Source organism: Saccopteryx bilineata, chromosome 2, assembly GCF_036850765.1.
Source record: "Saccopteryx bilineata isolate mSacBil1 chromosome 2, mSacBil1_pri_phased_curated, whole genome shotgun sequence".
NCBI lineage: Eukaryota > Metazoa > Chordata > Mammalia > Chiroptera > Emballonuridae > Saccopteryx > Saccopteryx bilineata.
Genome location: NC_089491.1, coordinates 80,637,146 through 80,880,938, shown reverse-complemented (window position 1 = coordinate 80,880,938; position 243,793 = coordinate 80,637,146). Strand labels below are relative to the sequence as shown.

General features: G+C 39.0%; 2 protein-coding genes, 3 non-coding genes and 2 pseudogenes across 10 annotated transcripts; 6 read left to right on the top strand and 1 right to left on the bottom strand.

The window, feature by feature from the left end:
* The first annotated feature begins 15,251 nt into the window (after positions 1–15,251).
* Positions 15,252–18,914, top strand: RPS6 (ribosomal protein S6). Its single transcript, XM_066257338.1, has 6 exons — positions 15,252–15,345; positions 15,860–15,991; positions 16,408–16,618; positions 16,799–16,945; positions 18,510–18,667; positions 18,777–18,914. The coding sequence occupies exons 1-6, from the start codon at positions 15,340–15,342 to the stop codon at positions 18,870–18,872; spliced, it is 750 nt and encodes a 249-aa protein (XP_066113435.1). The 5' UTR covers positions 15,252–15,339; the 3' UTR covers positions 18,873–18,914.
* Positions 18,915–19,168: 254 nt separating this feature from the next.
* On the bottom strand, positions 19,169–175,721 carry DENND4C (DENN domain containing 4C). Of its 6 annotated transcripts, XM_066257332.1 has the most exons (34): positions 175,354–175,491; positions 174,752–174,857; positions 131,779–132,100; positions 124,947–125,199; positions 123,585–123,654; positions 121,346–121,515; positions 109,000–109,238; positions 106,335–106,401; positions 105,001–105,059; positions 103,082–103,226; positions 98,296–98,471; positions 88,918–89,018; positions 87,962–88,180; positions 78,116–78,261; positions 76,902–76,937; positions 76,684–76,814; positions 73,857–73,989; positions 71,015–71,221; positions 65,174–65,302; positions 64,873–65,017; positions 64,458–64,604; positions 58,863–58,985; positions 57,659–57,805; positions 51,670–52,820; positions 48,344–48,521; positions 46,531–46,640; positions 46,060–46,235; positions 40,747–40,929; positions 39,777–39,972; positions 37,624–37,869; positions 35,431–35,548; positions 25,549–25,699; positions 23,884–23,948; positions 19,169–22,634 (listed from the first exon to the last, which is right to left on the bottom strand). In XM_066257332.1, the coding sequence occupies exons 3-34, from the start codon at positions 132,081–132,083 to the stop codon at positions 22,498–22,500; spliced, it is 5,859 nt and encodes a 1,952-aa protein (XP_066113429.1). In that variant the 5' UTR covers positions 132,084–132,100; positions 174,752–174,857; positions 175,354–175,491; the 3' UTR covers positions 19,169–22,497. The 6 variants fall into 6 exon arrangements, with proteins under 6 accessions (XP_066113429.1, XP_066113430.1, XP_066113434.1 ...); XM_066257333.1 differs by lacking the exons at positions 174,752–174,857; positions 175,354–175,491 and adding an exon at positions 175,592–175,721; XM_066257337.1 differs by lacking the exon at positions 174,752–174,857 and having other exon boundaries at positions 175,354–175,616.
* LOC136327985 (U6 spliceosomal RNA) lies at positions 66,223–66,329 on the top strand. Its single transcript, XR_010730030.1, has one exon. It is a non-coding gene; the product is annotated as a U6 spliceosomal RNA (small nuclear RNA).
* Positions 175,722–175,835: 114 nt separating the features above from the next.
* Positions 175,836–195,958, top strand: LOC136322250 (importin subunit alpha-1 pseudogene; annotated as a pseudogene).
* On the top strand, positions 192,080–192,189 carry LOC136327938 (U6 spliceosomal RNA). The gene has a single exon (XR_010729991.1). It is a non-coding gene; the product is annotated as a U6 spliceosomal RNA (small nuclear RNA).
* Positions 195,959–201,708: 5,750 nt separating the features above from the next.
* On the top strand, positions 201,709–202,939 carry LOC136322249 (nascent polypeptide-associated complex subunit alpha-like; annotated as a pseudogene).
* Positions 202,940–205,561: 2,622 nt separating this feature from the next.
* LOC136327866 (U6 spliceosomal RNA) lies at positions 205,562–205,668 on the top strand. Its single transcript, XR_010729926.1, has one exon. It is a non-coding gene; the product is annotated as a U6 spliceosomal RNA (small nuclear RNA).
* The last annotated feature ends 38,125 nt before the right edge of the window (positions 205,669–243,793 follow it).

The window sequence follows — 243,793 nt, the reverse complement described above, 5'->3', positions numbered from 1 at the left end:
CTGCTGAGGTCACTGATTCGAAACCCTGGGCTTGCCTGGTCAAGGCACATAATAGAAGCAACTACTATGCTTCTGATTGATTCAGATTCACCTCCAGAATCAGATAATTCCTGCTCCTTTCCATGCCTTTCTCTCTCTATTTCTCTCTCTTTCTCACTCTCCTCACTCTAATATCAATAAATAAGATCATTTTAAAAATTGTGAGGAAATAAATTTCTTTTGTTTACCCAGTTTTTGGCATTTTGTTATGGGATCCCTCTCAAATTAATATAGGCCCCCACTCAAAACCCCCCTCCTTCACTGTGTCAAATAGCCTCCAAGCCTGCATACCCAGCATCCTTTTGGATGTCTCCACTTGTACATCTCGTGGATACTTCACACTCAGTGTGTCCAAAACACCTCCCCATTTCCTCCACTCCCCATTCCACGCCCTGTTCTTGGCAACCACTATTCTAATCTGTGTCTATGAGTTCGGATATTTTTTTAGACTCCACATATAAGTGAGATCATACAGTATTTGTATTTGTCTGTCTGACTTATTTCACTTAGCATAATGCCCTTGAGGTCCATTCATACTGTGGCAAGTGGTAGAATTTCCTTCCTTTTATGGTGGATTAATGTTCCATTGTGTTTGTACACATTTTCTTTTTTGCTTTCTTTGTGTGTGTGTTTTTAAGTGAGAGGAGGGGATAAAGAGATATAGACTCCCACATGCGCCCTGGCCAGGATCCACCTGACAACCCCTGGTCTGGGACCAATGCTCAAATCAACTGAGCTATTCTCAGCACCAGGGGCTGATGCTTGGACCAATCGAGCCACTGGCTGCAGGAGGGGAAGAGAGAAGAGGGAGAGGGAGGGGAAGAGAAGCAGATGGTAGCTTCTCATGTGTGCCCTCACTAGGAATTGAACCTAGGACTCCATATGCCAGGCTGACGCTTTATCCACAGAGCCAACCAGCCAGGGCCTCACATTTTCTTCATGCATTCATACGTTGATTGGACACTTAGGTTGTTTCCATGTCTTACTTTTATGAATAATACTGCAATGAACATGGGAGTGCAGATATTTCTTCAAGGTTCTGTTAGTTCCCAGGCTGATGAGATCACCTCCAGAATCACAGTCTTGTTAGGTTGGAGCCAGTAATGAGGATATTGCTGGGTTTTCAGTGGAGTCTATGGCTGACCAGCTTGTTATCAGGGACTGAGGCAGTGCGGAACCTGTCTGGCCCCTCATAGTATGGGACTGCCCTCAGTACCTTGTTCAGTAGGGTGGTGCTGGCACAAGGTTTTGCTTCAGGCTTCACACACGGTCCTCAGACAGCAAGCCTATTACCAGGTGTGTGGATGTAGTTCCCACCAAGTCTGTGGGAGGGCCTGGTAATTGGATGCATCCCTGAGTGGGCAGGACTGGATTTGGACTCTGGCTAACAAGAGCTGAAACCAAGGCCCAGGCCTATTTCAGGTTTCACAGGTAACAATGAGGTCTGCAGATGTGGCTCTGGAGGTGTGGATTGTGGGTCTCCTGCCAGGTTCCTAAGGGGACTGGACTATTTCATGACCATGGCTAAGGGGGCCTGAACCAAGTATAGGGCCCTTTCAGGATCTCTGGGGGTGCGGACAGGAGTACTTCCTGCTGGGTCCTTCTGCCAGCAGGACTGTTTGCAGACAGTACCTAGGATGGGCTGGAACCCAGTTACAGGGCTATTTCAAAATCTACCATTTGACCAAGTTTGGAAGGCTTCACAGCAGAAAGACTGGAGCTAGTTAACGGGCCACTTTGGGGTCCACAGCCAGGACCGAGGTCTGTAATAATTACTCAGTGACTCCTCCTCCTGGTTGCCCTAGCATAAGGTGCTGGTGACAGAACTAAAGCTATATTGGGCTGCGGCTAAGACCTCAGGGGTACAGAGCTCTTTCTGGGTCTGCAGCCTCAGCCATGGTCAGTGAATTGGCTGCCTGGATGTGAGGCTGCCTTGTGAAAATGGCTTCCTCAGTCTTACCCTGCACAAGGGTTTCACAATCTGCTTGGGTCCTAAAGTTCCCACAAAGGCACTTTTGTCCCTGGATGGATGCCAAGTTGGTGCTGGTGGTGGAGGGGATATAAGCAAGGGTCATCCTAACCCAGCCATCTCATTGATGTTACTACTTCGAGTATCCCTTTTATACAATTTTGACTTCTATGTCAATATTGTAAAATTTTTAAAATAAATTAAAAGAATTAAAAAGAAAACAAAATTTTTACTTATTCCTTTTTTAGAGAGAGAAGAAAGAGAAAGTGAGAAGGGGGGAGGAGCAGGAAGCATCAACTCTCATATGTGCCTTGACCAGGTAAGCCCAGGATTTTGAACCAGCAACCTCAGCATTACAGGTCAATGCTTTATTCACTGCGCCACCATAGGTCAGGCACAAAACTTAATATAAAATCAGTCCTTGGTATCTGTGAATTCTGCATCCATGAATTCAACTAATTATAGATGAAAAATATTTGAAAAAATGTGTTAAGTTGTTGCTGGCCTGTGCCTTATACTTAGGCCTATGATGGTTGATTCTGCACTGAACATGTACAGATTTTTTTCCTGTAGTTATTCCCTTAAAAATATAGTATAACAACTATTTACATAATATTTACATTGTATTAGCTCTACCTGCAGAACTTCTTTCAAAATGGAAGTCAATCTTCTCAAACCTTGTTGCTGCTTTAACAAGTAAGTTTATGTCATATTCTAAATCTTTTGTTGTCATTTCATCAGTTTTCACAGCATCTTCACCAAGAGTAGAGTTCACTCAAGAATCCACTTTCTTTGCTCATCCATAAGCAGTAACTCCTCGTTGTGAAAGTTTTACCACGAGACTGCAGCAATCCAGTCCCATCTTTCAACTCTACCTCTACTTCTCTTGCTATTTCCACCACATCTTTGATTACTTCCTCCACTGAAGTCTTGGACTCCTGAAACCATCCATGAGGGTTAGAATCAACTTCTTCCAAACATCTTTTATTATTGATATTTTTATTTCTTCTCATGAATCACAAATGTCCTTAATGGCATCTAGAAAGGTGAATCCTTTCCAGAAGGTTTTCAGTTTATTTTGCCCAGATAACATCAGAGGAATCACTACCTATGGCAGCTATAGTCTTATAAAATGCATGTCTTAAATAGTAAAAATTGAAAAGTTTAAATTACTCCTTCATCCATGGGCTGCAGAATGGATGTTGTGTTAGCAGGAATAGAAATAACTTTAATTTCATTGTACATCTCCCATCAGGGCTCCTAGGTGACCAGCTGCATTGTCAATGGGCAGTAATTTTCTGAAATCTTTATTCTGAGCCAGGGGTCCCCAAACTTTTTACACAGGGGGCCAGTTCACTGTCCCTCACCGTTGGAGGGCTGGACTAGAAAAAAAACTATGAACAAATTCCTATCCACACTGCACATATCTTATTTTAAAGTAGAAAAACAAAACAGGAACAAATACAATATTTAAAATAAAGAACAAGTAAATTTATTTATTTATTTATTTATTTATTTGTATTTTTCTGAAGCTGGAAACGGGGAGAGACAGTCAGACAGACTCCCGCATGCGCCCGACCGGGATCCACCCGGCACGCTCACCAGGGGCGACGCTCTGCCCACCAGGGGGCGATGCTCTGCCCCTCCGGGGCGTCGCTCTGCCGCGACCAGAGCCACTCTAGCGCCTGGGGCAGAGGCCAAGGAGCCATCTGCAGCGCCCGGGCCATTTTTGCTCCAGTGGAGCCTCAGCTGCGGGAGGGGAAGAGAGAGACAGAGAGGTAGGAGGGGGGAGGTGGAGAAGCAAATGGGCGCTTCTCCTATCTGCCCTGGCCGGAAATCGAACCCGGGTCCCCCGCACACCAGGCCAATGCTCTACTGCTGAGCCAACCGGCCAGGGCCAGAACAAGTAAATTTAAATCAACAAACTGACCAGTATTTCAATGGGAACTATGGGCGTGCTTTTGGCTAATGAGATGGTCAATATCCGCTTCCCTATTTGTCACTGCTAGCCCTAACAAGTGATATGACGCACTTCCGGAGCCGTGACGCGTGTGTCCTGCGTCACTGGAAGTAGTACTGTACGTGAGCGACACTGTGCTTTGTGGTGCCGCCACATACAGTACTCTAGGATCATCCGCATCCTGTGCTTCTCTCACTGACCACCAATGAAAGAGGTGCCCCTTCCAGAAATGCGGTGGGGGCCGGATAAATGGCCTCAGGGGGCCGCATGCAGCCCGCAGGTCGGGCCATAGTTTGGGGACCGCTGCTCTGAGCAGTAAGTCTCAACAGTGGGTTTAAAATATTCAGTAAACCACGATGTATTAGATGTATTGTCATCCAGGCTTTGTTGTTCCATTTATAGAGCACAGGCAGAGTAGATTTAGCATAGTTCTTAAGAGCCTTAGGATTTTCAGAATGGTAAACGGGCATTAGCTTCAACTTAAATTCACCAGCTGCATCAGCCTCTCATAAGAGTCAGCCTGCCCTTTGAACCCTTAAAGATAGGCACTGACTTCTTCTCCGTAGGTATGAAAGTCCTACATGGCATCTTCCTCCAATATAAGGCTGTTTTGTCTACACTGAAAATCTGTTGTTTAGCATAGCCATGTTCCTTGAAGATCTTTGCTAGAACTTCTGGATAACATGCTACAACTTCTACGTCAGCACCTGCTGCTTCACCTTGCAGTTTTATGGTATGGCGATGGCTTCTTCCTTAAACCTCAGGAACCAACCTCAGCTAGCTTCAAATTTATCTGCAGCTACCTCACCTCTCTCAGCCTCCATAGAATTGAAGAAAATTGGGCCTTGCTCTGGTTTAAGCTGTTGCAGCTTGTTTGGTCTTCTATTTGGATCACTGAATCTTTCCTTATCAGCAATACAACTGTCTCATTTTCTTATTGTTTGTATGTTCACTGAAGTAGGGCTTTTAATTTACTGAAAAGCTTTTCCTTTGCAGTCACAGCTTGGCTAACTGGCACAAGAGGCCTAGCTGTCAGCCTATCTCAGCTTTGGACATCCCTTCCTCACTAAGTTTAATCATTTCTAGCTTTTGGATTAGACAGGCTCTCTTTCTTTCACTTGAACATTTAGAGATCACTGTAGGGTTATTAATTGGCCTAATTTTAATATTATTGTGTCTCAGGGAATAGGGAGGCTCAAGTAGAGAGAGAGAGATGGAGAAAGGCTGGTTATAGAGCAATCAGGACACACACATTGATCAATTAACTTTGCCATCTTATGTGGGCACAGTTTGTGGCATCCCAAAATAATTACAATGGTAATATAAGAATCACTGATCACAGATCACCAGAACAAATATAATATGAAAAGTTTTGAAATATTGTGATAATTGTCGATATGTGACAGACACAAAGTGAAGAAATGCTGTTGGAAAAAATGGCCCAATAAACTTGCTGGATGCTGAAGGTTTGTAGCAACAAACCAGTTGTAAAAACCGAATCTGTGAAGATCTATAAAATGAGGTATGGCTATATGTGGAAGGATGTATATACCATGTTTCCCCATGTATAGATGCACACTTTTTCAAAAATTTTGGGGTCTAAAAACTGGATGCATCTTATACAGTGGTTGTCAAGTCATTTAAGAAGTGTGGCATTTCAAATGCCATAGATGGAACTGAGGACAAGGCAATATATGAAGACAGTGATTTGTCATCAGACACAGATGAGGACAGGCTAATTGATGGGAGTTTTGACAGTAATGAGGATTTGTATGAATTTTATGATGAATAAAACTTGAGTTCAATAACTTTATGTAGGCCCTGGCCGGTTGGCTCAGCGGTAGAGCATCGGCCTGGCATGCAGGAGTCCCAGGTTCAATTCCTGGCCAGGGCACACAGGAGAGGTGCCCATTTGCTTCTCCACCCCTCCCCCTCTCCTTCCTCTCTGTCTCTCTCTTCCCCTCCCGCAGCCAAGGCTCCATTGGAGCAAAGATGGCCCGGGCTCTGGGGATGGCTCTGTGGCCTCTGCCTCAGGCAGGCGCTAGAATGGCTCTGGATACAACAGAGCGAGGCCCCAGAGGGGCAAAGCATTGCCCCCTGGTGGGCATGCCGGGTGGATCCCGGTCGGGCGCATGCGGGAGTCTGTCTGACTGCCTCCCCGTTTCCAGCTTTGGAAAAATGAAAAAAAAAACCACACACAATAACTTTATATAATACTTTTTTTTCAAATTTCAGGCCCCAAAATTAAGGTGCATCTCATACATGGGAGCATCTTATACATGGGGTAATATGGTAGATTATATCCAAATACTACCCCATTTTATATTAGTGACTTGAGCACCTGTGGATTTTGGTATCTGAGGTGGGTTCTGGAATCAATCCCCTGTATAGCAAAAGACAATTGTAAACAGAAACTAATTAATCTAACAATATATATCAAATTGAAATATAATCAGATAAAAAATGATTTTAAGTCACTTTTAAGAATTATGATTACATTCCCATTGGGGGATATAGTCTCTAAGGACTGAAAGAACTGCAAAGAGATCTTAAATATTACTTATTATGTTTGCTAATTATAGTTCTATTAATCTTACAATCTTGAAATTATTTTGTATACATTGTAGGGTATAGAGCAAATAAATCCACTGATGTCTTTGATAATCAGGGTTTTCACTATGAAACATGAAAATGTAAAAAAATATAAAAGGATCTTATGAAGTTAGATTTGAATTGGAATATCAATATGTTCTAATTTAAAATATATATTTATACATATTAGCTTGTCCAATAAAATGGCCTAGTAGCAATGACACCCAGAAACAATGAGCACATCTAACACCCAGATCTTGGTTTCCAAATACCATGCCCTACTCAATGGAAATAGAGTTCCTGAGAAAACTAGTTGATTCAGAATCTGTGGCAATCTAAGAACAAGTGAATCTAGGATATCTGTGACAATAAGAAATAAATGTCTCAAAGACTAATGTATTTATGTCAAAAGGATAAAAAGGTAGTTTAAAGATATTTTTAATCTAAATCTGAGGAAACCATCAGACATCTCCAGAATGTGGGTTATTCTCCAAGACAACTGACTTGGAATCTTTAAATTAATGTCATAAGAAGTAAAGAAAATAAAGGTGGTGGTGCTGGGAGAAATTGCTCTCAACTAATAGACTCTAAAGAGAGTAAATAATCATATTCAGTTGTGAACTTTAGTTCCTGGACAGTGTGAGGATGGGGAAGGGAAAGCTAAAGAAGATATTGGGGTGATTGGTAAAATTTATATATGGTACCTAAATAAAATTAAGTTTTAGGTGTGATTATGATATTGAGGGTATGGGGCAGAGTACCTTATTCTTAGGAGATGCACTCTGAAATATTCAGAGGTGACATATCATGATATTTGAAATTTACTTTTATGTGGCTCAGAAAAAATGTGTGTGCATGTGTAATACAGTGTGTCCGTAAAGTCATGGTGCACTTTTGACCGGTCACAGAAAAGCAACAAAAGACGATAGAAATGTGGAATCTGCATCAAATAAAAGGAAAACTGTCCCAGTTTCATACCTATTCAGTGCAGTTCAATATGAGTTCATGCACAGATTTTTTAGGGATCCTTAAGTAGCTATCCCAGATAGCCTCTACAGACTCGTCACTGACTGATGGCCTACCAGAACGGGGTTTCTCCACCAAACTGCCAGTTTCCTTCAACTGCTTATCCCACTGAGTAATGTTATTCCTATGTGGTGGCACTTCGTTATAAACACGCCGATATTCACGTTGCACTTTGGTCACAGATTCGAATTTAGCGAGCCACAGAACACACTGAACTTTCCTCTGTACCATCTTGACTGGCATGGCCGTGGGCTGCTCCGCTGTATACACGGTGTTATGTCATCATCTGCGCATGCGCACATGCTGCCACACTGTCCTACAGAAGCTGGGAGGGTTTTCCTTTTATTTGGTGCAGCTTTCACATTTCTGTCATCTTTTGTTGCTTTCCTGTGACCACTCAAAAGTGCTCCATGACTTTACGGACACACTGTAGATACAACTTTGTAACTAGTAGGAATTGCTGAGTCAGAAATGACACCTAGATTTGTCTTGTCACAGGTGCCATCACTTAGATGGGAAACTCTGAAAGAAAAGCAGGCATATAGAGAGTGATGAGACCAAATAGAAAATGGAGCTGAAATCCTAACTATTACTTCCATTCTTCAAAAGTTTTCAGGTAATTCTAAAACTTACAACCAAGATTGCATACCTAGGATACCTGCTTTCAACACTGCTAGTTGACATTTTACTGAAAGACCTTGCCAGAGCAATTAGTCAAGAAAAATGAATAGAAAGTACTCAAATTGGAAACAAAGAAGCAGAACTACCTCTATTCACAGATGGCATAATCACACATATGGACAATCCCAAAGAACCCATAAGAATGCTATCAGAGCTAATAACTAAATTCAGGGAATTTAGGAAATAAGATGAACACAATAAAATATGCTGTGTTTCTATATAGCAGTCATGACAATATAAAAAGTAAATTAAGCCTGACCAGGCGGTGGCGCAGTGGATAGAGAGTCGGACTGGGATGCAGAAGACCCAGGTTTGAGACCCTGAGGTTGCTAACTTTAGCATGGGCTCATCTGGTTTGAGCAAAAGCTCACCAGCTTGGACCCAAGGTTGCTGGCTCGAGCAAGGGGTTACTTGGTCGCTGTAGCCCCACCGTCAAGGCACATATGAGAAAGCAATCAATGAACAACTAAAGTGCCGCAATATGCAACGAAAAACTAATGATTGATGCTTCTCATCTCTCTGTTCCTGTCTGTCTGTCCCTGTCTATCCTTCTCACTGTCTCTGTAAATAATAATAATAATAATAAAAAGTAAATTAAGAAAATAATCCAAAGAAAGCATTGACCTGGAATGCTGAGGTTGCTGGTTCAAAATCCTGGGCTTGCCCAGTCAAGGCACATATGGGAGTTGCTGCTTCCTGCTCCTCTCCCTTCTTGTTCTCTCTCTCTCTCTCCCTTCTCTAAAATAAATAAAGTCTTAAAAAAACCTTTTTTAATAATAATAATAAATTTCAAAAAAAGAAAGTAATCCAAATAATAAAATTAGTCAAGGAGCTTAAAGACTTGCACACTGAAAACCATAAAACATTGCTGAAATAAATTCAGACCTAAATACATAGAATACATAAAATACATAGAATACATAAAATACATCCTATGTTCATGAATTGGAAAATTTAATATTATATATATAGTTGGCAATGCTTCCCAAATTGATCTACAGATTAAATGTAATCCTTATCAAACTTCCAAGAGCACAATTTGCATAAATGGTCATAAAATTCATATAGAATTTCAAGGAATCTCAAAGAATTAAAACAATCTTGAAAAAGAACAAAGTTAAGCCTTCACACTTACTTTTAAACTTACTTCAAAGTTAAAAATAAAAACAGTGTGGTACTGACATAAGGATAAATATAGACAAATGGAATAGAATTGACAGCAAGTAAACTCATACATGTATGGCCAATTTTCTAAAAGGATGACAAAATTTATTAATGAGGGAAAAAAATAGCTTCTTTAGCAAGTGGTGGTAGGACAGCTGAGTATACACCTGCAAAAGAATGAAGTTAGACTCTTTACCTCACACCATATTAACAACTTAACTCAAAATGGGTCAACAACCATTTTTAAATTGAATTTATTGGGGTGACAGTGGTTAACATAATTATATAGGTTTCAGGTGCCCAATTCTACAACACATCTCTATACACCATATTTTGTTTACCCCCCCCCCCCAGATCAACAACCATTTTGAACTGAAACCATAAAATTCTTGGAAGAAAACATACAGGTAAATCATCACGACTTTGGATTTGGCAATAGATTTGTCTCAGATACGACATCAAAAGCATAATCAACTATAGAAAAAATAATTGACCTCATCTAAGGTGATCAACTTTTTTTTTTTAATTTTATTTATTTATTTATTTTTTACAAAGACAGAGAGTGAGTCAGAGAGAGGGATAGACAGGGACAGAAAGAGATGAGAAGCATCAATCATTAGTTTTTCATTGCACATTACAACACCCTAGTTGTTCATTGATTGCTTTCTCATATGTGCCTTGACCGCGGGCCTTCAGCAGACCAAGTAACCCCTTGCTGGAGCCAGCAACCTTGGGGTTCAAGCTGGTGGGCTTTTGCTCAAACCAGATGAGCCCGCGCTCAAGCTGGTGACCTCGGGTCTCAAACCTGGGTCCTCTGCATCCCAGTCTAACGCTCTATCCACTGCGCCACTGCCTAGTCAGGCTAAGGTGATCAACTTTTTTACAATGAAAAGGAGAACAAAAATAAATTGAAAAAAACAATATCATAAATAAAAGAAACATTTTATTCATTGCAACCATAATACACTATATGATATATGCATAATAAAAACATTTGTAATATTTTATATTGTAATTATGCTTACATAATTATTAATTTTTAATAATTGTAAGAAAAAAGTACTCATTTGGTAAAACTAAATATTAAACAAAAGCACTAATTTGAAGTGATATTTGGGTGTATTTATCATTTTCTAATTTAAAACCGTCTGTTTTGTGCAACTATTTAATCAGAATGCATTATTAATAGATATGGTTTGAGGTTAGATTTCCACTTTAAAACTCGAGTTTTGGGAAAATGTTTGTAAATAAAATTATACGTATTTGGAAATTGTTAAATAGATAATGAATTAATAAAATGTGAATAGTGCTTACCTGTATATGATTGAATATTCACTGAGAAAGAAATAATTGTGAGTCTACAATGTCATATGTGCCATGTCGTGTTTCAGTAAGAAGTACACAAAGCCATTTGCATGCTCGGTATATCGCGTGCTCTCTCAAGGTCTCCTATGCAGAGCGCATGTATCTCATAATCGTGTCTCGCAGCACTGTACTGATCATTGACAAATTGTCATGTCAATTACAAATATGTCACATCACACGCAATGGATTGACTCTGCATTGATCGAATATGGACATTTACAGATTAGTCTTCCAATATCAAAAAGGAAGACATGTAGGAGGACACTTTTTGAGGGAGGACGGATCTTACAAAAGGACTCTCCTCCCTAAAGGAGGATGATTGGTCACCTTACTTCATCAAAATTTAAAATGATTGTTTATCAAAGGTAATCACCAAGGAAGTAAAAACACCTACAGAATGAGAGAAAATATTTGCACCTCATTTATTTAATAAGGGTGAAGTATTTAGAATATATGATTTAAAGAACTCTTACAGCTCAACAAGACAAGCCAATTCAAAAATGGGCAAAGACACCTGGCCTGTGGTGGTGGTGTAGTGTAAAAAATATTAACCTGGAATGCTGAGGTCACTGGTTTGAAACTCTGGGCTTGCCGATCAAGGCACATACAGGAAGCAACTACTACTGTAGTAACAGTTGATGCTTCCCACTTCTCCTCTCTCTCTCTCTCTCCTCTCTGTAAACATCAATAAATAATAATAATAATAAACACTTTTAAAATGGGCAAAGAGCCCTTGTGCACTGTGGTGAGATTATAAAATGGTGCAACTACTATGGAAAAACAGTACGAAGGTTCCTCAAAAAAATTAAAAATAGAACTACCATGTGATCCAGCACTCCTGCTTCTGGGTATACTGCCAAAAGAACTGAAAGTAAGGTCTTGAAGAGATATATGTACACCTATGAACACAGCAGCATTAGTCACAATAGCTGAGCGTTGGAAGCAACACAAAGTTCAACAATAGATGAATAAATAAAATGTGGTATATAGATACAATAATGACATATTATTCACCCTGGCAAAGGAAGGAAATCCTGTCAAACACTACAACATGGATGAATCTTGAGGACATTATGTTAAGAGAAATAAGCCAATCAAAAAAACAACTACTGTATGATTTCACTTACAGGCAGTATTTTTTTTTTTTCCCCTCCCCACACTGCCAGTATTTTTTATTTTATTATTTTATTTTTTTTATTTTACTTATTTTATTTTATTATTTTATTTTATTTTTAGCGTGTGCACACACACGTGCTCCCAAGAGGGAGAGAGAGACAGAAAGACAGAAAGGGAGAGAGATGAGTAGCATCAGTTCTTCATTGCAGCACCTTAGTTCATCGATTATTTTCTCATATGTTCCTTGACTGGGACTCCCCTTGGTTAAGCCAGAAACGTTGGGCTCAAGCCAGAAAACTTGGGATTCAAGCCAGCAACCATGTCTATGATCCCACGCTCAAGCTGGTGACCCCATGCTCAAGCTGGTGAGCCCACACTCAAGCCAGTGACCTCGGGGTTTCACACCTCAGTCCTCTGCATCCCAGTTGGATGGATGCTTTATCCACTGCACCACTGCCTGGTCAAGCTAGGTAGTATTTAAAGTAGTAAAATTCATAGAAAGAGAAAGCATGGTGGTTACTGGAGTCTGGGAGGTCAGGGAGAAGGAAGTTGTTGTTTAATGGGTATAGAGGTCTAGTTTTGCAAAATAAAAAAGTTCTGAAGATCTGTTTCACCACAGTGTGAATATGCTTAATACCATTGAATTGTATACTTAAAAATGGTTAAGATGGCAAATGTGTTTTTAACCATCACGAAAAAAAAAAGCATAAATAAAGAAACCTGGGTAATAGTCCTGAACTTTACTGTTTGCCTCACGTGAACTCACTACCACTACTTCAATAAAAATAAACAGAACTAAAAGAAATGTACAAAGGACTTGAATAGACATTTCTCCAAAGAAGACAAATGGTCAACAAGTACTTTAAAAGATGCTCAACATCATTAGGAAAATAAAAATCAAAACCACAGTCAGGTACCACTTCGCATTCACAAGGATGGCTATATTTTTTTTTTAAAAAAGAAAGAATAAACTAACAACTGTTGGGTAGAATGTGGAGAAATTTAAAAAATTATTCATTGCTGGTGGAAATGTAATGTAGTTCAGCTACTGTGAAAATAGTTCCTCCAGGAGTTAAACACAGAATTACCAAATGACTCAGTGACTCCACTCCTAGGTATATACTTCAAAGAATTGAAAACAGGTACTCAGACATACCAGAACTATTCACAATAGCCAAAGGTTGGAAACAGCCCAAAAATCCATTATAGATAAATGGATTAAAAATTGTGATCCATATGTAGTGAATTTTATTGTCATAAAAAGAATGAAGTATTGATACATGCTACAACATGGATGAACTTCAAACACATTGGAAGCCACACATAAAGATCACATATTGAATAACTCCATTTAAAAGAAATACCTGTATACAGAATAAGTAAATCATAAAGACAGAACACAGATTGTGGTTGCCAGTAGTTGATGAAAGACAGAAATGGGAAGCAACTGTTTAATGGTGCAGGGTTTCCTTTGGGGATGATGAAAATGTTTGGAACTATATAGAGGTGGTGATCACACACATTGTGAATATACTAAATGCATTCCACTGAATTGTTCAATTAAAAATTATTTTTATGCCTGACCAGGCGGTGGCGCAGTGGATAGAGCGTCGGACTGGGATGCAGAAGACCAAGGTTCGAAACCCTGAGGTCACCAGCTTGAGCGCGGGCTCATCTGGTTTGAGCAAAAAGCTCACCAGCTTGAGCCCAAGGTCGCTGGCTCAAGCAAGGGGTTACTCGGTCTGCTGAAGGCCCGCGGCCAAGGCACATATGAGAAAGCAATCAATGAACGACTAGGAAGTGGCAACACACAACGAAAAACTAATGATTGATGCTTCTCATCTCTCCGTTCCTGTCTGTCCCTGTCTATCCCTCTCTCTGTCTCTGTAAAGGAAAAAAAAAATTATTTTTATGTCAATTTTACCTCAACAAAAAATTATACCGAGATTTTAAGTGTGTCATTTCACCAGCACTTTATATATTTACATCAGATGAACAGGATTTAGAATTTTTCAACTTTGAATGTGAAGCAGGCCTAAATGCAAAACTTTGTGATAACACAGTGAAAAATGGGATACAATAATCTTGAAAAGTAAAAATTTTGTTAACTTGAAATGCATGAGTTTTCCTGAAGAAAAACATGTAAGAGACAATAAATATTCCTTCCTTTGGGTACACCTTCAATGTGGGCTTCAGAGTTAGATCACCTGGGTTCTCATTCCCCTTCTCCCAGGAATGTTCAGGAGTACTATCAAATGCACTGTACCTTTCTCATATCTTTCTATACTATAAAGAGCTGCACCATTAATGATTCAAGAATTATTGTAATCACTTATTCTCCCTCTGATGGCTGGCACTATAACACACTATAATAAACTAATATTCACCAGAGCTAGGTTTATACTCTCTAAAAATACTTACTGAGCACTTATGTGCCATGCATTTTGCTGCCTCCTGGTATGCATACCATGGTAAAACTGAGACATGAATCCTTCCTTAACTTTTCATCTAGTAGACGAGATAGACCATAACTCATTTACGTATAATGACTAAGTTCTATTAAGGAAATGAGAGGTATACTATTTGAGACAGTGTGGTCAGGAAAGGGTTCTCTTTAGGGACCTCTTATGTGAAAGCTCTGCATGGTGTTGTTAACCAATGGCAATAAGTGAGTTTGGGACTGTGGAGAGGTTGTAACGCCAGAATAGGAGTTTGAAAAGTTTTTGACTTCATTGAAAAATATATGGTGCATTCCCAGCAAATGAGTCATATAATTTTGCGGGCTTTAAAAAAAAAATCGCAGAGGCAAGACATAAAGCAAGGAGACGAAGAGGTACCGATGATGGCCTGGACTTTGGCTAATTGTGATTGGCTAGCGCGACAGGGTGACGGAAAATGTCATTTTGTGATAGAACAACGATTACAGAGCTGTTGGAGGACAAGCAAATGATCACGTATTTAAAAGAAAAACAATCAAGGCTGTCGGGTGTCTTGCTGTGAACCACCGGACCGGAACAAGACACATTCTCAAACCGTAAATCTTCCCACGGAGTCCGAGGTACAGAAGAACCAGAGAGCTGAACTGCGGTCCCGCCCTCCTTCTTTGGCAGCATCAGATGCAGACTGTCCGAGACAGAGCTAGGGCTCCGCACTAGCCAAGGGTAACGGGGAAAGGTGAGGCAGGGGTCTAACCATCAGAACTAAACTAGCAACCAGGATAAAACTCGGGCACATGTGTGACTAGAACTCCCAAGTCAATTTCCCTACTGAGTATTAGTCCCACCCCGGAAGTGACGACTACTACAGTCACTTCCGCCATCCCAGTGTTTTGTCCGTCTCGCGAGAACTGGAAGTGACTATGTGATATAGGCTAAGCGGAAGTCGGGCCTCTTTTTCGTGGCGCCTCCAAGGCGGCTTGTGCTTCAGCATGAAGGTAGGAAGAGAGGGCGGGTTTGGGGTTAGGGTTGGTGAACGTTTATCGGTCCCCAGAACACGGCATTGCCTCGATCGCGACTCTTCAAAAGCTTGGTTGTAGGTAGAGAAGGGTCTGGTGTAAGAGAAAGGTCACTCTTACGGGGCTGGAGCTCTCTGGGAGAGCGGATGGCGAGCGATTGCCGCTGGGGCTGCGTTTGCCTGGGAACATAATGGTGGCGACGTCCTTGGGCCTACCGGGACAGATACGGACCTGTCTTTGGTTGGGCTTCTTACTCCGTGAGGGTGAACGACTGCGGAAAACCGCTCGCCCTTGCAGCCATTCCTCAGGGCTTGGTAAAAGCTGTCCTGTTTTTTAGCGCGGTGCTTCTTGCGTTTTGTTGTGAATAAGGTCGGTATCAAGTCCTCTGTTGATTGTGTGGGAATGGCGTGGGTTTTAGCAGTGAAATAAACCTTAGTGGGTGGTTCTCTGCTAATAATAAAGCTCTCCCCTCCTCCCTTTCCCAATCCTTTAGCTGAACATCTCTTTCCCAGCCACTGGCTGCCAGAAAGTCATCGAAGTGGACGATGAACGCAAACTTAGAACATTTTATGAGAAGCGTATGGCCACAGAAGTTGCTGCTGATGCTCTGGGTGAAGAGTGGAAGGTAAGAGCGGGAAACGGAATTGAATTGTTGCATCTAGAGTATTTGAGAGCGGTAGTAACGCAGGCCTTGGGTTATTTACTTCCAGACATCATCTTGGAAAGTTAGAGCTGTCACTTTACTTTTTGGAAGGGGTTTATAGAGCAAACGAGAAAACATAATTACGAAATTGCGCTGCAAGCTAATGGTCCCCAAGGGTGTATTTAAAAGTGCCAGGAAGGGCTGTTTCTGGTTTGCCACCACCTCAGGTAAAACAGGTGAGCAGTAAGGCTTGATTGAAAGGAATTTGCTTATTGAACTTGGCAAATTGTAAATGTAGGCAAAACTGAGTGACCAGGGAAGTTTATTAAGTTTCGAAAAGTACTTAATGGGCTGCACTTAGAATTGAGAACGTAACGTGTCCTTGTGTTCTCCTGCAGGGTTACGTGGTGCGGATCAGCGGTGGGAATGACAAACAAGGTTTCCCCATGAAGCAGGGCGTCCTGACCCATGGCCGCGTCCGCCTGCTGCTGAGTAAGGGGCATTCCTGCTACAGGCCCCGGAGGACTGGGGAGCGGAAGCGCAAGTCTGTCCGGGGTTGCATTGTGGATGCCAATCTCAGTGTTCTCAACTTGGTCATTGTGAAGAAAGGTGAGGCTTGTGTTCTTGAATTCAGTTACTGTTGACGTTATTTATAGCTGATTGTCCAAATGCTTTGCCATTTCGTTTGGCCAGTGGGGTTTTGTTTTGTTTTATTACCAATGTGTAAACAGTTACTCAGGGTTCTTTCTAAGGAAGTTGAATTAAAACGTTTTTGTACACGTTTCATAGGGGAGAAAGATATTCCTGGTCTTACTGACACTACTGTGCCTCGTCGCCTGGGTCCCAAAAGAGCTAGCAGGATTCGCAAACTTTTCAATCTCTCCAAAGAAGACGACGTTCGCCAGTATGTTGTGAGAAAGCCCCTAAACAAAGAAGGTAAGGGAGTTTATGAAATTTAGGGCTTGCTTGATTTCCGTAATCTGTCAGTAGTGTTTTGAGTGCTCATTAGAAGATAAACTCTACCTATAATTTACCTGGAGTTTATAGGAAAATATCTGAGTCGAGATAATGCATTTCGTATTGAACCTTGTTACATCCAGTGTCTTTTATCTTTGTTTATCCTTTTTTTTTTTCCAATGCCCTCAATCTAGACTAGTATTTCTTGAAAATTTTGTTAGTCTTTGATATATAACTGTATCCAAAGATAACATGTACCAGACATTTAAGTTCAGTTTCTGGGTTAAGAGTTGAATGAATGACAGAAAATTATAGGACTGTAATTGAATGTTCTCTCATGTCCTACATACTTTTGCTCTTTTCTATCAGAGGTTCTAATATTTTGTTTATAAAAGAAATACGTGCTTTCATTAGCAGAACTTGCTTTAACTTCTGATGCTCATTTTCTTCATCTGTGGGATGTGGACAGCAATAGTAAGAGGTGTGAGAACTAGAAGTTAAAAAAGTACTGTATTCAGAACACTAGGGCCATGATAGTTTGGGATTTTGAAGTTTAATATTTTAAGAAGGTACATTGTTAAGCAACGTAACCCATCACTAGCGTGGTCTGTAGATGCAATGCTCTGTGACATTAATATTTCTGTAGTGAAGTGCATAAATATTTAAATGGGTAGCATATCAGTTCAGGTTGGGTTTTTCCTGGCAAATCTGAAAAAAATTGGGTTTTGGTTTTCAGGTCAACCTATACCTGGCTGATAGTATTCATTGGCCACTCATTCTACATATTAGGATATCACCTATGTGCTGAGTACTATTTTAAAGGTTGAGGATACAGTAGAGACAAATGATTAGCCTCGTGAAACTTAAACTTTTTGTAGGTGTAATTGGAGAGACTTGAACTCTAAAGCAGATCGGTATTCCATAGGATACTGAATTTAAATCAAAGGAAAAACAGTATTCTATGCAGAACATGTTGTACATTCCAATGTTAATGGTTCTCTGGATTGGCAGGAAAGTATAGATTCAAGCTAAATGGGACTTCAAAGTATGGTGGGATGATAATGCTTTCCTTAGTTTTCAGACTGCTAAAAGAATACTGTTGTGTCTTAAGGTACAAAAATACTTAATACCCTGATATGATAGTATAGTTGTGGAAGGGAAATTTGGACTTCATTAAGGAAAGGAGCCTTAATTTACATATGATTTTGAGCTTAATATCCAAACTAGGTATGGTTTAACTAAGCTATTTTATGAGGATTAAATGTACTAATTAGGAAAACACTGGCAGCTAGTAAATCAAGTTAGCTTGGTCACTTTTTGGAAGGACTTCAGTTTTCTTTAATTTGGACAATAGCGCATTTTGGATTATGCTAACAGTGGTATTTTAAGTTACAGAATATTTTAATTTGGGAGAGGTCTCATACCAGTATGTTTTCAGAGATAATACTAAGTCAAGTTTGTAGCTGTAAAGTTTTTAAAGTGTAGATGTGTATTCTAACAAACGAGCATTGAGAGGTGATTAAGCTATTATCTGAATTTTTAGGTAAGAAACCTAGGACCAAAGCACCCAAAATCCAGCGTCTTGTTACTCCACGTGTCCTGCAACACAAACGTCGGCGTATTGCTCTGAAGAAACAGCGTACTAAGAAAAATAAAGAAGAGGCCGCAGAATATGCTAAACTTTTGGCTAAGAGAATGAAGGTCAGTCTAAGATGATTGGGTGAAGAAGGCAGAGGAGTCAGGCCTCACTTTTGGGTTTGCCTTTTTAATGAAGACAAGTTTTGAATGACTGCTTTTCTGTTTTGTTTAGGAGGCCAAAGAAAAACGCCAGGAACAGATTGCCAAGAGACGTAGGCTGTCCTCTCTGAGAGCTTCTACTTCTAAGTCTGAGTCCAGTCAAAAATGAGATTTTTCTAACAGTGAAAAATAAAGAACAACAAATATCAAACTCTTTTATTGACTTTTCATTGATGATGAAATTTAGATAAGTGAGAAACTCGGGTCAAAGAAGGGGGGATTGTCTATAGTAATCTAATTATAGATAAAAATGATATCCTTCAAATTTAGAGATGGGGCCCATACTATGATAACACAAAATAGTCTAGGATAGGGTTTCTCTTGTAGTCTGTGGGTTGCCCAGGAGATGATCCTCAGCATATGGCATGAAACAATTTCAGGAAAATAAGTGACTAGAACTGTGTATTAAATTTTCATACACTTTATTTTGAGGAATACAGTTTTTCTTAAACACCTATGCACAATACATGAAAAGTGCCCTTGTGAGGATGATGGACAATTGTCATATGTAATAAAAAAGATAACTTGTTAATGGATACCATTTTGAAACAGTTTACAAAGCTTTTAAAACCAGTGCAAATTGACCACATTAACAAAGCTTTTCAGTTCCAGTGAATTGTTATCCATGCTTTATTCTATTTCACACTCTGAAAAGGAGTTGATGTGCTTGTTTAAGCAGTTGGCATCAATGAGGGATGCAGAGAGAAAATAGTTCTTTTTCTAATGTGCCATGTCTAACCTCTGGTAATTAGTTACAGCTATCCTTTTATAGAGCAGGAGCATCTTTAAAAGGCACAATGGGCTTTAAGGGTGAAGGACAGGTTCCTCCTTATTTGGTGAAACAGTTTAACCACAGGTGAGTAAAAATTTTCAAATAGTTTTTTTTATATATATATGTAAATTTTTTTTTATTTTTTACAGAGACAGACAAGAGGGATAGACAGGAATGGAGAGATGAGAAGCATCAATCATTAGTTTTTCATTGTGTGTTGCAACACCTTAGTTGTTCATTGGTTGGTTTCTCATATGTGCCTTGACCGCAGGCCTTCAGCAGACCCAGTAACTCCTTGTTGGACCCAGCGACCTTGGGTTCAAGCTGGTAGGCTTTGGCTCAAACTAGTTGAGCCCATGCTCAATCTGGCAACCTCGGGGTCTCGAACCTGGGTCCTCTGCATCCCAGTCCGACACTATCCACTGTGCCATTGCCTGGACAGGCTTCAAATAGTTTTAACATAGATTAAGTTCCCATGTGAGGCCAGTAATGCCAATCCTTTGACCATAATGTGAGAATCAAGATTCTTACACAACAGTAGGAGATCCCAATTGCTTTTAATATATGCTATTAGTTAAATGACATGAAGTCTTAATTGGCAACTGACAATGTAAACCAAAGTTGATCTTTAAAAGCAAAAGGGGAAATGTAGTATTTTTAAAGATAACCAAAACAAAAAGGCAAGTCTTGTATAGCCCAGAATTCTGTATTAATTAGTATATACGTTGTGCCTAATACACAAAATTGCTTTCTGATTTTGACAGCATTCCCTAAAGTACACAGATGTGGCTTGCCTGGACTATTCTGGCTCACGAATTCTGGCAGATTTAAGATTGAGAACTTGTAAAAGGATGTTAGAAAATATTTCAACAGTTACTAAAATTACAAAAATGTTCTTCAATATATTAATATTACGTACCAAAGTTAATGGGAGACTTATGCTTGACTTACCTAAAGTTAAATTAGACTATCAAGTCCAAAAACAATTTTTGACTAAAAGTTTTAGACTAAACTAATTTGAAAGACTGCTTTCAAAAATTACCAAGATATGTTTCATACAGTGCTGTAAGTCATTCTAGACAGTTCTATGTTCTGTAGGTAGTGATTCAAATGAGTTAAGATCTGAATTTTTGCTGTAAGTTACTAGTGGTACCCTTTCTGTGGTAGGTGCTAAAGAAGGCCTTTAAGCAATTTGAACACAGGTTAGCCTCTTTCTAAATGACTGCAGCAGGCTCAGGTTTCCAGTATATAAATGGCTGTTACTTAGAATGTTATAAAAAGTTATCAGAAAATTTATAATTAGATACAATAGTCAAACATTCTTAAATGTGTAAGGAGACCTTCAATACAGATTAATCGTTTTTAGTGGGATATAATTTTAAGGCTCAAGAAAAATAGAAAAACAGACTTTGAATTCTAAAGCTCACAAAGGTTCAAACTATACATTTCTGAAGGATTAAAAATGTAACAGACAAGCACAGCAAATAATTTTTCCCTTTATTCAACCTCAATCTTTATATGTGAAGGTTCTACAACTTTTGTTGGGGCCAAAAAGTGTTAGCTATGAAAACTAGTACCATGTCTTAAGTTGCAAAAATATATACTCTGAGGTGCAAAAGATCTACTTTTACAGTAATGAGAATTTTATATAATTTCTGACAAGTTCTTTCACTTAGTACTTTCACAAAAAATTGGAACTAGAATTCTGCATAAGTCATATTTACCCTGAAATGTTGAAAGACTGCTACAGTAACTCAAAGATAACACCAGGTAGAAGAGAAATCTGTGCTGTTAACTACTGGTAGATAATTGTGGTTTTTTTGTATCCATTGATTTAGTCATGTATAATTACTATAAAAGTGCACACACAACCACTGGCTTTTTAAACCATGCAGAGAGTTAAGGCAATTTGTTCCTAAGGGGTGTTTTTAACAAAAGACAATTGTCAGGTATGTGAGGCCATGATTTCCTTAAACCTACTGGCAACAAGCTCAATAGCTTTAAAGGATTAAGACTTAATTGATTCATCCTAAAAAACACTATTTACAAATGCACAAATAAGCGTAAAAATCTATATATTATACAAGAGTAAAACTGCAGTGCAAGTTTATCCCACAGGTTTTTAAAAGTGACAACAACCATTTACTGTGCCTGAACAATTTCAGGCCCAAAGAATATATACAAGCATTTTAAGCATGTTTCAATTTTTTGAAGTAGGAAGCCAATTTAATTTCATTTAAACTGACTGGCTCATTCCAATTTTAAAGCTGTTGCATAAAGCTGTTGCACATGGTATTGGGAAGAAGACGAAAGTAACTGGATATTCATATACAATCTATTAAGATACAAAACATGAAGGGTGAAGATATATATTAAATTTAAAGTCAGAGGCAAGGCAGTTGTCATCAGACTTTCAGGTTACTTTAAGATTAATGACTACAGATGAATTTAGTAGTAGTCATTTAATAGACCCCTTTCAGAAAACTTCAACACGCAATCTAGGAATTTTAATAAATATCATATGGCTGTATATACACACCTACACAGCCACACATATATACACATAAGGAGTTGCTCTTCTAGCAGATTATTTCATTTGTATTGGGGCTAGGCAAGTTTATATTAATTTGCCACTCCCCAAACCCAATAGCTTTAAATATAAAATTGCCAAGGATGAATATGGTTTCTCATTATCAAACTACAAATATTGAGAAATCATGTTTTCAGCAAAGGCATATAAACCATTCAGAAGTTCAAATTTTCAACATCAATATACCCTGGGGCATTTTAATGGCAATTTTTCATTGTGAGATAATTCACTGTAAATTACATTTCATTATAGATACATTGTCCCAAGAGTACTTCATTTCAGTTTTCACCAATTCTTAGCATTTGGAACAAACCTTGAATATTTCCAATCTATTCCCCCAGCTTTGTGTGTCAGAAATCTAGTGAACCTCGTTTAAATGAGAGGTGCTCCAAAACACTTCCTGCACCATTCCACACTGACACTTGGTGGAACATCAATTTTCTGCAACTTTTCAAGAATTTCTGAAGACAGACTATTGTATGCAAGTCCATATTCATTATCAAAAGCCTCTGAAAGACATTTTCAAAAATGAAGTTGGAATTTGTTAAAGGAAACAAAAGTCATACATTTTAAAATGGTAGTCAAATCATATATATATGTGTATGTGTGTGTGTTTAAACACACATAAAATGTTTATTGTATTGATTTGAGAGCGAGAAAGGAATGTAGAGAGGGAGAAAGACGGGAGCATGGATCAGCCCCTCTATGTACCCTGATCAGGGATCAAATCAGCAATGTCTGTGCTTCAGATGATGCTCTAACCCAGTGGTCCCCAACCTTTTTTGGGCCACGGACCGGTTTAATGTCAGAAAATATTTTCATGGACCGGCCTTTAGGGTGGGACGGATAAATGTATCACGTGACCAAGACAAGCATCAAGAGTGAGTCTTAGACGGATGTAACAGAGGGAATCTGGTCATTTTTAAAACAGAGGGAATCTGGTCATTTTTAAAAAATAAAACATTGTTCAGACTTAAATACAAATAAAACGGAAATAATGTAAGTTATTTATTCTTTCTCTGCAGACCAGTACCAAATGGCCCACGGACCCGAACCAGTCTGTGGCCCGGGGGTTGGGGACCACTGCTCTAACCACTGAGCATCTGGCCAGGGCAAATCATACTTTACACACACACAGACACACACAGAATCCTTGGGTTACAACAGTCTTCACTTATGACGTTTCAAGTGCTCACTCCCATATAAACTAAAAAAATTGAGACATGAGCGTTTTGGCTTATGCTGTTAGTGTTGTACTTACGGAATACGTGGGTGAACTGAACTACTTTGGTTGCCCACGGCAGATGGATACGTAGTAACGGCATTTATGAGTGAGGGAGTTGGTGTCACTCATTTTTTGTCATTTTTTCTGTTACTACAGAATAGTACAGTATATTTATGTCCTTTTCCTTTTTCTGTGGCTTAGTTGTATTTTTATGTTCTAGATTATGATTTTACAACTGTGTTAGGATAGGTAAGTGACTTAGGCCAGGGTGTTTTTCAACTTACACCAAAATTCAGGTTACATCCCTGTTGTAGGAACGGAACTGTGTTATAACCTGAGGACTGTGTGTGTGTGTGTGTGTGTGTGTGTAAACTGCACATTCAAAAGTAGAAATCTTTCTAAGAGCAAGTAGAGTATTTATTCATATAAGTTTCAAGTTTTAAAATTACTTGAGAAAATAAAATGACATTAGAAAATCAAAGATAGGAAAATAGAAAATAATCCCTAATAATTAAAATAATTAACCAACTTACCAATATCAATATTCTCTCTTCCAAGAGACACTAATGATAAGAAGAGGATCTCTCTGTATAAACTCCTATAAAACAAATATTTTTTAAGTTAGTGAACAAACAGTATAAAAACATACGAAAGTGTTTTTAAATTGTTAAAAAAACAACAACATTGAGTTCTGTGGTCTACTTAACAGTAATGCACTGTGACAATGTCCTGGTTTTGATATGAAGCTGGGTGAAGGGTACACAGAACTACACTATTTTTGCAACTACTTCCTGTGAATATAGATTTCAAATTAAAACTGTAATGGGTCTAAAACTTCACGCCAAACCAATTAAAAATGGTTTAACTTTCTTATAATTTTTAACAATCTAACTTCTAATTTCTAGTTATAACTTGCAAAAGCAGAGTCTTCTCTCATCTTTTTTGCCACTTGACAAAGTAACAGATTAATTTCTAAGTTAGGAGTCTAAAACCCTTGGATATAAACAGTGTGAAAGGTAGTATGGGTCTCTTTACTACCAAATCAAACAATAAAAGATAAATCACCTTTATTTGGTTTGTGAACATAAAAATGTAAAAAAAAAACTTTTTAAAATTAATATTTTTAACTTATTGTCTTAACATGAATTCAAGCGTCCCACTCAATACCCCTCAACCCCCAACAACGTGCCCCCATTACATCTCCTTTGCCCATCCTCACCTGCCCTCTGGGATTTGCTGTCCTGTTACCTATATCTCTGTGTTATGTATATATAATTTGGCGAATCCCTTCACCTTTTCTTATCCCTTCCACTCATCTGCCTTCCCTCTGACAGCTGTTCCTCTGCTCCTTGTACCCCCGCCTCTGCCTCTATTCCGTTCCTCAGTTCATCACAAATGAACTTTAAAACTGAGCTTCATAGCTCAGTTGTTAAAAATAAACAACTTAAATAAACTGGTTTCTAAGTATTTACATAGAACAAAAGAATTACAGAGTAATGCTATTCTGATGATGCTCCACATAGCTTTTCTTTAGAAGCTTTAGAAGCCATTAACAGGTCATTTCTAATATTCCTTCCCTACTCCTATACTACGGATGCTTGAAACTAGGTGCTCTTTAGACTGTGAGGGAGGTCTCATCTACCTCAACAAGAGGACCCATCTCGATTTTCATTATCAATTCTTGCACTAAGCTTTTCTGAAGCTTCCACTGCAAAACCCACATATGTTGACAATGGGATAAGTACTGACCCAAGCACTGTCGCAGACAACAGCAGGAAGATCAGGAGAACTCCACAGCCTCTGTAATTCACTGCTTCCATCACTTTCCTAAATTGTTCCTACTCCTAAACTAATTTTTTTTACATCCCACAAGAAAGACGTGAGGCTATGACAGAACCTGCACAAGTAGGATGTATGTATAACATCACTGTTACCAAGTTCACAGAGGTTTTCCAGTAAATAACAGTACTGTTTCCTGAAGATTCAATACACTTTAGACATGAATTACCTCCTAAAATTTAATCTACTCCCCTCGACATTTTTATTTGTGCTCAAGTATGAATGAATATATACATTTTTGGTAGCACTTTTTAAAGCAGATATTCTCTAATGAGTATGTGTTTCTTTTACAACTAGAGATATTTTTAAATAATTTTAAAAAACATGACATTTTAAATAGCAAATACTGAATTATTTACCTTTGTCTTTTCTTGTCTGGCTTCATTTGCTGTGAAAGCAGGTTGATGGGTTTAAGAACATCATTACGTTGAATACTCTGCTTGATGGTTTCTACTAAACTGCTTGTTGCTTGCTGTTCCTCTGACAGGAGAGACAGTTTCTTTTCAGAATCTAATAATAAAAACAGTAATTAAGAATATACTTAATTATTAAAAAAGACTACTCTAATTATTAAAGAAGACTTTTTCCAGAGTTGCAGCACTTTCTAGTTTCTATTCAACATCGCCTCTCCCGTATTAGTAAAGTTATGTGGCAACGTGACTGGCTAAAAATATTTTTCCTGCTCTCTTCAGGTAGGAGAGACCAACTTATCCCTTTGCCCTTTCCCTGAACGTAGTGCTTCCTGATGTGGGGGGTGGGAGGCTCACACTGAGCCAGTGACCCCTTGCTCAAGCCAGCGACCTTGGGATCATGTCAATGATCCTGCGCTCAAGCTGGTGACCCTGTGATCAAGTTGGCGACCGTGTTCTGTTAATTTCTATTAAATATAGCAAAATATAATCCTAATTGATATAAAGCTAATTCTAGAATTATTAAGAACAAACACATAGGTTTCACAGATTACAAAAATGCTTCAGTGATATACTGGAATTGAATCATATTAACTTGAAAAATATACAAAATAAACACTGTGCTTGTCCCAGAAAAAGTGAAAACTTTAGTACTGCAAGTAATCCCAGCATCCACACAATTTTAGTTACAACCACATTAGTTAAGATGGGGATAATGCATCCAATAACTACTCAATCCAGCCTCATTCTAAGTGCCTCTCATAAAGTAAGCTGTTGTATTTTTCATAAAAAACAGCCCCTTAATAAAGGCAACTAGGAGTACTTCATTTGTGTTCAATACAATAGCAAAATTCTCTGTTATAATACAAGAGAAAAGAGTAGCTGCCACAGGTTTTGAACCCAGCACTTCTAGCTGCTAAATGATTACCTTGGAAAATGGTTGATTGTTATGCTATGTTGTGATTTTAAAAGCCTAACCCAAATATATAACTTCACTGTTTCACTTTAATTCAATTTTTAAAATAACACTTTTACTGAGATATAATTCCCAAACCATTCAATTTGCCTATTTAAACTTCACAAAACAGTGGTTTTTAATATAAGCTCGGAGTTGAGCAACCATCACAATCAACTTTAAAACATTTTTGTTACCACCAAAAGAAACCTCCTATTAGTGCTCACTTCTCTATATTCCCAACTCCTCAGCTCTAGATAAACTATGATTTGCAAATATCGTCTCTGTTTTGTTCTCTGAGTTGACATTTCACCTTTTTGATGGTTTATTTTTCAGCATAGAAGTTTTTGATTTTCATGAAGCACAATTTATTTTTTCTTTTGTTATGCTTTTGATAGTGGTGTATCTAGGATGCTGCCCTAAACAAGGCCATAAAGATTTTAGTCCTATGTTCTCTTTTGAAGAGTGCTACAGGTTTAGCTCTTATATTTAGGTCTATAATCTATTTTGAGTTCATTTTTATGGATGATTTAAGGAAGCAATTCAACTTTTTTTTTTTTTTTGCTGCATGTTGCTCCAGTTGTCCCAACAGCATTTGTCCCAGTTTTGTGGTCTTAAACTTTTCTTGACTGTTATGTAAGGGTTTATTTCTGGAAACTCAACTCTATTCCACTGACTTATATTGTCTACCCCTATGAAGTATTCCACTTTCTTGATTGCTGCAGCTTTACTAAACTTTCAAATTAAGAAATGTTAGTCCTACAACTTTGTTCTTCACATTTAAGATTGTTTAGCTATTCTGGGTCCCTTCAATATCCATACAATTTTTAGGACAGGCTAGTCAATTTCTGTAAAAAAGCCCCATGGAATTTTCATAGGGATTTTGCTGAATCTGTTGTTCAATTTGGAAATACTGCCATCTTAATCATATCAACTCTTCTAAACATTTATTTAGCTCTTCTTTAATTTCTTTCAACAATGATTTTAGTTTTTAGAGTATAAGTTCTATACTTCTTTTAGTGAATTTATTCCTATAAATTTTATTCTTTTTAAGTTTATTGGGGTGACATTGGCTAATAAAAGTATACAGGTTTCAGATGTACAATCCTATTAACACATCATCTGTGTACTGCACTGTGTTCACCACCCCAAGTCAAGCCTCCTTCCATCACCATTTATCCTCCAACACCCTCTTCTAACTCCCTGACACCCCCTTGCCTCTGGTAGACACCATACTGTTGTCTTTTAATTTTGTTTTTGGCTTAATCTCTTCATCTTTCTCACCCAGCCCCTTGAATTTTATTCTTTTTTATTATTATTCTTTTTAATGCTATTATAAATGGAATTACTTTCCTAATTTCACTTTTGGATTATTTATTGAAAGTATACAGAAACAGAGATACAGTTGGTTTCTGTATATTGACATTATATTCTGCAACTTTGCTGAACCTATTACCATGTTTTGTGTTTGTGTGTGCATATTCCTTAGGATTTTCTCTATTATAATCACATAATCTGCAAATAGAGTAGTTTAACTTCCTTTACAACTTGGATGCCTTTTATTTTCTTGTCTAATTGCTCTAGCAAGAACCTTCAGTACAGCCTGACCAGGCAGTGGCACAGTGGATAGAGCATCGGACTGGGATATGGAGGACTCAGGTTCAAGACCCCAAGGTCGCCAGCTTGAGCACAGGCTCATCTGGTTTGAGCAAAGCTCACCAGCTTGGACCCAAGGTCGCTGGCTCGAGCAAGGGGTTACTTGGTCTGCTGAAGGCCCACGGTCAAAGCACATATGAGAAATAAATCAATGAACAACTAAGAAGCCGCAACGAAGGGTTGGTGTTTCTCATCTCTCTCCCTTCCTGTCTATCTGTTTCTCTCTGACTCTCTCTGTCTCTGCAAAAAAACAGGAATGATAAAATAGACATCCTTGTCTTATATCTATACTTAGGGGAAAATATTTCCTTCACCATTAAGAAAACTGTAGGTTTTCACAAATATTCTTGATCAAATTAAGAAAATCCTTCTCTATTTCTAGCTTGTTTTTATTTTTTTTTTAATTTTTAAATTTTTTTTGTATTTTTCTGAAGTTGGAAATGGGGAGGCAGTCAGACAGACTCCCGCATGTGCTCGACCGGGATCCACCCGGCATGCCCACCAGGGGGCGATGCTCTGCCCATCTGGGGCGTTGCTCTTTTCCAACCGGGGCCATTCAAGCACCTGAGGCAGAGGCCATGGAGCCATCCTCAGAGCCCAGGCCAACTTTGCTTCAATGGAGCCTTGGCAGCGGGAGGGGAAGAGAGAGACAGAGAAGAAGGAGAGGGGGAAGGGTGGAGAAGCAGATGGGCGGTTCTCCTGTGTGCCCTGGCCGGGAATCAAACCCAGGACTCCTGCATGCCAGGCCGATGCTCTACCACTGAGCCAACCGGCCAGGGCCAGCTTAAGTGCTTTTAACAAAGGGTGATGGATTTCACCGAAAGCTTTAGCTATGCCTATAAAGATGATCATGTCAATTCTGTCCTTTATTACGGTGATATGGTGTACTACATTAATTGATTTTCAAATGTTAAACCAATATGGCTTGCCTGGGATAAACGGCATTTGGTAATGGTTTGCACAATCCTTTTTCTATATTGTTGCATTTGTTTGCTAGTATTTTATTGAGAATATTTATGTCTGTATTCATAAATGATACAGACTTTGTTTTATTTTCTTATGAATGTCTTTGGTTATTGTATCAGGGCAATACTATCCTTCTTACCAAAATCTCAAATGTTTCCAAGAGTGTTCTCTTGGAATTATCCATACTCTGGTCCAAATACAGTCATCTCCTTTGTAGAATATTTAAGAGTGCTCTGTTCTTATGACTTGCCTCTCCTCCTGGGCTTAATCTCTGAGCCACTGCTCTGAAGCTGGGACTCAGAACAGTGGCCCTTCTCTTGAATGACACTCCTGCTTTGTTAACAGGGTGTTGAATGGGAACAATAGCCTCTATCTTTTCAGCTTGTCTCTCCTGCCATAAAACTTCCACCCTTTAAGCAACATGCTGTAAGAGTTGGGACCCCAGAATACTTGGCTTGCTATTCTATGGGGTACAATAGCTACCCAACAAATGGGGGCTGGGTGGAAAAAACGAGCCTCCATCTCTCCTGGAATTTTGCCTCTGTACTAACAGAGCTGAGACGGTAAGAAGGGCTGCCAACTTGTCTTTCCCAGGGAGATTCTGAAGCCAGTGACTTGGAGATTGGGGGGGAGGCGCAGCAAGTTGTAACTCAAGTGCCACAGGAACAAACTGATTTTTACTGAGATTTGGTATAGTCACTTGAATAAATGTTGATTTGCTCTATAGTCTTAGAATTTTTTTCTTTAATAATTTTCACCGCCTGACCAGGTGGTGGTGCAGTGGACAGAGCATTGGACTGGGATGCAGAGGACCAGGTTTGAGACCCCGAGGTCACCAGCTTGAGCATGGACTCATCTGGTTTGAGCAAGACTTACCAGGTTGGACCCAGGGTCGCTGGCTCGAGCAAGGGGTTACTCAGTCTGCTGTAGCCCCACGGTCAAGGCACAGATGAGAAAGCAATCAATGAACAACTAAAGTGTCACAATGAAAAACTGATGATTGATGCTTCTCATCTCTCTCTGTTCCTGTCTATCTGTCCCTGTCTATCCCTCTCTCTGACTCTCTCTGTCTCTGTAAAAAATAAATAATAATAATAATAATTTTCACCAATTATGGTTGCTTTTCTGAGAAGTGGGTAGCAGAACTCTTCATACGGCCATTCCAGAAGTCATCAAAAAATATTTAAATCATTTTTTATTTTCATTTTATCAATTACAGTTGACATACAATATTATTTAGTTTCAGGTGTACAACCCTGTGATTAGACATTATATAATTTATTAAGTAATCATCCTGATAAGTCCTGTACCCATCTGACACCATACTTATTAGAATATTAACTATTTTCCCTGTGCTGTACTTTACATCCACCCCATGACTAGTTTATAACAACCAATTTGTACTTCTTAATCCCTTCACTTTTTCCACTCATTCCCCCAACTCCCCTTCCATCTGGCAACCAACAAAATGTTCTCTGTATCTATGTGTTTGTTTCTGTTCTGCTTGTTTGTTTTTTAGATTCAACTGATAGATATGTATTTGCTATTTTATTGTCATATTTTTATTTATTTTACCTCTTAGAGAAGACCCTTTAACATTTCATATAATACTGGTTTGGTGGAGATGAAATCCTTTAATTCTTTTTTGTCTGGGAAGCTCTTTATCTGCCCTTCGATTCTAAATGATAGCATTGCTGGATAATTTGGGTTGTAGGTCCTTGCTTTTCATTTTAAGTTTTTCCTGCCACTCCTCTGGCCAGCAAAGTTTCATTTGAGAAATCAGCTAACAGTCTTATGTGAGATTCCTTGTAGGTAACTAACTGTCTTTCTCTGGCATTAAGATTCTCTCTCTCTCTCTCTCTCTTTTTTTTTTTTACAGAGACAGAGCGAGAGTCAGAGAGAGGGATAGACAGAACAAATAGACAGGAACGGAGAGAGATGAGAAGCATCAATTATCAGTTTTTCACTGCGACACCTTAGTTGTTCATTGATTGCTTTCTCATATGTGCCTTGACGGTGGGCCTTCAGCAGACCAAGTAACCCCTTGCTCGAGCCAGCGACCTTGGGTCCAAGCTGGTGAGCTTTGCTCAAACCAGATGAGCCCACGCTCAGGCTGGCAACCTCGGAGTCTCGAACCTGGGTCCTCTGCATCCCAGTCCAATGCTCTATCCACTGCGCAACTGCCTGGTCAGGCAATTCTCTCTCTTTAAGATTCTGTCTTTAACCTTTTGAATTTTAATTATGCTATGTCTTGTTGTGGGCCTCTTTGGGTTCATCTTGTTTGGGACTCTCTGTCCTTCCTGGACTTGTATGTCTATTTCCTTCACCAAGTTAGGGAATTTTTCTACCGTTATTTTTTTTCATATAGGTTTTCAATTTCTTGCTCTCTCCCATCTTCTGCCACCTCCATAATGCAAATATTGGTATGCTTGAAGTTGTCCCAGAGGCTCCTTTAACTATCCTCATTTCTTTTGGATTCTTTTTGCTGTTCTGATTGGGTGTTTTCTGCTTCCTTATAGTCCAAATTGCTGATTTCATTCTCAGCTTGATGTACTCTATCTACTATTAATTCCCTATAAATTATTCTTCATTTCAGTTACTATATCCTTATTTCTGACTGGTTCCTTCTTATGGTTTCTATGTAGTATTTTATGCTTATTATTTCTTTGTTGAAATTCTCACTAAATTATAACCATTGTTTTGAATTCTGTTATCTAGTAGTTTGCTTGTCTCTATTTTGTTTAGCTCTTTTTCTGGTGATTTCTCCTTGCATTTGGGACATGTTTCTTTGTCTCTGCTTTTTGGCTGCTTCCCTGGGATAGTTTGCATATATTAGGTAGAGCTGCTATGTCTCCCAGACCTGGTAAAGTGAACTTGTGTAGTAGGAGTCCTGCAGGGCACCGTGGCACACCTCCCCAGTCACCTAAACTGGGTGCACCCCTGTGTGAGCTGTATGCACTGTCCCGTTATAGTTGACCCTTGCTTCCTGTTGGTGTTACTAGGAGGGATTGACTCCCAGGCTGATCAGCTTTGAGGACTGGCTGGGACTACAGTGGAGGAGCTGTGTGTAGGAGTTGACCCTATCAAGCTTTCCTCAGTGGGGCTTTCGGGCTCACCAAAATTGCCTCTTAAGTCACTCATGGAGGTGGTAGTGTTGTACCCCGCATGGTCTGAAGTTGTCCACCAGGTGCACTGGCTCTGGGACTTGATGGGAGGTGCAAAGTCAGCCACAGCCTGTGCCCTGCCTGGGGCCATATGGCACAAGCTACAGAGCGATGTGCAGATGGCTGCAACTTATACTGGGCTTGGAGGTGCCTAGAGGAGGCCAAGCTGTGAATCAAAGCCAGCTGCCACTGGTGCCAAGACTAAGGCCACTTACTCTGTGCCATGGAGTACACAGAGGCATTTTTGAGATCTCTAAATTTTATCCAAAAATTATAGAACATTCTGAATCACTTGTCAATTTCATGGTGTGCAGACAGAGTTGATTTCACCTTAAAGAGCTGATTCCATTCTAAAACTAATCTGCCTGAACCCCTGTTCCCCACCCCTTACCCCATGGACTCTGGAATGTGCACAAAGGCTTTGGGTTAATCACAGACTATCATTAATCTTTCCTTCACCATTTAGCCCTTCTTCTGGGGCAAGGTGCCCTTAGCATTACCTATCTTCTAACTCCTCATGATAACAGAGTCCCAGTATCTGGTCCCTTTATTACCCTCGATCACCCCTGCCATTCCTTTTGGAGCATATAGGTCTATGTCTTAGGGGAATATAAATCTGGTGGTCTGGGGGTGAATGGTACAGGGATCCTTTTTCTGTCCTACTGCTGCCCAGGGCTGCTTCCTGTTAAGTAAATTCCCTATTAAACCAACAAGCTGGCCTTGTCTCCATCATTTTTTGGCCTCTTGGCTCCTTCAGCATTTGGGGGCCACTTTGCATACATGGGCCTTTCACTAAACACAAGAGATGCAGAAAAACAGCTAAAGAAATGGCATCTCTAATTCTATTATTTTCTAGCATAAATTTCAAAGTTACTCTGCTCCTACTTATCAACAAAAAAACTTATCAATATCAGAACTGGAAACAACAAAAAAAACTTATATTTAACCATAATTTTGGGACTGGCATATTTCAAGGAAAAACATTGAATTTTTTTCTTCCAGTTTTAAGTTTAAAAAGTTGCAAAGTAGGCCCTGGCTGGTTGGCTCAGTGGGAGAGCGTCAGCCTGGTATGTGGAAGTCCTGGGTTCAATTCCCAGTCAGGGCACACAGGAGAAGCACCCATCTGCTTCTCCACCCTTCCCCTTCTCCTTCCTCTCTATCTCTCTCTTCCCCTCCTGCAGCCAAGGCTCCATTGGAGCAAAGTTGGCCGGGGCACTGAGGATGGCTCCATGGCCTCTGCCTCAGGCGCTAGAATGGCTCCGGCTGCAACGGAACATTGGCCCCTCATGGGCATGCCAGGTGGGTCCCAGTTGGGCGCATGTGGGAGTCCCTCTGACTGCCCCCCACTTCTAACTTTGGAAAAATACAAAAAAAAAATTGCAAAGTAATGATAGATTGTTGAAAAGTATAAAACTAGTAAAAAAAATATCTTTTCTCTTCTGCGTAGCCACGGTTAACAGCTTGGGATATGTGGTTTTACACTTTTTTTCTATGTATGTATTAAAAACACAAACATATATTTTTTGTTCTTTTTCTACAAAAAGGAGAGAAGATCAAAAATTGTTCTGCAACCTGCCTTTTTTTTCACTGAATATATAATGAGTATATGTCCTTTCATAACCCCATATACAAATGACTCGTTTTTTTTTCTTGGCAGCCAACACTTTATAATGTGGATTTTTCACAAATCTGTTATATTTTGCATAAAATTTTTCATCATTATAAACAATCTTACAGTAAGCATCATTGTCAAAACAGCTTTGGCCACTGTGTTTCTATGGAAAACAATTAGTTGTCTTACTGTGATTACCAAGTTAAAGAGTATCCACAGTTTGAATTGAGATGTCTGCCATATTGTTCTCCAGAACTGTGTCAATGTACACTTAATAACAGTACATCCAAGTATTCTTTTCCTCTATCTCCTCAACAATATTGGATGTTACTATTAATTTTTTTGCTATTCTGATGTATTTAAGTTGATATTTTCTTCTTTTTAAAAAATTATAGTTTAGACAAGGGGGCGGGGGATGAGGGTGTTATACTGAATGGGACAGCAGAATCTATGTTAACACAATAAATTAAAATAAAATATTTTTAAAAATTATAGTTTACTTAATAATGAGATTGAGCATATTTTTCATACTTGGTTATGGATTGAATTATGTGACCCCAAACTTCCTATGTTGAAGCTCTAACCCCAATGTGATGGTATTTGGAGATAGGGTCTTTAAAGAGGTAATTAAAGTTAAATGAGGTCCTAAGGGTCGGGCCCTAACCCAGTATGACTGGTGTCTTTTTAAGGAAGGGATACCAGGAAGATGCAGGCGAGCAAAGGGAAAAGGCCATCTGCAGGCCAAGAAGAGAAACCTTAGGAGAAACCAGAACTGCCAACACCCTGATTTTATACTTTTCCATAACTGTGAGAAACTTCTGTGTTTAAGCCACCCAGTCTGTAATATTCTGTTAGGGTAGCCCTATCAAACTAATATAGTTTGTATAAGCCACTTAATGTTTTTCTTCCATGCCCGTTGATATCATTTGCTCACTTATCTACTTGGTTGTTTGTAGTTTTCTTATTGATTCTCACAGGGTTTCTGAACTGGATGATAGCCCTTTAAACCCCTTGTAAAAATATATTCTAAATATAAAAAACTAAAAATGAGCTAGAATCTATGAGACCAGTATCCATATAATTCAAATTATGGATCTTATACCAACACATCCAAATTATTCTTCCACTATATAGAATTTAGTCTCCAAATATCTAACCAAAGTGGTATCTGACAGAAAAATCACAAAAAAATACTCTCAACTCATATGGAGACCTGACAGAGTTAAATGGGTCAATATAATAGCAAATCAATTTGAATTAAAATAGAATTTTGAAATACTAAATACAAATAAAAACATTTAAGTAATGTAAAAGAACTTGTTTCTCACATTAAATTCTAGTACACCCACCCCCAGTAGTCCATTCTTCTTTACTGCCAAATAGTACTCTACTGTATAGATAGCTTGTACCACAATTTGCTTATTCATCCACTTATGGTTAGTTTGAGTCTTTTGTGTCTTCAATTCTATTTTACTTACTAAAATTCCTCCATGAGACATACAGAGGTTCTCCTGGTTCCTGATGAAGGTTGATATTATCCCATAACAGCTGAATATACACAAGTTTGCTATCCTGGGACAGAGATGATAGAGGAAGCTTTAAAAAAAAACATCAATAGTATTAGTACCTGAACCATAATAATTGCAAGGTAACCTAGCAACACTTGATTATAAAACAGATGACCCTGGCTGTTTGGCTCATGGGAGAGCATTGGCCAGGCATGTGGATGTCCTAGGTTTGTTTCCCAGTCAGGGCACACAGGAGAAGCAACCATCTGCTTCTCCACCCTTCCACCTCCCCTTCTCTCTCTCTTTCTCTTCCACTCCTGCAACCATGGCTCCCACACTCCAGGCTGAAGATGGCTCTGTGGAGCTTCTGCCTCAGGCACTAAAAATAGCATGGTTGCAAGCATGATGCTAGATGGGCAGAGCAATAGCCCCAAATGGAGGTTGCCAGGTGGATCCTGGTGAGGACGCATCTGGGAGTCTGTCTTTCTATCTCCCCTCCCCTCACTTGGAAAAGAAAAAAAATAAATAAAATTTAAAAATAAATAAATAAAAACAGATGAGCTATTTTAAAACTCTGAACTTAAAGTCCTGTGTGAAAATTTTTATTTAGAGCTGAAGATTAATATTCTATTATTTCCTGAAGTGCAGGTTTCTCATTCTAAATTGAGGACCAGAATTATAACTTGGTATCTAGCACAGTGGCTACATCAAAGAACTGCCATTACAACAAATTTTAAGGTAAGAGTAAGTATAATAGTTTCTACTATCTTGTTGTAGTACTACTTAAATGAGTTTGTAATACTTTTAAGATTTTGTTGGGGCCTTATGTATGTTTGGGGTGTTGGTTGACTCTCAATATTCAATATTAAAATAAAGGAACTCTAGAAGCTCACTGTCTCCAGTGGAACCGGGCTGCCAGCACACAGAAGCTTTAGAGTCAAACACAGCCAGAGTGGGATCTTGGCTCCTCATCATGTGTTAGGTATGTGGCCTTTCAAAAATTACTTATCTCCTCTAACTTTTAATTATATCATCTAAAAAAAAAGGATGAGTCTTTTTTCTTCTTTAAATTTTATTTTGTTTTGGTTTCAGGTGTATAGAATAGGAGTCTTTTAAAATAAGGTTGTGAGCCCTGGCCGGTTGGCTCAGCGGTAGAGCGTTGGCCTGGCGTGCGGGGGACCCGGGTTCGATTCCCAGCCAGGGCACATAGGAGAAGCGCCCATTTGCTTCTCCACCCGCCCCCTCCTTCCTCTCTGTCTCTCTCTTCCCCTCCTGCAGCCAAGGCTCCATTGGAGCAAAGATGGCCCGGGTGCTGGGGATGGCTCCTTGGCCTCTGCCCCAGGCGCTAGAGTGGCTCTGGTCGCGGCAGAGCAATGCCCCGGAGGGGCAGAGCATCGCCTGCTGGTGGGCAGAGCTTCACCCCTGGTGGGTGTGCCGGGTGGATCCCGGTCGGGCGCATGCGGGAGTCTGTCTGACTGTCTCTCCCCATTTCCAGCTTCAGAAAAATACAAAATAAATAAATAAATAAATAAAATAAGGTTGTGAAAATTTCAACTGGGAATATGACAGATTAGAATAAAAGCTACCTATTCTAGCCACACCTGCAACTAGAAATGACCGTATAACTAAGATCAGACCAAATGAATACATAGGGAAATATTATGTACAACTCCAGGAACTGTTCCTAAAGAAGGAAGATATACTCTTTTCATCCATTTTTATCTGCACTGTTAACTGGAATGTGGATGTGATAGCTTAGAAGTAGAGTCAGCCATCCTGGTGTATAACTTGAAAATGGAGTTCAGATACAGCTGAGCAAAAAGACAGAAGCATCTCACATCCATAATGGTACGAACCCTAAACTGCTTATCCAAACTTTTTTTTTTTTTTAATTTACAGATTTTAGTGAGAGAGCATGGGAGAGAGAGAGACAGGAACATCTATTCCTGTATGTGCCCTGACTGGGGATTGAACCGGCAACCTCTGCACTTTGGGATGATGCTCCAACCAACTGAGCTATCCGGCCAGGGCTCCAAACTTTTACGTGAGAGAAATAACCTACATCTTATTAAGCCACTATTGTTGTATACTTTCTGTTACTTTAAGTTAAGCCTCATCCTAACCAACACCAACGTAATACAAGTATAGAAGTTGATACCCTACCTGTATACCTCCATTGCAATGTTCAGATGTGAGAATAAGTCCCGGCAAGTTACTAGGAAGGTCCAAACGTCTGAAATACCATACAAGGTTCCAGAAAATGATTGGATGTTGGTTGATGAAAGAGGATGTGTGAATCACCTGATCACCTTCATTTTCTAGCAAAGATTCAAGTTCTTTACGAAGCACTAGAGGACTCAAGTAGGGCACAGAAACAGGGGGAGGATTGGGTCTTTTCCCTAAAGGATCCTTAAAAAAATAAAAATATAAAAAGATGTGAATATTATCTATTTAATCCTGTATGTTTAAGAGTACTTTTTAATGAGCTCTATCCTTTCAAAATCAGTTACTATTTCTGGACCATTGCTCTATGCAGTAGAACACCCTAATGAAAACCTAAAAAAAAGTACTTAATCATAATTAGCTTTAAGTTAAATAAGATAAAATCAATAGTTTATATAAGAGACCCTATTTTAAACATGAATTTTTCTATCATGTTGATAAGAGCAATGGCTTGTGTACGACTAATTTTTCCTTGACAATTTTTTTAAAATTAAAAAACGTTTTTAATTCAAATGTTTTATAATGATAAGACCAAAAAATATGTGTGATTTTATCTTCCTACTACAACTTTAAACAGATGGGGCAATCTTTTGTGTTAACATTCTTGACTCCTTTTAAAATTATATCTGATTTTTTTTACATTTAATTCCAACAAAAAGTAAAGTAGTTAAAGAACAGTTTTATAAATCAAAATAATGAATGAAAAAAACAACCTAGACTTCATAAGTCATGCATAATATAATCAGACTAAAATGTTTACGACCAACTCAGTAATAAGTACCCCTAATACTCAGTGTGAGGTATCCAGTACTACTTTCCTCTTAAAGGAACCAGTGTTTCTTAGAGAAATGGCTGATTCTAGGTCTGGAGAAGGATATAATATAACATGAACATGAAACATCTTGTCGTTTAAGAAAGCAAGAAAACTTTTAAAAAAATTTATAAAGTGCTAGTAGAGTTGTATCAAGGAATAAGACACCAATTAGTAGAAAATTCTAGCTGCCCAATAATATAATTAACATCAATAAGGATAAAACAGCAATGGATGTAAGTATAAATGTTAAAATCAATTTTTCATAACAACACCCTATTCCTGCAAGTAAACTGTTCACTTTGGAAATGCTAGGAACACAACTTGTTATTCTAAAATTTGGTAAACAAAGGTTGGCGGGGGGGGGGGGGGGGGGGGGGGGGGGGGGGAGGAACCCAACATTTTTCCTGCCTCTCCAATATATATTGTAACTTTAGAAAACCAAGAAGAAGACCTAGGGACAGTTTCTCTTCATACATGTATTCCATATAATAAAGATAACAGAATTAGACTATCATCATTTTATAAGTTCCAGATGAATAACCTGATCTAGGCAATGAGGCATTAATAGCTCCTGACATCACAGAGATAGTTCATGTCTCCAATGGAGGAACATACTGCCAAAATAAGTACACAGATGAACAACAAAACAGAACAACAAAAAACCTGAATCTGACCAAGCTTGTGGGTACAAGTACCAATTTATAGGGTTGTAATCAACAAATAAATTGCAAAAGGAAAAAGGAGAGTCTACAGATAAAAAAAAAAAGACTAAAAAATGTATCAACCAATGGCAGTGCATGGGCTTTATTTGATCCTGACTCCTCCAACTACAATCAGACATACTTGACATTGAGACAATTAGAAATTTGAACAAAGACTGAATAATTTAATATTATTTTTTTTGTCTGATAGTGGCATAAATTATATTTATAAAAAAGTCCTTAGGTTTTAGAGATGCATACTGAAATATTTACAAATGAAATATATGATGTTTGAAATTTCTTCAAAATAATCTATAATGAAGGGAATGAGGGTATACATAAAAGAAGAATGACCATAAGTTGAAAACTACTGAATCTAGATGTGGGTCAAAGGGACTCATTTATGTTATTCTTCTATTTATTTTTTTACATATTTGAAATTTTAAATAAGTTCTTTGTTTATGAAAAATTCTTACTACTTTTCATGTCATCTAAATGAATCTTCTATTGACAAATTATGTGCTGTTCTAATAAATACTTACATGAATATACAGTATAATTATAATGTTGTTACTTACCACAACTTCCTGCAGACTGTTTGGAAGACTAACTGTTGAAATGCCATGAAATGGTCGCTGGGAAAAGTCAATATTTTGCAATGGACCTCCAACACTGTGACTTCGAGTCAAAGATAGATTCCGCTTTGATAAACTATTAGGCACAGGTGATACTTTCACAGTTTCAACATCTCCACTGGCATTCTTTATTTCATCACTTAAAAAAATGAAAAAGAGATACTGTGTTCTGTAAAACAATCTAAATCTGTAGAGTATTTTCTACAATGAATTTTGAGTCTACTGAATACATATGAGAGGAGTCAGTACTGCCTTCTAAGAATAAAATTTTCTTCAGGTTATTTTTTTAAAAACTGGTTGGAAGAACTGAATAGAGTAAATGACTGGTAAAGGGTAGGAAAAGGTGATATGGTAGATAACAGGTTTTATTTTAAAGAGATTAAGTGCTCATTCAGTTGCTTTACTCAAATATTATTTCATATTTATTAAACAAAACTGCTTAGAAGTAACTATGCTGCATGCCAATAAGTAATGTAGATCAATGACAAATGTTTAATCTCTACCAGGCTATGATGCACCTAGTATAGAGACCAGAACTTACTTATTCTTTTTTTAGTGTTTAGCATAATGCTTAGCATACAATAAGTTCTCAATATATGTTTAATTTAATAAATATTTAAGAGTAAAGAGTGTATGTCTTTGGAAACTGACAAGGACTACACTAAAAGGGGAAATACTTTTTACTGGTTGAGAAATTAATTTCGTGTAAGACACTGTAAAACATTAGACGTAGTTTAAAAAATCATCATCAGATTCATTTGTTAGATATTTAAACAATATATGGTAGTAAAAAATTAAGATTAAAATTTTAAATGTCAGAACTTATGCCTACATGAGTGAGGTTATCTTTAGAGATGAAATTTTTACAAGGATATCCAATTTATCATGAGGCGTTCTCTATAAGCTATGGTACCTTGACTCAACTGCAGAGCTTGTTTCTTCAGTTATGGTCTGGTTATGTTTTGGGAAATCTGTAAAGTTGATCAAGCCAGGTTCTGCTGAACTGGATACGGGTTTGTGCTCCAAAGGTTCGCTTGCCAGAGGAATGCTGCCACTTTGTAAACTGTCACCAGAGGTACTTGGTTTCAGGAAAAAGCTAAATATGAAGCAGTCCAAAAAACTAGTGTTTAAAAATCTTAAAGTCCTCTAAGTTTCATATTCAGAATCACTTTATGGTAAAGCAGTCATTAATGAATTATATAATTCATAGAAATACTTCCTATTTCAAACACACACACACACACATTCTCTCTCCCCCTCTCTCTCTCTCACTCACTCACACTGCTGCTTTCATTCTTCCTCTCCTGTCTTAAACTATTCAAATGAAAGGTCTAGAGGAGGTCATTATAGTTCAATATAAAATCCCTTCAGTTTTTGAAAATCATTAAAGAAAGCTGTGAAGGAAGATGAAAAGCAAAATATTTCATCAACTTTCTAAGTTAAGAAAGAGAAGCAACAGCAGCATTTTAACATGTATTAAACTATAAAGGTTTATAAAACCTCATTTCCCCCTTATAAAATCTCTATTTTGTCCCTAGTCTCCCCCCCCCACACACTCATTCAGTGTTTTATTTTTCTCTTATCCTTCATTCCTTTTCCCTCTGGACGGGGACAGTATTAGGGTTGGGCCTTGCAAGGGACATTAAGAGAATTTTCTGAGATAATAGTTATGTTTTATATCTTGATAAGGGTTTGAATTTGCATAAACATATGCATTCACTGTTCAAATGGTACACTTAAGATTTGTACATTTTATTGTATTCCAACTTTACCTCAAAAATATACTGTAAACAAATATTCAGGAATTATATGCATGCTGAAGTCTTTGGTGGAGAAGTACATTAATGTCTATAGCTCATTTTAAATGAATAAAAATGTAAGATGGATTAGTGGATGGCTAGAGGGATAAATGAAAAATGATTAATTGTAAAATATTAAAATACTAACTATAGAATGCAGGGGTGGATATTTGGGTGTCACTACAAAAAAAGTCTTTAAACAACTGTAAGTTTAAAATTTTCTATACTAATTCCCATATTAGGAAGGAAAATCAATAATGCTCCTTTATACTCAGTTAGAAAATATAAAATAAGATACCACAATAGCTTAAGAAACATAATTAGTCAACCAAAAAGTACAGAATTTATGCAAAATCTAAAAGTATATAAAAAAGATCTAAAAAATGAAGATAAATACCATGCTCACAGATAAGAGAATATCCATTTCCCCTAAATTAAATCTATAAATCTAATACAATCCCAATAAAAAACTCTAACTGAATTTTTAAAAGAAACTTAGTTATTCTGAATTTTATAATTTTTAAAATAAGTAACTATAAAAAAAATTCCATGAAGGGGAACTTATAGCCATAACAGAAGGACAGTAATAAAAGATAATATGATACTAACAAAAAGAATAGAACAGGCCCTGGCCAGTTGGCTCAGTGGTAGAGTGTCGGCCTGGCGTGTAGAAATCCCAGGTTCGATTCCCGGCCAGGGCACACAGAAGTGCCCATTTGCTTCTCCACCCCTCCCCTTCTCCTTCCTCTCTGTCTCTCTCTTCCCCTCCCGCAGCCGAGGCTCCATTGGAGCAAAGATGGCCCGGGCGCTGGGGATGGCTCCTCGGCCTCTGCCCCAGGTGCTGGAGTGGCTCTGGTCGCGACAGAGCGACGACCCTGGTGGGCGTGCCAGGTGGATCCCGGTCGGGCGCATGCGGGAGTCTGTCTGACTGTCTCTCCCCGTTTCCAGCTTCAGAAAAATACAAAAAAAAAAAAAGAACAGAGCACACAGTAAAGTGTATATGAGAATGTGAGGTGTCATGGCATTAAAGACCTAAATATTATAGATAAAATATCAGAAGAACATTCAGGAGAAAATTTTCATGTCCTACAGATGGGAAGCAACTATTTTTTTTATTTTTTTATTAATTTTAATGGGGTGACATTAATAAATCAGGGTACATATGTTCAGAGAAAACATCTCCAGGTTATTTTGACATTTAATTATGTTGCATACCCATCACCCAAAGTCAAATTGTCTTCTGTCACCTTCTATCTGGTTTTCTTTGTGCTCCTCCCCCCTACTCCCTCCCTCTCCTCCACCCCCCCCCCCAACCACTTCACTCTTGTCCATGTCTCTTAGTCTCATTTTTATGTCCCACTTATGTATGGAATCATACAGTTCTTAGTTTTTTCTGGAAGCAACTTTTAATACAAGACTCCAGCCCTAGCACAGCTGGTTAGACCATCGTCCCAATACACCAGGATTATGGATTCAATGCCCCGTCAGGGCACATTCAAAAAACAACCAATAAATGCATGAATATATGGAAGAACAAATTGAGGTTTCTCTCTCTCTCTCTCTCAAATCAATCAACCAATTTAAAAAAAGGACTTCAAAAACACAAATCATAAGGTTTAAAATTAATAGATGAGGACAGAAAAATTAACGATTTCTCTTCAGGAAATTAATATTAAGAATATTCAAGGCAGAGATCAATAAGAAAAATAAGCTTAATATAATAAAATGGACAACGGATATAAACAGGCAATTCATAGAAAATGCTGGAATAACAAGTATAAAAAGAAATACTCAAACTCTCCAAAATTCAGAGAAATTCAAACAAAAATGAGATACCACTATATACTAATTAGAATGCAAACATCAGCCTGACTGGTGGTGGCACACAGTGGACTGAGTATCGACCTGGAATGCTGAAGTCCCAGGTTCTAAATTTTTTTTTTATTATTTATTTATTTATTTTTACAGAGACAGAGAGAGAGTCAGAGAGAGAAATAGATAGGGACAGACAGGCATGGAGAGAGATGAGAAGCATCAATCATTAGTTTTTCTTGCAACACCTTAGTGTTCGTTGATTGCTTTCTCATATGTGCCTGACCGGGGCCTTCAGCAAACCGAGTAACCCCTTGCTCAAGCCAGCGACCTTGGGTCCAAGCTGGTGAGCTTTGCTCAAACCAAATGAGCCCGCACTCAAGCTGGCGACCTCAGGGTCTCGAACCTGGGTCCTCCACATCCCAGTCCAATGTTCTATCCACTGCGCCACCGCCTGGTCAGGCCCAGGTTCTAAACCCCAAGGTCACTGGCCTGAGCATGGGATCATCCAGCTTGAGCGTGGACTCATCCAGTTTGAGCATGGGATCATCAACATGATCCCAAGGTCACTGGCTTGAAGCCCAAGGTCACTGGTTTGAGCAAGGGGTCAGTGGCTCACCTGGATGGAGCCCCTTACGCCTGTCAAGGCACATATGAGAGGTGATCAATGAACAATTCAAGAGACACAACTATGAGAGTTGATACTTATCTCTAGCTCCCTTCCTGTCTCTTTTTCTCTCTTACTGAAAAAAAAATGCAAAAATCAGAAAACTGATAATAAGGAGGTACAGAAATGCAAATTCTTAAACACTACTAGTGGGAATAGTTATCTGAGAAGCAATCTTCCACTGTTTATTAAAATCATGTATGAAAAGATCCGAAGGTCTCACTCCTAAGACTTATTCTGGGAGAAACTACTTCATAAGGCCAGAAGTAGACATGTATTTTACAGTGTATTGTCTCACAGCAGTGATATTTATAACAAAGAACTGAAAGCAACTGAAGTATCGAACACTAGGATAATGGACAAGTAAAATGAGGTATTAACTTCCTGCAAAAGAAATAAACTAGACTTACACAGAGCAACTCAGATTTTAAACTGGGTGATAAAAATAGAGATTTTCAGTATTATTCTAATTATGTAAGTTAAAAATACACAATCCTGCAAAACAACATATAATAATAGGGAATATTTTATTGCTTCATATTCATTTGGAAATACCCCTAATTTCTGTGAGCAGTATATATTCAAGGATATACCACAAACAACACAATGTCTTTGTTGGATCAAGCAATGAAAATGAAAAGGTGCAAGGGGAGGAAGATAATAAAAGAGGGACCTTGCACAAACCATTGATACTACATCAGGAATTGGAGTATGGTTTCACCCAGCTCCACATCTGAAGCTAAAAGGAAAACTAGAGCTAAAAGGAAACACCTATACAATTGGGTATTTTTCAAAAGTAGCTAAAAGTAGACAATATGAAGTTAACTTGCTCCATAAAACAAATAGAACATTATAGATCAGCTAGTATTCTTCTCATTGCTTACTATTTGAGCATTTCTCTATATAGAAAATTACCAGTTAAGAAGAGTTCAAGCCTGACCAGGCGGTGGCGCAGTGGATAGAGCGTCGGACTGGGATGCAGAGGACCCGGGTTCGAGACCCCGAGGTCGCCAGCTTGAGCGCGGGCTCATCTGGTTTGAGGAAAAGCCCACCAGCTTGAACCCAAGGTCGCTGGCTCCAGCAAGGGGTTACTCAGTCTGCTGAAGGCCCGCGGTCAAGGCACATATGAGAAAGCAATCAATGAACAACTAAGGTGTTGCAACGTGCAATGAAAAACTAATGATTGATGCTTCTCATCTCTCTCCATTCCTATCTGTCTGTCCCTGTCTATCCCTCTCTCTAACTCACTCTCTGTCTCTGTAAAAAAAAAAAAAAAAAGAAGAAGAAGAGTTCAAGCCAAGGTGGTGGCACAGTGGATAGAGCGGCAGCCTGGGACCCAGGTTCAAAGCCCTAAGGTTGCCAGCTTGAGTGCAGGGTCACCGGCTTGAGTGTGGGATCATAGACATGATCCCATGCTCGCTCACTTGAGCCCAACAGTCACTGACTTGAAACCCAAGGGGTCACTGGCTTGGCTGTAGTCCCCTAGTCAAGGCACACATGAGAAAGCAAACAATGAACTAAGGTGACACAACTATGAGTTAATGCTTCTCATCTCTCTCTCTCTCTCTCTCTCTCTCTCTCTCTGTCCCTCCATCTCTCTCTCCCTCACTAAAACAAAAGAAGAGTTCAAGCCCTCACCCCTTTACCTTTATATTTGTTAGTTTGTTTCTAAAAGACATAATTAAGGTCACTGAAGCAGAATGACTAACATTTGAGTTTTCAATTATCCATAACATTAGTTTCAATTATCTATAGCAGTTAAAGTTAAATTAACTGCTACCGATAATTAATTATGTTAAATAAAATGAAAAAGCAGTCTCCTACATTACCATTATTTTCCACTCAAATACTGAAAGTGATGTAGAAAAAGGAAAAGGACACCTGGAATGTACCAGGAGTCATGCCTTTGGGGTGTCTTACCTCTTATGGGAGCTTTTATAATACTAACCTTGCAGAGCCTCTGAAGTCTTTAAACTCAATGTTAAGAAGAGGCAAGAAGTTGCTTTTACAGAATGGGCACGTTGTATTCAAATTTGAATCATCTGCTGTCCACCCAGCCATAATTTCTTCATCATAAACTAAAGCTCCACAAGCTGTGCACTGTGAACAACTTGACATCAAAACCTAAGAGTAGAAAAGTGTAGACACTGAAAACCCCCACAATGATCATCTTAAACAAGCATTCTCTGAGATATAGAATTTTATTTATTTTGCTGATCAAATTTGGAATAGTTCAATTAATTTATAGGTAAAAATGATCAGTTTACTGCCCTGCTTACATAAGGCATTAAGCAAATTCAACACAATGACTTATTTTATTATTCTGTCAACAAGGGTATTGTAGAATTCTATTATATGTCATTCTGAAATAAAACTATGTATATAGCCACTTTATCATGAGTAGAAACAGAACTTTTACCTCCATTGCACAATTCTGATAGATGCTAGACATGCTGGTGTTTTGAGAAGAACCATGATCTGATTTTTCAAAATCCTGCCCTTTCATGCCTCTTGGAAATGGAAGTTCACCTAGAGAGAAGTACCCATCATAGCACAGTATATATCAGAATGTCCCTTACTCTTTGGAAATGCATACTTAAAACATTCAGGGGGAAGTATCATGAAGTCTATTTATTTTCAATGGCTCAGTAAAAAAATGTGTATATTTTTATACACACACACTCCAAGTACCAGGCTAAGAAAGAAAGTAATATTAACACCTTTTACAAGGAATTCTTGCTGACCTGTGGTGGCACAGTGGATTAGTGTTGACCTGGAATGCTGAGGTCACCGGTTCTAAACACTGAACTTGCCTGGTTAAGGCACACATGGGAGGCAACTACAATGAGTTGATGCTTTCCGCTTCTCCCCACCCCCCTCCTCTATCTAAAAATCAATAAAAATAAATAAAATAAAATAAAGTTAAGGAATTCTTTAAAAGTCTCAAGACTTTTAAATTGAATTCCTGGGACTTCTCAGGTTTCTAGAGTTAATATTAAAAATTTTGGCCCTGGCCGGTTGGCTCAGAGCGTCGGCCTGGCATGCGGAAGTCCCGGGTTCGATTCCCGGCCAGGGCACACAGAAGAAGTGCCCATCTGCTTCTCCACCCCTCCCCCTCTCCTTCCTGTCTCTCTCTTCCCCTCCTGCAGCCAAGGCTCCATTGGAGCAAAAGATGACCCGGGCGCTGGGGATGGCTCCTTGGCCTCTGCCCCAGGCGCTAGAGTGGCTCTGGTGGCAACAGAGCGACGCCCCGGATGGGCAGAGCATCACCCCCTGGTGGGCGTGCCGGGTGGATCCTGGTCAGGCGCATGCGGGAGTCTGTCTGACTGCCTACCCGTTTCCAGCTTCAGAAAAATACAAAAAAAAAAATTTTTTTTTAATTTTTATTTCTGACTTCAATAAATTGTAAATGTCTTCAAAGTTTTAATAAATTTATGCATCTTTTAAAATATATATATATAGAGGGAGAGAGAGAAAGGGAGAAAAAGTTAGGTTAAAACTAGATAGAGAATATACAATTGTTCATTATATAAATCTTTCAATTTCACAGGACATTAAAATTTTTTCTAATACAAAGTTGGATAAACTAGAATTATAGTTTTAAAAAAACACAGGGCTAAGACATTTCAGTGATAGAGCCCAGGGACCCTCAGACTCTGGTATGCCTCTGATTCACCCAGAGAACTGGTTAAAAACACACATTTATTTCTAAGGCCCTATCCCATGGACTCAAGTCTCAAAAATTTTAGCCTAGGGCTTGGGTATTTGTATAGATGTTTAAGCAAATTTCTCAGGGGATTCTGATATACACTAAATGATATAATCCCATGATATACACAACTAAAAATAAAATCACTAAGTAACTGTAGTACTTGTAGATCATAAAAAATAACGGTGATAGTATGGTGTGACTATATTAAAAATCTGTCAGATCAGCCTGACCTGTGGTGGTGCAGTGGATAAAGCATCGACCTGGAGGAACAGAGGTCGCTGGTTCGAAACCCCCTGCTTGCCTGGTCAAGGCACACGTGAGAAGCTATGATGAGTTGATGCTTCCTGCTTCTCCCACCACCCCTTTTCTCCTTCTATCGCCTCTCTTTTAAATCAATAAATAAAATCTTAAAAAACATACTATTAGATCATTTCAACAAATAAGGCTTACTGTATGTGTTGTGGGAGAAGGGAAAGGTAAGGGCATGTAAATTAGAAGAGAGGACAATTCTTCCCCATACCTGTTGCATAGTATGATTTTCCTATATCTCCACTGCTGCCGCTACTGCCAAGGCTTGTGTTGCTCTGAGTAAGTTCACTGGGGACCAAACCTGAGATACTTATGTTAGGTGACATATTCTCCTCCAAAATATGGTCTTCAAGGCCAGCTGGGAAGCTGTAATCTCTATTAGTTTCCTCCTTAATTGAAAAGAATAAAATCAAACACACAAACAATACCTTCACCAATGAGAATATATTTACTCCATCTTTTTCAGAATTAAACTCCTCTATAATCCTTAAATAAATCATCATCCCTATATGTATTTTTCAAAGTGATGAATTCTTCTAGTATTTGGAATTTCCCTTCCAAACTCTGAACATTCAACCAATGATGTATATCAGGGGTCCCCAAACTTTTTACACAGGGGGCCAGTTCACTGTCCCTCAGAACGTTGGAGGGCTGGACTATAAAAAAAACTATGAACAAATCCCTATGCACACTGTACATATCTTATTTTAAAGTAAAAAAACAAAACGGAAACAAATACAATATTTAAAATAAAGAACAAGTAAATTTAAAGCAACAAACTGACCAGTATTTCAATGGGAACTATGCTCCTCTCACTGACCACCAATGAAAGAGGTGCCCCTTCCAGAAGTGTGGCGGGGGGCCGGATAAATGGCGTCAGGGGGCCGCATGCAGCCCACAGGCCATAGTTTGGGGACCCCTGATGTATATAATACTTTAAGATTGTGTTGTGCCCCTAGTTGTATGTTTAGGGTATGGGGTGATTCTCAATCTTCACTATCATAAAATGAAGAAACTCTTAGAGCTCATTTTCTCCAGTGGGATCAGGTAAAGCAGCACAAGTAGAGTAGAAGCTTTAGAATCAGACATAGCCAGAGTGGGATCTTGGATCCACATTACTTTTAGGAATGAGGCCCTGCAAAAATTACTTCTTTAACTTTTATTTATATCGCCTGAAAAATATGAATAATATGAGTTCTTTAAAATAAGATTGTTATGAGACTTTCAGCTGGAAATATGATTGTTCAGAATAATAACCATCAACACTAGAGGCATAAAGCATGAATAAAGTTCCAAACATTGTAGTTCTTGATCACTGTGATTGTTGATGCTTTAGTTTAAATAAAGAACATTTCAATAAACAGCTTTTTAAATTTTTGCTTTAAAGAAGATTTGTGTCATTATAAAACCATGTTAAATGATTTTAAAAAATTAAACAGATATGCAAAACAGGAAATAAAAGCACTTAAAATACCAATAAGCCACAAAGTACAATCAAAATCTTGATGCATACCTTTCTACTTACTTAAAAATATGCATAATACATATTTACAAAATAGGAAGTTTTATAACAGAGTCTTCTCATGTAATTTATTTTGTCATTAAATCTTCTACATTATTTAACCCCCTCCATCCTAATCCAATTTACTGATGTACTATTGTATGTTTAGTAAATCTTCTATTGCTTATATATTCAGCATACTTTTTGTTATGTATATGTTATATGAAGAGTTCCTTTGAGCTATTTTTACACAAATCCCTAATTTTTTTTCCCTAGATTAAATTCTGTTTAAAAATTCTAAACATTTTTATAGACATTTTATTCATTTCTTCCTTTGAAAATACTTATTAGGTATATCCTATTTGCTTTTGCCAGGCACTGAAATCAGTACTATAGCAATGAAGATTAAAATCTGTACCAACTTGGAATTTACAATCATATATTCCAAACTCAAATTATTCTGTATAAAGCTTTTTAAAAATACTGTTAGATAAAATTCCAAATATAAAATGGCATTTAAAAAAATAATGCCAGACTGAGATACTTTTGAACTTAGCTTATTTTGTCTTTCCTTAACTAACCTCGTAAGCTCTTTAAATACAAAATACAATTTGTGTTATAATACTTACTGTACTTTTAGTTCAATTAAGTCTGCCTATAAAATAAAATTTTCTTTAAAAAAGTATACAAGTCTTATTTGTCCAATTTAATTTCCACTCTACTTCCTGCTTAGAACTTTAGCAACCTGAAATTGATTATATTATCTTGAAAATGCATGATGTTTTAAGCCTCCATATTTTTTTCACTATTCTCTCAGATACATATTCTACCGTCTTACCACTTTGACTAACCCCAAACTTTCAATTTACCCATCAAAAGCCACTTAGTTATCATCTGCTCTGCTCTTGTTGGACAGTCCCCACAGGAACCTTTTCTAAGGTGCTGCTCCTTCTTTGCTGCTATCATGGTTCAGAGCATAGACTCGAGCCAATCTCTCAGACTTCAAATTCTAATTTTGTAACTCACTTGTTGTGTGACCTGGAAAATTAATTAACTTCTCTGAATCTCAGATACCTCATTTATAAAATGAGGACAAATGGTAGTACCAACCCATGGGACTGCTATAAAAATTAAATAAATATATGTGTGTGCATCTATATCCATGTATTAAAAAAATATATATATATATAGTTTATGACAATACCTAGAACATAGTGCTACAGTAATAACAGTAAACATATATAGATGTCTGCTTTTTCTACTAAAGTACTACTATAATTCTTTAATACAATAGTGAAATTTAAAAAAAAAATTTTTTTTAATTTTATTTATTCATTTTAGAGAGGAGGGGGGGGGAGAGAGAGAGAGAGAGAGAGAGAGAGAAGAGAGAGAGACACGGGGGAGGAGCTGGAAGCATCAACTCCCATATGTGCCTTGACCAGGCAAGCCCAGGGTTTTGAATCGGCGACCTCAGCATTTCCAGGTCGACACTTTATCCACTGCACCACCACAGGTCAGGCCTACAATAGTGAAATTTTAATTAAAGTTTTTCTATAAAAAAATAAGCAAAATTTCCCTACTTCTATTTTCATAAGATCTAATGATTAATTCTCTTTACAATAATTTTTAAAAGAATTATCAGTTTTTGTTATGCAGTATGAAATCTATGGATCAAGTTGTCAAATGACTTCATAGATATTAATAAGATTACAAAGGTAAAGGATATTTAAAAAGTGAAGTGCTATGCAAATAATATGGCATCATTATTAAATTAAAACATTAATCATTTGGCTTCCAAAGAAATAAACTTATTGTGTTCGTTTAGACTGATCTATGGAATTATAAAGTAGTCCTGATATTTTATTTTTTCATTATTAATTTCCTTACATGTATGTTCAAATCATTTCAAGAAATAGGATATACATAAAATTTTAAAATATAAAAACCAAATTTACTAGAACTCTCTAATAATTTGTATATAAAAATACTACAAACATTCCAATATCAGACAGACTACACACATACAACAATCTTACCTCATCATCTGAGTAGTTGTAGGCAGACACTACAGCTACCCACATCTTATTGGCTACTGTCGCTGCTTGTTTCATACCAGATTTTAGGACATCTATCTTGGGTCCAGACAGTATATTATCCAGCTTTAACCCTGACAAAGAATTTACCACAGAACCCAATGAGCCATGTGGTGAAGAATGCACCAATGCTGATAAAGAAGGTGAACGTTCTTTACGACCTCGAGAGGGAGTTTGCTGCTTGAAACGCCCGGTAAAAGTTTTAGACCTAGACACTGCAGGGGAGCTCTTTTCACTTTCAGGATTTTCCTGTGCTGGTGGACCATGCTCTAAAGGTAGGCTTGATCTCCTCTCTAAAGGGTGAATAAATGCAGTGGTAGGGCCAGGCTCTCTGTTCCCCTCTCCGTGTAACTCCATACTAGAAGACTTGCTACCCAGGGGACTCTTTAGGTTCATGTAGGTTTCAATTTCATCAGCCAGATTACGTGCAATAACTGGAGAAAACAACTTATCTTCAGAATCAGAAGTTTTTTCTCCTGTATATTCAGTGGCTAAAAGAGACAAAGGATCTAGTCCAGTTTCAACATTTTCCCTCTCAACAGCTTTAGCAACACCATATAAACTACTTCTTTTATTTATTAGTTCTTTGGATCCTGCTTTCAAGTCTGCACTGTTGCTATCACTTTGTAGACTATCATGTGTCTCCTTTGTCATAGTTGTGGTTACAATGTCATCAGTTACAGGTTCTATGAGCTCTTGGCTTTCCTCAAGCATCTCTAACACTGAAGATCTGTACTCAGAATCCCAAGTGCTTTCAGACACACGAGTCCTAGTATCAGCTAGATGACAACTAACACTCTCAAAGCTATGGGTTCTTGCAATATGAAGTGGAGAGGCCTTAGGACATGTCAATGCTGCTGTGAGAATCTTGGCATCTGCTCCCATCATGATAGCCATGTCACTTGAATTCAAATCCAAACTGCTCTTCTTAAGCAACATTCCTGCTCGACTTTCAGAACTAAAACTACAACTCCTCTCTGGAAAATGCTTTTGTCTCTTTTCTCCTCTGTCACTGTTCTTGAGATTAGTAACTTCGCCAAAGACTGCATCTTCAACTTGATCTTGAGCAGAAAATAGCACTTTTGATGTACTACCTAAAAGAGAAAATATAATATTAAAAATCAGTCTGGCCTTGGCTGGTTTGCTCAGTGGATAGAGCGTCAGCCCAATGTGTGAACATCCTGGGTTCAATCCCTGGTCAAGGCACACATGAGAAGCGACCATCTGCTTCTCTTCCCCTCCCTCCACCAGTGGCTCGATTGGTTCAAGAGTTGACCCTCAGTGTTGAGGATAGCTCCGTTGGTCCAAGCATCAGCCTCAGGCACTAAAGATAGCTTGGTTGATGCAAGCATTGGCCCTAGACAGTGGTTGTCAGGTGGATCCTGGATGGGGCGCAAAAAGGAATGTGTCTACCTCCCCTCCTCTTACTTAAAAAAATTAAAAGTAAAAAAATAAAAATGAATATGTTTTCTAAAGTAACTTTTATTAAAAAGTTTATTTTCTGGCCTGTCCTATGGTGGCACAGTGGATAGAGCGCCACCCTGGAATGCTGAGGTCACCACTTCGAAACCCTGGGCTTGCCCAGTTAAGGCACACAGGACAAGCAAGCAATGAACAAATAAAATGAAGCAACTATGAGTGGATACTCCTTGCTCCCACCCCTCTCCTCTCTCTGTAAAATCAATAAATTAAACTCTTTGGAAAAAAACCTAGATAAGTTTATTTTCTAATCTATAAAAAGATTCAGAAAATTTAGAAGGCACAAAGAAGGTACAAAGAAAAAGAAAATAACAAAATTCCATTCAACCCTCTCAGAAATAACATTTTAATATATAATCTGCCTTTCATCTTCTATGCATATAAACACACACTTTAAAAATGACCATGCTGGCCCTGGCCAGTTGGCTCAGTGGTAGAGTGTAGGCCTGGTGTATGGATGTCCCAGGTTTGATTCCTGGTCAGGGCACATAGGAGAAACACCCATCTACTTCTTCACCCCCTCCCCCTCTCGCTTCTGTCCTCTATCTCTCCCTCCTCCCCTCCTGCAGCCATGGCTCAACTGGAGGAAGTTGGCCCTGGGTGATGAGGATGGCTCCATGGCCTCCACCTCAGGTGCTAAGAGGGGCTCGGTTGATGGGCAATGGAGCAACACTCCTGATGGGCAGAACATTGCCCCCTAGTGGGCTTGCTGGGTGGATTGTGGTTAGGGCACATGTGGGAGTCTGTCTCTGCCTCCTTCAGTTCACAGAATTAAAAAAATAAAAATAAAAGATCATGTAATATATGTACATATCTGTATTATTCACTAAAATATGTCACATTTCTCAATATTGATCTCTATCTTACACTTCAGGGTTTTACATTCAATTTAAGAAAAATGTTCTACATCAAGTAACAGATCTAAAAAGAAATAATCTCTTCTAGCTTAGCCTTCATATATCTAATTCAACAAATATTTGCCAGGAATCAACTCTGCACAAAGCAAATTCATAATCATGGAGGAATTAATATTTGCTACAGTAAACAATCAAGAATAGAATGCTTAGAATTAGCCAACTCCAAGAAGGCTAATAAAATCTGAGTAGCTAAAAATTGTTCAGATATAGTCATTCTTTCATCAAATATCTAAATGTCTACTAACATCTACTATGTGAGGTACTAGAAACACAATGGCAAATACATAGACATGATCCTAGCCTTCACAAATCAGTCTTATTTGATCCAGTAGCACAAAACTGTGCCAGTGGCTGTAGAAACAGCTCTGCCCCCCAACTTTGGGGGAAACAAATAAATAGTCTTACTCTTTGCTACCATGCAATTTTACCCATTCCAAAACCAAAAGCTATTTTCCTATATGAATTATTACACAAACTTAAATCCATCTATCCCAGTGATGGGCAATCTTTTGAGCTTGGTGTGTCAAAATTTGCCAAAAAACCAAGCATAACTCGGGTGGTGTGTCACTTCAAGAAAAAAACCATAATTTCATGATATTTATAGTTTAAATAACAAAAATGTATAATTGTAATATATAACTGTATTTAATAAACCAAAAACTGATTATTTAACTTACCTGCTTAGTGACTTCTTTGTTCATCAGTCAGTCGGTTTCTTTTGTTGGTCTTGATATTATTTAACTTGTGTGGGGTGCCGTGAACTAAGATAAGTGAGGGGGAGGGGGAATTCTTTAACTAACCTGCCTATTAGTGACTTTTTTGTTGCTGAATTTCATTGGCTAAATCTTCAGTTGAAGGTTGGTATTTTGTACACTTCAAGCCCAAGCAAGTGCTACTAACTTCATCTGTCATTCTGTTTCTTTTGTTGGTTTTGTTATTATTTAACGCTGAGAATAAGGTCTCACAAAAGTATGTAGAGGAAAAAATTGTGAGTAAAGCCATTGCTATATTTTTCAGGGTGCTAAAAGTGTCTGGTAATCGGTTCCAGGCACTCCAAATTTCCTGTTCGTAGTGGCACTCCTCTTGATTCTCCAAGCGGCACCTTTCCAGATTCTCAAGCTTTGACCTCAAGTCAACAAACACCTGAGCCCAGATGCTGTCTTGAAATTCTGCAACTTGCATCTTATATAAATTAAGATGGACGCCACTATTTCTAATGGCGGGAAACGGCACCCATAGCACAGGCCCTCGCCTCTCCCAGCCTCCCCCCTCACTTATCTCAGTAATGATGGTCAATTAGAAATCCATGACACCCCAGAACAGTAGATTGGATGATGGTTGCTGTGGTTATGTGGTTGCTGGTAATGGCGATCACAGGGCCCCCAGATATGTGTGTCCCACAACATTCCGCTGCTCCCTGCTCCACCAGCAGGAAGTGAGGATCCCCTAACGACCTAACCGGAAGTCCCAGAACTAGACACTCTGTGCCAGAGTTCTGTTGTTTTGGCCTACAGACCTCCGGCACAGAGTGTCTACACTATAGCAAATGTTTTATCCTTGGCTACTACACCTAGCCATGTGTCATCGAAAATGGCTACGCATGTCAATGCTGTACACATGTCATAGGTTCACCATCACAAATCTATCCATTCATATTTAGGATTCTCATTTGTTTTGTAAAAAGCATAATGACCTGGGAGATTTGAAAGGAAAGTCTTTAATAAGGTTTTTTTAATCTTCCAAATTACTTTCAGGCTTCTTTTTAATCTCCCAAATTTGTACCAACTAAAAATCATAATCATACCAATTAAACAGAATTAATAATAAGCATTTAGAGATATTTTTTAAGTTTTTAGGGGAATCATATTAGCCTATTTTATAAATCTGCATCAGCTTAGCAAACTTTTACCAACATTTGAGAAACAGATGGTTGCAATTAACTGGTTCTCATAGTATGTCCAGGAACTTAGTGACATATTTTGTTCAATTTTTAAAATGAATTTGACTATTTGATGTATTGGCAAAAGCCCCATTACCATCTCCTTCTTTCTTAATAACAAAAATCTTCCTAGATCAAGATGTAACATGGAAATAAAATGAGTAAGAAGGGAAGGAAACACACCAGTTTCCAGACCATGTCCATTTCAGTATTCTGAGAAGATTCTAACCCTTTGATGAAGAAAACTCTGCCCCCTCCCTTTTAACCTGCTATCAACAGGTTGGAAAAATGAGATATAGAACATATATATCAATAATTTGTTCAAAAACCTTTAGCTCCACCTCTTGTGTACTATTCCTCTCCAACAACAACTAAACTTGGTATCACAGAAAATACAAAAAAAACAAAAACAACCAACTTTAGAAATAAGAATTTCTACATTAATTTTAAAAGTTGGACAAATTAGTTTCTATAAAGTACAATAGATATACTTACAGACAAAACAGTCAATTTTAGAGAAGTGAATTGTAGCTACTAACAAAGGGCACAGGATACATACAGGACAAGTTCATTATCTTTAAAATCATATACTTAGGGTATGCCTTAAGAGTACTTGGGAGACTATAACATAGCTGAAAGTAGCAAACTCAAATTCAAGGGAGTTACACATAACAGTTATTCATTACAAATATTTAATCACACATAAGAAGTGGTTCAGGGCACTTATAAAAATTGGGCCAAAATTAAAAAGCCACTGACATTTTTTGTAGAAAGTGACATCAATCATTTTTTTCCATTTCCCTTCAGTGACAGAAATTATCCAATCATACAAAAAAAGCCCTGTGGAATTTGATCGCATCCCTGCATCTCTGCTCTTGAGAAACATATAAGAGGCCCTATGGTCATCTCTCATTACCTACCATGAGAAAGTGGGACCAAACTGAGAACAGGCGCTACAAGAAAAGGTATTCCAAATAACAACTAAACACTCTTTACGTACCTTTCCTTTTAAAAATTAAGTATCTTTAAACAACTATTTTAACTTCTTTAGCTCATTTATAGGATTCAAACTTACTTCTGGCTCTTTAGCATGTTCATTACAATTAAGTCAACAATTCGGTATCATTAAAGACACATGTATATCTGCAGAAGTATATTTAAAATTTTTTTTTCTTTTTCTTTTTCTGAAGCTGGAAACGGGGAGAGACAGTCAGACAGACTCCCGCATGAGCCTGACCGGGATCCACCCGGCACTCCCACCAGGGGCGAAGCTCTGCCCACCAGGGGGCGATGCTCTGCCCCTCCGGGGCGTCGCTCTGTTGCGACCACAGTCACTCTAGCGCCTGGGGCAGGGGCCAAGGAGCCATCCCCAGCGCCTGGGCCATCTTTGCTCCAATGGAGCCTTGGCTGCGGGAGGGGAAGAGAGAGACAGAGAGGAAGGAGGGGGTGGGGGTGGAGAAGCAGATGGGCGCTTCTCCTATGTGCCCTGGCCGGGAATCGAACCCGGGTCCCCTGAAAGCCAGGCCGACGCTCTACTGCTGAGCCAACCGGCCAGGGCCTATTTTAAATATTTAATAACCAATATGTAAAGACTCACCAGTACTACTTTTCCTGCCACTGAAGTCAAATATACCAGATGGAACTTTCACAATACTGCTGCCCCATGCAGGAGGCTCAGTGGGACTCGGTGGCTCTCCACTAGCTTGTGAATGTTTTGCAACCACATTAGAGATATCACACACTTCTGGAGAAAAAAAAGTTAGAATGTTATTATTCCTTTTTTGGGTTTTTTTTGCCGATATTGAACAGAAACTATGTACTGATTTTAATACATTCTGTATAGCATTTCCCCCCAAGTGGGGATGAATACATGACTATTTTATTACTGATTTGTGACTGATTTACTTTATGCCATCAATGTTGCCAGTATTGAGTAAAACAAAAGCTTTATTTTAGCATTCAATACCTCTAACTGGAGCATTATTTTTTTAATGTTTATTTTTCATTGATTTTAGAGACAGGAAAGAGCACGAGAGAGATAGGAACATCAATCTGTTCTTGTATGTGCCCTGACTGGGGATCAAACAGGCAAACTCTGTGCTTCAGGTTGATGCTCTAACCAAACCAGTTATCCAGCCAGGGCTAACTTGATCATTCTTGAATGGATAAATTAAAGCTTTGGCCTTCAGTTATAGTCATCATTTGTGAAGTAGGAAATGGACTTGTTTTGGCATAACTGCAGCATAAAATAAGTAACATCATTGAATAAAGTATACTTTTGTGTAAAAACATAGGAAGAACATCTTAACACCATAAGGTCAAAATATTACTCCATATTTCCCTAAAATGATTATTAGAAATCATTTCTAACTCGATGAGTCCCATTAAAAAAAAACAAAAAAACCCCCAGGAAACCACAAAAACTATATTTAACTTACCCATGAAAACTACCCTCTTAAGATATTTGAAGGACTTACAGTGAAAGAATATTTACAATAAAGGGGACACTAGAATATAAGTTTGATGACTCAAAGTTTAGTCTCAGTTCTGTCACAAAGTAGTTACATAACTTCGACCACTAAATACTTCAATGGGTCACAGTGTCCTACAAAATGGGGGGCTGACCTAGTCTCTAAAGATCTCTTAAATTCAAAAATTAAGAGACTACTGAAATCTACCATATATAATGGTACACAGTACCTTATAAGCTCAGACTTTACATTTCTAAAAATTATCAAATAAAGTATTTTAGTTAACACAGGTATTTTTCCAAGTAAAGCTAGAAAATATCAGTACTTAACCTTCTGTTTGTACTTTCGTTTTAGTTATCAATTCTCTTGCTACTTGTTCTTCAGGCACATGAATTTCTGCATCATCCTTTATAAGTTCATCCTTAGACCCATAGCCTTGGTCAGACTGACCACCTGTGAAAAACAATGCAGGCTTACACAGAAATCATTTCATACACTTGTAGTCCAGCCATAACATTTCAAAAGAAAATTCCACTGATCTACATAATTAAACTCAGAGAAAAGGAAGACAAAAAAGCTTACAAAGCACACAGACCATTTTAAACAATAAAAGGCAAAGAACAGCAGAAACAGGAACATCAAGGACTAAACACTATTACATATTTGAAAGCACTGAACCTTAGTTTCCTATTCTGTAAATCAACAGATTTGGACAAGATGTCTTGAAAGGCTTCTTTTGGAGTGTGTCTATAGAATACTACCTTTGTGTAAGAAGAGGAAATAAACATATATCTGCTTACTTTCACCAGAAGACACAAACTGGTTCTCTATACGGTGTGGGGCAAAATAGGCTGGGAGAGACAGAGAAAAAGGAAACTTTTCTAAATATGACTTATTATTTTCTTTTTATTTTTGGAAATGTATTAACTTCTACATATTCATAAAATTAAATCAATATAATAGAGGGTGGGGAAGGAGAATAACTAAAATTGAATGCAAATAGAAACAAATGAAACCTACTATATTTCATATGAGTAACAACCACTCTGAAAGGATGTGGAGGACTAATCCAAGTAACTTGGAATACATTATTCTGAGTATGTACCCTAAGCCTGGGGGTCACAGTCAAATATTGAACTCGTTACAAAGTTTGTTTTTAACAGGGGAATGGGTGTAGTAATTCTGAAATTATTCTATGTGTCCTGTAAACTGAGCAAATGAGTAAAGTAGATGCTGTTTTTAAAAGCCAAGATTACTGTGGAAGAGCCTGACTGGTGGTGGCTCAGTAGACAGAGCAGTGCACAGGTTCGAAACCCCAAGGTCACCAGCTTGAGTGCGGGCTCATTGGGCTTGAGCATAGGATCACTGGCATGACCCCATGGTCGCTGGCATGAGCTCAAGGTTGCTGGCTTGAGCAAGAAGTCACGGGCTCAGCTGGAACCCCTGGTCAAAGTATGTACAAGAAGCAACCAATGAACTAAAAGTGATGACACTATGAGTTGATGCTTCTCATCTCTCTCACTCTCAGTCTCTCTCTCTCGCTAAAAAAAAAAAAAGAATATTATGGAAGACATATTTTTAAAGTAAATGGAATGAAAGAAGACAAAGAAAAACCTGTGGGATTGATTGGAATGAGAAGAATTTCTACAGTATATATACTATTTTCTAGTTCAGCTGAACAAGTCTAGAACCAGTAACACCTTGGTAGCAATAACCATACCTAGGGCCCAAATTTTGGTTCCTAAAATCTATTGCCCATTAAGAAGAACCTAAAATCCTTGAAGAAATGGCTGATTCCAGAGCTCAGGCAGGAAGGTATAAGAATAAGTTAGGAACATTTTATTGTTCAAGAAAGAATACAGAATGGAGGAATGCCTAAAGGATATGCGACAAACTACCGTCTTACACATGTGGTGGGAGGATAGAGTTGGCAAAACCACCACTTTGTGTGTGAACTCAACATATGTTTTATTAAATTGATTTCTATAATAACACATAAAATTCACATCTTTGTGTTCTTCCATCTCTGATGGTTCACCTTATTTTTTATATATAATTATATTTATTAGAATTTATATACATATTTTCTTTTATTTAAAAAACTGCTAATTAGCCATGTAACTTTTATCCTCTTTCCTTATTATACCCACAAGATTTTTTCTAATTTTTAAAAACTTTTTATTTTTAATTTATTGTGTTGACATGATTTCAAGTGTCCCACTCAATATAACACCCTCTACACACTGCATCGTGCTCCCCATGACCCATGCAAAGTGTCTTTTTATCCTCATTTCTGTCCTTTTGGCCCCCCCACCTCTATCTTTCCTTTCCCTCTGGCTATTGCTATGCTGTTGTATCTATCTATGTGTTACATATAAGGTCTACCAGAAAGTTCTGTCCGTTTCTATAACAAGTTTCGACACGTAAGCACATGTTTATTTGGCGCATGTGTGCCTCTCTATTATCACTAATGTATACATACTGACGTAGCAAATTAACTAAAACAAAGTTGATTCACGTTAGTCTTATGTGTGAAGCGATAGTATACCCATGGCTACTGATAAAGTTCATTTACGCCACTGTAATTTTTACGAATTTCAACAAGGAAGAAATGCTACAGAAGCATGTCTGTCGCATCCACCATATTCCCTGGACTCAGCACTCTCCGACTATCACTTGTTTTTGTCCTTACAAAATTTTTTGAAGGGCAAAAAATTCAAAAATGAAGAAGATATCAAACAAGCACTGGTTCAATTTTTCGCATCAAAAGATAAAACATTTTTCAAAAATGGGATATACAAATTGCCCTCACGCTGGCAAGAAATCATTAATAATAATGGCAATTATATTATTTAATAAAGTTTATTGACAGTAAGAAAAATTTGTATTTTGTTTTATTCCAAAAATGGACAGAACTTTCCGGTAGACCTTATATATATGATTTTGGCTAATCCCTTTACCTTCTTTGATCCCGTCTCCATTTCCCCCTTCCCTATGACAGCTGCCCATAAAACCACCACTTTATAACTATGATTGTCAAGATAGATTCAAGCAAGAATCATAAATGGACACTAAATTAAAAAAAAAGTTTACTATGAATGAGGATATTATTGCATAGGCTCACAGTATCTTCTCACAAATAGCTTATTATCTGCAAGGAGGTGAATAGTAACTGAGAGAAACCAAATATTGAGACCAGTAATGAAAATTAACACCACCAACAAGGGGCAGACAGTCATTATGTGACTCTGGGATGTAATAATCTAAATAGGATACAATATCACTTTTGTAGTAGAGCCATGGATGCATAAACTAATCTAATTACATGGAAATGTCAGGCAAGCTCAAGTTGAAGAGCATTCCACAAAATAACTGGACTGAATTCTTCAAAAGGTTCAAGGTCATGAAAGATAAAAGAAAGGGTGAGGAACTATGTCAGGTTAAAAGAGACTAAAGAGAGTGAGTTAAAGTACCACAAAGGACATCACAATAATTGAAAAAATTGGAATATAGACTATAGATTAAAGTAGTTTATGAATGTTTTCCTGAATTTGGTAACAATACTGTGGTTATACAAGAGAAAATACTACTGAAGTATTAGGAGGTAACAGGGCAAGATGTATACAATATGTTCTCACATGATTTGTAAAATAATAATAATAATGTATATATGGGTATAGAAAAAAATAATAAAAAGTGTGGCAAACTAAAAGTGAGTGAATCTAAATAAAAATTATTTAAGAGTTCTATGTATTATTCTTGCAAAATTTCAGTAAGTTTGAAGCTATTTCAAAGTACAAAAGTCTATTTTGGCTTTAAACTTATTTAAAAACAAAACTAAGACCAGTTACTAGACAATCCTTTTATAAAGGACATGAATGAAAAACATGTAAAATAAAAAATACAGTGTCTTATACTTTCTACTACCACTTGTTACACTGCTACTCCAATGTTGGGTTTGCCATCTATATAACGAAAGAATTAAACTCTAAATGCTGCCATTTAGAATGACTAACTTCAGTCATACTTTTATTGGCTCCCTCAGAAAGGCTGGTAGAGTACTGTAGTGCCATGAAAGGACACAAGACTGGAAACTGAGTAAACTGATTAAACCTAGATATGCTCCCCAACAAGCTAAGTGACTCAGTATCAGGTACCAAGTGGAAAGATTCTACAAGATAATCCTTAATGAAAAGTGTAACTTAAGCATGCAGGCTACAAGTCTCCAAAAGTATCAAATGATATCACCAGAAACTCTACAAAGGTATATAATCACTGTAAATTCAGTACTGGGGCTTCAGCCATTTGTATGCAGCTAAAAAGAAATATATGGAAAAGGGATCTGAAGTTTCTTGCCCAACTACTGAAATATTTATGCCAATTTCTTGGGATTACCAGACCACTTTCTCTATTAAAGAAGGCAAGTTTAAAAATCTGGAGGTATAAGAAGAATATCTATTACTATTATTATTCTTGGGAAAATTGTTTCATACCACAAAATTATTTTCTTGATATTTCACTAGTGAAATACATTTCATTTTTAAGTATTAGAAGAAATACAGGAGGAAATAAAATAAGGTGGCTTTAAAATAAAAGTCTCATAAAAATTCCTACTTAATAAAACAAAGTTAATTTACAAACAGGATTGTAACTTAGCCTTATGCTGAGTTTCAATGATTTATACATGTTTTTAGCATAAAAACTCAGCAGATCAGTTTTAGCAAGCAAACACATCAATAGCTAGAACACTATTATCTTTAATACCTACAAAACTATTTGACACAATAATGCTATAAGCCAATCTCAAAGTAAGAATTATAGTCTTAAATCATAGTATATTTTCAAAGATAACAAATGTGATTGCAAACTGATCATTAAATGTTAGCTGAATATTTTCAGTAGCACATATATGATTACACTTATCTGAAGGAGAAAAAGCCAAGAAAACTAAAAGTATTTTCCACTGGTAGCAAGACTTAAAATACAACAAAAGGTCTCTCCCCCACCCTTGCATGTCAGCAAAATTTAACCTAATAAATGGGAAATTACCTGAAGTGGTTAACATTCAATGGCAGAATTAATGCACACGTGTATCCATAGCTTCACGTCACACAAGTCTGCACCCCCACACCATGACAGCCAAGGACAAATGCAGCATCAAGAAACAGCACAGAGCAAAAAGCAGAGCAACAAAGAGCAGAGAAAAGGAAACTTCAGTCATTGAGACAAGTTCATCAGATGAAGCACAGGAATTAGACTCTGAATTCTTTTTAAAGAAAAGCCTGAGATATTAACAACAAAAAAGAAAAACAAACAAGAAGAAGGATGTGCAACACACATATATCTGCTCAAGTATTCCTTTAATTATGCTTAATTCTACCTTCAGAGGACAGAGGTTATACCCATAGCTTTGTCTGTAAAAGTAGCTTCAGTAGTTTCTCAGATTTTTAAAAGTGTCATTTAAGGTAATGACTATGCAAAGAGAATTCTTCTCATGATGTGTAACTTATTTTCTTTCCTCTTTAATATTCATGATCTCAAATCTTTAATAAATTATTTCCCACTAAATGAAAAGATTTGCAGGTTATGTCACTAATATTCAAGTTCCTGAGCTCACATTTCCTAACAATTATATCATATACTTTCATAAATGAATAATGAACAAATACAAAGAAGTTCCATGCTAGAGCCTTTCACACAGCACTCCAAAGTTAACTACAGAAAAAAAAGAGAAGTGAGCAGCAAAGATGTAATTTCTTCCCTTACTTATATATAGTATATATAGTATTTTTAAAGTACTTATACTGCACAAACTCTAGAGGGATGTAAAAGCTTTTTAAAAAAAGAAAAGACTTGAAAGAAGAAGAAAAAAAGAAAAGACAACATGAGAGTAAGTGAAGGGTTAGTAAAATCCAGATTTAGTACCTGTGCTAGAGTGATTATCAATGGAATCAAGCCTGATTAAGTCTCTGACGAAGACTGTGTGCTCCCCATTGTTAGCATCATTAGAACTATCCACGCTACCGTGGCTCACCGTGTCCCCATCACTTCCACCTGTGGCATTCTGAGGAGCTAAAGATAAGGACAACAGCAGTTCAATAATGCATGTACTGATAGTCTCTAAAACTAAACATCAATGACCCATAGTTCACTTAAAGTTGCACAAAACTTTCAAAAAATGTAGAGAGGGGGGTTAGACTAAGGTCATGCCTATCTTTAGTTGTACTGTATATAAAAATATCAACCAGAATTTAAGTTTTCTATTTCATATAATTAAAATGCATATACCTATAAAGCTTATCATTCAGTAAGAAAGTATCTTTCCAATCACATGTATTACCTGATGTTGAGGAGACCTGTGATTTTTGCATGGTCTTTTTAAGCGGCTGCCTAAATTGTGCCAAGCCATGTACCACATTTCGTACCTTCGTCCATAAGAAGATACCACTGCGGGTACTGCTAGGCCACGGGCTCTCCAAAACTACCTAAAGGTAAAATAAAGGTAAAAGTAAAAGTAATAGCTAATAGAAATATTTGATATGCTTAAATACATATACAAATTACACCCCAAAACCACTAAAAGAAAGTAAAAAAATTATCCATCTTAATTAGCAACATATATTGCCCAATGTCAATCTTACCTTATTATAATAACCATAAGTAATAGCATTTGGCTTTATGTTAGCAGTTTTCATTTCAAATAAGACTCTCACTGCTAAAACTGGATGACCCCACAGTCCACAAAGCTGCATTACCACTCGATAGCACACCTAACAAAAAATAATAATAACATCAAAGCATTAGTAGTTAGCATACAGTCCACCTGTGACTTGTAAAGATTTTTAAATGATTTACCGATTTTTCTCAAAGTTTTTAAGCACTATTTTCTCCTTTGTGTTTTGAGAGTCTCAATAAATTATTTGTAAAACCTATTCATTAATGGAAATATCAGCATAATTTTTTTAAAAAATTTATTGATTGATTTTAGAGAGGAAAGAGAGAGAAAGGCAGGGAGGTGGGGAGGAGTGGGAAGCATCAACTCATAGTAGTTGCTTTTTGTATGTGCCTTGAACAGGTGACCTCAGCATGCAAGGTCAACACAATCCACTAGGCCACCACAGGTCAGACAAGAAGTACCAGCATTATTAATTATTGCATTATAAGACCTTTGTGCATGTGTGCCATTTGTTTCAGTAACTAAGTTTACACAAAGAGAATGACTATTATTCTCCATACTTCAAGAAGAAATTCATTTTTAAAAAGAAGTATGATTAAAATACCTCTCCTCTAAATCATATTTTATATTCTATATCAAAAGAATTAAAGACGGCGTTCTCCAGAACGCCTATATGACAAAAAGAATTCTGTTAGTCCATGTCTTTAAAAAGTATGTTAAAAAGTTAAAAACATTGTAAAAAAAAAAAGTTAAAAACATTGTAATATAATTAGCAAAGGCTTTTCTGAGGATATGGGTTTACCAAGGGGGATAGATTTAATCATAAGAGGACAAGTCAATTAGGTACTCCTAAAGTTAGAATCTTACATATTAGAAGAAGATGGTAGAAAACATGGAGAATGAAACAAAGATCTCAATGATCCGTGGCTAAGAGGGTAAGCCAGTTTATAGAATGTGACAGGGCAGCCATGCATTTATTTATAATAAATAAATCATTTATTCTGAGATTAAGGAGTGCTCACTTCAGCTGCACAAATACTAAAATAAAAATGATACAGACAAGATTAGCATGGCTTCTGAGCAAGGATGACACACAAGCTTGGGAAGAGAATAAGGAAATACACATATAGAAGATACTTTTCTTGGGACTCATAAAATGTGCTGTTGATGACAGAGTTGCTTAACTGTGAGTATCATAATGCCAATTGCTCTTTCTCCTAAAGGGGAAAGTAAAAGATTTGAGGAAGAAAATTATATACAAGAGAACAGAAAAAATGAAATGTGAAAAGAGATGGGAAGAGGTAGGAAATCGTAAAGATGAGTACTATATGAAGCCAGAAATGCAGAGTATAATTTAGGAGCAGAAGGAGGTCAGATACTGTTAAGAGGAACTCTACAACTGACCAAGTTAAAGATGTTTTATGAAACTATATGAATTATGAACAACTGAAATCTAGGTAAGACTTATGAAGAAATGAAGAATGTGCTCAAGAGGGTACTTCAAATATCTGAAGAGTTGTCACATAAAAGAAGGAGTCAACAGTTACTGCATCTGCAAAAAGCCATAGGGAGGGGGAATTGAGCTCATCATAAAACACATACAACTTTATATCAATTAGGGCCAATTCAATCATGGGAAAGATCTCATATGTTACAAACTTTCTAGAGCATTGCAGTTTTAGGTTGAACTTACACTAAAATATCTTAAAGTCCTATTCAATTCTAAGAAAATCACTTTCTATATAAAATTGGGATTAATCTGAATTTTCTATAATGATTCTACATGATGAATTTATTCTGAAGTGTTTCCCCAACCTCCCAGGTTTACTTGTATAAAAGCCAGTCACCAAACTAAATAAACAGTAATAACACCAGGGATATAATTTTCTTTTCTTTTTTTTTATTCAGTGAGAGGTGGGGAGGCAGAGACACACTCCCACATGTGCCCTGACTGGGATCCACCCAGTAAGCCCACTAGGGAACGATGCTCTGCCCATCTGGGGCATTGTTCCATTGCTCAGCAACCGAGCTCTTCTTATCACCTGAGGCAGAGGCCATGGAGCCATCCTCAGTGACTGGGCCAACTTGCTCCAATTGAGCCATGGCTACAGGAGGGGAAGAGAGAGAAAGAGATAGAAATAGAAAGGGACATATAGAGAGACATGAGAGGGGAAGGAGTGGAGAAGCAGATGGACGCTTCTCCTGTGTGCCTTGACAGGGAATCAAACCCAGGACATCCACACCCCAGGCTAACGCTCTACCGAGCCAACTGGCCAGGGCCAATATAATTTTCCAATTGCAGTATTTTGTTTCAACATATCTGTGGTAGATAAAAGATGGCAACCAACTCTGCTACTCCTCACACTGAAAGGTCTATATCTGCCCTGGCTGGCTAGCTCAGTTGGTTAGGGCTTGGACCCAAAGCACAGAGGTTGCTGGTTTGATCCCTGGTTGGGGTACATACAGGAACAGATCAATGTTCTTGTCTTTCTCTCTCTCTCCCATCCTCTCTCTTCACTAAAACAAAACAAAATAAAATAAAATAAATCTAAAAAATAAAATAAAGTCTATGTCCTTCTCTTTGAATTGAAGGGGAAGGCCTCAATTCTGTTGCATGACTAACAGAATTCGGCTGAAGTGACACTGCATCAGTTTCCAGAAATGATAGAGACAAGCAACTGCCAGTTCCTACTTCCTCTATCTTGAATAAATGCTTAGAGCTCTAAGCTATCAAGGAAAAAGCCCAAATACAGCACACGGGTTTTAAGACTATGTGGAGGGAGAGGGTCTCACCTGAGCCCGACCTTCCAGTCAATGTTGCCAAAGTGCCTGGCCTGCCTTTGAGTTAAGCTGTCTAGAACCCTCCAGACCAGACCAGCGGGCAACTGGTTATAACCAAGTGATTCTAGTTAATGCCTTGTGTACCAGAAAAAGCACCCAAAATCCTTTCAAGATTTTCAGCAAATAAAAAAATAAGACTTAATAAAATAGCTGTTATATGTCACTAAGTTTCAGAGTTGTTTGCTACTTAATAATATCTGTTAGACTGATGAGATGATATGGAAATAAGCATAACACAAATATTTAATTTTCATTAAAAATTCAGTAAATGTTATTAAAAAGAAAAATGTATTATGCATTTAAGTTTTAATTCAGCCAAGGTGGCATATGCTCTATTTCTAGGTCTTCTAAAGTCTTATTTGAAAATCTAGGTTATTATAACTTTAACATAAAATGTAGAACACAAAGCTGTCAAATTAAAACATTAAGAATATAAATGAGAGTGAGCTCTAATAAAATATGAACCTGAGCATCAAAACCACTTACTTGCTAGGTGGCCTTATGTGTGTATTTCAAATTTCTTTCTTTTTAAAATGTAGCTAGCTTGAGTCTAGGGTCACTGGCTTGAGCAAGGGGTCACTCACTCTACTGTAGCCCCGGTCAAGGCACATATGAGAAAGCAATCACTGAACAACTAAGGAGCTGCAACAAAGAACTGATGCTTCTCATCTCTCTCCCTTCCTGTCTGTCTGTCCTTATCTGTCCCTTTCTCTGACTCTCTCTCTCTGTCTCTGTCAAAAAAACAACGTAGCTAATATATAAACTGCCTCACAGAGTTGCTGGAAATATCAGAGGACATAATGTACAAGAAAATACTGTATAAACTCAAATGTGCTATTTTATATGTAATCAATACACAGATAAAACACATCAAATATGCCTAGAAAATATGTATTCTTAAGTATTAAACAAACATTTCTTTCTTCCAGTAGTAGAGATACAAATACTTCAGCACACTGCAAATCTCTCAATATAACTTGTTAGAAACAGCATAGTAGAAACTAAACTTGAAATTTTCAACTTCTATCATGGTGTTTATTGGAGAAATAGTCAGAAAAGGTTTCTTAGCTTATGAGCTCTAATTGCTGCACATTAGAAAATGAGAATGTAATTATTTGTACCAAAGACTACTACAGAACTTTAATACTGCTAGAGAAAAATATTTTTTAGGCAATTTGTGATTTGTCTCATGAACTTATAACTTATCAAAGGAATAATCAAGTATAGTGCTTTGAATTTAATGTACGGTAACATAATAAACATTTGTTCTCTTCATACGGCATGCTTTAAAACACTTAAATGTTCTATGCTTTTCAACAATGTTAAAACATCTTGAAATACATCTTAGATATAAAAATTAACAGAATAATATTTTAAAACACTAAAATGAGGTGCAAAGCACTGATCTAATCAAGTATTTTTAATTTCCAAATCATTTAATAAATCAGATGAGAGAAAATGTAATCGAATTTGAGAATGGATATTAGCACTTGTTTTGTATCTTTTATAATATACAATAGTACATAGAGAAAAACGAGCTATAATGTGCCCACTGCATCATCAAATCTTAATATTGTAAATGCTGTATTGGTTTCAGATCTCTTTTATCTTAAAGAGAAACATGATAGCTACTGCTGGGCCTATAATGTGCTCTCTTCAGTCCCATTTCTCCTCTCTCTGTGCTCTCTCCTTCCCCCAGGCATCCATTACTCTGAATTTTTATTTCAACTTCATTTTAAATTTTAACCTGGTTCTATATACCATTTATAATTATTTTAACACAAAATAATTTTAAAGGGAAAAAATAGCAAAGAGAAAGACTAAATAAGTGACTCAATTTCTTCAACCATATCACTATTCCTTAAGATAGTTCTGAAGCTTAAGAGAGGTAACGTAGCCTGACCAGGCGGTGGCACAGTGGACCCCGAGGTCACCAGCTTGAGCGCGGGCTCATCTGGCTTGAACAACAAAAAAATAAGTTCACCAGCTTAAACCCAAGGTCGCTAACTAGAACAAGGGGTTAAGTGGTCTGCTGAAGGCCTGCAGTCAAGGCACATATGAGAAAGCAATCAATGAACAACTAAGGTGTCGCAACTAAAAACTGATGATTGATGCTTCTCATCTCTCTCTGTTCCTGTCTGTCCCTATCTATCCCTCTCTCTGACTCTCTCTCTGTCCCTGTAAAAAAAAAAAAAAAGAGAGAGAGAGGTAACGTATGTAAAACATTTAACACATCATTCATTGAGTGCTTACTATGAGCCTGGTACTATTCTAGCCACGGTATTTACATTACCTGATTTAAAGTTCTGGTTAAACTTATGAGGAAGGTACTGCTATTATCTACATCAGTGGGGCAATTTTGTCCTCCAGTACATTTGATTGCCAGACATTTTTGATTGCCATGGCAGGAGGAGTTTGCTAGTTGCATCTAATGGGTAGAGGCCAGGGATGCTGCTAGACACCCAACAACGTGAAGGACAGGCCCAAACAGGTCCCCACAATAAATAATTAAGTGGGCCAAAATGTCAGTAATGCCAAGACTGAGAAACTCGAATCTACCCACATTTCAGATACATAGTCTGAAACACAGACTGATTTTATAACACACCCTAGGACATAGATCCTAAGTAGAAAGCCACTTCCTAAAAGCCTATTCCTGATTTGCTTCCTAACCAAGTTATAGTACTTCAAAGAATAAAATGAAATCAGTATTATTTTCTACCTATCAAGGGCAAACAATCTAGTCTAAGTAAGAAGTCTCAGCTTCATTCCAAAGCAGTAATTTTTAAAATAAATACATTTAAAATAAACATGAAGTACTAGCTCTATGAGACAGAGTAAATGTTTTACATTTCCTACTTAATGAAAATACTTGAGGATACTTTAAAGCAACTGAGACATATATTTTCTTAAAAATACAAAAATAAAATTTATTTTAGTAACATTCTCAATTTGTTATACTTGCCTCATCTAGTGGATCCACATCTATCTTCCTCATCTTAATGAGTACATCATACGCCTGCTGAAGTGCTCTGACCTTAGGATGAGAAACCCTAACATAGGCTGGGAGACAAATAAACCATAAGCTGTAACAATGACTGAAGAGACACTTAGCCCACTGTGGTGGATTTGTATAACACTTCTTCGCCAACTTATGAGCTGTTTTTATCTCCTAGAAAGAGAATAAATAAAACATTATGGTATTTCCTAAACTTCATTAGGATAAGAAAAGGGAAGAAAAAAATTTAATGTAAAATTTGATTCTAAAATCAAGCATTTCATAGTTTTACTTTTGTGAGTGGCTTCCTACTTAGTGCTGCACGGTACTTTCAACATTCACCTATAGAAGCATTTTACATTGTTGGTAATTATTTGTTGGCAAGCAAGCATCTCCTAATAGACTAGAGATTCCTTAGAGCAGAGATCATTCATATTTTTATAATCTAGTAATTAATTAGGTGCCCTTCATATACAAGGCACTCATATGTTTGATGGAAAAAGGGGAAATAACCATTTATAGCCCATGAGTTCTTCAATGTTATTCTTGAAAAGTGAGTCTTTTCACTCTTCTCCCTGCTAAAAAGATGCCCTAAGCTATTTCCTGCCAAGAGTTCCACTTTACCTTCCCTCAATACAGTCTGTGCTAATTCCTTCATTGATGATTCCATAAGAGACTTACCCCTCTGAAGGCAACACAGTCTGAGAAAGATCACAAACCTTCCTTCAATAGTCATGTTATTGACTTCTGGTTTTTATTCTAACTTAGGTGGAAAAGAGAATAGATACCAAAAATACCTGCTGAGCTTAATCAAACTATACATACTCCTAGAACCTACAGAGCCTTCCAGATAGGCTAAATGCTATTGTGTGCCTTGAACTAAAGATCTCTCTACCAGGATGTGTTCTAAATAAAAATATCTTGGTGTATTAATTTTTATTATGATCTCTTTCTATGAGACGTAAAGATTTATTTGAAAATATGCGTCCTTTTTTCCTAAGATCTGAAGATCCTTTTCTTTTTCAGCTAGCCTGGAATTATGGTGAAAATGAGATTTAAACACTTAGTAACAAAATGTTCCCATTTTAAAATTTTGCTTTAGTAAGCTGGTATGAATAAAAAAACATAATTCCCTTCAGACAACATGAAGAGAAATGTGTACTGTCTGAAATTAAGGAACACCTCTGGTTACCTCTTGGATTTGAGGGACTTATATGTATGAATTGGTAAAACCTAAACTAAAAATTTCATTCTAAAATTTTGTTTTATAGACCCCCAAAATGTCAATATATGTATAAAAGATATTTAATTTTAACCCAAACCTAACTATAGCCTAACTTTTTACACCTAAATCAGATACAGTAGTAAAGCAAGATGTCTAGGTTGTCCTAATTTAAGTCATTTGAACTCCCTTAGAATGTAGTATTCTTTATAAAGTACATTTACATTAACCATGAGGGAAATGCAAATCAAAATCATAATGAAATACCTACCACTTCACACCCACTAGGATGCTATAATCAAAAAGACAGACAACAAAAACCAACAACTGCCACCCTCATACACTGCTGGTGGAAAACGTAAAATGATGTAGCCACTTTGGAAAACAGTGTGACAGTTCCTCTAAAGGTTAAACAGAGAATTACTATATGACATAGTAATTCTACATACTTCTAAGCATATACCCAAGAGAAATGAAAACATACATCCACATAAACACTTGTACACAAATGTTCAAAGCAGCACTATGCATAATAGCCAAAAAGTAGAAACCACTTATATGTCCATGAATGGATGAAAATAAAATGTAGTATATATTTATACAGTGAAATATTATTCAGCAATAAAAATAAAGTATTGATTCATGTTGCAACATGGATGAACCTTAAAAACATTATAAATGAAAGAAGCCAGTCACAAAAGGCTACATGTTACACAATTCCATTTATATGAAATGCCCAGCAGAAACAAAACTACAGAGACAGAAAATAGATTAGCGGTTGCCATAGGGCTGCGGGGGGGAAAAAAACTGGCTGTTAAAGCGAAGCAGTAAAAGCTTTCTTTTAGGGGTGACAATGTTCTAAAATTGATTATGGTGGTAGCTGCACAATCCCTGTGAATATACTAAAGCCACTGAGTATACTTTAAATGGGTGGATTATATGGTATGTCAATTATATCGCAATAAACTTGTAATCTAAAAAGTATATTTGGTTCCCAAGCATTCTCTTAAAACATTCAAACTTCAACCTCAATATTATAAGCAGGGTTGCAAGAAATCTAGTTTAGTTCATTATCAACCATAGTGGGTCTTCAAATGGTTCCTATGGGTGATAATTCTAAACTATGAGATACCTATTACATATAACAGTTTACATTTTTTTGATTTTTTTTTTCAGGGGGTGGGAGGAAAGACAGAGAGAGAGATGCATTCATTGGTTGATTCTTGTATGTGCCCTGACCAGGGATCGAACCCATAACCTTGGTGTATGGGACGATGCTCTAACCAACTGAGTTACCTGGCCAGGGCCATATTTTACATTTTAAATTTATTTATTTACTTACTTTTTCATTCATTCATTCATTCATTCATTCATTCATTCATTCATTTTAGAGAGGAGAAAGAGTGAGAGAGAGAGAAAGGGGGGAGCAGGAAGCATCAACTCCCATATGTGCCTTGACCAGATAAGTGCAGGGTTTTGAACCAGCGACCTCAGCGTTCCAGGTCGACACTTTATCCACTGCGCCACCACAGGTCAGGCCATATTTTACATTTTAAATTAACATGTATTAGATAAAGAATATCTGACCTGTTTAGTTCTCTTAGCCATGAGAGCTGGACTGTTTGTAACGCTATTCCCAGTAGGGTGTCTACTAAAACAAAGTTTCAATTCCTGTGGTCTGTCAAAAAGCTTAAGGTCCAGTCTTGGAAAGTATTTGTAACTAAAATAAAAAGCAAAAATAGAACTGCTGATTTAAAATACATTAACTCTTCATATTATTCCAGAATTTAGGTGAATATTTCTAAACCTCAGATAGTATCCAATATTATTCCCCAAAATCCACAAATAGAAAAAACTTTTTTTCAAGAATATAAAATGATGTAATTATAAATACATAGACTGCCTACATATAGAAACTTTGGATTCTCCCTACTCTATTTGTTGTATCTGGAAAAGAGAAAACCCTGATAACTTATTTGACAGAGGAATTAACCTTTGCAACAGAATGCATGTGTTCAATGATAATTTATATTTAAAAATAATACTTGGTATAATTTCTAATTGTTTTACTTCATAAAAATACCATGCATTGGTAGCTAAAAGGAAAAAATTTTCATAATATTTGTATTTAGGGATATACAATAACTTAACCAATCTTTACTGTTGGACATTTTGGGTTATTTCTTAATATCTTTGTACATATATCTTTGTGAATACTTTTGCTTAATTTTTTAGGATAATGCCCAATAATAGGGTTTGGTATGATCAATATTTATCAAAATAATCAAAATTATTATAATTATACACTATCAAATTATTTCCAAAATATATTTGCATATACTCTAACATTCACTCTAACTAGTAGCATAGCCTATCCTAGACATGATAGATTAAAAATGTTTCTACTCATCATTTTGATTTGCAGTTTTTTGAATACTAGAAAACAATATATTTTCAGCCCTGGCCGGTTGGCTCAGTGGTAGAGCGTCGGCCTGGCGTGCAGGAGTCCTGGGTTCAATTCTCGGCCAGGGCACACAGGAGAAGCGCCCATCTGCTTCTCCACCCCTCACCCTCTCCTTCCTCTCTGTCTCTCTCTTCCCCTCCTGCAGCCAAGGCTCCATTGGAGCAAAGTTGGCCCGGGCGCTGAGGATGGCTCTATGGCCTCTGCCTCAGGCGCTAGAATGGCTCTGGTTGCAACAGAGCAATGCCCCAGATGGGCAAAGCATCGCCCCCTGGTGGGCGTGCCGGGTGGATCCAGTTGGGCGCATGCAGAAGTCTGTCTGACTGCCTCCCCGTTTCCAACTTCAGAAAAATACAAAAAACAAAACAACAACAACAAAAAACTTAATATATTTTCATATTATTATTGGGATTTCTTCTTGGAAACTGTCTACTTAGTTCCTTTGACCAATTTTCTTCTAGGAGATATTGCCTTTCCTTGCTTAATTTATCTTGTTTGTCAATAACCTGGATTCCAATCTAGTGATTAAGGCGAAGTAAAAAGGAATTCGACAGTTAATATGCAATCAAAATAGTACTTAATTAAGCCACTCATTCCCTATGGTACATATTCTTAGTTCTTATGCAGTCTTTCTGAGATTATATATTAATTCCACATTTCCATCTTTTTAGATATTTCCTTTGCTCTCTAGACATTCTTTTAAGACTATAGCCTAAGAAAATAACTGTGTATATACACAAAGATATAGATTGCAAAGAAATACAAACAAATCCACAGGAGACTAATGAAACAATCACAATAAATGCATGTAATGTGGTCATTCCATAGGATATGGCATAAATATTTTAGGGCATGAAAATATGTTCAGATCATTACAGGCAAACAAAAGTTACAAAGAATATGTACAGATGAACTCACATTTGTTTTCAATACAGTAATGCAAATTTATGCACAAAAAGGAAAGATACACATACAATTGTTAGCAGACTAAGTATTGGTGCTAAAACGATGTGTTAGTTTGCTTTCTTGTTGTTTGATATTCTAAGTTTATTAAACTGTGAATTATCACAATTATAACAATAACAATAAAATACATTTCAATTTCTCAAAAGATTCCCATCAAAATCCTATTCTTTACATTTATTTTAATCAAGAATGATTCTGGTCCTCTACTTTTTAGTTTACTCTGATGTCTTACTAACTAATAAATAAAAATTTCAGTTTTTATATTGACAACAAAACTCCCTAAAAGGAGGGTAAACCTCAAAAAAGTAAACAAATTTTTAAAAGATTAAAATAAGGTTAAATGTTTAAGTGAACAATGATTAACATCTAGCTTATCTTCCAACAAGGCTGTTCAATTCTGAATTTACAATACCCAGTGACATTAGATATTATAAAATATTCATCTCTGGCCCTGGCCAGTTGGCTCAGTGGTAAAGCATCAGCCTAGCGTGCGGGAGTCCCAGGTTCGATTCCCGGCCAGGACACACAGGAGAAGAGCCCATCTGCTTCTCCACCCCTCACCCTCTCCTTCCTCTCTGTCTCTCTCTTCCCCTCACGCAGCCGAGGCTCCACTGGATCAAAGTTGGCCCGGGCACTGAAGATGGCTCTGTGGCCTCTGCCTCAGGCACTAAAATGGCTCTGGTTGCAGCAGAGTGACACCCCAGATGGGCAGAGCATCGCCCCTGGAGGGCGTGCCAGGTGGATCCCAGTCGGGCACATGTGGAGTCTGTCTGACTGCCTCCCCATTTCCAGCTTCAGAAAAATACAAAAAAAAATAAAAATAAAATATTCATCTCCATTAGTTCACTGAATAATATTTTTAAATGACCTTCACAAATGATTAACATATGTGTGTGTGTATGTGTGTGTATCTACTAATAGTCATAAATGAGCAAAATTAATGATTAAAGCTGTGCCCAAAAAGCTCTTTAAAAAAATCCCTGTTACCTGTACTTTGGTGACAGGTCCTTTCCATCATCAGGAGGTGGCTCTGGTGGCATTATGAATACAGTGTGCTCACTTTTTTGTGAATCATCTAATTCTATCAATTTGGTATCATCTGCTGAATCAAAATCAACCTGAAAATAATTATTATTTTCCAATTAATTTGTATATAAGGAAGATCTAATTCTGAAATTTCAAAACTAAGTTTAAGAAAAAAATACCTTATCTGTTTTCTCTGTGCCTTTATCAGGAAACAACTAGAAAAGAAGAAAGGAATTAATGAAATTGTCTACTGTGAATATAGTAGAGATAATCTTAAATTCTAATTTTAAAAACTATCCTTTTTAAAATACTGGGCATATATAAAATACTTCACAATATATTTCTGGGACCCTATACCATAATTAGGCTAAAATATAATACTTCCCTTATGACTATTAAAATAGAAAATAGTTTATTTTGATTAGTTTTTTCATAAATCCCTTTTCACAAGTAAAACATGGCCAATCACAAGGGGCAGCTAGCTTCTCAAATCAAAAATCTCATTATTACTATTAAGCCTCTGAATTAGTGATTGTTATTATCTAAGCATCCTTCTAGCTGGATGATATTAGACTATAAATTTTATAAGTAAATTAAAATGTTAAATAATTTTAATTGTATCCCTGAAGTTTTAGATCACACTGATAGAATGGGGGAAAAAATCAAGTTTTCTAAGGCATATGAATCATTAGGAGCCCATAAAAAATACAATATCACAATACAGTACTCTACCTTTTTTGGATATAATCTCAAATTTTATATATTATACAATTTGCCTAAATAATCAGCCCCAACATCCACACAACAAAAATAAAAATACTATTAAAAATGGGAGGAAAAAAATCTAAGTCATTAATCAACTGTCAAGAATCAACTTAAACTTCCTAAGGATGGGGGAGTTAAGCTTTAAAATGTAACATATTTCCAAATATCCTACATTAGGACAAAATATATTAGCAAAAGTATTTAGAAAGCCATTAAAACAAAGCAACACAGGACTCTATTAACCATAAAACTAAACTTTTTAAATGACCTACTAAATTTTATCTTACCTATATAAATTTTAAAAATATATGGTTTAGGCGGGTCAATGAAATGTTCTTAGTACTTAAGAGTTACAAAAACAAAGTGAAATTCAAAGAGAAGAGTAAGCTGTGTACGGTAGAAACTAGATACCACAAGGAAAATGACTCTTTCATTAAGCCCAGAATCAGACATTTGCATGCACATGTGCACACACATACACACACACACACACACACACACACACCATATGTTGTCTCCGTCAGATCATTTGGGCTAATAATAATGAAGATGATGATTATATCATACATACAGGTAGTCAAACTGGTCAAGTTTTTTCTTAACACTGATATATAGGACAAACTTTTACCTTTTCTATGCAGTCATCAAAAAAGGCCAATCCAGTATCTTTATCACTTACAAAACTACATTCTTCAATGAAACGAATAAAAATCTGTGTTTTGGATAAAAGGGTGTAGAATTTTGTATAGGCACGATCTCGACTTTTTAAAAATCCTGAAGAAAACAAAATTACAATTAAATTCAAATTTTAAAGTGAAACTAGATATTATCTTAAACATTATTTTAAACTTGTACATATCTATATTATAATCTGTTTATATATATATACTGTATGTTTATAGAAGGTTGTAGTAACCAACCATAACTCCTAATTCAACCACTTACACTACTAACCTTTTCACTGATCTCTGAATCTCTTTTAAGAAACCTTTAGCTTTGCAGCTCTCATGCAAAAATTTCTCTGATGATCTGCATATTTTCAAGCAAGATGTATCAATGTCCTTCCTCCATGACGCCATTAGACAATTATTTCTGTATCATCTTATAAAAATTTCTGCTCACTGAAGTTGCAAGCATCTAGCTATTCTACCCTTTCCCCTACCAACTGTAGTCATCTACTGACTTTAGGGACACTCTCCTTCTTTCACTGAAGACCTGGGCACCAATTCAGTCTTCTCTCCAAATCCTACCATCATCATTCCTCAACACCCACCAAGCGCAAACCATCCAAAAGTTTCAATGATCTGTGGTCTATCCCACCCTGTATCCATCAACTTTGACACAAAGCTGCACACACACTCTCGACTTTTCTCACTATCATTAAAAATAGCTCTGCCTATCAAATCTCTAATTTACACATCTCTGATCATTACCCCTATCTGTCTGATTTGCTTACTTACATACTTCTACCAAGACTTGGGGGGAGTAGAAAGAAGGTAGGCTCATTGAAATCTACAATCCATTTATACCCTTTTCCATTCTACCTATGCCCTCCTGCCTTCACTTTGCTTTTTACTTCATTAACACTAATTCCATGTCCATGTCCATCATTTCAGTTACTTTCTTGTCAACACTCTCAATTTTTACTTCCCTTTATCTTTTCTGTCAAACCCACCTATTATAACCTAGCCTGGAGGAATGTATTGTCTGCCTTCTCTGGATCTGCACCAGTGTAGCTGAGCACAGGTTCAAAGGGAAAACGAAGTTCCACAATTAGGTGGATCAGAATCACTTATATATCCTGTACCTTTGTCCCTAACCAGCAGTCCTGTATTACATTTCTGGAATCAACCTAATTTCCCTTTACCCGTGTTTTCACAGCTATTTCCAGTTTTTAAATATTCTCTCTCCATGTTTTCTTCCCCCATCCCATAATGATCATACCTTATATTGCAGAGAAATTAAAAATCATTAAGTGAAAACTACCTTAATTATCTCACTACAACATCTATGACTCTGCAGCTATCATTCATCCCTGCCTTCTTTCTACAATGGATATATCCAGTCCTCCTACCTAGGACAAAGCCCACCACCTGAGCCTGAATTTCTAGCCCCTTCAGTGTTCTCAGAATAAGTGTTCCTCTCTATTAGCTATTTATCAGCATATCCTAGTCTCTCTCATTATACAACAACAACAATAAAACCTTTCTTTAACAAACACTCAGATCCTCCCTTTTCTGCTGTTTTCCTGCTCAATAAAGAACACAACCATTCACTTGGTTATTAAAGACAGAAATCTTGAAGTTTGCCCTTGACATCTACCTCTATCTTACATCTCATATTCAATCACCAAGTTTTATTCAATCTACCTCCTAAAAATCACTCTTCTGTTCATACCACCACCAACTAATCCAGTGACTGCCACTGGTCACTTGGGCCAACTATTTAGTAGATCCATGCTTTGGATACCTCTAATTCAACCTCTGTATAAAAACTAAAAAAAAAGTTTTTTTAATTCAAAATGACCTCTTTAAAACCTGCTCCTATTACCTTCTTAAATATCCTTTCCTGGCTTCCAAGTACTCTAAGACTAAATATTAAAATCCTTCTCTGGTTCTACAACATCCTACATGATCTAGCTCACAACTACCATTACAAGCATGTTTTCTGAGCCACTTTTCCCTCCACCATTTCTTTGATACTCTAGGGCATTCCACATGCTATGGTCCTCACTCCATCCCACTGAAACACTAATTAGTTAAGAAATGCATACATAAAATAAAAATAGATTATTCTTAACAAGTAGTAACAACAATTTTTTCTTCTAACGGATATAGATAAACCGCAGCAAAAGCTGCTGAAACAGTTAAATGAAAACCTGATGTGAAACCATAATAAACAAATGAGGCCAACAACAATTAAACCTTCTATCAACCTTAAGACCACTAAAGATAGGACAGCCAGAAATGTACCTTGAAATTGGAACTAGTGATCCCTATGTATTTTGGCATTACTTGCCAAGAAAATTTAACCTGAATCTGATCAAGCTCTAAATCAGTATTGTTTAATTCAGTTACCAATACCCACATGAGGCAATTAGCACTTGACCTGTGGCTGAACCAAATAAAGATATGTTGTAAGTATAAAATACACGCCAATTTTGAAGACTTAGTACTGGAAAAAGAATGTAAAGTATTTCATTAAAATGGTAAAAAAAATACTTCTTGAAATAATTCTACTTTAAATATATTAAGCTGGAGAAAACATGATCAAAATGCAACTACATGGATGAATCTTGAGAGTATCATGTTAAGTGCAGTAAGGTTGATTGAAAAGTTAAAGAACCAAGACTTCACTCGTATGAAGAACATGAACATAAAGCAACAAATGAACAAACACAACAAACAAACTCATAGATACAGACAGAATGGTGCTTACCAGAGGAAAAAAGGAATGGTAGGAGGACAAAAAGTATAAAAGGGGTCAAATATATAGTGATGAAAAAAGACTCGACTTGGGTGGTGAGCACACAATGGAGTATACAGATGTACTATGAAGTTGTATACCTGAAACTTATGTTATCAACCAATGTTACCCCAATAAATTAAAATAAAAATTAAGAAATAATTTCCCCTATTGCTTACTTATTTTTAACTGGGGCCACTAGAAAATTTTAAATTATATATGTAGCTCACATTATATTCCTATTGGCCAACTGGCTCTTGACTTGATCCAACTACAAGTTTATAGGAAATACTGATGAAGATATGTTAAGTAACACCATGAGGATACAATCAGCCAAAAGGACAGATAAGTCCAGAAAATTCTAAAGATAATTAACACAACTTATGGGTGAAATGATGTCCTACTTGAAAGAGACAGAGAGAGAACATTAAAGAAAGATGAAACAAAAATAGCAGAATGTTCATTGCTACTACTGCTTAAATTGGAAGATGGCTACATGACTTGATATGTTTATGAAAGTATTCCCTAAGAAAAAATTATCCCAAAACCAATAAGCAATTCTTATTCATTTTTCAGGCCCAAGATTAAGTGTTACTTCTTCAGGGAACTCTTCCCTGACCTAACACTTTCACTGTAACCAATATTTTCCTTCACAACACATCTAGTAAAATGTAAACAGTATTTGTTTCACTTTGTCTAATAATGTCTGTATCCCTGACTGTCCAAATTCTATCCTGTTAACAACAAAATCTTTAGGCCTCCGACACTAACTAAATATCTATCTTTCAAAATTCCATTAGCAATGCCACTCTTTCACAGAGAGGGAAAGTGAGAGAACATTAATTAATGACCGATTACTGCTGATTAGAAAAACTGCATATAGTTAGTCTGGCATTTAAGACTACTGTTAACACTACCCATAATCTGAGTTTTAATTGTATTTTCAGCCTTATTTTCCATAACACCTACAAAACTTTCACTTTGGTCAAATTGTACCATTAAATCTTTTCCCCCAAACATACTGTTATGGGTTGAATTGTGCCCCCACCTCAAATTCATCTGTTGAAGTTTTAATTCCTATATCAGAACGTGACTGCAACTGCAGATAAGGTCTTTAAAAAACTAATTGTTCCAGTCAAGATGGCAGCGTAGGTAAATGTGGCACTCACTTTCTCCCACAATCACATCAAAATTACAAATAAACTACACAGGACAACCAGCATTTGGGACCACCTGAAAACTGACTGAATGGAAGTCCTACAGCTAGGGAGTTAAAAAAGAAGCCACATCAAAACTGGTAGGATAGGTGGACATGCTGAATGGGCTGGTCCCACATCCACATGTGGTAGATAAAAATTGGGAGAGATTTCTCAGCTGTGGGGGGGGGAGGGGTTTCCCCCTGAGCAGGAAGGGGTCCCAGCCCCACACCAGGCCACCTAGCCCAGGGTTGCAGTACCAAGAAGAGATGCCCCTATAACTTCTGGCTATAAACACCAGAGAGTGAGGCTGAGGGAGAGAGAGGCTGCTGGGGTCCCAGGCAGTTCCTCTTTAAGGGCTCATGCATGGACTTATTCAGACTCACTCCACTGAACTCCAGCACTGGGGCAGCAGCTTGAAAGGCACCAGAGATATACGGGGAGGATGTGTGTCTTTATGTCCCTGGCATCAAGGTGACAGCTGGAGGAGCAGCTTTCACCCAGACACAAGTGCTGGCAAAGGTCATTGCTCTTTTGATGAGCCACTGCCCTACAGAGCTGGCAGCTGGGAGCCATATCTGAGATTCCATCAACCAGGCTCACACTGTTTCCCCACCCAGGTGATTCCGAGACCCTGCCCCACCCAAATTTTAAGCCCACACAAGCTATTTCTAGAGGCTTTTCCATACAAATGGCCTGTCTTGGCTCATGCTTCAGACTTTCCTACAATCTCTCAAACAAGCAGCATCTGGCCTCAGAGTGCCCTGTACTTCTTGCTAAGTAGCCCCAGGCCTGGCACTAGCAGCAGCCGGCCTACATTCGAAGCTTGGTCTTACCAGGGCAACTCCAAGCCTAGCACAAGTAGCAGCCATTACAGTTTGCTTTGCAGCTCAAGTCAGGTGGCCTCAGGCAAGAATTCAGGCAGCAGGTGACCTTGGTCTCTACCTCCTGGGAAGCCTCAGAGCTAAAGCACCTGGTGGACAGCTTCAGAATATATCACACCACCACCCAACCACCTCAGCAGGCACCAGAGCCCCCATGAAGGAAGTCCTGGTCTATGGGGTGGGTCCATACACAGCTAATCCTCTGCAGTGATCAGAGGCCAGTGGTTGCAGACAGTCCTTGCAGCTATCTGGTCTTCCTAGGGGTAAATTCCTCCCACTGACATGCCAATAGCAATCAAGGCTCAACTACAAAAGGAGGGTTTACACAGCCCACATCAGGGGAGTACCTCAAGTACCCAGTTTGGGTGATCAGGGAAGCTGTGCTAGCTTGCTTTCTGGACAGCTTTATATAAGGCCCTTCTACCAAGTCATGGAGACATAGTAGCTCCACCTAATATATAGAAACAAACACAGGAAGGCAGCTAAAACGAAGAGACAAAGAAAGATCTCCCAAATGAAAGAACAAAACAAAACATCAGAAAGAGAACTAAACAAAATGCAAACAAGCAATCTTCTAGATGCAGAGTTCAAAACACTGGTTATAAGGATGCTCAAGGAACTTAGGAGAATAGTAGATGAACGTAGCAAGAACTTCAACAAAGAGATAGGAAACATAAAAACAAAGATATATAACATAAAAAAGAATCAGTCAAAAATGAAGAATACATTAAATGAAATGAAGACTATATTACAGGGAATCATTAGTAGAATAAATGAAGCTGAGAGTCAAATCAGCAATTTGGAATATAAGCAAGCAGAAAATGCCAATCAGAGCAGCAAAAAGGATCCAAAAAATGAGGATAGTGTAAGGAGCCCTGGAACAACTCCAAGCATACCAATATTCACATAATTGAGGTGCCAGAAGAAGAAAGAAAGCAAGAAATTAAAAACATATTTGAGGCCCTGGCCAGTTGGCTCAGTGGTAGAGCATCAGCCTGGCGTGCAGGAGTCCTGGGTTCAATTCCTGGCCAGGGCACACAGGAGAAGCGCTCATCTGCTTCTCCACCCCTCCCCCCTCCTTCCTCTCTGTCTCTCTCTTCCCCTCCTGCAGCCAAGGCTCCATTGGAGCAAAGTTGGCCCGGGCACTGAGGATGGCTCCATGGCCTCTGCCTCAAGTGCTAGAATGGCTCTGGTTGCGACAGAGCAATGCCCCAGAGCAATGCCCCAGAACATTGCTCCCTGGTGGGCATGCCGAGTGGATCCTGGTCGGGCGCATGCGGGAGTCTGTCTGACTGCCTCCCCGTTTCCAACTTCAGAAAAAAGAAAAAAAAAACCTATTTGAGCTTGACCAGGCAGTGGCGCAGTGGATAGAGTGTGGGACTGGGATGCCGAGGACCCAGGTTCAAGACCCTGAGGTCACCAGCTTGAGTGCGGGCTCATCTGGCTTGAGCAAAAAAAAAAAAAAGGCTCACCAGCTTGGACCCAAGGTCGCTGGCTTGAGCAAGGGGTCACTCGGTCTGCTGAAGGCCCGCGATCAAGGCACTTATGAGAAAGCAATCAATGAACAACTAAGGTGTCACAACGCGCAACGAAAAACTAATGATTGATGCTTCTCATCTCTCCGTTCCTGTCTGTCTGTCCCTGTCTATCCCTCTCTCCGACTCTCTCTCTGTCTCTGTAAAAAAAAGAAAAACAAAAAAAAACCTATTTGAAAAACTAATGAAAGAAAAATTCCCTACTTGGTGAAGGAAATAGACATACAAGTGCAGAAAGCAGAAAGAGTCCCAGACAAGATGAACCCAAAGAAGCCCACAAGACATATCATACTTAAAATGCAAAAGGTTAAAGACAAAGAGTGAATCTCAAAAGCAGCAAGAGAAAGACAGTTACCTACAAGGAACCTCCCATAAGACTGTCAGCTGATTTCTCAACAGAAACTTTGCAGACTAGAGAGAGTGGCAAGAAATATTCAAAGTGGGCTTGGCCTGTGGTGGCGCAGTGGATAGAGTGTCGTCCTGGAACGCTGAGGTCATGGCTCAAAACTCTGGGCTTGCCGGATCAAGGCACATATGACAAGCAACAGTGAACAACTAAAGTGAAGCAACTATGAGTTGGTACTTCTCTCTCCCTTCTCCTCTCTGTAAAATCAATAAATAGAGAGAGAAAAAAAAAAAGAAATATTCAAAGTGATGAAAAGCAAGGATCTACAACCAAGATTAGTTTATCCAGCAGAGCTATCCTTTAGAATTGAAGGACAGGTAAAAAGCTTCCCAGACAAAAAAAGTTAAAGGAGATTGTGTCAACCAAACTGATATTATATGAAATGATATGAAATGTTAAAGGATCTTCTTGAAGAAGAAGAAAATTTAAAAATATGAACAATAAAATGGCAATAAATACATTTCTATCAACAGTTGAATCTAAAAAAACAAAATAAACAAACAAGCAGAACAGAAACAGACTCAGAGGTACCAGGAACATTTTGAGCATTGTCAGGTGGAAAGGGGGTTAGAGGGATGGGGAAAAAAAGGTGAAGGGATTAAGAAGTACAAATTGGCTGTTACCGAATAGTCATGGGGATGTAAGGTACAGCACAGGAAATATAGTCAATAATATTCAAATACCTAACCGTGTATGGTGTCAGATGGGTGCAAGATTTATTGGGATGATCACTTAGTAAGTTATGTAATGTCTAATCACTGGGTGTACAACTAAAACTAATATAATAATATATGTCCACTGTAACTGAAAAAAATTTAAATAATTAAAAAAGAATTACTGTATTTCTCCATGTATAAGATACACTTTAATTTTGGGGCCCAGAATTTGAAAAAAAAAAGTATTACATAAAGTTATTAAACTCAAGTTTTATTCATCACAAAATTCATACAACTCTTCACCCACGCAAAAATGCAAGAAATGCAAGTAAAAAAAATAACTCTACCACTGTATAAGACACAACCAGTTTTTCAGTCCCCAACTTTTTCCAAAAAGGTGTGTCTTATACATGGAGATATACGGTAGGTCAAAATGAGGTAATCAGAGTGACTCCAATCAAATGCAATCGGTGTCCTTAGAAGAAGAGGCAATTTAGACATAGAGGAAGAAGACCATGTGAAGACACAGGGAGAAGACAATCAACTACAAGCCAGAAGAGAGGCCTCAGAAGAAACCAATCCTGCCAATACAGTGATCTCGACCTTCCAGGTTCTAGAATTATTAAAAAATGAAGTTCTGTTGGTTAAGCCACCCAATCTATGTTTGATATAAAGGCCTGGCAAACTAATATGCAAACCTTATGCTTTTGTTTTTGAGCTTTCTTCCATTTTGTTATTACCACTAATAATAATAGTTATTATTATGAGTACTAAATATTGTATACTACTTTTACTAGTTGTTCCATATACATTTTCTCATTTAATTTTCACCACCATGCAGAACTAGGTATCATCCCATTTTATTAAGATTAAATCTTCACCATGCATGAACTAGGTATCACCCCCATTTTATTAAGATTAAATGAGAAAATGTATGTGGAGCAACTAGCAAAAGTAGGTAGTGGAGATCACATCCCCATTTTATTAATGAGAAAACAGAACCCCAGAAAGGTTTCATAAATAACAAAGAAGAAATTCAAATTCAGATTTGATTTTTAATGGTATTGTTTTTAGAAACCTTTTCTTGCCTGACCAGGCGGTGGCACAGTGGATAGAGCGTAGGACTGGGATGACGAGGACCCAGGTTCGAGACCCCAAGGTCACCAGCTTGAGCACGGGCTCATCTGGTTTGAGCAAAAGCTCACCAGCTTGGACCCAAGGTCGCTGGCTCAAGCAAGGGGTTACTCAGTCTGCTGAAGGCCCGCGGTCAAGGCACATATAAGAAAGCAATCAATGAACAACTAAGGTGTCACAACGCGCAACAAAAAACTAATGATTGATGCTTCTTATCTCTCTCCATTCCTCTCTGTCCCTGCCCTGTCTATCCCTCTCTCTGATTCTCTCTCTGTCTCTGTAAAAAAGGAAACCTTTTCTTGCTCATCTCCATTTATCTAAATTCTTCAAAGTCATGCTCTTCTTTCACAGTCTTTCACAATATTTATCTGAAAGAATGTTTCTTTTTTCTCAAATTTTAGATCTTCTCACTGAATTCTATAAAATGTTTTCTTGAGTATTTGCTCTCTTTTTAAAAAACACTCTAAATTATTTTTCATTAGTATCCCAGAGAGCTAGATTTTATACTTCTTTATATCCCTACATAAAAATAGCTGGACTTGATAAGCAGTAACTAAATACTTGAGATAGTTATCTGAAGCAGAAATGATAAAAGACAAAAGGATTACTGGGAAAATACAAATTGTTTTTAAAGTAACTGGTAAAAATATAAAAATGTAATATAATTTTTATATAAATATTAATGCATCTATAAGGTTGCTACCATGTTACAAGAATAAAACAAAATCTTTATAACTCCCTAAAATAACAAATACTAAAAAAGATGAATAAAGTGTTTTCCTCTGGAACAAAGCTATATGTTTTAAAGTTTTTAAAACTGGTTCCTTTATTTCAAAAACTAATTGTTAAGGAATATTTTAAAGCAAGTCTGTATAAATCCAAAAATTTAGCAAATCTGAAGAAACAGAGCAAATCACATTCTACTAAGATAACTGATTAGGTAGTACTGTAAATATAAACAACATCTTTGACTTTTCACAATTAAAGTCCTACAGCTTCAGATTTGTCAGTAAAAAATGCGGTATAAAAATTAAAAGAAAGTCTATTCATAAAGCAGATTACAAAATATAGAGAAATTCATTATATTTTAATATAAATTTCTAAAATTTTAGATAGTGAATGATGCTTGGTAGCAATACCAAAATAGAAATTATTTCCCATTTCTATAAAAAGTAATTCTAATTTTAATGCCACTCACCCTGTCGGTCAAATAATGAATCAGCTGCTGTGGCTTTATTTGAAGGAGCCTCTGTGATTGGTCTGAGATATGTTCTGTATCCTTTCAAAATGGATGCCATAAAGCGCAAAAATGCTTCTTGAATTTCCATCTCAAGTTGAGTCATCTTTTTTTGCCAGGAGAAATCTGCTTCAATTGGAGTCATCTCAATTGCTGAACCTTCTTGAGTTTTTCGGTGAACTGACAAATAAAATAAGAGAAAATGACACTAATATATACTGTTATATATAGAATGATTAAACAATTAAGGAAACTGTCAAAATAAAGTCTGTGACTTCCCAAAATTTCTCTTTCTATTAACGTAATGAGATCATTGGCGGGCCCAACAAAGATGCCCAACAGATATGGTACAGACATCATGCTTAAAAGATCATGAATGGTCCTGGCCGGTTGGCTCAGCGGTAGAGCGTTGGCCTGGCGTGCGGGGGACCCGGGTTCGATTCCCAGCCAGGGCACATAGGAGAAGCGCCCATTTGCTTCTCCACCCCCCCTCCTTCCTCTGTCTCTCTCTTCCCCTCCCGCAGCCAAGGCTCCATTGGAGCAGGGATGGCCCGGGCGCTGGGGATGACTCCTTGGCCTCTGCCCCAGGCGCTAAAGTGGCTCTGGTCTCGGCAGAGCGACGCCCTGGAGGGGCAGAGCACCCCCCCTGGTGGGCAGAGCGTCGCCCCTGGTGGACGTGCCGGGTGGATCCCGGTGGGGCACATGCGGGAGTCTGTCTGACTGTCTCTCCCCGTTTCCAGCTTCAGAAAAATACAAAAAAAAAAAAAAAAAAAAATCATGAACCACAATAGTAACTTCTTGTTACTGGAATTTTGTTTTGTAATGAGACTCCTTTTAAGCAGAGAAAAATTATGTTTAAATTTAAGAATTTTCTCATATACATTCTTTCATTAAAATATTCCTTTCCTCTCATTTACCTGAAGATAACTGAGGATACAATTTCTTCAAGGTGCTAAGCAGATTTTTGCATGGCTTTTTGGGAAGCTGCTTCCAGTTCATGTTCTTCTTTTCATCAGATCTATTAAAAATATATAACTAATAAAATTTCTCATATTAAACAAAATTCTTATGTCAAACTAAAAAAAGAAGCCCTGGTTGGTTGACTCAGCGGTAGAGGGTCAGCCCAACGTGTGGAAGTCCTGGGTTCAATTCCCAGTCAGGGCACACAGGAGAAGCGACCATCTGCTTCTCCACCTCTACCCCCTCCTTTATCTCTCTCTCTCTATATATATTTCTCTATCTTGCCTCCTCCCACAGCCATGGCTTGAATGGTTCTAGCAAAGTTGGCCCCGTACACTGAGGATGGCTCCATGGCATCTGCCTCAAGCACTAAAATAGCTTGGTTGCTGAGCAAAGGAGCAGTGGCCTCAGATGGGCAGAGCATTGCCTGGTAGGGACTTGCCAGTGGATCCTGGTCAGGCACACGCGGGAGTCTGTTTCTGCCTCCTCACCTCTCACTTAATTAAAAAAAAATTAAACTAAAAAAAGAAAATTAAAAGTGTATTTTAAATGAAGTTACAACTTATATAGTCTGAATAAGAGGTTTTCAAGAAACTTCCTAAGTCAATTTGGTTATCTCATACCCTTCAACATAGATTTTCAATATTGGATTTATGAATACAATACTGAAATATTGCTTCAAAAGTGTTTTAAAATTATATTTTAAGTGTCAAACTTAACTGATTGAGATTTCAAATTACTTATTAGAAGCAAACTGCAACAATTATCAGTGAGTTAGTGACAAATACAACATGTCTTGACTATAATTCAATTGAGCTGGCATTTAAAAAACAACAAACCTTTGCAATTTCAAAGAACACTTTTAAATAATGCATGAGTCAAATAAAATACTTTAATAGAAATAAGAAACATTAAAAACTCTACCAAGAGGAAAGTACCAACCATGGGCTGCACCTAAAGCTATATATATATACATCAGGCCAATATAATTTATGAACATCAATGTAAGCATCTTAAATTCTTAGAAAATTTCATCTGCTGGTATATAGAAAAAAGAGCAAGATGATGTTTATTTCAGGAATGAAAGGACTGGTTACAACTAAATCATTTTATAGTGTAATGTGCCACACAGATATCAAAAGAGAAAAACTTAATGTTTATCTCAACAGTTGTAAAAAAGGACTATAAAATTCAATGGCTATTTATGATTTTTTTAAAAATCTTAATCTAGAAGTACAAGAGTTCTTTAATTTATTATTAAGTAATCAAAACCCTAGAATGGGACTAGGGAAGTTCTGGGTCAGATAGTAAATATTTCATGCTTTGAGGACCAGAGGGCCTATATCACAACTACACAAATGTCCCACTGTAGCAGGAAAGCAGCCTTAGACCATATGTAACAAATGAGCATGGCTATGTCCAATAAAATTTTTATTTACAAATACAGGCCTTGGGCTGGATGTCAATTCTTGCCTTAAAGCAATAATCATACTTAATGATAAACTACTCAAAGCATTCCCTTTGAAATTAGGAATAAGACAGTCTGATCAGGCGGTGGCACAGTGGATAGAGCGTTGGACTAGGATGCCGAAGACCCAGGTTCGAGACCCCGAGGTCGCCAGCTTGAGCGTGGGCTCATCTGGTTTGAGAAAAAGCTCACCAGTTGGACCCAAGGTCGCTGGCTCGAGCAAGGGGGTTACTCGGTTTGCTGAAGGCCCGCAGTCAAGGCACATATGAGAAAGCAATCAATGAACAAATAAAGTATCGCAATGAGCAACGAAAAACTAATGATTGATGCTTCTCATCTCTGTTCCTGTCTGTCCATCCCTATCTATCCTTCTCTCTGACTCTCTCTCTGTCTCTGTAAAAGAAAAAAATAAGAAGTTAGGAATAAGACAAGGTTCTGGCTATGACTACTTCTATTCATTACATTAGAGGCTTGGCCAGAGAATTAAGACAAGAAATTTAGGAATAAGAATTGGAGATAGCACAATTGCTTATAGCCTGAAAATTGAAGAGGATCTACAGACAACATAAAAGAATTCAACTAAGTTGCTGGGCAGAAGACCACTATACAAAAATCAGTAGCATTTCTATACCCTAGAAACTAACAAGTAGAAAATGTAATTAAAAATACCATTTACAGTAGTGATAAAAACTACAAGGTTCTCAAGAATGAGTCTAACAAAAGATGTATATGGTCTTTATTGAGAAAAATGCAAGCTTACAGAAAATTTTTTAAAGATTTATAAAGTAAAATACCACATTCATGGGTAGGGAGACTATGTCAAATGTCATTTGTTCCCAAATTAATCTGTACATTCAATAGAATTCTAATCAAAATTACAATATAATTTTGTATGGAACTTAACAAGCTGTTATTAAAATTTATATGAAAAAGCAAAGGATCAAACATATCAAAATAATTTTTAAAAACAAGGGTAAAAGCGCCTGGCCTGTGGTGGCGCAATGGATAGAAAAGAGTGTTAACCTGGAATGCTAAGGTCACCGGTTTGAGGACCTAGGCTTGTCCAGTTAAGCACATGTAACAAGCAATCAATGAACAACTACAGTGAAGCAATTATGAGTTGATACTTCTCATTCCCCATCCCCCTCACTCTCTTCTCTCTATAAAATCTTTAAAAAAAATAAAAAAGAACAGGGTAAAGGCCTTGCTACATCACATTTTTTAACAATGTTATTAAGCTATAATTCACATACCATACAATTCACCCATCTGAAATGTACAATTTGATGGGTTTTAGTATATTCAGAGTTGTATAACCACCACCATTATCCTTTTTTGTGTGTGTGTGTTTATGTATTTTTCTGAAGTTGGAAACGGGGAGGCAGTCAGACAGACTCCCACATGCGCCCGACCAGGATCCACCTGGCATGCCCACCAGGGGGCGATGCTCTGCCTATCTGGGGTGTCACTCTGTTGCAACCAGAGCCATTCTAGCGCCTGAGGCAGAGGCCACAGAGTCATCCTCAGTGCCCGGGCCAACTTTGCTCCAATGGAGCCTTGGCTGCAGGAGGGGAAGAGAGAGACAGAGAGGGGGAGGAGTGGAGAAGCAGATGGGTGCTTCTCCTGTGTGCCCTGGCTGGGACTCCTGCATGCCAGGCCGACACTCTACCACTGAGCCAACTGGCCAGGGCCATTATCCATTTTAGAATATCTGCATCCCCTTAGTCATTAACCTCCATTTCCCTAGGTTATTTCATATAAATGGGATCATATAAGTCTCTGAGCATGACGTTTCCAAGGTTCATCCATGCTAAATACAACTTTTTAATTTAAAATTTTTTAGCGAGAGACAGGAAGAAAGAGAGATGTGAAGCATCAACTCATGGTTGCATCACTTTAGTTGTTCATTGATTGTTTCTCATATGTGCCTTGACGGGGGGGGGGGGGGGGGGGTCCAGCTGAGCCAGTACCTCTTGCTCAAGCCAGAGACCTTGGACTCAAGCCAGCAACCTCTGGGCATAAGCCAGTGACCATGGGATCATGTCAATGATCTCACACTTAAGCCAGCAAGCCCATGCTCAAAGCGCTCAAGCCAGCGACCTTAGGATTTTGAACCTGGGTCCTCAGCATCCCAAGTCTCCGCTCTCTCCACTGAACTACCACCTGGTCGGGTACAACTTAATTTTAAAATTATTATAATAGTGTTGTATTAGCAAGAGGCTAAAACAAAACAAAGGAACAGAATAATAAGCCTGAATAGATATCCACAGTGATATAGAAACTGATACATAATAGTGCTGAGACTGAAGACCAGTGGGAAAGAAATAAACTCATTATTCATTATTCAAATAAACAGTGTTATGTGACGATTACCATATTTCCCCATGTATAAGACACACACTATTTTTAAAATTTTGGGGTTGGGCGTCTACGGCCATACCACCCTGAATGCGCCCGATCTCGTCTAAAAATTTGGGGTCTAAAAACTGGGTGCGTTTTATACATTAATTTTAGATTTTTACTTGCACTTCCCACTTTTTCATACTTGTTTTTGTGCTCACTGTTGTAGTTTTTTTACTTGCATTTCCTGATTTTCCGCACTTGTTGTCTTTGTGCTCATTGCTTCGCATTTGTTACCAGTATATTACGGTAGGTTATGTTTTGCTACGTTTTGCCACGTTCTGCCCAGAAATGGCTCAGAAAAGATTTTCATACAATGCTGAATTCAAGTTAAAAGTGACCCAGTTTGCAAAAGTGAATGGAAATCATGCTGCTGAATGGAAGTTTGGTCCTCTTCCAACTGAGAAATCAATCCAACTGGCTATAGAAAGAAGAAATCCTACTGAAAATGCCACGGCAGAAGAAGGCCATGAGAAGCAAGTCAGCAAAATGGCCTGATTTAGAGAGAGAACTCAAGATATGGATTGAAGAGCAAAGGGCAGTTGAAATTCCTGTGTCCACAAAGATGGTTCAGCATGAGGCAAGAAGAACTGTTGATTTAAAAGAAGTTATTGATTTCAAAGGAGGACACAATTGGTGGTTCAGGTTCATGAAACGGAATAGACTAAGCATGAGTACATGCACCAGACTTGCCCAATAGATGACTGAAAACTATAAGCAGAAAGTCCTTGAATTTCATCATTTTGTCATTCAATGTCAGAAGACACATCAGTTTGAGTTGGGACAGATTGCAAATACAGACAAAGTCCCCCTTCAATTTGATGTCCCAAATAACGGAACTGTTGATAAGAAGGGGGTGAAAACTGTAACTGTGAAGACAAGTGGACATGAAAAGAGCCATTATACAGTTGTCCTAGCTTGTTGTGCCGACAGAACCAAGCTGCCTCCTATGCTGATTTTCAAACACAAAACCATGCCAAAAGAAGACATTCCTCAAAGAGTGATTGTCCATGTTCATGACAAGGGTTGGATGGATCAGAATGGGATAAAGATCTGGTTTGAGAAAGTTTGGAAACCAGGTGGGCTCTTTTGCAAACCTGCCCTATTGGTGCTTGATCAGTTTAGGGCACACATAACAAAAAACACAAAGAAGATTGCTGCAAAGCAAAAAACAAAACTTGCCATCATACCTGGAGGCTTGACAACCACCTCAAACCACTTGATGTCAGCATTAACAAACCCTTCCAAGCTGCCATGAGAGACAAATGGAACCAATGGATGAAGTCTTCTGGGGACAATCTGACACCAGCAGGAAGAGGGAAGAAACCAACTATAGGAGAAGTTTGTACCTGAGTGAAAAGATCCTGGGATAATATCAAGATTGAGATCGTTGTCAAGTCATTTAAGAAGTGTGGCATTTCAAATGCCATAGATGGAACTGAGGATGAGGCAATATACAAAGACAATGATTTGTCATCAGACACAGATGAGGATAAGTTAATGAATGGGAGTTTTGACAGTAATGAGGAGTTGTATGAATTTATAATGAATAAAACTTGAGTTCAATAACTTTATGTAATACATTTTTTTTTAAATTTCAGGCCCCAAAATTAAGGTGTGTCTTATACATGGCAGCATCTTATACATGGGGAAATATGGTACTTATTCATGTGAAAAAAAATCAACGGTATCTCTATGCCGTATCATACACTAATATCAAGTTTAGCTGAACTAAAGACCTACATGAAAAAGGCACAGAACCTTACAACTTTAAGAACATCCAAGAGAGAGTATTTCATGACCTCAAGCAAAAGACTACATATACAAGAACCAAAAACAGCAATCTATAAGAGAATATGACAAATTTCATCAATTAAAATAAGCTTCTTCTCATCAAGACACAATAAATAGAATGAAAAGACAAGTCAGTGTGGAAGAAGCTACTTGTAATGCATATAAGAAACCAAGAATTAATTCCAGATTATATAAAGAATTTACACAAATTTTTTAAAAAAGGAAAATTCACCCAAAAAAGGGAAAATCCTATTAACAGGAAAGAAAAACCAAAGGACTAACGAAATTAAAAGTGCTTTATTTGCAACTAATTAAGGAAATGTGAATTAAAGCCACAGTGAGATCCCATTATCATCAAATTAGCAAAAATTTTAAATTCTGACCATAACAAGTATTAGCAAAGATATGCAACAAACAGAACTCTCATTTGCTGTTGAAGAGGGGATAAACTTGGAAAAGTAATGTGGTATTAACAAAACCTGCCAACATTGGCTGTTCAAGGTATATGCTTCAAAATTCTTGCCTATAAACTCAAAGAAATATGGACATTAATGATCAGGGCAGCCTTGTTAACAACTGCACAAATCTAAGTACAATCTAAATATCCATCAATACCAATAAACACTGAAATGGAAGTAGAGCTACATGTATCAACATGGATTAACCTCATAAGGATTGCCAAGAAAACAATAAGTCACAGAAAACTATACAAGCATAAAAAAGTTTTTAAGGCATGCAAAACAAAATGCTACAGTTACACATTTCTAAAAACACACAGAAATAATAAAAATCAAATTCAACATGATGCAAGATACATTGCAGAGGACTATCCAGGGGTATCAGATTTACTGGCAATATTCTATTTTTTAATCTGGGTAGTGGATACATGGGAGTTATTTACATTATCCTCTATAATTCTTGAGTATTTCAAATACTTCCTAATTCATAATAAGTACAACTGAGCAAAGAATTCAGTTATTTTAAAAAATGTTTGAATCAATAGAAATTTTATAGAAGTTATTTAAAACTGTTGAATTAAGAATCTCCACCTAAATATAAGACCTGAAACAATAAATTACATAGAAGAAAACATAGGTACTAAACTCATGGATTTTGATTACAAAGAGCACTTTATAAATTTGACTCCAAAGGCAAGGGAAGTGAAGGCAAAGATAAATGAATGGGACTACATCAGACTAAGAAGTTTTTGCACAGCAAAAGAAACTGACAACAAAACAAACGGACAGCCAACTAAATGGGAGATGATATTTTCAAACAACAGCACAGATAAGGGCCTAATATCCAAAATATACAAAGAACTCATAAAACTCAACAACAAACAAGCAAACAATCCAATAAAAAAAATGGAAAGAGGACATAAAGACACTTCTCCCAGGAAGAAATACAAATGGCCAACAGATATATGAAAAGATGCTCATCTTTTAGAGAAATGCAAATCAAAACTACAATGAGATACCACCTCACACCTGTTAGATTAGCTATTATCAACAAGACAGGTAATAACAAGTGTTGGAGAGGCTGTGGAGAAAAAAGAACCCTCATTCACTGTTGGGAATGTAAAGTAGTAGTACAACTATATGGAAGAAAGTATGGTGGTTCCTCAAAAACTTAAAAATAGAACTACCATATGACCCAGCAATCCCTCTACTGGGAATATACCTCCATAACTCAAAAACACTGGTACGTAAAGACACATGCAGCCCCATGTTCATTGCAGCGTTGTTCACAGTGGCCAAGACATGGAAACAACCAAAAAGCCCTTCAGTAGATGATTGGATAAAGAAGATGTGGTACATATACACTATGGAATACTACTGAGCCATAAGAAATGTTGACATCGGATCATTTACAACAACATGGATGGACCTTGATAACATTATACTGAGTAAAGCAAGTAAATCAGAAAAAACTAAGAACTATGTGATTCCATACATAGGTGGGATGGGACATAAAAATGAGACTCAGGGACATGGACAAGAGTGTGGTGGTTACGGGGGGAGGGGGGGCACAAAGAAAACCAGATAGAAGGTGACAGAAGACTATATGACTTTGGGTGATGAGTATGCAACATAATCAAATGTCAAAATAACCTGGAGATGTTTTCTCTGAACCTATGTACCCTGATTGATCAATGTCACCCCATTAAAATAAAATAAAAATAAATAAATAAATAAATAAATAAATAAATCTCCAGGGCCTGGCTGGTTGGCGAAGTGGATAGAGTGTTAGCCCAGTGTATGGATGTCCTGGGTTTGATTTCTGGATAAGGCACACAAGAAACCCAAACTATCTACTTCTCTCCCCCTTCCCCTTCTCTCCCTCTTCCCCTTTCACAACCAGTGGCTCAATTGGTTTGAGTGTCAGCCCCGGGCGCTGAGAATGGCTTAGCTGGTCCGAGTGTTGGCCTCAGGAGCTGATGATAACTTGGCTGATTCGAGAATTGGCCCCAGACGGGGGTTGCTGGGTAGATCCCAATCAGGGCTCATTCAGGAGTGTCTCATTATCTCCCTTCCTTTCACTTAAAAATAACAAAAGAATCTCCACAATATTATTTTATTCAGAAGAGTAAATAAAATAAGGTAAACATCTGAGTTACAACTTCATAAATAATCATTTCCCAAAGCACAATGCATACAACCCTGAAATAATAGTTTTTCAGGGATAGCCCTAAAAAACAACAAAATGTTGCTATAAAAAATATTTAGTGCATACAAGTGGTTCATTATTTCCAGGCTATAAGTAAATCTACAAATACATAGGAAAGAGCTACCACAATTATAGTTTCAAAATATAAAGAAAGATCCATTTCAAAATTATTTTTAAAGTTATAACAAACATTTTCTTCCTTCTTACAAGTTACTCCTTTGGTTCACTTTTGAAAAATTTCCCAACCAATTCAATTGCTGTGACCACTGAAGTCTCACTCCAAACAATTCTTTTTACTTTCTTATAATCACAAACAGTACAGAATAAAAGTACTCCAAGGCCTGGAAGTTGGCACCAACACTAGGAACTTTTCAATACTTACTAATCTTTCCCATTTTGGGGACAGGGGAGTGAGGTAGAGTTTGCTTTTACGTATCCACCAGAGCTGTTTCCTTTACTAATGTGGTACACTACTCTAAATTCCCAGTCACACCACTGCTGTGTATATTTATCACCTCCAGTAAACACAGACTATAACTATTTTTTAATATCAGTTTCTCTGCAATAAAATATATACTTATAAAAATTCAAATCTTAACAACTAAGGAAATGACATAATATTACCCTATATTGTGACTAAATTTAAATAGGTAAACCCATTTTTTAAAAGCTTACACATAGATTTTGAATTAAACCTAGAAAGTATGTCCATTCTTAAGCTCTAAGAGCAGTGTTTAATCTTTTCTAAAAATCCATATTCTCTTTTGATAAACATATTGTCCACCATTAACATTAGTATCCAAGTATAAACTATTATAATGTAGATGTTGATCTTTTCAAAATCACACAGCTTTCCAGGGTTCTGATACTTGCTCTGGTTGAGATTCACTGATGAAAACTTATTAACAACTTTTAAAAGTAGCACATTTTTAGACACTTTCAGTGAGCTATAACTACATATGAGGAAAAATATAAATGGGAGATGATATAAAAAGAATCAACTTACACATATAACATGTTTGTATCCAAGTCAATGCAAACAACATCTTGTGGAGGGTCGTGAAGATCAAAATACCTTGAGTCTACTCCAACTATGAACGGTAAAGGTGCACTAAGCACTGCCGCCAAGGACAGAGGACACAGAGGAATATATGGGCATTGCCACTGAAATGGAAAGATCATCTGGGGAAAAAGTTTTTAAAAATTAGCCAAATTTAAAATTTGGAATAAAATTATGTAATTAACTAATATTCTGAAAAGACCATTAGGAAGCAGTTAAGTCTAATTTCTTTTATCTTAAAAATCATTCCAAAAACTACATGACAATAAACCATTACTAAGCAATACTAAGAGCCAATGTAATTAAAACCTTTAAGCATGACAATGATCACAGGCACAATAAAAATGCTAACAGCTAGCCCTGCCTGGTAGCTAGGTTGGTTGGAGCAGTGGTCCCCAACCCCCGGGCCACGGACCGGTACCGGTCCTCAGAGAAAGAATAAATAACTTAACATTATTTCCGTTTCATTTCTATTTAAGTCTGAACAATGTTTTATTTTTAAGAAATGACCAGATTCCCTCTGTTACATCCGTCTAAGACTCACTCTTGACGCTTGTCTTGGTCACGTGATACATTTATCCGTCCCACCCTAAAGGCCAGTCCATGAAAATATTTTCTGACATTAAACCGGTCCGTGGCCCAAAACACATTGGGGACCACTGGGTTAGAGCATCATCCCAAAGTACAGAGGTTGCCGGTTTGATTCCCAGTCAGGACACATGCAGGAGCGGATCAATGTTCCTGTCTACCCCTGCCCTTTCTCCCTTCCTCTGTCTCTAAAAATCAATATAAATAAACACTTTAAAAATAAATAAATAAAAATGCTAACACCTCTTTGCTTATTAATTCATCTAATGTCTATCTAAAACCCATGTTCAGTTTTATGGAAAAAGTCAAAGTAGAAAATTGCCTAAAAAATTATAAAACAAACTCATGACATTTAAATCTTAAGCATTTCATTGATCTATTAAGTCTCAAAATAATCTCTGACCAAAATCCAACTGAGAGTACAAAGGAATCAAAACAATTAAAATGATTCCCTAGAGAATGGTAATAGTTGACTGAAATTTCCTAACCACTCAAATAAACATAAATGGTCTCCAACTTCAGTGAAGCTTGATATATTCAAATCATTCATCAATATGAAACATAGGTTAAGAATCTTTACCAGGTCTCCTTTACAAAGCTAAACCATAATTCTATCATATATAGTTGTTTTTGTTTTTAATTTTAATGTGTTGTCATGGTTTCAAGTATTCCACTCAATATAAAAACCTCTACACCCCTCATCGTGCCTCCTCATTCCTCTTGCAAAGTCTCCTTCCACCCTTATTTCCCCTTGCCTCCCAACTTTTCCCTCTGGGAATTGTTACCCTGTTGTCTGTATCTATGTTACGTATATATGATTTTTGGCTACTCCCTTCATCTTCTTTGACCCCATCCTCTTTTCCCCCTTCCCTAACAGCTGTTCATCTGTTCCTAGTGATCCTGTCTCTGTTTCTATTTTGTTCCTCACTTTACTGTGTTTATTAGATTCCATGTATAAGTGAGATCATACAGTATCTGTCTTTCTCTGCCTGGCTTATTTCACTTATAGTAATCTCCAGGTCCATCCATGCTGTTGCAGAAGGTCAAGTTTCCTTCTTTCTTTTTGCCACATAGTATTCCATTATGTAAATGTACCACATCTTTGTTACCCACTCATCCATTGATGGATATGCTTGTTGTTGTTGTTTGTGTGTTTTTTTGTGATAGAGACAGAGAGAGAGAGACAGGGACAGACAGACAGGAAAGGAGAGAGATGAGAAGCATCAATTCTTCGTTGCAGCACCTTAGTTGTTCATTGATTGCTTTCTCATATATGTCTTGACCAGGGGGCTACAGCAGGCTGAGTGACCCCTTGTTCAAGACAGTGACCTTGGGCTCAAGCTGGTGAGCCTTGCTCAAACCAGATAAGCCCGCACTCAAGCCTGCGACCTTGGGGTTTCAAACCTCGGTCCTCCGCATCCCATTCCAACGCTCAATCCACTGCACTATATCTTGGTCAGGCTGTTGTTTTGTTTTTTTTTAAGATAAGGTTAACTAAAATTCAGATTAAAAATTTAATAATCAACTAATATTAAATGTTAAATGATTGATAATAAAATTTTTCCTCTACTATAAAAATCTTTGCTATCTGTTAGAGCAGGGGTCCCCAAACTTTTTACACAGGGGGCCAGTTCACTGTCCCTGAGACCGTTGGAGGGCCAGACTATAAAAAAACTATGAAAAAATCCCTATGCACACTGCACATATCTTATTTTAAAGTAAAAAAAAAACAACCGGGAACAAATACAATATTTAAAATAAAGAATAAGTAAATTTAAATCAACAAACTGACCAGTATTTCAATGGGAACTATGAGCCTGCTTTTGGCTAATGAGATGATCAATGTCCGGTTCCATATTTGTCACTGCTAGCCGTAACAAGTGATATGATGCGCTTCCGTAGCCGTGACGTGTGCATCCCACGTCACGGGAAGTAGTACTGTACGTGAGCGACACCGCACTTTGCAGCGCTGTGGCATCCTGTGCTCCTCTCACTGAACACCAATGAAAGACGTGCCCCTTCCGGAAGTGCAGCGGGGGGCCAGATAAATGGCCTCAGGGGGCCACATTCGGCCCGCAGGCCGTAGTTTAGGGACCCCTGTTTTAAAGTCTAATTCGATTCTTACCTTATCCATCATCACTCACCCCCCCCAAAATGCCTGTAACATCTATTACCTCTGCCAGTTATTCCAGATAGTTATCCAAAATTGGGATTTTTATCTTCAATCATTTATTTACTCATCAAATATCTGAGTACTTAATATGTATCATGCACTGTTCTAGATGATGGAGAATAGCACTGAATAAAACAAAGATCTCTGCTTTCATGAGGTTTATAGTCGTACATAAAAGTCAGTAATTTTTTTTCTATAAAAGATAGGAAATGCTATAGGACACGAGAGCCATATTGTCACAAATACTTAACTCTGTCTTCATGCATGAAAACAATCATATGTAATATGTAAATAAATGGCCTATATTCCAGTGAACTATCATAAAAACAGGTGGCACGCAGGTTTTGACTACTGGGCCATAGTTTGCCAATACCTGTTCTAGCAGGAAGAGACAGAAAATTAGCAGAAGATATAACAAATGAAAGATATACCATGTAAGGAACTGTTAAGTGCTACAGGAAAATGAAAAAGTAAAGCCAAGTGAAAGGGGATTAGAGTTCAGAAGAGAAGGGGGGGGGGTGGTATCACTAAATAGGCCAAACAGGGCAGAGGCCTCCTTAAGAAAGTGACAACTGAACTGAAACCTGAAGGAGATGAGGGAGGGATTTAGCCAAGGGGATTATCTAGAAAAGTGCTTCAAAGAGAAGGAACAGTAGAGCAAAGGTATGTGGCCTACCTAACATGCTTCAAGTATAGCAAGAAGTCCAGCGTGGCTGGAGTAGAGTGATCAAGGGGAAGAGTAGTAAAAAATGAGGTCAGAGAACAAAGAGACAAGGCCACTTGCACAAGAAAATTGCAAGGACTTCAGAATTCCTTCAAAGAAAACTATCTTCTGTTCAACATTACATCCACAACTATGTAAGAAATTTTAGTACAAAACTACCTAATAGCAAAATATGACACACTTGTCTTCACCTTTGAGTTCTGCATCACAATCATAAATAGGGTCACTGCTACAAAAACATCCATTGGTTTCATTAATTTTTGCAATGGGCTCCATTAATGTTTTTATATTCTCTTATATTCAAATAATTCTCCTTTTGAAGAATTTATCCTGTCACCATTCTTTTTAATTTTTTCTTCTTCAAATTGCTTAACTGCCAAATCCTCCTTTACCAGTGGTTCTGCATGCAATTCCAAGAGCTCTCCAACATTAATTACATAAAGTCTACAAAATCTTGCATTTTTTTCATAAAATTTCCAACTTCATATTGCAACTTTTCCACCTGTTCTTGAACTATACTGTTGAAAGCAATCAAGAGACTGGGCCACAAACATTCTGCAAAGGGGCATGAATAAACACTAATATTTTATAGGCAGGAATATTTGAGTGGGACCTTTCTAAAACTGGTCAGTTCATTAACAAATATTTTCCTGTTGTAATGACTTTTACTTTCACATGCAACTGTGAAGGCTTGAAAACTTTATATATAATGAAGTTCTTTGCTTCCCTAAACCCATCTCACATGTTATCACTGTTTTCAGTCCTAGAGTATTTCTCTGACCAAATTAAGATCCTGAAGACATATCCCATTAGTTGATCTAACAAGTATTTATTCAGTGCTTACTCCAAGCTACTAAGCATTTGTATATTATCCTATTTCAAAATCACTTAGAATTTCCTATAGGTTACTGGCTCACAAGATTAAAAATTAAAATTGGGAGAAAGTAACTCTAAAATTTATTTCTATTAATATTAGGGCAGTTGACATTGTCCAGGGCATTTCATTTAATAAGTTTAATTTACAAGTCTTATTATGTAATCATATAGATTCTCTGAAGAACTCTAAAATATGAAAAACTGAGAATTTGAGATTTTCTCTCAAACAGGTCAAGTTTCTCTTTGCTACCCCATTATTTTTATGTTAAATTTTCACAGGTAATTCCAAAGTTGCTTTCATTAAAGAAAGTTTTCCTTTAGAGTAAAAATCGCCAGTAATACTGTACTAAAAGGAAAAATTCTGTACTTACAGCTACAACAGCTTCAGCTACTCCAGTCAACACAGCTGGCCTAAGAGAATGCAGCAGAATCTTACTCTCAAGTAACACAAAGAACAGCAGTGTTGCACAATTCTCAGGACCCAGATTCATTAACAAGGTGCTAAAGTTGGCTCCACTAGAAAAAGAGAAAGAGAGATGATTATGCACTATTTTGCTAAAACGTGTTAGGATTTGTTTATTAAACTATTTCCTAGAGCTTAATAGAGTGATTGATTTCAAGTCCTGATTTAGTTATCACTGAAAAGTAGCAAATCTAATGAAACAGTCTAACAGAATGATTCATATTCATCCCTTGGTAACTAACAAAAGAGTGTTTATTAGAAAACATATATCTGAAGATTAACCATATGAGCAGAGCTCAAAGAACAGAGGTAAGGGTGGGAATGGGTAGAGGGAACATATACAAAGGCTCATCAGATTCAAGAAATTAAAATAAATCTACTGTGACTAAAGCATAGTAAAGGAAGAGATGAAAATAACAAGAAATTATGCCAAAATAAAAATGACACAATTATATTTTGCATTCTCAAAAGAATAAACTGGCTACAGTGTGAATAAAGAACTAAGGAAGAAAAGAGCAGGTTTCAATTAGGAGGTACTTAAGTAGTCCAGTTGAGAGATCATGCTAGCCTGGATTAGTGATGCACATGGAGAGAAACTAAAAGATTTAAGATACTTTAGGTAAAAATCAGTGCACTTTTGAACATTTAGTTACGAACTGAACATGGGGAGTGCAGATGAGAAGAAAAAGAAGGTATTCTTATATTAAATCTTGCAACTATTCAGTATTCCATTATTTATTTATTTATTTATTTTTACAGAGCCAGAGTCAGAGAGAGGGATAGACAGGGACAGACAGACAGGAACAGGAACGGAGAGATAAGAAGCATCAATCATCAGTTTTTCGTTGTGAGACCTTAGTTGTTCATTGATTGCTTTGTTCATATATGCCTTGACCGTGGGTCTTCAGCAGACCGAGTAACCCCTTGCTCAAGCCAGCGACCTTGGGTCCAAGCTGGTGAGCTTTGCTCAAACCAGATGAGCCCACGCTCAAGCTGGCAACCTTGGGGTCTCGAATCTGGGTCCTCTGCATCCCAGTATGACGCTCTATCCACTGTGCCACCGCCTGGTCAGGCTTCAGTATTCCATTTTTTAAATGGCCCCACTGCCCTAGCCGGTCGGCTCAGCAGTGGAGTGTTGGCCCCAGCGTGTGGAAGTTCCATGTTCAATTTGCAATCAGGGCACACAGGAGAAGCGACCATCTGTTTCTCCACCCCTACCCCTCCCTTCTCTCTCTTCTCCCGCAGCCAGTGGCTCCAATAGTTGGAGCAAGTTGACCCCAAGCACTGAGGATGGCTCCATGGCCTCACCTCAGGCACTAAAATGGCTCAGTTGCTCAGCAATGAAGCAGCAGCCCCAGATGGGCAGAGCATTGCCTGGTAGGGGGCTTGCCAGGTGGATCCCAGTTGGGGTACATGATGGAGCCTGTTTCTCTGCCTCCCCGCCTCTCACTTAATTTAAAAAATAAAATAAAATGGCCCCACCATCCATCCAGCTATCAAAGTTAGAAACATTAAGGCCATCCTACATAGTTTGTAAAAATAGCACTTTCTTATCCTAACCCTTAAAATGGTATTTCTTAACCACTGGTCCATGGATCAGTCCACCAGAAATTTTGTGCTGGTCTGCAAAAAGAGTTAACCACTCTGATGTATGAAGGTTACAAACCCAATTAGGTGAATTCACTTATGCTCAGGGTGATTTCTACCTTAGCAGTCCCTGAAATAATTCTATTTTCATTGGTCCCCAAGACTAAAAACATTGAAAACCACTATAAAGCACTCTGCTCCAAATGAATAAATATATCATTATTAGATAGCATTATTTACCTTAGTGGTAAAGGTGTGGAAACTGGCTGTGACAATATTAATGCATCATGGACTGATAGCTTTAAAAAAAAAAAGATAAATTAACCAAGCCAATTTCAAAACCTAAATGTTTAGATCAAATATAAAATAGAAAATATTTTAATGTACAGGTTAACACAACAGTGTTGGAAAAATGTTCTAAGATATAAAACAACAGCTATATTTACTCAAAGGTACTGTATTTGTTCATTTTAATTAAATTGTTAATTCAATTGATTTTTTTATTTTGTTAATTGGTTTAAATGTAGTTATTTAAAAATTAAGAAATAATTGCTTTGTAAAAGCCTCAAATTTCCTCTAGCCAGGTAGCTCAGTTGGTTAGTGTCATCCCAATATGTAAAGGTTGAGGGTTTGATCCCTGGTTAAGAATCAACCAATGAATGTATAAATAAGTGAAACAACAAATCAATGTCTCTCTCTCTCTTCTCTAAAATCAATAAATAAAAAAATAAAAAATTTAAGCCTCAAAATTTATTTACTCTAAACACTGGTAAGCACTTGGAAATTACACATATTAATACTCGCTGAAGTGAAGTACATTCAAGATTAACAGTATTTGACTTAATAATACCATATTACATATAATTTTGCTAACATCTTAGAAAATTTTTTTAAATCACTTGCCTCCATAGATGAGCACTACTAAAAGTGCCAATCTGTAAACTGCTATGGGTTCAGGAAGAGACGGTATATAAATGGAGAGCAAGCCATTCAGAAATTTTTATGGCAATCTGACAATGCTTGCACATCCAAGAACATGATCAGTAAACTCATGTCTTTGGACAGTTATAGACCTATTCATGTCTATACACATCTCACACAGTAAGTTCCACATGTCACAAGCTGTATATATAGGTCTGTCACTGACTGGAAATAAAAAGAAACTAGTCCTTTAACATAGTTTGAAGAGCACTAGTACAAAATAGTTCACTTTCACCCTCCAATCATAACTCATTTCATGTTTAATATTAGTCACTCTCATATTAAAAATATTCCCATAAAAAAATTCTGGGTTTTAAGTTATTAAAGCCAGCTACATAAAGGTTATATATAAACCAATGTTGATAATGTCATGAACTAAGAATTTTAATTATTCCAATACTATACACCCAATATTCAAAAAGCCAGTACAAAGGATGTTCAGTAAAGATATAAATTATAAAAATACAGGAAATTCAAGGACTTTATAAATGCATATTGCTCCATTCCAAACCCAAAGAGCCACGGAACCCCCACTCTGCAATGACTATAATTAACATATGCAAGGCTCCCCTTAAATACACTTTTTTAATTACCTGTACAAGGATTCTTGGTCTTTGTGGTGACGGAAAGGGGATATTTTGCATAAAATGTGAAATATGCCTGAAAAAAAAGATTAAAAATAAAGATAATTACTTTTCTACAATACCTCATATATTTTAACAAATATTAGATATCATTATATATCATCCCAAATATGACAAAATCACTTACCTAAAATTTATGCTAAATAAATAGTTAGTGTAAATAAATGTACTCATCCTACTAAACTTCTGAAATGCACAATGTAATTCCTGATTAACAGTTCATAATAGGGTATCTATTATTGCCAGAAAAATAAGAGTAACATGAATATGATTTTCATAAAAGAAGCTAATTTTTATTGCCATGGTTATCAGTACCAATATGGGGATGAATTAATTGTCATGTACTAAATTAAAACTAATATAGCATTTAATCCCAACTATAACTTTTGGCAAACCATTTACCCTCTCTATTTTTCCACCTATGAATAATGTTTCTTAAGTTTCTCCAAACTTCTGAGTTCTTAAGAGGCTTCTAACATGCAGTTAAATTTCTTCAAACATGAAAAAAAATTGATCAATACAGTGTACATTGACTTTATTTTCAAAAACTATTTATAGAGACTTAATTTTCAAAAGGTTGCTAGCCTCTTACTCATATTAAATATTAATTTAAACAATTTTAAGTTAATCTGACAGCTAAAAGTTAAATTAGAATTATGAACCATTAGATTGGCATTCCAGGAGTACAACCTAAAAGTTGAAACCATATTTCCACATCAAGTTGTGATAAGTTTATGCCCACTATTTCACTATTTTTTATTTTTATTTATTTATTTATTTATTTTTAAATATATATCTTTTTATTTATTTATTTATTTTTACAGAGACAGAGTGAGAGTTAAAGAGAGGGATAGATAGGGACAGTCAGGAACCAAGAGAGATGAGAAGCATCAATCATCAGTTTTTCGTTGCGACACCTTAGTTGTTCATTGATTGCTTTCTCATATGTGCCTTGATCATGGGGCTTTAGCAGACCAAGTAACCCCTTGCTCGAGCCAGTGACTCTGGGTCCAAGCTGGTGAGCTTTTTGCTCAAGCCAGATGAGCACGCACTCAAGCTAGTGACCTCGGGGCCTCGAACCTGAGTCCTCCACATCCCAGTCCGACACTCTATCCACTGTGCCACCGCCTGGTCAGGCTACTTCACTACTTTTTAAAGGTGAATTTGAACAGCATTATTTTAAAACCTATTAATAACTACTCCCAAGTTATCTACTAAACTAGTATGTTTTGCTGGTACTCTGCTCTGTGAGATTTTCCAAACTGTAAGGAAATCTATGTTTAGGCATACTATAATACATTTCCACCAGCAGGTTACATAAATTCTTTACTACAATGAACAAAAGTCAATGTGCCACTAGAAGTCAGAAAAGTGGTTTTCAAAAGACAGAGGCTCCAGCCCTTGCCAGCTGGCTCAGCAGTAGAGTGTCGGCCCAGCATGTGGAAGTCCCGGGTTTGATTCCCGGTCAGGGCACACAGGAGAAGTGCCCATCTGCTTCTCCACCCTTCCCCCTCTCCTTCCTCTCTCTCTCTCTCTTCCCCTCCTGCAGCCAAGGCTCCATTGGAGCAAATTTGGCCCAGGCGCTGAGGATGGCTCCATGGCCTCTGCCTCAGGCACTAGAATGGCTCCACCGCAGCAAGATAGCAATGCCCCAGATGGGCAGAGCATCACCCCCTGGTGGGCATGCCAGGTGGATCCTGGTCAGGCGCATGTGGGAGTCTGTCTGACTGCCTCCCCGCTTTTAACTTTGGAAAAATACAAAAAAAAGAAAAGACGCTCCACATATAGTATATATTTTTTTTGCTTACAAAAAATTTCCATAAAAAAGAGAATTATAAATCAAAGGAAAAACATGTAGAATTCTGTCAATGCTAAAACCAAAACCTCATTTTTAACATCAATTAACTCACTTTTATTAATTTCTTGATCAGTTTAGAGATATTTTATAGTTAGAACTTGTAATAACCACTTGTATGGTTGGGTATATATGTATGTTTATGTGCATCAACAGCTATTTTTTTCTTGGTTATTAGAGAATGACTTAGAAGAACACACACAGTACAACATATATTAAGTTCCTTCCTCAGCTGAATTTTCAAAAGGAGATTATTATTTGGTCATCCTCACCCACAAAACAATTTTTAATTCAATCAATGATTAGGTGAAAAAGGGAGCAAGTGAAAAGTAGGGTGACTATGACTCTCTTTCCAACTTTGCTGCTTAAAGTCAGATAAACAATGAAATGTGTATATACAACTGCTCACAAAAATTAAGGAATCAGGGAACGTGCAGATAGATACTCCAGTACTTTCAGCCTTTTGTACAGTGCATTTTCACCAATGAAATAAAAGTTGTTTTGCATCTCATTTGCATAATCAAACAACTTTCTCTGAGTTGTCATTTGCTTTTCTGATGTTCTTGTTTAATAAAAAAAATCAAATGCTTCTTTTTGTCATCACTTCATATTCATCTTGAAATATCCCCTTATTTTTGTGAGCAGTATATATGTGTGTATATATATATATATATATATGTGTGTGTGTGTATATATATATATATATGCGGATGTACACCCAGTTTTTCTACCAGACATCTCTTTAATAATTATACATACTTTTCAATGGGGAGAGGATGTGGTCCAGACACAGAAAGTTTGTAGATAAACATGAGAAATTTTCTAAAAGCTTCAAAAAAAGGCCAGTGTGAGAGTAAACAAATGCATTTGTTTGAATTGATGGATTTGGAAACTCTTTTTCTCTCCACAGGTGTCAAAAGGCCCAGTTGCATAAGCTGTTTCTCTGTTAGAAGTTCCCAAGAGTATGGCTCATAAAACTGGATGGCAGCTCCATATACCTACAGAGCAACAGAATTCCATTATAAGATTTGAAGATTTTTAACAATTAATTTCTCTTTTCCTCTTATTCCACAGAAATATTTGCTTGGAATATATGACAGAAAAATGAAAAGAAAAATCTCAACATTGCTGATAGGAATATAAACTGGTGTGGCTGCTATGGAAAACAGTTTGGCAGCTCCTCTTAAGTTAAATAAAGAATTACCAGATGATACAGCAACACTGCTCTTAGGAATACAAGTATTCCCTACTTTTTGAAAGTTCATGTTATGCCACATTGCTTTTACAAAAGACCTATGTTAGTAAATGTTTATACTAACAGAAATAAATCCAAAGAGGACTTTCACTTTCATGAAAAAAGGCAAAAAGCAAAAGTAGCATTCAGCATTTGTTCTGCAGTGAGCCGATACAGAGGCAGTGCACACCTCAAGCAGCTATAGTGGCAGCACCAAGCTCCTTCCCGGGGAACCACACTCAGCATCTCCACAGCAAGCCCCCACACTCTGAAGTTTGTCTGTGAGCATCTGCAACTTATCTCGATTGATTTGTACTTCTGTTAGCAAATTGTATCCTCAGGTATCATAAAAGCCAAAGAGAGCTTATAAGAGTATTATGCTTAGCATAAAATGACATAACTAAAGTGTTTTAATCGTGAACTAAGTAAAGACATCCTCCATCTGTTGGATTTGCCTGGTCCACCAATTGTACTATTTAAATAAAGAAAGAAAAAATCTTGAAAACTGCCAAAGTTACTATTGGTTTTGCCAGTAGCAAAGTGGTTTTTCTTTAGTTGGCATCCAGTAATGGGTAAAATGGAAAGTCTATTGCTTAAGCAGACTGACTGGTGTAGAAGGCATGGTGTGTATTTATCACATCATTCCTACTTTTACTATATGTTAGTGTTACAGGTTTTGTGTCTTATTTGGTATGGTTGGGTAGGTTATTTTTGGAATCTGGTGACATTAAAAAATTTTACTATATAAATTAATGGCATCTAATTGTTTCTTCACATTACACTATTTCAGCTTGCAAAAGATTTCATAAGTATGCTCTACTTTCAGAGAGTAGAGAAACCTGTATACCCAAAGGAATTCAAATCAAGGACTCAAACAGATATTTGTACACCAATTTTCAAAGCACCATTATCCACAATAGCCAAAAGGTGGAAACAAACAAAATGTCCATCAACAGATGAATAAACAAAAAAAATGTGGAATATACATGCAATGGAATGTTATCCTTAAAAAGAAATGAAATTCTGATAGATGCAGCAACATAGAAAAATCCTAAAAACATTATGCTAAGTAAGTAAGCTAGACACAAAAGGACAAATTTTATATTATTCCATTTATACAAGCTACCTAGAATAGGCAAATTAATAGAAACAAAAAATAAGAAAGGTTACCAGGGACTTGGGGTGGGGTGAGGGAGGCTTCTGTTTAAGGTGACGAAAAGTTCTCAGACTGGATAGTAATACTTACATAAATCTTACAATGACTTAGATAGATCACCTTAACCCTTGTTTTTACAGATACAACAATCCCAAATACAATTACTTCAAAGTGATCTGAAAGGTATTTTTGACAAGCAATATAACAAAAGCATCTTAATGAGGCTTTGTTGTTCTCTACTGGTCAACTTTAGTAACTCAGGTGTTTGAAGATCCTAAAATTTTCATTTATATTTATTGCTTTCAGATGAATCAGTAAATGATTATTAAGCTAAAGAGTTAGCTTAGTTGTAAGCAATCCAGGTAATATAGTTGGCCTTTATTCAGTGAATATTTTACTATACTCCAGACACTGTCCTGGGTCTTAGCCTTCATCATCTTTAATACAGTGGTTATGAACTTGTAGTCTGTAGAATGAGGCCACAGATGTATTTTGTTTGATCCACAAGAGTCAGCTTTGGTTAGTTATAATTTTCCATAAAACTGCATATTTTATCAAGCTTCCTAAGAAAATTTTTAATTTTAAATTTCTACTATATCTGTAGTCTTATTTTTTATTTTCTAATATTTATTTCTGATTTTTTTTATTTTAAATTAACATTCAATATTACTGCTTTTATATGTTTTCAATTTTTGACAGTTACAAATAAAGCATATATATGTTTTTGGAAAATGTATACATTCATATATCATGGGATTGCTCAAGAGTACAATTGCTGTCTATTGCTTCTTTTCCTTGCTGATAATGTAGAAATCCTGTATTTATGTGTATACAAGACCCATCTTGACTATACAGTGTGTCCGTAAAGTCATGGTGCAATTTTGACCGGTCACAGGAAAGCAACAAAAGACGACAGAAATGTGAAATCTGCACCAAATAAAAAAAAAACCTCGGGGGGATGACGTCAGAGTAATGGCGGGGTAGGAAGCGATACTGATAAATCTCCCCCAAAACTCAACAAGATCTTCAACCAGAAACAGAAAAACCTATACTTGGAGCTTCCAGATGCTTCGCAATACACCCAAAGGTATGATTGAGTGAAAAATTGGCTAAATATATAACCAAACCCCGAAGGAAATAGGGAGTAAGAAATGCTCCGCCTTCCTCACTAACCTAAACAGGGCGGCTTTCTCTGGTGAATATAGAAACTGAGGCGGGCAAAGGGGGTGAATAGATCCAGGCCGCCGCGGCACAAACGGCCGAACCAGGCTGTGGCACGGAGATCCAAGCTGAGGAAAATCTGATCCTGTGGCAACCCGGGCAATACAAGCTAACACTCACGCCAAACCCAAAAAAAGAAAGACAAGCGGAGCGGCCATTTTACCCGGTCTCCTGGTCGGTGCGCAGTTAGTGGGCGAGAATTTCTTCCTAGACCCCGAGAGTGGGTGCCCGTGTTGCCCCACGGAGAGGCAGGGTCAGAGGCCTTTCTGTGGGCCGAGGGCAGAGTCTCTGGGCAGCCCCAGCGCCCTGGGAAAGCCACGCACGGGAGGGAGTAAGAACTAATTCCAACGGTGGAGATTTTCCGTGCTGGAGGGTGTCTCACTCAGAGGGAAACGCGGCCGGCCTCATATCCTGGTTTGCGCGCGCAGATAAGGAGTGAGCAATTCCTCCGAGTGCCTCGGCAGTGCGCGCCCGTGTTATCGCACAGAGGGGCAGAGTCAGGGGCCTTTGTGTGGGCCAAAGCGGAATCTCGAGCCGCCCCAGCGCCTTGCAAAAGCCGCGCACTGGGACGGAGCGAGACTCAATTCCAACGCTGCAACTTTTCCCTGCGGTTGGGGGTTTCACTCAAAGCGTGAGACTGCTGGCCGGATATCCTGGTCGCAGACAGTGAGTGAGAGTTTCCTCGAAGCGCCCCGGAAGTGGGCGCCCGCTTGTGTTACCGGATAGAGTGGCAGAGCCAGAGATCTTTGAGTGGGCGGAAAGCCCGCCTGATTACGTTAGCAGCTCTGACTGACTGAGCCTTACCCAGAGCCCTGTGCTGAGTGGAAATAGAGTGGGGAGTTGCCAGCTCTTTGCAGCAGCAACCCCATAGCTGGATTATCAGGCTACTAATTGAGGAAGGAAAGACTAGGAGAAAGGCTCCAGGAACACGGACTCTCTCACTGTCGGAGCCTATAAATGCTAATGAGCTTCGACTGCCAACGAGACTAAAGCACAATATATGACATTGCCATAGAGACTTATCAACTGCAAACCTCTACCTGAGCGTGCCAAAGGGGCAGAACCCGGGGTACAGAGTCACCGACCAGGAAGAGGGAGAGAAAAGAAAAAGCAAGAAGATAATCTCTCAAAATCAAGAATAATTTGCAGACTTTATAACCTATCCCATTTTATTATATTTGTTCGTTTGTTTCTCTTATCTTCATTCTTGATACTTTTTTTTCCTCCTCCAATTTGGCCGATTAACTCTCTACCGGTCTTACTCTCTCCTCTCCTTGAACTACACTATCCGTAAGTGTTACATCTCCCATTATCTTTTCTCTTCTCTTCCTTTCTCTCTATGAGGGTTGCACTCCAAAACCCTTAACTCTCTCTCTCTCTCTCCTTTCATTTTTCTTCTTTTAGTGGTTCCCTCTTTTTTTCTCTCTCTCTCTTTCTTTTCTCCCTCTATATTAGTTTCTTCCTTTCTCCTTTACATCTCCTCTCATTCAAACCTCAATAACAAACAAATTATCTTATCTGGGACTCAAACCTATGTTTGTGGCATTTTGGGGGGTTTTTACTTCACCTTTTTAACTCACTAGCAGTGCTCCCATCCCTGGCTCTCCATATTATCTAGTTCTTGTTCCACTAAATACAATAGTAATTTTTTAATTTGTCCCCCCATTTTTCCGTTTTACTCTTATTCCTCTCATCATAACTCTTAGACAATCAACACCTAAAAGCAAATCATTTTATTCTTGACCCAAATTTTTTCCTTATTTGCTTTTTGTGGGTCCATACGCTCTTTTTTTTTCGTTTTTCTTTTTTTTTTTCTTGCCCCTTTATTACTTTTCCCCAATTCAGGCCCTCCATCACAGGCATTGTTTGTTATAATTCACAGTCCACCACAAGATTTTCTCAAGAAAGAGGGGAGAGGAGAGGAGAGGAAAAAAGGAGGGGGGGAATAATTTCCTTTTTTTAAAAATTTTTATTTTATTTTTCTTTATTTCATTATTAATTTTTTTTAAAAAAAAAACTCTTTTTGATTTTTTATTTTTTTTAACTTTTTATTCTTTATTAAATCTCATTAATACTATCAACAAAACCACCCTCAGATGCCATTAAGGAAGAGAAAATCAAATATCATGGATACAAAAGAAAAAGAGGTAACACAGCTAGATGAGGAAAAATCTATGGAGAAAAAATTTAATATATTGGAAACCTTGGAGCTAAATGACAGAGAATTCAAGATAGAAATTCTAAAAATCCTCCGAGATATACAAGAAAACACAGAAAGGCAATTTAGGGAGCTCAGAAAACAACTCAATGAACACAAAGAATATATGTCCAAGGAAATTGAAACTATAAAAACAAATCAAACACAGATGAAAAACTCAATTCACAAGCTGAAAAACGAAGTAACAAGCTTAGCTAATAGAACAGGTCAGATAGAAGAGAGGATTAGTGAAATAGAAGACAAGCAACTTGAGGCACAACAGAGAGAAGAAGAAAGAGACTCAAAAATTTAAAAAAATGAGATAGCCCTACAAGAATTATCTGACTCCATCAAAAAGAATAACATAAGAATAATAGGTATATCAGAGGGAGAAGAGAGAGAAAATGGAATGGAGAACATACTCAAACAAATAATAGATGAGAACTTCCCAAGCCTGTGGAAAGAACTAAAGCCTCAAGTTCAAGAAGCAAACAGAACTCCAAGTTTTCTTAACCCCAACAAACCTACTCCAAGGCATATCATAATGAAATTGACACAAACCAACAGCAAAGAAAAAATTCTCAAGGCAGCCAGGGAAAAGAAGAATAGAACATATAAAGGAAGGCCCATTAGATTATCATCAGATTTCTCAGCAGAAACTCTACAAGCTAGAAGAGAGTGGACCCCAATATTTAAAGTCCTGAAAGAGAGGAACTTTCAGCCACGAATACTATACCCATCAAACCTATCCTTCAAATATGAAGGAGAAATAAAAACAGTCACAGATACAGAAAAGATGAGGAAATTTATCATCAGAAAACCCCCACTCCAGGAATTACTAAAGGGGGTTCTCCAATCAGATACAAAGAACAAAAAAAAACAGAGCCACAAGTAAAAGCTCCAAGAAGAACACAATAAAACCAAATTTAAACTGTGACAACAACAAAAAGAAAGAGGAGGAGAAGAAGATGGAGATTAACAGTAGCAAAGGACAATGGAGTACAAAAGTACTCACAAAATAGTTCGCTACAATGAACAGGGTAGGGACCCTTTTCATTACTCAAAGGTAACCACCATTGAAAAAACCACCACAGAAGCACATGAGATAAAAAAGATAGCAACACAGGAAAGATGTATGGAATACAACCAAATAAAAACAAAAGATAGAAAAACGAAAGAGAAGGATCAAACAAGACACAAAACTAACAGAAAGCAAGATATAAAATGGCAATAGGGAACTCACAAGTATCAATAATTACACTAAATGTAAATGGATTAAACTCACCAATAAAAAGGCACAGAGTAGCAGAATGGATTAAAAAAGAAAATCCAACTGTATGCTGCCTACAGGAAACTCATCTAAGTAACAAGGATAAAAACAAATTCAAAGTGAAAGGCTGGAAAACAATACTCCAAGCAAATAACATCCAAAAAAAAGCAGGTGTAGCAATACTCATATCGGATAATGCTGACTACAAGACAGGAAAAGTACTCAGAGACAAAAATGGCCATTTCATAATGGCTAAGGGGACACTGAATCAAGAAGACATAACAATTCTTAATATATATGCACCAAACCAAGGAGCACCAAAATATATAAGACAGCTACTTATTGATCTTAAAACAAAAACTGACAAAAATACAATCATACTTGGAGACCTCAATACACCGCTGACGGCTCTAGATCGGTCATCCAAACAGAGAATCAACAAAGACATAGTGGCCTTAAACAAAACACTAGAGCACCTGGATATGATAGACATTTACAGGACATTTCATCCCAAAGTGACTGAGTATACATTTTTCTCCAGTGTACATGGATCATTCTCAAGAATTGACCATATGTTGGGCCACAAAAACAACATCAGCAAATTCAGAAAAATCAAAGTTGTACCAAGCATATTTTCTGATCATAAAGCCTTGAAACTAGAATTCAACTGCAAAAAAGAGGAAAAAAATCCCACAAAAATGTGGAAACTAAACAACATACTTTTAAAAAATGAATGGGTCAAAGAAGAAATAAGTGCAGAGATCAAAAGATATATACAGACTAATGAAAATGACAATAAGACATATCAGAATCTATGGGATGCAGCAAAAGCAGTGATAAGAGGGAAGTTCATATCACTTCAGGCATATATGAACAAACAAGAGAGAGCCCAAGTGAACCACTTAACTTCCCACCTTAAGGAACTAGAAAAAGAAGAACAAAGACAACCCAAAACCAGCCGAAGAAAGGAGATAATAAAAATCAGAGCAGAAATAAATGAATTAGAGAACAGAAAAACTATAGAAAAAATTAATAGAACAAGGAGCTGGTTCTTTGAAAAGATCAACAAAATTGACAAACCCTTGGCAAGACTTACCAAGGAAAAAAGAGAAAGAACTCATATAAACAAAATCCAAAATGAAAGAGGAGAAATCACCACGGACACCGTAGATATACAAAGAATTATTGTAGAATACTATGAAAAACTTTATGCCACTAAATTCAACAACCTAGAAGAAATGGATAAATTCCTAGAAAAATACAACCTTCCTAGACTGAGTCAAGAAGAAGCAGAAAGCCTAAACAGACCTATCAGTAGAGAAGAAATAGAAAAAAACATTAAAACCCTCCCCAAAAATAAAAGTCCAGGCCCTGACGGCTATACCAGCGAATTTTATCAAACATTCAAAGAAGACTTGGTTCCTATTCTACTCAAAGTCTTCCAAAAAATTGAAGAAGAAGCAATACTTCCAAACACATTTTATGAGGCCAACATAACCCTCATACCAAAACCAGGCAAGGATGGCACAAAAAAAGAAAACTACAGACCAATATCTCTAATGAATACAGATGCTAAAATACTAAACAAAATACTAGCAAATCGAATACAACAACATATTAAAAAAATAATACATCATGATCAAGTGGGATTCATCCCAGAATCTCAAGGATGGTTCAACATACATAAAACGGTTAATGTAATACACCATAGCAACAAAACAAAGAACAAAAACCACATGATCTTATCAATAGACGCAGAAAAGGCTTTCGATAAAATACAACACAATTTTATGTTTAAGACTCTCAACAAAATGGGTATAGAAGGAAAATATCTCAACATGATAAAGGCCATATATGATAAACCATCAGCTAACATCATATTAAATGGCACTAAACTGAAGGCTTTCCCCCTTAAATCAGGAACAAGACAGGGTTGTCCACTCTCTCCACTCTTATTTAATGTGGTACTAGAGGTTCCAGCCAGAGCAATCAGACAATACAAAGAAATAAAAGGCATCCATATCGGAAAAGAAGAAGTCAAGGTATCACTTTCTGCAGATGATATGATCCTATACATCGAAAACCCCAAAGAATCCACAAAAAGACTACTAGAAACAATAAGCCAATACAGTAAGGTCGCAGGATACAAAATTAACATACAGAAGTCAATAGCCTTTCTATATGCCAACAATGAAACAACTGAGAAGGAACTCAAAAGAATAATCCCCTTCACAATTGCAACAAAAAAAATAAAATACTTAGGAATAAACATAACAAAGAATGTAAAGGACTTATATAATGAAAACTATAAACCATTGTTAAGGGAAATCGAAAAAGATATAATGAGATGGAAGAATATACCTTGTTCTTGGCTAGGAAGAATAAATATAATCAAGATGGCTATATTACCCAAAGCAATATACAAATTTAATGCAATTCCCATCAAACTTCCAATGACATTTTTTAAAGAAATAGAGCAAAAAATCATCAGGTTTATATGGAACTATAAAAAACCCCGAATAGCCAAAGCAATCCTAAAGAAAAAGAATGAAGCTGGGGGCATAACAATACCTGACTTCAAACTATATTATAGGGCCACGGCAATCAAAACAGCATGGTATTGGCAGAAAAATAGACACTCAGACCAATGGAACAGAATAGAAAGAGTCCAGAAATAAAACCACATATATATAGTCAAATAATTTTTGATAAAGGGGCCAACAACACACATTGGAGAAAAGAAAGCCTCTTCAATAAATGGTGCTGGGAAAACTGGAAAGCCCCATGCAAAAGAATGAAACAGGACTACAGTCTCTCCCCCTGTACAAAAATTAACTCAAAATGGATCAAAGATCTAAACATAAGACCTGAAACAATTAAGTACATAGAAGAAGACATAGGTACTCAACTCATGGACCTGGGTTTTAAAGAGCATTTTATGAATTTGACTCCAATGGCAAGAGAAGTGAAGGCAAAAATTAATGAATGGGACTACATCAGACTAAGAAGTTTTTGCTCAGCAAGAGAAACTGATAACAAAATAAACAGAAAGCCAACTAAATGGGAAATGATATTTTCAAACAACAGCTCAGATAAGGGCCTAATATCCAAAATATACAAAGAACTCATAAAACTCAACAACAAACAAACAAACAATCCAATAAAAAAATGGGAAGAGGATATGAATAGACACTTCTCCCAGGAAGAAATACAAATGGCCAACAGATATATGAAAAGATGCTCATCTTCTTTAGCTATTAGAGAAATGCAAATCAAAACGGCAATGAGATACCACCTCACACCTGTTCGATTAGCTGTTATTAGCAAGTCAGGTAATAGCAAATGTTGGAGAGGCTGTGGAGAAAAAGGAACCCTCATACACTGTTGGTGGGAATGTAAAGTAGTACGACCATTATGGAAGAAAGTATGGTGGTTCCTCAAAAAACTGAAAATAGAACTACCTTATGACCCAGCAATCCCTCTACTGGGTATATATCCCCAAAACTCAAAAACATTGATACGTAAAGACACATGCAGCCCCATGTTTATTGCAGCATTGTTCACAGTGGCCAGGACATGGAAACAACCAAAAAGCCCATCAATAGATGACTGGATAAAGAAGATGTGGCACATATACACTATGGAATACTACTCAGCCATAAGAAATGATGACATCGGAACATTTACAGCAAAATGGTGGGATCTTGATAACATGATACGAAGCGAAATAAGTAAATCAGAAAAAAACAGGAACTGTATTATTCCATACGTAGGTGGGACATAATAGTGAAACTAAGAGACATTGATAAGAGTGTGGTGGTTACGGGGGGGAGGGGGGGATGGGAGAGGGATAGGGGGTGGGGAGGGGCATAAAGAAAACAAGATAGAAGGTGACAGAGGACAATCTGACTTTGGGTGGTGGGTATGCAACATAATTGAATGACAAGATAACCTGGACTTGTTATCTTTGAATATATGTTTCCTGATTTATTGATGTCACCCCATTAAAAAAATAAAATTATAAAAAAATAAAATAAATAAATAAAAAAAAACCTCCCAGTTTCTGTAGGATGATGTGGCAGCTTGTGCGCATGCGCAGATGATGACGTAACACCGTGTATACAGCGGAGCAGCCCACGGCCATGCCATTAGAGATGTGGATGGTCCAGAGGAAAGTTCAGTGTGTTCTGTGGCTCACTAAATTCAAATCCGTGACCAAAGTGCAACGTGAATATCGGCGCGTTTATAACGAAGTACCACCACATAGAAATAACATTACTCGGTGGGATAAGCAGTTGAAGGAAACCGGCAGTTTGGTGGAGAAACCCCGTTCTGGTAGGCCATCAGTCAGTGCCGAGTCTGTAGAGGCTATACGGGATAGCTACCTAAGGAGCCCTAAAAAATCTGTGTGTGAGCCCACATCGAACTGCACTCAATAGGTATGAAACTGGGAGAGTTTTCCTTTTATTTGGTGCAGATTTCACATTTCTATCGTCTTTTGTTGCTTTTCTGTGACCGGTCAAAAGTGCACCATGACTTTACGGACACACTGTATATATCGCATTGTTTTCTCTGAGCTTGTGGTCTGCTTTTACACTTTCTTAGTGGTATCTTTGAATGAACTGATGTTCTTCAACTCCAATGAGATCTGTTATTCATCTTTTCTTTTCTGCATGCTATTTAAACTATCTTTGCTTACTCCCTTCATTTTAATATATTATTTTTCTTCTGACCTTCATTATTGTTGTTGAGAAATTAGGTAATCCTTTAAAAGTAAATGTCACTTCTTTCTGTTGATTTTTGTCTTGGTGTTCCCTATGAAAAAGAGGTGATTTTGTATTTTTCTTTTTTTTTGTACTGAAGGTTCAGAGTATATCTTTAAAGACTCAATTTTTCATCCATTCTGGAAACTCTCAACCGTTATGTATTTATGTGCTGCCTCCCCCTTTTCTGATTTCTCCTTCTGGAATTCATTAAATATCTATTGGTCCTTCTGATTCTTTCCTGCACATATTTAAACTCCTTTTATATTTTGTTTTTGTGCTACATTTGAAGTGACCTATTTTCAACTTCATTAATTCTCCCTTCATGTATGTCTTCTTTGCTGTTTAAACCATTCATTGAATTCAATTTTAAGAACCATATTTTTCATCACTAGACATTTAATAGTTTCTAATCTGTCTATTTATTTTCAAAATATCCTGTTCTTTCCCTGATGCTTTGAACCCCTCTTTTAGGGGCTTAAATTATATATTAAATTTATATTTTCCTTCATATTGTTATTCTAACATTTCAGTATCTTTTTTTTTTTTTTCTTTTCTGAAGCTGGAAACGGGGAGAGACCGTCAGACAGACTCCCGCATGCACCCGACCGGGATCCACCCAGCCCGCCCACCAGGGGCAACGCTCTGCCCACCAGGGGGCGATGCTCTGCCCCTCCGGGGCGTCGCTCTGCCGCGACCAGAGCCACTCTAGCGCCTGGGGCAGAGGCCAAGGAGCCATCCCCAGCGCCCGGGCCATCTTTGCTCCAATGGAGCCTTGGCTGCGGGAGGGGAAGAGAGAGACAGAGAGGAAGGAGGGGTGGGGGTGGAGAAGCAAATGGGCGCTTCTCCTGTGTGCCCTGGCTGGGAATCGAACCCGGGTGGGTCCCCCGCACGCCAGGCCGACGCTCTACCGCTGAGCCAACCGGCCAGGGCCTCATTTCAGTATCTTGAAAGTCTAATCCAGCTTTGTATTATGAGCCTTGTTAATTCTTCCTATGGTAACTATGTCTTCTAACTTTTACTATAATCTCATTTTAAGGCCTGGGTATTGGGGGCTGTCTCTCCAGAAGGACTTTGTAGTTGACTCTGTAAAAACTCCAGAGGTATGAACATCCTGATAGCAGCATTATAGAACAAATTTAAACCAAAATGTATTCTGTCTAAATAATCCTAACATTCAAATAAAACTTAGGTTATATTAATCATTTTACACTATTAAAACATGAACAAAATAGGTTAAATAAAAGAGGGGAAAAAAACATACCTTTTCCGCAGAAGAACCTGTCAAGACAAAAGTTGAAAAAACTGGAAGTGGGTATTTGGTTTGGGGATCCCAACATTCAATAGTAGCTCCCATAGGAAGGCAGAAGAGAGGTACAGATTCTGAGAGTGGAAACGACTCATAATCATCTTCTGGATATCTAAAAATTAAACCTTTAAGAGAAAGGAGACAATGATAAATTTTTTAAATAGTTGGTTTTCCATAAATTATATGTGATACATTAGGATATTTTAAAGCAAATTTGAAATTTCATGTGAAATTTCAAAAATCAGTTTTTCTCTTGCCATATCAGATATTAAAATAAATTAACAAATTTGCCTTTTTTTTAACCTATGGACTTCTTGTTCATAAAATGTATTAAATATACTAGTTAACACTCTACTCAATAGGATCACAAATCTTAATTTACTTTTTTCTACACACTTCCAACATCTGATAGGAATGGCAAGAAACGCACAGGAAAATTTATCAACTATTTCAGTTAGTCTTCTATTAAAAAGTCAGAGAAGGGACAAGTATTATGAAATAATGTCAAGGAAACAGAAGTTATCATAGCCCCTAAACTCATCTTTCAGAGAAGATTAGCGTAAAAGGCATGCGACATGAAAAGTAAAGGAGACAGAAACCTTTGTGACTGAGTGGAGTATGTGAGACCAAAAAAGTAGGAGCAGGGAGGATACTCTGAGAAGCACAACAAAGCCTCTTCATAATAAAGTGGCTACATGGCATTAGCTCATTAGCCTCTATATGCAGACCACATCTGAGATAAACACTTGAAATTAAGCAGAACTTTTAGTACAAATTCAGTCTTCAAAACTCTGTATTCTAAAATACATGTCTTATATAAAACCTGAATACTTTCACAAAGCCTGTTTCTGTTAAGTTTTTAAGTGATACTTTATCCCCACCAAAAACTAAAAATCTTAAAGAAAATCATATACAATAAATACATTATAGCAATATGAACAGTATCACATTTTAAAATGATACTGAACTTATAATTTTTATTAGAAATTAAATGGTTTAAGTCATTAGTATGAATGTCTTTATGAGAACAATAAATGTTTTTTAGATACAAATTTGCCTAACTTCTCTGAAGTAAAAGTTGCAAAAATTGGGAATGATCAAAAAGTATTTGACATGGTTTCCACAAAAAGTATTCCAGTATTTTTCTTCTATTTACAACTGGAGCATACCTGTATTTTCAGTTTTTATCCCACAATACCAGCGGGATGAAGAAGTCACATTTAAATCTTTACAGCCCTTGACACTTTACTGTGCAGTAAGAATGTGGTGATAGATTTCTCAAACACTTCATGGCAGAAAAGTTTCTCAGGCCCTCCTCTCCTCCATATAGCTGATTCTTTGCAACAAGGGAGAAAGGAAGCAAGTCCACCTTTCATGGCAAGTAACATGTGGTTTCAAATCAGACACACAGAGATAAGAGAAGGAAATATAAGAAGTAAAGATGTAGTTTGACGCCTTTCTGATTGCCAAAATATAAAAGATCAGAGAATAAGCAGTTTTCCACTGACTTGTTAAATGTATACTAAAAGCCTGCAAGTTTATTCCACAAATGCTTGCTTGGGATGAAAGTTTCTATTTAACTAACAGCACTTTTGGCCTGACCAGGCAGTGACACAGTAGATAAAGCGTCGACCTGTGATGCTAAGGACCCAGGTTCAAAACCCCCAGGTCGCCATCTTGAGCAAGGGCTCACCAGCTTGAGCGCAGGGTTGCCAGCTTGAGCTATGGAATCACAGACATGACCCCATGGTCGCTGGCTTAAAGACCAAGGTTGCTGGCTTGAGCAACGAGTCACTGGCTCAGCTGGAGCCCCCCAGTCAAGGCACATATAAAAAAGCAATCAATGAACAACTAAAGTGCCACAACTGCGAGTTGATGCGTCTCATCTCTCTCCCTTCCTGTCCGTCTGTCCCTGTCTCTCTCTCTTACTCTCTTTCTCTAAACAAAACAAAACAAAACAAAACAAAAAAACACTTTTGGGGAGGGGGTAGAGGAGACAATATTAATATACCTTGTAATATATGAAATATTTAAGAAAACATGCCTTTACATGCTACAATTATAGATAATTATATTTATAAACAGGTCTATTCCACAAACTACAGTACCTAAGTGACCATACATTGCCTCTCCTAACCAAATGTTAATGTGCAATAACTACAATAATAGAAACAATTTTTCAAAATTTACTTACCAGCTTTATATGCTATTGAATTAGAAGCAGGTACTGACTTCTTATAACACAGAAACACACTGGAACCCCACTGTAAAATATAAATTAGGTTTAAAAAAGAGAAAAGAAATTTCATTTTGTTGAATGGCTTCTAAAGATTCTGATTATTCATGAATGTCTATTTAAAACACATATCTATCAAAAAAGACTATAAAATACAGCAAAATATGAAGCTGAGAACACTAGAAGAGTAAAAATAACATTGCTACAAATATCAAACTGACATGAAATCAGTTTCAAAAAGTTCACTATTCTGTAATCGTCCAGAACTGTCTATACTGGAAAGAGACAGAACAAAGTAAAGTGGGCACTAGAATCTGAACTAGGAAAGACTGCAGTCACTGGGGTCCTATGCAGTCACTACTTCCAGAGGCAAACCTGTCCTGACTAATAGCCATGGGTGTACTAAGCATCTCTGCCTATACCACAGTTAAGTTAACTCTAGTTTGATGTAAACATATATTTCAAAATAAATATGACCCAATAATAAAATTTAGTCTCATAAAACTATAAATCAAACATGTTCAATTTTCTTCTTTATTAGAGGCCTTTATAAAAATATGTAAACATTTAAAACAAATAAATATAAAGGGGGTCCTTACCCAGTATCCCTGCAGTTGTCCTTAGAAAAACACCACTGAGGCCATGGCCGGTTGGCTCAGTGGTAGGGCATCAGCCTGGTGCTGGATGTCCCGAGTTCAATTCCCAGTCAGGGCACACAGGAGAAGTGCCCATCTGTTTCTCCACCCTTCACCCTCTTCCTTCTCTCTTTCAATCTCTCTCCTCCCCTCCCGCAGCCATGGTTTGGTTAGAGCAAGCTAGCCCTGGGCACTGAAGATGGTTCCATAGCCTCGCCTCAAGTGCTAAAATAGCTCAGTTGCCGAGCAACAGAGCAATGGCTTCAGATGGGCAGAGCATTGCCTGGTAGGGGCTTGTCGGGTGAATCCCGGTTGGGGCACATGCAGGAGTATAGTATGTCTCTCTGCCTCCCTGCTTCTCACTTAAGAAAAATTTAAAAAAAAAAAAATGCCACTGAAACCCAAAAATTAATAAGACCTCTAAATCAGTATAACAAAAGCAACATTAGCATGTACCCCTGCCAAAAAATCCTGATTTTAAGCACGTATCTACTTTCTCAATGAAATTTTTCTAAAACATCAGCTAGCTAAGGATTTCTTAAATTACTATGAATCATAAAAATTAGAGCTAAAATTAATAAAAATCATGAAAACATAAACTGAGAGTAAACTACCCAATAAAAACAGGAATCCAAAAATTATCTTTTTTAAAATATGAAAACTGAAAATGAAACTTTATTCTTACCATCCCACAATTTAAGTTTTTGTCAACTTTGCAGAAAGTATGAGGAGGGGTTTCTCCTTTATTGGTTATAATAACACAGATATCAGTTACAGCCAATGAATTCTGGGGTCTAATTTGAGGAGCCCTTCGATAAGTGATAAAGATTCTTTGTGAAGTAGTTGAACTATTGTTGACATTGGCACAGCGACCATAGGGTGTGGCTTGGATCACTTCACATCCTGGAATAAGCCTTTCTTTTCCTTCATATAGAACTCTGCATGGCGGGGAGGGGAGAAGTAGATAAGGAAACAAATTTCACGTTAATGCCGCTTTTGTTCTTAAAAAAAAAAATTTGGTCTCCTTTATCTATTGTTTCCCGAACCTTAATTACAAACCAAAACTAAAATTATTACCTTGGGAATTATAAATCTTTTTACTATTTTTCAACAGCTAGAATATAATTTTAAGACGTATAAATAGGCTCAAAGAACTTGATTTTTTTTGTTGCTTATTAAAAGAAATATATGAAACAAGAAAAGGGCAACATCACAAACATGCTCAGGTCAATTAATTCCTAGAGCACAAGTTTTCAGAAAATTTTCCTTCGTAATCCTGTCAAAATTTTACCTTTAAGCCTTTGAGTAATACGAACATTCATGTATGTCCTTGTGCCTCCTGACCATTCAGAGTAGGATCGATTTATTTTTAAAATGTGTAAGGCAACATTAAAAAAGGGCAAGTGTATGTTCTTCCTGTTTCCATAAATTGGTTATCAAAGAAACATGATTTTAAGTTAATAAAACTGTAACTGGAACTAATTTCATTTTTTGAAAAAAAACTCACTCCTGGGGGTCAGCGAGCATGAAAAAAACTCACTACTCAACAGGTTAAAACTCCTTTATTTACTAGATGAGCTAGTAAATAAAAAAGATATCTCATGTTCATGGATAAGCAGCTTAATATGGTAAGATGTCAACTATTTTCCAAACAGATCTAGAGTCAATACAGTTCCTATCTAAATCCTAGTTGTATTTTTTTTTTGTAGAAATTGGCAGCATGTCCTCAAGTTCATATGGAAATGAAAGGGACCCAGTATAGCTAAAGCAATCTGGAAAAAAAAAAAGAACAAATTTGGAAGCTCACATGCCCCCATTTCAAAACTTCTATTATCTGTTCTGTATGTCTGAAAAGTTTCAAAAAATAAAAGTGCTAGAGAAAAATACTAAGTTGAAAGTCAATGAATCTGATGAACTGAGGAAAATAAGAACTTTGGATAGTAGTCTGTGATTCTTTATCTTAATAAATATATCTGACAAATAATATTATATATATTATCCTGTTAAATTATACAATATAGAGTATTTAACATTATAAATTACAGACTTTTCTGGGAAAAAATTACTTTACTTTTGTAAATATCTGTTTATAAATCAGTCAAAAAGGTCAAAAGTTGGATAACAGTATTTCATACTTCAGTGGGATTGGTGCTTGTCTTATAGTGGCTAATAGGTTTTCCAAACCTCACCAATGTGTTTGGGGGATTGGAGTAGGGGAGAGACAGTCACCAGATATTCACAATTACTTGATCTGGAGAGAAATATTCACCACTGTAATTAGCCAAAAAACAACTATACATTAGCAAATTTGGGTCAGTAAACTACTATATCAAAAATTAGATGCCTTAAGGAACTGCATGATGTATATGACAGCCACCTGCAACCTGAAAGCATTTAAGTGTAATCATCTAAGTCAGGGGTCCCCAAACTACGGCCCGCGGGACACATGCGGCCCCCTGAGGCCATTTATCTGGCCCCCGCCGCACTTCTGGAAGGGGCACCTCTTTCATTGGTGGTCAGTGGCGGATGCATCCTGTGCTCCTGGAGTACTATATGTGGTGGCGCTGCAAAGCGCAGCGTCGCTCACATACAGTACTACTTCCGGTGACGCAGGACGCATGCATCACGGCTCTGGAAGCACGTCATATCACTTGTCACGGCTAGCAGTGACAAATATGGAACTGGACATTGACCATCATCTCATTAGCCAAAATCAGGCCCATAGTTCCCATTGAAATACTGGTCAGTTTGTTGATTTAAATTTACTTGCTTTTTATTTTAAATATTGTATTTGTTCCCATTTTGTTTTTTTACTTTAAAATAAGATATGTGCAGTGTGCATAGGGATTTGTTCATAGTTTTTTTTATAGTCCGGCCCTCCAACGGTCTGAGGGACAGTGAACTGGCCCCCTGTGTAAAAAGTTTGGGGACCCCTGATCTAAGTCATAATTTAATTTTTAAATTATGCAGCTGAAACACAAGCAGCAACCATCTTTCAGAGATTCACATCCTTTCAATCATGACTGTACTGAGGGGTAGGGAGAAGGATGTGAAAAGATGGCCTTTGAAGGATGGCTAACAGAGGAAACAGCAAGGGCTAAAACATAGGATAAGTCCCTGGCTGGTTTCCCATCAACTGACATGCATACCATCAAAAGTTTATCCTACAGCCATCCTTCTATGAATATTACCTATCTTCTTAAGACAACCATAGAGAAAATTTTTTAAAGACTGAGAGTAAATCCATTACATGTCCTAAATCACTCCACCTCAACCAATAATTTGCATTCACACCCACTTTAATCTCCTTTCCTCTTTTCAAAGGATAAGTCCCTCCCATTAGTCAAATCCAGTCACCTATGCTGTTATTACCCCCTTAATTGGTTTCATAATTTTGTTCTATCAAATATCTCCTCTTACTCCTATATTTCAGCTCTTTCTTCTCTGTTTTTTTTTTTTCCTTCAATATAAAGATGTTTAAAGTTATTCCCTGGAAGAAAGGTTAAAAAACAGTCCTTGAGCCTGACCAGGTGGTAGCACAGTGGATAAACGTTGAACTGGGATGCACGGGACCCAGGTTTGAAACCCCGAGGTGGCCAGCTTGAGCACAGGCTTATCCGGCTTGAGCACAAGCTCACCAGCTTGAGCATGGGGTTCCTGGCTTGAGTGTGGGATCATAGACATGACCCCATGGTCACTGGCTTACAGTCCAGCGTCGCTGCTTGAGCCCAAGGTCATTGGTTTGAGCAAGGGGTCACTGGTTCGGCTGTAGCCCCTGGTCAAGGCACATATGAAAAAAGTCAATGGACAACTAAGGTGCCACAATAAAGAATTGATGCTTCTTGCCTGACCAGGCGGTGGCGCAGTGGATAGAGCGTCGGACTGTGATGCAGAGGACCCAGGTTCGAGACCCCCCCCCCCGAGGTCGCCAGCTTGAGCGCGGGCTCATCTGGTTTGAGCAAAAAGCCCACCAGCTTGAACCCAAGGTTGCTGGCTCCAGCAAGGGGTTACTCAGTCTGCTGAAGCCCCGCGGTCAAGGCGGGGTCTATTGTCTATCTGTCTGTCCCTGTCTATCCCTCTCTCTGACTCACTCTCTGACTCTGTAAAAAATAAATATAAAAAAAAAAAAAAAGCCTGACCAGGCGGTGGCGCAGTGAATAGACCATTGGACTGGGATGCAGAGGACCCAGGTTCGAGACCCCGAGGTAGCCAGCTTGAGCGCAGGCTCATCTGGCTTGACCCAAGCTGGCTTGGGTCACCAGCTTGGACCCAAGGTAGCTGGCTCCAGCAAGGGGTTTCTCAGTCTGCTGAAGGCCCACGGTCAAGGCACATATGAGAAAGCAATCAATGAACAACTAAGGTGTCACAACAAAAAAAAACTGATGATTGATGCTTCTCATCTCTCTCCGTTCCTGTCTGTCTTTCCCTCCCTATCTATCCCACTCTCTGTCTCTGTAAAAAATAAAAAAAATAAACTTTAAAAAAAAAAAAAAAAGAATTGATGCTTCTCATCTCTCTCCTCCCTGTCTATCTGTCCCTCTCTCTCTACAAAAACAAACAACAGATTCTGATTCAGTAAATCTGGGGCAGTGCCTGAGAGTCTGAATATCAAACATACTTTCAGGACCTATAAACTATATGGGTCCATGAACCATACCTTGAATTGCAAGGCCCATAATGATCTTCTCATTTTCTTAAAGTCAAGCTTTCAAAAAGAAGCCTCTATTATTCCAGTGTCAATCATTTCTCAATCTTTTCTAACCTGGCTCCTGTAATCAATGATCCTATAAAGTTGTATGACCACCATCCTAACTGCATTGACTTAAAAGAAAACGATGGAGGCTTAACAGGGTGGATGATCCTAGAGGAGTTAAATAGATGGTGATTAAAGGTAAAGTAAAATAAAGACAAATCATCCTTTGGCTTTGAAAATTAAAACATAATGAGAACCTTAGGATAATTTCACCAGAGCTCTACTGCAGCACTGAAGGAAGTCAATGAGCATGATAAGTGGTGGTCAAAAGCAGTAGCTCACTACCTCTCTCGGTATCTGAACGGAATAACTGGCAACCAACTACTTAAAGAAAATTCATGGAGCCCTGGCCAGTTGGCTCAGTGGTAGAGCGTCAGCCCAGCATGTGGAAGTCCCAGGTTCAATTCCTGGCCAGGGCACATAGGAGAAGCGCCCATCTGCTTAGCCAAACCCCCCCCCCCCCCGTCTCTCTCTCTCTCTCTCTCTCTCTCTCTCTTCCCCTCTGGCAGCCAAGGCTCCACTGGAGCAAAGTTGGCCTGGGTGCTGAGGATGGCTCCATGGCCTCCACCTCAGGCACTAGAATGGCTCCAGTTGCAACAGAGCAATGCCCCAGATGGGCAGAGCATCGCCCCCTAGTGGGCCTGCCTGGTGGATCCCAGTTGGGCACATGTGGGAGTCTGTCTCTCTGCCTCCCTGCTTCTCACTTCAGAAAAATACAAAAGAGAAAAAAGAAAAAAAAGAAAATTCATGGAAATACAGTATACAAAGAAGTGTTATAGAATTAGGCACCTGAAACGTATATAATAATTTTAACCAGTGTCACCCCAATAAATTCAACTTAAAAAAACAAAAAAAAATTATGAAAGAATCAGGGAAATTTGTATATATGATGATACCAAGGAATTAATCATTTTTTGAGATGTCATGTTATGGTTACATTAAAAGAGAGAGATTCAACATAAGAAAGTCAACTGATATAATAAATCACAGTAACAGAATGAAGGAAAAATCCACATGATCATCTCAATTAATAACGAAAAGGCATTTGACAAAATCCAACACATTTTCATGATAAAACTTTCTCAAAAAAAAAAAAAAAAAAAAAACAGAAATAAAGGGAGGGAGGGAACCTACCTTAACATGATAAATGGCTTTTATGAAAAACCCACAACTAACATCATATTCAATGGTAAAAGACTGAAACTTTTCTCATAAGATCAGGAATAAGACAAAGATGCTTGCTTTCACCACTGCTGTTCAACAATGTACTCTTAATTCTAGCCAGAGCAATAAAACAAGTGGAGGGGGAGAGGATAAAGCAAACTGCAAAGGAAGGAATAAAATTATCTCTATTTGCAGAGGACATGATCCTATTATTTTTTTAAAACCCCCAATAATACCATACGAAAGATAATATATTCAGCAAACTTATAGGGTATATTAACATATAATTAAAATTCAGCTGTGTTTTTATACACTAGCAATGAACAATCAAAAAAAGATATTAAGAAAACAATTCCAGCCTGACCAGGTGGTGGCGCAGTGGATAGAGCATTGGACCGGGATGTGGAAGGACGCAGGTTCAAGACCCCAAGCTCACCAGCTTGAGTGCGAGCTCAACTGGTTTGAGCAAAGCTCATCAGCTTGGACCCAAGGTCGTGGCTCGAGCAAGGAGTTACTCGGTCAGCTGAAGGCCCATGGTCAAGGCTCATATGAGAAAGCAATCAATGAACAACTAAGGTGTCGCAACAAAAAACTGATGATTGATGCTTCTCATCTCATCTCTCTCCATTCCTGTTTGTCTGTCCCTACCTATCCCTCTCTCTATGTAAAAAAAAAAAAAAATTAAAGAAAAACAATTCCATTTATAATAAAATCCAAACAAATAAATTACTTAGGAATAGAATTAACCAAGGTGAAAGACTAAAATCCACAATACATTGCTAAAAGAAATTTTAAAATAACTAAATAAATAGAAAGACCTCTCATGTCATAGATTGGAAGGCAATATTGTAAAGATGGCAATACTCTCCAAATAGATGTACAGATTAAATACAATCCCCATCAAAATTGCAACAGCATGTTTTATGTAAATGGACAAGCTGATCCCAAATATTTCCCTAAATACTCTCAAGTACTTACGTTTTTACCGATGGTGATTATAATAAACAGAACAGCGTAATACATGACATGTATATATGAAAAAATATTATAGATATTCTAAAAGCACATTTGGAAAAAAGGCTTTTACAAAAAGAATGTTCATTTGCTGTGGAGTAGACAGTAAATAAGTATATCATAACAACTACACTTCTTCTAAACTGTAAATACCCTCTTCATTGCACTAAAAATTACACAGCACAATTATATTTTTAAAGACAGAAATGTTCTTTTGCTAAATAAGCTAAAGACTTTGGAGAGAAAAGAAAGCATCACATAACCCAAGTAGCTCCTTTAAAAAATACTGTCTTTTATTGTAGCTTCTTGCTCTTTTATGTTTAATTAATAAGCTTATCTGATAAGTACAACAGAAATGGAATCACATTTCAGGCTCTACCGCCTTCATTTCAATAGCCTTTTGAATTGATCTAATGATTCAAGTACATACAATGTAAAGAAATTCAGTAAGGGTGGACAGAGATATGTAATATCTTATGATACTTGAATTAATAATAGAACTATCAAGGATTTCAAATTCCTATTCCCATGCATCTTAAAAAAATTTTATCCCCTCACTATAGCCAAAGAAAATAAATTACAGTACCCTATATCAGTAAGGGGTGGTTTATCCCTGCCTCTTTTATAACAGAGGAAAAGTTCTGGGCTTTTCAGACTTCCATAGTTTAAGTTTGCTTGGAGAGCTGATGGAGTGGCTTCAACACAGGTGTAACCTTCAGGTACTGTTTCCCCAGCTGATTTGTTAATAACTGCAATGTCTGTAATTGGAGCTTTAGGTCCAGTTGACTTAGTATCTAAACGATTTATTTCTTGATCCAATAGAGTAGATGTATCAGTGAGACCTGCCACGACAAAGTAGTCTGTCACTCTTGGCCCTTTGTCTTCTATCATGGCTGCTATTATCTTTCCTAGAAGAGGAAAAAAAAATTCAATTAAATAAAATACTTTATCCTGACTCATTAAAATTAAAATTCTCCCAAGTTAACAGTGCTCAACTAACATACTTCCCAGTTGGATTTATAATCAAACTGTTGTCATTCTGTATAAGCCTGTCATTCTTGTGAGCTTTTACCTCTAACAAAGTACAAATTTGCAGCATCAATTCATTTCTAAGGTTACTATGATCCTTTTACATGCCAACGGCTCTGTAAAGAATAATCAAACTGTCACAGGCCAGCTTTCCTTTGACCAAAATGCATGTAATGAACAATATTTAGACCATTTAATAAGTCATTGTAAGTTACAGAATTCCTAGAGCTAAATTTCACATTTAAACATAATTCATCACGAATTAGTCAAGGTCTAACTTAAAGAAATTAAGATAATGGTAATAAATATAATTAAACCAGTCTCTTAACAATCCAGTTAGAGGAGTCTATTCTTTACAGTTAAGAAACTTTATGTAAACATCAAATAAACTATGTTTAGTATTAAGTATTTCCTAAATACCATATAGAATATAAAAAAATTATAATCAAAGTTATATAAAATACACATTAACAGACTTAAATAATACAAGGTAGAAACCTAGAGAATATAAACTTTGATTCAAGATTTCTATTATCTTTAAACTTAGTACCTCTAAAAATTAAGTTGCTGAGGTCTTAGATATTTCCATCGATTTTATGTGCTTTATAAAAACTTTCTTGAGGTATAGTTTGCATACAATAATACACATTTTTTTTTTTTTTGTATTTTTTCTGAAGCTGGAAACGGGGAGAGACAGTCAACAGACTCCCGCATGCGCCCGACTGGGACCCACCCGGCACACCCACCAGGGGCAACGCTCTGCCCACCAGGGGGCAATGCTCTGCCCCTCTGGGGCATCGCTCTGCCGCAACCAGAGCCACTCCAGCGCCTGGGCCATCTTTGCTCCAATGGAACCTTGGCTGCAGGAGGGGAAGAGAGAGACAGAGAGGAAGGAGGGGGCGGTGGAGAAGCAAATGGGCACTTCTCCTATGTGCCCTGGCCAGGAATCGAACCCGGGTCCCCCGCACGCCAGGCCGACGCTCTACCACTGAGCCAACCGGCCAGGGCCAATAATACACATATTTAAAGTGTATAATTTGGTAAGTTTTCACAATTTATACACCTGTGAAACAAACATATCCATCAACACCCAAAATTTTCCTATACCCCTTCATCATCCCTTCCCTTCTCCAACAGAATGAATGATCTGCTTTCTGTCACTATATGCTGGTTTCTAGAATCGAGATACATGGAATCATTATAGTATGTATCCTTTTTCTGTCTGGCTTCCTTCATTTATCATCATTATTCTGAGATTCATCCATGTTGTGTACATCAATAGTTCATTTCTTTTTTATAACTGTATAGTCTACTACTGAATATGCTACAATGTGCTTATCCATTCATCTATATAATAGACATTTGGGTTATTTTCAGTTCAGGGGCTATTCAAGCTGTCATGAACACCCATGTAGAAGCCTTCTGGACATATGTTTTCATTTATTGTAGGTAAATTTACAAGATGGAACTGCTGGATAACCTAGTAGGTGTGTGTGATTCTAAAAATCTGTGAGGAGTTTTATAGAGTAAGTATAATTATTTTACATTCTTACCATCAAGTATATGAGAGTTCCAGTCGTTTTACATCCTCTCCAAAACTCTATAAGGCCAATCTTTTTAATTTAGACATTCTAATACGTCTATAGTGATAGTTAACCTTAGCTTTAATTTGCATCTTTATAACTTGCGATGCCCACAGCCATCTTTTTTTTTTTTTTTTTTTTTTTTTCTGAAGCTGGAAATGAGGAGAGACTCCCGCATGCGCCTGACGGGGATCCACCCGGCACGCCCACGAGGGGGCGATGCTCTGCCCCTCCGGGGCATCACTCTGCCGCGACCAGAGCCACTCTAGCGCCTGGGGCAGAGGCCAAGGAGCCATCCCCAGCGCCCAGGCCATCTTTGCTCCAATGGAGCCTCGGCTGCGGGAGGGAAAGAGAGAGACAGAGAGGAAGGAAGGGGGGTGGAGAAGCAAATGGGCGCTTCTCCTATGTGCCCTGGCCGGGAATCGAACCCGGGTCCACCGCACGCCAGGCCGACGCTCTACCACTGAGCCAACCGGCCAGGGCCCACAGCCATCTTTTTATATGCTTATTTTCCATTCACACATTTTCTTTTTTATTTATTTATTTATTGCATTACATAGATTCTAGTGTCTTCATATATTTTATTAAGTGAAGTTTCTATTTAAATCTTTGGCTATATTTTAATTGAGTTGTTTGTTTTCTAATTATTGAGTTTTTTGAAGACCTTTATATATTCTAGAGACAAGTTATTTATTAAGCATATGATTTGCAAATATTTTCTCCCAATCTGTGGCTTGTCTTTTTCTATTAATAGTGAAAACTTCTTCTGAAAAGAAGTTTTTATTTTTAATGAGGTCCAGTTTCTCAATGTGTTATATTAGGGATCATGGTTGTGGTGTCATATTTAAGAAATCATAGTCTAATTAAAGGTCATCAAGGTTTTCTCCCATGTTTCCTTAAAAAAGAAAAGTTTTATAAATTTAGGTTTCACATTTAGGTCTATAATCCATATTGAGTTAATTTTTGAATATGGTGTGAGGTATGAATCAAGATTCACTTTTCACATATAGATACACAATTTTTTAGCAACTCTGGTTGAAAAAAACCATCTTTTCTCTTCTGTATTACCTGTGTTCATAAATTAACTTCCAGTATGTGTATTTATTTCTGGATTTTCTATTCTGTTCCATTGATCTATTTGTCTATATCAGTACCACATGGTTTTAACATTAGCTTTATAATAAATCTTGAAATCAAGCAGATAGTTTTCAACTCTGCTCTTTTTAAAAAATTGTTTTGAAAAAAGGTACTTTGCATTTAAATAAGCAGTTTGGAATCAGCTTGTCAGTTTCTAAAAAAAACTAGTAATTTTCTAATTGGGATTGTGCTGAATCTGTAGGTCAATTTGAGGACTGACAATATTGAGTTCTCTAACCCATAAACAAGGTTTAGCTTTGCATTTATTCAAATTTTTAAACATTTCTCTAATCAGTACTTAATAGTTTACAACATGTAAGTCATATCTTTTGTAAGACTTATAATTAAATACTTAATAATTTACATGCTACTGTAAATGGAATTCTTCCCTTTTAACTCAATTTCCAATTGTTCATTGCTATTATATAGAAATACAATTGATTTTTATCTACTGATCTTATATAATTCAATCATGCTAGTTATTTATGAGTTGTAGAACTTTTCTGTAGGTTCCATTAAATTTCCTATACAGACAATAATGTATCTGTGAATAAAGGCAATTTTATTTCTTTCCAATATAGTTGACTTTTATTTCTTTTTCTTGCCTTGCTGTGCTGGCTAGAACATCCAGTACAATGTTTAAGAGAAATGGTGACCAAAGAAGATATATAAGTGACCAATAAGCACATGAATAAATAAATGCTCAACATCACTAGTCATAGAAGCATTATTCACAATAAGAAAAGTAAAAACAATCCAAGTGTCTATCAATAGATGAATGAATAAATAAAATTCAGTATATCCATATAAGGGAATATTATTAAGCCATAAAAAGAATTAAATTTGATAAATGCTGCAACATGGATGAACTTTGAAAATATTATGCTAAGTGAAATAAACCAGACAGAGAAGGAAAACTAATATATGATTTTACTTCATAGAGACACAAAGTTAAACAGAGATTACCAAGGGCTAAGAGAGGGGAGAATTAATGAGTATAGATTTTGAGGAGCCACTGAGCCACTTCATCCACAGGTATTGTAAGGTACCAAAAACTACAAAATTAATATTAATATTTTAAGAGGCTTGGAGAACATTTTATTAATTTGGGTTAAGGTGTGCAGAGAAATTGTGAGAGTAGTCTTTGTACTGTGTGATTGGCATAACCAGGATGGCCCTTGGCATTGTATTGTAAATGCAAAGGGGAGGAAAACATGGATTCCCAGACATTCCACCAATGCTTGTGGGGAAAAGGGTGAGTGGCTAGCCAGGTACAGGGAGAGAAAAGCCAAAATAAACCTTTTCTTATAGCAATGAGCCATTCGCGGGCATTTGTCCCCACCGAAACTACCTCTCCTATGTAAATGCGTGTGGTTAACACGTGTGACTCTGGACATAGAGATGGCAGATAAACACTAGATAATATAGGAATGCCTTTAACATGTAAAGAGACATCTTTCTACCATTGTGTTGGTTGGCTTGTAAATTTTGTTTTCTCCAAAATGATGTATGACTTGCAAATTGAACATGGTCCTATCATGTTAAGGACATATGACTATAACCAATAGTGGTAAAGGGCTCCTAATTACAATTTTTGCTTCTGTACTTCCCACTTACAAAACTATAAAAACTAGGTAGAACAAAGGGCCGGCGTGCTCTCCCTCAGATTTCTGTCAGAGCTGCCGCCGCTTGGCCAAGCTAGACAATAAAGCTTTGATGTGTAAACGACAGACCTTGTTCCTGTCTTCCATGTTTTGGGTCCCTCCGAATGTGGCTTAACAGATTTATACTGGGGATAATAGGAAAGTTTTGGGTGTAGACAGTGGCAGACAACATTGCCGATGTATTTAATACCACTGAACTGTACACTTACAAGTGGTTAAAATGGTACATACTACATAGGTATACTTTACCACAATAAAATAAAAAAGGAAGAGAGAATGCAACAAAATCATCTCTCCATATTAAACATTGGGCTTCTGTTAATTTATAGAGTAAATTCCTGGAGTCAGCTCCCTAATTCAGAGTATATAAATGCCTGTGTAACTACTGTTATATATGTTACTTTCTTGCTTTCTGAAAAGAATATACCAATTTACCATGACAATAATAATGTATGTATTATCCAAAGAGTATTAAAATTGTATTTATGCTTATAGCAGTAAGATTAAGAGTAAAGTTGTTTCAGGAAAGTTGTTTAAATACACATTTCTTTGATCAAAAAAAAGGGAAGAAGGGATACTGAGAATGGACATCTTTGCTTTGTTCCTAATTTAGGAAAAAGCATTATTTCTTTTACCATTAATATGATTGTACTTGTAGTTTTTCCATACATGTTCTTTTTTTGAGGGAAAGGAGTCAAGAAGCATCAGCTCTTAATTGCTTCACTTTAGTTGTTTATTGATTGCTTCTCAGGGAGCTCAAGCTGAGCCAGTGACACCTTGCTCAAGCCAGCAACCTTTGGGATCAAGCCAGCAACCCCAAAATCATATTGATGATTACGCACTCAAGCTGGTGAGCCTGTGCTCATGCCAAATAAGCCTGCCCTCAAGCAAGCTGAGATAAGAAATCCCCTTTTACTAACAGGTCTAAAAGGCATTTTATGATTTAGGCCAAGTATTCAAAGAGATTTTGTAAACATGATTTTTATACTTGTGTGTGATTTACACCAGCTCAAGATGGCAGATTACATTCCTACTTAAGGAGGGCTATTATATTGTAAATGGAGACATTTTGGAAGGAGGAAGGAGACTCTAACCCTCTCTCTTCCCCACACCTGTGAGAAAGAAGTAAACAGCCAGGAATAAGGGAGAGGAAAGGGAGATTTGAAGAGCCCTTTCCTCTCTCTCCTTTCTTTCTCCTTAATGGGCCATTTACAAACACTTATCCCAGGGGTCCGAAACCTATGGCTCAAGAGCCAGACGTGGCTCTTTTGATGGCTGCATCTGGCTCGCAAATATTTAATAAAAAAAAATAATGTTAAAAATATAAAACATTCTCATGTATTACAATCCATTCGTTTCCTACCACTCATATTCATGGTTGTGGGTGGCTAGAGCCAATCACAGCTGACCTCTAGGACAACACCAAATTTTTATTGAATAATGCTTAAGGTACACAGGTCACTGTAAGGTCAGGAAGTAAACTTCCTTCCTTTTAATCAAGTAGTCAGCTAGCTAATTGCAGAAACCCTTTTGATGAAGATGGCTAAAATAAAAAAGATGAGGGGTGATGGGTATGCAACATAACTGAACGACAAGATAACCTGGACATGTTATCTTTGAATATATGTATCCTGATTTACTGATGTCACCCCATTAAAAATAAATAAATAAAATTTAATTAAAAAAAAAAAAGATGGGTATCATACTTTTCAGCAGGAATGGACAGAGGAATTCACCTTTGTGGAGAGAGCAGGTTCTGCAGTGTGTCTAATATGCAATGATAAACTTGCATCGCTGAAATGGTCAAATACAAAGTGGCACTTCGATACATGCCATACTACAGTTGCACCGAAATATCCAGTGGGGTACAGCACAAGAGCTACTGTGCAGAGTGCAAGCTAGTCAGCAGCAACTCCGTGTTTGGACCCAACAAGGTGACTGGAATTCAGCTAGCTTTGCTGGTGCTTTAGCAATTGTGAGAAACGGAAAGCCATTCACAGATGGGGAGTATGCCAAAACATTCATGCCCGATGTTGCCAATGAACTTTTTGACAACTTTTCAGATAAAGACAAGATAATCAAATGAATAAAAGATATGCCTCTGTTGGCAAGAACTGTTCACAATCGTACCATCATGATGGCAAATCAAATTGAGGCAACACAAGTGAAGAACATGAATGCAGCACCATTCTTTTCTCTCGCTTTGGATGAGTCAACAGACGTAAGCCATTTATCCCAGTTCAGCGTGATTACAAAGTATGCTGTCGGTGACACACTACATAAGAAAAGTCTTGCTGTTTTGCCTATGAAAGAGACAACAAGAGGGGAGGATTTATTCAAGTCTTTCACTGAGTTCACTATTTCGGTGTGTACTGATGGTGCTCCGTGCATGGTGGGGAAAATCAGAGGATTCGTAGCACTTCTTTGTGAACATGAAAAGAGACCATCCTAAGTTTTCACTGCACCCTACATCAGGGGGCACTTTGTGCTCAGATGTGTGGCGAGCAGCTTGGTGAGGTGATGTCACTGGTCATTCGGGTGGTCAACTTTATTGTTGCCCGAGCTTTAAATGATTGCCAATTTAAAACACTGCTGGATGAAGTTGGCAATAATTAGCCTGGTCTGCTTCTGCACAGCAATGTGCGTTGGTTGTCAAGAGGGAAGGTGCTCAGCCGTTTTGCGGCTTGTATGAGTGAAATCCGATTTTTCTTGAAATGAAAAATGTTGAGCATTCTGACTTAGCTAACACTGAATGGCTCCTGAAGTTCTACTATCTTGTGGACATGACTGAACATCTGAACCAGCTCAATGTGAAAATGCAAGGTGTTGGAAATACAGTCTTATCCCTTCAACAAGCAGTGTTTGCATTTGAAAACAAGCTGGAACTCTTCATCACTGACATTGAAACAGGTCGTTTACTACACTTTGAAAAACTGGGAGAGTTTAAAGATGCATGCACAGCAAGTGACCCTGCTCAACATCTTGATCTCCAGCAGCTAGCGGGCTTCACATCTAATCTCCTGCAGTCATTCAAAGCGCACTTTGGAGAATTTCGTGAGCGCACTTGTCTTTTTAAGTTCATCAACCATCCATCCATACAAGTGTGCAGTGGACAGCGCCCACCTGAGTTACATCCCCGGTGTCTCCATCAGAGATTTTGAGCTACAAGCTCTGATCTGAAGGCCTCAGAATGTGGGTGAATAAGTTCAAGTCATTAAATGAAGATTTGGAAAGACTTGCACGACAGCAAGCAGCGTTGGCGAGCAAACCCAATTGGGGAGAAATGAAAAAACTTCAACCCATGGACCAGCTGATTGTCAAAAAAACTTGGAATGCGCTTCCTGTCACATTACCACACACTGCAGCATGTGAGTATTGCTGTACTGTCAATGTCTGGCTCTATGTATGCATGTGAGCAGTCTTTCTCACATCTAAAGAACGTTAAGACCAACCTACAATCACATTTAACAGATGGAAGTCTCAACGCCTGCATGAAGCTTAACCTCACCACGTATCAACCAGACTACAAAGCCATCAGCAAAACCATGCAGCACCAGAAGTCACATTAATGGTAAGAAGTACTTATTCATCATTGGTTAGCAACAGCATAACAACGTTATTAAAAAGAATTCAGAGACTTGCTGCACTTTAAAAGTGTTGGTCATACATAAAATGCACACATTTACTTGTATTTAGTGTTAAACATATTGTATGGCTCTCATGGAATTACATTTTAAAATACGTGGAGTTCATGGCTCTCTCAGCCAAAAAGGTTCCCAACCTCTGAGTTATCCTCTCACATCATATAAGCCCCCTCCTATCCTGAAATCCTGTGATTGACGTATGTACCTCTAGACCAGGGGAGTCAACCTTTTTATACCTACAGCCCACTTTTGTATCTGTTAGTAGTAAAACTTTCTAACAGCCCACCAGTTCCACAGTAATGGTGATTTATAAAGTAGAGAAGTAACTTTACTTTATAAAATTTACAAAGCAGATTTACAGCAAGTAAAGCATATAATAATAATTACTTACCAAGTACTTTATGTCAGATTTTCGCTAAGTTTGGCAGAATAAATCTGTATAAAACAACTTACTATAGTTAAATCTATCTTTTTATTTATACTTTGGTTGCTCTGCTACCGCCCACCATGAAAGCTGGAACGCCCACTAGTGGGTGGTAGGGACCAGGTTGACTACCACTGCCAAGGAATCACAAGATCCATGTATGTGAACTTGTGTTCTGTAAAGCGTATATAAGATGTAAGAAATCTAATTTCAGGGAGTACGTGTCTTTGGAGCCACAGACCCTGTGTGCTTCGCCGGCTTTAATAAATTCTCTTTTCCTCTTACAGTTATCTGAGTGTCAATCCTCCATTGAGTTGCTTTCCTGCTGCACAGAGACTTCCGGGTTTCAAATATGGGCCCTCAGTGTCCCAGGTCAATGCTTCATCCACTGCACCACCACTGATCAGACATCTGTGGGTAGTGTTTTAAACTGTAAATTCAATTCCTTTTAAGTTTACTCAATTTCTTCTTGAGTAAATTTTCATACTTTGTGTCTCTCTTAATCCATTTAGGCTGCTATACCAGAATACCATAGATTGGGTGGCTTATGAACAGCAGAAATTTCTCAACTGTTGGTCAAATAAGTTTTTAAATATGACATATGTTTGCTTGCTTTTGGTATGGGAGAGAGGCTGTAAACTGGCAAAGTCATTATAGCCTAAGGCTTAGTTTTAAGACTAAGCCTTTCCTACCCTGGGGTGGTGCACTCTCATGAGGATCCCATTATGCCTCAGATAAGTGACTTTGTATCAGAGACTTCCTTGTTTGTATATTGGATTAAATAAAGGTTTTGATTTCTATAATATAAAATGGGGCAGATGGGGAGCTTGCTCTCTCTCGGTTCCTGAGATTAGCACTGGAGAGCAGAGAGCAGAAAAAGGCCATGTGGAGGAGAGGAGAGGCAGCGAAGACAGTGGAGTGCTGAAGGAGAAGCTAGTTAGTGCAGAATTTGTGCAGAGAGAAGGAGATGAGAAACAGAGGGTGAATACAGCTGGTGAGGTTAGAAACCTTTGATTCTAGGAAACTCGGGTAAGTCAGTGGCTTTGGGAGCCCTGAATGGAAAGGGAAGTGTTTTCCCACTGTGTGTATTTCTTGCCTGCCGGGTACAAGCTAGGATTAGAACTAATGGCTCACCAGTTCTTGGCTCCATTGTTTCATTACCATCTGTCCAAATCTAATGCAAACCTGCATGGGCCAGGGGACTCTGATGGTGGCCGCGGCTACTGGCTTTACATCAATAGTTCTGGATGTTGCAAAGTCCAAGATCAAGGCACTGACAGATTCAGTGTCTGGTGAAAACTGTCTTCCAGTTCATCATAGAAGGCCATCTTTTTGCTGTAACTTCACAGAGCAGATGGGAGCCAGTGATCATCCTAGGTTTCTTTTAGAAAGGGATTAATCCCATTCATGAGGGTTTTACCCTCATGACCAAAGCACCTTCTAAACTGCCACCTCCAAATACTATCACATTTGGGATTAGATATCAAGATAAAAATTTAAGAAGGGAGGAGAGATCCAGTCTATAGTAGTATCTTTCAAAGAATTTGTCCATTTCATCCAACTTGTCAAATTTACTGGAATAAAATTGTTTTTAATATTCCCTTACTATCCTTTCAATATCGGTAGACTATGCAGTGATGTAAATCCTCTCCTTCTTGATATTAGTAATTTGTGTCTTCTCTCTTTTTTTCTTCCTTATCATTCTGGCTAAAAATTTATCAATTTTATTGATCTTCTCTAAGAACCAATTTTCAGTTTCACTCATTTTTTCCTATTGCTTTTCTGTATTACATTCCATTAATTTCAACTTTGATTCCTATTGTTTCCTTTCCTCTATTTAAATAAAAATTTTATTTGTTATTATTTTTTTTTAGTTTCTTAAACTAGAAGTTGAGGTCATTAATTTGAGACCTTTCTTCTTTTCTAATATAGGTATTTAGTGTTATGAATCCTTCCCCAAGCAATATTTTAGTGGCATCCCACAAATCTGGGTGTGTTGTGTTCTCTTTTTATTCAGTTCAAAATATTTTTTAATTTCTCTTTCTTAAAATATTTTTCTTTGATCAATGGATTATTTAAATGTATGTTCTTCATTTTCCAAATTCTATACTTAGATATTCCAAGAACTTTCAGCTATTAATTTCTAACTAATTACATTGTGGTCAGAGGATATACTATGTGTGACTTGAATTCTTTTAAATTTATTGAAACTTATTTTATGGCTAAGAATATGAACATAGTCAACCTTGATAAATATGCCATGTGCACTTCAGCAGAAGGTGTGTTCTCTTGTTGTTCGACAAAGAAGTCAAAAATGACCAAGAAGTCAGGTTAATAGTGTTTGTTCAATCTTGCTGATTTTCTGTCCTGTTAGTCTATCAATTTTTAATAGTGGTATTGAAATATCTGATTATAATTTTAAATTTGTCTATTTGTCCTTTCAGTTCTATCAGATTTTGCTTCACATATTTTGAAGCTCTGTTATTAAGGGGATAAACACTTAGAATTGTTCTGTGTGTGTGTTTGTTTTTTTTATTAACTGACCCCTTTATCATTATGAAATGACCTTCTTTATCTCAGGTAGATAGTATTCTGTATTAACAAAAGCTTCTGAAGAATTAAAAAGAATTATTTATAAAAACTTAGATATATAGTTTAACAACTACATTTCTTTCAGAATCAATTTCATTTCACTTTACTGTTTAGAATGGCATACACTTTAATAAATAATGCTGTTGACATCAACAAAATGTTATTAACTTTAATTTACAAGGATAAATGTAGTGTACCCAATTCCTCTCTCTGTAATAAAAAGACTTTTTTAAAGCTTCAAAGACCCCTGTGTGTTCCTTTGTGTTCCAAACTATGCAGAATGAATGATGAACTTTGTTTAAGTCTCAAAGAAAGTACAGTTTTATTAAAGTTATTTGCTACATTTAAGCAATTTAAAATAGGTCTTTGGTGATTCCGTTTAGAAAGCATTCAACATCAGTTATGCTTGCTGGGTCATGAAACTACAAAACTGAAAAAGTAAGTCATTTCAGATAAAATCAGTTCCTTTCTCAGAACACAAAGCAGTGTAATTCTCTACTGTTGCACCTGCCACTGAAAGTTTTGTAAAGAAGGAGAGTTGTAAAGAGGAGTTGCAAACACAAATGCCTAAAGGGGTCAGGCAGGATATGAGTCGTGGGAACCAGAGAACGCAGGCAGTCACTACTAGTCAGATACAGCCAATTGCTGCCAAGTGGAGTTAGGAAAACCAGAATTTCATTTTGACTTTTTAAGAGAAATCAGAAATCAGGATTTCTATGAAAATCTTCAAGTTTTTAAATACTGGCAACTAATTCAAAATTCTTAAACACTAGTAAAATCAAACAAAACATACAAGCGGGTATAACCACTCTAAAGATTAAGTCTAGAAAAGAACAATTTCTAAATTCCATTAAAAAAGCTGACCTGGTAAATATCTAACTTTACCATTTAAAGATAAGTGAGCCAATGAACAGAACTGTATATCAAATTGATAGTATATCCGTATAAAAGGGAATGAATGAAAGAAGAATCCAAGTAACTTTTAAACATTTTAACATGAAGAACTAAAAAGAAATTTTGAACTTTACTTAGGCTTGCTTTTGCAGACTTCTGGTCAAGATGGTGGCATAAGGAAACACGGTACTTGAATCATCCACGACCACACCAAAATTACAACTATACTTCAGAACAACCTTTATTCAGAACTGCTTGAAATCTAACTGAATGGAAGTCCTTCAACTAGGGGTTTAAAGAAGCCACATTGAGATTGGTAGGAGGGGCAGAGATGCAGGAAGGGCTGGTCCCACAACTGATGTGTGATGGTTTAAAATCTAGAGGGCTATCTTGGCTGTGGAGGTCCCCCCTAAGAAGCAAGACCTCCCAGCCAGGGTTCTAGTGCCAGAAAGAGAAGTCTCCATAACTTCTGGCTGCAAAAACCAAAATGGACTGAGACAGACTGATGGCTGTGGGAGTCTCAGGTGGCTCCTTTCAAAGTGTCCATACATGGAATTCTCAGACTAACTCCCTCTCAGTGCCAGCACTGGGGCAGCAGCTTGAAAGGAACCAGGGAAACATGGGGAAAAACTGACTAGTCAAACATCAGGGCAAGAACTGGGGCAGTTTTCTGCCAGTTAAAAGTACTGGCAGCCTGACCTGTGGTTGTGCAATGGATAAAGTATCAACCTGGAATGCTGAAGTCAACACTTCAAAACCCTGGGCTTGCCTGGTCAAGGCATGTATGAGAAACAACTACTATGAGTTGTTGCTACTCTGAATTGATGCTTCCCACTCCTTCACTTTTCTCTCTCTCTCTCTCTTTCTCGCTCTCTCTCCCCCCCTCCTCTCTAAAATCAATAAAATCTTTAAAAAGTGCTGGCAGAGGCCATTGTTCCTTTTCTGAGACAGCCCCCCCACGAGCCAGCAGGTAGGTGCTCTATCAAACTTTCTATTAACCTAGCTCACACTATTCACCCAGCCCAGATGATTCCCTGAGACTCCACCTCACCCAACATGTGGGTCCACCCAAGCTGTTTACAGAGGCTTTTCCATACAAAATGGCCTCTCTGGCCTCCTGCTTCAGAGTTTCCTCAAATCTCTCAAACAGGCAGCATCTGGCCTCTGTGTCCTCTGTACCTCTTGCTAAGTGGCCCCAGGCCTGGCACTTAGCAGCAGCTGACCTTAGTTTACAGCTTTAGCTGTTTCATTTCCTGAGCACTTCCAAGCCCAGCACAAAATAGTAGCTGTATGCACACTGCTCTGCAGCTCATGGTTGGTGTCCCCAGCAGAATGAATTCAGTGAGCACAAAAGCCCTACTGAAGCAAGTCCTGGTCTGTGGGGTCAACTCCCAAACAGCAGCTTCTCCATTATTGACCTGGGGTCAATACCTCCCTACATAGAAACCATAAAAAAGAACCAATCAAATATGAGAAGGATACACTAACTGAGGTGAAGAATAATTTACAGGGAATCAACAGTAGAGTAGATGAAGCCAAGAATCAAATCAGTGATTTGGATTATAAGACAAAAAACAAAACAAAACATCCATCAGAACATTAAAAAAAAAAAAAGACTCCAAAAAAAATGAAGATGATTATAAGGAGTCTCTGGGAACTTCAAGCACACCAACATTCTCATCATTGGGGTGCCAGAAGGAGAAGAGAGACAGCAAGAAATTGAAACCTATTTGAAAAGATAACAGAAAACTTCCCTAAACTGGTGAAGGAAATAAACATACAAGTCCAGGAAGCACAGAGTCCCAACACAAGATGAACCTAAAGAGGCCCACACCAAGACACATCATAATTAAAATGCAAAAAGTTAAAGACAATGAGAAAATCTTAAAAGCCACAATAAAGCACTTAGGGCCCTGGCCAGGTAGCTCAGATGGTTAGAGCATCATCCTAACATGCTGAGGTTACAGATCTGATCCCATGTCAGGGCATATACAGGAATCAACCAATGACAATATGAATGGGTGCAACAACAAATCAGTGTTTGTTTCTGTTTCTCTCTCTCTCTCTCTCTCTCTCTCTCCCCCCCCTCCCCTTTCTCTCTCTTAAAAAAATCAATAAAAAAAAATTTTTTTTAAAGAAAAGCACCTAGTTACCTACAGGAGAACTCCAATAAGGCTGATTTCTCAACAGAAACTTTTCAGGACCGAAGGAGTGGCAAGAAATATTCAAAGTGATGAAAAGCAAGGACCTATAACCAAGATTACTCTATCCAGCAAAGCTATCCTTTGGAATTGAAAATTATATAAAGAGGTCCCCAGACAAGAAAAAGCTGAAGGAGTTCATCACCAATAAACCCGTATTACATGAAATGTTAAAGGGTGTACTTTAAAAAGAAGGAAAAAAATTAGAAATGAGCAGTAAAATGGCCATAAATACGTATCTATCAACAATTGAGTCTAAAAAACAAAAACAAACCAGCAAAAAAGAATCAGACTCATAGATACAGAGAACATTTTGAGGGTTGCCAGATGGGAGGGCAGATAGGGGGATGGGTGAAAAGGTAAAGGAATTAAGAAATACAAATTGGTTGTTACAGAATAGGGGATATAAAGTACAGCATAAGGAATATAGTCAATAATATTCTAAAATTATGTATGGTGTTAGATGGGTCCAAAACTTATCAGAATGGTCACTTAATAAGTTATATAATCTTTCATCACTGGATTGTACATGTGAAACTAATATTGTATGTCAACCATAATTGAAAAATAAAAATGGTTATTTAAAAAAAAAAGCTTGCTTTTTATAGCAGTAATGTTGTAGCAATTCTTAAATTATTCTGTATGTATTCTATGATGGAACAATTGTTGAAAAACAAAGTTCTCATTTTGAGAAAAGGGAAATATAAATATGGAATGAAAAAAGCCAAGTAAAATGCATGTATTAGAATGGAATTAGAAATATCAATATGAAATCACAGCTTTAAAATACATATAAACTAAATGCAATGTGATGCCCTGAATTGGTTCATAAAACAGAAAGGGCACATTATTATTAAAATTAATAAATTTTTAAAAATCTGGATTTTAATTAATAGCAAGGTAATGATATTGATGTCCTAGTTTTGACAAATGTACTAAGGTAACTTTATAAAAAATGTTAACTATAAATGAATCAAGAACTCTGTAATACCTTTTCAACATTTCTGTAAACCTAAAATAATTCAAAAATGAAAATTTTTAAATGTACGTATCAACATTATTGATAAGAGACAAAGAGTGGAAATACCCAAATGTCCATCAACTGATGAAGAGATAAATAACATGCAATACATCCATATAATGGACTGTCATTCAGCAATGAAAAGGAATTATGGTAAGTAGTTACATGCTTCAAGATGGATGAGGCATGAAAACATTATTCTAAGAGGAAGCAGTCACAAAAAAACACATTTTATGGTTCCACTTATATGAAATGTTCAAAATAGGCTAATCTATAGAAAGAGAAAGCAGACTGGTGGCTGCCTAGGTTAGGGGGTTAAAGGAAATGGGGATTGACTGCTCATAGGTATAGGGTTTCTTTTGGGGAAGGTGAAAATGTTCTAAAATTGATTACAGTGATGGCTGAGCAATCAGCCAATGGTGACTACACTAAACACCAATGAACTATAAACTTTAAATCACTACAGTGGTACCTTGAGATATGAGCAGACCAACATACAATTTTTTAAGATACGAGCTGTGATTTGGTCCATAGTTTTGTTCAAGATCCGAGCGAAATTCCAAGATACGAGTCATGATTCAAGAAGCTGCCGCTGGTTGGCACATTGGCGCACGGGTCCAGCATCGGCAGCACAACACCAGCATCTTGTTCATTCTAATGTGTTACCCGCAGAATCAAGTCAAATCTCGTGCGCTGTACTCATTCTTGCATCATTTTTGCATTTTTTACTAACTTTTTTTGTGTGTTATCATGGGGCCGAAGAAAGTGAGTGTAAAGAATAGTGGTGAGAAGAAGAGAATGACGTCAATAAAAGTAAAGCAAGAAATAATAGAAAAACATGGGCATGGTGTACAAGTGATTGAACTGGCAAGGCTGTACAACCACAATACATCTGCAATTTGTACCATCCTTAAACAAAAGGATGCCATCAAAAGCACAAATCCAGCAAAAGGAACTACAATTCTGTCCCAATTAAGGACAAATATCCATGAAGAAATGGAGAAGTTTCTGCTGGTGTGGGTGAAAGAGAAAGAGCTGGCAGGAGATACAGTGACGGAGACTGTAATATGCAAAAAGGCACGTATTATTTACGGTGATTTGAAGAAGAAAGAACCATCAACCTCAAAAGAGGCAGCAGAAGATACATTTAAGGCAAGTCATGGCTGGTTTGAAAATTTCAAGAGATCTGGCATCCACTTGGTGAGGCATGGTGAAGCTGCAAGTGCTGACGTTAAGGCAGCTGAGGAGTACATTGCACGTTTTGCTGCACTTATCGCAAAGGAAGGCTACATCCCCCAACAAGTATTCAACTGTGACAAAACAGGATTGTTTTGGAAAAAAACACCCCGGAGGACTTTCATCATCGCAGAGGAGAAGAAGCTGCAAGGCCATAAACCCATGAAGGACCACCTGACCCTTGCATTGTGTGCAAATGCTAGCGATGACTGTAAAGTAAGTCACTGCTAGTGTATCATTCCGAAAATCCTTGAGCCTTTAAGACTCACAAGATTCTTAAAGAAAAACTGTAGGTTATGTGGTGCGCCAATGCTAGGGCATGGGTTATGCAGCAGTTTTTTATTGAATGGGCAAATCTTGTCTTTGGTCCTGCAGTGAAGAAATATCTTCAAGAAAATAAACTTCCGATGAAAGCATTACTAATCTTTGATAATGCTCCAGCCCACCCACCTGGTCTTGAAGATGACATTCTGGATGAGTTCAAATTCGTGAAAGTCCTCTACCTCCTACCCAACACGACCTCAATCTTGCAACCTATGGATCAGCAGGTCATTTCCAACTTTAAAAAGCTTTACACAAAGCACTTGTTCTGCCACAGCTTTGAGGTAACTAAGAATACAATTCTAACCCTTCAAGAGTTTTGGAAAGATCACTACAACATCGTGATATGTTTATGGATTATTGACTTGGCATGGCAAGAGGTTACAAGAAGAACCTTGAACTTGGCATGGAAAAAGTTATGGCCTGATGTTGTTGCAGATAGACTTCGAAGGATTCGAACCAGAGACCGAGACTGAGGTAGAAGCGTTGGAGGAGACTGTGTCCCTCGGAAAGTCGATGGGTCTGGAGGTATATGAGGGTGATGTAAACGAGCTTGTCGAGGAACATGAGGAGGAACTCTCAACTGAGGAGTTGAAGGAGCTACAGAAGATGCAACATACAGAGCTTTCTGCAAGAGGTTAGTAGTGAGGAGGAGGTAGAGTTGGAGGAAGTGATTTCTACAAGTGAAATTAAAGACATGCTGGCAATGTGGGAGAAGTTTTCAAGTTTCACTAAAAAGAAACACCCAGAAAAAGTTTCAACTGGTCGGGTGTCAGCACTTTTTAAAGACACCTGTTTGTCACATTTCCATAACATTTTAAAAGGCAGGCAAAAGCAAACCTCTTTGCATAGATTTTTATTCAAAAGTCCTGCAAGTGAAAGTGCCAAAAGTGCAGCCAGAAAGGCAAAAATAGGTGGCGATTAAATGAAAAATATGTAATGTTAAGCTTAGGTTAAGTTTAAAGTTAAGAAAGTGCATTTTTTTACAATTAAGTTTTTTGCGGTTTCATTTTTAAGTAAAGAAAGTGCAATTTTAGTTTTGTTTAAAGTAAAAAAAATGCAGTTTAGTTTACATTCAGTGTTAAAAAAGTGCAGTTTTAGTTTACATGTCTACAATGCCTGCATCCCGTCCTTCCTCCCTCCCTCCTCCTCTGCCATTCACCTCCATTAGCCATACTCGTCTGTCTCCAAGGTAAGAATACAGTACTAAGTAACACTTTTTTCTTTTATTTCATATATTTTATTATGCATTGGTAAAGTATACATGTGTGTTTCTTAATTAAAAACATGTCTTTTTTCATAATTTAGGATGGTCTGGGGATGTTTCACAGGGCTGGAACGGATTAAATCTATTTCAGTTATTTTATTTATTTTTTATTTTATTTTTTATAATAAATTTTTATTAATGGTAATGGGATGACATTAATAAATCAGGGTACATATATTCAAAGAAAACATGTCTAGGTTATTTTGTCATTAAATTATGTTGCAAACCCCTCGCCCAAAGTCAGATTGTCCTCCGCCACCCTCTATCTAGTTCTCTGTGCCCCTCCCCCTCCCCCTAACTCTCTCCCTCCCTTCCTCTCATGTCCTCCCTCCCCACACCCTTGGTAACCACCACACTCTTGTCCATGTCTCTTAGTCTCATTTTTATGTTCCACCAATGTATGGAATCATGTAGTTCTTGTTTTTTTCTGATTTGCTTATTTCACTCCTTATAATGTTATCAAGATCCCACCATTTTGCTGTAAATGATCTGATGTCATCATTTCTTATGGCTGAGTAGTATTCCATAGTGTATATGTGCCACATCTTCTTTATCCAGTCTTCTATTGAAGGGCTTTTTGGTTGTTTCCATGTCTTGGCCACTGTGAACAGTGCTGCAATGAACATGGGGCTACATGTGTCTTCACGTATCAATGTTTCTGAGGTTTTGGGGTATATACCCAGTAGAGGGATTGCTGGGTCATAAGGTAGTTCTATTTGCAGTTTTTTGAGGAACCACCATACTTTCCTCCATAATGGTTGTACTACTTTACAGTCCCACCAACAGTGAATGAGGGTTCCTTTTTCTCCACAGCCTATCCAACATTTGCTATTACCCGTCTTGTTGATAATAGCTAATCTAACAGGAGTGAGGTGGTATCTCATTGTAGTTTTGATTTGCATTTCTCTAATAACTAATGAAGCTGAGCATCTTTTCATATATCTGTTGGCCATTTGTATCTCTTCCTGGGAGAAGTGTCTGTTCATGTCCTCTTCCCATTTTTTTATTGGATTGTTTGTTTGTTTGTTGTTGAGTTTTATGAGTTCTTTGTAAATTTTGGATATTAGGCCCTTATCAGAGCTGTTGTTTGAAAATATCATTTCCCATTTAGTTGGCTGTCTGTTTATTGTTATATCAGTTTCTCTTGCTGAGCAAAAACTTTTTATTTTGATGTAGTCCCATTCATTTATCTTTGCCTTCACTTCTCTTGCCACTGGAGTCAAGTTCATAAAATGTTCTTTAAAGCCCAGGTCCATGATTTTAGTACCTATGTCTTCTTCTATGTACTTTATTGTTTCAGGTCTTATATTTAGATCTTTGATCCATTTTGAATTAATTTTAGTACATGGGGACAGGCTGTAGTCAAGTTTCATTCTTTTGCATGTGGCTTTCCAGTTTTCCCAACACCATTTGTTGAAGAGGCTTTCTTTTCTCCATTGTGTGTTGTTGGCCCCTTTATCAAAGATTATTTGACCATATATATGTGGTTTTATTTCTGGGCTTTCTATTCTGTTCCATTGGTCTGAGTGTCTATTTTTCTGCCAATACCATACTGTTTTGATTATCGTGGCCCTATAAAGTCAGGTATTGTAATGCCCCCAGCTTCATTCTTTTTCCTTAGGATTGTTTTGGCTATTCGGGGTTTTTTATAGTTCCATATAAATCTGATGATTTTTTGTTCCATTTCTTTAAAAAATCTCATAGGGATTTTGATGGGAATTGCATTAAATTTGTATATTGCTTTGGGTAATATGGCCATTTTGATTATATTTATTCTTCCTATCCAAGAACAAGGAATATTTTTCCATCTCATTGTATATTTTTCTATTTCCCTTAACAATGCTTTGTAATTTTCATTATATAAGTCCTTTACGTTCGTTGTTATGTTTATTCCTAGGTATTTTATTTTTTTTGTTGCAATCATGAAGGGGATTATTTTTTTGAGTTCGTTTTCTAATATTTCATTGTTGGCATATAGAAAGGCTATGGACTTTTGTATGTTAATTTTGTATCCTGCGACCTTACTGTATTGGTTTATTGTTTCTAATAATCTTTTTGTGGAGTCCGGGTTTTCGATGTATAGGATCATATCATCAGCAAAAAGTGATACCTTTACTTCTTCTTTTCCTATATGGATGCCTTTTATTTCTTTGTCTTGTCTGATTGCTCTGGCCAGAACTTCTAGCACCACGTTAAATAAGAGTGGAGAGAGTGGACAACCCTGTCTTGTTCCTGATTTAAGGTAGAAAGTCCTCAGTTTTATGCCATTTAATAGGATGTTGGCTGATGGTTTATCATATATGGCCTTTATCATGTTGAGATATTTTCCTTCTATACCCATTTTGTTGAGAGTCTTAAACATAAAATTGTGTTGTATTTTATCAAAAGCCTTTTCTGCATCTATTGATAAGATCATGTGGTTTTTGTTCTTTGTTTTGTTGATATGGTGTATTACGTTAACTGTTTTGCGTATGTTGAACCATCCTTGAGATTCTGGGATGAATCCCACTTGATCATGATGTATTATTTTTTTAATATGTTGTTGTATTCGGTTTGCCAGTATTTTGTTTAGTATTTTAGCATCTGTATTCATTAGAGATATTGGTCTGTAGTTTTCTTTCTTTGTGCCATCCTTGCCAGGTTTTGATATGAGGGTTATGTTGGCCTCATAGAATGTGTTTGGAAGTACTGCTTCTTCTTCAATTTTTTGGAAGACTTTGAGTAGAATAGGAACCAAGTCTTCTTTGAATGTTTGATAGAATTCATTAGTATAACCGTCTGGGCCTGGACTTTTATTTTTAGGGAGGTTTTTAATAGTTTTTTCTATTTCCTCCCTGCTGATTGGTCTGTTTAGGCTTTCTGCTTCTTCATGACTCAGTCTAGGAAGGTTGTATTGTTCTAGGAATTTATCCATTTCTTCTAGATTATTGTATTTGGTGGCATATAATTTTTCATAGTATTCTACAATAATTCTTTGTATATCTATGATGTCTGTGGTGATCTCTCCTCTTTCATTTTGGATTTTATTTATTTGAGTCCTGTGCCTTTTTTCCTTGGTGAGTCTTGCCAAGGGTTTGTCAATTTTGTTGATCTTTTCAAAGAACTAGCTCCTTGTTTTATTGATTTTTTCTATAGTTTTTCTGTTCTCTATTTCATTTATTTCTGCTCTGATTTTTATTATCTCCTTTCTTCGGCTGGTTTTGGGTTGTCTTTGTTCTTCTTTTTCTAGTTCCTTAAGGTGGGAAGTTAAGTGGTTTACTTCGGCTCTCTCTTGTTTGTTCATATAGGCCTGAAGTGATATGAGCTTTCCTCTTATTACTGCTTTTGCTGCATCCCAGAGATTCTGATATGTCGTATTTTCATTTTCATTTGTCTGTATATATCTTTTGATCTCTGCGCTTATTTCTTCTTTGACCCATTCATTTTTTAGAAGTATGTTGTTTAGTTTCCACATTTTTGTGGGTTTTTCCCCCTCTTTTTTGCAGTTGAATTCTAGTTTCAAGGCTTTATGATCAGAAAATATGCTTGGTACAATTTCAATTTTTCTAAATTTGCTGATATTGTCTTTGTGGCCCAACATATGGTCAATTCTTGAGAATGTTCCATGTACACTAGAGAAAAATGTATACTCTGTCGCTTTGGGATGAAGTGTCCTGTAGATGTCTATCATATCCAGGTGTTCTAGTATTTTGTTTAAGGCCACTATGTCTTTGTTGATTCTCTGTTTGGATGACCGATCTAGAGCCGTCAGCGGTGTATTGAGGTCTCCAAGTATGATTGTATTTTTGTTAGTTTTTGTTTTAAGGTCAATAAGTAGCTGTCTTATATATTTTGGTGCTCCTTGGTTTGGTGCATATATATTAAGGATTGTTATGTCTTCTTGATTCAACTTCCCCTTAATCATTATGAAATGACCATTTTTGTCTCTGAGTACTTTTTCTGTCTTGTAGTCAGCATTATTAGATATGAGAATTGCTACACCTGCCTTTTTTTGGGTGTTGTTTGCTTGGAGTATTGTTTTCCAGCCTTTCACTTTGAATTTGTTTTTATCCTTGTTGCTTAGATGTGTTTCTTGTAGGCAGCATATAGTTGGATTTTCTTTTTTAATCCATTCTGCTACTCTGTGTCTTTTTATTGGTAAGTTTAATCCATTTACATTTAGTGTAATTATTGACACTTGTGGGTTCCCTACTGACATTTTATAAATTGCTTTCTGTTAGTTTTGTATCTAGTTTGATTCTTCTCTTTTGTTTTTCTATCATTTGTTTTTGTTTGTTTTTGTTCCATACTTCTTTCCTCTGTTGCTACCTTTTTTAAGTCAAGTGTTTTTGTGGTGGTTTTTTCAAGGGTGGTTACCATTAAGTAATGAAAAGGGTACCTACCATATTCATTGTAGTACCCTATCTTATAAGTATTTCTGCACTTCATCGTCCTTTGCTACTGTTAATCTCCATCCTCTCCCCCCTTTTTTTCCTTTGTTGTCACAGTTTAAGTTTGGTTTTATTGTGTTCTTGGTGGAGCTGTTACTTGTGGTGTTGTTTTCTTTTGTTCTTTGAATCTGGTTGGAAAACCCCCTTTAGTATTTCCTGGAGTGGGGGCTTTCTGTTGATAAATTCTCTCATCTTTTCTGTATTTGTGAATGTTTTTATATCTCCTTCATACTTGAAGGATAGCTTTGATGGGTATAGTATTCTTGGCTGAAAGTTCCTCTCTTTCAGGGCTTTAAATATTGGGGTCCACTCTCTTCTAGCTTGTAGAGTTTCTGCTGAGAAATCTGATGATAATCTAATAGGCCTTCCTTTATATGTTGTACTCTTCTTTTCCCTGGCTGCCTTGAGAATTTTTTCTTTGTCATTGGTTTGTGTCATCTTTATTATGATGTGCCTTGGAGCGGGTTTGTTGGGGTTAAGAAAACTCGGTGTTCTGTTTGCTTCTTGAATTTGAGGCTTTAGTTCTTTCCACAGGCTTGGGAAGTTCTCGTCTATTATTTGTTTGAGTATATTCTCCATTCCATTTTCTTTCTCTTCTCCCTCTGATATACCTATTATTCTTATGTTATTCTTTCTGATGGAGTCAGACAATTCCTGTAGGGTTTTCTCGTTTTTTATTATTTTTGAGTCTCATTCTTCTTCTCTCTGTTGTGCCTCAAGTTGTTTGTCTTCTATTTCACTAATCCTATCTTCAATCTGGGGTGTTCTGTTAGCTAAGCTTGTTACCTCGTTTTTCAGCTTGTGAATTGAGTTTTTCATTTCTGTTTGATTTGTTTTTAGTTTCAATTTCCTTGGTAATATATTCTTTGTGTTCATTGAGTTGTTTTCTGATCTCCCTATATTGCCTTTCTGTGTTTTCTTGTATATCTCTGAGTATTTTTAAGATTTCTATTTTAAATTCTCTGTCATTTAGCTCCAAGGCTTCCAATATGTTAAGTCTTTTCTCCATAGATTTTTCCACATCTATTTGTGTTACCTCTCTTTCTTTTGTATCCATAATATTCGATTTCCTCTTTCTTATCGGCATCTGAGGGTGGTCTTGTTGATAGCACTAATTAGAATTAATAATGAGTAAAAAGTAAAAAAAATTAAAATTAAAATTAAAAAAAAAAAAAAGAAAGAAAGAAAAAAAAAGGTAAAACACCCCACAAAAAAAACAGTAATAATTTATTATTTCCCCCTTTTTTCTTTCTTCTCTTTCCCTCCTCTTCCCTCCTCAGGGAAATATCGTGCTTATAATGGAGGGCCTGATTTGGGGTGAAGAGTTCAAGGGGCAATAAAAGGGAGTAGGGCCCTACTAAATGCAAAAAAAAAAAAGAAAAAAAAAAAGGAAGAAAATCTTAGACAAGCATAAGATGATTTGCTTGTAAGTGATGGTCAACTAAGAGAAATAATGAGAGGGATAAGAGGGAACCAGAAAAAAGGAACAAAAAATTATAATAAAGAAGAGAAAAATAAAAATAATAAGTAAAAATCTGTTGTATTAAGTGGAGCAAAGATTAAATACAATGGAGACCTTGAGTTGGGAGGACCCAAAATGCCACAAAAATAAACAAACAAGAAAAAAAATAAAAACAAAAGCAAAAAAGAGAAATAAAGCCAAAAAAAAGCCTTGAGTCCCAAATTAACTAATTTGTTCGTGATTGAGGATTATATGGGAGGAAAGTAAAATGAGAAAAGAAAAAACAAATAGAAAGGAAAAAATAAGAAAAAGAGAAAAACGAAGGAAGAAATAAAATAGGAAGAGAAAAAAACACAATAAAGCAAGACAAAAAAAAAAAAAAAAGGAGGAGAGAGTGAGAGTTAAGTGTTTTGGAGTATAACCTTAAAGGAGGGTGAGGATGAAGAAGAGAAATAAAATGCAACACTCATGGGTAGTGTAGTTCAAGAAAGGGGAAGCATAAGATGGGCAGAGAATAGAAGGACCGATGTGGAGGAAATAAAGGCAATAAGATAGAAGAAACAAACAACAACAACAAAAAATTAGTGGATCAAGTTGTAAAGTCTGTGGATTTTTCTTGATTTTGAGAGGTTAACTTCTTCCTTTTTCTTTTCTCTCCCTCTTCCTGGTTGGTGACTCTGTACCCCAGGCTCTGCCCCTGTGTCACACTTAGGTAGGGATTGCAGTTGATGGGATTCTATGGCAATGTCATATAATTGGCTTTAGTCTTGCTGGTATTCAAGGTTTGTTGGCGTTTGCAGGGTCCAACGATGAGAGAGTTTGCTTTCCTGGATTCTCTCTCCTAGTCCCCCCTTTCTGAATTAGCAGCCTGGTGATCCAGCTATAAGGCTGCAACTGCTTCTGCCTGGGGAGTAAGAGGCTCAAAGAGCTGGGAAATCCCCACTCTATCCCCACTCAGTGCAAGGCTTTGGGAAAGGCTCTGAGAGTCAGGGCCTCCAGTGTAATCAGGCGGGGGTGGGAGTCAATTGTTGTCAAGGTGACTGTTCAGCGCCTATCATTTAGTTGGACCTCTCAACCCAGGCTTTCCACACTTTGTAGCCTGTTTTTGCAGGGAAGAAGAGGTACTAGTCTCTGCTTGCGACTAGTGTAGTATAGATCTTATTATCTGCCAAGTCCTTCTTGTTAGCGTTTATCCCTGAATATGGAGGCTCTATCAATCAGAAGTTGCCCCCGCCCCTTTAGCGAGAGGCACTAAAAAATATCACGCTTCTTGTCTTGGATCGCTGAACTGAGAGAGATCTTATCAATTAGAACCGAGGGTGCGCAGATTTCATGGGTTAAGCTAATTTCAGTGATTGGGTCGCAGCTGTGCTTCCGAAGGTATTTTAGGCTGCCTGCGCGCGCCCCTCCCCCAACGCTTGATTGTTAGCTTGAATGGCTGGGTGAGGTGCCCCGCCCACGGAGAGAATCTCCCAAGCCTCTCCCTCTCGCCCTGCCGCTGGCGGCTGGATCGCACCAGGCGCAAGATAATGGAGGACCCTGGGTGTGCGGGCCAGTAGGGCGCTCTGGGCGCGTGGAATGCCCAGGGCACGCGCGCGAATGGGGTGCTCCGGGCACCGGTGGCTGGCGACACTCACTCGCTGTGTGCGGGCCGCTGGGAACGTTAGCGGTGCCCAACCGGACCGGGCGCACGCGCGGCTGCTCGCGGCGGCTCGCGGCAGCTCCCGGCTCCCAAATGTGGGCTGACTCACCACAGGCGCACTTCCTTGCGGCTTGAATGAACGTCCCTGCGGTAGATTCCTCCACACCCTCATCTCTCAGATTCAAGTGATAACAGTCCTTTCGCTATCGGTTTGTGTGGAACTCCGGAATGCTCCGAGGATAAATTTTTCTGTTTCTAGTTGATAAATTTGTTGTGATTTAGGGGAGAGCTGTCGGATGCGCTGCTCACGGCGCCATTTCCGTGACGTCACTATTTCAGTTATTTTAAATGGGAGAGATTTGTTTGATATACGAGTTGACTGACTTACGAGCTCGGATTCAGAACAAATTAAACTCGTATCTCAAGGTACCACTGTATATGAATTATATCTCAATAAATCTGTTAAAAATGTATGCGTGTTTATCTCCTCCTCCTCTCTGCTAAAATTCAGAAGCAGTGTCGTCCCACAAACAATAAACATCCACAGCACCTACATTTTTTTAAATTGATTTTTTAGAGAGGAGAAGAGGGGAGGGGAGGAGTGGAAAGTATCATCTCTAGAAGTTGTTTTTCATATGTGCCTTAACCAGGTAAGTCCAGGATTTCGAACCCACAAACTCAGCATTCCAGGTCAACACTTTATCCACTGCACCACCACAGGTCAGGCACCTGTTGTTTCTTAAAACCATTCTCCACCAAAGGATATTAAAGCTCCTTGAAGAAATGGACAATTCCGAGGCTTGGCAAGAAAAGTATAAGTTACACTTAGAACATCTTATGCAATAGAGAAAACACAAATTACCACTGCTCAAAGATTAATGGGGTCCCTATCAAAAGGACACAAAAACTAGCTTGAAGAATCTCAAACTGACCAAACTGTAAACAATTTCAGCATCAAAATGAATGACAGTAATGGAGAATATAACACATTGACTTTTTAAATTGACTGATTGATTTTAGAGAGAGAGCGAGACAGAAACATGGATTTATTCCTGTATGTGCCCCAACCAGGGATAGAACTCACAACTTTTGCATATGAAGACAATGCTCTAACCAAATGAGCTATCTGGCCAGAGCCACTTTGATTTTTTTCTTAAGCCTTGTATGCACACTGACATTATAAAATAAGCAAAGAAGGGGCGGGAAGAAGAAAGGAATGCTCTTCAAAACAGAATGTCAACTAATAAACATAGAAGGAATGACCCAAATCATATTACCCTCATTATAGTATTCAGATTCAAGAAAAAATTATCAAGAGATGTTAAAATCACTGAGTAGAAGGCTGTTGGAAACAGGACACTTATACAATCTCAGACTCTTCCCCCAGAGATACCAATAATTACAAAGAAATAAAGTATATCACTAAAGAAATATGATGGCCAAAACTTCAATCAAATAATCAATGTTAACACCACTAACAATGGTCAAACTGATATTACATACCTTTTTTTTTTTTTTTTTTTGTATTTTTCTGAAGCTGGAAACGGGGAGAGACAGACTCCTGCATGCGCCCGACCGGGATCCACCCGGCACGCCCATCAGGGGCGACGCTCTGCCCATCAGGGGGCGATGCTCTGCCCCTCTGGGGCCTCGCTCTGCCGCGACCAGAGCCACTCTAGCACCTGGGGCAGAGGCCAAGGAGCCATCCCCAGCGCCCGGGCCATCCCTGCTCCAATGGAGCCTTGGCTGCGGGAGGGGAAGAGAGAGACAGAGAGGAAGGAGGGGGTGGGGGTGGAGAAGCAAATGGGCGCTTCTCCTATGTGCCCTGGCCGGGAATCGAACCCGGGTCCCCCACATGCCAGGCCGCCGCTCTACCGCTGAGCCACCGGCCAGGGCCTATTATATACCTTCTGATGTGATGCACTAAGACGGACACCACATTAGTTATGGAATACCCCTAACAAAAATGCATAGCCTTGATTTAATCATGAGGGATTAGGTAGCCAAACTCAAACTAAAGGGTAGAATTCTTTAAAAAGTCAAATACCATAAAAAAGAAAGTCCAAGGTACTATTGTAGATCAAAGATTAAATCTGAGAATCAAAAAGAAAAAAGAAATATGACAGCACTGAGATCATAAGAAATAGCTCTAAACACATAGAAATTTAACACACTTCTTTTGGGTTTTTTTCTTTTAATTAAGTGAGAGGTGGTGAGGCAGAGAGTCAGATTTCCACATGCACCTAATTGAAATCCACCCAGCAAGCCCCTACCAGGCGATGCTCTGCCCATCTAGGATGCTGCTCCATTGTTCTGCAACGGTGCCATTTTAGCACCTGAAGAAAGGCTATGGAGCTATCCTCATTGCCCAGGGCCAACTTTCTCAAACCATTCGAGTCATGGCTGTGGGAGAAGGAGGGAAAGAAAGAGAGAGAAAGGGAGGGGCAGTGGAGAAGCAGATGCTCATTTCTCCCGCGTGCCCTGGCCAGGAGTTGAACCCAGGACTTCCACACACCGGGTCAACGCTCTACTGCTAAACCAACCAGCCAGGGCCTTAAACACATTTCTAAATAATCTATGGTTCAAGAGGAAGTTTAAGAAAATTACAAAATATTGTGAATTGCAAACATATAAAAATCTATGGAATGCAATTAAAGCAGTACTTCCAGGGAAATATATATATAGCATTAACCACTTATTGGGAGAAAAAAGCAAGGTCTTAATTAATAATCTAAGCTTCAATCTTAAGAAACTAGAAAACAGCAAAGTAAAACTGTCCTTATTCGCTGACAGGACTATCTACGCAGAAATTCCAAATAATCTACCAAGTAATTGACAACTAATTATAATTAGTGATACTAGAATGAATCAGAAAATAGAATAACAAAATAATGCTGTAATGTATAGTATTGGAAAATTTTTAATTTAGATTATATACCAGATAATTTTGCAAGTTTCCTAATGTGATTATTGTATACATGAATGTCTCTTTTCTTCAGAAATACATGCTGAACTTATTCTCAAATGATTTAAACAAAATAATAACATGAATAGAGAGCTAATGTGTCAAAATGTTCATCAGTAAATCTAAGGAAAGGGTATATTAGAAGCTTATTACAATATTCTCACAACTTTTCTGAAAGTCTGATATTTTCTAAATAAAAAGTTTTGTTTTTTTAAAAAAAAACAAGGAATTCTGTCCTTTTAGATTTCATCAAAAGTACAGGAGAAAATGGAGGGTGAGAAAAGTAGGAAAATATAAAGAGGAATGACATTGGTTTGGACTCAAGAAGTAGGAAGGAAAGAATAACTGCTAATCTTCATATTCCCAATTGACCAGGGTAAAGTAACACCTCATAAATTTCTGCAATTCAGCTACCTGGCAACCTCACCAATTCATATACAACCAAGATCCAGCCAAGAAGAACTAAAATAGGTATCACAAAGCAGGAAAACACACCTTATGGATTTCAGTCTCTCATTCACAGTCTACTATTGTTGGTTTATAAGAAATTCTATTAAGTTTGAGTACTAAACACATAGTGGAAAGTAGTAATAAATTAAAAACAAGAGACGTAAACACACTGTCAGATTCAAAAAATTAAGCTGTCAGAGAACAGATTGATAGCTGTCAGAGGGGACAGGGGTTAGGGAATGGGTGAAAAAACTGAAGGGATTAAGCTAAAAAAAATCCCTCAAAAACACAGCAGTATGGGATTACAAGAGGGACAGGGAGGTGGGGAGGTAGAAGAGGGTAAAGGGGGTAAATGGTGATGGAAGGAGACTTGACTGGGGGCAGTGAACACACACTATAGTCTACAGAAGGTGCATTATAGAATTGTACACCTGAAACCTGTATTATTTTGTTACTCAATGTCACTTAAATAAATTCAATTAAAAAATTAAAAAAAAAACAAATTAAGCTGTCAAAGAATGACAGAAAGTCTGACCAGTGATGGCACAGTGGATAGGGTGTCCACTTGGGATGATGAGGTTCCAGGTTCAAAACCCCGAGGTTGCCAGCTTGAGCACAGACTCACCAGCATGAGCACAGAATAGCTGGTTTGAGCATAGGATCATCGAAAATGATCCCATGGTTGCTGGCTTAAGGCCAAAGGTTGCTGGCTTGAGCAAAGGATCGCTGGCTTGGCTAGAGCCCCTGGGTCAAGGCAAATATGAGAAGCAATTAATGAACAAACAAGGTGCCACAACTACAAGTTGATGCTTTTCATCTCTCTCCCTTCCTGTCTTTCTCTCTCTGCCCCCCCACTCTCTCTCTCCCTCTCTCTCACCTCCCCCCCCCCCCCGCACGCTTGGAAAAAAAAAAAGAATGAAGAAAATATTTTATAAAACAGAAGGTGACCTAAGGGGATAGTTAATTAGATCCCTAACTGTAAGAGTAAAGAGCCCAACATACCTCAAATCAAATACACCTAATGGGCATCACTGTTTTACAAATGCTCTACAAAATAAGTTTATAACATGTCATCTACTTATGATGCAAAGGTTAACTTACTGAATAAATCTTCTCTCACCTTTATCATATATTAAAATCCTATATAATCCTATAAAATCTAATCTATATTTTGTTTCATTAGCCAATATCCAAGCTAGTACCACCTCCGCAGTTAATTATAATAGTTCTGTAAGTTTTTTGATCTGATAAACTCCCTTTGTCACCCTTTTTTTAATACTTTTCAAGGTCATCAAATTTCAGAGGGGGGAAATCAAGTTGAGATCTTTGTTTGGAACTGCTCTAAAACACAGATTATTGAAGGAGAACAGGCATCTTCACAACATTAAGTTCTCCAGCCAGCAGCATGGTATGGTTCTCCATTTTATTCAGGCCTTAAAAAAAAAGCCTTTATAAAGTTTCATCATAATTTTCTTCACTAAGATGCTGCACATTGCTTGTCAGGATTATTCATATGTATTGGACAGTTTTGTGGCTAAAAGGAAGTAGCTCTTATGTTTGCTGAACAATCATTGCTGTTGTATCAATAACCTGTGACGGAGCCTCATTATTTTAAATGCTGGGAATGAAAGCAATGAAAATACCAAATAGACTTGTAAATAATTTTAGAAAACATAAGTGCTAGCAAGAAAAATAAAAGAAAGGTAAAGTGATAACAGAAGGGCTCATTTTTATGGTGCAATCAGTTAAGACCTCTTTGAAGAAGGAAGATTTGAGCAGAGATCTAAGTGATAAAGAGTAAACCAGATGACAGAGACCATTTCAAGCAGGAAGAAAATAAAAAATAAAAGCTTTAAAGCAAGTAAATAATTTGACCTTTGAGGAATAGCAAGAAGGCCATGGTTCTGGCTTGTAGGGGAATATTGGAAGATGAGGTCAGAGAAGGAGGATATCATAAAGAACCTTTTACGCCAGGGGTCCCCAAACTTTTTACACAGGGGGCCAGTTCACTGTCCCTCAGACCGTTGGAGGGCCGGACTACAGAAAAACCTATGAACAAATCCCTATGCATACTGCACATATCTTATTTTAAAGTAAAAAAAAAAAAAAAAAAAAAAAAAAAAAAAAAAAAACAGGAACAAATACAATATTTAAAATAAAGAACAAGTAAATTTAAATCAACAAACTGATCAGTATTTCAATGGGAACTATGGACCTGCTTTTGGCTAATGAGATGGTCAATGTGCTCCTCTCACTGACCACCAATGAAAGAGGTGCCCCTTCCAGAAGTGCGGCGGGGGCCGGATAAATGGCCTCAGGGGGCCGCATGTGGCCAGCGGGCCGTAGTTTGGGGACCTCTGTTTTACGCTAAGATAACGTTTTGGGGTTTTATGCTAGGTGTGATGGGAAACTACCAGTGGTCTACAGCTGAGAGTGATACATTATAAATGTGTTTCAAAAAGATCATACACTGCTATAAACAGACTATGGTGGGGAGCGCAGAAGCAGGGAAAGCAGTTTGAAGGCAATGCTATAGTCCAGCAGAGATAATAATGGCTTATATTAAGATAAAGAAGTGGAGTAATAAGATATAGCAAGATTTGGGATATAGTTTAAAAGTAAAATTGCTGCTGATGGATTGGAAGTATGAAGAGAAAAAGACAAAGGAAGAATGGTGTCCAGTTTGCAGCCTAAGTGGGGGAATGGAGCTGCCATATACTGAGATGACAATGCCTGAGGAAAAGTAAGTTTAGAGGAAAGGGGAAGGAGGGGGGAGGGAAGAAGGTGGAGGAGAGAAGGAGGAGGGGGCAGGAAGGGGGAGGAGGGGAAATTAGGGGGGAGGAGGGAGGGGGAAGAGTGGAAGAGGGAGGGGGAAGGGTGGAAGAAGGGTGAGGGGGAAAGTGGGAAGAGGGAGAAAAAAGAAAGAAAGAGAAAGCAAGCAAGCAGACTAGTAGTTGCTAGGGACTGGGGAGGGAATAAAGAGTATCTGCTTAAAGAGAAAGGGGTTTTCTTTTGGAGTGATAAAAACATTCTGGAACTAGCTAGTGGTAATAGTTGCATAACACTGTGACTGTACTAAATGTCACTGAATTGTACATTTCAAGTTGTTAAAGTGGTGAATTTTACATTATATAAATTTTGCCACAATTTTTAAAAATAAATTAAGTGCTAATACATACAATATAAATAAACTTCAAAAGCACTATTGTAAATGAAAGAAGCCAGTCACAAAAGAGAACATACTGTATAATTTCATTTATACAAAATGTCCAGAATAGGTAAATCCGTAGAGACAGAAAATAGATTAGTGGTTGCCTAGAACTGGACTGGGGGAAAGGGGAATTGGATAGAGACTGCTAATGGAAACAAGGTTTCCTTCTGAAATTATGAAAATGCTCTAAATTAAGTTATATTGATGACTGTAAAACTCTGAATTCTAAGAAGCACTAAATCGTATCCTTTAAATTTTATGGTGTATCAAGTATATCTCCATAAAGCTGATTAAAAATATTTTTAGTATGGCCTGACCTGTGGTGGCGCAGTGGATAAAGCATCAACCTGGAAATGCTGAGGTTGCCGGTTCAAAACCCTGGGCTTGCCTGGTCAAGGCACATATGGGAGTTGATGCTTCCAGCTCCTTCCCCCTTCTCTCTCTGCCTCTCTCTCCTCTCTCTCCCTCTCTCTCTCCTCTCTAAAAATGAATAAATAAAAAAAAATTAAAAAAAAAATATATATTTTTAGTATGAACATTCTTATTAAAAACAAATTAGACTGAATTAAAAATAAGACAATGATGAGCTATTTATAAGAAACATTATTTTTAGGTTTGGGGGGAGATGAGAAGCATCAACTTGTAGTTGCCTCATTTTAGTTGTTCATTGAGTGCTTCTTATACATGCCTTGACAAGGGGCTCAAACCAAGCCAGTGACCGCTTGCTCAAGCCAGCAACCTTGGGTTCAAGCCAGCGACCTTTGGGCTCAAGACAGCAACCATGAGAGCACATCAATAACCCCATGCTCAAGCTGGCGACCTGGGACTTTCGAACCTGGGACCTCAGCATGCCAGGTTGACGCTTTATCCACTGCACCACAACCAGTCAGACATGAAACCTATATAATTTTATTAACCAATTTCATCCTGATAAATTCAGTAAAAAAAAATACATGTATAATGCAGCAAATTAAAAAATAATACTAATAAACACGTGTCCATGCAAAACCTACACACAATGTTCACAGCAGTTTGATTCATAATCACCAATAACTGGAAGCCAGAAAGACATTCTTCAATAGATGAATGAATAAATTGTGATACATCCAAACAATAGATGATTCAGTGATTAAAAAAAAAAAAATGAGCCACGAAAAAATGTGGAGGAACCTTAAATGCACAATACAAAATGAAAAAAAGCCAATCTGAAAAGGCTATTTATGCCTGGCCTGTAGTGGCTCAGTGGATAAAGCGTCACGTGGAACGCTGAGGTTGCTGGTTCGAAACCCTGAGCTTGCCTGCTCCAGGCAAATACAGGAGTTGTTTCCTGCTCCTCTTCCCCTTCTCTCTTTTTTTCTCTCTCTCTCGCCTCTCTAAAATGAATAAATAAAATCTTTAAAAAGAATAGAAAAGGCTACATACCAAATGATTTATATGACATTGTAGAAAAGGCAAAACTACAGAAAGAGTAAAAAGACATCAGTGGTTTCCAGTGCTTTATAGTGAAGCACATAGTGTTGAAGAGTTGAAATACAAGGGACGTTTTTTAGAGAGATAAAACTACTCTGTGTGATACTATAATGGTGGATACATGACAGTATGTATTTGTTAAAATTCACAGAACTTTATAGCACAGAGAGTGGGCTTTAATGCATGCAAAATTAAAAAAAAAAAACTGGGCAGGTCAGGGTGAAGGAATGTGGAGTACGTCAAAAGACCTATAACTAACTGTATTACAAATATAAGAAACAACCTCACTGAAGGTGGTGGGAGGGAAAAGATGCTGACCAAAGTAACTTTAGAAGTGAGTAGAGCCTGGCCTGTGGTGGTGCAGCAGATAGAACATCAACCTCGAATGCTGAGGTTGCTGGTTTGAAACCCTGGGCTTGGCCCTGGCCGGTTGGCTCAGTGGTAGAGCATCAGCCTGGCGTGTGGAAGTCCGGGTTCGATTCCCGGCCAGGGCACACAGGGAGAGGCGCTCATCTGCTTCTCCACCTCTCCCCCTCTCCTTCCTCTCTGTCTCTCTCTTCCCCTCCCGCAACCAAGGCTCCATTGGAGCAAAAGATGGCCCGGGCGCTGGGGATGGCTCCTTGCCCTCTGTCCCAGGCGCTAGAGTGGCTCTGGTCACGACAGAGCATCGCCCCCTGGTGGGCGTGCCGGGTGGATCCCGGTCGGTTGCATGCAGGAGTCTGTCTAACTGCCTGTCTCCTGTTTCCAGCTTCAGAAAAATACAAAAAAAAAAAAAAAAATTTAAAGACATTAAATTAAAAAAAAAAGAAAAGAAAAGAAAAGAAACCCTGGGCTTGCCTGGTCAAGACACATATGACAGGCAAGTGAATCAATTATGACTTACAGTAATAGTTACTTCTCACTCTTCCACTCCTTGTAAAATGAATAAAATCTTTTTTAAAAAAAATGGAATCTGTAAAACTAAAATCAAAAGGAACTATAAAGAGGCTACTCTACTTGATAAAATTGCTTCCCACAGGAGTTTGAGTTAACAATTCTGATACTAGGATTAAACAATTACATCAATGGATAATGAATGGTGGAATCTAGGTTTCTCACTGTCAGAGTAGGAATTTACAAATAAGAAGATAAGACCAGGATGTCGCATGTAGTAATGGATTAAAGTTGAAAACTCAGTATAAATTCATATTTAGCTTAATATAAATATAGATGTTACAAATAGAAAGCTTTGAGGGCAGGTATATAATGAATCAATATACACAAGTATTTTACGTTATTCAATCAGTTGAGAAAGCCCAGAAGCAATTACAACCCAGTAGAGTAGAAATCAGCACACAGATTCTTACACTATTCAATAAAAGGAACCAAGGCTTCTTGAAGAAATGAGTGATTATAAAACTGGGACAGAAAATATACAAAATGAGATGGAGCACTTTTTAGTGCTAGTAACAAACAAACCCCTATTGATAGGTATCTATTAAAGGAGCATAGGAGCCAAATGAAAGAGCTCTCAATAGCCAAAGCTGAAATAATTTGAGTACCGTATTTCCCATGTATAAGACACAACTTTTTCTGAAATATTTGTGGTCTAAAAACTAGGTGTGCTTTATATAGTGGTTTTAGATTTTTTTTTTTACTTGCATTTCCTGCTTTTTTGACAGTGATGATGAGTTGTATGAATTTTATGATGAATTAAACTTGACCAATAACTTTGTGTAATTTTTTTTTCAAATTTCAGACCCAAAATTAAGGTGCATCTTTTACATGCGATTGTCTTATTCATGGGGAAATACGGGTGACCAGTGGTGGCACCTTAAATAGAGTGTTGACCTGTGATGCTGAGGTCCCAGGTTTGAAACCACAAGATCACCAGATTGAACACAGGCTCATTTGACTTGAGTGCAGGCTCACCAGCTTGAGCATGAGATCATTAACATCATTGTTCCCCAAACCCCGGGCTGTGGACCGGTACCGGTCCGTGGGCCATTTGGTACCAGTCCGCAGAGAAAGAATAAATAACTTACATTATTTCTGTTTTATTTATATTTAAGTCTGAACGATGTTTTATTTTTTAAAAATGACCAGATTCCCTCTGTTATATCCATCTAAGACTCACTCTTGATGCTTGTCTCGGTCACATGATACATTTATCCATCCCACACCCTAAAGGCCAGTCCATGAAAATATTTTCTGACATTAAACCAGTCCATGGCCCAAAAAAGGTGGGGGACCACTGATCTACATGATCCCATGGTCACTGGCTTGATCCCAAAGGTTACTGGCTTGAGCCCAAGGTTGCTGGCTAGAACAAGGGGGTCACTGGCTCAGCTGGAGCCCTCCGGTCAAGGCATGTATAAGAAGCAATCAATGAACAACTAAAGTGCTGCAACTACGAGTTGATACTTCTCATCTCTCTTCCTGCTTCTCTCAAAAAATTATATATATACAGGTATATATATCTATATATCTATATCTAAGGAAGAAAACAAGAAAGAAAATATCCTGAACCAAATGGTGTGTTAAAATATTTAATAAAATACCGTATTTTTCACTCCATGAGATGCATGGGCATTTTCCCTTCCACTTTTGGGGGAAAAAAGTGTGTCTTATGGAGTGAAAAATACAGTATATAATCCTTGACAAAGGAGTATCAAAAAACATGAAATACTTAGGGATAAATTAATAAATATGTACAGGACCTATAAAATGAAAATACTGCAGAAAAAACAAAAAAGACCAAAATAAATGAAGAGATATGCCATGTTAAAATATCAGAAGATTCAATATTAAGATGTCAATTCCCCCATAGGCTTTTTGTAGACACTGACAAGCTTATTTGACAATTTATATGAAAATGCTACAAATCTAAAATAATCAAAACAATTTTGAAAAAAGAAAATGTTGAAGGACAAACAGTTCCTAATTCTAAGACTTGCTATAAAGTAATAGTAATAAAGACAAGAAAGTATTGGTGGTATAAGGATAAACATATAAACGAATGGAATAGAAAAAGAGACCAAAAAGACCTACACTGAGTAAAAATATAAAGGAAATCAGATCGCATATAACTTCCAAACTAGTAAGAGGAGGGTGAGGGGTGGGAAAAAGAAAAGGAGGAAGGGGGAAGTTTTACAATATAAAATTAAAAAATGCTATGATAGTAACTGATCTCCCTAATCAGGTAATATGATTAGAAGCTTCTCAGAAAAAGTAAATGGAATAGCATAAGCAAGGGCTTTAAGGGAAAGAATCTGAAAATAGGCTGGTGTAACAGATGTGCAATAGGGAAGCAGAAAATAAAGCTAAAGAGACAGAGCTTTCAAGCCAGAGAAAAATGTTTGTGTTATATTATAGTACTCAATTCTATCCATTTTTTTGCCCATCCTTACCTCTGCTGTTCTCAATTCTCACTTGGATGCCTGCAAGCTGCTCTCAATCCATCCTTCACAATAGAGCCAAAGCTTTTTAACAGCTTAAAATCATTGAATGGCTCCCTGTTCCTCACAATGTATGGTCTTAATTTCTTATTTGACTCATAAGACCCTTCATGACATAGTTTACCCCTCACTTCCCTCCAAAACTACCCGTGCCTAACCAATAAATTACTTCCATTTAAATAAAACCCACCATTCTTTCATTACTTTATGCCTTTTCACATCATTCTTTTAATTTTAAACCAAATGTCTCCTATGTAAACTATCTCTAATCCACACAATTAGATATTTCTCTCTTCTCATAGCATCATTTGCTCTCTTCTAGATTTGTTATTGTAGTTATGATGCATATTTATAAACTGCTTATCATACTAGACTTTAATGTTCAGACTATATGTTATTCATCTTTTTATCCCTAGCAGATAACACAGTACCTATTAATAATTTTTTCATAATTAAAGGTACTCGTAACTCTTATGCTTTTAGTATTTAAGCATCCCTACATTAAAATATAAAAATGAGCCTGACCGGGTGGTGGTGCAGTGGATAGAGCGTCGGCCTGGGACTCAGAGGACCCAGGTTCAAAACCCCGAGGTCATCGGCTTGAGCATGGGGTCATTGGCACAACCCCATGGTCGCTGGCTTGAGCCCAAAGGTCACTGGCTTGAACAAGGGGTCACTGGCTCAGCTAGAGCCCGCCCCTCAGTCAAGGCACATATGAGAGAGCAGTCAATGAACTAAGGTGCCACAACGAAGAACTGATTCTTCTCATCTCTCTCCCTTACATCTGTCTGTCGCCCCTCTCTCACAAAAAAAAATATATACACACACACACACACACACACACACACTGCTCACAAAAATTAGGGGATATTTCAAAATTAATATGAAGTGATGGAAAGAAGCATTTGATTTTTTTATTACACAAGAACATTAGAGAAGCAAACAAGTAAAAAAAATTGTTCAATTATGCAAATGAGATGCAAACTCAATTATTGTGATTGAGTAGCAAGTGATATATTGGTGGGGGTGAACAGAAGCATGTCAAATTGAACAAGAGTGCCACACATTGCCTGTTCAATAGGGTGTATGGTCACCCAAGACTGCCAAAACACACTGACAGCAATGGGACACAGACAGGATTTGAGTGCCAGCAGTTAGTTCTTGAGGAATCCTCTGCCATTCTTGCTCCAGGGCAACTTCGAGCTCAAGAAGTGTGTGGGAGGCATTGGACAGTTTGCCAGACATCTTCCCAGTGCATCCCAAGCATGTGCAATGGGATTCAGGTCCGGAGAACATGAAGGCTAATCCATGCATTTGATTCCTGCCCCCTGAAGCATGTTGTTGACGAGAATGCGCACGGTGGGGCCTTGCATTATCATTAATGAAAAGAAAGTTGTTTCCAAATGCTCCAGCATAGGGTACCACTACAGAGTGCAGGACCTCATCTCAATATCTGACAGCAGTCAGCGATCCGTTTCTGATGACGTAGAGGTCAATAATACCACCAATGTTGATGCCAGCCCACACCATGATTCCACCACCACTGAAGGATTCCCTTTCTCGCAAGAAACCTGGATTCTCCCATGTTTCTCATTCATGCCAGATCAGGACACAATGATTGTCAGGCTGCAGACTGAACCAGGACTCATCAGAGAAAGAGGACAGCTGACCACTCATCATGGGTCCATTGACGATGCTCATCAGCCCACCTTCTACAGTTCTACAGTGTTCAGCAGATAACGAAATGCAGACCATTGGTCACCAGGCATGCAGTCCAACACAATAGAGCCGATTTCGTATGGTCTGGGTGCACATCCGTCATCTAGTGGCAGCCAGAAACTGTCACCACAGCTCTGTTGCATTGCTGCGTCTGTACCTTCTTGCCAATAAGGTCAGGTATCGGTCGTCTCTTGCTGTTGTGGCAGATGGAGGACCCTGCTCTTGTCTTCTTCGTACTGTGCCAGTCTCTTGAAAGCGATTCCACAATCTGCTGCTAATCACGCTTTGGAATGTTCCAAGCGCTGTTGCCACTGTTAGTCTGTGTTTGACCAGCTTCAAGATGTCTTATGGCTCTCAAGGCTTTGCATTCGGGTAAATCGTGTTGCAGGGGCATTGCAAGGGCTGGGAAATTGCAGGATGTGCACTTTCAAGATCAGGGAACATGCTGACACTCCAGTCCTTTCACCCTTTTGTTTAGTGCATTTTCACCAATGAAATAAGTCAGTTTTGGATCTTATTTGCATAATCAAACAACTTTCTTTGACTTGCCATTTGCTTTTCTGATGTTCTTGTTTAATAAAAAAAAATCAAATGCTTTTTTTTATCACTTCATATTCATTTTGGAATATCCCTTAATTTTTGTGAGCAGTATATATATGAACTGCACATATACAATGAACTATACTGCTCAAAAAAATTAGGTATATTTCAAAATGAATACAAAGCTATAAAATATATGGAATATATTTTATATATAATATAAATATACAGAATATATTTGATATATAATATAAATATACATAAAATAGATTCAAGGAATCCTTTAAAATATTTTAGATTTTCAAAAATCCTATAAATGACTTTTCTATAAATCAAAAGATTATAAATCTAGATTTATAAATATAAGGTTTGGTTGAAATAAGGTACTTAGAAACACATGCCCCACAATATTACTATAAAAATTAAGAATTCTTATAAGAATATTACTTACTATATTGTAAAAGTAAAATTAATAGACACAGAAACTTGTAGCAAGTCAGTAACAGGAAAAATTATGAATTTACACTTTGATTCCTACTCAATGAATTCAAGACAATATGCACATCTACAGTTTTTTCGCCTTGCTTTAATTCAGTTCTCAAATACTGCTGTATTATAGGATCCCTAATGACCTACTGCAAAGGAAGTAATTCAAAAAATGTTTACTTTTACAAAGGTGAGGAATTAAAAAGTACAAATTGGTAGTTACAAAAGAGTCTCAGGATGTAAAGTACAGCATAGGAGATATAATCAGTAATATTGTAATAACTATATATGGTGCCAGGTGGAACCTGGAAATATTGGGAGGAATATGTTGTAAAGTCTATGATTATCTAGCCACTATACTATACACCTGAAGTTAATGCAAAATAAGACTGACTGTAAACTGTAACTGAAAATTTGTAAAAAGAATATTATAGCAAAAAAATTTAACTTTTTTGAAGATAGGAAAGTAATTTGGCTTAGACCATCATGTCAGCAAAGTGATTTTATTATAGCATTATTTTAAGAGTATAAAAAATTGAATCATTAAAATGTCAAAAATATGAAAAGGCTAAATAAACTGTGGCAATAAAACTACTATAAAACTATTAGGTAACAGTAATATGCAGAACCAGGAAAAACATGTTATGTTTAAAAAGACAATTATAAACACATTAACAACCGAATTATAAATAAGTATAGACAGAACTAGTATATTACACCAATTAATATATTATGCAAGTATACTAACCACTATGCTGCACACCTGAGACAAATACAAAAAAGAAACAATATTGAAAGATATATATTATGCAATTATAATAGAATTAAAGTACAGAAAATGTAAACGTTAAGATAATTAAATTTTTTCTCTGAATTTCCTTTAATCATGATATACTCTTTTCCAATATAAATATTTTCAAATACCACATTTGGCTCTATTATTCCTACTTACTTATATAAGTACTATGTATAAACATAAGTAGAAAAAAATATAACTGCCTAACTTTGCTCCACAAAAATCCTAAATTTTAAATAATGCCAAAGACCTAGTGTTTCACACCACTGTACTCTTTACAACTCTTCCTCCAAGTTTTAATTCTTATAAAGGGATCTCCAATTCCAACAAGGCATCCCATTATTGTAAGTCTGCCAAACTGACAATATAAAAGAAGTACAAATCGTTGCACCAACACAAAGAAGGTAAAATTTTAAGCTACATACTATTATGACAGTCTATTGCCCTTACTAAGTCTCAGTAAACTTTTTATATTGGAAATTCAAATTAGAATAGAAATTCTGTTTTGCAAATCAGAAAGACCAAATCAGACAACCTGTCTCTGACTCAGCAGCTTTCTTTTTTACTTTACAACCTGTACTTAAGTTGCAAGCAGAAGACTGAAAGCTAACTTTCAAACTGAGCAGCAAAGCCAATAAGAAATCACTATGTGTCTTGGCAAGAAACTCCAATGAAAATAAAAAGTTTTGGTCCTTAACAGGCAGATACATAACGAGATAAGGTGCATTGTTGGGTTATTATTTGTCATGCAAAATCCCTTACGTATTAGCTTTTATTGCAGATACTTACCATGCTTCTTAAAAAATACCTTAAACAAGTAACTTCCAAATCTGGCACCATGAATTATGATAGCCTACACACCACTGCAGTTACTTGTAGTAATTTAAAACATTTGCGTTTTAAGAACAGTCTCCACATACCAACTCTACTGCCAATTTCTTCAGCTGAAATCTCAAACAAGATGCACTAATTTACAACTATTCAAGAGTAAAACACTCCAAAATACAACTTCAACATTTCTAACATCGTATATATCTTATTGTGCAAATTAGCAAGTCTAAACTGTAGTACACTAAGTGAGGTACTACCGTCAAACTCAAATGACATTATCAGTTCACTAAAATCAGTAACACAAAATATCAGATCCTTAATCCAAAATGTTCACAGGAGATACAAAGGGCAAGTGTGGATTGAGAGTGTGTTACTAGAGAAATCAGTCAGAACCTAAATGACAGGCTTCCTCACGAATACAAATCCAAGTTAATTTCCGATTTCCAGGCCCACACCAAGAAGGCAGTTACCAACTTTTTTACAATACCACCAAGACAACAAAATATAGGTGGGGTTTTTTCATGGTTATATTGATAAAGAACAGGTTTTAAGGCTCAAGGATGTTTTCCTTTTGAAACTAATTTTGCTCTTATCACGTGTACACAGAAAATTGCTCTGCATTTCAAATAGCTACTTACTACACATGCTCACCTCATATCAAATATTTGAAAACTTAGCGCGTCAGCACTAATATTCGCCCCATACTTCCTATACCTTTCACCTTCTAAAGCGGGAGACCAAAAGGGAATACCTACTTCTACAGTAAACTGGGGCAAGAAGAGAAGAACGCCTTTACACGGGTTTGCTCACAATTACGGTAAGCAGCCAATTTCCAAACTACAAGGCTCGACAATCTCTCTGAGGCAAAAACACGTAGATAGCTGAGGGTTCATTACTAGAAATTATCCTTTCTCTCACATTGACACAAGTAACTGCCCTAAATTTTGCTGTGTGAAACAAACACAAAAATGTGTATGGGGGGGGAGTACTATTTAAAAACTGGGTCACTCATTATTTGTTCTGAGGAGGCACGGTATTCGGTCGCGAAAAGGTCTATGAAGCAGAAAAAAGAAAAAAACGACAGCATCCTCAGCACAAAAAACTTACAGAGTTTTGCAAAGGTCAGCAGTAGGGGCTCATTCGCCGGTTTCGTGTTTAGTCACTCCGCGTTGAATGGAACTTGCCTTCCCAAAAAGTCCCCAACAAAGAAGTCCTAAGGAGCGGCCCAGGTAAGACAGAGGAGGAAATGCTCTCAATTCACCTGCGACACCTGCCGGTGCCCCCAGTTCTCCCCCGCCGCGTCCCGCGACCCCTCTGGAGGTGCCCTAGCTCCCCGCCCGCCCCCGCGCCCAGCCCCTGCCAGGCGGCAGTCGCTCGGCACTCCCTAGGGCCCCGACTCCTCGCGCTTCCACGCGAGTGGTTCTCCTAAGCCCGGGCGGCGGCGCGGGGAGGCCCTCCCTGGCACAGCCTCGCCCCATCACTCCCCGCAGGCTCCAGGAACTCCCCGCCCCCGGAAACCGCGGAGAAACTAGGCCGGGAATGCCAGCCTTGGCCACTCTCCGCCTCCTCGGCGACCCCCCGCAGGTCGGCCTTCGCAACTCCCCACCCCCGAGCTGCTGCTACCTGCCCAGTGCCCTCCCGGCACGCGCGCGGGCCCGCAGGAGCGCGCGCGGGGAGCCTCTGCAAAAGGCCTCCGGCCGCAGCCTCACCTGCCGCCCCCTCCTCCTTCAGCGCCACCGGGACACAGCCCCTTCGTGGGGCATGAAAGCGCCGGCTTCGCGGCCTGGACGCTCTTGGCAGGGCCGGGCGGGGGGACTTGCTCTCGCGGCCGCCGCCGCCAGGGCCCGATCTGCGCCTGCGCTGTCTCACGGGCTCGGTCTCGAGGGGCGCCGCAGGCAGCAAGGGGTAATGGCCGGGAGCGCGAGTTAGGCTGGCGCTTCTTCTCACCCGAGGCCGGCAGTGCGGGCGGCGGGGCGCCTAGGAGCTGGTCGGGGTACGACCGTCCAGACAGCTGACGGCCATGTTTCTGTTCCCTTTTTCTTTTTTTTTTCCTTCCCCTCCTTCCGCCCCTTTCCACAGAACAGCACTTTCCTACCCTCCTCCCTCTCCTTTTCCTACTACGGGGGCGGATGGAAAAGGGCGTGGGGGAGGGGTGGGGAAGGGAGGGGCGGGGCAGCGCTGAGCCCCGCCCATGGGGAGGGCCGAAGCCACGCGGCCACTGCGCTTTACCCCCGGCCTGCGCGGCACCCGGGGGGCGCGGGGTCCCAGCCAGCCAGCGGGTACCTCCTCCGCGTCTGAGCTGCGGATCACGAGCAGAAACAGATGGGGAGAAAGGGTCCAGGGCTCTTCCTTGCACCACTTTCTGCGGGGCCTAGACTCGCCGTTTGCTGTGGGATTATTGCTTTGGCTTCGGGCAGGTGGCGGCTGTTCCTCCAGTCTTTCAAAGACAAGTAAAGTGACAACCAATCGCTCAGAGTCACTGAGAAGAGTGCCAGGAGGGATGCAGGTTACTGGAGGATTCCTTCCCAGGGTGAGAATTAGAGTTTCCACGCATGACTGTGGGCCTACGGGACCTGAGGGAGACCCGCCGACTGGCGCTTCCCGAAGTCTGTGCCCGGCTGCAGCGCCCCAGGAGAGTCCTTGGCCGCGCTCCACGCCGCCACCCGGGCCGAGATTTCGGAATGGGAACTCCGAATGTGGAAATCGCTCATTTAAATCAGTGCTCTCCTACCTCCTAAATGTAGCTTCCTTATCTACACGGGTACATGTATAGTCGTTTAACCTTACTGCAAATTTTGCGAGATTTTTTTTTTTGACAACTTTTTGAGGTTACAGTAAATAAGCAAGAGTAACAACTAGTTGTTTGGTAAGAAGCAAATACACTGCTCACAAAAATTAGGGGATACTTTATCCTTCATATTCATTCTGAAATATCCCCTGAATTTTGTGAGCACTATAGTTTGAAACCAATTAGAACTTTTACCTCTGATTCCCCCCCAAAATGGCAAGTGACTTCACAGATTCCATGTCAGGTCAAAATTAGAACTGGTAAGATTTGTGCATATCTAATAAGTATTCACATATAATGACCATTTTCCTGAGAGTTACTCTCTCACTCAATCTGTATTTTTGACAAAAAGTATGAGATTAGAACTCAGTCATGAAGGCCCTGTTGTCAGTTTACTTCTGAAGTTTGTTGCATATATGGGTTATATGAATTTTGTAGCCAACAACAAAAATTTTTCCTGATCACATTAGCAGAAGTGATTCTGTAGAAATGCACAGCAATAGAAATGAGGTTTATTAGGTTTATTTTCAAGTCAGTTTGAGCCCATTGGAAACCAGTTTTTGACATAGACAATAGAAGTTTAATTAATGCTTAGAAATTTAGCTTGTGGACTTCTTGTCCTTCCTTTCTCAAGATCAAATTAATTAATAACTTAAAAACATTCAACATAGGCAAAAATTTTTAAAGGGTACATCTTATTAACACTCATAGATTGAGAGTTTTTTCCTCTTCTCCTGGACTTTTGCACGCACAGAAATGTATATGAAGGAAGCCAGTATATAGCTTCTATTTGATTAACGGACTATTCTCAATTGGTAATGTAGGATTTAAGAATTTCTTTAATTATTTTCACTATTTTAATTGTATATATTTACCATATATTTCATTGCCGTTTTCCAGCCAGAATTTCAAAGAATGAACTCATGTTTTGGGCCTAAGTTGTTCTTAGATCTGAAAACCCTTGATTCACTGACCTTCTCAGCTGCACTCTTGTGTGTCCAGGGCTAAAATAAGTTCATTTTATTTTTTAACATACGAACATTTGTCTTAAAAGAACATTTGTCTTAAAAGTGGGAGGGGAACTGGAGAACCCAAAAACTGAATTGTCATAAGCTCTATAGTATCACAGTTTCAGTGTAGCCTATTAATATATAGATACAAAATAAAATAATCAGCCCTTTGAAGAAGGGAATACAGACATATGACTGGAAATGATTACTGCAGATTTCTGTGGATCACCAATGGAAAAGAATTGAATGGAATTGTTGAAAATTTTCTTAAAATAAGATTTAAAATTTTTTATTTTTCAATTAAAAAAGGTTTTTGATAGCCATCTTCAGTGCTACAGCATGCCACATTGTTCATTTTCTTACTCTCTTCAATGTTGCTTTTCACAGGAATATTCAAAGACCTTTATACTTCTTTTCTGTTTTGTTCAATACCATGTTAACAAAAGTATTATACACATAGCAGTTTAATCTGGTAATTGTCATTGTGTTTATAATTTCTTAATATCTGAATTTCATACTATATTATAAGCCCTGTGAAAGTAGGGTTGACATATGTCACATGTATATAGTCACATGCCATATTTCTCTTACAGATCATCAGCACCTAGCAGAATTACTAATATATAATAAGTTCTTATAAAATACTTGATGAATGACTGAAATCAGTCTGTATTTCCCCCACTTTCTTCTACTGTCCTTAGGCAAGTTACTTAATTCTCCTCACCTATAAAGTGGGTAAAATGATATTTATAAGAATTAAGATCACCTGACCAGGCGGTGGCGCAGTGAATAGAGCATCGGGACTGGGATGCAGAGGACCCAGGTTCGAGACCCCGAGGTCGCCAGCTTGAGTGCGGGCTCATCTGGTTTGAACAAAAAACTCACCAGTTTGGACCCAAGGTTGCTGGCTCCAGCAAGGGGTTACTTGGTCTGCTGAAGGCCCGCGGTCAAGGCACATATGAGAAAGCCATCAATGAACAACTAAGGTGTCGCAAGGAAAAACTGATGATTGATACTTCTCATCTCTCTCTGTTCCTGTCTGTCTGTCCCTATCTATCCCTCTCTCTGACTCTCTCTCTGTCCCTGTAAAAAAAAAAAAAAAAAAAAAAAAAAAAAAGATCATTTAATAATTTATAGTAAGCTATAACTATAAAGCAGACTAATTCAGTAATCAATACTTCACACATGCTGGGCAGCCTCTCGTTGTAGCTTACCTGGTTTATGCCCTTGTAGACTTATTGAATGGCTTCAGAATACACGAGGAGTGATGAGATCTAATAAGATGAGGTTATAGAAAAGACTGTGGCTTCAGTCTTGGATTCTCTCTCTCATCCTCGTGGATTGCTCAGTCTGGGGAGAGCCATCCACCATGTCATCCAGCAACCCCGTAAGTGAATTCTGAGTTGAATCCTAGCCAAGTTGAGCCTTGAAATGACAGTAGCCAACACCTCAGTTGCAGCCTCCTGACAAACTGAGCCAAAATCACCCAGCTAAGCTACTCCTGGATTCTTTATTTACAGAAACTATAAGATAATGTTTCTTGTTTCCAGCTACAAAATTTGGGGGTCATTTGTTACACAACAATAGATAACTAGTACAGCAATGTAGTACCTAGAAAATAGCAAGTGTTTGTTAATGGTATCTTATCATTTACTGAATATTACTGGGTTTAGCATATGATACTTAATATTGCATAATACTGAGTTTAATAATAGTGTTTACAATGCAGTGAGAGAAATACCTTCACTCCAGGAAAAGTGGAAAGACTGATTTTACTTGATCTGTTACTCATAGATTATCTTTGCTCTAAGAGAATTCCTTAAAATGTATTTCATAAGATGTCTAGGATTTGTTTGAAAATAATACATTGGAGATGGGAGGGTAAGTAGCAGTTTAGGTATAACACAGTTGGACATATGTTAAAGTAGAGTGATTGGTACTTAAGGGTTTTTTATGTTGTTCCCTATATTTTATGCCATTTTGAAATTTTCCATTAAAAATAGTTGTTTTGTTTAAAGTATTTGATGGAATCATAAGTTTGGAACTGAAAAGAATCTTTTTAATTTTTACTTTTTTAAGTAAGAAGAGGGGAGATAGTGAAACAGACTCCTGCATGCACCCTACCGAGATCCATCTGGCAACCCCTATCTGATGCTGATGCTCCAGTCAATTGAGCTATTTTTAACACCTGAGGCTGATGCTCTCAGACCAAGCGAGCTGTCCTCAGTACTGGTGCCCTTGCTCGAACTAGTTGAGCCACTGGCTGCGGGGGGGGGGGGGGGGGGGGGGGGGTAGAAGCAGATAGTTGCTTCTCTTTTGTGCCCTGACCGGGAATTGAACCCAGGACATCCATATGCCAACACTCTATCCACTGAACCAACTGGCCAGTGCCGAGGGGAATCTTTAGAGATTATCTATTCTAATTATTCTCATTTGGGGAATTTAAGATCCGGTAAAATCTATTGGCTCACCTAGAATCTCCCAATCTCAGTTTTGGTGATTTCATAGTTGAGTATCGAGGAGAATTCATAGCTCTTTATTTTCCCAAACAGAGTAACTTGCTCCAGATTTCCTAGGATAGCTTCCACATAATGAAAATCTGAGCCTAGTCTTCACCTCCACATTTTGTAGACTGGTAAGTTATCCGGGTCCACCCCTTCACTCGTCAGTTTTGAAAAACAGGGTTTGAATGTTTGATCCTTCAAACCTATAGGCACTCTTAGTCACTCTTTGAGAAAGAATTTTAAGTTTAAATCAACACTAAATCTGCCTTTTCACATAATATGTAAAGGACCCAGTCAGTGTGTTCTACCCTCCACAGGGAGCATCAGCACATTCTGCTCTTTGTGCTCCACTCCAGTATGTTATCTGGCAGGGGTCTCTGTCTCAGCATTATTAGAATGGGCTCTTCCAGAGTCTTTTGAAGTTGCTCAGTGCATTCTTTACCTAGCTTTCTTTACTAAGCCTATAGGCCAAACATAGCTGAATTAGGAGTAAAAAAGACTGACACAAAGCCCTTGGTTTTGGATCAGAGGAGTGTTAGTGATCCAAAGAACTATGTCCTGGCCCTGGCCGGTTGGCTCAGCGGTAGAGCGTCGGCCTGGTGTGCGGGGGACCCAGGTTCGATTCCCAGCCAGAGCACATAGGAGAAGCGCCCATTTGCTTCTCCACCCCCCCCCCTCCTTCCTCTCTGTCTCTCTCTTCCCCTCCTGCAGCCAAGGCTCCATTGGAGCAAAGATGGCCCGGGCACTGGGGATGGCTCCTTGGCCTCTGCCCCAGGCGCTAGGGTGGCTCTGGTTGCGGCGGAGCGACACCCCGGAGGGGCAGAGCGTCGCCCCCTGGTGGGCAGAGCGTCGCCCCTGGTGGGCGTGCCGGGTGGATCCTGGTCGGGAGCATGCGGGAGTCTGTCTGACTGTCTCTCCCCATTTCCAGCTTCGGAAAAAATACAAACAAAAAACAAAAAAAACAAAGAACTATGTCCTAACAGATCCTAAAAAGGAGGAGGAATTCACAGAAGGAGAAAATCATGAAGAAATAATGGGTAGAGCCTGACAAGGCCATGGCACAGTGGATAGAGCATCGGACTGGATGCGGAGGACCCAGGTTTGAAACCCCGGGGTTGCCAGCTTGAGCGCGGGCTCATCTGGTTTGAGCAAAGCTTACCAAGCTTGGACCCAAGGTTGCAGGCTTGAGCAAGGGGTTACTCGGTCTGCTGAAGGCCTGTGGTCAAGGCACATATGAGAAAGCAATCAATGAACAACTAAGGTATCACAAGGAAAAACTGATGATTGATGCTTCTCATCTCTCTCTGTTCCTGTCTGTCTGTCCCTATCTATCCTTCTTTCTGACTCTCTCTCTGTCTCTGTAAAAAAAAAAAAAAAAAAAATGAGTAGAGAGGTTGAGCAGAAACAGTCTATTTGACTATCTGAGACACAAGATCTGCTACCCATGGCTGGCTTTAATGACTTCCTACAGGATTGTAAGTGGAGGTCATAGCCCCCAACCCTCAATCTTTCCCCACTATTGGGGATCAGTATTTGTGCTAACTTCAGCACTACTTTAACACCTAACAACTCCAGATATGGCCATTCTCTTGAACTGAACTTGTCTATATCCATCCATCTAGATACATTTTAGTTTCCCAACTCACAGAAATGTAGCTATCCTGACTAGATTTTAACTCTCAACTCCTTTTTGTGGGCCTCAGTTTTGGTATTCCCCACATCATAGGAAATTGTCCTGACCACAGCTCAAGAAATATGTGCATTCTTGCCCTGGCTGGATAGCTCAGTTAGCTAGAGCATTGTCCCAAAGCACAGAAGTTGCTGGTTCATTCCCTGGTCAGGACACATACAGGAGCTGTCTCTCTCTCCCCCTTCCTCTCTTGCTAAAATCAATAAATAAACTTTTTTTTAAAAAGAAATACATACATTCTTTATTCCAGAGATTGATTTTTTAAAACATTTCATTACAGAACAATAGTAAAAAACATTCCTGGCTGGTTGACTCAGTGAATAAAGCATTGGCCCAGCGTGTGGACATTGGGTTCGATCCCCAGCCAAGGCACACATGAGAAGTGACCATCTGCTTCTCTGCTCCTTCCTCTCCCCCTTCTCTCTCTTCCCTTCTCGCAGCCAGTGACGTGCTTGGTTTGAGCGTCAGCCCCAGGTGCTGAGGATAGCTCAGTTGATTTGATCATCAGCCCCAGAAGGGTTGCTAGATGGATCCCAGTTCGGGTGCATGCGAGAGTCTGTCTATCTCCTCTCCTCTCACTTAAAAAACACACACATGCACACACAGTAGAAAATAAGAAAATATACACCTCAACCAAAATAACATAAACTCCTTTGTATCCATCGCCCAGCTTCAACTCAGAATCTTGTTTAATGAACCCCAAATCTACTCCTCACTTCTCCTCAAGTGTTTTGAAGCAAATACTTGACATTTCATGTCATCTGTAAATATTTCAGCATGTATCTCTAAAAGATAAGGACTTTTTTTAAAAAAAACAACAACCAGGCCCTGGCTGGTTGGCTCAGCGGTAGAGCGTCGGCCTGGCGTGCGGGGGATCCGGGTTCGATTTCCGGTCAGGGCACATAGGAGAAGCGCCCATTTGCTTCTCCACCCCCCCTCCTTCCTCTCTATCTCTCTCTTCCCCTCCCGCAGTGAGGCTCCATTGGAGCAAAGATGGCCCAGGCACTGGGGATGGCTCCTTGGCCTCTGCCCCAGGCGCTAGAGTGGCTCTGGTCGAGGCAGAGCGATGCCCCAGAGGGGCAAAGCATCGCCCCCTGGTAGGTAGAGCGTTGCCCCTGGTGGGCATGCCGGGTGGATCCCTGTTGGACGCGTGCGGGAGTCTGTCTGACTGTATCTCCCCGTTTCCAGCTTAAATTAAAAAAAAAAAAAACACAAGGCCATTATCACCATTTAAAAATTATTTTAATTAATATTTTACTAAGTCTGAACAGGCAATGGCACAGTAGATAGAGCATAGGCCTGGGGTGCAGAGGACCCAGGTTCAAAACTCCAAGGTGGCCTGCTTGAGCATAGGCTCATTGGGCTTGAGCACGGGCTCACCAGCTTGAACTAATGAGGTCACTGGCTTGAGCGTGGATATCATAGACATGATTCCATGGTCACTGGCTTGAGCCCAAGGTCACTGGCTTGAGCAAGGGGTTACCAGCTCAGCTGGAGCCTCCCAGTCAAGGCACATATGAGAAAGCAATCTATGAACAACTAAGGTACCATAGCACAGAACTGATGCTTCTCATCTCTCTCCCTTCCTGTCCCTATCTGTCCCTCTCTCTGTCTCTCTCACTAAAAAAAAATTAATAATATATTTTATTAATTTTTTAATGAGAAAGAACCTAGAAATATTTATAATGCATCATCTCTCATCCCTTTCCATTCCTCAGGATCTATTCCCTTGGATCCAACTCCTGCCTAGAGGGTTTGAGTTTGCCATACACCTCTTTTTTCCCCTTCCTCCGTGCTTCAGAGAATTTAGAGTAGAGACTTTTCTTTGAAGTTTTCAGGAAGCTAACCATTTATTTCCCATAGGCTCAATGGTTTAGTGTTGCTAATTCAAGTATTCCCTATCTACTTTATTTAAAACAGCACTCACAGTTTATCATCTTGCCCTGTTTTAAATTTTCCCCATACTTTGGTCACTGACATTTACTGTCTATTTACGTATATGTTTTCTGTCAGTCTCCCCTACCAGCATGGAAGCACAATAAGGGCAAGAACCTCATTTTATTCACTACTGTACCTCTGGTACCTACACAGTAAATAATTGTTGGTGAATGAAACAAATAATTAAGCAATACTTTTAGGAGACTATTCTCCTCATCAGTTTTCAGCCTTCATCTTTCTGGTCATTGTTTTATCCCTGGGATTTCTAAATTCTAGATCTGGTAAACCCCAGCTGGCCCTACCTCTTCAATCCTGCATATATGCCTGAGCATATCTGAAAATCTCTGGGACTCTTATCTATAATTCTTCCCTCTACAATCTATGTAAGAAAATTCTTTGAGTTGAGTTGAGAGCATTCAATATGGTTGTGAACAATTCTATGACAGCAATAACCATTAACTGATTAATGCATAAAAGAGAATGAGTTAGCAAATTTTGTCTTAAATAGCCAGACCAGGCAGTGGCGCAGTGGATAGAGCATTGGACTGGGATACGGAGGACCCAGGTTCGAGACCCCCGAGGTCCCCAGCTTGAGTGCGGACTCATCTGGTTTGAGCAAAGCTCACCAGCTTGGACCCAAGGTCGCTAGCTCGAGCAAGGGGTTACTTGGTCTGCTGAAGGCCCATGGTCAAGGCACATATGAGAAAGCAATCAATGAACAACTAAGGTGTCGCAATGAAAAACTAATGATTGATGCTTCTCATCTCTCTTCATTCCTGTCTGTCTGTCCCTACCTATCCCTCTCTCTGACTCTCTCTCTGTCTCTGTAAAAAAAAAAAAAAAAAAAAAAATTGTCTTAAATAATTTGAATAACATGTCAATTCTCCAATTTAATGTTTTATTTACTCATGCCTTCTGCCTTCATTAAGAATTATAAGAGAGGCCCTGGCTAGCTGGCTCACTGGATAGAGCATCAGCCTAGCACATGGATGTTCCAGGTTCGATTCCAGGTCAGGGCACACAAGAGAAGTGACCATGTGCTTCTCACCTCCTCCCTCTCCCCTTTCTCTCTCTCTTCCTTTCTCATAGCCAGTGGCTCAGTTGATTTGAGTATCAGCCCCAAATGCTGAGGATTGCTTGTTTGGTCCAAGAGCATCAGCCTCAGGTGCTAAAAATAGCTCAGTGATTCAAGCATCAGCCCAAGATGGGGATTGCCAGGTGGATCCTGGTGGGGTGCATGTGGTATTCTGTTTCACTATCTCCCTTACTCTCACTTAAAAAAAAAAAAGAGAGAGAGAGAGAGAACTAGAGAAGCTGAATCAAAGATGGTGATGGAGTAGGTGGATGTTCCACTAACCTCCTCCCAGGAACAAATGGGAGTTATAACTAAATTTAATAACAGTCATCCTGGGAAACCAAAACTGAGGAGGAGTCTATAGCTAAGGATTCACAAAAGAAGCCACAGCGAGACTGGTAGTAAGGGTGGAGACACAAAAAAAGCTTCCCCTGCTCCCACGAGTGAATGGTGTCTGAGGGTCCTGAGGGACATCTGAGCAGTGGGGAAGGTTAGCCCTTACAGGTGAGGGTCCTAAGCTCCAGGCAGGGCACCACAGCCTAGAGCACCAAAGCCTAGAAGAGGTGCCCACATAGCATTTGGCAGTGAAAAGAGGTGAGGTTTCTGTCAACCAGAAAGAGACAGGAGTTCTCAGAGATGCAGGCACCCTCTTAAAGGGCCGACAGAAAATCTTGTTCACAGACACTTTCTGTGGGCTCCAGCAAAGGGACGGCTGAGAGAACTACGGTTTCGTGAGGAGAGTGTGAAATTGGCCCTCTAGGGAGAGACACAGTGCAGGAACAGCCACCAGACTCCCTGTGCTGAATTAGTCTCAAAGACCGCAGTCACCATCTTTCTTGGAGCATTCCCATCCATGCGGCATCTGCCTGGAGGAAAGCAACTGCCCCACCCTCAGGAATCTCTCTTGCCCCACACTAAGAAGTAAGCAGCTTTGACCAGAAAGCAGGGGGCTGGAAAGACTTGGGGTGATAGTAACTCAATTGTCTGGTATCAAGGCCAGAGCTCCCCCCAACCTTTCCCAAGAATATTACTGTTCTTTTGCCTCATGGGAGATTCAGTAGAAACTGTCGGTACTGTTGGCAGACCAAATTTCTAGCTTCAGAGGCCACACTTCTTAGGTCGCCAAAGGAAGGATGCACAAAGACTAGTGAGTTTTGTAAGAAATTTATTTCCATATCTGCAAACAGATGGGCCAAGACCATCTGTGGCATCAACCGCAAGTGCTTGGGGATTTAAGCTTTTATAGGGTTAGTGAGCAAGGCTAACTGTAGTTTAGTTTTGGCAAGGAATATGGGGTAGGGTGATCATTATTCACTTAGTAACAACATGTTTAGATAAGTGATAGGAAGTGACTTACTTGCAGGAGACTTACCTGGAGATCAATGATTAAGCAACAGAATGTTTAGATAAGTGGTGGGAGGAGAGCTACAGAAACTGTCCTGGAGCCAGATCACTTAAAGTTTATCCTGGATATTTGAAGGTTTTGTTTGTTTGTTTGTTTGTTTGTTTGTTTATAAGAGGCTCTGGACCTGAACCTAACAACACCCACTGGACTCCTAGTGGCCACACCCTACTGAAGTCTGTGAAAATATTCAGTACCGTCACCTGGGGCCCTGGGGTGGGAACAACATTCACTGATACCTGATTAGCCCCAGCCTCTATACTCTACCAGAGGTTGTTTCAGGGGCCAAGCCTAACAAGCAGCCAGCGGACAGAGGCAGCAGGAGGCAGAACTCAGAGAACCTTGGGTATTTTGCTAGCTTTCCCCCAGGCCTGATGCTGGTAAAAGCCAGCCTAGGTGTGCGTGTTGGTCCTTCTATATCCACCTAACCCTAGAAGATACAGCCACAAACTCTGGGTTGCTTATAGCTCCAAAATGGTCACAGAGGGCCAGTTACAAGCAGTGTCTTACAATGGTCTATACCAGGTTCCCTCCTAAGAGGTCTGGAATCAACACATTCAATGGCCAGCTACAGACATCAGAGAATTCCCAATTCCAACTAGCATCACTAGCAGCGTATCCAAAGGGAGAACTTATCAGGCACCAATCCCAGCAAAGGCAAATTCTGCTTTCTGTGGTCAGCATCTGCACAGCAGCCTGCACACATTGGATGATGTAGAATCTCATAGTTGGCCGGCTCAAGTCCCAGCTGGGATAGAAGTGAAAGGAGAGAGGCTTAGAGCTCTGACATTCAAAGAGTTCAGTTCCTTGGAGCCTTTTGGCGCTGGTCAGGGAGCTTAGCCACCTCGTGGGCGAATGTTCCCAAACAGCAGCATTGGAATGGAAGGCTCTCATAATCTTTCTCCCTGAGACTAGGGGCTCCTCAGCTGAAAAGCTTCTGCAGAGGGTCTCTCAGCTCCACTTAACCTTAACCTACTTTTCACTTCTCTGGGAAGAAATAGAATTGGAATATGCAGCATTAGGATCTGAAGTAGGGGCCACTTTCCCTTTACCGAGCTCCTGACCAAGAGAACCCCCAAGTAGGGGGTCCCATTAATGTTATCCTTTCAACCTCAGTTGCCCTAACCCACCAAGCTTGCAACCAGTGAGGTGTTGGTGGGAACAGGCCAGTCTGAGCCCACTCTAAAGTCTTTTTACAGAAGACTGCAGGAAGACAAGGCAAGTGCAAAAAGAGGTACAGCAGGGAGGCAAATCTTAAGGAACGTGGGCCCTTTTATGGAGCTGCTGTCAGCTTTAAGCAGGAGGAAGTCAATCCTTATACACAGGTTGGCTCTTCCCACACATACCCAGGCACAGGAAATATAGACACAGAGAACACAGTAGTAGTTCCAGAAAGGTAGCTCATCCATGGTGGGTTACAAACAATGTGTGACATCAACTTGTACCTGAACACTGCCTTAGAGGACCCAGAACCAACACAACAAATGGTGGCAGACTGCACCAACACTAGTCTCAGCTAGCAACACAAGCAGCACATCTGAAGGAGGAGGCCAACAGGCAGCAGACCCTGCTGAAAATTAACTACACCCCATGGGACAGACACTGCACAGCATCTAATACACATGATCAAGGTTGACCCTTAGAGCCAGCCAGCCTTCAGGGTTAACTCCATCCACAAAAGGGCCAACAGACTCACAACAAGAAGACAAATATAACCCTCAAGAAACATTCCTAGTACAAGGAGCTCAAGTGGCCTGAAGGTTAGTACCACTGAGCCCACCTTCCTCACAAAGACAGCACAACAAATTTGGGAGTCAGGGCAGAACTACATAACACAGACAAAATAGGCAAAAAAACTATACTCCAAATGAATCAACAAGAGAAATCCCCAGAAATGAAATGGAAGCAATCAAACTACCAAATGCAGAGTTTAAAATAATGGTTATTAGGATGCTTAAGTGTCTTAGAGTAAGAATGGATGATCTCGGTGATAACTTAAAGAGGTAATAAGCATTAAAAGAAAACTATAGGCCAATATCCCTGATGAACATAGATGCTAAAATTCTCAACAAGATATTAGTAAATTGGATCCAGCAATACATGATCAAGTGGAATTTATTCCAGGAGTCAAGGCTGATACAATATTCTCATTTAATAAATGTGATTCGTCACATAAACAAAATGAAGGGTCTGACCAGGCAGTGGAGCAGTGGATAGAGCGTCGGACTGGGATGCTAAGGACCCAGGTTCGAAACCCTGAGGTCGACAGCTTGAGCACAGGCTCATCTGGTTTGAGCAAAAGCTCACCAGCTTGGACCCAAGGTCGCTGGCTCGAGCAAGGGGTTACTCAGTCTGCTGAAGGCCCACGGTCAAGGCACATATGAGAAAGCAATCAATGAACAACTAAGGTATTGCAACGAAAAACTAATGATTGATGCTTCTCATATCTCTCTGTTCCTGTCTGTCTGTCCCTGTCTATCCCTCTCTCTGACTCTCTCTCTCTGTCTCTGTAAAAAATAAAAAAAAAAATGAAGGGTAAAATCACATGATCATATCAATAGATGCAAAAGAGGCATTTGATAAAATCCAGCACTCATTTATGATCAAAACTCTCAGCAAAATGGGAGGAAACATACCTCAACATAATGAAGGCCATATATGATAAAACTACAGCTAACATTATACTAAATGAGCAAAAACTAAAAGCAATCCCCTTAAGATCAGCAACAAGACAGGGATGTCCCCTATCACCACACATTCAACATAATACTAGAAGTCCTAACCACAGCAATCAGACAAGAAGGAGAAATAAAAGGCATCCAAATTGGAAAGGAAGAAGTAAAATTGTCATTTGCTCACATTATACTGTACATTGAAAACCCTAAAGTCTCAGCCAAAAAACTACTAGACCTGATAAATGAATTCAGCAAAATGGCATGATATAAAATTCATACAGGGAGTCCTCAGGTTACATCAGTTTTGACATTCGACATTTTGAGTTTACAACACTCACTCCCATAGAACTTAAGAAAATTGAGACATGAGTGCTTTGGCTTATACCGATAGCATCGTATTTATGGACTACATGGGCAAACTAGTCTGGTTGCATGGCAGAAGAATACTCAGTAATGTGGTGTATGAGTGAGGGAGTTGGCGTCCCCCAGTATGCTTACCTATGCCATTTTGGACTATTAAAAACGCAAGTGTTCCATTTGTGTTGCTTTGTTTGGCAATTTTTTGGCCCTTATTATGGCTCCTAAACAAAAATCAGAGTCTTCAGATGGTAGTGCTTCAAAGAAGAGGAAAGTCATCACAATGGATGTCACAGAACTACTGGCATCACATGGAGAGGAGTGGTCTGCTGAGGACTTCATTTAGCTGTAGAAGCAGATTGAAAGGAGGAGATAGAACTCCCAGAACCCAATAGATTTTCTCCCAAGTGTTTGGCAGAAGATTTTTTTATGGTAGAGAGAGGGTTGGCAAAATTTCAGGCTGAGAACCCCAGTGATGACAGATTCAGTAAGGTCTACAGAGCTGTTATGGATGTCTTGCAATGCTATAGGCAGATTTTGGAAGAGAAGAAGAAATCAACCTTCCAGACTAGCCTGGAACAATTCTTTAAGAAGGTAAAGAGGTCTGCAACAGATCCTGTACTCTACATCAGCTGCTTCTTGAGATGAAACACCTGTAATACAGGTAGAATCATCTCCAACATCCTTAGACAATCCTGATTCACCTGATCTAGTAGCTCCAGCACCAATCTAGAGAGTATATCTTGCCTCTCCAGCTTCCTCCTCCCATAGGTCACTCTCTCCCACCTTGCAATGCCCCCTCCAGTGTGCAAGCCAACCACAGGAATTAAGGTAAGGAATCTTTTTTTAACACTCATTTTTTGTAATACTTTTCTGTTACTACAATACAGTGTATAGTACAGTATATTTGTCCTTTTCCTTACAAATAAGTGGAAGCATATACCATGTTCATGAATAAGAATTAACATCATTAAAGTGTCCACACTACCCAAAGCAATCTATAGATTTAATGCAATTCTGATTAAAATACCAGTGTCATATCTCACTGATCTAGAACAAATATTCCAAAAATTTATATAGAACCAAAAAAGAACTTGAATAGCCTCAGCAATCTTGAAAATATAGAACAAAGTGGGAGGCATTGCACTTCCTGATATCAAGCTATTACTACAAAGCCATTTTGATCAAAACAATCTGGTACTGACATAAGAACAGGCATATAGATAAATGGAACAGAACAGAGACTCCAGAAACAAACCCACACCTCTATGGTCAATTAATATTTGACAGAGGAGGCAACAGTACAACAATGGAGTAAAAACAGTCTCTTTAATAAATAATGTTGGGAAAACTGGATTGGAGCATGCAAAAAAAAAATGAAACTAGATCACCAACTTACTCCACTCACAAAAGTAAACTCAGAATGGATAAAAGATTTAAATATAAGTCATGAAACCATAAAAATTCTTGGAAGAAAACATAAGCAGTAGACTCAAAGCAATATTTTTGCCACTATATCACCTCAGGCAAGTGAAATAAAGGACAAAATAAACAAATGGGACTATATCAAACTAAAAGGTTTTGCACAGCAAAAGACACCATTAGCAACATAAACAGACAACCTACTCTATGGGAGAACATATTCACCAATAGTCTGATAGGAGTTAATAAGCAAAATGTATAAAGAACTTATAAAACAACACCAGGAAAACAAACAACCCAATTTAAAAATGGGCAAAGGACCTGAATAGACACTTCTTCAAAGAGGACATACAGGTCAATAGGCATATGAATAAATGCTCAGCATCACTAGTCATCAAAGAAATGCAACTTAAAACCACAATGAGATATCACCTAATTCTGTCAGAATGGCTTTTATTAACAAATCAGCAAACAACAAGTGCTGCTAAGGGTATGGAGAAAAGGCAACCCTCCTGCACTCTTGGTGGGAACGCAGGCTCATTCAGCCACTGTGGAAAACAGTATGGCATTTCCTCAAAAAATTAAAATTGGCCCTGGCCGGTTGGCTCAGAGGTAGAGCGTCGGCCTAGCGTGCGGAGGACCCGGGTTCGATTCCCGGCCAGGGCACACAGGAGAAGCGCCCATTTGCTTCTCCACCCCTCCGCTGTGCCTTCCTCTCTGTCTCTCTCTTCCCCTCCCGCAGCCAAGGCTCCATTGGAGCAAAAATGGCCTGGGCGCTGGGGATGGCTCTGTGGCCTCTGCCTCAGGCGCTAGAGTGGCTCTGGTCGCAACATGGCGACGCCCAGGATGGGCAAAGCATCGCCCCCTGGTGGGCAGAGCGTTGCCCCATGGTGGGCGGGCCGGTGGATCCCAGTCGGGCGCATGCGGGAGTCTGTCTGACTGTCTCTCCCTGTTTCCAGCTTCAGAAAAAATGCAAAAAAAAAAAAAATTAAAATTGGAACTGCCTTATGACCGAGCTAGCCCACTTCTAGAAATATGTCCTAAGAATCCCAAAACACTAATTTAAGAGAAGATATGCACCCGCCCCATGTTCATTGCAGTGTTTGCAATAGCCAAGATCTGGAAATAGCCCAAGTGTCCATCAGTGGACAAGTAGATAAAAAAAAGCATTAACTCTGTATACTTTTTTTGGCCCAGGGTTGGGCAGGTTACCTAAGTTGGCACAGTTGAACTGAAGGGTTTCGAACCTGGGTCCTCAGAGTTCTAGATCAATGCTCTCCACTGCGTCGCCACCTGGTCAGGCCATAGGTAACTAATTGTAATAATTTATATATTTCCAGACCTTTCTCAGTACATATATACACATATAATGTGTGTACCTAAATATATAACCTTTTCAAAACAAACATCATTCTAAGTGATATTCTGCATCTAGTCTTTCTCTGTCACCAGTGTATCATGGACATTTTTTCCTTGTCAGCACATATAAAGCTACTTACTTTATCTAATATTAGCCTTGTATATTCTATTACATGAATGAACAATAATGTATTTAATCAATTATGTATTTATGAGTGCTCGTTTTGGCAGCACATACACTAACATTGGAACCATACAGGGAATATTATTAGCATGGCCCCTGTGTAAGAATGACACACAAATTCGTGAAGCATTTCATATTTTTTAAAATATTTTGATGGTTTCCAGATGGGAGGGGTGTTGGGGAGAAGGATGAAAAAGGTGAAGGGATTAAGAAGTACAAATTGATTGTTACAGAACAGTCATGGGGGTATAAAGTACAGCATAAAAAATATACTGCTCACATGTGAACAGGCGGTGGCTCAGTGGATAGAGCATTAAACTGGGACCCAGGGAGGACCCAGGTTTGAAACCTCAAGGTCACCAGCTTGAGTGTGGGCTCATTTAGTTTGAGCAAGGCTCACCAGCTTGGGCCCAAGGTCACTGGCTTGAGCAAGGAGTCACTCAGTCTGCCATAGCCCATTGGTTAAGACACATATGAGAAAGCAATCAATAAACAACTAAGGTGCTACAATGAAGAATTGATGCTTCTCATCTCTCTCCCTTCCTGTCTGTCTGTCCCTCTCTCTGTCTCTTTCTTTGTCTTTAAAAAAGAAAAAAATGAGATATAATTAATATTTTAATAACTGAAAAAATCACTTATTTGTGAATATTTTAGATTTTTCCAGTTTGAGAGACTTTATTACAGGGCAAGTTATAAAGTTATAAAGATATGAAGGTTTACTATGTATTAGTAATATATAAATGGCTCTTTCAAATCAATAATAAAAATACAAACAGCATACTTACATAAGAAATGACAAAAATATTTACATGAGAAATATGGATAATACATGAAAGGCAATTTAAATGAAATACAAATAAATATATACAAATATTTGTGATTACTAATAATAGAGGAAAAGACAAAACAATGAGATACAGCCTTTTATCTAGCAGATCAGCAAAGGGGTAAAAAAAGAAAAAGAGGAAGTATTGATGTTGGGGGAAAAGATTTTTTTTTTTGACAGAGACAGAGAGAGTCAGAGAGAGGGTCAGACAGGAAGAGAGATGAGAAGCATGAATTCTTCATTGCAGCTCATTAGTTGTTCATTGATTGGATTCACATATGTGCCATGACCGGGAGGCTACAGCAGAGCGAGTGACCCCTTGCTCAAGCCAGTGACCTTAGGCTCAAGCCATTGACTATCAGGTTATGTTTATGGTCCCATGCTCAAGTCAGTGACCCTGTGCTCAAGCTGGCGAGCCCGTGCTCAAGCCAAATGAGCCTGCACTCAAGCCTGCAACTTTGGGGTTTCGAACCTGGGTCCTCTAAGTCCCAGTCCAACGCTTAATTCACTGCTCCACCACCTGGTCAGGTGAAAAAGGCATTTTTACTCAGTGGTAGAGCGTCAGCCTGGCGTGCAGCAGTCCGGGGTTCGATTCCTGGCCAGGGCACACAGGAGAAGTGCCCATCTGCTTCTCCACCCCTCCCGCTCTCCTTCCTCTCTGTCTCTCTCTTCCCCTCCTGCAGCCAAGGCTCCATTGGAGCAAAGTTGGCCCGGGTGCTGAGGATGGCTCTGTGGCCTCTACCTCAGGCGCTAGAATAGCTCTGGTTGCAACAGAGCGATGCCCCAGATGGGCAGAGCATCGCCCCCTGGTGGGCATGCCGAATGGATCCCAGTTGGGTGCATGCGGGAATCTGTCTGACTGCCTCCCCGTTTCCAACTTCAGAAAAAAATAAAATAAAATAAAAAGGCATTTTTATAAACTAAGCTAAAATAGTTAATTCATATGTACTTTCAGTGGTGCAGTTTGAATGTTTATTAAATGCCTTAAAACTATGCATAACTTTTTATCTAACGAGTTCATCTATAGAAATTGTAACTAAAAAATAACTAAGGCTTAGTTCATTTTTAGTTAAGGTCATTATAGGGTTGTTTAAATCCTATAGTTTAAGATAGCAAATATTTGCACACTGTCTTTGGCTGGACGATGGTGGATGTTTTCAGAGCAGCAAGCCTGCAAACTGTTCACCCTGCACCATCTCCTGTGAAAGCCTGAACTCGCTGGATAGCTTTCTCCCTTTGTCTCATAACCATGTCCACCAACATCAGCTAATTCATCAGCTGCCCACCTAACAGATTCAAGAACAAGGCAAAGACAGTATCGACATGAGTCAGTGCTAAATAGAGGTCAGTCTGGAGCTAAGGAAAGCTGAGAAGGATGACCAGATGAGAAGGAAGCTGAAAAGGAGAAATGTCAGCTTTTTTCCTGATGATGCTACTTCTCCACTGCTGGGAAAAAAGAAAAACTGCAACAACCAGGTTACTGTTAATGGGTCTGTTGAGAACATTGTCAAAGGCACAAATAGCAACAAAACTAGAAAGCCAGCTCCAAGCTACTCAAGCTGCTGGAAACTGCTTTCTAGGGAAAAACAGGTTGGTTTGATTCCAAAATTTGTGCCCTTGGGCACATTGCTTCTGGGACATCAGAACAGACCAAAGCTGTAGGAGAGGCAGGTACTATCCCAGCATTCATTTCTCTGTTGACATCTCTCTGTGTTCACATCAGTGAACAAGTCATATGGGCTCTAGGAAACATTGCAGGTGGTAATTTAGTTTTCTAAGACTGATCATATCATGTATGATGCTGTTGACCCACTGTTGGCTCTTCTTGCAGTTCCTGATATGTTATCTATAGCATGTGATTACTTACATATTCTTACCTTAACACTTGCAAATCTTTATTGCAACAAGAAAACTATAGCCCTGTTAGATGCTGTTGAGCAATTCTTCCTACTTTTTTGTCTTGTGCAATGTGATGATCCAGAATTATTAGCAGATAGCTGCTGGGCCATTTTCTACTTTACTGATGGTCCAAATAAATGGATTGAAATGGTCATGAAAACAGGAGTTATACCCCAATTTGTGAAGCTCCTATGAGCTACTGAACTGCCAATTATAACTCCTGTGCAAAGAGCCACAAGAAATATTTTCTTTTTTTGTGTGTGTGTGACAGAGACACAGAGAGAGGGACAGATAGGGACAGACAGACAGAAAGGGAGAGAGATGAGAAGCATCAATTCTTTGTTGCAGCTCCTTAGTTTTTAATTGATTGCTTTCTCATATGTGTCTTGACTGGGGGCTACAGCAGAGGAAGTGATCTCTTGCTAAAGCCAGCAACCTTGGGCTCAAGTTGGTGAACTTTGCTCAAACCAGATGAGCCTGCACTCAAACTGGCGACCTCGGAGTCTCGAACCTTGATCCTCCGCATCCCAGTCCAAAGCTCTATCCACTGTGCCACCACCTGGTCAGGCACAAGAAATATTTTCACCAGAACGAATGAATAGATTCAGGTTGTCATAGATGTAGGCTCACTTGCTGTCTTTCCCATCCTAGTAATGAACTCCTGAAGGAAGCTTATATGGACAATGTCAAGGATCACAGCTGGTCACCAGGACAAGATACAACAAACTGTGAATCATGGGTTAGTCCCACTCCTCATAAGCATTCTCTTTAAGGCAGGCTTTAAGATACGAAAGGAAGCTGTAAGGGCTGTGACCAACTATACAAGGGGTGGAATAGTTGAACAGATTGTATATCTCATTCATTGTGGCATTTGTGAACCTGGTAACTGCAAAAGATACTATAATTCTGGTTATTCTGAATGCCATTTCAAGTATCTTTCAGGCTGCTGAGAAACTAGGTGAAACTGAGAAACTTAATGTAATGATTGAAGAACGTGGAGGTTTGGACAAAATTGAAGCTCTACAAATCATTGACAATGAGTCTAAGGACAAAGTCTTCATTAAACTTGATTGAGAAGTATTTCTCTGCAGAGGAAGAAGACCAAAATGTTGTTTTGGGAACTACCTATGATAGGTTATGTTCCAAGTTCAGGATGGCACTCTTAAGACCTTTACTGAGGCATAAAGTTGTTTATTGTGTACTATGTTTGGTATAAATTTGTCTTACTGTTTCTCTACTAAGAACTCTTTTTAAATGTGGTTGGTGGCCTGACCTGTGGTGGCACAGTGGATAAAGTGTCGACCTGGAAATGCTGAGGTCGCCGGTTCGAAACCCTGGGCTTGCCTGGTCAAGGCACATATGGGAGTTGATGCTTCCAGCTCCTCCCCCCCTTCTCTCTCTCTGTCTCTTCTCTCTCTCTCTCTGTCTCTCCCTCTCCACTCTAAAATGAATAAATAAAAAAAAGTGTTAAAAAAATAAATAAATAAATGTGGTTGGTTATTGCACTTTTTTACAATAAAACTATACTTGAATAATTCCAAACTGTACATACTGTATGAAGCTTCTCCTCTCAATGGGTTCCTTATTTTTTTGTGGAATTTCATATCTTGAAGTGTCCTGTAAATAAAGATTAAACTCTGCTTTTAAAAAATAAAATAAGCCTCACCAGGCAGTGGCACAGTGGATAGAGCATTGGACTGGGACGCAGAGGACCCAGGTTCGAAACCCCAAGGTCATTGGCTTGAGTGCAGGCTCATCTGATTTGAGCAAGGCTCACCAGCTTGAGCCTAAGGTCACTGGATTGAGCAAGGGGTCACTTGGTCTGCTATAGCTAGCCAGTCAAAGCACACATGAAAAAGCAATCAATGAAAAACTAAGGTGCTGCAACAAGGAATTGATGTTTCTCATCTCTTTCCTTCCTTTCTGTCTGCTGTCTCTCTCTGTCTCTGTCACAAAGGAAAAAAAAGAAAAATGCCTGAACTTTGGTCATGTGGTGGGTAAAGTGTCGACCTGGAATGCTGAGGTTGTGAGTTCAAAACCCTGGGCTTCCCAGTGCTCCCCCGCCCCTCACTTTCTTTCTCTCTCTCTTCCCTCTCTAATATCAATAATTAAAAAATTTAAAAGATAATAAAATGAGATAAAATAGCAAATATTTAACTACTGAATTTTAAGACAACTGTGAAATGGACTGCTATGCTATATTAATATTAATGTTGAAAATATTTTTATATGGAAAAGTGCAGACTAAAAAATAATATGCACAGATGATTTGCTTTATAAATTACTGTGAATAACCTGACCAGGCAGTGGCGCAGTGGATAGAGTGTTGGACTTGGATGCAGAATACCCAGGTTCGAGACCCCGAGGTCGCCAGCTTGAGCACGGGCTCATCTGGTTTGAATAAAATTCCACCAGCTTGAGCCCAAGGTCGCTGACTCCAGCAAGGGGTTACTAGGTCTGCTGAAGGCCTACGGTCAAGGCACATATGAGAAAGCAATCAATGAACAACTAAGGTGTTGCAACGCGCAATGAAAAGCTAATGATTGATGCTTCTCATCTCTCCGTTCCTGTCTGTCTGTCTCTGTCTATCCCTCTCTCTGACTCACTCTCTGTCTCTGTAAAAAATAAATTAAAAAAAAAATTTTAAATAAATTACTGTGAATAATATTTATATGCCTATGTACTGTATATGTATAGAAAAGCACTGCTACTAAGATTAATGAAGTATTGGAGAATTTATTTTCTTCAATTTGCTTAATTGTATTTCCAATGAACAAATATAATCATCAGTAAAAAGCTTTTATAAAATGTTTCATAAAGAGTATACATTGCTATAAGTTAAAAACATAAGTCTATCAGAAGTATACTGAAAGAATGAAAAGTAAACAGAACAGCTGGATTGCTGCTGGTAAGGAAGCTTTGCTCTCTATTTAGGAGAATCGCAAGCGACTCCCAGTGGATTGGAGTTTTCTCTGTCAATATAAGGATGTATGTATCCTTGTGACCGTCATCTCTTTATTCTTAAGCCAGTGGAAAGAGAACAAAGCAGTTAGAAGAAACTGATAAGGACCTATAACAGATCAGAGGGGCAAGGGGAACTAAGAAAACTAAGCATCAATTAACTCTTGAAGTGATTTTTTGTCGCAAGAGCATAGTCTGAACTTGATGAAGCTAAAGAAAAACCTTATTGAGCTCATATTACCAGAGGAATTTTGAGACTAAATTGACCTCAAGTGTGAGGACCATCTTGGCAGAAGACCTTTTATAAGACTTATATTTAGGGTCAATTACAAAGAAGGCTTCCTACTTGGTCTCGGCATAAAACCAAAATATGATCTATTTTGAAATGTGGTAAAAGTATGTTTTCAATAAAATCTGCCTGAAATTTTGTATCTAAACTTAGTATTTTTAGCATTAGCCCTATGTGTCTTTTTATATTAGAGAGAAGAAGGATATAAAAATGTGTTAAGCTTCCTCTTCGTTAACCTTTCCTGTGACTCAAGTCCAGTTGTTTAAACAATGTCACCCTAATCAAGGTAACACCAAACAATTTACAGCTATGAAACCCAAAGGAATAAACAATGACCAGAAGGCTGAATTTGAAACCTAAAGCTATAGAACATCAAACCCAGCAAAACTATTAAGCCCATGGTTAATGTGTAGGTGACTTTTATAAGATTGGGCTATTATTTTTAGATTTTTGGCAATATCTTGTTATAGCATACAAATGATCATTCCCTAATAAATCTATAAGCGATAACCTTTCAAGTGAGTCTTTTCTACCTAAAGACATCACAACTGAAAATTAATTCTTAGGACTTCTTCTCATTATAACAATTTAAACAAATGTAAGATATATTATTTGCATTACATTGTTTGCTAAATGCTTATACTGGCTGATTTAATTCATAACATACTATATAGTCAAATTCAAGATTGGCTGCCAGATATGAACCTTTGGCCTCATGAAGGATGAATTGACCTGAAAGCTTATCAGATCTACTCATGTATACATTTTTAGCCCTCTATAGAAAATATATATATAGAAGCTTACTATTTGACACCAGTTCTCCTGTACTTTCTTTGTATCCTGAATCTTATTGTTGACTTTTTCTGGTGTGACACTGATTTGTGAACTTAACTTTGGATTCTAATTTTAGTTTCTTTGGGTTCTCATGTTTAGGATTCTACCTTTGCCATTTTTCTTAGCTTTTGTTTTATCCTGAGCTTGTGTCTCAATTCAAATTCCTAACCTTGTTACCCCTCAAGCTCCACCCACACATCTCTTAAACCGAGATATTATTTCCTATGTCCTAGAGACTGAATCCACAGGGGGAACATTAGGTAAGCTAGAAAAGCATCTTTTTTAGTCTCTAGATATAATTTCTTCTGAGGTGGAAGGTCCTCACATAAAAATCAAAATGTGTTCATCCAAAAATCATTGTGCAAGAGTTATCTGTTCGTGCAGGTTTCCCCCCCAAGATGTCAAGAAGAATCTGCTAACCTAGTTGCCATCTCTCAGTCAGAAAAGACTTCCAGGTTATACACACTTGAGACCTTTTATTTAATGTTCATCTCCTCATTTACCGCCCAGATACAGACACACTTGCTTCAATAGCTGTCTGGTTCATGGATAGTTTATTAGAATGAAATGATTTTCTTGTACCTTAGTTCTGTTCTAGTATTGTTTCACTATTAAAACCTTTCTGAAATCCTGGCTGGTTGGCTCAGTGGTAGATAGTGTCAGCCCGCAGGTGTAAGTCACAGGTTTGATTTCCAGTTGGGGCACACAGGAGAAGCAACCATCTGCTTCTCCACCTGTACCCTCCTTCTCCTCCCACAGCCATGGCTCAAATGAGCAAGTTGGCCCCAGGCACTGAGGTTGGCACCATGGCCTTGTCTCAGGTGCTAAAATAGCTCAGTTGCTGAGCAACAGAGTAGGGGCCCCAGATGGGCATAATATCAGCCCTAGATGGGGGTTGCTGGATGAATCCCAGTCAGGGTGCATGCAGGAGCTATCTTTCTGCCCCCCCCCCCCCCGCCTCTCACTTGGTAAAAATAATTAAATAAATAAAGTAAAACCCCTCTGAGCCTGGGCTGCAGTAGTGCAGTGGATAAAGCGTCAACCTGGAACGCTGAACTTGCAAGTTCAAAACCTGTGCTTGCCCTGTAAGGCACATACGCCAAACAACAAAAAACTAAAGTGAGCAGCTCTGAGTTGATACTTCTTGTTCCTTGCCCCTCTTTCTTTCTCTTTAAAATCAATAAATAAAATCTTTTTTTTTAAGTGAGCGGAGGGAAGATAGATAAACTCCCACATGCTTTGCAACCACGATCCACCTGGCAACCCCTTGTCTGAGACTAATACTCAAATCAGCCAAGCTATCTTCAACGCCTGAGGCCAATGCTCAGACCAACTGAACAATCCTCAGTGCCTGGGCCGATGCTCAAACCAATCAAGTCACTGGCTGCGGGAAGAGAAGAGAGAGAGAAGGGGAAGAGAAAGGGGAAGAGAAGCAGATGGTTGCTTCTCATGGGTGCTCTGACCAGGGATCAAACCCAGGATTCCTCATACTGGGCCAATGCTCTAGCCACTGTGCCAATTGGCCAGGGCCAATAAATTCTTGAAAAAATTAAAAACTTCTGATTTTGTCACCACCCATTAATCCAGGTAAATTTATATCTGTGAACATGTGAATGCATGAGTCATCAGGCATATGGTTACTTAGCATAAATCTAGTTGAATACTCTTATCTTGTAAGTATATGAATTTGATGCCAGTTTGTTTGAATTATAGTGTTTAATTATTTACACCTATATCATGGACTTAAGAGTTGTTTGCATTACTTAATAATTTAATATCAAAGAGCCTCAGTATAATGCTATCTTTTCAGAAATGCAAATGCTTCGTTTGGTACAATTTGAGAAAATCTTAATCCGAAATAGGTTTCTTATCAGCCTGCCACAATGCCTGAAATTCCACTATTAGGGATTCATAGCTTTGTGTCTTAGAAGGCATTCAAGACACCTAATACAATGTATTAGTGTGTGAGTGTGTATGTGTGTACATACATGTGTGCACACTCCTGTATTATTTCAAAATTAACAATTATCTGAAGATAGTGGAGTTATTATTTTTCTTTTCTTTTTTTTTCTTCTTTTCCAAGTGAGAGGAGGAGAGATAGAGAGACAGACTCCCACATGTGCCCCAACCTGGATCCACCCGGCAATCCCCATCTGGGGCCGATGCTCTGCCCACCTGGGTTCATGCTCGCAACTGAACTATTTTTAGCACCAGAGGCATGGCTCCACAGAGGCATCCTCAGCACCCAGGGCCAATGTGCTCAAACCAATCAAGCCATAGCTGTGGGAGAAGAAGAATGGGGGGGGGGGAAGAAGTAGGGGTGGGTTAGAGGTGGAAAAGCAGATGATCATTTCTTCTGTGTGCCCTGACCAGGAATCAAACCTGGGACATCCACATGCCAGGCCAATGCTCTACCACTGAACCAACCAGCCAGGGCCTATTTTTATTTTCTTTACATGTTTTCATATTTTCAAAATTTTCTACAATGACTACATATACTTTTATCATCAGAAAAAAAAATGCTATAAAACATTTATGTGCCCAAAAATAGTAAAAGCTAAAGTTATTCTCAGCAGGTAGCATGTTATTGAATATATTTTTCAAACTTTTTATATTAATGCCAGATAACTGGAAGCCAGAATTCTTCTAAAATAGGTATAAGATCCCCAAAGGAAGTAAATCCTGATTTGGTAATGTTCTGTTCTTAAGCAGAACACATCTTTTTGTAACACATTTCACATAACACATTCTTTTGTATGTATCAAATATTATGCTAAGATATTTTTAAATTAAAAAGTCCTGGTTCTCATTCTCTTTCTGACACTATCTTGACTCTACATTCCCTAAACAAAATGCCGGTGAAGCCACCAGAACCGTCCCTGCTACAGAGCAGGAGTTGCCATGGCCCTAGACTGAGACAGGGTCTGGTACAGAATCATACAGTGACTAATCAACACCAGAGCTCCAGGAACAATCTTCCACACAGGCAACCACGCAACAAGCCCAGCTGACATCAGTAGCTGAAATGGATGAGGAACTAGTAAGTAAAGCAAAACAGAAAAGATTAAAAAGAAGGCATGGGCCTGACCGGGTGGTGGCGTAGTAGGTAGAGCATCGGACTGGGATGCAGAGAACCCAGGTTTGAGGCCCCGAGGTCACCAGCTTGAGCGAGGGCTCATTTGATTTGAGTAAAAGCTCGCCAGCTTGAGCCCAAGGTCGCTGGCTCCAGCAAGGGGTTACTCGGTCTGCTGAAGGCCCGCGGTCAAGGCACGTATGAGAAAGCAATCAATGAACAACTAAGGTGTTGCAATGCGCAACGAAAAACTAATGATTGATGCTTCTCATCTCTCCGTTCCTGTCTGTCTGTCCCTATCTATCCTTCTCTCTGACTCTCTCTGTCTGTGTAAAAAAAAAAAAAAAGAGAGAGAGAAATATATTTTTTAAAAAAAGAAGCCTGACCCGTGGTGGCGCAATGGATAAAGCGTCAACCTGGAAATGCTGAGGTTGCCGGTTCGAAACCCTGGGCTTGCCTGGTCAAGGCACATATGGGAGTTGATGCTTCCAGCTTCTCCCCCCCTTCTCTCTCTCTGTCTCTCCATCTCCTCTCTAAAAATGAATAAATAAAAAATAAAAAAACATGCCTCATGTTAAAAAAAAAAAAAAGGCATGGTAGGCTATGTCCAAACTGGTTCTTTGACAAGTTACAGAGGTTACTATGGTCACTATTAGAAAACCTAGGAATATTCTCTTTGTCATCACCAAACCAGATGTCTATGAGAGCCCTGATTCACATACCTACATAGTTTTGGGAGAACTAGGATTCAGGATTTAGCCAAGATAAATCAGGTAGTAACTGTTGAGAAGTTCTAAGTTCAAAGTGAAGCTGTCCCAAACATTCAAGAAAGCACATAGACTCCAACCGTAGAAGCAGAAGATGAAGAAGAGGTTGATGAAACAGGTGTGGAAGGTAAGGAATAGAACTGGTCATGTCACAAGCACATGTGTCCAGAGCAAAGGTGGTCTGTGCCCCAATGAAGAACAACAGCAATGATATAGTAAATGCTATTAAATTAACAATGTAACCAAAAAAATTTAACAATGTAACCATCTAAAAAGGATGACCTTTCTTTGGTGTTTCAAAAGAATAATTGTAGCTTGGTTTAAAATTTGTACTGTTTCTATCATTAATAAAGTTATGGCTTCTTGTGGGATGAAAAAAGAATCCGGAAAAGGCCAAAGATAAACTTATTTTTCCAATATCGCCCTGGCCTTCCATGGCAGGATTCATGCAGAGGGACTTTTTAATAGACAATATAAGTAGTATTTCTAAAAATATTTCAGAAAGAGAAAGTGTAAGACAGACCCATATTAGATTGAAGTTTACCCCATTTTTATGGTATAAATTATTGAAATTTAACTTAAAATAATTAAGTTATGTTAAGCATTATATGATATCTAGTCGCATCAGCTTCTGATCCTTCTCAATGTCAGGTAAATTTATCCTTAATTTCACGGAAGTTCAGGGATTAAAGAAGAGTAGGTTCTCCACAGGTAGCTGATTGTCTATTCCATTTTCAGGTATATTTACAGAGAATTGACTTGTCATCCTTTCACTGTTTGTTCATTCATTTACTCAAATGTAGGATTAGGCAAAAGTAAGTTTACAGTTCATATGGAAAATAATAAAAACAATACTATAAAATAAGTTGTGTTTTGTGTACTCACAACTGTAAACCTACTTTTTTGTCCCACATTGTATTTCATAAGCAATGTCCTAGGCATATACTAAATTTGTGATAAGGTTACTGTAGTGAACCAACCAGACATGGGCTCTCCCCTCATGAAGCTTAAACTCTTGTGTGTTCCTGGTATGGATGAAAAAAGGGGTCCTCATGTGATGATCTGATCAAAAATTCCTGACTGGGCATGCCTGGTATGTTGTCACACCTCCAGCAAGTAATGTCTTTAGTAAAAGACTTATCTTTGCCTTAAGCAATCCCTGTCCATTTCTCGGGCAGATAAGATCTATTTTGTTCACCCTGTTAAAAATGGCTGCTGCCCACATGGGCAGCTGATTGCCTTTTATGCTGGGGGAGGGGCTCTCACGCCAAAAGGTTTTAAAAGGAGCAGCTAGGAGGCCAATTGAAGTGAGTGATCACATTCTTGTAGAGAGGAAGAGCCCATGGTGTGGTAGGGCAGGGAAGCCACATGGACGAGGCAGCCAAAATGGCGGAATGGGGGAAGGAGAAGCCAGTTCATGGAGGAGAAGGAGGTGGGGAACAGAGGTGAATAAGACTGGTGAAGTGGAAGCCTTTGATTCTAGGAAAACTCAGATGAGTCAGTAGATTTGTGAGCGCTGAATGAGTGGGTTTTGGAGCCCAGTGTGTTTGTTTTTACTCTCTTGCCAAGTGCGAATCTAGAATAAAGAAAAATAGACCATCAGCTTTTGGCTCAATTGATTCTTTATGATTGATCTGAATCAAATCTGAACCTGCATTGGCCAAGTGGCTTTAATGGCAGCCACAAATACTGGCTTTACACTATTATTTCTGTGCATCTAGGTCCCTGGTCGGCAAACTGCAGCTCACGAGCCACATAAGGCTCTTTGGCCCCTTGAGTGTGGCTTTTCCATAAAATACCATGTGCGGGCGCTACCTCAATAAGGAATGTACTTACCTATATAGTTTAAGTTTTAAAAATTTGGCTCTCAAAAGAAATTTCAATCGTTGTACTGTTGATATTTGGCTCTGTTGACTCATGAGTTTGCCGACCACTGACTAGGTTAACAAACCTTTGATATGCCTCTTTTCAGACTCTTCTAAAGGAAGACCACCCTCAAGAGAGCACATAATCTTAACCTGTCTGATCCCTGACTTGCTTTCTTCCACTTTCATGTAGTCTTTCTACATTCCTTTCTTAATTTTAAATGTATCAAATAAACTATAAACTGTTATTTTTAGAAGCATTTTTTTTTCAGTCTGTTGAGATCTTACTTCCAGACATATACGCTGCTTGATTCAAATTTTTAAAAAATTCTCTACAGGTTTGGACATTCTATGTCGACACTGGGATACCACCCTTACCAACTGTATCTCTCTTTTTTTGAGATATAATTTACACACCATAAAATTTACCCTTTAAGATATAAATTGTATCTTAATTCATTTATTCATCTATTTATCGGTTGACCTAAAAATAGAAGGCCAAAAAGTGAGAGGCAACAAGCATTAGAGATCCGAAAGAATAACTATTCAGGAATCACTGATCGCCTGACCTGTGATGGCACAGTGGATAAAGCCTCAACCTGCAACCTGCAATGCTGAGGTCACTGGTTAGAAACCCTGGGCTTGCCCAGTCAAGGCACATACAACAAACAAGCAATGAACAAATAAAGTGAAGTAACTATGAGTTGATACTTAATGCTCCCTTTCCACTCCTCTCTTTGTAAAATCAATAAATAAAATATTTTTTAATAAATTTCTTTTAGATTTTATTTATTCATTTTTAGAGAGAGAGCGAGAGAGAGAGAATGGGGAGAGGAGCAGGAAGCATCAACTCCCATATGTGCCTTCACCAGACAAGCCCAAGGTTTGAAACCTCAGCATTACACGTCAACGTTTTATCTACCGCACCACCACAGATCAGGCCAATAAATAAAATCTTTTAAAAAAAAGAAAAGAAAAACTGTTGAAAAAAATAAAAGGGTGCTTGCTTCGGCAGCATATATACTAAAATTGGAACGATACAGAGAAGATTAGCATGGCCCCTGCGCAAGGATGACATGCAAATTCGTGAAGCGTTCCATATTTAAAAAAAAAAAAAAAAAAGGAAGAACTGATCCAGGTAGAAACCCAAATAGTATTTCAATTAGGAGGTAAAGCAAGGGATATTTATTAAAAAGGGAAGGGGAATAATTACATGAGTAGAAGGAATGAATTTCTATGGTCTTAAGAAGTTAAGGAAGGACTTTCTATAGGTGCAGATAAGCTAACCTAGTGATGCTAATGCTAAAGAATGTCTTTAATGTTCAGATCTGGTATTAATAACACAATTGTTTGAAATACAGTGCTGTTTTCAGCCCAGTCCGAAGGTTATCTTGCCCAGTTTCAACATTACAAAGTTTTGAGTGTTGCAGGAAAACGACCTCATTGGAGGAGACACTCAGATTAATGAAGAAAAGAGAATTTATTAGTAGCTGAGGGAGCACATGAGCCTCGTAGCACCAAAACACGAGCTCCCCAAATTAGATTTTCTTACAGGTTACATACCTTTACATACCCAAGCAATGGGCACGTGATTCCTTTGTTTAAGGTTTCCCAGGACTCAAGGAGAGGGGTGGGGGAGTTTTGGTGAGGTCAGCAAGGGGGAAGGGGTTTCCAGATCACTGGTCGTAGCTACATACATATCCTGCTTTTCTTGCTTTGTGTTGCAAGCAGCTCTAATCAACCATTTAGAGAACTATGGGATGTAGTTTATTTATAACTGGCCGACGCAGTTATCCCTGCTGGCTCCTTTCCCTTGTAGTCTTCTGGTTCCTCCCCTCTCAAGGGAGAAGGGAGACCTGCTCCCTCCACAAGGCAGTTTCTCTACTGGGAATATTTCTTGGACTCCATTTTAAAGTGGTTTCTTTTAGATTATTTTTTACATGTTGAACATTGGTAATATGTAAGGCAGTGTGTTAGGTAAGTGAAATATAGACTCCTTCTTCATGGGTCTTACAGGGAAGTTTTACTTGATAGTATCAACAAAAATTCCCAAAAATTGTATCAGGAAATGGAGAGACTTTATTCACATGAACAGTTTGCAAACTAAGGAATCACAGCCTCTGGTGGAAACTGAAAAGGTGCTCCACAGAGACAAAGAGGATGCCACCTTTTATATATAAGTTCCTGCCCCAGATTCTAGTTGATCCAACTTCATGCAAATGAGGTTTCCAAATTCATACAGTTCTCACTGGCCTGAATCAGGCTGTTCCAACTGGTATAGACGCAAATGACGATATATTTGTGCAGTTCTGATTAGATGGGTGTTGGTCAAATTAGTTTGTAAATATGATATATAGGTTTACTCGCTTATAGTTTGCATTGGGTGTGGGGGACAGGCTGTAAGCAGGCAGGGTTGTTATACCCTAAGGCTTAGTTTTAAGACTAAGCCTTTCCCTCCCTAAGTGACTTTGTATCAGAGACTTCCTTGTTTGTATATTGAATTAAAGGTTTTGATATCTACACTATAAAATGGGGCAGCTGGGAACTTGCTCTCTCTCAATTCCTGAGATTAGCATTAGAGAGGAGAGCAGAGAAGGCCATGTGGAGGAGAGGAGAAGCAGCCAAGATGGCGAAGTGTTGAAGGAGAAGCCAGTTTGTGCAGAGTTTGTGCAGAGAGTAGGAGATGGGGAACAGAGGTGAATAAGGCTAGTGAGCTAGAAACCTTTGATTCTAGGAAACTCGGATAAGTCAGTAGCTTTGTGAGCACTGAATAAGTGCATTTTGGAGCCCGGTGTGTGTTTTTACTTGCCCCCCTGGTGCAAGCTAGAATTAAAGGTAATGGCCCAACAGTTCTTGGCTCCGTGTTTCATTACCTACTGTCTGAATCCAATGGGATCCTGCAGGGCCAGGCAGCTGTGATGGTGGCCGTGGCTACCGGCTTCACATTTGGCATAGTCTGTGGCAGGATTCAATACAGATGAGTATGGAGCCACCACCACCTTTGAGCAGTGGAGTAGAGGATTGGCTGCTGTTATGGTTCCCCATGTCTGTACTTTTGGGGACCATAGGCTGGCTGAATTTTACAGCCATGCATGAGGAAACTGAGAGCTCTGTGGAAGAGGCTGCCAGACCTGCAAACCGAGCAGCGGAAGGAGTTGGAGCAAATGTGGGAGAAAGAGATGCTGACCCTGGAGCTGAAGCAAGCACCAGAGGAGGCCGACCAGGTTCATGAGATTCACTTGGAAATGGAGCAGCCACTGGAGAAGGAATCACAGGTTCATGAGTTGCAGATTGCACTGGACGTTGTGGAGAGCCTGCAGTGGTGGGAGACTGGGACTGAGGCCGGGGCCAGGGCTGTAAGCCCCATTGAGCAGAAGGCGGCCCTGGGCTCTAGCCCAGCAGTGGGAGCTGGTGATTTCAGTTCCTCTTTGGAAGATGAGGAGAATCGGGCTGGAGTTGCGATCCGCAGTCTCCAGAAGGTGAGAGCCCAGCAGGAAGGAGTACTTACTATGACCTTGGTAGGTCTGCAATTTGGGGACATAGGGGTGAATGCCATCATAATCTCTGGAGCAGAGATGGAAATGCTGACTGTCATTGCCACGTACTCCTCTTTGGGACAGTGTAAGACCTGCCAGGATGGCAGGGATGAGGATGGTGGTTGAGGCCCCATGTGCGTGGACTAATTCCTGGACTACGACCAGAGTGGGCACTGGCTCCTTTATTGGATAGACTTATATATTTTGGACAATATGAAATACCCTGATAGGGGTGGGGGGCGGCTTTGCTGGAAGCACTCCCATGCTCCAGGAAGCTTTTCCCATGGCTAGAAAGCTGAAGACATTTTGTGCTTTTAGCAAAGTGCTCAGAGTCTGGTGAAATGTACCTTTGTAATTGTTGAAATTGTATGATTTGTCATGTTGTTGTAATTTGTGTAATGTGCCTAATTTCCTTGTGCAGGAATATCTGTGCTTTAGATTGTGAAGCGAGCAAAAGGGGTGGATTGTTGATCAAATAAGTTTGTAAATAATGATTGTTGGGCAGATAAAATATATTATGCTCACTTTGTTAAAGATGGCGCTGCCCACGTGGAAGCCTGTCACCCAGGTGATGGTACTGGTTGTCTTTCTTGCTTGGGATGGGTGTGATTATATTAATGTGTGTTGGGGGCGGGCTCTGGGCAGACAGGATCCTTGTAGTCTGGGGCTTGGTTTCTGGACTAAGCCTTTCCCACCCTTTTTGATGTGGGGTGGTGTACTCTCATGAGGAATCTCATTATGACTCAGATAAGTGACTTTGTATCAGAGACTTCCTTGTTTGTATATTGGAATAAAGGTTTTGATTTCTACACTATAAAATGGAGCAGACCGGGAGCTTGCTCTTTCTAGGTTCCTGAGATTAACATTATAAGGAAAGCAGAGAAAGGCCATGTGGAGGAGAGGAGAAGCAGCCAAGATGGCGGAGTACTGAAGGAGAAGCCAGTTTGTGCAGAGAGAAGGAGATGGGGAATAGAGGTGAATAAGTCTGGTAAACTAAAAACCTTTGATTCTAGGAAACTCTGATAAGTCAGTAGCTTGTGAGCACTGAATGAGTGGGTTTTGGAGCCTAGTGTGTGTTTTTACTTGCCCACCGGGTGCAAGCTAGGATTAAAGATGATGCCCCACCAGTTTTTGGTTCCGTTGTTTCTTTACTGGCTGTCCGAATCCAATGCGAACCTGCATGAGCCAGGCTGCTGTGATAGTGGCCGTGGCAACTGCCTTTACCCACATGAGATGAATCTTTTATCAGGCTCCACATTAGAAAGTATGCCAGAACTCAGCTTCTTTATTATCATTTGTTATACTTTTGTCCCAGTTTTATTAAGATATAATTGATATACATCACTCTATAAATTTAAGGTGTGCAGCATAATGGTTTGAAATACATACTGTGAAATGATTAATGCAATAAGTTTATGCAACATCCATCATCTCATATAGATATAATAAAAAGAGAAGCCAAAAAAATTATTTTTCCTTGTGAAATGAGAACTCAGGATTGATTAATGTTATATCATCTTTACCAGTCACATACCAGGATTAGATTTAATCTGCACTTGTACTGTACTGACTTTTCCCAAGATTGAAGAATGATAGTAACCATTAATTTCAAATTTTTATTTATTGATTGATTTTAGAGTGAGAGAGTGTTGGGCAGATAAAATATATTACCCTCACTTTGTTAAAGATGGCGCTGCCCACGTGGAGGCCATCGCCCAGGTGATATTAATGTGTGTCTCTGAGGGCTGTGGGCAGGCAGGATTCTTGTAGCCTGGGGCTTGGTTTTGGGATTAAGCCTTTCCCACCCTTTTTGATGTGGGGTGGTACAATCCCATCATGCCCCAGATAAGTGACTTTGTATTAGAGACTTCCCTATTTTGTATATTGGATTAAAGGTTTGGATTTCTACACTATAAAATAGGGGCAGAATGGGAGCTTGCTCTCTTGATTCCTGAGATTAGCATTAGAGAGCAGAGAGCAGAGAAAGGCCACGTGGAGGAGGCCAAGAGAAGCAGCCAAGATGGTGGAGTGTTGAGTGAGAAGCCAGTTTGTGCAGAGTTTGTGCAGGGAGAAGGAAGGAGATGGGGAACAGAGGTGAATAAGTCTGGTGAGCTAGAAACCTTTGATTCTAGGAAACTCGGATAAGTCAGTAGCTTTGTGAGCACTGAATGTGAGTGGGTTTTGGAGCCCAGTGTGTGTTTTTACTTGCCCGCCGGGTGCAAGCTAGAATTAAAAATGATGGCTCATCAATTTTTAGCTCCATTGTTTCTTTACCGACTGTTCGAATCCAATGCGAACCTGCATGGCCATGCTGCTGTGATGGTGGCCCTGGCTACTAGCCATACAGAGAGAAATATCGATTTGTTGTTCCACTTATTTATGCATTCATTGGTTGATTCTTTTATATGCCCTGACTGTAAATCAAACCTACAACCTTGATGTATCAAGGATGACGCTTTGAGTAAACCAGCCAGCACTCAACTGGTTTCCAGTTCTTATAACTTCAAGTGTTAGCTTCTAAGACCCACAATTCTCTGACCTACAATCAGTTCTTAGTCTCAGCAGAAACCCTTTGTTATGTTTCTTCTTGAGGTGCTGCCACCCCAGAGGAACATCTGTACTGCCTCCCCTCTTCCTGGATACCAGCTTCTTTGTTTGTATTTGTGGCCCTTTAACTACCTTTATCTTATCTAAGAGATAAGAAAGATCAATGGAAACTAGTTGCCCTTTGCTCTGACTATTACATTGACTTTGATATAAGCCTTTCCCCTATTTTCTATTTTCATCCAATGTTTGCTGTTTGTTTTATAGATTTTGGAAAGGTGGTTATATCTCAAAGCTTGTTTTGATCTGTATTTAAATCCTTTAAGCTCTGGGGTGATTTGGTAAACATTTTAGAAGCCTGTTGCTACTAGATTTTGTGTTAGCTGTTTTGGGGCCACATAATTGTAGACTTTGAGAATAGAACGGGGCTTTCAATAATTTTAGTTCAACCCCTTCATCTGACAGATAGGAAACAGAAGCCAATGAAATTCCTGTACTTTGCCAAAGACTGGGGTGCTGAGTGCCCACACCTTTAAACTGTGTACCAAGAAACACTAAGGAGCTGCTTAAATCTGACTGCACTGAGTTGTTTTTGTTTGGAGGGTTGGAGGCAAAAGCTTCCTTCCCTCCTCCATCCCTGTCCACATCAACCAAAGTGTTAGCATAGATAGCTGATTAGTATTAATAAAGGATGGCTACAAAGGGAATCAGACTTTAAACATAATAAATTAGGGAGCAGAGTTTTGCTATAAGCCTGCTTCACTAGGAAGTTCCAGCATTCATGGGCTCCTTAGGGAGTGCTGTATCCTCTGCCCTCAGGACCTAATCCCCTAAACAGCGGGAAGGATCATTACTGGTCATTAGCCAGGATTATGAGGGAGAAATAAAACAATAAAGGGGAAATTCCTCTGCTGGGCCCATGCACAGTAGAAGCCAGATGATACCATAGAAGCCCAGATGGCAAAGGGGGAGGTCCTTCTACTATGAGGCACACACAGTAGGAGCCAAGATAGCAACCAAAAAGGTCTGTCTCTCTAGCCTAGGAAAAGAATGGAATTAGATAATGGACACAGAATTCTGGAAAATCTAGGAAATGGATTGGTTAGGTGGAGGGCCCAGCACAAGCTGTGAAGGATTGGGAAACTGATTGGTTAGTTTGAAAGAGTGCCTGGTCCTTCCCAAGCCTGAGATAACATAATCAGAGCCTAGCAAAGGCACGCTCTCTCTCTCTCGCACTCTCTCTGTAACATGTGTTTGGCCATTTGTCATTCTCTCTCTGTAGCAGCCATGCAGGCCTAGCAGCAGCATGGGCCCCAAGTGTGGACTTCAAGTGTGGGTCTGGTAGCCATATGAACTCCAAGCACAGGCTCCAAGAGCGAGCTTGGGCACAGCAATGCAGTGCTGCCTGGAGCACAGCCAGAAACAGAGACTAAGCTAGCTGGATTGGGAACAGAGGCTGAACTTGGACTGAACAAGGGCACAGAATTTCTGGACCCTGGCCTTTCTTCTGGGCTTGATGAAAACAAGACTGGACTTCTTTCACAGCAGGACAGAGCTAAACCCAGGACAGTCCTTTCTGTTTGCTCCAGCTTCTATACCTCTTAACACCATACCTTGTTCTCCCCCGTGTGGTCTCCAGAATGCTTTTCTCATGACACCACAGAGATCCCATTTCCACCAGCAACAAAAGGAGTTCCATTTGTAACAAATTCATCTGTTCCACATGCTAAACTTCCAACTTAGAAATTTGAAGAATGAGTTTGTATCTACAAAAGTTTTTAAACCGGGCCTGACCTGTGGTGGCGCAGTGGGATAAAGCGTCGACCTGGAACACTGAGGTTGCCGGTTCAAAACCCTGGGCTTGCCTGGTCAAGGCACATATGGGAGTTGATGCTTCCTGCTCCTCCCCCTTCTCTCTCTCTCTGTCTCTCCTCTCTCTAAAAATCAATAAATAAAATATTTTGCCTGACCTGTGGTGGCGCAGTGGATAAAGCGTCGACCTGGAAATGCTGAGGTTGCCGGTTCGAAACCCTGGGCTTGCCTGGTCAAGGCACATATGGGAGTTGATGCTTCCAGCTCCTCCCCCTTCTCTCTCTCTGTCTCTTCTCTCTCTCTCTCTCTCTCTGTCTGTCTGTCTCTCCCTCTCCTCTCTAAAATGAACAAATAAAAAAAAAATAAATAAAAAAAATTAAAAAAAAAAGTTTTTAAACCATTTCACCATTCTGCCTGCAAATTAATCCTAATTTCATATCTATAGTTTAAGAGAGTCACGTTTTTCTATTCTCATTTCAACTGTAGAGTTTAAGCCAGAGCTAAAATTCCACATGTGGGAAGAGCTAAGGTAAGGATATCTGACACTTAGAACATTTAAATGTAATGCTGAAATACTCCTTAGTAACAGAATTTTATGTTAGTCACTAACTCATGCTATGAAAATATAAATTTTACATTTATAATGATAGAACTTGCACTATTCCATTCAATCTGTTATATTTTCATGACATTTTCCCAACCCTTCCAGTGGAAATTACACATAGTGTCTGATTTTCACCCAAATCTTGGTAAATTTAATGGATTTATTAAGACATAATTTACATACCATACATGATAGTTAATTTTTTTTTTCCTTTTACAGAGAGAGAGAGAGAGAGTCAGAGAGAGGAATAGACAGGGACAGACAGACAGGAAAGGAAAGATGAGAATCATCAATCATTAGTTTTTCGTTGTGCGTTGCAAAACCTTAGTTGTTCATTGATTGCTTTCTCATATGTGCCTTGACCGCGGGCCTTCAGCAAACCGAGTAACCCCTTGCTTGAGCCAGCGACCTTGGGCTCAACCTGGTGAGCTTTTTGCTCAAACCAGATGAGCTGGTGCTCAAGCTGGAGACCTCGAGGTCTCGAACCTGGGTCTTCCACATCCCAGTCCGACGCTTTACCCACTGCGCCACCGCCTGGTCAGGCATGATAGTTAATTTTATGTGTCAATTTGATTGGGCTAAAAGCAGGAATCGGGAACCTTTTTGGCTGTGAGAGCCATGAATGCCACATATTTTAAAATGTAATTCTGTGAGAGCCATACAATATGTTTAACACTAAATTGAAGTAAATGTGTGCATTTTATATAAGACCAACACTTTTAAAGAACAATAAGTCTCTGAATTCTTTTTAATAATGTTGTTATGCTGTTGCTAACCAATGATGAATACAGTACTTCTTACCATTAATACGACTTCTGGTGCTGCATGGTTTTGCTGATGGCTTTGTAGTCTGGTTGATACGTGGTGAGGTTAAGCTTCATGCAGGCGTTGAGACTTCCATCCGTTAAATGTGATCATAGGTTGGTCTTAACATTCTTTAGATGTGAAAAAGACTGCTCACATGCATACTTAGAGCCATTGTCAGTACAGCAATACTCACTGCTGCAGTATGTGGTATATGATGGGAAGCGCATTCCAAGTTTTGACAATCAGCTGGTCCATGGATTGAAGTTTTTTCATTTCTCCCCACTTGTGTTTGCTCACCAACTCTGCTTGCTGTCGTGCAAATCTTTCCAAATCTTTATTCAGTGACTTGAACTTATTCACCCACATTCTGAGGCCTCCAGGTCAGCAGCTTGTAGCTCAAAATCTCTGATGGAGACACCGGGGATGTAACTCAGGTGGGCGCTGTCCACTGCACACTTGTGTGGATGGGTGATAAACTTAAGAAGATGAATGTGCTCACAAAATTCTCCAAAGCATGCTTTGAATGACTGCAGGAGATTAGATGTGAAGCCCGCTAGCTGCTGGAAGGAGATCAAGTTGTTGAGCAGAGTCACTTGCTGTACATGCATCTTTAAACTCTCCCAGTTTTTCAAAGTGAAGTCAATAAACTGTTTCAATGTCTGTGATGAAGAGTTCCAGCTTGTTTTTAAATGCAAACACTGCTTGTGGAAGAGATAAGACTGTATTTCCAACGCCTTGCATTTTCACATTGAGCTGGTTCAGATGTTCAGTCATGTGTACGAGATAGTAGAACTTCAGGAGCCACTCATTGTTAGCTAAGTCAGAATGCTCGACATTTTTCATTTCAAGAAAAATCGGATTTCACTCAGACAAGCCACGAAACGGCTGAGCACCTTCCCTCTTGACAACCAACGCACATTGCTGTGCAGAAGCAGACCAGGATAATTATTGCCAACTTCATCCAGCAGTGTTTTAAACTGGCAATCATTTAAAGCTCGGGCAACAATAAAGTTGACCACCCGAATGACCAGCAACATCACCTCACCAAGCTGCTCGCCACACATCTGAGCACAAAGTGCCTCCTGATGTAGGATGCAGTGAAAACTTAGGATGGTCTCTTTTCATGTTCACGAAGAAGTGCTACAAATCCTCTGATTTTCCCCACCATGTACGGAGCACCATCAGTACACACCGAAATAAGTTTATCCATTGGTAGATTTTTTTCTTTAGCGAACTCAGTGAAAGACTTGAATAAGTCCTCCCCTCTTGTTGTCTCTTCCATAGGCAAAACAGCAAGACTTTCCTTATGTAGTGTGTCACCGACAGCATACTTTGCAATCATGCTGAACTGGGATAAATGGCTTATGTCTGTTGACTCATCCAAAGCGAGAGAAAAGAATGGTGCTGCATTTATGTCCTTCACTTGTGTTGCCTCAATTTGATTTGCCATCATTATGGTCCAATCATGAATAGTTCTTGCTGACAGAGGCATGTCTTTTATTCGTTTGATTATCTTGTCTTTATCCAAAAAGTCGTCAAAAAGTTCATTGGCAACATCAAGCATGAATGTTCTGGCATACTCCCCATCTGTGAATGGCTTTCCATTTCTCACAATTGCTAAAGCACCAGCAAAGCTAGCCGAATTCCAGTCACCTTGTTGGGTCCAAACACGGAGTTGCTGCTGACTAGCTTGCACTCTGCACAGTAGCTCTTGACATGCTTTCTTTCTGCTGTCCCCCAATGGATATTTTGATGCAACTGTAGTATGGCATGTGTCGAAGTGCTGCTTTATATTTGACCATTTCATGAATGTAAATTTATCATTGCATATTAGACACACTGCAGAACCTGCCCTCTCCACAAAGGCGAATTCTTCTGTCCGTTTCTGCTAAAAAGTACGATACTCCTCATCTTTTTTTATTTTAGCCATCTTCTTCGTCAAAAGGGTTTCTGCAATTAGCTAGCTGACTACTTGATTAAAAGGAAGGAAGCTTACTTTCTGACCTCACAATGACCCATGTATGTTACTTATTATCCAATAAAAATTTGGTGTTGTCCCAGAGGTCAGCTGTGATTGGCTCCAGCCAACCGCAACCATGAACATGAGCGGTAGGAAATGAATGGATTGTAATACATGAGAATGTTTTATATTTTTAACATTATTATTTTTTTTATTAAAGATTTGTCTGCGAGCCAGATGCAGCCATCAAAAGGTCCACATCTGCCTTGTGAGCCATAGGTTCCCGACCCCTGGGCTAAAGGCTGCCTAGATAGCTGGCAAAACATTATTTCTGGGTGTGTCTGTGAGGGTATTTCTGGAAGAGATTAGCATTTGATTCAGTAGACTGAGAAAAGAAGATCCTCCACAATGTGGTAGGCATCATCCAGTGCACTGGGGGTTGGACTAGAACATAAAGAGGAAGAATGGTTGAATTATCTCCTCTTGAGCTGGCATGTCCAGACTAGGAGTTACACCATTCGATCCCCTGATTCTCAGACCTTCAGACTCAGACTGAATTTTACCACTTTCTCTCCTGGTTCTCCAGCTTGAAGATGGCAGATTGTGGGACTTCTCAGTCCCTATATGTGCATTAGCCAAATCCTATCATAATCTTCTTCTTATGTATATCTACATATATATCCTATTGATTCTGTTTCTCTGGAGAATCTTGATTAATGTACCATATAAGTTACCAATTTAAAATGTAGAATTCATGCCTGACCTGTGGTGGCGCAGTGGATAAAGCATCTAAAGCATTGACCTGGAAATGCTGAGGTCGCCGGTTCGAAACCCTGGGCTTGCCTGGTCAAGGCACATATGGGAGTTGATGCTTCCAGCTCCTCCCCCCTTCTCTCTCTCTGTCTCTCCTTTCTCTCTCTGTCTCTGTCTCTCCCTCTCCTCTCTAAAATGAATGAATAAATAAATAATTTAAAATGTAGAATTCATGACTTTTAGTGAATTCATCTAATTGTGCAACTAAAGGAGAAATATATTGGTATATAGATAAATGTGTAACCTTTTTGCTTCCAAAGAATATGAAAGACAAACCACAGAATGGGAGAAAATATTTATAAATAATATATCAAATAAGGGCATTTTTTTATTTCATTTTGTTTTGTTTCAGTTTTTCCATTAATTTAAGAAAGAAAGGGAAAGAGAGAAGCATCAATTCATTGTTTTTTAGCTGCTTGTGCTTTTGGTATTATATCTAAAAATCCATAATCTATTGGCCCTGGCCAAGCAGTTCTGTTGGTTAGAGCATCATCCTGATATGCCATGGATATGGGTTTAATCCCCAGTCAGGGCACATACAAGAATCAACCAATATGCATAAATAAGTGAAACAATAATTGGTATTTCTTTCTCAAATCAATTTAAAAAATCAAATTCAAGGTCCTTAAAATTTGCACCTATATTTATTTCTAAGAGTTTTATCATTTTAGTTTTTATATTTAAGTTTATGGTTCATTTTGAGTTAATTATCACATATAGTGTGAGGTAGAGGTCCATCTTTACCCTTCTGGATGGGACATACAATGTGTCCCAGAAGACTGAGTTTTCTCCCCCGAGTTCCCTGGCATCCTTGTCAAAAATCAACTTACCATAAATATAAGGTTTGTTTCTGGACTGTCAATTTTATTTCATTGAACTATCTGTATATCCTTACGCCAGTACCACACTGTCATTATTAGAACTTTCTGCTAATTTTTGAAATTAGGATATGGGAGTCATCCAACCTTGTTCTTTTTCCAGGTTGTTTTGGCTACTCTGAATCCCTTGCATTTTCATATTATTTTTAGGATCAGCTTATTGATTTCTATGAAAGCAGCATCTGGGATTTTGATAGGGGTTCTGTTGAATGTGTAAATTAGTTTGGGGAGTATTGCTATCTTAACAGTACTACGTCTCCCAATCCATAAACGTAGGATGTTTTTCTATAAATAGTTTGGTTCAACCATCCCTTTGAGCTGTACCTCTGTTCTCAGTACCCATTTTGCTTTGCATACCGGTGTGTCTTCATAAAGGAAGTGACACACTGACTCTTGAAGCATTACTGAGCTACAGGTTAAGCGTCAACCAGTCAGCTGAACTAGATACACTGGAGTCAGTGTGGAGGATGGCCTCTCTCATATCCCTGTTATCTAATTGGTTGCCCAGACTTGTCATACTTCAGGAATATCTCTCATTCTATTTCTCCTCATTCCTTAGGTGTTCATCCTCCTGGACCTGCTCTATTTGGTTTCTATCTTTTGTCTGCACTTATCTTCAAAATTATCTTTTACATATCACATTATATCTTTGTTGAAAAAAAACTTATCATTATTCCCAGTGATGACAGGATGAAATGCAGGCTTCTTTGATCCTTGTAAAGGGCCTCTACTCTTGCATGCCTTTCCAGCATCAGCTCCTTTCTCCTTGTACCCCACAGTCTAAATGTATTGCGTGTCTATGGCCTTCTTCCCCCTTCCTTGCATAATAATCTCTGATATCCTTCAAAACTTAGCTCATATGTTCTCCTTTGTGATGTTGCCCCTGATGCTCCTGCACAGACTTAATGACTTGTTCCTGTGTAACGACAGCAGTCCCTGGGAACCTCCAACGTGATCCCTGATACAGAAAGAAAAAAATTAGAAATCTTATTTTTTTTCTTCTTGCCTTTTTAAAGTTATGTGTGTGTGTTTTTTTTAACTTTTATTTATTGATTATAGAGAAAAGAGAGAGAGAGAAAAGGGAGGAGAAGAAGCATCAACTTGTAGTAGTTGCTTCTCTTATGTGCCTTGACCAAGCAAACTCAGGATTTCGAACCAGCGACCTCAGCATCCCAGGTCAATGCTCTATCCTCTGGACCACCACAGGTCAGGTGTGTATAAGTTTTTAATGCAAAACCAGAACAATGCAGTGGTTGCTAACCCAGTTTAAAGAGTTAAACTGCCTGGGCTTAATTCCTAACTCTGTCACCTGCTAGCTGTTTTTGATTTGGACAAGTTACTTGACCATTGTGTGTGTGTCAGTTTTCCAATCTGGAAACTGAATATTGTTCTAATTACTTATTGCTGCATTACAAACCACTCTAAAACTTGGTGACTTAAAAACAACACCTCATTATTATCTTCCAAAGTTATCAGGAATAACTCAACTCAGCCGGGTGTTCATTTGGGATCTCTCGTATGGTTGCAGTAGTATGGTAACTAGGGCTGGACTCAAGTATCTCACACCTGGGCTAGGCAGTCTGTAACATCTGGGGATGCTCGGGTGTTTCTCTCTCCATGTGTTTAACATGAGCTTCTTCACTTGGCATCTGGCTTACCCCAAAGCATTTAATAATATAACCTCAGAAGTCCCAGAATGTCATTCCTCCTGCGTTCTATTAACCAAGCAAGTCACTAAGGTCAGGTCAGTTTCAAGGGGTGAGGAACTAGACCTCTTGATAAGAGGCATGTTGAAGAATTTGCAACCATTTTCAACCTGCTATAGGTATAATTATACTATCTACCTGGGAGGGGTTGTTGTTGTGAGGATTAATTGATTTAATAATTATAACATTCTTATAACAATAGTTGGCACTTAGTTGTGTCACATTGTTTTAGCTCTTAGTATTATGAACATGAATGTAATTTATGGGAACAATATATTTGGGTGTATGCTTCATTTTTCTTTATGATGGAGAACACAACACTTTGAAGACTGTTCTCTAGAGTCACTTATCAATTTTCTTTGTTCAGTGTTAGTGCCCTTCTGAACCGACTACTCTGTGATTTCCTCAAGGTCAGGGGCTTTGTCAAAGTTATTCTTTATAGTCCAATGCCTATTACAGTGCCTGGCACATGGTACCTGTTCAGTGATTTAAAAATAAATAAATAAATGGGTGGAAAGAATGAATGGAATAGGATGACATTTCCTGGGACCAGAGGGATTCCCAGGACACAGAACTTTCATTGCTAAACCAACAAATTCTCAGGCAAACCAGGATGAATTGATAACTTTAGGAATAAAGGAATGAATGCATTTTGCAAAAGAGACCAAAGTTGAAACATAACAGTGAAATATGTTTCTAGGCCAGCCCACCAAAGCTTTATAACGTTTGCTAAAACATTTTATGCTTTGGAGTTGTTTGCTTGCTTGTCTGTTGCTTGTTTGTTTTTATTGAATATTTAAATGAAACCTATTTGAGCACAGTACATATAAAACAGACAAACTGGGCCTTGGTTGATGTGCAGGAGACAGCACCTGGAGCTTTGGCCTTGTCTTCCTTTCCCTCTCTCCTTTTAGAGGCCACTACAGCAGCTCTGAAAATTCCTAGGGCATTACCTTGAAAGCCACTGATGTAGTAAACCACAGCCTCTGGGATCCTCCAAGTCCCTGAAATCTGACCATTCAGCTCTTTTAATTTGGTATTTTACAGCCTGGAGCCTCCCTCTGGCATGAGTAGTAAGAGCTGGTTAAGGCAGGTGGACAGCTCCAGGGTAGAAGAGGTGAAGGGAGGGCTTTATAGTACCAGAAAAGGAGTGGGCCAAATGTTAGAGGCTACCCTAGAAATAGAAACACACATTTATGAAAAGGGAGCAGTATTAGCACCAGGGGAGCTCAGGGGCCAGATGAGTAAAGCAGAAGAAGCTGCTTGTTTGTGCCTTCATTTTCAAGTTAAGAACTAATGGACTTTATAAACAATGTTTTATTCCTGACTGTCTAAGGCAAAAGGCTCTTGTATATATTAAGATCCATATACATGTGAATAATTTTTGTCACAGTAATTTCACTTCTAATAATTTCCACTAAGGGCACAATCAGAAATGTGTGCAAAGACATTTAAAAAAAAAAGATATCTGAGGATATTCATTGCAGTTTTGCAATGATAAATTTCTTCAAGTGGAAGTGATCCCTTGTCGGGAGCCGATCCACTAATGCTGGCTAACTAGGTCACAGCAGAAGAAAATCCATAACTGCTGGTTGACAATGTCACAGCAAAAGAAGATAGAGTCACCGCAGTAAGACCAACAGCTGCGGGTTGACAAAGTCACCGCAAAGGATAGGCACAACGATACTCCCCCCTTTAATCTTTTGAATTAATCTGGCCTTATATTCCCCCCTTTTCTGGGTGTGTGCTATTATTTATGGCACAGGGATAATAGTACCGTGCTTTCCCTGTAGATTTGTAGTAATTTCTTTGGAAATGAGACAGAAGGTGTAAGTTGCACAGAAAAGCCTGTAAGCCCCTTGAACTGGGCTCATAAACATAAGAGGCTGGCCATGATATCCCTCATAAAGGGTTAAGTTTGTAGAAAAACTTCTTCTTATTAATCATGTTAGAAAGAATAAAGTTAGAACTTAACTAGTGTATGAATATAGTAAATGAATAAAGTTTAACTAGACATTAGAATCTTAGGTAAAGTGTAGTGGAGTGGCCTGTTGCGTGACCTTGGATAGGAGTGCAGCTGGCTAGTAAAGAATGTTTTGTTAAAAGACTTGTTTTGTCACTGAAGGCAGTTGCTGGGCTTTTCTCAGTAAAACATTCTCATGAGATTTTTGTATTTTCCAAGAATAGGAGAGGTATGTGGTGGGATTCATAGCAGCAATAGCAACTAATGCCTTCTGATATTATGTTGCTACTAGCTATCTTGCAGGTGCACTCTATGTATCTCTAAGTAACAATTACTCTTTATACTATGTCAGTTTCTTAATAGCAAGCCTTTTGTAGTCTTGTGAGAAAAGAATTAGGACACTACATGAACTCAAGGCTATTTGCCTGAGCAAGTGGTGGTCCTCTGCTAGTCCTTGATGATTTCGTCTGCTATCTCTTTCTGTGCCCTTGACTCACAACAAGAGTAAAATAGAGTTATTAATTAGTACTAATCTTTTAGAAGTTTGTACCAATATTATTATTACTATTGTATAACTGTACTTTGAATAACTTACCACCTGACTTGTAGCTTATAGATATGAATTAACTGTTATCTGGAAACATGTAACCATAGTGAAACAAAATACCATGTGACTGTAACTCAGTGTGTGTGCATAAAAGTAATGTTAGACCAGCCATTGAGAGAGATGCCTGGCAGTAAATGCTAACCAGAGAATAAAGAATTCGGCTCTCTCACTCGATTTCGCCGACGCCGTCTCCTCCTGTGGGACCCCTGGATCCTCCCCCCAGGGTTGGACCCCGGCAATCCCTAAGGTGAATCTACCAGGACAAATAGAAATTAACTAGATTTATTGTGCAGGGGATAAAAAGAAGAAAAGTTCCCTGGCTGGGTAGCTCAGTTGGAACATTGTCTCAATATGCCAAGGTTGCAAGTTCAATGCCCAGTCAAAGCAATATAAGAATCCAATGAATGCATAAGTTGAGGCTCTGGCCAGTTGCTCAGTGGTAGAGCATTAGCCCAGTGTGTGGATGTCCTGGGTTTGATTCCCAGTCAGGGCACACAAGAGAGGTGACGATCTGCTTCTCCATGCCTTCCCCTCTTCCTTCTCTCTCTCTTTTCCTCCTGCATCCATGGCTCGATTGGTTCAAGTGCATTGGCCCCAGGCACTGAGGATGGCTCCATGGAGCATCCACCTCAGGCACTAAAAATAGCTTGGTTTTGATCATGGCCCAAGATGGGCAGAGCATCAGCCTCAAATGGGGGTTGCCAGCTGGATCCCAGTCAGGGTGCATGCAGGAGTCTGTCTCATTATCTTCCCCCGACTCACTTGGAAAAGAAGAAATAAAATGAGTAGAGTTGGGGCCTGACTGGTGATGGCACAGTGGATGAGGACGCAGGTTTGAGACCCCTGAGGTCCCTGGTTTGAGCTCACCAGCTTGAGTGTGGGTTAATCAGCTTGAGTGTGGGATCATCAACGTGATCCCAAAGATTGCTGGCTTACACCCCAGGATTGCTGGCTTGAGCAAGGGGTCACTGGCTAGGCTTGAGCCCTTGGTCAAGGCACATATGAGAATAAATCAATGAACAACTAAAGTGATGCAACTATAAATTGATGCTTCCAGAGGCGGATTAAGGTCAGTTGAGGCCCTGGGCACAGAAGAAATTATTGGGCTCCTTAAAAAAAGAGAGAGACAGGGAAAATAAAAATACATGTTAATCATATTTTTAAATAAATAAAAAATATTTTGTACTATTAATGTTAAATTTTCACCTATGGCCTGAACAGGCGGTGGCGCAGTGGATAGAGCATCAGACAGGGATACAGAGGACCCAGGTTTGAGACCCCGAGGTCACCAGCTTGAGCGCGGGCTCATCTGGTTTGAGCAAAAGCTTACCAGCTTGGACCCAAGGTCGCTGGCTCAAGCAAGGGGTCACTTGGTCTGCTGAAGGCCAGTGGTCAAAGCACATATGAGAAAGCAATCAATGAACAATTAAGGTGTCGCAACGAGAAACTGATGATTGATGCTTCTCATCTCTCTGCGTTCCTGTCTGTCTGTCCCTATCTATCCCTCTCTCTCTGACTGTCTCTGTAAAAAAAAAAGACAGAGAGAGAGAAGAAAAAAAATTTCACCTATGAAATCAAACTTGGTGTCATTACAAAAAAGTGTCAAGTTGGGGTTTTGTGAGGCCCCTCAGAAGTAGGGGCCCAGGGTACACATCTGGTGTGTCTGCCATTAAATCTGCCTCCGGATGCTTCTCATCTCTCTACCTTCCTGTCTCTCTCAAGAAAAAATATAGATTAGGGTTTGGGAGGGGGAGCTTGGCCTCCATGAGCCCAGTCTTACTCCACATCTGGGCTTTCCTATTCTTAGAGAAAACCTGGTCCTTGCAGCCTCAGTTTCTTCGGGTGAAACTGGAGCTCATCCTCCCTTGTTGCACTGTGGGGATTGAATAAAATGACAGTGGTGAGAGGTGAGCCGGTATGACTTCCTGTGCTTACTTGATTTTGGTTTTTGTTTTTGTTTTGAGTGAGAGGAAGAAGAGAGGATGGGGGGGAAAGAGAGAAAGAGAGAAAGAGAAAATCATCAGCTCGTTGTTCCACTTCAGTTGTGCATCCATTGATTGCTTCTCATTTGTGCCCTGACCTGATTGGGGCTTCAACCCGTGCCAGCTAGTGACTCCGGGGAACTCTGCATTCCAGATCAATGCTCTATCCACTGTACCACCGGGCAGCATGCTAATATGTTTCTCTGTGTGTGTGTGTGTGTGTGTGTGTGTGACAGAGACAGAGAGAGGGACAGATAAGGAGAGACAAACAGGAAGGGAGAGAGTTGAGAAGCATTAATTCTTCATTGCAGCACCTTAGTTGTTTATTGATTGCTTTCTCATATGTGCCTTGACCAGGGGACTACAGCAAACTGAGTGACCCCTTGCTCAAGCCAGAAACCTTGGGTACAAGCTGGTGAGCTGTGCTCAAACCAGATGAACCTGCGCTCAAGCTGGCGACCTCGGGGTTTTAAACCTGGGTCCTCCGCATCCCAGTGTGATGCTCTATCCACTGAGCAACCGCCTGGTTAGGCTGATGTGGGTTTTTTTGTTTTTTTTGTTTGTTTGTTTTTTTGGGTTTTTTACAGAGACATAGAGAGAGTCAGAGAGTGAGATAGACAGGGACAGACAGACAGGAATGGAGAGATGAGAAGCATCAATCATTATTTTCTTGTTGTGCATTGCAACACTTTAGTTGTTCATTGATTGCTTTCTCATATGTGCCGTAACTGCGGGCCTTCAGCAGACTGAGTAACCCCTTGCTCGAGCCAGTGACCTTGGGTCCAAGCTGGTGAGCTTTTTTTTTTCTTAAAGCTCTTTTTTTTCCTTTTATTTTTATTGTGACAGAGACAGAGAGAGACAGATAGGGACAGACAGACAGGAATGGAGAAAGATGAGAAGCATCAGTTCTTCCTTGTGGCACCTTAGTTGTTCATTGATTGCTTTCTCATATGTGCCTTGACCGGGGGGCTACAGCAGACCAAGTGATGCCTTGCTTGATCCAGATGAGCCTGTGCTCAAGCTGGCGACCGCGGGGTCTCAAACCTGGGTCCTCTGCATCCCACTCCGATGCTCTATCCACTGCGCCACCGCCTGGACAGGCTGGTGAGCTTTTTTGCTCAAACCAGAATAGCCCATGCTCAAGCTGGCGACCTTGGGGTCTCGAACCTAGGTCCTCGGCATCGCAGTCCAACGCCCTATCCACTGCGCCACCGCCTGGTTAGGCAATGTGTTTCTTAATAAATTGTGTTAATGCCTTGCTTAATGCCAGTTAAACATTCCAAAAAAAGGGGGGGGGTGGTGTTATAATTTTTGCAATGATCACACTGTGTCCTCTGTTATTCTGGTTTCAAAATAAAGGCAAAGGTTTTAAAGTTTTAAGGATAAGATCAATTTATGACTGCAGGCACAGAGCCAAGACAACTCTAGGTCTCCTGACAGTAGGGAAGAGACATGCTAATCTCTTGCGGTTAATGAGAAGGATATCCTCATATGATTAATGCTCAATAATAGTTATGGATATTCTTGTGTTTTTACTCAAAGGTAAACACATCCTGCATTTTAGCTTCTTAGTTTCCTCTTTAATTGTTCAAGAGGTGCATATTCTTTTGAACAGTGCTGATGATTATGATTACCACATTTATTCCCCCATCCTTTTGTGAGTAACTGAAGAGTCAAATCCTCAAACTGAATTATAGTTTATTGAGAAAGAGGACCTTAAGGAGAAATTTCACCATCACGCTACTCAGATTTATTTTTTTATATTTCAGAGGCTAAACTATGATATAGTTCTATAATATAGAACTCATATAGTTCTAATTTTCAGTAAATCCACCCCAGTTTCAAAGCTCTAATTTTTTTTTTAAAAAAAGGTGTAGATATATCAAGAAATTAAGTGAGAGAAATTTTTGGCACATGGTAAGATTATAGTGTATTTTTTATTGTGTTATTACTGTAGTCTTGTTTTCCCCGCATTTTAGACATTCTCAAGATTAAAAAAAAAGTGTTTAGATTTAAACATACTGTATCAGATTCCAGTATATAAATTTCATACTGTAAGGTTGGTGGATAATGAGGGATGGTCACGTGGGGAACTCAGGCCCGCGAACTTTGGCTAGACCGCCCACAACCAAGCACACCAAAAGAAACTTTCTAGGAGTCCTTGGGAAAAAAGCGACTGACTGTCAGCCAGTGAGATTTCACTACTTCATATTAGCCCAACTTCCCTAGAGGGCCCCTTTAAATTTACCCACGCAGTCTCTCCATGTGCGATTTTCCTGACCTCCATCTTCCAGGCCAGTGAATCTCGTCCGAGAAACGCTCTATACTGAATAAAGCCTTTACAATTCCACACTTGGTGGCTACGCCCCTTCCTTCCTTCTCGGCAGGGAAAAATACCTTACATTTTGATGCCGAAACCCGGGAGGAGTTAGAAGTCTGCAAGGACTGCTCCTCTCCCCTTCCTTCCGAGAAAGAACCTGGATCTCCAACCTTCCACCCACTTTGGCTCACAGTGTGGTAAGTTCCCCACCTCCAGCCTCCCCCCGCCTCAGTTCTTTCCTCCGAAAATCCCTGTCCGAAACCACAGCTGCGTCAGGGACTTCTTTTCCATCTGAGTGCGTGTGCTTGCGGAGATGTCCGGAGCACATCCACTTTACCTTTTTCGTCCATGGCCAGACCTTGAGATTTAGGATGCTAATACTCAAATCTGACCACTCTGAGAACTGAGGGTGACCATGGGGGCAAAGGGCTCCAAACCTGACTCTAAAACACCCTTGGGGTGCCTAATCTGGAATCTCTCAAACATTGATCATTCCCTAAAAAAGAAGAAACTAATCTTCTTCTGTAGTGTAGCCTGGCCACAATACCCGCTGGATAACCAGACCAGGTGGCCTCAGGAAGGGACTTTTGATTTTAACATCCTTACTGATTTACGGAACTATTGCCAGGAGGCTGGAAAGTGGTCAGAAATCCCTTATATTCAGGGGTTTTGGCATCTGCATTCTCATCCTAAACTCTGTGCCGGTTGCTCTACAATGCACGTCCTCTTGGCCAGAAAAAACTCAGCTAAACCCTCTGCTCCAGATCTCTCCTCCTTTGCCGACTACCCTGAGGAACTCTCTTCCCCTCCTGCAAGACTCCCTCGGCTCCCTCAGTCCCATTGGACTCCTCCCCCCTCTTTGCTAGATTCTGCTTCCATACCTGCAAATGATGCTCTCTCTCTCCCCTCTCCAGTCAGTGCTCACACCCGATCTCACTCCAGGCCACAAGAGGAAGCCAACCTCCTATGCCCTCTCCACAAGGTGGCTGGAGCAGAAGGAGTTGTTTGGGTTCATGTGCCTTTCTCCCTCTCTGATCTGTCTGCAATCAAAAAGCGCTTGGGCTCTTATTCTTCTAATCCTACCAACTATACAAGGAATTCCAATATCTCACTCAGGCATATGATCTCACTTGGCATGATCTCTATATTATTATGTCTTCTACCCTTACCCTTGATGAACGGGACTGAATCCAGATTGCGGCACAAGCTCATGCAGATAAGGTCCACGCCTCAAACCCTCAAATGCTGGTGGGCCCAGAGGTGGTCCCTGACATGGACCCCAACTGGAATTACCAGACAGAACAAACAGGTAGGAAACAACGAGACCAAATGATTGAATGTCTTGTAGCTGGCATGCAAGATGCAGCACAAAAGGTAGTAAACTATGAAAAATTAAGGGAAATTACTCAAGGACCTGAGGAAAATCTGGCTCTCTTCTTCTTCTTTTTTTTTTTTTTGTATTTTTCTGAAGCTGGAAACGGGGAGAGACAGTCAGACAGACTCCCGCATGCGCCCGACCGGGATCCACCCGGCACGCCCACCAATGGCGACGCTCTGCCCACCAGGGGGCGATGCTCTGCCCCTCCGGGGTCGCTCTGCCGTGACCAGAGCCACTCTAGCGCCTGGGGCAGAGGCCGAGGAGCCATCCCCAGTGCCCGGGCCATCTTTGCTCCAATGGAGCCTTGGCTGTGGGAGGGGAAGAGAGAGACAGAGAGGAAGGAGGGGGGGGTGGAGAAGCAAATGGGCGCTTCTCCTATGTGCCCTGGCCGGGAATCGAACCTGGGTCCCCCACACGCCAGGCTGACGCTCTACCGCTGAGCCAACTGGCCAGGGCCTTAGCTCTCTTCTTTTTTTTTTTTTTTTTTTTTTTTTAATTTACAGAGACAGAGAGAGAGTCAGAGTGAGGGATAGACAGAGACAGACAGGAACAGAGAGATGAGAAGCATCAATCATTAGTTTTTCGTTGCACATTGCGACACCTTAGTTCATTGATTGCTTTCTCATATGTGCCTTGACCGCGGGCCTTCAGCAGACCAAGTAACCCCTTGCTTGAGCTAGCGACCGTTGGTCCAAGCTGATTAGATGAGCTGTACTCAAGCTGGCGACCTCGGGGTCTCGAACCTGGGTCCTCAGCATCCCAGTCCAACACGCTATCCACTGGGCCACCGCCTGGTCAGGCCCTTGGCTCTCTTCTTAAATCGCCTCACTGACACTATGTTCCTCCACACTCATTTAGACTCTGCCTCCAATGCCGGGGCCACTGTATTAGCCACCCACTTTATTTCCCAATCGGCCCTGGACATTTGGAGGAAACTTAAAAAGGCAGAAGAGGGCCCCCAGACCCCTAACTGAGACCTGATGAACATGGCATTTAAGGTTTTTAACAGTCGAGAGGAACAGGCCAAGGCTGAACACTGGGCCCACATGCAGCAGAAGGTATCACTCCAAACCCAGGCTCTTGTGGCAGCTCTAAGGCCGGCAGAGCAACAAGGGCAAGGCACAGAGGGTGCTCGACCTAGGTCCGGGCTGCAAAGAGAATCCCCACCAGGAGCTTGCTTTAAGTGTGGCAGGGAGGGTCATTGGTCCCGGCAATGCCCCTGCCCGAGGCTGCCCACTAAGCCCTGCCCTAAGTGCAAGCAGCCCGGTCACTGGCAGAGCAATTGTCCCCTTTTGGCAGCAGGCTCATCCTCGACGTCTCTATGTGGAGGACAGGCCGCTCAGATGGGAGGCCAAGCCAGCCAGGCAGGGCCATCATTTGAATTCCTAGGCCTCACAGACGACTGATGCGGCCCGGACTCAGAGACCCCCATTACTCTCTCTGAGCCACGGGTGATGCTACAGGTAGCGGTAAGTCCATATCATTTCTTGTGGACACAGGGGCTGTCTTCTCTGTATTGCCTACATACTCTGGACTTCTAGTTCCCTCACAGGTCTCGGTTATGGGAGTGGATGGGACCCCTACTTCTCCTCTTCGCATGCCACCCCTGACATGCAGTTTGGACGGAATCCCCTTTTCACACTCGTTCTTAGTTATGCCATCGTGCCCTGTACCCCTTCTGGGTCAGGACATTCTACACAGTCTCGGAGCCACTATCCAGCTGACAGCATCTTCCCACCTACTCCTACCACTCCTGACTAAAGACTCTCCCACTACCACAGATCACCCTAACCCGGTCACACCTCCTATTCCACCAGATATTGTCAAACCTCAGATCTGGGACACTTCTACCCCTGTGGTAGCAACCCACCACCCACCCGTTCACATCTGCTTAAAGAATCCCTCCCAATTTCCATCTAGGTCCCAATTCCCTATTTCAACAAGTCACCGCCAGGGCCTTAAACCAATAATTACCCGCCTCTTAAATCAAGGCTTACTCATCCTCACGGACTCTCCCTGTAATATCTCCACCCTTCCTGTTTAAAAACCTTCAGGAGCCTATCGCCTCATACAAGACTTATGCCTAATCAATGAGGCGGTAGTGCCCCTCCATCCAGTAGTCCCTAATCCTTACACATTACTGTCACACATTCCATCAGACACCACTCACTTCACGGTCCTAGATCTCAAGGATGCCTTCTTTACCATTCCTCTACACCCTGACTCTTACTTTCTGTTTGCCTTTACTTGGACTGATCCGGACACTAGTGCAGCCCAGCAGCTTACATGGACCGTCCTGCCCCAGGGGTTCAGAGACAGCCCGCACCTGTTTGGACAGGCGCTGGCTCGGGATCTAGCTGCATGTGATCTCGAGACTAGTACTCTCTTACAATATGTAGATGACCTACTTCTCTGCAGCCCCTCCCTGTCTGCCTCAAGAAGACACACAGCTACCCTTCTTAACTTTCTTGCCATGAAGGGATATCGTGTCTCCCCTACTAAGGCTCAACTTCACTCTCAGTCTGTAGTCTATCTGGGCATCGCCTTGACTCCCACCACCCGAGGTCTCACCCTAGATCGAACTCAGACCATCCACAGTCTCCAACCACCTACCACCACTGATCACATTCTTTCTTTCCTTGGTCTAATAGGCTTCTTTAGACACTGGATTCCCAATTTTGGTCTCTTAGCCAAACCCCTCTACGAGGCTGCAAAAGAGAGTCCCATGGGACCTCTCACATCCCCCAACACCGTCAAAAGGGCTTTCTGTACCCTTCGAGATGCCCTCATCTCCTCTCCCCCTCTCGCTTTACCCGACTCCAGACACCCCTTCCATCTTTTCACTGATGAAAAGCACGGTAATGCTGTTGGCGTGTTAACTCAACCTGTGGGGCCTACATACTGCTGCATGGAATATCTCTCTAAACAACTGGATACCCACCAACAACGCAGATGGGTTCTCTTTTCTCCACATCTTTGTCAGCACTTGCTGTTTGTGGATTTATTGATGATAGCCATTCTGACAGCTGTGAGGTGACATCTCATTGTTATTTTAATTGCATTTCTCTGATGATTAGTAGCATTGGGCATCTTTTCATATGTTTATTGATCATCTGTATGTCCTCTTCGGACAGTCCTTCTTACATATGCATTTTTTAAATATGGTGGAAAGCACAGTATATACCATGAAAAGGAAATGTTTTGCCTAGCCAGGACACTTGTCCCTCAGTTTCCCTACCCTGAGATGACCACTAGTCCCAGTTTATTTTCTATAAATGTTTAAAAATTATTTTAAATTGATTTTTAGAGAAAGAAAGGAAATGAGAAAGAGAGACAAACATTGATTTGTTGTTCCATTCATTTATGCATTCATTGGTTGTTTCTTGTATGTGCCCTGACAGGGGATTGAACCTGCAACATTGGCATATCAGGAGGACACTTCATCCAACTGAGCTACCCATCTGGGACTAGTCCCACTGTTTTTATCTATTTTTTTCTGATATAAGAAAGCAAAACTTCAATATTCATTCTTTTATTTAATCTTAAAAAAAATTCTGTAAGGTAGGCAGAAGAGGTTTCCTCCTTGATCATAGAAGCAAATATAGAGGCTCAGAGAAGTGAATCAATCATTATAAATGTTCTACAACTAATAAGTTCACACTGTCAGTTAAGTACTTCTTTCATCCAGGCATTAGGCTGAGGGGTAGAGACAGGACAAGTACAATGCATTATACAATGGTGTTTCTATTGTGTGGAATGATTTTTTTTTCTTTCTTTACAGAGACAGAAAGAGAGTCAGAGAGAGGGACAGACAGGGACAGAGAGAGATGAGAAGCATCAATCATCAGTTTCTCATTGTGACACCTTAGTTGTTCATTGATTGCTCTCCCATATGTGCCTTCACTGTGGGCCTTCAGCAGACTGAGTAACCTCTTGCTCAAGCCAGTGACCTCGGGTCCCAGCTGGTGAGCCTTGCTCAAACCAGATGAGCCCGTGCTACTGCCCGGTCAGGCTGGAGTGATTCTTGAATGCTTTGGTTTAAAAAACTGAATGTTTTAAAATTTGGATAGGCTTTCTTATAATGTAAACATGTTTAATAGAGAAGTCTTATTTCAGAGAGTATAATATACCCAACACTATTCTTCAACAGCTGAGGACAATAGAAAAAGGTTTGCTTTCCTAACTGTTGTATTTGCCTGACGAGGGCATCCTGGGTTTTGTTTTACAGATTTCTTAGGAAATCCCAACAGTTACAAGGAAGTGTTGCTTTTGGTGTAATGTTTATGCTGCTAGTGCACTCCACCCTTAAATGATCTTTGTGACTAATAGGACTGGCACCAGTTCTCACCTACCAGATGTGAGTTCCACTTTCCAGCTTGTTTTCTGTGCCTTCTGTTAATTTGCAGTAAGTAAACAAACTCGACTGAATAACTTACGATAAATAAAAATAGGCAAGGATGCAGTTGCTCTTTAATTTTTAAATTGGCCTGGTACAGTGGCCTCACCTAAAAGTCATATGGTCAGTGGGTCAGTCTTATCTCCCCTGACAGTTAGATTCAGAGGACCTTCCCCTGCTGCCCACAGTGACTCAGAAGGGAGCTGCTGATAAGGCGGGAGGGGGGGGGGGGTGAGTCACGTGACAAGCCGTGTGCCTTCACCAGGGCAAACAAAGCAGGTGGGCCATCTCTCTGCCCACCCCCACCCCCCAGTTTTATGTTGCCTTTCAGGAATTTAAATTTTTTTTCTTGATTGATTTCAGAGAAAGAAGAAGGGGGGAGAGAGAGAGAGAGAAGAGAGAGAGAGACATTGTTGATTCTTGTGTGTGCCCTGACTGGGAATCAAACCTACAACCGTGGTGTATTGGGATGAAACTGAAACCAACTGAGCTACCAGACAAGGGCCAAGGATTTTGTTTTTCCTCCTCAAACTGCTCTGAATTTTTTCTTTGACCTAATTTCATCTGGAAAAAGTGCTGTCCAAAAGGGCCTGCTGAGATTTTGTCTGATCCTGCCTCCCTGAAGAAGGCTAGCAGTTTATTTGCACACAAGAATGGAAACAATGTTTCTGTGCTTCAGAGAGTACTGAACACACTCTTTACAAAATGTGTCAATTCCTTCTAGCAAGGGTAATTTTCATTAGCTGGGAAAATGAAGCTGTCAATATTCAATAGCCAACCTCTCAATTTCAAAAGAGACCACACATTTTCAAGGTTTCTTCCAGTTTTTCTTTGCTAGGGTTAAGTTATTTTTTCCCAAAGTATAGCCTGAGGGCCACCTACAATAGAATCATGAAGGTGAAGAAATAATTATCTCTGGAGAACGACCCAGTAATCTATGATTTTAACAAGCCCAACAACTCAATTAAAAACATTTTTTTAGTTATTGATTGATTTTTAGAGAGAAGGGGAAAGGGGGGTCATTGATTTGTTGTTTCACTTTTTTATGCATTTATTGGTTGATTCTTGTATGTGCCCTGACAGGTTATCAAATCTGCAACCTTGGTGAATTGATACAATGCTCTCCCCAGCCAGAATTACAACTCATTTTTAGATACAAAATTAACTCAGCTAAATCAGAATTCACAAGTTCATTGCTAACCCCAAAGGAGATAGTCCTGGGGAAGAGGAATGTTGTTAATGTTTCCTCTTGTCCTCACCTCTCCATTCCCTCCTTGTCCAACACCTCAAAAAATACCATTTCTGAAACTGTTGTGTGGTTACTGCAGAAGGATATAGAGGAGAGACTAGGAGCTAAGGAAGGAGCAATGTTTTCTCTTGATTGTACTGGGGTGGGACTGTATCCCTGACCAGTGCTGGGAAAATGAGATGGCACACTCCCAAGTGGCCACAGGAAAAGAAGACTAACCAGTCAATGCAGTACAGTGGTTGCTTCATCAATGTTGTACCTACTCTTGGCAAGAAGAGCTTCATTGCCAACTTTAAGTCCCTTGTAATCTTGGCTTTCCTTAAAAATGCCACTTAGCTCACTCAAAAAAAAAATCACAAATATCTTAAAAATAAGCATTTTTTGCCTGACCAGGTGGTGGCGCAGTGGATAGAGCATCGGACTAGAATGTGGAGGACCCAGGTTAGAGACCCCCAGCTTGAGCGCAGGCTCATCTGGTTTGAGGGAAAAAAAAAAAAAAAGCTCACCAGCGTGGACCCAAGGTCTCTGGCTTGAGCAAGGGGTTACTCCGTCTGCTGTAGCCCCCCCCCCATCAAGGCACACATGAGAAAGCAATCAATGAACAACTAAAGTGCCACAACAAAAAACTGATGATTGATGCTTCTCATCTCTCTCCGTTCCTGCCTGTCTGTCCCTATCTGTCCCTCTCTCTGACTCTCTGTCTCTGTAAAAAAAAAAAAAAAAAAAAAAAAAAAGCATTTTTTAAAGGACCAATATTTAGAAAACAATGGACCAGAATGCTTAATCATTTATAAGGGTTGTTAAAAATGCAATCCCCTGTCTCCACTCCAATTTAGTAGGTATAGTGTGGGGTCTGGGAACCTGCATTTGTTAAGGCACCTACAGTGATTCTAATGCAGATTGACATGGGGGCACTTTAGGATATCATTTGTAAGGTACTGGAGCCTGGAGCAAATGATAGATTGAAGAAGGAACTTGCAGTGTCTACAACTAACAGATTTAATAGGTAGGATAGCAGTTTTCCAAGTGTAGTCTCTGGACCCATGGAGTCTATGAGGATTTTCAGGGGAACTGCAAGATCAAAAATATTTTTATAATAGCACAAATACTTTGTCTTTTTTATGTGTTGACTTTGACTTTGGTTGTGTTGATTTTGAGGTGCCTGTAGGATACCCAGATAGAATTAGTATGTAGGCATTTACAGATGTGGAGCCCAGCAGAGTCCTGAACTAGACATATACAGTATACGCAGTCCATTGTACTTAGGCAAAATGGGTAGTAATTGTGCTTCTCTTTGCATACACCTTAATTCTCCAGACTAAGTTCGATATCCTTGACATTCTTTTTTTGCCCAAGGACACCCAGCGAAGGATGCACTTAACCATCTGTGTGATCTTAGGCAAGTTAAAAAAATAAGTAAATAAAGGCCTCTCTAGTTCTCAATTTTCTCATCTATAAAATGAGAATAGAGGGCCTTTCTTATAGGATTGCTGTGAGGACTTTAGTTTTTTGACTTAAGTGCTAAGAATAATGCGAGCAAGCACTCAATAAATATTAGCTATGTTTTGTAATTATGGCACCTGTACTTCCTCTCGGTAGTGCATCACAATTGTTAGCATTCATTACCAGGTTAAAAGCTTTATGAGAGTTTGGGTCTGGACTAGCATTAGTACATAGTAGAGGCTAAATAAATACTTATTTGATGAATTAATAAATATATTTCCCAGGGTTGTAGTTGTATTGTTGTAAATTCATTTCCATCTTTAAACTGCCCTGATTTAACTTGGATCAACAGGTTGGAGAACTGAGTTCACTGTGACTTCTTCTTTGCTTAGTACAGTATTGTGTTCCTCATGATTCCTATGATTGTATATATATATTGTCCCAGTAAAGCCCGAGCTCTACATTGATCAGGCGTCCCCAATTCGACTTCCTGTGCAGTGGGACACTCCTGCTTAACAGCAGGGCTGGCAGCCTCTTTAAGACTATTCTTGAGGGGGCTATGACTATTCTACTTATTGGTACAGAGATCAGGTGTCACCAGAGGAAAGACACGACCGACACACAAGTTAGTTGCAAGAATCACACAGGCAGTTTATTACTCACAAATCCTATGGTGTGACTGGGTACAGCTTTAATAGGGCCCTGCTGGTGTGCTCCTCTTGGTGGTCCTCAGTCAGAACGGCGTGGAGACAGCCCATGTTCAATGCTGGAGTCTGAACTGACTGCAGCTAGGCCTCCTTGGTTTAAGTACCCTTTCTGGCATACACCTTCTAGCCTTCTAACAGGTGGTAATCTACTGAATTATCACATCAAGCCACTTTTGGAGAGTTCCTCAGGAAGCTCTTTTTTATGTTAATCTACAGATTGTCACATCAAGCCACTTTTAGGGAGTTCCTTGTAGGGAGATCTTTTTATCTATGAATAATTCCACACAAACACACTAACTGGGCCTTGCACAGAGGGCACAGTCTTGCCTATCATATCTCTGCACACTAGATTAGCTCCCTCCCAGAGGGTGTAGCCTTATTCACTTGCCTTAATGGCTTTTAATATTATATCCTAACTTATTTCTATATATCTTCTAGATTTTTCTATATTTCTATATATTTATTACTATAACATTATATTACTATAACATATACATAAAGGGTCAATAGGACCTTAGGGGTTGGTTGATTGAATGATCTGGACTGATCCTCATCTCCTGCCCCAGCTCTGCCTGTTATCAGATACAAGGCAAAGAGAAAAATTAGGGAAGCAGCTCTCAGGTTACCAAGGTCAAATCTTTACATCAGTTGTTTGAAATATAGCCTGGCATCCATAGGAACTTGCTTGTTTGTCTACTACTGGTCTGAAAAATCAAGAGCCAAACGGTTAGTAACCAACTACTTCATTATCTCAAATATTACAGGAGCATTAAATCCCATGCATGCCTCATGTTGTGAATTACTAGCTTTTAGTGTAATCAAAAGTGTTTGTCTTTTTCATCTTGGGCTTTGCAAATGGATGGGTAAATATTCTCTATTCTCTTTGTTGTACCAAAATCATAACTATATCAGAGCGCCAATAATTCACTAGCTACATGTGTTGCAGGAATCAAGGAGGATAAGACACCCAGACAAGGAGGAAGAAAGGTTTATTAGCTGGCAGAGCAGCGTGACACCAAAAGAGGCAATAAGACACGTGCTCCCCGAAGTTAGATCTCTTACATCTCATATGCCTTTACAGCTTTAGCTTTCATGTGACAAATGCCTAATTTCTATTACTTCTTTGTTTGCAGGCCTATGCGACTTTCGTGTCTCCAGGAAAGGCGGAGGGTAAGAGAGGAGAGTGGAGGGTCTGTCATAGACTTACTACTTATTCTTCTTTCTGGAGCTGCCAGTTCATTTCAAGGAACTGATAACAAGCAAGGTCCACAGCTGTGGCTTGTTATTTTTCAAACTTTTCTGTCTGCCCTTGTTCCCTCAGTCCTGAACACTGAGGTCACAGGCTGGAGCATAAGACCCCAGATATTGCAGGCCCCCTTCTTCTGCATTTTTGTGGTTTCTCCTCCTTAAATAGCTTTGGATAAGTCATTTCTATCCAGAAGTAAATTTCTTCATTGATAAAATAAATTGCTTGGATTCTGGTCTAAGTTCTCTTTGAATTCTGACATCGTTTCCCCCCCTGTATTATTTAATGCACCAGACCAAACAAATAAAAAAATTTTTAAGTTTTTTCCTCTGTACACAGGAAAAGGGATTTTGTTTTTCCATAAATCTGGAGGTAAAAACTTTGTATTGTGTTTATGTGACTACAAGGGACTTTTCCTAAAAAATAAAATACTGAAAATACAGACTTCTTTTTTTTTTATTTGGCCATTAGATGTCGCTAAACATCCAGAAAGTGTCAGAAACCAGGCCTGAATTGGGAAACTCCCGTTTTGTCCTCCAGCCCCTGCCATTCCCACCATCTGAATCTGTGTTGCTTAGTCAGGTATTTGTGTGTCAGTATCTTGGCATTTGTAGCTAACAATCCCCTCAGCCACCAGAAAACATTTTTTAATGTCTTAATTTTGCTATTTAAGTCATATAGTTATTGAGCAGTTGACTTACTACATACTAGGACCAAGGCACTCCACAGCAGAATTCTCATTCATCCTTTAAGGCCTAGCTCAAATGCCACCTCCTCTGTGGAACCTTATTTCACCCTCCTTTCTAACCCAGAGCATTGTAGAAAAATCTTCATCACAATACTTTTGTATCATGTTTGTTTACAAATCTGTCTCTCCAAATTCTGGGAAAGATCTGAATCCCTTTCATAGTAAAGGAAATGCACACAAAAACTACAAAGAGAAGGCCCAGGCAGGTTGGCTCAGTGGTAGAGCACTGGCCGGGTATGTGGATGTCCTGGGTTCAATTCCCGGCCAGGGCACACAGGAGAAGTACCCATCTGCTTCTCCACCTCTCCCCCTCCCCCTTCTCTCTGTCTCTCTCTTTTCCCCTCCCGTACACATGGCTCAATTGGTTGGTTCAAGCACATTGGCCTGGGGCACTGAGGATGGCTCCATGGAGACTCCATCTCAGGTGCTAAAACTAGCTTGGTTGAAAGCATGGCCACAAGTGGGGGTTGCTGGGTGGATCCCTGTTGGGGTGTCTGCAGGAGTCTGTCTCTCTATCTCCCCTCCTCTCACTTGGAAAAGAAGGGAAAAATATAACTACAAAGAGAAGCCATTTTCACTTAGGAGTTTGGCAAATATCCACAATTTTATAGTATATTTGGTTTAAGGTAACAGTAATTCTCACACAATCTGGGGAGTGCACACTGGTTTATGCTTTCTGGAAGACAATTTGGCAATGTCCATCAAAATTTTAAACACAGCAATTTTTTCTTCTAGACGTTTCCCTAAAGATATATGGTAGTTTTACACATGTACAAATACCTGTGTAAAGAGATATTCACTGCACAATTATTTGTAGTAGGGAAGACTAGTTGTGGCCCTGGTTGGTTGGCTCAGCGGTAAAGCGTTGGCTCCAGCCCCAAAAGAGCAACGCCCCAGATGGGCAGAGCATCGGCCCCTGGTGGACACTTTTGGTGGATCCTAGTCGGGCACATGCAGGAGTCTGTCTGACTTCCTCCCTGCTTCAAACTTCAGAAAAATCTAAAAATAAAAGACTAGTTGTGACCCTAAATGTCCATCAACAGGGGACTGGTTAAATTGTACAACTTACAGTAAATTACCAGGAGTTGTAATAGCCAACATTTATTGAGCACTTCTAAATGGAGTTTCTCACTTACTATAGTAAAAACCCTAAGAAGAAGTCATTTACATTGCCACCACATTACAGATGAAACTGAGGCAGAGAGAAGGTAAATAATTTGTCCAAATTCTAGCTCTTGTTTAGAAGAACTGTTATCTAAATCCAGGTAGTCTTGATTTCAGGGTCTTTTCCCTTAATCATTATGGTACATTTAGGTGTAGTAGTATATTTATATCTATCTATATCTACATATAGATATGAATATAGATATAGATACCTGGGTCATCGAGTTACGACACAGTTTCGTTCCTATGACAATGATGTGACCCGAACTTTGGTGTAAGTCGAAACACATCCTAGCCTAAGTCACTTACCTATCCTAACATGGTTGTAAAATCATAATCTAGGACATAAAAACACAACTAAGCCCCAGAAAAAGGAAAAGGACATAAATATACTGTACTGTACACTGAACTGTATATTCTTCCGCTGCACGCAACCTAACTAGTTTGCTCACACAGTCCGTAAGCACAATACTAACGGCATAAACTTAAACACTCACATCTCAATTTTTAAAAATTTATGGGAGTGAGCATCCTCCCATAAACTTGAAACATTGTATGTTGAGACTGTCATAACCTGAGGACTGTGTGTGTGTGTTTGTGTGTGTGTGTGTGTAAAAGACAGGGTGTATATGTATGCACCATATATATCTGAAATCATAACAGCCTGGTAGTGGTGGCTGCACCTGGCAGAGAATTGGGGCAAAAGGACAAGGGTGGAAGATGGTTAAGTTTCTTCCTGTTCTACACCAGTGGTTCTCAGACTCGGTTGTGTATTAGAATAACATGGAGAACTTCAAAAAATACATTTGCCTGGGTACATTTCAGGTGAATAAAATGAGAATTTCTGAGAAAAGGAACAGGCACTGCTTTTTCAAAGCTTCCCAGGTGATTCAAATGTAAAGTTGGCATTAAGAACCTCTTCCTTTTCTTTCTTCCTCTTTCTTTCTTTCTTTCTTTCTTTCTTTTTTTCTTTCTTTCTTTCTTTGTATTGATTTTAGTGAGAAAGGAAGGGGGGGGAGAGAGAGAGAGAGAGAGAGAGAGAGAGGATCACCGGTCTGTTCCTGTCTTTGCGCTGACCAGGGACCAGACAAGCGGCCTCCGTGCTTTGGGAGAATGCTCTAACCAACTGAGCTATTCAGCCAAGGCAGAACCAATTTCTATACTATTTGCAAAAAAAATTTTTTATCAGTAAGAATCTTATAACAGATATTGTGTCTTATGATACAGCTCTTTGGAGAACAGTTGTTGTCTTTTTGTTGTTGTTGTTGATATGCCTCTTTATTGTGCTAAAAATTATCTCTCTAAAAGTTGGTATATTAGACTGGCTAATATAGCAAAAAAACAAAAATTTAGGTTTTTTGGTTCAAATCCTTAATATTTACACTTTAGTTGACATATTCTATTTCCTATAATAATAATAATTATTCCTATAATATAATAACAATCTTTCTGGCCTAAGATACCCTTAATATAACAAAAAAAAAATTGTCAGCTATATCCGTTTCTTGTTAAAATAGTGGCCAAAAAATTATTTAAATATATTCTATTTTCACAGTCCTGGCAACCTCATTTCTCCCTCCTTCCTCATATTACTTCCACACAAAAGTGTCTTTGTGATCTCATAGTACTAGAGCTGATTTTTCCATAACTCTAAGAGATATTAGCAATTTAGGCATAAAAGACTTTCAGAAATTATTTCAGTTCATCAGTCACAATTCTGTTCTCTCTTTTATTGACATAAAACAGCTAGGGATAGACTTTCCAGAAAACTCTAGTGAAGGCTTTAAGTAAGGGAAAAGAAGTAGGACACACACCAGGTAACCCAGGAGAAGAAAAGTTCACACCAGGTCAATGATTTACAGGTTCTAGGTTAATGAAATAATAAGACTTAGGATGAGGAAGAATGACAGTAGCATGAAAGCATTTCTGGCAGACTTGAGTAGGGGAAAGGGAATGCTGGCCTGAGGGAGGAGGGATGGGGCTCAGTTCAGTATGACAGCTGGCAGGTGGGTGATCAAGGGTCCACTTACACCATCAATACCAATAGGTAATCCCCACTATCCCACAAAAAGTGTCTTTAAAAAAAATTAATTGGGATGTCTTTTTGATCATTAAAGTATCTCTTTCTCCTCTTGGGAGGAAAAAAAAAAAGTCCTGGTATTCACTACTTCATACCCTCTTTATTCTTCTGAATGCTGCTATTTATACTCGAGGCATTCTTCAAAGTTATTTCAGTTGGTTGTGCATTTTACAACCTGCACAGGGAAACTGAAACACAGTTGGAGACATTCCTACAAAGTGTCTTAGGCTAACACCATATTTCTATACAGAACCTTGAGTGTAATCATGGTTTCATGGTGAACTATGGTTTCATCAGATGAATTTCATCACTGCAGTTTTTGTTTTGCCATAAGTGGATTACTTAATATTCTCATTTTATAGATTAAAAAAGACCTCAGCAAAAGGCTCTCATTTAGCTCTCACATGGTTGATGCAGAAAATGAGAAACATAGTAATATCCTGAATATTCCTTGCTGCCTCAACAATAGACCTGAAACAATAGTGGACTAAAAATAGACCAAAATAAAAATAGAATTATATATATAAAAAGATCCCACAATGCTAATTTAGCACAGAACACATAACCAATTTATTTTATATGTCACCAAAACAGCTAGACATTCATTAATGAAATTATTGATTACCTGCCCTTTTATTGAATCTTTCCCCTGATTTATAGTTAATATGTTTTTTTTTTCTTGTTTTTTTTTTTGTTCTTTTTAAGACTAGAGAACACAGTGACGGGAGGGGACCCTGGCCAGCAGGGGAGGAGAAAGAGAGATGGTAGTAGATGGCGAATAAGAAACAGGTTTTTGAGAAGGGAGGGGAGAGGGCTCTCAGAGGGAAGAGAGACCTGAGCACAAAAGAGGTCCGCAGAGGGACCAGAGAAAAGTCCCGAGAGAGGGGTGCCCCCGGGGGTCACACAGGAGGGAGAGAGGGTTGGGATTCTGTGGAGAAGGAAAGATCAGGAGTGGAGGTTTTAGGTGAGGTTTCTCTGGCCAGAAAAAGGCCTGCACAGTGGAACAGGCAGCACAGAGATTAAGGACAGGTGTGCGAATAATTAGAAGCCGTGTATGTAAGAGATCTCTAATCAGTTCCCAGCTTTTTTGGCGATAGTTAAATTGGTGAGGGTGTTAAAACCGAAAGTCCCTTCAGGAGGCTAATTGAGTGGGTTCTGTGGCCTGGCCACAGCGGAGAAGAAGAACAGTTTCTTCTTCTTTAGGGAGGGAGATTCCTATGCCCCAACAGCCGCCCTCAGTTCTCGGAGTGGTCAGACCTGAGCATTAGCGTCCTAAAAACTCAAGGTCCAGCCACAGACAAAAGTGGATGTGCTTGGGGAGGTCTTGGAAAAGAATTCCCTGATGTAGCTATGGTTTCGGACAGGGAGTCTCAGAATAAAGAACTGAGAGGAAGGCTGGAGGCAGGGGACTTACCGCATCGTGCACCGAAGTGGGTGTAAGGTCGGAGATCCTGGTTCTTTCTCCTGGTTCTTTCTCAGAGGGGAGGGGGAAGGAAAGGAACGGTCCTTGTGGACTTCTAACTCCTTCCGGGTTTTTGGCACCAAAATATAAGGTATTTTTCCCTGCTGAGAAGGAAGGAACGGGCCAGAGCCACAAAGTGTGGAATAGCAAACGGCTTTATTGAGTACAGAGCATGCATCCCGCCTGGCAAGGTTCCCTGGCCCTGAAGAAAGAAAGATGGAGGCCAGGGAAGTTGCCTAGTTAATATGTTTTGATACTGCATCTCCTGTGTGCCAGGCACCATTGTAGACATCGATCCACCACCTAATTTAAGCTTTCTCTGGCTTTCACCTTGTATCCTCACTTCCTGCCCTTTCCTTTTGATAGCTCACATTTGCCAGTGACTTCTACCCCTTTCTTCTATTATTTACTCTGCTCCCATTAATTTTCTCTCTACTTCGTCACTCTGTCCTTGGCAAACTTCTTCTATTTTTCTCCATAATCCACCACCCCCATCTTTTTTTTCCCATGCCTGCCTTCTGTGTATGTTGATCAGTGTGAAGAAAATTCAGAGAAAAATCACAAAATATTTCTTTAAAATATTGTTATACTATAATTTCCACTGAAGGGGACTAAACTTTTGCCACCCTGAAGCTGCCTTTTGGGACGTTGATTTTAAGCTGGTTATTAAGAAACAAGAGACTTAGCCTGACTTGTAGTGACGCAGTACATGGAAGGTTGATCTGGAGGTCTGGAGTTGGGGGTTCAAAATCCCAGGCTTGCCTGGTCAGGGTACATATGAGAAGCAACTATGAGTTGTTGCTTCCTGCTCCTCCCCCCCTAAAATATGTAAAATAAAATCTTAAAAAAAGAAAAAGAAAAAAAAGTCTTAGAAGGAACCCTGGCCCCCCTCCTTCCTGCCTAGTAGATTCAGACAGGCCTATTGCAGGAAGGGAATTTTAGGATGTCGCCTTTGCCTAGTTTGAACTAAGTATGGTAAATAGGAAGGTTTCAGGCAAGTGCCTGTTAGCTAGATAACCAATGTCCCATTGTTTCTGAGTTGCTTAGCAAGAATTTTCTTGCCATGTGTGTTTTGCTCTTCCTCAACTACCTATAAATTGCTTCTGAAATCTAATACCCTATCCACCCCTTTTCTTCATTGTCCAAAATGTCATATATACCCAATGTTGCCTCACTGTCTTCGGAATTTTCATGCATATGTGAATTTCTCATGCTCATGTGTATGGCCGGGAGCCACCATTGTGACCATTCACCTGCAGGTTCTCATGGAATTCGGGTAGATGGTAAAGAAATGGGGGAGTCGGAGGATGGTGGGCCATTCTGTTTATTGGTGTCTCACCAACACAGGCAAGCCACAAGAGAAGCCAAGGGAAAAGCAACCTGCTTTTCCCATAGAAGGCAAGGGATTAGGGAGGTCTCTGCAATGCTGATAGCAGGAACCTAGAGAGAGAGAGAGAGAGATAGAGAGCGCATGTGCGAGAGCCCCTGGTCTGCTTCATTTTGTAGTGTAGAAATGTAAAGCCTTTAAGCCAATATACAAACAAGGAAGTCTCTGATACAAAGCCACTTATCTGAGGCATAAATGGATCCCTCACAAGAGTGCACCACCCCCTATCATGTAACAGTCAAGGGTGTGGGGAAAAGCTTAGTTTTGAGATCTTAGAAGGGAGGGAAAGACTTAAAGTGTTAAAACTAAGCCTTAGGCCAGGGGTCCCCAAACTACGGCCCGCGGGCCACATGCGGCCCCCTGAGGCCATTTATCCAGCCCTAGCAGCACTTCCGGAAGGGGCATCTCTTTCATTGGTGGTCAGTGAGAGGAGCATAGT

Bases quoted from the DNA above. Each gene is read 5' to 3' on its own strand.
- RPS6 (XM_066257338.1), top strand. The intron at 16,619-16,798 runs GTGAGGCTTGTG...CACGTTTCATAG, and splicing joins CTTGGTCATTGTGAAGAAAG to GGGAGAAAGATATTCCTGGT. The intron at 18,668-18,776 runs GTCAGTCTAAGA...TGTTTTGTTTAG, and splicing joins TTTTGGCTAAGAGAATGAAG to GAGGCCAAAGAAAAACGCCA.
- DENND4C (XM_066257333.1), bottom strand. From the start codon at position 132,083: ATGATAGAAGACAAAGGGCCAAGAGTGACAGACTACTTTGTCGTGGCA. The intron at 71,222-73,856 runs GTCAGATATTCT...TTCTCTTTCTAG, and splicing joins TGGCTAAGAGAACTAAACAG to GAGATAAAAACAGCTCATAA. The intron at 46,236-46,530 runs GTAAAAGTTCTG...TTCTACTCTTAG, and splicing joins ATCAGAATTGTGCAATGGAG to GTTTTGATGTCAAGTTGTTC.